The sequence below is a fragment of the Styela clava genome, chromosome 7 (assembly GCF_964204865.1).
Source record: "Styela clava chromosome 7, kaStyClav1.hap1.2, whole genome shotgun sequence".
Lineage (NCBI taxonomy): Eukaryota > Metazoa > Chordata > Ascidiacea > Stolidobranchia > Styelidae > Styela > Styela clava.
Genome location: NC_135256.1, coordinates 19,315,122 through 19,587,604, shown reverse-complemented (window position 1 = coordinate 19,587,604; position 272,483 = coordinate 19,315,122). Strand labels below are relative to the sequence as shown.

General features: G+C 34.9%; 13 protein-coding genes and 2 long non-coding RNA genes across 18 annotated transcripts in view; 7 read left to right on the top strand and 8 right to left on the bottom strand.

Moving 5' to 3' along the window:
• The first annotated feature begins 29,130 nt into the window (after positions 1 to 29,130).
• LOC120328047 (eukaryotic translation initiation factor 4E type 2-like) lies at positions 29,131 to 35,490 on the top strand. Of its 2 annotated transcripts, none has more exons than XM_039394434.2 (6): positions 29,131 to 29,254; positions 30,219 to 30,423; positions 31,498 to 31,602; positions 32,108 to 32,260; positions 32,735 to 32,871; positions 33,263 to 35,490. In XM_039394434.2, the coding sequence occupies exons 2-6, from the start codon at positions 30,268 to 30,270 to the stop codon at positions 33,303 to 33,305; spliced, it is 594 nt and encodes a 197-aa protein (XP_039250368.2). In that variant the 5' UTR covers positions 29,131 to 29,254; positions 30,219 to 30,267; the 3' UTR covers positions 33,306 to 35,490. The 2 variants fall into 2 exon arrangements, with proteins under 2 accessions (XP_039250368.2, XP_039250367.2); XM_039394433.2 differs by having other exon boundaries at positions 29,167 to 29,350.
• Positions 35,491 to 81,765: 46,275 nt separating this feature from the next.
• LOC144425049 (uncharacterized) lies at positions 81,766 to 97,033 on the bottom strand. The gene is made up of 3 exons (XR_013477224.1): positions 96,911 to 97,033; positions 87,781 to 87,895; positions 81,766 to 81,995 (listed from the first exon to the last, which is right to left on the bottom strand). It is a non-coding gene; the product is annotated as an uncharacterized LOC144425049 (long non-coding RNA).
• Positions 97,034 to 142,015: 44,982 nt separating this feature from the next.
• Positions 142,016 to 150,309, top strand: LOC120328651 (kynurenine formamidase-like). 2 transcript variants are annotated; one of them, XM_078114568.1, is made up of 8 exons: positions 142,016 to 142,109; positions 144,039 to 144,240; positions 144,651 to 144,699; positions 145,589 to 145,674; positions 145,972 to 146,236; positions 147,084 to 147,225; positions 147,657 to 147,761; positions 147,956 to 150,309. In XM_078114568.1, exons 1-8 carry the CDS (start codon positions 142,104 to 142,106, stop codon positions 147,977 to 147,979), a joined length of 879 nt encoding a protein of 292 aa, XP_077970694.1. In that variant the 5' UTR covers positions 142,016 to 142,103; the 3' UTR covers positions 147,980 to 150,309. The 2 variants fall into 2 exon arrangements, with proteins under 2 accessions (XP_077970694.1, XP_077970693.1); XM_078114567.1 differs by lacking the exon at positions 142,016 to 142,109 and adding an exon at positions 143,868 to 143,942.
• A 3,886-nt stretch (positions 150,310 to 154,195) lies between these two features.
• Positions 154,196 to 159,895, bottom strand: LOC120328650 (phospholipid scramblase 2-like). Its single transcript, XM_039395179.2, has 7 exons — positions 159,649 to 159,895; positions 158,226 to 158,300; positions 157,600 to 157,810; positions 157,034 to 157,145; positions 156,427 to 156,529; positions 155,935 to 155,993; positions 154,196 to 155,800 (listed from the first exon to the last, which is right to left on the bottom strand). The coding sequence occupies exons 1-7, from the start codon at positions 159,839 to 159,841 to the stop codon at positions 155,774 to 155,776; spliced, it is 780 nt and encodes a 259-aa protein (XP_039251113.2). The 5' UTR covers positions 159,842 to 159,895; the 3' UTR covers positions 154,196 to 155,773.
• A 10,137-nt stretch (positions 159,896 to 170,032) lies between these two features.
• On the top strand, positions 170,033 to 182,513 carry LOC120328240 (uncharacterized). Its single transcript, XM_039394676.2, has 7 exons — positions 170,033 to 170,173; positions 175,643 to 175,882; positions 176,677 to 176,888; positions 177,142 to 177,256; positions 177,482 to 177,933; positions 178,217 to 178,420; positions 181,264 to 182,513. Exons 1-7 carry the CDS (start codon positions 170,095 to 170,097, stop codon positions 181,753 to 181,755), a joined length of 1,794 nt encoding a protein of 597 aa, XP_039250610.2. The 5' UTR covers positions 170,033 to 170,094; the 3' UTR covers positions 181,756 to 182,513.
• Positions 182,514 to 193,789: 11,276 nt separating this feature from the next.
• Positions 193,790 to 195,430, top strand: LOC144425234 (uncharacterized). The gene has a single exon (XM_078114762.1). The coding sequence runs from the start codon at positions 193,820 to 193,822 to the stop codon at positions 194,372 to 194,374; it is 555 nt and encodes a 184-aa protein (XP_077970888.1). The 5' UTR covers positions 193,790 to 193,819; the 3' UTR covers positions 194,375 to 195,430.
• A 2,354-nt stretch (positions 195,431 to 197,784) lies between these two features.
• On the bottom strand, positions 197,785 to 204,395 carry LOC120343863 (uncharacterized). The gene has a single exon (XM_078114253.1). It carries the CDS (start codon positions 203,843 to 203,845, stop codon positions 199,079 to 199,081), a length of 4,767 nt encoding a protein of 1,588 aa, XP_077970379.1. The 5' UTR covers positions 203,846 to 204,395; the 3' UTR covers positions 197,785 to 199,078.
• Positions 198,304 to 199,065, bottom strand: LOC144425205 (uncharacterized). The gene has a single exon (XM_078114688.1). It carries the CDS (start codon positions 199,063 to 199,065, stop codon positions 198,304 to 198,306), a length of 762 nt encoding a protein of 253 aa, XP_077970814.1.
• A 4,926-nt stretch (positions 204,396 to 209,321) lies between the features above and the next one.
• On the top strand, positions 209,322 to 229,212 carry LOC120327873 (translationally-controlled tumor protein homolog). The gene is made up of 6 exons (XM_039394229.2): positions 209,322 to 209,478; positions 217,318 to 217,397; positions 225,558 to 225,745; positions 227,358 to 227,457; positions 228,252 to 228,382; positions 229,051 to 229,212. Exons 1-5 carry the CDS (start codon positions 209,451 to 209,453, stop codon positions 228,369 to 228,371), a joined length of 516 nt encoding a protein of 171 aa, XP_039250163.2. The 5' UTR covers positions 209,322 to 209,450; the 3' UTR covers positions 228,372 to 228,382; positions 229,051 to 229,212.
• LOC120327874 (uncharacterized) lies at positions 210,283 to 211,393 on the bottom strand. The gene is made up of 2 exons (XM_039394230.2): positions 210,825 to 211,393; positions 210,283 to 210,745 (listed from the first exon to the last, which is right to left on the bottom strand). The coding sequence occupies exons 1-2, from the start codon at positions 210,919 to 210,921 to the stop codon at positions 210,480 to 210,482; spliced, it is 363 nt and encodes a 120-aa protein (XP_039250164.1). The 5' UTR covers positions 210,922 to 211,393; the 3' UTR covers positions 210,283 to 210,479.
• Positions 229,051 to 238,753, bottom strand: LOC120327871 (uncharacterized). Its single transcript, XM_039394228.2, has 7 exons — positions 237,177 to 238,753; positions 235,991 to 236,376; positions 235,186 to 235,332; positions 233,462 to 233,602; positions 232,673 to 233,092; positions 232,090 to 232,242; positions 229,051 to 231,122 (listed from the first exon to the last, which is right to left on the bottom strand). The coding sequence occupies exons 1-7, from the start codon at positions 237,229 to 237,231 to the stop codon at positions 230,436 to 230,438; spliced, it is 1,989 nt and encodes a 662-aa protein (XP_039250162.2). The 5' UTR covers positions 237,232 to 238,753; the 3' UTR covers positions 229,051 to 230,435.
• Positions 238,754 to 239,637: 884 nt separating this feature from the next.
• LOC144425023 (uncharacterized) lies at positions 239,638 to 240,786 on the bottom strand. The gene is made up of 2 exons (XR_013477190.1): positions 240,579 to 240,786; positions 239,638 to 240,167 (listed from the first exon to the last, which is right to left on the bottom strand). It is a non-coding gene; the product is annotated as an uncharacterized LOC144425023 (long non-coding RNA).
• Positions 240,787 to 246,724: 5,938 nt separating this feature from the next.
• LOC120328813 (uncharacterized) lies at positions 246,725 to 254,912 on the top strand. Its single transcript, XM_039395354.2, has 13 exons — positions 246,725 to 246,739; positions 246,861 to 246,960; positions 247,136 to 247,441; positions 248,792 to 249,088; positions 249,536 to 249,746; positions 250,033 to 250,133; positions 251,438 to 251,470; positions 251,848 to 251,968; positions 252,284 to 252,462; positions 252,844 to 252,932; positions 253,135 to 253,336; positions 253,661 to 253,954; positions 254,562 to 254,912. Exons 2-13 carry the CDS (start codon positions 246,894 to 246,896, stop codon positions 254,672 to 254,674), a joined length of 2,013 nt encoding a protein of 670 aa, XP_039251288.2. The 5' UTR covers positions 246,725 to 246,739; positions 246,861 to 246,893; the 3' UTR covers positions 254,675 to 254,912.
• A 73-nt stretch (positions 254,913 to 254,985) lies between these two features.
• On the bottom strand, positions 254,986 to 259,449 carry LOC120328814 (uncharacterized). 2 transcript variants are annotated; one of them, XM_039395356.2, is made up of 10 exons: positions 259,368 to 259,449; positions 258,721 to 258,863; positions 258,515 to 258,642; positions 258,100 to 258,361; positions 257,488 to 257,596; positions 256,495 to 256,745; positions 256,189 to 256,296; positions 255,728 to 255,875; positions 255,544 to 255,651; positions 254,986 to 255,123 (listed from the first exon to the last, which is right to left on the bottom strand). In XM_039395356.2, exons 1-10 carry the CDS (start codon positions 259,414 to 259,416, stop codon positions 255,023 to 255,025), a joined length of 1,407 nt encoding a protein of 468 aa, XP_039251290.2. In that variant the 5' UTR covers positions 259,417 to 259,449; the 3' UTR covers positions 254,986 to 255,022. The 2 variants fall into 2 exon arrangements, with proteins under 2 accessions (XP_039251290.2, XP_039251291.2); XM_039395357.2 differs by having other exon boundaries at positions 258,100 to 258,358.
• An 8,914-nt stretch (positions 259,450 to 268,363) lies between these two features.
• The window catches only part of LOC120328787 (protein trapped in endoderm-1-like), a 6,516-nt gene continuing 2,396 nt past the window's right edge, over positions 268,364 to 272,483 (top strand). Inside the window, exons 1-6 of the mRNA XM_039395329.2 lie at positions 268,364 to 268,523; positions 269,948 to 270,145; positions 270,374 to 270,529; positions 270,908 to 271,088; positions 271,980 to 272,102; positions 272,435 to 272,483. The exon at positions 272,435 to 272,483 is cut by the window's right edge and continues 40 nt beyond it. Of these exons, the coding sequence (XP_039251263.2) occupies positions 268,468 to 268,523; positions 269,948 to 270,145; positions 270,374 to 270,529; positions 270,908 to 271,088; positions 271,980 to 272,102; positions 272,435 to 272,483 (763 nt within the window). The 5' untranslated portion in view covers positions 268,364 to 268,467. The remainder of the gene's footprint in view (positions 268,524 to 269,947; positions 270,146 to 270,373; positions 270,530 to 270,907; positions 271,089 to 271,979; positions 272,103 to 272,434) is intronic.

The window sequence follows — 272,483 nt, the reverse complement described above, 5'->3', positions numbered from 1 at the left end:
TATTTCCTCCATTAGGTTATTTCTGATGTCATTCGTACACAGGGGCCCTTCAATTAGCATAGCCTGGGATGTTTCATTGTATAAATACAGGCATGTATCTAACTTCTAACCCGTACGTAAGGTTGCGGCCGATCTAAGTATATTTTTCATTATTGTATCTTGTTTGCCGATTTCAGGCGGTGATTGATCGTTTCCTCGGCTCGCCGTCGCGGCTGTTGCCAGCTGCGACGAGGTCGATCCAAGGATCTCACTAAACCATTCAATCGGTAGTAGCGACGGGCGTTGTGTACAAAAGACAGGGACTCTTCCCGGTTCACTCGCCGTTACTCAGGGAATCCCTGGTGGTTTCTTTTCCTCCGCCTAATAATATGTTCAAATTCAGCGGGTGCTCTCGCCCGAACCCAGGTCCTATGTGTCTCGCGGACTGCTTCCACGGCACGCTGGCATCGCAAGTCGTCGACGCCGGCGCCGACCGACGGCACATCGAGCGCGGTGCCCAGAAGCCACCATTGCACTCGGCTGCCTTGCTATGCCAACGTGTTACGCGTGTCGCACGGGGCGTGTGCCACTGATTCAAGGCCGCCCTCACGGCGGCACCCAAAGACAAATGCGGTCGGCCGAGGCCTACCACCTTCGGTAATGATCCTTCCGCAGGTTCACCTACGAAAACCTTGTTACGACTTTTACTTCCTCTAAATAATCAAGTTTGATCGTCTTCTCGACACGCCGACGCGGCCGTTGCCAGCCGCGACGGGGCCGATCCAAGGAAATCACCAAACAACCCATTCAATCAGTAGTAGCGACGGGCGGTGTGTACAAATGGCATGGACGTAATCAACACAACTTGATGACTGGCGCTTACTGAGAATTCCTCGTTTAAAGGAAACAAGCTAAAACAACGTTTTTTTATTACCATTGTCTTTTAATAGCGACATGTTATGCTTTTTGACATTGCAAAATTTTCGGGGCTATTTTAAGAGTGCTTTTGCGAGTTGGCGCCTGTGAAACTGGTTATGTGTTTCAAACCATCATTATGATTCATCGCATATAACAATCTGTTTTTTAAATGTACCGGTAAAGAATTTTAGCCTAGTCTATCACAGCTATTTCTACACTAATTTATATGACTGCAATTAAATTAAAACTCCTAGGAAGACAGGGTGACCATTGAATTATCTGATTTACATTTAAGTTTCCGAAACACAACTGAAAACTAACGAAAAGAGTTCAAAAATGCGAAAACGAGGTAATGTTTACGACCACGCTTGAAAATCTGTCTGAGTGAGAAAAGTGTCTGAGCAGATGTCAACAGGGAGCATTGTTACGTCACTTTTTGCATCTTGCTGATTGGCCAATGTCACGAAGTAAACAAGAAGTCGATGCTCTGGGAAAGGTCCATTGAGACCACTTTCTGCCATTACTGCATTAATTGCTGGACTCTGTGAGGTTCTGATGCTGATTTAGAATTTATGTAATTTAGTATACGGCTCTCAACAACCTTTCCTGCGGCTCTTGGTAATGCCTTGAAAATTAATTCTTTTTCAAAGAAAATTTTCAATTGAAAACTAATCATTGACTTGAAATTAAAATGTGAAAGTGTATTAGTCAGTCGAATGGATTCCCCCGTGTTTATTTGCGTAGCGTTGTCTAATCTATACAAGATGCAATAGTGCCGCAACTGTAAGCATTTTCGCGGCCACTCCGACACTTTTCACTTGGGAAAATTTTAAACATGACTGTAATCATTATTGGCTTGTTTTCGGGGATTTTCAGTTTTTGCCGCATTTCTGAATATTATGTATAAATCAAAAAACTCAATGATTTTATTAATTTCTAGAGCATTTTAATTTTGTTTCAGTAATCGAAAATAGTCCCGAAATATTTGGCGATCATCTTAAGCAGCTACTGCACATTGCATCCTCCACGATTACGACCCGCTTTGACAAACTCATCAGAAATCAAAGCCAAATTAAATGGCTATTAGACCAGGGTTGACAAAATCGAATCTTTTTTCGAATCGAATAATGATAATTGAGTTTCTCATGCTCTTCATACAAGTAACTCATACCAATATTTGGAAAAACTTTTGGTCACTTTTAAATCCATGCTATTTATATAACTAGAGTTTTCTAACGACCTAAAATCATTTTAACATTTGATTTTAATCAACTTTATGTTCGGTAATGCAAGAAATGGCTAATGACATGTCACCAAGCATGCGGAGTTTAAAATCTGGGAAATTTATTTTAAATACCTAATCTGGTTTGACGTTTCTAAATTTACATAACGGTCGTTACGTTTTTTTTGCAAAATATAGAATTGAAACGTTACGTTAGGTGCAAAGATAAACATATAGCACCATAACGCAATAAAACGACTTTTCAAATTTGTCTTTTTTTCTGATAGCGAGCGCTGTTGACAAAGCTCGCACAATTCACGATTGAGTTGGAGACGCGCGAGTTCGGTGTCCAAGCAGAGCGGCACCGGTCACGTGGTACCGGATATTCGAATACATATAAAATTGTCATTCAAATATTTTATAATACAAATATTTTGCCCAGCCTTAGTTGTTACGTTGGTTGTTGTTACGATGACTAAGTATTTTAAATACGCGCTTAAGGTTTGTTGTTATTTTACTTGCGTTGTTTGTGTGCGGCTCTTCATAACTTAGAGGTTTGAAATGCGGCTCTGGGACTAAAAAAGTTTGAGAACCACTGTCTTAGAGGCTTAGATAGATTAAATGCTGTTGTCTCACCATCAATTTCTTTGATTCTGTTTATCTTTATCTAAGGCTGGAATAAGTAGGGTTAGGATGGGTATTTCCTCTCTTTCTCCGTTCATCTTATTTTGTTTAATATTTTTCACAAACCTACCTTATCCTTACCCAGCTTGAGATAAACAGAATCAAATAATACAAATCAAAACATTAGTAATGGTACAACGGTAGGATAACTGTTAGGAGATCATCAACATCTAATATTGCTTTATTTGCTTATCCAGAGGTTCTACTACTCTTCTTATATTGAGAAATAATAATAATCCATATTCTAACCACTGATACGCGGCTTATCAAGTGAATACGATAACGACTAATATCCAATTTGGCTACCCAACTTTCACAAATAGTGCTATTCGCTGCGAGAAGTACAAAATATAATATTCAGAATAAAGTTAAAATATAATTCGCCACAAAATATTGCACGGCGAGCGCCAAAGTAATTTAGGCTTCACGCATGACTGCTTGAATGAAGCAAAAATATTTGACAAATACGGCAGCCATATACAAAAAATAAGTGATTCCGGAAAAAATGGTAAATTTTACGATACGTATTGTTGGCATTGGCTGTGTAGTGTGTATATGTATATGATTTTGCTTTATATGCATATTTGGTTAACTATATACTATAGGTATATGATTTGGATGTGTAGTCATTAAAATAATTCTATATGTATATTGGGTTATATGTATATGCTGTGTATGCACATTACTTGAATAAATACATATTTTATAGAATTGGTTGTATATACAGCAGGGTGACTCAAAAAAAACGGAACCCATAATATTGTTAATAACTTATACAAAAACATCATTAAATTTTGTTTATGCTTCAAATTCTGTTTGCGCATGATTATACCCGAAAGTTCCAGGAATCTAGGTAGGGATATGTTCGAAAATAATTGTTTTTAAACAATTGTTTTAAAGCAAGTTTTTTTTTTGTCTGTTTTGTTCAAAATAGCTTTATCGTTTGATTTTTTTGCATTAAATTGATTACAGCTAGAACAAGAAAAGAGGATAAAAACTTGCAAATTTCTTCTTATTCGCAATAAACCTCTCGAAACGCCACAAATATAGATCACTCGCCCTTACACGCCTCCTTGAGGTGTAGCACAATGCGTCCGCAAACGTGGTTGGCGGAGGAAGTCGCTTCTGATAAGCCATTACGCAAACCACTCTACTGCAAGGAGCCCAGCAATCCTCTTGTACATTGTCACATCACTCGTGGGATTCGAACCGGGACTGGATATATTATTAGGCAAAGTAGCCGAAGCCTGAGGACTTTCTTCCTCGAGGGCCTTGTCAATCAATTTTGAACTGTTATACATTTTTAATCGTTTTTAAAATGTAAAGGCTTATTTCTGAATAATGTTAGTTTCAAACTTAACATATGTCATAATTTTTGTTCAGGTTAATAATTTCAAATATTTACCGTTTAAATCATTAAAAATGTATATACGGCCACATAAACGAATTTGTATAACTTCTATTCCTTCAACCTTAAAAACAAAGTATGCTAAGTCAAATTAACTAAACAATTTTATATCGTAATAATGCCTTTATTTTATGAAAAAATATCGATATATAGCTATATATATATAATACTAATTCATCTAAGCTACAAAGAAGGTAAGCATTATCATTATATAAAATATATGTTATATATCTTAGATCAGATATCACTAAAAACGAGGATATTGCGAGGGCTTGTTTTCTGGTGCCATTCCGTTTTGTATGTACGTCTATGTATATTTCCTCCATTAGGTTATTTCTGATGTCATTCGTACACAGGGGCCCTTCAATTAGCATAGCCTGGGATGTTTCATTGTATAAATACAGGCATGTATCTAACTTCTAACCCGTACGTAAGGTTGCGGCCGATCTAAGTATATTTTTCATTATTGTATCTTGTTTGCCGATTTCAGGCGGTGATTGATCGTTTCCTCGGCTCGCCGTCGCGGCTGTTGCCAGCTGCGACGAGGTCGATCCAAGGATCTCACTAAACCATTCAATCGGTAGTAGCGACGGGCGTTGTGTACAAAAGACAGGGACTCTTCCCGGTTCACTCGCCGTTACTCAGGGAATCCCTGGTGGCCCCTTTTCCTCCGCCTAATAATATGTTCAAATTCAGCGGGTGCTCTCGCCCGAACCCAGGTCCTATGTGTCTCGCGGACTGCTTCCACGGCACGCTGGCATCGCAAGTCGTCGACGCCGGCGCCGACCGACGGCACATCGAGCGCGGTGCCCAGAAGCCACCATTGCACTCGGCTGCCTTGCTATGCCAACGTGTTACGCGTGTCGCACGGGGCGTGTGCCACTGATTCAAGGCCGCCCTCACGGCGGCACCCAAAGACAAATGCGGTCGGCCGAGGCCTACCACCTTCGGTAATGATCCTTCCGCAGGTTCACCTACGAAAACCTTGTTACGACTTTTACTTCCTCTAAATAATCAAGTTTGATCGTCTTCTCGACACGCCGACGCGGCCGTTGCCAGCCGCGACGGGGCCGATCCAAGGAAATCACCAAACAACCCATTCAATCAGTAGTAGCGACGGGCGGTGTGTACAAATGGCATGGACGTAATCAACACAACTTGATGACTGGCGCTTACTGAGAATTCCTCGTTTAAAGGAAACAAGCTAAAACAACGTTTTTTTATTACCATTGTCTTTTAATAGCGACATGTTATGCTTTTTGAAATTGCAAAATTTTCGGGGCTATTTTAAGAGTGCTTTTGCGAGTTGGCGCCTGTGAAATGGGTTATGTGTTTCAAACCATCATTATGATTCATCGCATATAACAATCTGTTTTTTAAATGTACCGGTAAAGAATTTTAGCCTAGTCTATCACAGCTATTTCTACACTAATTTATATGACTGCAATTAAATTAAAACTCCTAGGAAGACAGGGTGACCATTGAATTATCTGATTTACATTTAAGTTTCCGAAACACAACTGAAAACTAACGAAAAGAGTTCAAAAACGCGAAAACGAGGTAATGTTTACGACCACGCTTGAAAATCTGTCTGAGTGAGAAAAGTGTCTGAGCAGATGTCAACAGGGAGCATTGTTACGTCACTTTTTGCATCTTGCTGATTGGCCAATGTCACGAAGTAAACAAGAAGTCGATGCTCTGGGAAAGGTCCATTGAGACCACTTTCTGCCATTACTGCATTAATTGCTGGACTCTGTGAGGTTCTGATGCTGATTTAGAATTTATGTAATTTAGTATACGGCTCTCAACAACCTTTCCTGCGGCTCTTGGTAATGCCTTGAAAATTAATTCTTTTTCAAAGAAAATTTTCAATTGAAAACTAATCATTGACTTGAAATTAAAATGTGAAAGTGTATTAGTCAGTCGAATGGATTCCCCCGTGTTTATTTGCGTAGCGTTGTCTAATCTATACAAGATGCAATAGTGCCGCAACTGTAAGCATTTTCGCGGCCACTCCGACACTTTTCACTTGGGAAAATTTTAAACATGACTGTAATCATTATTGGCTTGTTTTCGGGGATTTTCAGTTTTTGCCGCATTTCTGAATATTATGTATAAATCAAAAAACTCAATGATTTTATTAATTTCTAGAGCATTTTAATTTTGTTTCAGTAATCGAAAATAGTCCCGAAATATTTGGCGATCATCTTAAGCAGCTACTGCACATTGCATCCTCCACGATTACGACCCGCTTTGACAAACTCATCAGAAATCAAAGCCAAATTAAATGGCTATTAGACCAGGGTTGACAAAATCGAATCTTTTTTCGAATCGAATAATGATAATTGAGTTTCTCATGCTCTTCATACAAGTAACTCATACCAATATTTGGAAAAACTTTTGGTCACTTTTAAATCCATGCTATTTATATAACTAGAGTTTTCTAACGACCTAAAATCATTTTAACATTTGATTTTAATCAACTTTATGTTCGGTAATGCAAGAAATGGCTAATGACATGTCACCAAGCATGCGGAGTTTAAAATCTGGGAAATTTATTTTAAATACCTAATCTGGTTTGACGTTTCTAAATTTACATAACGGTCGTTACGTTTTTTTTGCAAAATATAGAATTGAAACGTTACGTTAGGTGCAAAGATAAACATATAGCACCATAACGCAATAAAACGACTTTTCAAATTTGTCTTTTTTTCTGATAGCGAGCGCTGTTGACAAAGCTCGCACAATTCACGATTGAGTTGGAGACGCGCGAGTTCGGTGTCCAAGCAGAGCGGCACCGGTCACGTGGTACCGGATATTCGAATACATATAAAATTGTCATTCAAATATTTTATAATACAAATATTTTGCCCAGCCTTAGTTGTTACGTTGGTTGTTGTTACGATGACTAAGTATTTTAAATACGCGCTTAAGGTTTGTTGTTATTTTACTTGCGTTGTTTGTGTGCGGCTCTTCATAACTTAGAGGTTTGAAATGCGGCTCTGGGACTAAAAAAGTTTGAGAACCACTGTCTTAGAGGCTTAGATAGATTAAATGCTGTTGTCTCACCATCAATTTCTTTGATTCTGTTTATCTTTATCTAAGGCTGGAATAAGTAGGGTTAGGATGGGTATTTCCTCTCTTTCTCCGTTCATCTTATTTTGTTTAATATTTTTCACAAACCTACCTTATCCTTACCCAGCTTGAGATAAACAGAATCAAATAATACAAATCAAAACATTAGTAATGGTACAACGGTAGGATAACTGTTAGGAGATCATCAACATCTAATATTGCTTTATTTGCTTATCCAGAGGTTCTACTACTCTTCTTATATTGAGAAATAATAATAATCCATATTCTAACCACTGATACGCGGCTTATCAAGTGAATACGATAACGACTAATATCCAATTTGGCTACCCAACTTTCACAAATAGTGCTATTCGCTGCGAGAAGTACAAAATATAATATTCAGAATAAAGTTAAAATATAATTCGCCACAAAATATTGCACGGCGAGCGCCAAAGTAATTTAGGCTTCACGCATGACTGCTTGAATGAAGCAAAAATATTTGACAAATACGGCAGCCATATACAAAAAATAAGTGATTCCGGAAAAAATGGTAAATTTTACGATACGTATTGTTGGCATTGGCTGTGTAGTGTGTATATGTATATGATTTTGCTTTATATGCATATTTGGTTAACTATATACTATAGGTATATGATTTGGATGTGTAGTCATTAAAATAATTCTATATGTATATTGGGTTATATGTATATGCTGTGTATGCACATTACTTGAATAAATACATATTTTATAGAATTGGTTGTATATACAGCAGGGTGACTCAAAAAAAAACGGAACCCATAATATTGTTAATAACTTATACAAAAACATCATTAAATTTTGTTTATGCTTCAAATTCTGTTTGCGCATGATTATACCCGAAAGTTCCAGGAATCTAGGTAGGGATATGTTCGAAAATAATTGTTTTTAAACAATTGTTTTAAAGCAAGTTTTTTTTTTGTCTGTTTTGTTCAAAATAGCTTTATCGTTTGATTTTTTTGCATTAAATTGATTACAGCTAGAACAAGAAAAGAGGATAAAAACTTGCAAATTTCTTCTTATTCGCAATAAACCTCTCGAAACGCCACAAATATAGATCACTCGCCCTTACACGCCTCCTTGAGGTGTAGCACAATGCGTCCGCAAACGTGGTTGGCGGAGGAAGTCGCTTCTGATAAGCCATTACGCAAACCACTCTACTGCAAGGAGCCCAGCAATCCTCTTGTACATTGTCACATCACTCGTGGGATTCGAACCGGGACTGGATATATTATTAGGCAAAGTAGCCGAAGCCTGAGGACTTTCTTCCTCGAGGGCCTTGTCAATCAATTTTGAACTGTTATACATTTTTAATCGTTTTTAAAATGTAAAGGCTTATTTCTGAATAATGTTAGTTTCAAACTTAACATATGTCATAATTTTTGTTCAGGTTAATAATTTCAAATATTTACCGTTTAAATCATTAAAAATGTATATACGGCCACATAAACGAATTTGTATAACTTCTATTCCTTCAACCTTAAAAACAAAGTATGCTAAGTCAAATTAACTAAACAATTTTATATCGTAATAATGCCTTTATTTTATGAAAAAATATCGATATATAGCTATATATATATAATACTAATTCATCTAAGCTACAAAGAAGGTAAGCATTATCATTATATAAAATATATGTTATATATCTTAGATCAGATATCACTAAAAACGAGGATATTGCGAGGGCTTGTTTTCTGGTGCCATTCCGTTTTGTATGTACGTCTATGTATATTTCCTCCATTAGGTTATTTCTGATGTCATTCGTACACAGGGGCCCTTCAATTAGCATAGCCTGGGATGTTTCATTGTATAAATACAGGCATGTATCTAACTTCTAACCCGTACGTAAGGTTGCGGCCGATCTAAGTATATTTTTCATTATTGTATCTTGTTTGCCGATTTCAGGCGGTGATTGATCGTTTCCTCGGCTCGCCGTCGCGGCTGTTGCCAGCTGCGACGAGGTCGATCCAAGGATCTCACTAAACCATTCAATCGGTAGTAGCGACGGGCGTTGTGTACAAAAGACAGGGACTCTTCCCGGTTCACTCGCCGTTACTCAGGGAATCCCTGGTGGTTTCTTTTCCTCCGCCTAATAATATGTTCAAATTCAGCGGGTGCTCTCGCCCGAACCCAGGTCCTATGTGTCTCGCGGACTGCTTCCACGGCACGCTGGCATCGCAAGTCGTCGACGCCGGCGCCGACCGACGGCACATCGAGCGCGGTGCCCAGAAGCCACCATTGCACTCGGCTGCCTTGCTATGCCAACGTGTTACGCGTGTCGCACGGGGCGTGTGCCACTGATTCAAGGCCGCCCTCACGGCGGCACCCAAAGACAAATGCGGTCGGCCGAGGCCTACCACCTTCGGTAATGATCCTTCCGCAGGTTCACCTACGAAAACCTTGTTACGACTTTTACTTCCTCTAAATAATCAAGTTTGATCGTCTTCTCGACACGCCGACGCGGCCGTTGCCAGCCGCGACGGGGCCGATCCAAGGAAATCACCAAACAACCCATTCAATCAGTAGTAGCGACGGGCGGTGTGTACAAATGGCATGGACGTAATCAACACAACTTGATGACTGGCGCTTACTGAGAATTCCTCGTTTAAAGGAAACAAGCTAAAACAACGTTTTTTTATTACCATTGTCTTTTAATAGCGACATGTTATGCTTTTTGACATTGCAAAATTTTCGGGGCTATTTTAAGAGTGCTTTTGCGAGTTGGCGCCTGTGAAACTGGTTATGTGTTTCAAACCATCATTATGATTCATCGCATATAACAATCTGTTTTTTAAATGTACCGGTAAAGAATTTTAGCCTAGTCTATCACAGCTATTTCTACACTAATTTATATGACTGCAATTAAATTAAAACTCCTAGGAAGACAGGGTGACCATTGAATTATCTGATTTACATTTAAGTTTCCGAAACACAACTGAAAACTAACGAAAAGAGTTCAAAAATGCGAAAACGAGGTAATGTTTACGACCACGCTTGAAAATCTGTCTGAGTGAGAAAAGTGTCTGAGCAGATGTCAACAGGGAGCATTGTTACGTCACTTTTTGCATCTTGCTGATTGGCCAATGTCACGAAGTAAACAAGAAGTCGATGCTCTGGGAAAGGTCCATTGAGACCACTTTCTGCCATTACTGCATTAATTGCTGGACTCTGTGAGGTTCTGATGCTGATTTAGAATTTATGTAATTTAGTATACGGCTCTCAACAACCTTTCCTGCGGCTCTTGGTAATGCCTTGAAAATTAATTCTTTTTCAAAGAAAATTTTCAATTGAAAACTAATCATTGACTTGAAATTAAAATGTGAAAGTGTATTAGTCAGTCGAATGGATTCCCCCGTGTTTATTTGCGTAGCGTTGTCTAATCTATACAAGATGCAATAGTGCCGCAACTGTAAGCATTTTCGCGGCCACTCCGACACTTTTCACTTGGGAAAATTTTAAACATGACTGTAATCATTATTGGCTTGTTTTCGGGGATTTTCAGTTTTTGCCGCATTTCTGAATATTATGTATAAATCAAAAAACTCAATGATTTTATTAATTTCTAGAGCATTTTAATTTTGTTTCAGTAATCGAAAATAGTCCCGAAATATTTGGCGATCATCTTAAGCAGCTACTGCACATTGCATCCTCCACGATTACGACCCGCTTTGACAAACTCATCAGAAATCAAAGCCAAATTAAATGGCTATTAGACCAGGGTTGACAAAATCGAATCTTTTTTCGAATCGAATAATGATAATTGAGTTTCTCATGCTCTTCATACAAGTAACTCATACCAATATTTGGAAAAACTTTTGGTCACTTTTAAATCCATGCTATTTATATAACTAGAGTTTTCTAACGACCTAAAATCATTTTAACATTTGATTTTAATCAACTTTATGTTCGGTAATGCAAGAAATGGCTAATGACATGTCACCAAGCATGCGGAGTTTAAAATCTGGGAAATTTATTTTAAATACCTAATCTGGTTTGACGTTTCTAAATTTACATAACGGTCGTTACGTTTTTTTTGCAAAATATAGAATTGAAACGTTACGTTAGGTGCAAAGATAAACATATAGCACCATAACGCAATAAAACGACTTTTCAAATTTGTCTTTTTTTCTGATAGCGAGCGCTGTTGACAAAGCTCGCACAATTCACGATTGAGTTGGAGACGCGCGAGTTCGGTGTCCAAGCAGAGCGGCACCGGTCACGTGGTACCGGATATTCGAATACATATAAAATTGTCATTCAAATATTTTATAATACAAATATTTTGCCCAGCCTTAGTTGTTACGTTGGTTGTTGTTACGATGACTAAGTATTTTAAATACGCGCTTAAGGTTTGTTGTTATTTTACTTGCGTTGTTTGTGTGCGGCTCTTCATAACTTAGAGGTTTGAAATGCGGCTCTGGGACTAAAAAAGTTTGAGAACCACTGTCTTAGAGGCTTAGATAGATTAAATGCTGTTGTCTCACCATCAATTTCTTTGATTCTGTTTATCTTTATCTAAGGCTGGAATAAGTAGGGTTAGGATGGGTATTTCCTCTCTTTCTCCGTTCATCTTATTTTGTTTAATATTTTTCACAAACCTACCTTATCCTTACCCAGCTTGAGATAAACAGAATCAAATAATACAAATCAAAACATTAGTAATGGTACAACGGTAGGATAACTGTTAGGAGATCATCAACATATAATATTGCTTTATTTGCTTATCCAGAGGTTCTACTACTCTTCTTATATTGAGAAATAATAATAATCCATATTCTAACCACTGATACGCGGCTTATCAAGTGAATACGATAACGACTAATATCCAATTTGGCTACCCAACTTTCACAAATAGTGCTATTCGCTGCGAGAAGTACAAAATATAATATTCAGAATAAAGTTAAAATATAATTCGCCACAAAATATTGCACGGCGAGCGCCAAAGTAATTTAGGCTTCACGCATGACTGCTTGAATGAAGCAAAAATATTTGACAAATACGGCAGCCATATACAAAAAATAAGTGATTCCGGAAAAAATGGTAAATTTTACGATACGTATTGTTGGCATTGGCTGTGTAGTGTGTATATGTATATGATTTTGCTTTATATGCATATTTGGTTAACTATATACTATAGGTATATGATTTGGATGTGTAGTCATTAAAATAATTCTATATGTATATTGGGTTATATGTATATGCTGTGTATGCACATTACTTGAATAAATACATATTTTATAGAATTGGTTGTATATACAGCAGGGTGACTCAAAAAAAAACGGAACCCATAATATTGTTAATAACTTATACAAAAACATCATTAAATTTTGTTTATGCTTCAAATTCTGTTTGCGCATGATTATACCCGAAAGTTCCAGGAATCTAGGTAGGGATATGTTCGAAAATAATTGTTTTTAAACAATTGTTTTAAAGCAAGTTTTTTTTTTGTCTGTTTTGTTCAAAATAGCTTTATCGTTTGATTTTTTTGCATTAAATTGATTACAGCTAGAACAAGAAAAGAGGATAAAAACTTGCAAATTTCTTCTTATTCGCAATAAACCTCTCGAAACGCCACAAATATAGATCACTCGCCCTTACACGCCTCCTTGAGGTGTAGCACAATGCGTCCGCAAACGTGGTTGGCGGAGGAAGTCGCTTCTGATAAGCCATTACGCAAACCACTCTACTGCAAGGAGCCCAGCAATCCTCTTGTACATTGTCACATCACTCGTGGGATTCGAACCGGGACTGGATATATTATTAGGCAAAGTAGCCGAAGCCTGAGGACTTTCTTCCTCGAGGGCCTTGTCAATCAATTTTGAACTGTTATACATTTTTAATCGTTTTTAAAATGTAAAGGCTTATTTCTGAATAATGTTAGTTTCAAACTTAACATATGTCATAATTTTTGTTCAGGTTAATAATTTCAAATATTTACCGTTTAAATCATTAAAAATGTATATACGGCCACATAAACGAATTTGTATAACTTCTATTCCTTCAACCTTAAAAACAAAGTATGCTAAGTCAAATTAACTAAACAATTTTATATCGTAATAATGCCTTTATTTTATGAAAAAATATCGATATATAGCTATATATATATAATACTAATTCATCTAAGCTACAAAGAAGGTAAGCATTATCATTATATAAAATATATGTTATATATCTTAGATCAGATATCACTAAAAACGAGGATATTGCGAGGGCTTGTTTTCTGGTGCCATTCCGTTTTGTATGTACGTCTATGTATATTTCCTCCATTAGGTTATTTCTGATGTCATTCGTACATAGGGGCCCTTCAATTAGCATAGCCTGGGATGTTTCATTGTATAAATACAGGCATGTATCTAACTTCTAACCCGTACGTAAGGTTGCGGCCGATCTAAGTATATTTTTCATTATTGTATCTTGTTTGCCGATTTCAGGCGGTGATTGATCGTTTCCTCGGCTCGCCGTCGCGGCTGTTGCCAGCTGCGACGAGGTCGATCCAAGGATCTCACTAAACCATTCAATCGGTAGTAGCGACGGGCGTTGTGTACAAAAGACAGGGACTCTTCCCGGTTCACTCGCCGTTACTCAGGGAATCCCTGGTGGCCCCTTTTCCTCCGCCTAATAATATGTTCAAATTCAGCGGGTGCTCTCGCCCGAACCCAGGTCCTATGTGTCTCGCGGACTGCTTCCACGGCACGCTGGCATCGCAAGTCGTCGACGCCGGCGCCGACCGACGGCACATCGAGCGCGGTGCCCAGAAGCCACCATTGCACTCGGCTGCCTTGCTATGCCAACGTGTTACGCGTGTCGCACGGGGCGTGTGCCACTGATTCAAGGCCGCCCTCACGGCGGCACCCAAAGACAAATGCGGTCGGCCGAGGCCTACCACCTTCGGTAATGATCCTTCCGCAGGTTCACCTACGAAAACCTTGTTACGACTTTTACTTCCTCTAAATAATCAAGTTTGATCGTCTTCTCGACACGCCGACGCGGCCGTTGCCAGCCGCGACGGGGCCGATCCAAGGAAATCACCAAACAACCCATTCAATCAGTAGTAGCGACGGGCGGTGTGTACAAATGGCATGGACGTAATCAACACAACTTGATGACTGGCGCTTACTGAGAATTCCTCGTTTAAAGGAAACAAGCTAAAACAACGTTTTTTTATTACCATTGTCTTTTAATAGCGACATGTTATGCTTTTTGAAATTGCAAAATTTTCGGGGCTATTTTAAGAGTGCTTTTGCGAGTTGGCGCCTGTGAAATGGGTTATGTGTTTCAAACCATCATTATGATTCATCGCATATAACAATCTGTTTTTTAAATGTACCGGTAAAGAATTTTAGCCTAGTCTATCACAGCTATTTCTACACTAATTTATATGACTGCAATTAAATTAAAACTCCTAGGAAGACAGGGTGACCATTGAATTATCTGATTTACATTTAAGTTTCCGAAACACAACTGAAAACTAACGAAAAGAGTTCAAAAACGCGAAAACGAGGTAATGTTTACGACCACGCTTGAAAATCTGTCTGAGTGAGAAAAGTGTCTGAGCAGATGTCAACAGGGAGCATTGTTACGTCACTTTTTGCATCTTGCTGATTGGCCAATGTCACGAAGTAAACAAGAAGTCGATGCTCTGGGAAAGGTCCATTGAGACCACTTTCTGCCATTACTGCATTAATTGCTGGACTCTGTGAGGTTCTGATGCTGATTTAGAATTTATGTAATTTAGTATACGGCTCTCAACAACCTTTCCTGCGGCTCTTGGTAATGCCTTGAAAATTAATTCTTTTTCAAAGAAAATTTTCAATTGAAAACTAATCATTGACTTGAAATTAAAATGTGAAAGTGTATTAGTCAGTCGAATGGATTCCCCCGTGTTTATTTGCGTAGCGTTGTCTAATCTATACAAGATGCAATAGTGCCGCAACTGTAAGCATTTTCGCGGCCACTCCGACACTTTTCACTTGGGAAAATTTTAAACATGACTGTAATCATTATTGGCTTGTTTTCGGGGATTTTCAGTTTTTGCCGCATTTCTGAATATTATGTATAAATCAAAAAACTCAATGATTTTATTAATTTCTAGAGCATTTTAATTTTGTTTCAGTAATCGAAAATAGTCCCGAAATATTTGGCGATCATCTTAAGCAGCTACTGCACATTGCATCCTCCACGATTACGACCCGCTTTGACAAACTCATCAGAAATCAAAGCCAAATTAAATGGCTATTAGACCAGGGTTGACAAAATCGAATCTTTTTTCGAATCGAATAATGATAATTGAGTTTCTCATGCTCTTCATACAAGTAACTCATACCAATATTTGGAAAAACTTTTGGTCACTTTTAAATCCATGCTATTTATATAACTAGAGTTTTCTAACGACCTAAAATCATTTTAACATTTGATTTTAATCAACTTTATGTTCGGTAATGCAAGAAATGGCTAATGACATGTCACCAAGCATGCGGAGTTTAAAATCTGGGAAATTTATTTTAAATACCTAATCTGGTTTGACGTTTCTAAATTTACATAACGGTCGTTACGTTTTTTTTTGCAAAATATAGAATTGAAACGTTACGTTAGGTGCAAAGATAAACATATAGCACCATAACGCAATAAAATTTCAAATTTGTCTTTTTTTCTGATAGCGAGCGCTGTTGACAAAGCTCGCACAATTCACGATTGAGTTGGAGACGCGCGAGTTCGGTGTCCAAGCAGAGCGGCACCGGTCACGTGGTACCGGATATTCGAATACATATAAAATTGTCATTCAAATATTTTATAATACAAATATTTTGCCCAGCCTTAGTTGTTACGTTGGTTGTTGTTACGATGACTAAGTATTTTAAATACGCGCTTAAGGTTTGTTGTTATTTTACTTGCGTTGTTTGTGTGCGGCTCTTCATAACTTAGAGGTTTGAAATGCGGCTCTGGGACTAAAAAAGTTTGAGAACCACTGTCTTAGAGGCTTAGATAGATTAAATGCTGTTGTCTCACCATCAATTTCTTTGATTCTGTTTATCTTTATCTAAGGCTGGAATAAGTAGGGTTAGGATGGGTATTTCCTCTCTTTCTCCGTTCATCTTATTTTGTTTAATATTTTTCACAAACCTACCTTATCCTTACCCAGCTTGAGATAAACAGAATCAAATAATACAAATCAAAACATTAGTAATGGTACAACGGTAGGATAACTGTTAGGAGATCATCAACATCTAATATTGCTTTATTTGCTTATCCAGAGGTTCTACTACTCTTCTTATATTGAGAAATAATAATAATCCATATTCTAACCACTGATACGCGGCTTATCAAGTGAATACGATAACGACTAATATCCAATTTGGCTACCCAACTTTCACAAATAGTGCTATTCGCTGCGAGAAGTACAAAATATAATATTCAGAATAAAGTTAAAATATAATTCGCCACAAAATATTGCACGGCGAGCGCCAAAGTAATTTAGGCTTCACGCATGACTGCTTGAATGAAGCAAAAATATTTGACAAATACGGCAGCCATATACAAAAAATAAGTGATTCCGGAAAAAATGGTAAATTTTACGATACGTATTGTTGGCATTGGCTGTGTAGTGTGTATATGTATATGATTTTGCTTTATATGCATATTTGGTTAACTATATACTATAGGTATATGATTTGGATGTGTAGTCATTAAAATAATTCTATATGTATATTGGGTTATATGTATATGCTGTGTATGCACATTACTTGAATAAATACATATTTTATAGAATTGGTTGTATATACAGCAGGGTGACTCAAAAAAAAAACGGAACCCATAATATTGTTAATAACTTATACAAAAACATCATTAAATTTTGTTTATGCTTCAAATTCTGTTTGCGCATGATTATACCCGAAAGTTCCAGGAATCTAGGTAGGGATATGTTCGAAAATAATTGTTTTTAAACAATTGTTTTAAAGCAAGTTTTTTTTTTGTCTGTTTTGTTCAAAATAGCTTTATCGTTTGATTTTTTTGCATTAAATTGATTACAGCTAGAACAAGAAAAGAGGATAAAAACTTGCAAATTTCTTCTTATTCGCAATAAACCTCTCGAAACGCCACAAATATAGATCACTCGCCCTTACACGCCTCCTTGAGGTGTAGCACAATGCGTCCGCAAACGTGGTTGGCGGAGGAAGTCGCTTCTGATAAGCCATTACGCAAACCACTCTACTGCAAGGAGCCCAGCAATCCTCTTGTACATTGTCACATCACTCGTGGGATTCGAACCGGGACTGGATATATTATTAGGCAAAGTAGCCGAAGCCTGAGGACTTTCTTCCTCGAGGGCCTTGTCAATCAATTTTGAACTGTTATACATTTTTAATCGTTTTTAAAATGTAAAGGCTTATTTCTGAATAATGTTAGTTTCAAACTTAACATATGTCATAATTTTTGTTCAGGTTAATAATTTCAAATATTTACCGTTTAAATCATTAAAAATGTATATACGGCCACATAAACGAATTTGTATAACTTCTATTCCTTCAACCTTAAAAACAAAGTATGCTAAGTCAAATTAACTAAACAATTTTATATCGTAATAATGCCTTTATTTTATGAAAAAATATCGATATATAGCTATATATATATAATACTAATTCATCTAAGCTACAAAGAAGGTAAGCATTATCATTATATAAAATATATGTTATATATCTTAGATCAGATATCACTAAAAACGAGGATATTGCGAGGGCTTGTTTTCTGGTGCCATTCCGTTTTGTATGTACGTCTATGTATATTTCCTCCATTAGGTTATTTCTGATGTCATTCGTACACAGGGGCCCTTCAATTAGCATAGCCTGGGATGTTTCATTGTATAAATACAGGCATGTATCTAACTTCTAACCCGTACGTAAGGTTGCGGCCGATCTAAGTATATTTTTCATTATTGTATCTTGTTTGCCGATTTCAGGCGGTGATTGATCGTTTCCTCGGCTCGCCGTCGCGGCTGTTGCCAGCTGCGACGAGGTCGATCCAAGGATCTCACTAAACCATTCAATCGGTAGTAGCGACGGGCGTTGTGTACAAAAGACAGGGACTCTTCCCGGTTCACTCGCCGTTACTCAGGGAATCCCTGGTGGCCCCTTTTCCTCCGCCTAATAATATGTTCAAATTCAGCGGGTGCTCTCGCCCGAACCCAGGTCCTATGTGTCTCGCGGACTGCTTCCACGGCACGCTGGCATCGCAAGTCGTCGACGCCGGCGCCGACCGACGGCACATCGAGCGCGGTGCCCAGAAGCCACCATTGCACTCGGCTGCCTTGCTATGCCAACGTGTTACGCGTGTCGCACGGGGCGTGTGCCACTGATTCAAGGCCGCCCTCACGGCGGCACCCAAAGACAAATGCGGTCGGCCGAGGCCTACCACCTTCGGTAATGATCCTTCCGCAGGTTCACCTACGAAAACCTTGTTACGACTTTTACTTCCTCTAAATAATCAAGTTTGATCGTCTTCTCGACACGCCGACGCGGCCGTTGCCAGCCGCGACGGGGCCGATCCAAGGAAATCACCAAACAACCCATTCAATCAGTAGTAGCGACGGGCGGTGTGTACAAATGGCATGGACGTAATCAACACAACTTGATGACTGGCGCTTACTGAGAATTTCTCGTTTAAAGGAAACAAGCTAAAACAACGTTTTTTTATTACCATTGTCTTTTAATAGCGACATGTTATGCTTTTTGAAATTGCAAAATTTTCGGGGCTATTTTAAGAGTGCTTTTGCGAGTTGGCGCCTGTGAAATGGGTTATGTGTTTCAAACCATCATTATGATTCATCGCATATAACAATCTGTTTTTTAAATGTACCGGTAAAGAATTTTAGCCTAGTCTATCACAGCTATTTCTACACTAATTTATATGACTGCAATTAAATTAAAACTCCTAGGAAGACAGGGTGACCATTGAATTATCTGATTTACATTTAAGTTTCCGAAACACAACTGAAAACTAACGAAAAGAGTTCAAAAACGCGAAAACGAGGTAATGTTTACGACCACGCTTGAAAATCTGTCTGAGTGAGAAAAGTGTCTGAGCAGTTGTCAACAGGGAGCATTGTTACGTCACTTTTTGCATCTTGCTGATTGGCCAATGTCACGAAGTAAACAAGAAGTCGATGCTCTGGGAAAGGTCCATTGAGACCACTTTCTGCCATTACTGCATTAATTGCTGGACTCTGTGAGGTTCTGATGCTGATTTAGAATTTATGTAATTTAGTATACGGCTCTCAACAACCTTTCCTGCGGCTCTTGGTAATGCCTTGAAAATTAATTCTTTTTCAAAGAAAATTTTCAATTGAAAACTAATCATGAATGAAATTAAAATGTGAAAGTGTATTAGTCAGTCGAATGGATTCCCCCGTGTTTATTTGCGTAGCGTTGTCTAATCTATACAAGATGCAATAGTGCCGCAACTGTAAGCATTTTCGCGGCCACTCCGACACTTTTCACTTGGGAAAATTTTAAACATGACTGTAATCATTATTGGCTTGTTTTCGGGGATTTTCAGTTTTTGCCGCATTTCTGAATATTATGTATAAATCAAAAAACTCAATGATTTTATTAATTTCTAGAGCATTTTAATTTTGTTTCAGTAATCGAAAATAGTCCCGAAATATTTGGCGATCATCTTAAGCAGCTACTGCACATTGCATCCTCCACGATTACGACCCGCTTTGACAAACTCATCAGAAATCAAAGCCAAATTAAATGGCTATTAGACCAGGGTTGACAAAATCGAATCTTTTTTCGAATCGAATAATGATAATTGAGTTTCTCATGCTCTTCATACAAGTAACTCATACCAATATTTGGAAAAACTTTTGGTCACTTTTAAATCCATGCTATTTATATAACTAGAGTTTTCTAACGACCTAAAATCATTTTAACATTTGATTTTAATCAACTTTATGTTCGGTAATGCAAGAAATGGCTAATGACATGTCACCAAGCATGCGGAGTTTAAAATCTGGGAAATTTATTTTAAATACCTAATCTGGTTTGACGTTTCTAAATTTACATAACGGTCGTTACGTTTTTTTTGCAAAATATAGAATTGAAACGTTACGTTAGGTGCAAAGATAAACATATAGCACCATAACGCAATAAAACGACTTTTCAAATTTGTCTTTTTTTCTGATAGCGAGCGCTGTTGACAAAGCTCGCACAATTCACGATTGAGTTGGAGACGCGCGAGTTCGGTGTCCAAGCAGAGCGGCACCGGTCACGTGGTACCGGATATTCGAATACATATAAAATTGTCATTCAAATATTTTATAATACAAATATTTTGCCCAGCCTTAGTTGTTACGTTGGTTGTTGTTACGATGACTAAGTATTTTAAATACGCGCTTAAGGTTTGTTGTTATTGGACACGTAGTGGACATAACGATCGTTTCAATATTATGTTGTTGTTGTTCTTGTTCTTGTTCTTGTTCTTGTTCTTGTTGTTCTTTGACACGTTTTTAAAAAGTCGCTTTTCTCTTCGAATACTGGACCAATTGCTTTGAAATTTTCAGTGGTTAAAGATTAATTTTTTCGCTAGAAGGCTATTACTTTTGTTTATTCTTAAATTTTATATGAATCCTATGAGATATGATATTTCATACAAAATTTCGCGGTATTTATTTTTACTTATGGGAACACTGTTTTACACTTATTTCAAGCGGTTTCGCGATCGATTGTCTTGCTCAGTACTACAGCTACTGTAGGTCGGTACTGGTAAGTTGCCATACAGGTACCGTAACGCAGTGAAATTGACTTATTCCTTCCGCGGTATTACTAATGCTGCAATGCAAGTTTTATAGCCTATCGTATGCGGAACGGAATATCAGACCTACAGGTTCGGTACCGGTACTGGTAGCTCAGTACGTAAGTACGATACTGGTACTGTAGCACTTGTAGCCTACTATATTTGTTTATTTTGATGAGAGTCTACTGGAAACAACATAAAATTTGAAAGGGAAGAATTGTTCTGTGATCAATTATCTGTCCTAAAGTGTAAACAACATAAAATTTGCAAGGGAACAACTGTTCTGTGATCAATTACCGTATATGGCCTACAGTGTACAGGTAAGATGCTGGCTGACTGCTAACCGGTACTGGTAGCTCAGTACGTAAGTACGATACTGGTACTGGTGCCGGTACCGGTGTCTTACCACAATGAAATTACCGTAACTTATTCTTTCACGGTCCTACCAGTGCAGTAATGCAAGCGTTGTAGCACTTGTAGTCTACTATATTTGTTTATTTTGATGAGAGTCTACTGGAAACAACATAAAATTTGAAAGGGAAGAATTGTTCTGTGATCAATTATCTGTCCTAAAGTGTAAACAACATAAAATTTGCAAGGGAACAACTGTTCTGTGATCAATTACCGTATATGGCCTACAGTGTACAGGTAAGATGCTGCCTGACTGCTAACTCAGTACCGCTTGACACGTTTTTAAAAGTCGCTTTTCTCTTCGAATACTGGACCAATTGCTTTGAAATTTTAAGTGGTTAAAGATAAAAATTTTCTCCAGAAGGCTATTACTTTTTTTTTCGCTATGACGTCATCAAAATTATGTGACTCTACGTGTCCATATATTTGAGCATAGCTCTCTTGTTTTACTTGCGTTGTTTGTGTGCGGCTCTTCATAACTTTGAGGTTTGAAATGCGGCTCTGGGACTAAAAAAGTTTGAGAACCACTGTCTTAGAGGCTTAGATAGATTAAATGCTGTTGTCTCACCATCAATTTCTTTGATTCTGTTTATCTTTATCTAAGGCTGGAATAAGTAGGGTTAGGATGGGTATTTCCTCTCTTTCTCCGTTCATCTTATTTTGTTTAATATTTTTCACAAACCTACCTTATCCTTACCCAGCTTGAGATAAACAGAATCAAATAATACAAATCAAAACATTAGTAATGGTACAACGCTAGGATAACTGTTAGGAGATCATCAACATCTAATATTGCTTTATTTGCTTATCCAGAGGTTCTACTACTCTTCTTATATTGAGAAATAATAATAATCCATATTCTAACCACTGATACGCGGCTTATCAAGTGAATACGATAACGACTAATATCCAATTTGGCTACCCAACTTTCACAAATAGTGCTATTCGCTGCGAGAAGTACAAAATATAATATTCAGAATAAAGTTAAAATATAATTCGCCACAAAATATTGCACGGCGAGCGCCAAAGTAATTTAGGCTTCACGCATGACTGCTTGAATGAAGCAAAAATATTTGACAAATACGGCAGCCATATACAAAAAATAAGTGATTCCGGAAAAAATGGTAAATTTTACGATACGTATTGTTGGCATTGGCTGTGTAGTGTGTATATGTATATGATTTTGCTTTATATGCATATTTGGTTGACTATATACTATAGGTATATGATAGGATAGGATAGGATTTACATATTTATCCCGGGGGAGAGGAAAGCCGATAAGACGGCTTATCCATATGGCGAACCACGGCCTCTCGTCCGGTTACCATTCCAAGTCGAGTATGGGATTAGTTTTACTGTATTCAGTGTATTGTTTGTTTTCGGAAGCATGGACTTGGTGGTGGAGGAAGCCGTAACCGACCAGCGGTTACGTGAACCACCCAACGACGGCGAGGAGTCCAGCAATCCTCTCGCACATAACCATCCCTGCATGGGATTCGAACCTGCGAACCCACGCAGAGTAATTAGAGGTGCGGTGGCGAGCGTATTCCTAACGCTTAGCCCGTTGAGCCACACCGCCTGATTTGGATGTGTAGTCATTAAAATAATTCTATATGTATATTGGGTTATATGTATATGCTGTGTATGCACATTACTTGAATAAATACATATTTTATAGAATTGGTTGTATATACAGCAGGGTGACTCAAAAAAAAACGGAACCCATAATATTGTTAATAACTTATACAAAAACATCATTAAATTTTGTTTATGCTTCAAATTCTGTTTGCGCATGATTATACCCGAAAGTTCCAGGAATCTAGGTAGGGATATGTTCGAAAATAATTGTTTTTAAACAATTGTTTTAAAGCAAGTTTTTTTTTTGTCTGTTTTGTTCAAAATAGCTTTATCGTTTGATTTTTTTGCATTAAATTGATTACAGCTAGAACAAGAAAAGAGGATAAAAACTTGCAAATTTCTTCTTATTCGCAATAAACCTCTCGAAACGCCACAAATATAGATCACTCGCCCTTACACGCCTCCTTGAGGTGCAGCACAATGCGTCCGCAAACGTGGTTGGCGGAGGAAGTCGCTTCTGATAAGCCATTACGCAAACCACTCTACTGCAAGGAGCCCAGCAATCCTCTTGTACATTGTCACATCACTCGTGGGATTCGAACCGGGACTGGATATATTATTAGGCAAAGTAGCCGAAGCCTGAGGACTTCCTTCCTCGAGGGTCTTGTCAATCAATTTTGAACTGTTATACATTTTTAATCGTTTTTAAAATGTAAAGGCTTATTTCTGAATAATGTTAGTTTCAAACTTAACATATGTCATAATTTTTGTTCAGGTTATTAATTCCAAATATTTACCGTTTAAATCATTAAAAATGTAAATACGGCCACATAAACGAATTTGTATAACTTATATTCCTTCAACCTTAAAGACAAAGTATGCTAATTCAAATTATTTAAACAATTTTATATCGTAATAATGCCTTTATTTTATGAAAAAAATATCGATATATGGCTATATATAATACTAATTCATCTAAGCTACAAAGAAGGTAAGAATTATCATTATATAAAATATATGTTATATATCTTAGACCAGATATCACTAAAAACGAGGATATTGCGAGGGCTTATTTTCTGGTGCCATTCCGTTTTGTATGTACGCCTATGTATATTTCCTCGATTAGGTTATTTCTGATGTCATTCGTACAGAGGGGCCCTTCAATTAGCATAGCCTGGGATGTTTCATTGTATAAATACAGGCATGTATCTAACTTCTAACCCGTACGTAAGGTTGCGGCCGATCTAAGTATATTTTTCATTATTGTATCTTGTTTGCCGAATTTAGGCGGTGATTGATCGTTTGATCATTTTCTCGGCTAGCTGTCGCCAGCTGCAACGAGGCCGATCCAAGGATCTCACTAAACCATTCAATCGGTAGTAGCGACGGGCGTTGTGTACAAAGGACAGGGACTCTTCCCGGTTCACTGGCCGTTACTCAGGGAATCCCTGGTGGTTTCTTTTCCTCCGCCTAATAATATGTTCAAATTCAGCGGGTGCTCTCGCCCGAACTCAGGTCCTATGTGTCTCGCGGACTGCTTCCACGGCACGCTGGCATCGCAAGTCGTCGACGCCGGCGCCGACCGACGGCACATCGAGCGCGGTGCCCAGAAGCCACCATTGCACTTGGCTGCCTTGCTATGCCAACGTGTTACGCGTGTCGCACGGGGCGTGTGCCCCTGATTCAAGGCCGCCCCCACGGCGGTACCCAAAGACAAATGCGGTCGGCCGAGGCCTACCACCTTCGGTAATGATCCTTCCGCAGGTTCACCTACGAAAACCTTGTTACGATTTTTACTTCCTGAACATAATCAAGTTTGATCGTCTTCTCGACACGCCGACGCGGCCGTTGCCAGCCGCGACGGGGCCGATCCAAGGAAACCACCAAACAAACAAACATTCAATCGGTAGTAGCGACGGGCGGTGTGTACAAATGGCAGGGACGTAATCAACACAACTTGATGACTGGCGCTTACTGAGAATTCCTCGTTTAAAGGGAAAAAAAGTTAAAACAACGTTTTTTTCATCACCATTGCCTTTTAATAGCGACATGTTATGCTTTTTGACATTGCAAAATTTTCGGGGCTATTTTAAGAGTGCTTTTGTGAGTTGGCGCCTGTGAAATGGGTTATGTGTTTCAAACCATCATTATGATTCATCGCATATAACAATCTGTTTTTTAAATGTACCGGTAAAGAATTTTAGCCTAGTCTATCACAGCTATTTCTACACTAATTTATATGACTGCAATTAAATTAAAACTCCTAGGAAGACAGGGTGACCATTGAATTATCTGATTTACATTTAAGTTTCCGAAACACAACTGAAAGATAACGAAAAGAGTTCAAAAACGCGAAAACGAGGTAATGTTTACGACCACGCTTGAAAATCTGTCTGAGTGAGAAAAGTGTCTGAGCAGATGTCAACAGGAAGCATTGTTACGTCACTTTTTGCATCTTGCTGATTGGCCAAGATCACGAAGTAAACAAGAAGTCGATGCTCTGGGAAAGGTCCATTGAGACCACTTTCTGCCATTACTGCATTAATTGCTGGACTCTGTGAAGTTCTGATGCTGATTTAGAATTTATGTAATTTAGTAGTTTGTAGATATTTAGGAAGCTTTAAATCATCGTTTAACATTGCTGGAAGGCCAGCCCACATGTGATGCTAGCCCACACCCGTGTGACGCCAGCCCACACTAGTGCAGTAGTGTGACGCTAGCCCACGCTCGTTTTTGTTAGGCCATACCGGTACTCGGTGTACCCAATGACATTAAACAACATGATGCGCAACTCCGGCTTTTTTGGCCGAAGATCGTATCCGATAGTACGCTCCAATGCACATACTTGGCGAGACGAAAACGAGCGGATGTGTGCTGCTTTTAAGGCATAGCACGAATGGTGTTCGTGTCTGCTTTGACAGTTGTTGTCGATTTTAATGATATTTCGGAAAGTTGAGGTAAAAAGAAATCGGAAAAAGGTAAGGTAAATACTATTGTTGTATATCACACCCGGGCATCGCACTGTTAAGTACACGTGGGAAAGCCAGCCTTTGTCAAATACTACGAAGTTATTAATTCAGTACGGTAAGTAGTTGCCCATTCGCCGAAATTGCATATTTACTTACCCCTTATGGTTTCAAATAGTTCATGCACCTCCATTTAGATTTTTTTTAATCAGTGAGGATATATACATTTGCTCATTGTAACATACTATTGCGCATTCACTTTTATTTGCGTATTGAATCAAAGTGTTAACAAGTTCACCTAACATTTCACTCATGACGGTCTATATTGTATAGTCTGATCTCTCAAGTATTTGGAGCCACGAATGCTTGTAATTTGCTGACCAACCCCTTTTATTAGTTGGTTTATATACCAAATTCAGTAAAACATTTTTTACATAAAACATGGGATATTGGATTTATTAGCTTTTCCATTCTAAATCATATAGACTGCTTTATTTATTCTTAACGAAAATTAATAAATCTCCTCTCTTTCTTCAGATGTGAAAGTTGTGGACAAACCTGTCTAAGCATTGTGAGACTCCTGCAGCACAAGAGGCAATAGCAAATATAGTAAGTATATCAATCAAGAAATTAAGCCGACATAATGCAAAGTTTCAACTATTCGTCTAATCTCAATTTCCTATTATTTATTCACAGGACACTATAGCAGAAGGGGAGTCTGGCGACATATCAGCGACAGTGTGATTCCAAGAAATATAATTAGAGTACTCCATAAATGTTTGCAATAGAAAAACGACCTATGGGGGCATGCAAAGACATTTGACTCCGGTAGAGTTGTGTATGGCCCCCACGTCGTGCAGGTCTTGAGGAAAATAACTAAAAATTCCAAAGCGTAAGATTGCATAGGCGGTCTTATTTGTAAAAAGGCACAAAACACGCCAGACATACTTAAAACAGCTTTGGAAAATGAGGATAACGGGTAACTCACTGCACCTGTGTTATATTTGGTTCATCAACTTTTGGTAGTACTATAGAAGAAATTCCGGAAGGGGTATAATCATCATTCATGATAAAATACTGTTATATATATTTTGGACAACTTCAATCTAGACCAGGGATGTCAAACTCGCGGCCCCAGAGAACTTTCAGTGCGGCCCTCGAACGCTAATTGTAATAGTATTTTGGAAGTTTTTTTTTATCTAAATGTAATAGATTTTTCAAACCTTTTAAAGTGAAATATGTTTATATATTAATATAATTATACAACGACTTAGTTACTAAAAATCAATATCAATAATAATTCAAGCAATCCTATGCCACGCAATGTGGTACGAAATGTCTTGTCGAAAAAATCTGTCATTTTATTTTTTACTGATCTATACATGAAATGATAAAAGTAACTTTTTTGCATTACTGGAATTAATTAAACATTCGCAAAGATCAAGATTAACCCATGATCATGTGACCTCGTTAGTTAGAGTTGGTACTATAAAATCATTTCAGCCTAGCCTTAGTATGCTGGTGACACAAAAAAGATGCCAAACGTCAGGACAAATGTAATTAAAAAAACATTGAGTATATACTGTAGTATTTTTGTTAATTTTAGGTTCATATATTTAGATAAAGTCATTTTTAGTGTATGTATTATTCTTTCCTTATCCAAAGCTTGTTCAAAATTGATTTTGATGGTTGTACATAGAATTTTAATATTTGTTTATAAATAATACAGTAACTTGCAAATGTTGCAATAATAGTGGAATGCAAATATTAATTAAATATTAATGTAATTGCATTTGAAATTGAAGAAAATAATAAAACTTAATCCAGCTGTTTAGTTGCATCACAATATATGTCACAAACTAAAACTATCTTAAAAATATCTTTCAAGTATACATTTTCAAAAACTGTTTGCGGCCCTTTTTACAATTTCCAAAATGCAATGCGGCTCTCGAAAACACATGAGTTTGACACCACTGATCAATTCTAGACGATTCAAACATTGCTTTGGGAAATAATATCACTTCAATTAAATTGAAAAAAATCTCGCTATATTAAATACAAAATCGTTGCTATCATAAAGGTAAACCAATTCAGCCACTCGAAATATATTGGCCTTCACAAAGCAATGGAGGCAAAATTGAGAGTTCATGAGCTATGAATATTTGTTATTTTCTTTGTCTTGAACTTTTCATACTCCAAAGCCCCTATTAATTTTTATCAATTTTAATTACCATGGGATAGTCATACATATCTTTAACTTGTATTTTCTGTCATGATGTATTATCTCAATGTGTCAAACTATTAATTAGTGTGCATATTTTGCTTCCAGATGACATAAATGTATTGTCTTGTTTATTACCTCAGCTTAGAGTATTGACAAGAAAAAGGTGCCAGTAAATTAGGTAAAAATTTTTTTTTTTAAACACCGTTTAGAAAAGTAAAAACAGTTTTGTATGACACCCTCTTTAAATGAAATTTTAATCATTAAGCGCAAACAATAAAATTACTAACTTTGAACTTTGTCATTATCTGCAAAATGTTCCACACAAATCTTTCCGCTATCGCGTTTGTAATCTTCTCTGATAAAAAAAAAAACGTCTATGATGTCCAGAATTGCTCTTTACAGCTTGTCTGCCATCCCAGCTTTCCAAGTGAGCAAAACGTCTTAGATATAGAGATTATTTTCTTTCGTTACAAGCGCAAAAAGGCAGGTACTACACGTAAAAAAGACGCCGAGTAGCAAAAGCGAGCGGAAAACGGTCGTGAAAGGCGACGATAAATATGTGCATTGGAGCGTATCATGAAATACAATCTTTCGCCTGTAGTCTTATGGAGTGACGTCAGAGTTGCCTATCATGTTGTTTAATGTCATTGGTGTACCTGAGCCGTGCTTGGTGTCGCATTCGCGTGGGATACCGTATATCACAAATGGTCTATATATTATCGGAGCAACCAAATTTTTATTGAATACCGGTACCGTTTATAAAGCGAATAAAATAGAGGAAAATAGTTGATTGACCCACTGGCCGCAGGTTAAGTGTGGGCTGAAGTAACTTTGGTTGACACTTGACAGATAAATTTCCTCTGACAGTCGGATGTTTTATTTTTACAGAGAACTAGCATAAATCTGTAAATACCACGTAAATACTGGTACGATACATCTGTCAGGCTGTACATTGATTACCGGTAAATACAGAAATAACATAAATATTCATTTTTTATGATCTGGCTGTCAACTACGGCAGTACCGTACGGTTGCACAATGAACAACAAATTTAGTGCGTAAGTACTGAAGTACCGATACCCGATCAAGGGGAAAATTACTGAAATTTCAATTATTAGTTAGGCTATATAGGCTAAATACACATAAAAAAAGTTATATAAAGTTTGCTATTGCTATATAAATCAGTCAGTAAATACTGCAATATACTGATCAACAGTGTGCCAGTACTGCAGTAGTCTACCGGTACTGGGGGTCTAGTACAGTAGTATAGTTTAGTACCACAAGTACTTCCAGTGGGCGTAGTATAACGAATTTAACGATACGAACGGGTTAGGAATGACATTTGCAAAAATTGTTAAGCCAGGCCAACTAGAAGTGCATGTGGTACTAAACTATACCAGACCCATCTACTGGTATATCTGTATATTTTAACTACAGTCTGACAGTTGACCATACACGAAAAGTTACCATATTTCAAGTATTTGACAGTTAATAATAAAATATTTTATTTCTAATATTTAATTTCTAATACAATTATAAAGCTAGCCGAACTTTGTAACATTGGGAGATTAATTTCAAAATTTGAAACCCTTTCGGTACATCATGAATTTGTTTCACACTGTCAGACTGTCGCGGAACTTAATTTGGGCTAGTGTGCGATGGTAGTGGTCATACCAAAAAACATGTCTATGGATCGGACGCTGGTTGGCCAGCTTCGAGTAAAATAAACTGAAGCTTTGTAGCTGGAATCAGTTTTCTTGCACTGGGCTGCAGCTATTGGAATTTCAAACTTGCTCCCGAGCCCTTTTTTTATGTAACTTCTGGTCTGTTACAACTTCCTTCAGTCCTTTATCATCAACAAATAGAGTTCGTATATCTGAAAATAATAACTGGTTAACTCAACCTAACTTATTTTTTCATTTGTAGGTTACAGGATGATGACAGTGGAGAGGAAATCTCTATAAAACCTGCAACAATGGCAGATGAAATGCATCGAGAAGTAAAACCTGGTTCAGGAGAACATTCATTACAATATTCTTATTGTTTTTGGTATTCAAAGAGGCCTCCAGGTCGCCCTGCTGATCCATCAGCTTTTGAAAAAAATATCAGAGTAGTAGCGACGTTTATATCTGTGAGTATCTTTCATGCACAGGTTTTATGATTTGATTACGATATCCTCATCCATACAATCCGTACAAAATAGTTGGATATTCTTAAATTTTGCTATCAAATTCTCGAGGGTGAAAATTGTTTTATCTTAAAGCGAATCAAGATTTTACCAAAGTTTCAGAATAATCAGCGGTTCGACGGTGTGCCGCATCGTGCTAAGCATTAGGAATACGCTTTCCACCACACGTCTGATTACACTGCATGGGTTCGTATCCCATGCAGGATGCTTGTGTGTGAGAGGATTGCTGGATTCCTCGCCGCCGTAGTGTGGTTCACGAAACCGCTGGTCGGTGAAGGCTTCTTCCACAATTAAGTCCGTGCTTCCAGAAACAAATGACTGGCTAATTAATCCCATACCTGACATGTACTGGTAATCGGACGAGAGGCCGTGGTTTACCATATGATTAATCCTTCTTGTCGGCTTTCGTTTTCCCGGATAAATATGTAAATTCTATCCTATCACCAGTGGTAGCATAACTTTTTATGGGAAAAACTTAATTGATTTGATAGGACCACAGTTTTTGAATGATATTGATATATTTTAATAATAAAGGATGGACTAAAATAGGCTCTCAATTAAGCACTTTGGAAATAGGAGAAATAGAGATTTATTCCTACCAAAAATTATAATTGTGTTTTTTTATTTTGATTATACTAGCCTTCTGGAGCACATATGAGGCACACACGAGTCTAATGATTCAAATTTAGATTGGTAAATAAGTAGGCATATTTGAAGGTACTTAAAAAAACATAAAAGCGGGAAAGCACCAAACCTTGCAAGATCCATGACTCATTGCACATTTTTATTTTCCTTTATTATCCTTATTCTTGGTGGGGTGGTGTAGTGTGATATCAGTATCTGATTTATATCGATGGGATTTCTACATTCAATTGTACATGTAATCACGGTAATTAATTATCTATTCAATGACTGCATGATTGACTCATTTTCAACTTTTTAATCATGTAATTCATCGAAGTTGGTGTAAAAAATATAAAGTTTTAACCCACTAGAATAGGCTTTATTCCATTTTAGGTTGAACAATTTTGGAAAGCATACAGTCATATGAAACGTCCTGGTGACCTGAATGGCCATTGTGATATCCATCTTTTCAAACAAGGAATCAAACCACTGTGGGAGGTAGGCACTAGGCAGTAAAGGTCATAGGAAAAATATTCAAAAAATTTATTGCCCACATAGTCTCAAATAAGTCAAGAGTCATCCCTAAATCACCTCATCTATATGTACAATATGTATGGACTACCATTACTTTCATGAATGTTGTGAATTTTTTTTTATAGTGTTTCATTCAGCAAATTTTTGAATATTATATAATATTTGATGGAAATATGCTATTGATTGAATGTTACATTTTGTGAGGTTAACTAGATTTGATATCCATACATTGACACAATGTCTATTTTTACTTGTCTATTGTCTACTACGCTATACATGTGGAATATATTGTATCATGGATTGAAATGGGGGGGGGGGGTTGTGATTTTTTATCAGGAATCCTGTGAATGTTAGATGAATTTGTTATTTAGAATTAGATGAAGCTTCTCTTTTATTCATGAACTTTGAAATGTTCAGAAATTTGAATCCCCTGTTTTCACTTGCTATTTATTTATTTTTTTCATATAAGGATGAAGCAAACAAAGATGGTGGGAAATGGATTGTAAGATTAAGGAAACATTTTACATCTAGATGTTGGGAGAATTTAATTATGGCAATGGTTGGTGAACAGTTTATGGTTGGTGATGAAGTATGTGGAGCTGTTGTTTCGCTTCGATTCCAGGTAAATACACAAATAACACCTATGTTTTATATATACATTTCTCAATGGGACTGATTAGGACTTGCAGGGTTGTAGTGCAATCCTTCCTGGGCTGCGAGCGAAGGAGCTGATCTCACTGACATGTCATGATGAGGCCTATTTAAGTTTAATTGTAGCTTGGTTATGATTGGTGCACTTGTTGAGTATTATCATTTTCAAGGAGGGTCTTCAACGAGGCCTACCCACCATCAATCAGCTTTGGGCATGTTTATCAATGTTGCACGCTTTCGCACCATCCTGCTCAGTGGTGTTGCTTGTTATTGATGTGATGAACAGATTCTGGCAAGTGAAAACTGGCTTGTGGTTCTTGTGTCTAATTGTATTCACTATGCTGTTACACATTCAAAAATCATTTTTTGTTTATTTAAATTTTTTTCCTGCACCCACAGTCTCGTTATTTCACTATAGCTCAAATATGTTATTCAATTACTTCAGGAAGATATAATATCTATATGGAATAAAACTGCAAATAATTCACAAGTTACCACGAGAATTCGAGACACATTGCGCAGAGTTCTCAACTTACCACCAACTGTTATAATGGAATATAAAAAACATAATCAAAGTATAAGGTATGTATTTGTATATACTCTCGTACATACTATCCTATCAAGGCATTATTCTCATTTATATAATTCAGGGATTCTCAACCTTTTTCTTATTAGGTAAACCCACTCATAGCATAGAACAATCGACATGAATTCCTAGTAAGATGAAAACAAATCAAGTGGTACTATTGACAAACAGCTAACAAATGTAAATGGTATTACGAAAGAAATTGAATAAAGTGCACACTGAAAATTAGTTGCCAGCTTGTTCAAATATTATATTTAAGCAGTAGTAGGTATATGATAAATTGATTTTTCTGTTTTACCTATTTTAACATTTGCAAGAAAAATTACTTTTCCATTGCATTGTGCATTTCATCTGTAAAATTGACATTTTCCTAAATTGTATTTGCAGGGATAAAACAAGCTTTCGGAACACAGAGTTCTTTCCAAGATAGGTTTTTTGTACCTTTCTCCCCCTATCTTTTTACATCGGGTGTGAGTCCAGTACCAGGAGCGTACCCTCAGACACAACTTTAAAGAAACGATCTTTATCGGCCATTCAAAATTTTGTTAATTTCAAAATTGTCATATGTGTTTCATTTTGCCCAGATGATCTTAGTATTGTTGTTAGACTTGAAGATATAGACCATATTTATAGTAGTGATATTTTAGGCCAAGAAATTGGCTGTTTTTTGTGTATTTGACGATTTTTTGTTGTTTGGTGTGGTTTACATTTGTGTGGGACATGAAAAATGCAAAATAAATCTGTGTTTGTGATTTGACAATGTGTATTTTTGAAATAGCAGTCGATTGTGGTTTTAATTTATTTTTTCTAACTGTGTTTTAATCAAAAGAATTTATGACACATTGTTCTCATTTATTTTGCTTAGGCCTATAGAAATCTTCATAATGCATTAAGTAAGATGCATAGGCTTTTGGCAATTTCAAAGCGTATTATGCTTGGCAATCTGTCAATGGGTAAATGTTTGTCCATAGTCTGTTTTGCAGCGACAGTGCGTAAACTAACAACAAAAAATCAAATGCATCATTTGTTGTACTTTCCAAGAATTTCGAATCGTCATATGTGTTTTATTTTGTACGGATGGTCTTAGTATTGTTGTTGGACTTGATATAGACAATATTTATAGTGGTGATATTTCAGTCCAAAAAATTGGCAGATTTTTTGTGAATTTATATTTTGTTGTTTGATGTGGTTTCCATTAACGTTGGACATGAAAAATGCAAAATAAATCTGTTTGTGCGCTATAATCATGATTTTCTATTCGAAAGTGAGTGCATTTAGAGACTTTTGTTCAAAATTATTGAAGTTTACTTGAATATGTATTGTGGTTTCACTTTATTAAGAACACATGATGGCTAAAACTTGTTGCTAAAGTATTTTCTAGTGGTGAGTTATATATGTGAAATGTATTTCTTGAAGCAATCCACGTTTGCAGAATATGTATATTGAATGAATTTTTGAGGTTGGAAATACATGTACTCTGCCTTCTATTTTAATATTTTATCTGCTATATGTTTTACTCTTTAAATAATACAGTTTTTAACATGTCATTCTGACATACCTGATAGAAAATCAATTTTTTCAAGCTAGCCTTCGTCTCTTTCGCCCAGGCTCTGGTTTGCGAAAATCTGTGACGGAGAAAAACGAAAACTCTGTAAATGATATTAATTGTTTTCTTATATTCAACATCTCAGCGCATGCAGGGGTTTAATAATTTGATTCTGTTAGATACATTGACCAATCAATCAGGGCTGTGGGGGAAATTCTTTAATTGCTTCTGGTTTGTGCAAGATTCGTCCTCCAACTCTGGTTTAGATAAAATTTGTCTCCCAACTGCGAGAAAATCGATTTCTGAAAAGGGAGACTTAGTCTGTTCAAAACGCTTAGTGAACTTTAATTTTTAGTTTTTGGCCTTCTGTGATGACTTTTAACTAATTCCATCACAGGAGAGATCCGAAGTCCCGAGTTCAAAATACAGACTACATGAAGCCATGCGTTCTCGATACGTCATAACGAAACCTGAATCCAACAGCTTGATGGGTCAAAAGAACTCTTTGGTACAAAGACCCAAATCACTGTTGAACGCAGCGTATATAAATTAATTGCTTGCGTAGTAGTCTACTTTGACAGTGTGTGTTTTTGAAATAGCATCTGATTGTGGTTTTAATTTATGTTTTTACCAGTGTTTTTTATTCAAAAAGATTAACGATTTTTCCTATATTTTCGTAGGAACGAAATCAAGTTCATGCATCTGAAACAATAATAACTGACTAAGGAATGCCATAACCGGACGTCATATGGTTAAGCCGTCTTATCGGCATTCCTCTTCCGGGGATGAATAATAAAATTCCATCCTAACCACCATATGTAAAATTATTTATTTCAGATACATAGGCTACTTGTTGAGTATTTTCATATCCGACGGCTTCTTTTTTGAGAAAAAACCCTGGAGACAAGAATGTTTTCTTTGCTACTTAGTTGCTCTTAACAGTTTGGGAATGTTCTCAATTCTGCAGAGACGAATTCGAAAAAATGATATCATGTTATATCTTTTGAATTATCTGTATTGCAAAAAGTTATGGAAGTATTCATTAAAAAAATGATAAAGATGAAAACTATTCCAATTGAATTTTACCCAAAATTTCATGATGAAACTGAAAGTTTGCAACGGCTATTCGTCACAGGAGGGTTATTATTACGGTTTCAAATCAATTAATGTGATGACTTTCCGCATAGTGTCAAATCGACTCATATTTTGTCTGTCTGTTTGTTTGTTTGTCTGTTAGATGAACGCAATATCTCGCGAAGGCGGCCGATGAATCTGCTCCAAATTTTGCATGTGCATTCATCATATCTCGGACCAGAATCCTATTGATTTTTGATAAATTATGTCGCATAATTAGCGAGTTATTAATTAATAGGTGATGGTACACGCGGTGTCGCTATAGAGTCATGAATCGGACCCGCACTTTCGATCGATATGTCTTTGGTCTCCGACCGATATTCTCGTTATTACATTGATTGCTATTTTTATTATAGGACTGTCAACTTTGTTTTGACCTGGTTGAGTGCTCTTTATGTACTCAAGACTCGTAGTTGGTATTTTGCCTTGTAAAGCACTTCTGGTGAGTTGCCTGAGTAGCGTCAATGGCAAATCTATTTTGCTTCGATTGAAAGCGCGACACCTTGCGTAGGACCAATTGCTTTCGTAGTAAAAACAGCGTATATTTATTCCTTTTCCAGAAAAAAATATTTTGCTTCCCATACACTATACATGAGATGTCTCTTGTTTTTACTATATATACAAGATACAATGCACAAAATGATGCACGTTTCTCGGAATCTAATTATGGTCTGCATTTGTTAGCAGAACGTGTTGTCTCAACCCAAAAAGTCACGTTCGGTATACAACGAATTACCCATTTTGCCTATCAGAGATTTTTGAAGGTTGAATACCCTGGTGCTCAATGTCACTCTTCGTCTTTGAAATCACCAACCTTCGGATTTTACTCGGGATAATGGAATAAATGCCTTGGCAATGGTTGGTTTTTTCGATCAAATAAAAGCGCTGTCTAAAATAAAAGCGTTATTTTATTGTGCGAGTCAACTAATATCTCTTCTAGAAATGTGTGGGCACATAGACATGACAGGTTGTTCTAATTCTTTGTCGTGTAGAAATCTCATGATTATTAAAGTAAGAGATGATGAATACGTTTTTGGCAATTTCCAAGCCTATTATCCACAGTAAATGCTTGTCCGTTGTCCAGAGTTGTTTTGTAGCGACAATGCGTAAATTTACAACAAAAAATACAATCGCATCGTTCGTTGTAGGCTACTTTCCAAAAGGGTCTATTTGCCGGCGTTGTTTTCAATAAAAATGTGATACCGCATTGAGATTGCGAAAATAGTCATTGAAACTATCTATGATTTTAGCAAAGCAAGATTTTATGTAAAAATGTTTTCAGAATACTTGGAATTGCTACCATTGTTCCAGCTTTTGTGGAACTAATATACAGATCCCATTAGCTATGGACATATTAATGTTCTGGCGGCCATCAACAAAGTCTTGGAAACAATCATCAAAAATCAGTTAGTATAATGATCTTTACCGTAATGATAAAAAATATACTCTACACCAGGGGTTCCCAAACCGCGGGCCAAATCCGGCCTGCGTAACAATAAAAAATGGCCCGCCGAGCTTAAGTGAAATAATTTTCAACAGACTTTGTTTCTACTTTTTGTGATCTAGCTAGACACTACTAATTGTTATGTCATTATTACAGTTTAATCACGCCAGCCTCTCAATTATATATACGTACAGTATTAGGATAACATGGGGCAGGAATTCAGATATCAACCATATAAGAAAGCTTGAGATGTCAAATAACAAACATAAACTACACTCTGGAAACAGATTTTATTCAAATCTTAAATAAAGAAATGGCAGCGTTCGTATTTCTGTATCGGAACGAATCAAACTTCAGCGAACCATCCCAATTTTGGAGTAAAACGTCATAATGCGCCATTATGAGTCAAACAAACATGTTTCAAAAAATGTCATGGCTAAACCATCGCGCAACTACACTCTCCAGCCCGCGAACACCCTTCCGATTCGAATTTTGGCCATCGGCCGGTAAGGCTTGGGAACCCCTGCTCTACACATTAGTTCGATGTGTAGGTAGTGTCAAGTCCCTTGAGAATGCGCTAATAAAACTGCGCTAAAATCACTAGTTCATATTCACTTTTATAAAAATAGTACGGAATATTACAACTGGAATATGTCACGACCGGAAGTTAGGCTTGAGACATCATTCACTTGCACATAGTTATTTTCATGGAAATGTTGAACGGTTATGATATCGCTCCTGTAACTACTAAGTGTTGTTAAACAGGAAGTAGAGCTGTATTGTCTCGCTTCATATTTCAATTAGTTATGGACTCATATATCGGGACTATAACAGGCATGGCTGTTTGCCTTACCTAACATTCAGTAGATCAGGGGTGGCCAACCCGCGGTTCCCGAGCCGCATGCGACTTTTGCGCCGGTTTTATGCGGCTCTTTTCGTCTTGGTTGTTTTGAGGAAAAAATAACTTGCAAACTACAATTCATTTCATCTTGTTTCGATAAACCATATCATGATTCATCGTGCATTGTTCTTTTACGTCAAAGATACACGAACGCCTTCATTCAACGTAACTTACAGTCCATTATTACGTTACAATCAAATTATTGGTTGTGAGACGCGTTTATTACAACGGCTGTCGTAACCGTTTCGAAAACAAACTTCGGCGGAAATCGCGTAGTTTATCCGACTTTTGCATGCGCAATTTTTATAATGGGTATTTAATATTGCTTATGGAAGGTTTTTGTTTTCCATTCTAGGTAATATTCTAGAATCTAGAATATAGAGAACCAATTTCTCGGAATTTGCAAATTCCTTTTGACCCCGCTGTATTCGAAACAATATTTTTAGAGTCAACAATACTAGTTACATTACTTGCAATGGTTATAATTATAACTCACATATTTAAAAATATGAACCTATTACTTAAATTGCGTCTCATCAAAAATTATGCAAATCCACCATTCAAAGTGACTAATCTTTTTTTCTGTCGCGCCGACAAGTGTGCTACGCCGACCACAAGAGAGACAGGCATTTAATATTTCTTTGTAGATTCATTTTGCCACGCGTCTTCTATAAAGGCTCATTTTTAATTGTAGATATTTATCCAATTATCCATGACCTGTAGCAAAAGACCGCAGCGTTTTGCACAAGAAGACATTAAGAACTATATTACGGTAACAGTAAAACAATGAAAGGAAAGGTAGATATATTCAACATTTTTAATGAATAAAAAAAGGGAAACTTCATCCACTGAGCTTCATATTGGTTACACAAAACTTTTAGGCGACTTCTTCAGCTAATTCTATATAATTATCCATAGTTTGATCGGATCAAATGATGTCCGGAACATGAATATATTTTCGATTGCGGCCTCAAATTTTGAGAATTGGCAACCGCATAGATTTTTTTTATAGATTTTAAGTAACCTTAACGCAAACGAAGAATGTTTAATTATAATCTAATAATCAATTTTAGTTCAATGTTTGTTAAGGTTCATAATTGTGTTGATAGAAAGACTGATGCTAGAAAATTAAATTTTTATATCAGGAGAAATGACTTCCAAAACTTGCAGCATGCATTCGCGCGAAAATTCCCCTTCAACCAACGGACGATCCTTTAAGCGATGTCACGGGCTACAAAATAACGGGCCAATAACGTAGATTCACTTTCATTCTACATTTTTTTTGGCATGTTTGTTTGACTTTTGTATGAATTAAGCAATGAATTGAATTTTGAAATACGCAGGGAAATCATTGTGTGCAAAACAGATAATGTTAACCAGGCATATTCACTAAAGCTTCAATAAAGGTTTCACTTGCTTCTTGAACAGAGCTTTGTTGGGATGCTGTGTCTCAATGAAGAAAAATCCTAAATTACGTTCACAGTACTCTATTAAATGCGACATTATTAATTACTATAATGAAAATAGTGTTTGGGGAAATACGATGGGTAATTCAATCCTACAAGTTCAATTTTGGTCATGTCGAAACTAAGTATTTGGGTTATCGAGTTTCGATTTTCTTTGTCCAAAAATTGATCCATAATAATCTATAGCCTATTTAGACGTCTATTCATGAGCCAACTAATCTAATAATTATATACTCATTTGCGTTTACGCTTCCGATAACATAGGGTATATACAGTGTTTTCAAGACCTCAGACTTTCTGTCGGTAGCAACAAGTAATTGTTCTTTTAGGAAATTAGAAATTTTGATTGGCATGTATATCTATCACAATAGCATTACATTTCTATATTGGAAATTATTACAAAATGCCTCATGAAATGTTTTAAAAACTATTGTAATTTATATATAAATTGATAGTATTAACGTAAAAAACTCTGCTTTGCCATTCATTTATTTTTGTTCTCTTCCTTTACTGTTGTAGAATACATGAATTTCTTGAGAATTTTTTTTTAATTCATATTTTTAATTAAAATAACGCATACTTGGCTATTTCTTCTGTCTGAAACCATCTAGTTTTTATACATTATGTGTCTTGTGTTTGCTTCTTTGTTATATTGCCGGTATATATACTATATTAAAACAATCATATACGGTATATATATACCGGTATATGGACAATTATGCCCATGCCTAGTCGTTGTGTAGCTGGTGGTTGTTTCAGAATTCACACTGATGTTATACGAATTCCCTAAACTTAAAAAAAAGAAGAAAGCTATGGATCAAATTTGTTTAACTATTTTTTTTTTGATTTCCCAATGCAGCTCATAAAAGACCTCTAATTTGATGCGACCTTTTCTGCCTAAACAAAAATGCTGAAGTCCATGCAAACTTCTGCTCTACAGTCTAAACAAGAGCCACAGATGCAGTTCATCAAATTTAGTTTCTATTTAATTTTATCATTTTCCGGTTTATGACAATTTACCAAGCTATTACAAGGTTTCTATCACATAACCGTGGATTTGTCATTCGAGACATTTCACTCCAAACAAGGCTCTAATATTTCTGGTTTGTGGCAAACGTTATTACAATATTCAATAACAAAATGGATAAAGTAGAATATATATTCATTTTTACGTTTGCGTTGTGCCGTTCAATTCCAAATCATTTATCTGTATTACATGCAGCATCATATTTGTCTGCTTCATTATATGCAGTTATATGTCCAATATGCTTATTTTTTTTTATATATAGAAAACCAATTTCTCGGCATTCGCAAATTCCCTTTGACTCCGCTGTATTCAAAATAATATTTTTAGAGTCAACGTTACTTTTCACATTACTTGTAATGCTTAGAACCCAAATTTTAAAAATTTGTAACTATTACCTAAATTGAGTCTCACCAAAAAAATGTGTAATAAATCCACCATTTAAACTTTGTAAACTGACAAATTTGATTTTCTGTCACGTCGACAAGTGTGCTACGCCGACCACAATTGAGACAAGCATTTAATATTTCTTTGAAGATGCTTTTTGCCACGCGACTTCTATGAGGCTTATTTTTAATTGTATATATTTATCCAATTATTCATAACCTGCAGCAAAAGACCGTAAAGTTTTACATGAGAAGACATTATGAACTATATTACGGTAATGGTAAAACAAAGAAAGGAAAAGTGGATATATTCAACGTTTCCAAAGAATAAAAAATAAGCTTCATCCACTGAACTTCATATTGGTTACACAAGACGTTTAGACGGCTTCTTCGGCTAATTCTATATAATTATCCATAGGTTGATCGGATCAAATATTGTCCAGAACAGGGATGTGTTTTCGATTGCGGCCTCAAATTTCGAGAATCGGAAACCGCATACAAACTTTTTTATAGATCTTATGTAACCTCAAAACACATGAAGAGTCAATAATTATAATCTAATAATCAGTTTTAGTTCATGGCTTAAATATCAGTCTAGTCTACAATTTCGAACAATATTAACAATGCCGCACTTCATTTGTGTTCAGCGACATAATGAGTTTGTGAACAAGTGCATTAGGGAAATAACCACGATAATTAAAGGAAAAGAGAATAAATCAAACTGAAGTAAAACTGTTAAAAAGATTATTGTCGGCATGTCTCACTGAGAACCAACTTACTACCTATCCTATCAAAATTGCCTATAATCGATGATATTGAAGTCATCTCATTGCAGTCGCATACTTCTGGGAGCAACATTTGTTTCTGCTTGAATTTTTTTGGTATTTTTTGCACTAATATTAGGAAACTACACCAACAATTATAAATCTCCATAGGCAAGAAAGAACCGCCTAAACGTAGCCCACTATAATATGGTAGTGACGAATTCAGCTGTATGTAAGCTACAATCCTATTTATTTCCGGAATAAACCCGTTGGTATTATCTACTTGAAAGTCAGATCATTTTGACCTTAACCATCTTTACCGATCTTAAAATTATAACTTGTCAATAACAATTTTATGTAACAATTTAGTTAAATATTCTAAATAATTTGAATTTCTATTGTCAGTTCATAATACCTAGAAAGCTACATTATAGATATGTTGTGTTAATTAATATGAAGGTGTCTCATAAAATATTTTTTTTTCACAATAAGCTTATATTGATGCATGAAAAATTGTTTAATCAATCTTGTTTAGGAGTGGTGATAAAAATTATTTTGACCAACATTTTTTTGAATGGACAATTGGCTTTCAGTTTTGAAATTGATGTAGGCATCAATTAAAATACTATTTCAAAAATTTTCATCGTGGTGGATAAAAAGTATTTGTTACCAATCAAAAAATGTTTGTCAAAATTTTTGTGAAAGTTTGTGTTTGGTTTGTTTTTAGAGAGAGAAGATTCATTAACAGATTGCACTTATGACAATTTTGGTACGAGTTATAATATAGTATCCATATTTGCAAAATCTATTCCCAAATCCGAGTTTAGCAAATAATATTGTATTGTAGCCTACTTAAATATGTTCGAAAAAATAATATCACTTTATGGGAGGCCGTGGTCATTGATGTGGTGTATTGATGTGATTAATAGTGACATGTATTTTTAACTCTATCTTGTCCAAAAATATTTAATTTAATATAAATGGGCGAGATCATGTCATTTGCTGCGAGATACAAAACGAGAGAGACGCCTTTTTTGATAAAATCATTCCTATACCTTATATAAACTACCGTATCGGCGCAGATAGCTACAAGTTTCTGTTATCAAGTCAGTTCAGCAAGATGGCAATCCTGCAGATCGTTGAAATATCTGGAAGTATCGAAGAGAGCGAATTTACTCTAAACGTTGCCAACAATGAGTTAAAACATTCAAATTGCGGGCAAAAAAATAGGAAATTAAAAAAGGAATCGACTTATGGAGATATTACTACTACTGGACAATGTTTACCTGAAAAATTAAATCCTAAATCGACAAAGAAGATAAAAAGAAAATCATTTTTTCATAACAATTTATGTAATATTGCCGAGGAAACTGAACCAGCTGAAACATCGGAGATCGATTCCAGAACCTTACTTCAGCGAAAAAGAATGGAACTCATTATCCGTCGCAATTTGTATTCTAATCGATGTTTTTCTACGTTTGTAAAACGGTTTCCAGAACAGCAAAATCTTTTACCTCCAATTCCGGAAGAGAGGACAAATCAAGATAAAATTCAAATTTGTCGACCACAGAAATCAATTTTTTCAAATCATTCAAGATTTTGTACTATTGGAACAATGATAAGAAGTCGATAATTACTCATCTTTCCATGTTTCGTTATACTTATGTGTTTTTTATTGATTTACGATTCACTTCAAAAAATATATGCAATATTACAAAAAAAAAATTCAGTTCATCATTTCGTAAGACTTTAAATCAGTGGTTCTCAAACTTTTTTAGTCCCAGAGCCGCATTTCAGACCTCAAAGTTATGAAGAGCCGCACAAATACAACGCAAGGTAAAATAGCAACAAACCTTAAGCGCGTATTTAAAATACCAAGTCATGGTAACAACAACACACGTAACAACTAGGTCTGGGCAAAATATTCGAATAATAAAATATTTAATTGACATTTTACCAGTGGCGGCGCGTGGTCATTTTGACAACCGGGGCAAGCTACTGCGGGACCAAGTCACCCCCATCTACGGGGACAGGATGAGCGCTGTAAGTTCTCCCATCATTTTATGAGTATAAAAACCATTCGATCGGTAACAACCAATTGGCAAAAGCGACAATTTTTAACGATAAGAAAGTGTCTTTAAAACCGGTCCAAGTTAAGGGATTAATAAATATAGACATAGTTTATTTTGAAACCTCTTTCAAAAGGAAAGGCAATATTTACCCAGATAAATACAATGACATATTAACAGAAACTTCGGGAAAGCAGACAAAACCTAAAATAAAGTTCAAAACGTTACTATGAAGAAAGGAAAGTAATGCAAAGATAAGGACATGCGTCGCTCACTCATAGATATATATGCTGCTAGACTTCTACTGCTTGAACATATATGCAACACGCCGCGGTTTCCTGGAAGCAAAATGCTCAATAACGCGCTGATTAAAGTCATGCATCCCAGATATAACGTCTCTGTGAATGGATAAAACAGCCAAGGAATTTAATCTATCTTGCTTCATTGTGTTTCTGAGATACGTTTTAATACGCTTCAGCGTGCTGAATGTTCGCTCTGCGTCGGCGGAAGAAATAGGCGTCGTCAAAATGATGTCCAGAAATTTTGCAGGCGCCGCAAAGCGGCGAATAATATTCCTGAGCAAGTTAAAAGTACTTTACTCAATTTAAATGCTGAACCTTTTTTGATAGGGTTAATACAAGTTATAAATAAATCTAAATTTCAAACATAAATTATATATACTTAAGCTGTAAATTTGACACTTGACAAACATACTAATAAATTAGGGGTCGAATCTTCTCCCTTTTGACATTTTTGGAAGACCTAAAATGCCGCTAATAATGTGCGCGATTGCATTTTGTTACAATCGCCGATTTTTTTCCTCAGCATGGCGGCGTGTTTTTGAACCTACATCTTTACGCCGTTGTTTATTCTCCCTAAATCAAAAATTTCCCTCGGCATATACATGTATTGTTACACAATGACGACGTTAATTGCTTTTTTGTTCTCGTGGGGAATTATGAGTTCAATGTGAAAAATATGTTACCATTTTATAGTCATCGGCGACGAACTGCTAAAAATAATAATTAATGAAGAGGTAGATCCGCAACTCAAATTTCTTGATTGAAAAGCGGCATTCTAAAATATTAAAACTAAAACCTAAAATGGAAGATCACACGTTTGGTTTCAGCAGACTCACCGTAGATTGAAAACGCTTTTATAAACATTGTAAATCACAAAATTTGCTGTTATGTTAGATTTTCATCGTAGTAACTGCAAAATCGAAACACAGTCAATTGTGCGTGCGATGTATTTTTTTTCCATTTTGAAACTGCCGACGGAACCGCACGCAATCAATTGTGCGCGCGATCCGCGATGTACCTTTTTCATTCTAAAACTACCGACGGAGCCGAATGCAATAAAATAAATTTCAATTGTTTGTATTTTGCCCAGACATTGTGATTTTTTAAACGGCGATATCTTGCTTAAATATAATCTCAAGTGCGAAAGAACAAATCAAGTTTGACAAACCCCAAGATCGCAAAAATACGACTCCAATTTATTTATAGTTGGCAGTTTTTCACATTTTTCATGTTATTTTAGAATAGTATTCTTTCATTTTAGTAATCCAAATAGTAATTTCGAATCAAAGGTGAGTAAAGATGAACCCAATTACATTATAACGACGAGACACTTTAAATGCTGGCATCGGTCATGGATTGAATATTTTACGCAACAGAAATCCCGTTATCCGTTTTTTAATCGCGAATGTTGCGCGGAAATTTTTGATTCTAATTTTGAACCACCTCCCTCGTAAGAATCCTGGCTGCGCTCCTGCTTATAAATAATGTCATTTTTAAATTCCGCCTCTTTGCCATACTTCGAGGCTATATTGTTGTCAGATTTTATCAGAGCTGTTATTGCTTCTTTGAACAGTTACAAAATTAGTCAGTATTTTGAAAAGTAATCGAATAGCTCGCGGAGCCCCTGGATTTCTCTCGCGGAGCCCTGGGGCTCCGTACGGAGCACTTTGAGAACCTATGTTCTAGCAGACGCTTTAGACCTGCCGCCTCCCTCACAGAGCGTTCGTCCCAAACCGGAGAGCTCTGAATGCCATTTAGACACTCAATGAGCTCAGACCTAATTTCGGACACGCCCTGCACCACGCGTGATTGGGAGTTCCAACGTGTTGGTGCACAAGCTGGGAGACGGCGGCTACATATCTGGCGAAGGAGGTCAGAGCGCTTTGGCGAAACGAAAAAAAAATGAAGAAAACCCCGAAACATTTGCAAAGAATATACGGACAAGAGGGGTATCAAGACACATATTTTTAATAACGAGGTTAAATTGGTGTGCATAACAATGTAAAAAATGCGCATGAGGAAAATCGGTAGCAAAAAGTAGGCAATAAAAACAAAAAAGTGCATTTTTGTCCTCGCTGTAACACAACCATTCGTGTTTTTTATACCAAGTTTCTGCGCAGAATGTATGTCGACGCTTTCCTCCGTCATGGGATTGTTCCAGTGAACAATTTTTTGGTTGATAAGGCCCAAGACGTTGTACCTCTAATTTTTGTTCCAGCGGCAGCTGCGAAAACGGAGGGCGAAGTAGTGCATCAACCTTATTCATTATGAGGTCTAAGGCTAAGAAATGCGAAGCCGGAAAGAAGTGAGAAGCTCAAAAGGAATGTGGAAAATCGAAAGCAAATGGACTAAAGGTCTCTAACTGATTCAAATAGCGAAACCAGCGACAAAAACGAAGGCGAGGAAACTATCAACTCTTCAAGCAACCAACGAACGAGAAGGAATGCGTGAATATGTCAACACGTTGTTGTAAGAAACGTCGGCATTGTGTCGTCATAATTTCGGGGCTAGCCCCGATCGGCCCCGATGATTTAGTAAAAGAAACAGAAAACAAACGAGACATACGCGGCGAGTGGAAGATAAAAGAGAGAATACGATATACAATGAGCAACCGGGGCAAAATCGGCGTCGCCCCGTCGATGTTCGGCGAAGGCTTTGCGAGCGAAAAATGAACCATGTCGGGAGAATATGGCTAGTGTAGACAGTCTGTGCAACCGATATTGAGGTATTTTTCGAATATTTTTTATTATACCGGAAAAACAACCGGGGCATTGCCCCGGTTGGCCTTATTGACGCGCCGCCACTGCATTTTACTATTCGAATATCCGGTACCACGTGACCTGCACCGCTCTGCTTGGACACCGAACTCGCGCGTCTCCAACTCAATCGTGATTTGTGCGAGATTTCCCAACGGCGCTCGCTATAAAAAAAAATGCTTATCTTTGCACTAAATTAACGTATCGTTTCAAATCATTTTTTAGCAAAAAAAAACGTACCGACCGTTCCGTTAATTTATAAACAACAAACCAGATTGGGTATTTAAAATAAATTTCTCAGATTTTAAACTCCGCATGCTTGGTGTCTTGTCATTAGCCGTTCCTTGCATTACCGAACATAAAGTTGATTGAAATTAAATGTTAAAATAACTTTTCGGCGTTTCATTGTGAAAAAGGCTATTTTAGGTCGTTAGAAAACTCTAGTTAAGTAAATAGCATGGATTTAAAAATGACCGAAAGATTTTTCAAAAGCTGGTATGAGTTACATGTATGAAAAATACTCATTGAGTTGTAACCAGATAAGAAATGTCATGTCCTACTATCTTTAAAGCACTTTGTATTAGCTCTTTATTGATCCCTTCCATCCTTGGCCAAGTAATGTTTTGAATATGTAACATCGTAATCGACCATGCATGGCCGTTGAGCCAGGAGTAGAACGTAAAATCAAAGTGAATTTCGTTGTGACAATGCACACTGACTCGTTCACGAATTGTTGCGTCTATTATCATCGAAAATGATTACAATTGGTAAATTTTGAAGCATTGGGTGGTAATAATTAAGCCTTATTGAAGCATGACATAATCAAAATCATTAGGTGAAGTGCTGAATTTGCAAATTCCGTAGAGAAAATTGAGCATTACTCAGTAAGTATTTTAGCTATAATAACCATCGGGGTGATGTTTTGTTGAAAAAACAAATGTTAAAACTTGAAGGAATTAGGTATAATTAGCGTCTGGCCCTCTATTAGGCACGAAGGCTTAGAAATGCCTTTATTGCCAATTTATTTAATCGCTTTTTTCAAATCAACACTCAGGATTCACGCAATCGTAAATTTGCTAGGTTTATCTATCTAATACTAAAATAACACGAACACCATAGAAAAGCATGAGAACTCAATTATCCTTTAAATATCTGCATTTCGGTTACCGTTCACTTTAAACAGACACGTTTAATTTACAAGCGGTGATAAGGAAGATCAAATCCAAGGCAGAGGATAAAACTCAGAATAAAATTAATTTGGTTTTGAAATCAGCCCTTAATGTATTCAACAGCTGTCGCTGATGTGAACGCAAGGGGATCTTAGAAATATGAAATTCGAAATTTGCCGACCGCTTATTCTTGCAAAAAACGAGAAAGGGCGAGAATATAGAATACCAACTTTGTGATATCGCCGCCAAAACGATCGTAGTGACAATCAGCGAATACGATATAATTAACCATTAACCAGTAAAAAAAACGCTTTTTTGTCGACTTTCAATGTTTCTATCAATTTCTTAATGGTGTATCTAATCGACCTCCGACGTTCTGAATCCCTGTTATGTATAAAAAATATTCAAATTATTCGATTCGGAAAAAGATTCGATTTTGCCCGCCCTAGACTAACAGCCATTTAATTCAGCTTTGATTTCTAATAAGTTTGTCAAAGCGGGTCGTAATCGTGGAGGATGCAAAGTGCAGTAGCTGCTTGAGATGATCGCCAGATATTCCGGGACTATTTTCGATTACTGGAACAAAATTAAAATAATCATTGAGTTATTTGATTTATGCATAATATCCGGGAATGCGACAAACACTGAAAATCCACGGAAGCAAGCCAATGATTACAGCCATGTCTAAAATCTTTCCAGGTGAAAAGTGTCCGAGTGGCCGTGAAAACGCTCACTGTTGCGTCACTATTGCATCTTGTAGGTTAGTCAACGCTACGCAAATAAACACGGGGGAATCCATTCGACCAATAGACCTCAGCATTTTAATTTCGAGTCAATGATCAGTTTTCAATGAACATTTTTTTTGAAAATAATTAATTTTTAAAGCATTAACGAGAGCCGCAGGAAAGGTTGTTGAGAGCCGCATGCGGCTCTCAAAACCTAGTTTGAGAATCACTGCTTTAAATGTTATTGGATTGAAAAGTTTTAGACTTGGTATGATCAGTAGTTTGTTATGCGGTTACAAAATCGTTATAATGGAAGAGCGCGATAACTTCAACAAGATAAGAACAGCAACTCTCAGATTTCGTCATTATGTGTAGGTCAGGGGTGGCCAACCGGTCAGAGATCAAGAGGCACATTTCGTACTTTATTACAGCGAAGAGCCACATTATAAACAATAACACACACGAACAGCAGATATACCTTTGCATGCTAAAAGGAACGAAACCTTTCAACTGCATTTTAATTACTTCCCTGTCTTGGTCAACTGCGCGCTTGACGCCGGACTTTTTTTTGATAAGATTACGAGTTACGACAGGCGTTGGAGTGCAATGAACGCTTCTCACACCAAAGAATGCAATTGTGTCGTAATTACGGACGATTGTACGGTTGAGTGAATAAAGGCACTTGTGTGTTTTCGACATAAAAGAAGAACGCGCAACGAATCATAATATGTTGAATCGAAACGTGAGGAATGATAGTTAGCAAGATAATTTTCCTTAGAATAAACAAGAAGAAAAGAACCGCATGAGACCGGTGCAAGAGCCGCATGCGGCTCTCGAATCGCGGGTTGGCGACCTCTGGTGTAGGTATTGTTGTGTGGACAAAACATCCACTTAGAAAATACCTTCCTTATGAAAGATATGAAAAACCAGGCAGATCACAAAATACAAACTGCGACCGTGAATGCAATTTGTTGTTGCCTACGATTATTTTTACACAACAACAAATTTAAAAGGCGGTAGGGCACAGACTATTTGTACTAGACTATTGTTACTAGATTAGAACATTAATATATATATACCATAAATTCCTAATCGGAATAATTTGATCGTATTGTATGTAAGTGAATTATTTATAATTTGGGCCTCTATGTAATTTCATGGATGTTACGCATTTGCTCACTTATAACATTTGAAAGGACTCATTTGGGAAAAACTAAATCTGTGATTTTCTCCCTAATCTTTAACAAGAACGATAAGAATGGGATACTTTGTCAAAATACATTGAGCTTGTATCTTAGATTTCTGCAGCAAAAATAAATTGAAATAAGTTCAGATTCTATATTATTCTATATCGCATATTGTATTTATACGCATTTGTGCCGTATATCGATTGAATCTTTACTGATTTGTGACGTATCATAAAATAAAAGCAATATTTGATACGTATATCCCACAGTATTCGATGCATAACTTTATTAGCACCATGGAATTTAATACATATTTACCACATATTTTGATCTGCTCGATTCAAGTTCAATTGTGTTTATTGAACAGATGATCTTGTAATTATAAATATCGATTTATCCTAATTGTCTAAGGTAGAACCATCTATGTTGTTTCAAACAAAGTATTACGAAATTATAAAGTGTGGGTAGAATAATTTATACACGTGAAAATCGCTTTGTTACATAACCAATACCTGAATTTCAAATCATTATTGACCATAGAGCAAACTAATTTATGGATAAAAATATGAAAACCTAACAATACACGACACAATGGCGTTTGTTTTATAATTTTGTGTCACTGAATCAGTGCGTATATCTGAAACCGATATAAGGTCGATATAAGTTCACGGTATGACTGGCCTGCTTAATTTAATATCATCATAATAAAATGTTATTTTTATATATTTTTTGAGCGGGATACGAATACTACATCATCATCAATGTCGAATCTCTGAGGTTAATTTGTTTGTAACCGAATGTTACGTAAGTCGAAATTATATTTTACTACCAGACTATTTATATTTCGTCTGTAAAACACAAATGAATCTTTATCAAGATAATGAAGAAAAAGAAACGAAGATGTGAAAATCAATTATGGTTTGCATTCCATATTTAGTAATAAATTTTTAAATTATACAAAGACATAACAACAGAAATGAATGACAAAATAATAGGTGAATAAAAAGAAGCATGAACAAAAACATGGTGTCGCCATATGTGGTGGGTATTTTAAAACAAATGCCGTTTGTGGCGATAGGAAGATTACTGCAGCGAAATTACATTTTGAGTCTTTTGTCAAGTTTTGAATAGTATACATAGAGATAATTAAGTAATATCACGTCCTACATATCTTATCTCCAAATCGAATACCGTTGCGTGAGTAGCATTGTTTGTGCCCAAAAGAGGCAATGCATATTACCTGTTAAACAAATGTGTGCATAAATAGATAATATAAACCAGGCTGATCCACTAGTATAGAGTTCTACGATTTCTTGAATAGAGATTTCATTTGTAATCGTGTCTTTTTACACATAGAATTATTTATATCTAATGACACTGTGATTTTATTCATTTTACGAGACAGTTACCTTTTCATACATATCTGCTTCATGCATATCAATTGGTTATTCCAAAACAGAGCCTTGTTGGAATGACGCGCCTTATAGAAAAAACGTTCACAGTACTCAATTAAATACTAAATTACCAATTACTATAATAAAAACAGTGTTTGGGGAAATACGATGGAGAATTCAATCCCACAAGTTTAATTTTGGTCATGTCGAAACCAATTTTCTGTGTTGTCGAGTTTCGATTTTCTTTGTCCAAAACTTGAATCAGAAGTAGGATATAGACATGTATTTATAAGTCAACTAATATAATAATTATAGACTCATTTGGGTTTTCGCTTCTGATAACATATAGTACTCAAAGTGTTTTCAAGACCTCAGACTTTCTGTCGATAGCAACAAGTAATTGTTATTTTAGGAAATTAAAAATTTGGATTGGCAAGTATATCTATCACAATAGCATAACATTACTATCTTGGGAATTACTTCAAGATGCCTTATGAAATATTTTCAGAAACTATTGAAATTAAATTGATATTATCAACGTACTCTGTCTTCGCCATTCATTAATTTTTGTTCTCTCCCTTTATTGTCGTAGAATACATGAATTTCTTGAGAACTTTTTTTTATTCCATTGTTTTACTAGAATAGTACTGACTACATAGTACAGAACAAAATTTTTTACTTAGGGTAAAGAAGTTTATAGCGTTTTGTGTTCTAATTTTTAATAGTATGTGAGTTCTATTGCGCGTTGCCTTTAGCAAATCCCGACAGTAATTTCAAATAGATATATCTTCGAATAATATCGTTGTATTATTAGAAATTATAGAAAACTTAGCAAACTAAAATAAATATACTCGATCTGGGTGCCTCTCAATCGCAGTGAAATATTTCCAATCGGAATAACGCATACATGGCTATTTTTCTGTCTCAAATCATATAGTTTTTATAAATTATGTGGGTTATGTCTGCTTCCTTGATATATTACCGCTATATAGACTATATTAGAACAAGCATATATATATATATATATATATATATACAGAAAATTTGAGCAATGCTAATAAAATATATTTCATTCAAACTAGTTCATTCAAATGTTACTGAATCAGGATATTTTATGTGGAACTGCCACAGATTTGTATCGTCACAACATGAATTGATTTTTTGCGTGTATCCTGTGCGTCCTCTGACTCAGAGAATCTTCACCCAAATTATAAACAGTTCATTTTGACGTAAAGTAAACATAGAAGGATAGAACAAAACAATGAGTAAGATTCTACTCAAGAACTATGAAATGAAAAAGGGCCTTGGGAGGCATAAAAGCAGCACAATAGAATATAGACTATAGCAGCATTCACATTGCAGCTATGTGAACAACAGTTCATTCTATTTTTGGTTGTTTCATTGAAATAAACTTCTAATTTTTGATAAATATACTTGAGATGTCGTTTTAAAGAACCTTTGTTTGATACATATAATACAGATGAACTTTTATACAAAGCAAACCCATATACGAACAACACGTTTTCCTATTTGTTACAGGTAAATTAGAAAAATCACGAAGCGTTTATGGTCATAATGAGCATGATTTCAATTGTTGAATTACTCTTACTATTGTCATCAATTGCACTTATAACAAATGCAAGTCAGTTACAGACAAGCTGTGTTTCAGAGGGCATGGAAATCGATGCTGGAAAGGTACGGTGGAGATGAAGATAACAACTCAAATTGAGACTAAATTATAGAAGTGTGTTGAACCCACTTGTTTTTGCTGATTTTAATGAAAAACATGACTCTTTAAGTTAATATTAAAGTAGTTACTTCCAATCCGTTATTAGTCAAAACCATTTTCGTGTAACTAGTATTAAATTCTAATCAACCAATGCTAACATACACCGTGTTTTCCAAATATAGGACATGGTCTTATTTTAATTTTCTTTCGAAAAATAACACTAGGGCTTATATGGGAGGATGCCATTTATCAAAAACAAAATTACGAAGTAGAAAATTTCGAGATTTTCAAATATACAAAATATGAAACCCGATATCCATTTACTTAAAAATAACACGTTTTTATTAAACAAAAAACTGCCATTATTTAAAAATGACCATATCATCATCCTCTGGAATGTCATGCCAGTCACTAGGTTCATAAATTCCAATGAAGATTTTACTCATTGAACCTTTTCCTTTCTCACGCGTTTTAGTTTAACAATTTGAAACGTGTAAGAGAGATTTCTTGCCTTCGATTAGGTCAAAACAAATTTCACGCTATCGGCTAGATCTTATTTTAAGGGTAGGGCTTGGATTAAAATCATTTTTAAATTTGGGCTAGGTCCTATTTTCAGGATATAGGACTTATTTTCGGGGAAACACCGTAATTTAGGTTTTTCCCATTTTGTAGTTATCAAAAACTACGTGGTGTTCTGGACTGATGAAATAACGTCTATGGTCTCTTGTGCCAGATTCACTAATATCACGTCTACAGAAACTGGATTCCAAGCTGTTTCAAAGGAAAATGGGTCCAGGTAAATATATGAAAACAAAAAGCAAAATCTACAGAGTATAAATGTGTTACAATAAGTAAAATATTGTTGAAAATAGCTAAAATTAAAAATAAATTATTTACCTATAGTGATTCTTCTACATTTTCATATGTTGTTTAAATTACCAAATCTACCTGAGAACTCGTCCAAGAGTTACGAGTCTATTGCCTCGGATCTGGTAGCATACTAATCAATAATGCTTTTAAATAAATTCTCGAAAACACAATTATAAAATTAGATAACAGGTTGCATAGAAGGGCAATTTTTGTAACACCGTTTTTTTTGCCAGATATGTTGAATTTGAATTTCATGTTGACTATGATGGAGATGAAACTTATCATATTAGGAAATCAGACGATGGTATGTTGTGTACACAAAATGTATCCCAATTGAATGCTTTCAATACGTCGTGGAAAGTTATTGATTAGCATAACAATAAAAAGTACTAGTAAACTCTTTTATTATTTTTCTTCTAATTTAAGACATTTGTTAATTTTTTGACACAAATTGAACGTTTGCAGAATTTATTCACCTCGAGCACGGAGAGGAAATGAACGGACTTGCGAATGAAGCGGTGTAAAATATGGGTAAAATTACTAATACATATACATATATAATATTCGATATATAGATAAATTATTATTCTTTTGTTGGTCTGCAGTTAAACTCATTTAATTCTATTTGTTTTATTCAGACAACCTTTTAGACAATGCAGCTATAGTTTTTCTTTCTGACTATGAAAATTATTTTGCGGCGTTGTTATGTCCACTCGACAAAGGTATGAAAACTTATATCAAACTTTTTAAGTACTGGAAGATATTGTAAATTAAATTACCAAGTCAAAGTATTTGTTGTTGCATCATGAACTAGTACAAATACCGGAATATAAATACTTCTTCCATTGAGTTCAAACGTTTGTTCTCTTCCCATTGTGTACATGAACAGCAGTCTCGTTTTGCCTTAGCTATATATATATATGCAAGGTCTGGTGATATCAGAATCTTATCGAAAAAACTTGTGTGCTTTACTTTGTTCAGATCATCAGGTGATTCGTGGATTTTTTCCAAGTCCAAATCCAACTTAGTGACAGGTTGCAGCCTTCATTAACGTCCTGCATGATGTCGCAATATCTGCAAAATTTTCTCCTTCAACATGTCCAGAAACTGACTGAAGTCATTATTTGAGCTAACCAACTATTATTTATCAATGTTAGTTACATATCTATATATATATATATATATATATATATATATATATATATACTAATTTCATCAACAGTCCTCGATGTTTGCTATTATTTAGAATATTGTATTTTAAAAAATAACACTGATTACGTTGTTTTATAATTATCTAAATATATTTTATCACACCAGTATATGAATGAAAATAATGACTAACTCGTAACCTGTAAGATAATATCACTATTTGACAATTTAGCCATTGATAAAAAAAATGCTAAAAAATACGTTAAATATAATTACTATGACCAAATTTATTGTTAATTAGGTTTTGATTTGGGTAATTTGAGAATTTCGAAAAGTATTGATATTACGTAAGCGAACTCGCCACGAATTAGCTTGATTTGGGACAAGATTGTGTTGTCAGTTTAGTTCATGCGATGTGACTGCTATACGTTTCTTAATATAGACGCCGTCGGTAAAAAGTAATGGTCAGAAGGATTGGCAAGATTTACACACAAGCCATTCACAGATTCTCACTTCTCTTTTTATTCACGTTTCTATTGCAAAATATACTAATAATTTTAAAAATTCGAAATCTTCTTTACGGTCGACAGAGTATAGTCAATGATTCGAGAAAATTCATTCCAGTATATATACATGCTCTTATCCTCTACGTCCAAAACATTTTCATGCTTCCGAGTCTTATTCCTCTGTTTTAAATCATTCCTATTTTTACATGTCAATTTGTCGTACTATTTTCAACTTGACAAGCTGGATATTCATCAAGTACATCCGCTTGCTGTTGCCAACCTCCGTTTTTTTTTTCAGAGCTCCAGAAGTATATGCACCAAGATAGCGCACATCCTGAACATAGTATTTGTACCAAGTTATGGTTCAGGTTGTGCGCCATCTTGGTGCACATACTTCGGGAGCGGCGTTTGTTTGATCCTGCTTATAATTTTATGCTAATATAATTTTATCAAAATATTAAACCACATTACAAAATATCATTTTGTTTTAAATTTTAGCATGAATATCAATAGAAAACAAATTTAGCACTTTGCCTTAGCCATGATCCATCACAATTATATATACCAGCTTGTCAACAGGATTTCGCAAGTAAAACCAGAGCCAACCTATTTTTAGAATGAGAGCTAAAAAAGACAAAGTTATTAGTAGATTATCAGTAGCATTGTGCATTTCTTTATGTTTATATATTTATTGGTATTCGTTATTCACCATATACTTTCTTTTCATATAGTGGGTAAATCATTATTTACTGATAGCCTAATAAACAAATAGTGATATATAATTATCTATGATTTACCCTATGTGGGATACCTTGTGACATCAAGATGCCAAAGATCAGATGCCAAATCAACGAATGTGAATTTGAAACAGAGGATGAGGCCTCTATTGTTGCTGCATTGCTGAATTTACACGCTACCACACACAGCGCACAAAAAACTCAACAACCCACAACCCAAGTTGAGAAAGTAAAACGTCCAACCATCACATCTGCTAGCTCAACTGAAGAATGAACATATTTTGAATCAAGATGGACAGACTACAAAGCTGCCACAAAAATATCTGGCCAAGACATAATTTTCCAACTATTGGAATGCTGTGACGATCCACTGCGCAAAGATCTAACTCGCACCTCACCTAATCTTACAGGAAAATCAGAACAAGACATACTGAACGCTATCAAAGGAAAATGCCATGATCGCCAGAGTCAAGCTCGCCAACATGAAACAAGACAGAGACGAACCTGTAAGAAACTTTGGCGCCCGCATTCGTGGCCAAGCGACAGTCTGTAATGCAGTCCCTCATGTAGTCAAGATGTGAATTATACAGAATAAATTATGCGCGACATCCTCTCTAGAGGAATAGGTAACTCCGACTTTCAACTAGATCTTCTTGGGGACCCGAACCAAAACATGACCCTGGAAGAAGTCTTCAAATTCGTCGAAGCCAAAGAATCGGGCAACAGATCCGCCTTCAGACTGTTCGATTCCCAGTCCACAGACGCCATCAGCTCATATCGAAAGGGGCACATTCAAGTCAAGCCCACATCCGATAAGATGCAAGCCACATGTACTTACTGCGGAGAAACAGGACGCGGCAAAAGTTCTCCACTGAGAATCAAATAACGTTCCTGTCCTGCTTTCAATCAGACTTGCTACCACTGCTTGAAACTACACCATTTTAAATCAGTTTGTAGAGGCGAAACATCGTCAAAAATGGTCAAACCATCACAGGAACCTGATGACATGGAGAACTCTATGTCCAATTCATTACGCTCAGTTTACAAGACTTCTTCCAACGGAATGGCTCTGGACCACCACCAATATGTGCCAAAGATGGGAAAAACGCAAGTCAGATCCACAGCTGTTTTTTGATATTATGATCGACATACTGCCATCTGGCTTTGCTAAATTGGGGTTTAAAAAGAATTTCAAACCCCAACAACAATGACTGCAACCAATAACAAATGGATACATATCCTTGGCGCCCTAGTTGCAAGATTTTCAGGAACAACTGATAACGGGAAAATAGTTCGTTCCCGTCAGATCATTTACATTACCGACAGCTCGGACAAGCTGTTCTTGAGCAGGAAAGCATACATTGAACTTGTTTAATTTTTCAAAGATTGGCGGAGTCAACACGGAAATGACATCAATTAACATGACGGACAAAACATTGACAGGGTCTAAGAATGGTGACATATAAAGATGCACATGTCCCCGTCGCAAACTTCCCCCACCAATCCCAACGTCGTTACCATACTCACCGAATGGGGAAACCCGACAGAAGCTACAGGAGTATCTAATCGAATAATACAAATCTAGCACTTTCAACACCTGCGAACACCAACCGCTCCCTATATGATGGAAGGGCCGCCAATAAAACTTATGATAGACCCTGAAGCAACAAAGCCTGTCGTTCATCACACACCAGTACCAGTACCCTCCACTGGAAAGAAGAGGTAAAAGCCGGCCTAGACAGGGACACTTATAGGGCTATAGGATATTGGGTAAACTATCTGCTTTTGGTTAATAGATTACGTGTTTAAACTTAGTCACTCTAATCTTAAAATTAGAAGTAATATCTTAGTCATAAAATACGTAACAATTAGACGTACTGTAGGGCAGGGGTCCGCAACTACGGGGTCGCGACCCAAATTTGGGACGCGAAACCCCCCGCTCTGGATCGCGAAACAATTTAAATTTTCCATAAATTTGAGCATTGCGTCTGTGTAGCGTATTTATGTATAACAACTTTATAAATCACTGATTATAATTATGAATGTTTCCCCGAGTATACACTCCCTTATTTACTGTCGTAACATTGGCCAATCAGCATAATTGCAAAAATGAAGTAACAATAAACGTTTCAGAAGCGCTCAGATACTTTTTCCATTCAGACAGTCTTTCGTGGTTGTGGATATTATCTCGTTTAGGCAATTTTCGCGTGTTGTTTGTTAGTTTTTAGTTGTGTTTAGGTAAATATACGTCCTAATCAAATAACTAAGTCCTAATTCTTGAAATAAGAACCAATAACTTTGCAATGGTAGAGTGTAGATTCAAGAGGAAGAATTCAAGAGATCAAAAGTCGAGGAAACATTCGTTACCTAGTTGTTCGCATTGTTACATCTTACTACGTAGACTTTAGGTTTTCAAAATGCTCCGTACGCACCCTCAGGACTCCGTTCAGGACACTTAGACCTCCGCGAGCTATTCGTTCACTTGAAAACTGTCCTCGACCCACTGCCCTACATCAATCTACTTATCTATCCTCGACCTCCCTCAACTTTCCTATCTTCAACCCACTGCCCTATCTCCCTCAACCTTCCTATCCACGACCCACTGCCCCATCCCCCAATCTTTCGCATCCCCGAACCACCACTCTATCTCCCTGAACCTTTCCCTTCTCGACCTACTGCCCTATCTCCCTCAACCTACCTATCCTCGACCCACTGCCCTATCTGCTACAACTTACCTATCTTTGACCTACGGTGCTATACTATTCAATACTATTATTTACTACCCGATCGCCACACTGAACTTTACTATCTTGCGACCAACTTCCATGGGTTAAACTGGTCGTGTATGCCAATGAGATGATTCAATTGTACGTCGACAAAACAGGATTGACGGCATTCGTATAATATGTAGGCTGAAATCTCAAATGGTAAACAATAACCATAATTGACAGTTTAAAAATGTGTTACTAATTGGGCTACTGATGGTTTCTTGCTGGGAATGACAGTTTTCTAAATTTTAACAAACCGTTTTATGCCTTTAATAATTGGCCATGTCGTGAGTCTTGTGACAATATGATGCCTCCCTCAACTTTCCTATCCTCAACCCACTGCCCTATCTCCCTCAACCTTCCTATCCACGACCCACGAAAATGTGTTACTAATTGGGCTACTGATGGTTTCTTGCTGGGAATGACAGTTTTCTAAATTTTAACAAACCGTTTTATGCCTTTAATAATTGGCCATGTCGTGAGTCTTGTGACAATATGATGCCGATCCGAAATGAGCAATAGTGCTCCTGTTCGTATGAAGTATTTTTCTTTGACATTTTATAGTAAAAGCTGCGTCCTTTGCAGCTTCATAAGTTTCAGATAAGATAAGCTCAATTTTGGGACTACACGCTGGATTGGAGGGCAGTTGGCAACGCTAGCTACGACAAAACATTTCATGTCTTAAAAATAGTTTGGAAGGAATTACACTCACTAAGCGACTTATATTTTTGACTGTATATACAACAAGGATATGGCAGAACATTCGTTGAAAAAGACTAAGCGTGCAAATATTCGATTACTTCCTCGTCGTTTTGCCCTGCACGGAAATACAGGCGACATTAAATGAGTTTCTGAAAAGGAACTCAGATATTTCGATATCGAAAGGCCTGTTAAAATTTTAAAAACAGTGACTCCAAGCCCGATGCCATCAGTAGCCTAATTAGTAGCACATTTTTAATCCACTAATTATGGTTATTGATTACCAATTGAGATTCCAGCCTACATTTACGAATGCCGTCAATCATGTTTTGTCGACGTACGATTGAATCATCTCATTGGCATACTCGACCAGTATAACACATGGGAGTTGGTCGCAAGGTGGTAAAGTTCATTTTGACGGTCGAGTCGTAATTTTAGCGCCGTTAGGTTAGGTACTCAGTGGTATAGCGTCGTGGGTCAAAGATAAGTAAGTTGAGGAAGGTCGGACAGTGGGTCGAGGGTGGGAAGTTTGAGGCAGATAGTGCAGGGGATTGAGGGTAGAAAAGTTGAGGGAGATAGGGCAATGAGTCGAGAACAAAAAAGTCGGAGGGGATAGGAAAGTGGGTCGAGGATAAGAAGGTTAAGGGAGATTGGGCGGTGCGCCAAGGATAGGAAGGTTGAGGGAGGTGGAGCAGATGGCCGAGGCGAGGGAGACAGGGCAGCGGATCGAGGTTAGGAAAGTGGACAGAGAGATAGGGCAACATCGTCAAAAATGGTCAAACCATCACAGGAACCTGATGACATGGAGAACTCTATGTCCAATTCATTACGCTCAGTTTACAAGACTTCTTCCAACGGAATGGCTCTGGACCACCACCAATATGTGCCAAAGATGGGAAAAACGCAAGTCAGATCCACAGCTATTTTTTGATATTATGATCGACATACTGCCATCTGGCTTTGCTAAATTGGGTTTAAAAAGAATTTCAAACCCCAACAACAATGACTGCAACCAATAACAAATGGATACATATCCTTGGCGCCCTAGTTGCAAGATTTTCAGGAACAACTGATAACGGGAAAATAGTTCGTTCCCGTCAGATCATTTACATTACCGACAGCTCGGACAAGCTGTTCTTGAGCAGGAAAGCATACATTGAACTTGTTTAATTTTTCGAAGATTGGCGGAGTCAACACGGAAATGACATCAATTAACATGACGGACAAACATTGACAGGGTCTAAGAATGGTGACATATAAAGATGCACATGTCCCCGTCGCAAACTTCCCCCACCAATCCCAACGTCGTTACCATACTCGCCGAATGGGGAAACCCGACAGAAGCTACAGGAGTATCTAATCGAATAATACAAATCTAGCACTTTCAACACCTGCGAACACCAACCGCTCCCTATATGATGAAAGGGCCGCCAATAAAACTTATGATAGACCCTGGAGCAAAGCCTGTCGTTCATCACACACCAGTACCAGTACCCTCCACTGGAAAGAAGAGGTAAAAGCCGGCCTAGACAGGGACACTTATAGGACTATAGGATATTGGGTAAACTATCTGCTTTTGGTTAATAGATTACGTGTTTAAACTTAGTCACTCTAATCTTAAAATTAGAAGTAATATCTTAGTCATAAAATATGTAACAATTAGACGTACTGTAGGGCAGGGGTCCGCAACTACGGGGTCGCGACCCAAATTTGGGACGCGAAACCCCCCGCTCTGGATCGCGAAACAATTTAAATTTTCCATAAATTTGAGCATTGCGTCTGTGTAGCGTATTTATGTATAACAACTTTATAAATCACTGATTATAATTATGAATGTTTCCCCGAGTATACACTTCCTTATTTACTGTCGTAACATTGGCCAATCAGCATAATTGCAAAAATGAAGTAACAATAAACGTTTCAGAAGCGCTCAGATACTTTTTCCATTCAGACAGTCTTTCGTGGTTGTGGATATTATCTCGTTTTGGCAATTTTCGCGTGTTGTTTGTTAGTTTTTAGTTGTGTTTAGGTAAATATACGTCCTAATCAAATAACTAAGTCCTAATTCTTGAAATAAGAACCAATAATTTTGCAATGGTAGAGTGTAGATTCAAGAGGAAGAATTCAAGATATCAAAAGTCGAGGAAACATTCGTTACTTAGTTGTTCGCATTGTTACATCTTACTACGTAGACTTTAGGTTTTCAAAATGCTCCGTACGCACCCTCAGGACTCCGTTCAGGACACTTAGACCTCCGCGAGCTATTCGTTCACTTGAAAACTGTCCTCGACCCACTGCCCTACATCAATCTACTTATCTATCCTCGACCTCCCTTAACTTTCCTATCCTCAACCCACTGCCCTATCTCCCTCAACCTTCCTACCCACGACCCACTGCCCCATCCCCCAACCTTTCGCATCCCCGAACCACCACTCTATCTCCCTGAACCTTTCCCTTCTCGACCTACTGCCCTATCTCCCTCAACCTACCTATCCTCGACCCACTGCCCTATCTGCTACAACTTACCTATCTTTGACCTACGGTGCTATACTATTCAATACTATTATTTACTACCCGATCGCCACACTGAACTTTACTATCTTGCGACCAACTTCCGTGGGTTAAACTGGTCGTGTATGCCAATGAGATGATTCAATCGTACGTCGACAAAACAGGATTGACGGCATTCGTATAATATGTAGGCTGAAATCTCAAATGGTAAACAATAACCATAATTGACAGTTTAAAAATGTGTTACTAATTGGGCTACTGATGGTTTCTTGCTGGGAATGACAGTCTTCTAAATTTTAACAAACCGTTTTATGCCTTTAATAATTGGCCATGTCGTGAGTCTTGTGACAATATGATGCCGATCCGAAATGAGCAATAGTGCTCCTGTTCGTATGAAGTATTTTTCTTTGACATTTTATAGTAAAAGCTGCGTCCTTTGCAGCTTCATAAGTTTCAGATAAGATAAGCTCAATTTTGGGACTACACGCTGGATTGGAGAGCAGTTGGCAACGCTAGATACGACAAAACATTTCATGTCTTAAAAATAGTTTGGAAGGACTTACACTCACTAAGCGACTTATATTTTTGACTGTATATACAACAAGAATATGGCAGAACATTCGTTGAAAAAGACTAAGCGTGCAAATATTCGATTACTTCCTCGTCGTTTTGCCCTGCACGGAAATACAGGCGACATTAAATGAGTTTCTGAAAAGGAACTCAGATATTTCGATATCGAAAGGCCTGTTAAAATTTTAAAAACAGTGACTCCAAGCCCGATGCCATCAGTAGCCTAATTAGTAGCACATTTTTAATCCACTACTTATGGTTATTGATTACCAATTGAGATTCCAGCCTACATTTACGAATGCCGTCAATCATGTTTTGTCGACGTACGATTGAATCATCTCATTGGCATACTCGACCAGTATAACACATGGGAGTTGGTCGCAAGGTGGTAAAGTTCATTTTGACGGTCGAGTCGTAATTTTAGCGCCGTTAGGTTAGGTACTCAGTGGTATAGCGTCGTGGGTCAAAGATAAGTAAGTTGAGGGAGGTCGGACAGTGGGTCGAGGGTGGGAAGTTTGAGGCAGATAGTGCAGGGGATTGAGGTTAGAAAAGTTGAGGGAGATAGGGCAATGAGTCGAGAATAAAAAAGTCGGAGGGGATAGGAAAGTGGGTCGAGGATAAGAAGGTTAAGGGAGATTGGGCGGTGCGCCGAGGATAGGAAGGTTGAGGGAGGTGGAGCAGATGGCCGAGGCGAGGGAGACAGGGCAGCGGATCGAGGTTAGTAAAGTGGACAGAGCTAGGGCAGTGGGTCGAGAATTTGAGTTGGAATTACTGTATAACTTCACTGGTTCTAAAGTCTAAATCAGAGGTCGGCAATCTTCTGTCGTTCGCGGGCCAAAATAAAGGTTGCAAGTCATTGGCGGGCCGCAAGTATTTTAGAAAGTTAAAAATCAAAGGAATGACCAATGAATCACATTTTTTCACCCAAAAATTTCAAGCAGTGCGCGAAGGCTGATTATTTGAATATTTTCAGCGTCATTAAACCATTTGCGCTCAGCATCAACTTTTTTACGTTCTGTTGCCATTTCTCTAATTATAATCAATTATAGGCTCAATAAACGAGTGAATGTGAACTATATACTTGTTAGGTTATAGTATAATTTAGTTTCTCAAAACAAATTTTGACACGTAAAGAATATATTCGTCAATAAAGCTGTTTTGTTAATATAATTCAGTGAAGCGTCGCGGCCGAATCCGAATGTGGTTTGCCGACCCCATATTTAAACCCTCCAATGAAAGTTTGATCATTTTACTGTGTCGGTCGATATTTGTCTCATCACTGCATCTAGAAATCACTGATACATTTATGCATAGACCGAATTCGATATGAAAGTATCAAATATAATTGGCTTCATAACTGCAAACTCTCCCTTAACAACGAAACATTGCGATAATCCTAAGTGCTGAAAGAGCAACTCAAAAATACGATTTCAATCCATTCCTTGCTAGTAGACGGTTAAAAAAGTATTCCGTGGTTGCCGTAGTGTAGTATATTAGTCAACTCAAAGGCGAGCAACGATGAACACAATTGAATTGATATGACAAGACATTTTAAATTCACGGGTCGGCCATGGATTGAGCGATGAGTGTTGCTCGGGAATTTTATATTCTGAACCCCCTCCCTTATAGACAGGGTTGCCATACCGTGCTTATTTCTAAGATTTTTGCTTATTTTCTAGCCCGCGTCTTATAAAGTAACAATGTGCTTATTTCTAAGTAAAGTGCTTATTTTTGAGTCACGTGCTTATTTGGTCTTAGAAACGTGGATGACCAATACTTGTTTTGCGTACAAAGCTTGCGTGGAAACGATGGACGAACTTTTTCTGTCAACAATGGGGTTCGCGGTATTTCCAGGCAAACTGTGACACACACAATAGTTGCTGCTAGTTTTTAGGAATACTGTTTTTAGGGAAAAACTGCAATTTAGAGTAAGCGTGACCATGAGTTCTGTTTCGAACATGAAAAGAATTTTTTTTTATCAACTACTGCTATTGCGACATCGAGAAAGGTGGAAAACAGTAATCGGTGCCCACAATACTACCATAAAAACACAAGAAGCATTGTGGGAAACCAAAGTATGAGGACTTTGGGTTAGAGGTCGGCCGCCTGCGGGCCATATCCGCCGCACGGAGTAAAATAATCCGGCCCACAGTGCTCACTTAAATCTACGGATCGTTGTTATGTTATTCTTGTTCTTCATTAATAATTCGTTTTCCAATCTTTATGAAAAAAAATCGCTTTTGTTTTCAATTATTCAACCGAAATAAAATTTTCCTTGCGAAGAACTAGGATTAGTGATAGACATTTAGAAAATTTTGATTTTATCTAGTGTGTCACCTAGTGTCGCATTAAATATTATTTGTAAATATTTTGTATAATAAGACGACTTGAGTCAACGAGTTGTCGCAGTGTTCGCTCGCTATTAAAGTCCGAAATTTGAATTTCTAATCTGTATGAATAATGTGGTTCATCAGCCACCCGTTCAGTTTTTAACTTTCTTGAAAAAATATGTGCGGCCCGCCAAGATTCGTAACACTTGGCATTGGCTCGGGAGCGACAAAAGTTGCCGACCCTTGTCTTAGAGATTGCGTGTGACAGTGACTTCGTCTCTTTCCATAGCTTTTTGCAATTTTAGAGCTGCGTACAACGTAGTAGTATATATTTACGGTACAACCATGTTCGAAGCGACTTCTAATGATAAAAAGTGGGAGACTCGTGTATGATTTCATGCCTATTTTTGGCTCTGGGTAGATGGCAACCCTGCTTATAGAAAACCATGGCTGCTGCGCCCTTAGTTATAGATAATGTTATATTTGAATCACTACTACATTTCGAAACCACCGTCGTCAAATTTTATTAGTGATGGTAATGCTTCAGATACAAAATTAACCAAGTCAGTTTTCTAAGTGAAAGAATAGCTCGCGGAGCCCTGAGGCAAGAAAGAGCGGCGTACGGTGCGGGGCCGGTCGGAGCGCACCCTTTTCTCGGTGGCTGGCGGTCACATGGTGCCACGAAATGGTTATATGCGCAAAGAAAAATGGTAAGCCTCGACGAACTGTTGATCTACAGCCCCTGAACAAGTTTGCTACTCGCGAAACACGTCACACTCAATCACCTTTCTACCAAGCTCACCAGGTACCTCGTAACACAAAGAAGACAGTTTTCGATGCTTGGAGCGGCTACCATAGCCTACCCTCACACAAAGATGACCGCCATCTAACAAGTCACACCTTGGGGAAGATACCGTTACAAAACAGCCCCACAGGGATATATTGCATCTGGCGATGGCTACAGCAGACGTTTTGACGAAATCGCCTCTGATATTTCTGACAAAACGAAGTGTATCGATGACACATTATTATGGTCGGACAGCATTGAAAAAGCATTTTTCCAAGCTGTTCAGTGGCTCGAGCTTAACCGATGCCCGGTCCTGGTTTGGCATGGTAAACCAGGTATCATACGCTTTTGCATCAGATAAAAAGATGTTACCATTCCGCCAATAGCTCCAGCCGTCGACCAAATTTGTCTGGACGGAAGAACTCAACCAGCTCTTCGAAGAGTCGAAAAAAACAATCATCAGAGAAATTGAATCAAAATCTATGACAAAGATAGACCCACATGCCTAACCACTGATTGGAGCAAAACCGGGATAGGATTCCGGCTTCTTCAAAAACACTGTTCATATGCGTGGCGTTCATATGCTATGCGTCAGTAGAAGGCGAGGCCCTAGCTGTTGTTGACGCCCTTGAGAGAGCGCGCTATTTTGTTCTTGGGTGCGAGAACCTAACAGTTGCTGTTGATCACAAACCACTCTTGAAAATATTTGAAGACAGATCACTGGAGAACATTTCGAACCCTCACCTAATGAACTTAAAAGAAAAAGTGGTACGCTACTATTTCAAAATGATACACGTTCCAGGTCTAAAAAACCTAGCGGCTGACAGCATGTCAAGACATCCAGTTGGTAAAGCAACAAAGATGACATTGATTGATGACATATCTGCATTAGATAACGCAATCGAGCATAATTCGATACCCTTTCTACCTGGCTCTTTCATTGCTAACATCTGCATATCTAATGAATCAGAGAAGTTTCTCACATCCTGCGAAAATGCCACCACAATCCATGCTCTCAACAGCCTACAATCAGTTACATGGGACGACGTAAAAGTAGCCACTAATAGCAACCCAGGCATGTCAAAACTCATGACTATGATCAAAGTAGGCATCCCAGAATTCCGTATGAACTCCCCGTGGAACTACGCGAAAATCATAGATTTCGTAACGACCTCCACACTTACGACGGGATAATACTCTACAACGGGGGTGGGCAACCCCTGGCACGCGTGCCAAAATTGACTACAAAGAATTATATTATGACGTAACAAAAGAGTGAGGTCCCGAGAAATTTTGTCGAGAAGACCGCAGCATTCATTTGGCTACATTCTTACGTAATATAGTTCGTCTGTGCTGCCCTTTTTCTTCATTTCTGCCTGATTTATGAAGTATAGCACATGTTGGTTAGAGTTACTATTTGCTACCTTACTGTTATAAATTTATTTCGAAAGAACTATAAGCGATTAGGGAAGGGAATACAAGAGAGAAGTGCAGAAAACGAATTATTGCCTGATTGGAATGCCATTGCCAAAAATATTTCGTGTCTTAAAAACTTTGCAGCTGCATTACTCATGTATGTTTTCATTTACATATGCTTGTGAATCTCTGTTCTCAGTTATGAATTTTATTAAGTCTCGTAACAGGAGTATCCCAAAAGATGAAACGAGTAGTTTGTCTATTTTTTTGAAAGTTACCAAATATAAAACCAATGTAAAATCTCCATCAGCGGTAATGCAGCAGCAGAAGGCTCACTGATATAGAATAAGAAAAGTAATCAAATCTATTTGCCGGACTGATATTTTACCGAATAGTGGATCTGTCTGTACATGTTTATAAAGTTTTTTGTTTTGACAGTAGCAAAGCATTGTTTCTATATTGGTAGGCACGCGGAAGAATTATGTCGTTAAACTTAGCCGATTTTGGCACCCGAGCCGAAAAAGGCCCACCCTGCTCTACAAAAACCGGATTGTGGTTCCACCGTACCTCAGGGAACGCATCCTAAAATCCACTCATTCTGCCCATCAAGGGTATCATCTATGTCATGACTCATGACATCACGAGCAGAGACATCCGTTTTCTGGCCAGGCATCCCAAATAGTATCATAGCTGCGAGGACAAGATGCAAGCACTGCAATCGTACCATCTCAGCCAAGCAACCCACCTACGCTCACAATCCAACCAGTATATTCATTCCAATTTATATGTGCAGACTATTTTCACTATAAAGTGTTTAACTACTCTGTCATAGTCGACAGATATTCACAAATGGAGAATAAAACACGGTTGCATTCCAGCGAGCGATGCTACAATATCGCAACATCCCAGATCAGGATACTAAAATGTCTCCGGCCATGCAGGTATTTGGTAGGCCAATTCGGGACTTTAGTCCTATTCCACCCGGAAAATACGTACCTCAACAGACATGGCGAGAAACAAGAACAGCCAGAGAGGAAGCCTTGAGGAATCGTCACATGAAGGCTGCGGAACGCTGGACTGAACACATGCGACAACTCCCTGCCTTGGAGATCATGTCCGAATCCAAAATCGAACTGGCACACATCATGACTCATGACATCACGAGCAGAGACATCCGTTTTCTGGCCAGGCATCCCAAATAGTATCATAGCTGCGAGGACAAGATGCAAGCACTGCAATCGTACCATCTCAGCCAAGCAACCCACCTACGCTCACAATCCAACCAGTATATTCATTCCAATTTATATGTGCAGACTATTTTCACTATAAAGTGTTTAACTACTCTGTCATAGTCGACAGATATTCACAAATGGAGAATAAAACACGGTTGCATTCCAGCGAGCGATGCTACAATATCGCAACATCCCAGATCAGGATACTAAAATGTCTCCGGCCATGCAGGTATTTGGTAGGCCAATTCGGGACTTTAGTCCTATTCCACCCGGAAAATACGTACCTCAACAGACATGGCGAGAAACAAGAACAGCCAGAGAGGAAGCCTTGAGGAATCGTCACATGAAGGCTGCGGAACGCTGGACTGAACACATGCGACAACTCCCTGCCTTGGAGATCATGTCCGAATCCAAAATCGAACTGGCACACATCCGAATAAATGGGATAAGACTGGAATTATCATAGAGGTGTAACAGTTTGTCCAATACATGGTTAAAGTTGACGGATCTGGTCGAATTATCATGAGGAACAGAAAATTTCTTAGGCGATATGTACCAATGTATCCTAGGAGCCCAATTATCGACCTCTTTCAAAATATGGCATCCCCATACATGCCACAAATTCAACATGGCCGCACGTCCAAAAGCGTTGACCGGTCACGAACAATACCACCTGATGATGAAGCAAAAATCCGTACTCCAGAAGAATAAACACCAGAGAGCAAACCCAACCACCCGCAGAAACCAACAACTGAGTCCCCGATGACACCAACATCTTTAAACTATAAGAAACTGCCTAGAGCAGGGTGGTCCAAACCTAGCCCCGCCGCCGCTTCATTATCTGTGGCCCGCGTCACATTCGTAGAGTAATCAATAAATCGCATTTCGTGTTGTTTTGTAATCAAATAATCAGAAAAACATATTGTTACATATTAATGATACATATATTTGACACTAATGTCACTGAATTGACTATAGTCTTATGGCTAGCTGAGGCAATTGGCGAAGTTGAATGATGTGCTTGGCAGTCTAAATTATTATCTGGCTTTCTATCTTTTTGTTCGGGAATATATGCTAACAATATAGGCATCATAGAAAACTGAAAATCAAATGCGGATTCTATTAGCCTGGGATGGCTATGTCTGATAACTATGTGTTTGCACAATAAAAAAAGCGTTTGTTTTGTATTGCACTGTTTACCTATTCTTGGCACTATTGTGGCTCGCAAACAATAAAAAAATAAATTTGTGGCCCGCGGAGCCGACAACCTTGGATCACCATGACCTAGAGCGTTATCCAGGCTTCAACCTTATAACAACCCTGGTCTACACGAATAGCTACGAATAACTTCACACAGGCCTAATACCTTGCCAAACCAAGATCTACCACTTCGGTCATTAAGACACAAGAAAACCGACTAATGACACAAATTTAAAATAATTTGCAATTATCGATATTGCAAAATTGTGTCAAACATTTATTTGTCACAATGCTCATTTATATATCAGTCTTTGTCTAAACTGGAACGCTATCCAAAAACTTGGGAGCGCATAGTGGATTATCAGTAGCATTATGCATTTCTTTTTGTATTATTATTTATTGGTATTCGTTATTCACCATATACTTTCTGTTCATATATTGTTTACTGATAGCCTAATAAACGAATAGTGATTTATACTTATCTAGTTATAGTCGTCAAACATCATAACTTTACTTGAAGCAAAGATGAAAAATATTCCGTAAGAGAAACATTGTCAGACAAGCCAACTCAATTTGAAAACCTGCATACATTTTGTGATTTTCATTCAATGCTCCGGTAAGATTATGGGTTGATGCAACAGAATGTGCAAAGAAGTTGACAAAATAACAAAAGTAAATTACCTTAGATAATTAGGTCCTCATAATTAGCGCCTATATAAACAGACACGAGTTATTTGTATTACGAATTCATGAATATAATTTTCGAAAATCGAATGATGCCGCAAAATGTAAAACACTGACCAGGTGAGCTACTGGTGCCACCATGTCTTTCACGTTCGCATTTTTTTTTCAATTTTCATGATATCCAAAGGTGAAGAATTAGCCTTGGTGTTTCCGGCGGAACCTTATACATGCATGAGAATCAAATATTTCACTTTGGCCATTCATTTGCGTCCCATATTCGGATAATAAACATATATAGAATGGCCTTTAAATTTTTTCAAGATTCGTCTGAATATAGAGGTTTCATCTGCGTCCGAGGATATTTTACTGATGCAATAATGGCACAATCTGAACTCAAGCTGTGAACAACCAAATGCGCAATCTACCTTACGCAAAGCGTTACGCACGAAACGTCGCGTGAACGTTATCACGACAATGTCGTCGTCGCCCTTTGCGTTGTTACGCAAACTTGGCGTCAAAATAGTTGATCAATTTTGTTCACAAACCATTGGAATCGATAGCACAAAATCTGCAACAAAATGAGTTATGCGTAATTTAAGAAAGTCATCCGTATATCTCCTGATAGGTAATTGAGTATACTTTTCAAAATTTTATATAAATTGATGACACATTTCTAAATAAGTTGTCAAATCTTACCAAAATACAAAAAATTAGTAGATGGGGCTAAAAATAGGCTTACACATCTCATTAAAACATCTCGTAAGAAATGATGCCAGTTATAAATAAAAGACTAGATTAGCTTTTATAAGACATATTACATACCATCTGATATCTAATGGTTTAGAAGTTACATTGATTTAAAATTAGGGATATGACAAATTTTTAACGCGTCGAATTGAATAGACGCCGTGGGATGCCAGGATGAGAGAGTAGCGTCGTTCTGGGGATTCAGAGTTCAAGGAGTTAATATACCGCACCAATCTGCACCAGTCTCTCTCGAATTTGGCCAGTACAAGGTTAGAAAGAGACCATTTAGTAGCAAGAATACCGTTTATCAGACTTACCAAAAAACGCCTAAAATCAAGATGATCGTACACAATATCATCTTCATCCACAAATATTCTGCTATATGGCGCATATTCATCAAACTTCAAAGATATGTGTTTTTATGTTGTTTACAGTCGGTTCATGTTCAAGAAGTCGGCAATTGCTTGTTTAAACTTGTGGTTGTATCGCGCGAAATGAAGTTACTAAGTAAAACTGATTCGCTGACCCATGCATGAAGTTACTAAGTAAAACTGACTATGCTCACCCATGCATGAAGTTACAAAGTAAAACTGACTATGCTCACTCATGCATGAAGTTACAAAGTAAAACTGACTATGCCCACTCATGCATGAATTTACAGAGTAAAACTGACTATGCTCTCTCATGCATGAGGTTACTAAGTAAAACTGATTCGCTGACCCATGCTTGAAGTTACAAAGTAAAACTGCCTATGCTCACTCATGCATAAAGTTTTGAAGTAAAATGACTATATGCTCAATCATGCATGAAGTTACAAAGTAAAAAAGGACTATGCTCACTCATGCATGAAGTTACAAAGTAAAACTGACTATGCTCACTCATGCATGAAGTTACAAAGTAAAACTGACTACGCTCACCCATGCATGAAGTTACAAAGTAAAACTGCCTATGCTCACCCATGTATAAAGTTACAAAGTAAAACTGACTATGCTCACTCATGCATGAATTTACAAAGTAAAACTGACTACGCTTGCCCATGCAAGAAGTTACAAAGTGAAACTGTCTACGCTCACTCATGCATGAAGTTACAAAGTAAAACTGACTTGCTCACTTATGCATGAAGGTACAAAGTAAAACTAATTGAACCTAATACGCTTACTTACTCATGCATGACGTTACAAAGTAAAACTGACTAAGCTGACTCACGCATGACGCTATAAAGTAAAACTGACTATGCTCACTCATGCATGAAGTTACAAAGTAGAACCGAATACGCTCACCCATGCATGAAGTTCCAAAGTAAAACTGACTACGCCCTCCCATGCATGACGTTACAAAGTAAAACTGACTATGCTCACTCATGCATGAAGTTACAAAGTAAAACTGATTCGCTGACCCATGCATGAAGTTACTAAGTAAAACTGACTATGCTCACCCATGCATGAAGTTACAAAGTAAAACTGACTATGCTCACTCATGCATGAAGTTACAAAGTAAAACTGACTACGCTCGCCCATGCATGAAGTCACAAAGTAAAACTGACTATGTCCCTCATGCATGAAGTTACAAAGTAAAACTGACTACGCTCGCCCATGCAAGAAGTTACAAAGTAAAACTGACTACGCTCACCCATGCATGAAGTTACGAAGTAAAACTGACTTGCTCACTTATGCATGAAGTTACAAGGTAAAACTGATTGAACCTAATACGCTTACTTACTCATGCATGACGTTACAAAGTAAAACTGACTACGCTCACTCATGCATGAAGTTACAAAGTAGAACCGGCTACGCTCACCCATGAATGACATAACATTGTAAAACTGACTACGCTCAGCTATTCATGACGTAACAAAGTAAAAATGACTAGGGTCACTCATGCATGACGTTACAAAGTAAAACTGACTACGCTCACTATATGTTACAAAGTAAAATTGACGGAAGTTATAAAGTAAATCTGACTATATTCATCTATGCATGAAGTGATGTTCACTCATGCATGAAGTTACATAGTAAAACACTCACCCATTCATGAAGTTGCAAAACTGCTATGCATGAAGTTGCAAAGTAAAACTAACTATGCTCACCCACGTTCCAAAGTAACACTGACTATGCTCACCACCCATGCATGAAGTTGCAAAGTAAAATTCACCCATTTTCATGGAGACCTTTCAATGCATTTCTTTTTGTAGTCTTTCGGGAACCCTCATCAATTGCGAACTTATAATATTTGTCTAATACAGACAATTGCTGGGTAGATTTATATAATTCAATTGCCCGGCTAGATCTGCCATTTCGATACGGAATAGAACAAAACAGTCAAAATTGTTATTTTATTAAACAGATTTATTTTTTCATTTATTATATATATGCAAAATAGAACTAAAACATATTGCAAAGTAAGTGCAGTAGTCACATATTTAATGAATCAATAAGTAATATATATTCATTGCAAATAGTAACATTGTATTTTTTAATAAATAAAATTAAAAAGTATTTTCTAAATTGTCAAAATAAAATACCGATCTTCCATGTGGACCCAAGAGGTGTCGGTTTTCCACTCGTTAGGACTTGTTGATGGGGTCCTATCGCGCTCCAGAAAAATCTGAAACGCCCTATGCCCATATTTAAATTCCAAACGAATTACCCAATTTGGGAAACAAGACTTTACCAATATTATAAAAACCCCGTCATTAATGCATTATATTATACCTTATCGTGATTGTCTTCACAGATATTGTTCGGCTTCTTCTATTTCTTGGTAAGTAATCTTCTGAAAAAAATATCATTTAATAAAATATTCAATAAAATCGAACTTATTAATAAAATTCACCTAATTGAACTTCTTATCATAAAAAATATCTAAGCCTAATAAATTTGGTAAAAATATTTACATGTGATTTGTAGATTTTCCTTGTATCCGTCTTTTCTTAATTTTTCCAATCCCTTCATAGTTCTGTGCCTGAGAAGCTAGAATAACATTAAAAATATCTAAGCCTAATAAAAACCCTATTTTTCCTAATGGCGGGAATGGGTCTAAATCTATCTATAACAAATAAAATGTTAATAGTGAAAAAGCCATGGCGATCCCTGTTAATACTTTTCTTCTTTTGTCGGTGTCACAATATCTTGTTTCCTGTTGAAAATATCTCTCTAAAGTAGAAGAGAAAATAATGATTATGACAAATAAGATAGGCAAATATGGATACAGCATATTATCAAAAAAAGCTTTATTAATAAATATTCAATAATAATAATAACATATTTACCGGTATTTTAGATTTGTCTCTGGTTCCGTCTTTTTTCAATTTTTTCAGTGCCTTCAAAATTCTGTGCCTGAGAAGCTAAGATAATATTAACAATATCTAAGTCTAATAAAATTAGTAAAAATATTTACATGTAATTTGTAGATTTTCCTTGTATCCGTCTTGTCTTAATTTTTCCAGTCCCTTCATAGTTCTGTGCCTGAGAAGCTAGAATAACATTAAAAATATCTAAACCTAATAAAAACTCTATTATTCCTAATGGCGGGAATGGGTCTAAATCTATCTATACCAAATAAAATATTGAAAACAAAACAAAAAACATGGCAAGCCCTGTTAATACGTTTCTTCTTCTGTCGGTGTCACAATATCTTGTTTCCTGTTGAAAATATCTCTAAAATAGAAGAGAAAATAATGATTATGACAAATAAGATAGGCAAATATGGATACAGCATATTCTGAAAAAAAGCTTTATTAATAAATATTCAATAATAATAATAACATATTTACCAGTATTTTAGATTTGTCTCTGGTTCCGTCTTTTTTCAATTTTTTCAGTGCCTTCAAAATTCTGTGGATGAGAAGCTAGAATAACATTAAAAATATCTAAGCCTAATAAAAACCCTATTTTTCCTAATGGCGGGAATGGGTCTAAATCTATCTATAACAAATAAATTGTTAATAGTAAAAAAGCCATGGCGATCCCTGTTAATACTTTTCTTCTTTTGTCGGTGTCACAATATCTTGTTTCCTGTTGAAAATATCTCTAAAATAGAAGAGAAATAATGATTTTGAAAAATAAGATAGGCAAATATGGATACAGCATAATATGAAAAAAAGCTTTATTAATAAATATTCAATAATAATAATAACATATTTACCGGTATTTTAGATTTGTCTCTGGTTCCGTCTTTTTTCAATTTTTTCAGTGCCTTCAAAATTCTGTGCCTGAGAAGCTAAGATAATATTAACAATATCTAAGCCTAATAAAATTAGTAAAAAATATTTACATGTAATTTGTAGATTTTCCTTGTATCCGTCTTTTCTTAATTTTTCCAGTCCCTTCATAGTTCTGTGCCTGAGAACCTAGAATAACATTAAAAATATCTAAATCTAATAAAAACTCTATTGTTCCTAATGGCGGGAATGGGTCTAAATCTATCTAAACCAAATAAAATATTGAAAACAAAACAAAAAACATGGCAAGCCCTGATAATACTTTTCTTCTTCTGTCGGTGTCGCAATATCTTGTTTCCTGTTGAAAATATCTCTAAAATAGAAAGAAAATGTTTGTAGATCTATTGAAGCTAATGTTTATAGTAAAAAAGCCATGGCGAGCCTTGTTGATACTTTTCTTCTTTTGTCGGTGTCACAATATCTTGTTTCCTGTTGAAAATATCTCTAAAATAGAAGAGAAAATAATGATTATGACAAATAAGATAGTCAAATATGGATACAGCATATTACTAAAAAAGCTTTAATAATAAATATTCAATAATAATAATAATATTAACATATTTACCAGTATTTTAGATTTGTCTCAGGTTCCGTCTTTTTTCAATTTCTTCAGTGATTTCAAAATTCTGTGCCTGAGAAGCTAAGATAATATTAACAATATCTAAGCCTAATAAAATTGGTAAAAATATTTACATGTAATTTGTAGATTTTCCTTGTATCCGTCTTTTCTTAATTTTTCCAGTCCCTTCATAGTTCTGTGCCTGAGAAGCTAGAATAACATTAATAATATCTAAGCCTAATAAAAACCCTATTTTTCCTAATGGCGGGAATGGGTCTAAATCTATCTATAACAAATAAAATGTTTATAGTAAAAAAGCCATGGCGATCCCTGTTAATACTTTTCTCCTTTTGTCGGTGTCACAATATCTTGTTTCCTGTTGAAAATATCTCTAAAATAGAAGAGAAAATAATGATTATGACAAATAAGATAGGCAATTATGGATACAGCATATTACTAAAAAAGCTTTTTTAATAAATATTCAATAATAATAATAATAATAACATATTTACCTGTATTTTAGATTTGTCTCAGGTTCCGTCTTTTTTCAATTTCTTCAGTGCCTTCAAAATTCTGTGCCTGAGAAGCTAAGATAGTATTAACAATATCTAAGCCTAATAAAATTGGTGAAAAATATTTACATGTAATTTGTAGATTTTCCTTGTATCCGTCTTTTCTTAATTTTTCCAGTCCCTTCATAGTTCTGTGCCTGAGAAGCTAGAATAACATTAAAAATATCTAAGCCTAATAAAAAACCTATCTTTCCTAATGGCGAGAATGGGTCTAAATCTATCTATAACAAATAAAATATTAATAGTGAAAAAGCCATGGCGATCCCTGTTAATACTTTTCTGCTTTGTCGGTGTCACAATAACTTGTTTCCTGTTGAAAATATCTCTCTAAAGTAGAAGAGAAAATAATGATTATGACAATGAAGATAGGCAAATATGGATACAGCATATTATCAAAAAAAGCTTTATTAATAAATATTCAATAATAATAATAACATATTTACCGGTATTTTAGATTTGTCTCTGGTTCCGTCTTTTTTCAATTTTTTCAGTGCCTTCAAAATTCTTTGCCTGAGAAGCTAAGATAATATTAACAATATATAAGCCTAATAAAATTAGTAAATATATTTACATGTAATTTGTAGATTTTCCTTGTATCCGTCTTGTCTTAATTTTTCCAGTCCCTTCATAGTTCTGTGCCTGAGAAGCTAGAATAACATTAAAAATATCTAAGCCTAATAAAAACTCTATTATTCCTAATGGCGGGAATGGGTCTAAATCTATCTATACCAAATAAAATATTGAAAACAAAACAAAAAAAAGGCAAGCCCTGTTAATACTTTTCTTCTTCTGTCGGTGTCACAATATCTTGTTTCCTGTTGAAAATATCTCTAAAATAGAAGAGAAAATAATTATTATGACAAAAAGATAGGCAAATAAGGATACAGCATATTATCAAAAAAAAGTTTTGTTAATAAATATTCAATAATAATAATAACATATTTACCGTTATTTTAGATTTGTCTCTGGTTCCGTCTTTTTTCAATTTCTTCAGTGCCTTCAAAATTCCGTGCCTGAGAAGCTAAGATAATATTAACAATATCTAAGCCTAATAAAATTAGTAAAAATAATTACATGTAATTTGTAGATTTTCCTTGTATCCGTCTTTTCTTAATTTTTCCAGTCCCTTCATAGTTCTGTGCCTGAGAAGCTAGAATAACATTAAAAATATCTAAGCCTAATAAAAACCCTATTTTTCCTAATGGCGGGAATGGGTCTAAATCTATCTATAACAAATAAAATGTTTATAGTAAAAAAGCCATGGCGATCCCTGTTAATACTTTTCTCCTTTTGTCGGTGTCACAATATCTTGTTTCCTGTTGAAAATATCTCTAAAATAGAAGAGAAAATAATGATTATGACAAATAAGATAGGCAATTATGGATACAGCATATTACTAAAAAAGCTTTTTTAATAAATATTCAATAATAATAATAATAATAACATATTTACCTGTATTTTAGATTTGTCTCAGGTTCCGTCTTTTTTCAATTTCTTCAGTGCCTTCAAAATTCTGTGCCTGAGAAGCTAAGATAATATTAACAATATCTAAGCCTAATAAAATTGGTGAAAAATATTTACATGTAATTTGTAGATTTTCCTTGTATCCGTCTTTTCTTAATTTTTCCAGTCCCTTCATAGTTCTGTGCCTGAGAAGCTAGAATAACATTAAAAATATCTAAGCCTAATAAAAAACCTATCTTTCCTAATGGCGAGAATGGGTCTAAATCTATCTATAACAAATAAAATATTAATAGTGAAAAAGCCATGGCGATGCCTGTTAATACTTTTCTGCTTTGTCGGTGTCACAATATCTTGTTTCCTGTTGAAAATATCTCTCTAAAGTAGAAGAGAAAATAATGATTATGACAATGAAGATAGGCAAATATGGATACAGCATATTATCAAAAAAAGCTTTATTAATAAATATTCAATAATAATAATAACATATTTACCGGTATTTTAGATTTGTCTCTGGTTCCGTCTTTTTTCAATTTTTTCAGTGCCTTCAAAATTCTTTGCCTGAGAAGCTAAGATAATATTAACAATATATAAGCCTAATAAAATTAGTAAATATATTTACATGTAATTTGTAGATTTTCCTTGTATCCGTCTTGTCTTAATTTTTCCAGTCCCTTCATAGTTCTGTGCCTGAGAAGCTAGAATAACATTAAAAATATCTAAGCCTAATAAAAACTCTATTATTCCTAATGGCGGGAATGGGTCTAAATCTATCTATACCAAATAAAATATTGAAAACAAAACAAAAAAAAGGCAAGCCCTGTTAATACTTTTCTTCTTCTGTCGGTGTCACAATATCTTGTTTCCTGTTGAAAATATCTCTAAAATAGAAGAGAAAATAATTATTATGACAAAAAGATAGGCAAATAAGGATACAGCATATTATCAAAAAAAAGTTTTGTTAATAAACATTCAATAATAATAATAACATATTTACCGTTATTTTAGATTTGTCTCTGGTTCCGTCTTTTTTCAATTTCTTCAGTGCCTTCAAAATTCCGTGCCTGAGAAGCTAAGATAATATTAACAATATCTAAGCCTAATAAAATTAGTAAAAATAATTACATGTAATTTGTAGATTTTCCTTGTATCCGTCTTTTCTTAATTTTTCCAGTCCCTTCATAGTTCTGTGCCTGAGAAGCTAGAATAACATTAAAAATATCTAAGCCTAATAAAAACCCTATTTTTCCTAATGGCGGGAATGGGTCTAAATCTATCTATAACAAATAAAATGTTTATAGTAAAAAAGCCATGGCGATCTCTGTTAATACTTTTCTTCTTTTGTCGGTGTCACAATATCTTGTTTCCTGTTGAAAATATCTCTAAAATAGAAGAGAAAATAATGATTATGACAAATAAGATAGGCAAATATGGATACACCATATTACTAAAAAAGCTTTAATAATAAATATTCAATAATAATAATAATAATAACATATTTACCGGTATTTTAGATTTGTCTCAGGTTCCGTCTTTTTTCAATTTCTTTAGCGCCATCAAAATTCTGTGCCTGAGAAGCTAAGATAATATTAACAATATCTAAGCCTAATAAAATTGGTAAAAATAGTTACATGTAATTTGTAGATTTTCTTTGTATCAGTCCTTTCTTAATTTTTCCAGTCCCTTCATAGTTTTGTGCCTGAGAAGCTAGAATAACATTAAAAATATCTAAGCCTAATAAAAACCCTATTTTTCCTAATGGCGGGAATGGGTCTAAATCTATCTATAACAAATAAAATGTTAATAGTGAAAACGCCATGGCGATCCCTGTTAATACTTTTCTCCTTTTGTCGGTGTCACAATATCTTATTTCCTGTTGAAAATATCTCTAAAATAAGAGAGAAAATAATGATTATGACAAATAAGATAGGCAAATATGGATACAGCATATTATCAAAAAAAGCTTTATTAATAAATATTCAATAATAATAATAACATATTTACCGGTATTTTAGATTTGTCTCTGGTTCCGTCTTTTTTCAATTTCTTCAGTGCCTTCAAAATTCTGTGCCTGAGAAGCTAAGATAATATTAACGATATCTAAGCCTAATAAAATTGGTAAAAATATTTACATGATATTTGTAGATCTTCCTTGTATCAGTATTTTCTTAATTTTTCCAGTCCCTTCATAGTTCTGTGCCTGAGAAGCTAGAATAACATTAAAAATATCTAAGCCTAATAAAAACCCTATTTTTCCTAATGGCGGGAATGGGTCTAAATCTATCTATAACAAATAAAATGTTAATAGTGAAAAAGCCATGGCGATCCCTGTTAATACTTTTCTTCTTTTGTCGGTGTCACAATATCTTGTTTCCTGTTGAAAATATCTCTAAAATAGAAGAGAAAATAATGATTATGACAAATAAGATAGGCAAATATGGATACAGCATATTATCAAAAAAAGCTTTATTAATAAATATTCAATAAAAATAATAACATATTTACCGGTTTTTCAGATTTGTCTCTGTTTCCTTCGTTTTTCAATTTCTTCAGTGCCCTCAAAATTCTGTGCCTGAGAAGCTAAGATAATATTAACAATATCTAAGCCTAATAAAATTAGTAAAAATATTTACATGTAATTTGTAGATTTTCCTTGGATCCGTCTTTTCTTAGTTTTTCCAGTCCTTTTATAGTTCTGTGCCTGAGAAGCTAGAATATCATTAAAAATATCTAAGCCTAATAAAAACACTATTTTTCCTAATGGCGGGAATGGGTCTAAATCTATCTATAACAAATAAAATGTTTATAGTAAAAAAGCCGTGGCGAGCCCTGTTAATACTTTTCTTCTTTTGTCGGTGTCACAATATCTTGTTTCCTGTTGAAAATATCTCTAAAATAGAAGAGAAAATAATAATTTTGACAAATAAGATAGGCAAATATGGATACAGCATATTATCAAAAAAGCTTTATTAATAATTATTCGATAATAATAATAACATATTTACCGGTATTTTAGATTTGTCTCTGGTTCCGTCTGTTTTCAATTTCTTCAGTGCCTTCAAAATTCTGTGCCTGAGAAGCTAAGATAATATTAACAATATCTAAGCCTAATAAAATTAGTAAAGATATTTACATGTAATTTGTAGATTTTCCTTGTATCCGTCTTTTCTTAATTTTTCCCGGTCCCTGCATAGTTCTGTGCCTGAGAAGCTAGAATAACATTAAAAATATATCTAAGCCTAATAAAAACCCTATTTTTCCTAATGGCGGGAATGGGTCTAAATTTATCTATAACGAAACACATATTAAAAAAAAAAAGCCATGGCAATCCCTGTCAATACTTTTCCTTTGTCTTCACGATATCTTGTTTTCCTGTTAAAAAATATCTAAAAATACTATAGAAAATAATGATTATAACAAATAAGATAGCCAAACATGGAAACAACATATTTTCAAAAAAAGCCTAATAAAAAATGTAAAATATCAGTGAAAAACTATAATATAAATAATAAATCAGTAATATACAATAACAGTAATAATAATATAAGTATAACGTAAAACGAAAGAAATATTTTAATTTTTTCATATCAGGACATCAGATAAAGAATTGCATTACAGGGTGTTAAAATACAAATAACAATTGTATTTAGTTTTCTGAGCTATTATTCAATTCATTAATGAATATATAATCAAGAGTTTGTTTGCAATCATTCAGATTACATAAATAGTTAGTTCTTCACGGGTCGAGCCATGTTGAACTTCCGCATATATTCCTTTTACAGTGTGTATGGCATTTTGGTATAGTTTTAAACAACAGTCTTATTTGATATAAATACATTCGTGTGTACTGCCCAGTGCATTAGTTTGCGACCACATATTGGTAATCAGTGCACATGCATACGAGCTCAAAGTACGTATGACAATGGGATACAGTTTCAAACCAACAGTCCCTTTTTCTATATCAAAGTCTTGTGTGTGGACTCAACGCATTTGGTGGCTAGCACATCTTAGTTATCTTCAATAAAACTCTTCTTCCTATTTGAAAAATTGAGTTTCATTTTCTTTTGAAAAACAGAGAGAGTCGTCAAGTTCCATAATTGAGTAATCCTGTAAAAATATATTTACATTTAGTTATTATGCCTTTTTATAGTAGAGGAAGTAAATTATGAGAAACTTATTACGTACGATGAGGCACTACAAGACGCCTTTAACGTGTTGGGCGGTGACACTGCGCGTCATGAACTCTCTTAGAATTATAACCTTCCAGTTTCCGATATTAACAACTCCACAACTTTGAATATGATTGTAGTCCATTACTGGCAATGAAATATCCAATCTACATGAACAATGTACGAGAGACGAATAATATGTGATGAAATACGACAAATAGTGTGGTGATAAAAATGATTATTGTAGAGGTCAAAACGCATATTGTAGATGTATAGGGTTGCCAAAGTTTACGTCCAACCTAAGTATGTCGACAACATACTTAATTTCAAAAGATGCAAAAAATAGCAACATTAATAATTTATGCAATATGAATGAACCCATTTAACCAAAATATAAAACAAGCAAAGCCGTTCATTACGGCAATTAAATTAACACTACTTAAACGACAAACTTATAATGCGAGCATCAACTCTTAAATAGCCGACTTGCAATGATCCGAAATACCGAAATAATAATAAACAAACAAGAATATGAGAAGACAAGACCGATACAAGATTTTGTTTACGTCAAAATGCTTATTTTCGTCCCACGAACTGGAGATTAAATTGCCCTACTAAAGGGAGTAGTCTATGAACGGTCATTCAACAAAAGTACAATGGCCGATAACTTTCAAAATAACCTCGGATCAAACATATATACGGAATAAAACAATTAAACTTTGTCTGTAGCTGGGGAAATGAATCTTACTAGTAGTATGTGTAACCAATTACATGATATTGTGGCATAATAAGGGATACTATTCGATATCATACGAGTTTTCAATGTTTGCAGTAAAAGAGTACATTGTTTTACAACATATCATTTGATACAATAACGCATGGGATGGATGTCTATTTTAAACAAAACATTAACGGCCATTACATTATACTAGAGATTCCAACAAGATGTACCGATACCACTTGTCGCCGATACCGGTCCGACAACAACGATAAAACGCCGATATCAATATTTTAAAGCAGAAACCACATATACATGCTACGTAATTATTATTTCAAGTGTGCATTCCAAACTATTTGAAGTAACAGTCTACAAGCATTATTCATGCCACACCATTTTTCAGATTGAAAGAGACATATTTCAGATAATAAGAAATTAATATTTGGATCCTGATACGTTTTTTGGTTTAAATACATTGCACACTGACGCTAATAATATCGGTGTTTGGTTAGAAAACTCATCGGGTTTGGCTACTGTGGGTGGTAAAATAAATAAATGTTTACTCACTCTATCTAACTGATACATCGAGTTGCGTGCGCAGAATTTTATGCCATTATATCGTCGTATTTTGTATTTTACAAATCTAAAAATTCCCATTCAATATATTTCCTCATAATTTCCTTGTAATGTTAAAAATGTTAATATAAAAAATGAGCTGCAAAAATAGCCAAATTAGTTGGGCTGATAAATGGCTAAAATCAGGTTATAATCCTGTTCCCGTTTCTATTCGCGCGGTTGGGAAACAGCATTGCTCATACTTAACGAGGCTAATACCGCGAAAGGCAAAAAATAATTTTCATATCAGTATTTTGAGCTACTTTTTAAAAACACTCTGGAATAGATCAAAAAGTTAATTATCGTGGAAATATCAGCCTACATTTAGCCGATATCAATACGAATACCGATACCAAATATTTTGACGATATCACCGATGCCCGATACCTTTTACCGAAAGCCTTTTAATTTAGCTTTGACCAGCACTGGCTGTATAACGACATTGATGTTTGTTTTAAGCAGAAGGTAGAACACTCATTTTAACCACTCCAACCCAAAATTGAAATTAATGGAAAGCCAATATACCTCAATTGATAATGAAATAAAACAAGTAAACAATACACGATAGTAATATGAACATTCGTTAAAAAATTAATATTCAAGCCAGACGATATTATTGCAAAATGAACCTAGCAATTTGTGTCAGTTTAGCTGCCCTCAGTTAATATTTGGACGTGTTTCAGCTTAAAATTATTCTAATTTGAATCGAGCATTAAAATTGGAACCAAGTTGAAGTGATAAAAACGAGACTATCAGAAGACGACCCGTATGTTACAATGACATTATATTTTCATGGCATCGTGATTCCAGGACAAGTTTATAGATGACCTCTTATTAGGGGGAAAAAAGGAGAACAAACGATAAGCAAGAGACTCAAATAGAAAATGCGTGTAAACATTCACAATAAATGGTCTTTTTCAAACCAAGAGAAAAAAAACCTGTAAAATCAAAAACGACAAAAAACGTTGACAACAACAAAAAATGAATAAGTCTGAAACGCAAGGAGCTACAGAAAAAAATGTGGAATGGACAGACATTTTTCTTCTTTACATGTATTCCATATTTTCCTCTTTATATTGTTAACGGCGTTCTATATTTTGTACTAAACCCAAAAGGGTTTATTTGATTTGGGAGATTAGTTTTCTTTAATATTCATAGTTACGTTTAACATATTTGTAAAATATGATTTCAAAACAATCGCAATACAAATGAGAATTTTAGGATGTACCTGCATGAAAGCAAGTAGAATCCGCATTTTTATTTTTTCAAATGCTCAAAGTCGTATAATTTTGTCACAATTACAGCCAACAAGGCTCATTTACGCAACGAGCGTATTTTTATTTATTTTTTGGCGCTTCAAATTTCATTAATGTGATACGAAATGAATAAAAGCAAAGCATTTCTATCGGCGAAATTTAAAACTATCCAACGCCAAAACTTTGTCTTTCCAAACACAGTTTAGCGCCCAAGCACATTCTGTCTCATAATCATTATTTTATCTCGGCTTTAAATTATGAATTAGTTTCCTTTTGTGTAGATTTTTCAGTGCACGCACAAGTTTAACCAGTGCTTCGCATTTGTAGCAGAGGCGTTATCCAGCATATTGGGTGAATATAAGCGCCTTCAGTTAACAGTTAGTTGGACGTGTTTTAACCTAAAATTAATCTAACACTATCCAACATTGAAATTAGAAACAAGTTAAAGTAATAAAAACGCGGCTATTTGAAGAACTGTATGGTAATACGACATTATAGTGGCATGCCCTTGGTATACCCAAACAAGTTTTTAAATGTCCACTTATTAGCAGAGGATCAGCTAAAATAGAAGAAAAAACGATTAGGCGAGGGCTTAATTAATATGACTCGGCATGTGTGCAGTCTAAATTGGATATTTTCTGGCTTGCCAGCCTGTTTGGAACTGTTTTCTATGCGCTCAAAAATATGAATATCCAGTGTAAGCGTCAAATATACAACATTGCTGCCTTCAACAGATTTAGCAACCAATCACAAGAAATCACATTTCTTTGCTACATTGGATATCAACAGACGGACTGCACCTTTTGAAAAGAAGTCAGAAACATCAACCGTTGGAATATCAAGCGCACAAACCGAGGATAAACAGATCGAGTAATAATCAAACACAGCAATTTAATACCAATCAAAAACTACATGAATGTATGTATTATTATTCCTGTATTTTAATTTGTACACCCCTGCTGTTTGATTTACATTTCTTACCACCAAAACTATGTCGTGTCTGACATTAAAACTTAACGGTTCTAATGAATTTACTAATGGAGACAAAATCCGAACAACTTTTGCTTTCAATTAATATGTTTTCAGTCAAATATTTGCACCAATAAATTGGGCTTTTTTATGAATCTGTTGTTGTGCATAGCTTTCAAACATCTGATCAAGCGTTTTGTTGTAGCGGAGATATAAGGTGGGGAATCTTGTATAAATAAAACATGGCATTAGGAACAAGAATTATGCAGTTCATTTTCATCTCTTCACCACGTAGCTTAATATTTCGCAAAATACCATTGTGTAATAAAGCATTGCTCTGCAAAAGTACTCGCAAGCTCTAATGAGGAACAAACCGATCAGTATCAATAAGACAAAATCAGAAAATTCTAGGAAATTAAAGAAAAGTCCTCATGTTGCGTGTTTTTAAATCTACCAATTTTTTACGCTTTATCAGAGACTTAGATGTGACCATTTCACTTCTTTCTTAAATTCGTGGAAACGTTCAGCGCTTTTTTGTTGATACGTTTGCTTTCATTTCTCCAATATTTAGCTTAACATTATTACTTTCCATCTTTACTGTTTTACTCAAGTAAGAACAATAAACATCATTGGACATTTTCCAATGTATTTTTGTACGGCTAAGACATCCATGCGGCAATGACTTAAAAATAAATTATTATTTATCAGAATTTTTCGTATTTGAATAAAAATTCAAATTTACCAAACACAAATCTGAGTCGGGCATTTAAGTTACGATTTAATTTCAATTCAATGGAAGCATTAATTTCAGAAAAAAAAAATCCCCGAATAAGATTTTAAATTTTTGAATCATTCCTAACCCGAACCCTAACCCAAGCTGAACAACTACTAATTTGTTATGCCGGGAAAGCACTTAAGTGCTCTCATCGTGCACTAAGTCAAAAGAGTAAATCAAAACAAAAGTAATAAGAAACTATTTGGTCGTTTTCACGCATGATATATGCTTGTTCGATTGTTCGTGGCCACGGTAACACGTCATTTCTCTTTATCATATTTTCAACTCTCGAGTTCTATGTCTGTAAGTATTTCAAAGCTAAGAAATATACAGAAGAATATGTTATAACTTCAAAAGCAAGGTTTGGGCTTGTCAGAACGGTGACGTAATTCTTTCTTTCGTGAGAGACTTTGTTGTGGAGTCGATTTCGCTTGTATTTATCAGAGCGGTACCAAAACAAAACTTTCAAAAAAAAAAAAAAAAATTTTTTTTCTCATTTTCAACGCGACACGGCTGAGCGAAAGGCACACGCGTATCGGGAAGCGTCTGGCACAAAGCGCCCTAATCAAGTTTTCCAATGAGATTTGGCTCAAATGGTGGGAGGGTAGATAGAGTTAAGTTAATGACAGATTTAAATTCAATCCAATGGAAGCATCAAATAAAAAAAACACCCGAATGCAGATTTTCAACTGTGGTAATATACTTAAATATTTAATATACAGTGCAAACGAAATTGAGAATGAAACACAATAGCGGGGGAAAATTCGAATATTTTATTAAATCGAGCAATAATATAAAAAACTTGATTCAACAAAAAGTTGTGGTGGCTCAATGTGATTAATTTCAGAAAAATATTCAATTATTTTGATCTAATTTCGGCTGGGGGGTAAAAAATTGAATGTACCAATAATTTTTTGAACTATGTCACTATGTGAACTATATGAAATATTTCAAGTTTTGGGTTTAGGAATGACAGAAAATGTAATTTGATAAATTAGATATGAATTGGATATATTGAAATTGGATATATTAACAAAGCAGAAAAATTTATTGCATACCAGCTAAAACTGCACACCTGCCCGTGAACTAACCACTGCACAATGGTGTAGCCAGATGTGGTTTTGCGGGTCGACCCCCCCCCCCTCTTTCAAAAATTAAAAAGAATTAAACTAAAATTCCAGAACTCCCCCCCTTGACATTTTCTGGCTACGCCCCTGCCACCGCATTACATAACTTTACCATATTATATAAATAAAATTGGGAGAAATATTTTGGACATCTTATGAGGATAATTCGAATAATTGCAGATCTTCCCGAATAGCGGGATTTAACATGGTATATCAGTTTATACCTAACAAAATATGAATTGAAAGATTATAAGATTACATACTTGCTCTCTACTCTTTAGACTATATTGGCTTCAATCTCACTCCGTGATGTACCAGACTGTTAACAATGTCGATTTCGTTTGATGCAATGACTCTTTCAAGCAGTGTTTTAGAAAACTGAAAATAAATATATAGTTTCAAGTTTTGAATTTATAAATCACAAAAAAAAAATGCTGTTTGGCAGAAGTAAACCAAAGGTAAACTTATATTAAAAATACATAAAAAAAAGCAATCTAATGTCATGATCATGTGTATACCGAGTCTATCTAACTTTAGGTGAAACCAAATTTCGTTGACCTAAGACACTATCAAGTTATTTAAATCACAAAAAATGCTATTTAACAGAAACTATGTCATTTTTTAAACTTTGTCATTATAAATCTTTGGAGTTGTAATTAACAGGGACACAGAGAAGCTAAGCTTATACTAGAAGTTTAAAAAAAATAAAAATATTAATGCTTCGTTTAAATAAAATTATTTGATGATTTGCTGCGTTACAGTATCGCCACTGGAAACGATATTTTAGTTTGGGGCTTGCATGGCGTAGTTAACCAGTGCCAAATGGTATAGAATTCACATTGATACACTCGGTTGGAATTACTTATATAACATCGTTATTGAAAAGCTAATGTAATTCTAGCTTGGAACAAGAATGGCACGGTTAACTGGTTACTACCATGGTCATAGACCAAGATACTTTCAAATTACATATATAAGATTAGCCAGATTGGCCCATAAAATTAAATCAATAAATTCTATGCGAGATAATAATGACTATGCTATCAATTAAAGAAGGCAATATACATATAAATATGACACAGGTATATTATTATTGATACAATGATGTTCTAGCAGTTAGGTAGACGTTTTCGAGGGAGGATTCAAGGAGAAATTGAAAAAGAAATACTGGCACTTATATCTTAAGTGGAATTATTTTTTTTTTATAAGTATAGTACAGCTATAAAAATATTTTTACGAATTGTGGTGATTACAATGTGACTCTTGTTATGAAAATGCTCGCAACAACTCAAAAATACGAGGATGGACGGGGATGGAATGTAAATATCAAAAAAATGCACGATTAAGTCCAATTAACAAAAAATAGATTTAATTAGCTACCTGCCCCTCAAAAATTGTCTACGCCCCATTTGCAAGGCGCGCCCCACCCTTTGAAAACCATTGCCCCAGTGAATAATTGCTGATATCTTTGTAACGCTAAATAGCAGTTTTTTGGGGTAGAATATTGAATTTCATGCCGACGATACTAAGAAATTAACACGGGTCCGGTTCTAAAGACTTTGCCATATAAAATTATTAGCGCGCATTGGTGCCTAAACTTACAGTTTTACTGCAAACACAAGAGAAAAAGTTTCTTCTCAACAATGACGAAAATCTGACAAAATTTGGAACAAAGTAATGCAAGTTTTATTGCGAATATTGGGCGGTAATATGACAAAAACACGATTTTTTAAAAAAACTCATTCTTGTCTTATTGGCTTATTAGCCAGAAAAAAACGATAGTTGTCCGAATCATGATAGTATACAGTATTTAGACTAGAGGATTTTCCAAAATAAATTCCATTTGACAGACAAACCAAAGCTGAACTTAAACTCAATATAATAAAAATTATACTTTGTCTTTTCCCGAAAAAATTGCAGATAATATTTATTGATAGATATACAAGTAATTTACACGAGACGCGAGATATTCCAAACTGGGACGGCTTAAAATGTTTGTGTACCACAGGCATTGTGCGTTATATTTACCTAATATTGAGGTCCTCTAAATTAGCCACAGGGATTGTAGACATTCTACATTCATTATAAGAACATAGCATATTAATACTCGAAATAAACTATGAAGAAATAGGGAATATATTTCTAGATTTGAAAACTTATGGACATGAGGGGCATGGGTTCTAGGAACACTACCAATGAAGGTCTATACTGGTTATAAGGTATTTGCGGCTATAGTATATCATAGGAAATTTGATTTTAGGACACGAATTTTGGGAGAGGGGATTAACAACTACATTAATACCCTCTGGTGAAAACGGGTTCCAAGATTAATAAAAAAAAATGGTATATGGTATGCAGAATGATAAGGACATGTTAGCTTTGGTACCTCATGATAAACGATTTTAGAGTCGTAATATTTGCAATAATAAAGCGTCATACATATTACATGCACGCATGAATATAAGATATGAATACTCGCACTTAATAACAGCGCATTAGGAATATTGCCAGCTTCGAACACTTATCAACCTACTTCGAACACTTATCAATATGAATCGTATGGTTACTTGGACTACCAAGGATTGTCAGCTTCGAACACTTATCAATATGAACCGTATGGTTACTTGGACTAACAAGAATTGCCAGATACGAACACTTATCAATATGAACCGTATGGTTACTTGAACTACCAAGGAATGCCAGCTTCGAACACCTATCAATATGAATCGTATGGTTACTTGGACTACCAAGGATTGCCAGCTTCGAACACTTATCAATATGAATTGTATGGTTACTGGTAGTACCGAGGATTGCCAGCTTCGAACACATATCAACATGAAACGTATGGGTATTGGTTACTAGGACTACCAAGGGAAGTAAGTATAAGTCGGGTGTGTAGGATTTACGGCTACATTTGTGCAATTGGCCTAATTTATATATTATCCCTATTGAAAATTTCAGTTTGGGACACAAATTACATGGTTAACCAGTACCGAAGGTAGTAATATTCACGGTTATATTAATGTACTTGATTAAACTCACTCCAATATTACCAGTATTGAAAATTTATTGCGATTCTGGATTAGAACATGAATGGCATGGTTATTAACTGTTTACTACCAGGTGGTATAAACCAGTGATTCCCAGAGTGGGCGGTTATAATTATATTATAACTCGATAATTTAGTGAACAGTTAATCGTTTAACGATCCTACAATTTAAATATAATTAGACGAATGGGAACACGCTGCACTGGGCAGGGTTCCAATAGCGCAGAAAATATTTAATTTAAATGGAGCTCCATGAAATGCAATGAAATGAGGAAATAAAATCCATATGTTATATACGAATGCATGAATAATAAATGCATCGATACGTGATTTTTATAAAGATGTACATTTTTAATGAAAATCTCTCATAATTTGACAAACCATGCAAAAAAGGCAGAAGGCAGAAACCTGGATTCTTTCATTTACGAACTCGTTTATGATAGAGAAGGGGTTTGTAACAATGATATCGAAAAAAAAAATTGCCATTCAATTAGTAAACGGGTTGAGTTGAGATTGTGGCTGACAAAAATGTCACCAAAAATTAAAGAAAAAAATACTTTCTGGAACAGTGATTTTTCAACCATTTTTGTACCGCGGAACACTTTTTTCAATTTAAAATTGTGGCGAAACTCCAAACGAGATTTTTGAAAATAAACTATATTATGCAATTAACTGACGTCGATCATTTCGGCATGAAAATAAAATACCGAAATCAATAATATAGCTTGTCAACTTTAGCTGGGAAAGACGTGACACATTCCGATTCAGAGCTACAAATAAATGTTTTTGCAAGTTTGCTCATGAATACTATGATTACGGTAGCTAGAAACAGAAATGGTATTTTAATGTGATATTTAGGTCTGTTTCGATGATTTTCAAATATTTTATTCTGTAATTGTAGAGAGACAAACACGCAGCTCTTTCTCAACAGCTCTCAATCTCTCGCGTTTTTTTTTTTATACGCAACAGGAGTTCAGAAAGAAGGTCGGAGGTCGATTTGGAAATTATTAGAAACAATGAAAATTGGCAGCAAAGCGATTTTTACTGTTTAGTTTCGTCATAATCGCTACTTTTTTGCCCCCAGAACGTTTTCATATTACCACCTTTGTTGTTCTTGTGCGCACGTATTAATTCTTGCCGATCGGCGGAGATCGAAGTTTCAAATTTTTGTAGAATTATATGAGTTCACATCGGCGACAGATGTTAATGACATTAAGGAGCGCTTTTAAATTCCAATTTTATTCTAATTTTTATCTTTTGCGCTGGCTTGGATCTAACTCATCGCCGTTGGCAAATTAAACGTCCCAGTTTTAAGCAAATAATATTATCGCACACATTTATTAAGACGGTAATTGAGTTTCTTATGGTCCATACTGGTGTCAATGTTATTTCCGGAATAAATCAATTAGATACTGTGATAAGATAAATCTGTGATTACGTGAATCCTGAATGTTGATTTAAAAACTGAAATAAAGGCATTTCTACGTGGTCATTAGGCGAGATGACGATGAAGAGCACTTCTTTAACGATACCTTACATGCGCGACCTGATGCCAAAAAAATTGCTTGGTGCTGAATTGCCCAATTGCTTTTGTGCTGATTAGAATTAATCACCTCGAGTTTTAACGTTTTCTTTTCCAACAAAACAATACCGCGACCATTATCATAGCTAAAATCGTTACCGAGAAATTCATAATTTTATTTACGGAATTTGCTAATTCAACACTTCACTTGACGATTTTGATGATGCCACGCCCTAATTATTACAGCAATAAAAGCTTCATAATGCAACGAATGTAATCTACTCCGATGATGACTCCATCCATAGTCGAGTATAATGGTCACATTTTTGAAACATTATTTGGTCAAGAATGAAATGGATCACTAAAAAAAGGGAAGAAGATAAAGTCCATTAAAAGGGAATATGGCCTGTCATTTCTTATCTGGTTACAAGTTTTTTATACCGACTTTCCAAAACTCTGACTCGCCGTTTTCAAATCGACGCTATTTATTTTATTCAAATGACGTCATAATACCTCGAAAAAGCAATTTTTCGCGAAACACCTGGATGTCTCTCGCGGAACACCAGTTGAAAATCACTGCTCTGGAAGACCAATAAGCTAAAATATCTCGTTGAAAAAAACACTTTAAACTATGATTTACCTTGTTTATTTGTTATCTGACCTCAAATGTTTTTTTAAACTGGGTGGGTATATATTACTGCGAATAAAAAGTTTAGGAACCACTGATATAGACCATGATAATTTACAGATACATTTCTGCGCTTAGTCGGATTCTTTTTTTAGTATGATACTATTTTGTGGAAAAAAACAAGTGAATTCTACGCAGAATAATCAGAACCATGTTATCAATAACGTGATACCCGTATAAATAAAACGTAAGAAATATAGACAAATACGTGTATTTATTCTATTGCATCATTTATATAGATGTATACACATAATAACCTAACATATTAGTACCTGCAATCAACGATATAGAAATAGGATTTTCAAAGTGGGCGTCGTAATTTTTTTTTTTTGCGGAATCTCTTTTGCGGCGCGTAGAAAAAGTAATAATACAAGCGTGAAAATGATACTAAACAAGAAAAGGCTAAAAACGCAAGTATGACGTAGGCTACATTGACTTTGGATCGTTCAAGTAGTAAAGCTTCGTGATTTTTGTTTCAACTGGGGATGCGATGATACTAAATGCCGTTTGGGCTTATTAGATAACATGTTTCACTGGCCAAAATCTTGCTTCAACAATACATTGCTGCTTTTCTTCGCCGTTTTTGAACGGAATCAATGTAAAAAGAAATTTGGATTTTCATCAATAAGGATTATCCTTCATTGGTAAAAAAAAAGCGTTGCGCACTCTGATCCCTTTTGCGACTTCGTATTCATGCGAATCAGGTTTTGCGACCATGGTCGTAATACGCACAAAATATCGATCTCGAGTGAGAGAGAAATGCGTGCGGCTCTCACAAATCTTACCAAGTAACAGTTGTAAAAAGACGCAAGTATTCCCATTCCATTAAATGCAATTTCACTGACTTTGGTTTAGTTTTCTTTGATCGTTTAAAAAAAAAACTCATTGCAAAAAAGGTCCTTTATTGGAAGGTATTAATACGGTTTCCACGAAGAGTCGCAACTGGAGCATATTTTTCGGAGGGTGTCACAATACGAAGAAGTTTGAGAACCACTGCGTTACAGTATCGCCACTGGAAACGATATTTTAGTTCGGGGCTTGCATGGCGTGGTTAACCAGTGGCAAATGGTATAGAATTCACATTGATACACTCGATCAATAAATTCTATGCAAGATAATAATGACTATGCTATCAATAAAAGAAGGCAATATACATATAAATATGACACAGGATATATAGACATCCTTGTATCCGCAAAACTCAGTGTGTACTCAATTTAATTCATTATAAATAGAAATGAGTTTCAATGTTTTAGAATTAATGATTTCCTTTCTATATTATTATTGATACAATGCTGTTCTAGCAGTTAGGTAGACGTTTTCGAGAGAGGATTCAAGGAGAAATCGATAAAGAAGTACTGGTACTCATATTTTTTTTTCATAAGTATAGTATAGCTATGAAAATATTTTTACGAATTGTGGTAATTACAATGTAACTCTTGTTATGAAAATGCTCGCCACACCTCAAAATTACCTAGCTAGCAATAAGCTACATATAACAAATATTGTGTTTCATTCAAAAATACCTTGAAAATACAGGGATGGAATGTAAATATCCAAAAAATGCACGAATAAGTCCAACAAACAAAAAATAGTTTTAATTAGCTACATGCCCCCTCAAAATTGTCTACGCCCCTTTTGCAAAGCGCGCCCCACCCTTTGAGAACCATTGCCCTAGTGAATAATTGCTGATACCATCAAATTTCATGCCAACGATACTAAGAAATGAACACCGGTCCGGTTCTAAAGACTTTGCCATATAAAATTATTAGCGCGCATTGGTGCCTAAACTAACCGTATTATTGCAAACACAAGGGAAAAAGTTCCTTCTCAACAATGACGAAAATTTGACAGAATTTGGAACAAAGTAATGCAAGTTTTATTCCGAATATTGGGCGGTAATATGACAAAAACACGGTTTTTTATTGCTAAAATTCATTCTAGTCTTATTCGCTTATTAGTCAGAAAAAAACAACTATCGTTGTCCGAATCATGATATTATAAAGTATCTGGGGGGTTTTCCAAAAAAAATTCCCTTTAACAGACAAACCAAAGCTGAGCTTATACTCAATATAATAAAAATAATACTTTGTCAGCAGGTTTCCCGAAAAACCTTTTTATCCATAACTATTATATATGTGTCCATCAGCCCTTTCACGAAGTATATTGTTAATGCTGAATATGTTTTGCTCGTTATAACTAACAAGAGAGCTATGCTCAAATATATGGACACGAAATCCATAACGAAATTTTTTACCATCATTTCCCTGAAAATCATATGGTTTTCGTGTCCCACGCGTCCCATGGGAAATACAAAGGTGTGTTGTTCCATCCCATCTCATGGCACGTTTCCCATGGACAAGTCTGGACATAAGGTAACTTTGCGATAATGCGTATCCATATTAAGTTTTTGGCCACTCGGAAGCGTTGCCACAAAATCTTAATATGGTGAGCTGGAGTGAATATTTAATTATTAGATGAAAACAGCTAATTTTCAAAGAGATGCTAAAATTGTACAATATTCTGCATAAAAATCAGCTATTAAACATGTACAACGATACTTCAAACACTTTTACGAAAATTTCTTCCCTGGTCTATTAAGGCATAGGTTCTCAAAGTGCTCCGTGGGAGAAACTTAGGCGCTCCGATTACTTAATAAAATACTGACTTGTCCAATTTTGTGACTGTTCAAAGAAGTAATAACACTAACAAAATTTGACATCAGTAGTGTCGAAATATGACAACGAGCGCAAATTCAAATGTAACATTATATATAAGTAAGATCGCAGAGGATAAAAAATTGTCTCTCGAGTAAAATATTCAATTCATAGCCGGTGCGAGCATTCAAAATATCTTGTCATAGTAATTTATTTGTGTTCTTCGCTACTCGAATTTTAGTCGGGAAAACTTTTACGATTATTTAATAAATGAAAAATCACTATTTGAAAATTGCACGAAATACGTCCCAAACTGTCAACTATAAGTAGACCGGAATCGTATTTTGAGGTTAATCAAATTTGATTTGTTTTTTCGGCACTCAAAATTATTTTAAAGGTATCGACAAAATACGAACGATTGTCATTTAAAAAAAAGGGAAAAAAAATGTTCGATATATTTTGCATTAATTATCTTATATATCGTCACATACAGAGAAAAAGTCGTATTGGGCTCCATCGGTAGTTTCAAAATAGACAAAAGGTACATCGCGCGAACAATTTACTGTGTTTCCATTTCAGTTCCTATATGGCAGGGGTCGGGAACCCATGGCTCGCGAGCCATATATGGCTCTTTTGGTGACGGCATATGGCTCCCAGAAAAATATAATATTCTAAGACTAAGCTTACTATTGTTACGAGATCCCAAACTCTTTTATAGCCGAATTTGGCAGGAAATTCCCAATACGTTTCAGAATACGCGCCCAGCACATGTCTATGTTATGTAAGATATTACTAGACAGGCATTGTGACAAACAAGGGGATTCTGGAACATATATTGTGACATCACAAAGCGATATAGTTTTAAAAACACTACGGATATGCCTAAACGAAAAAGGCTGATGAGTATCGTAGATTTCAACTTGGGCTGCATGTGAGCAACCGTTCAAGGCCCGCAGCGACTACATGCAGCATCAGAAATCACATTAAATGTATATTGACATTATATGTGTTGACTTTTGAGTAAACATTTCAGGCCTGATTAAGTGAAAAAATGGTATATGGCTCGCACGGAAATGCAATTGAAAATATGTATATTTTATGGCTCTCTTGATCAAAAAGGTTCCCGACCCCTGCTATATGGTATACATTTTAAAGAAATCCTAACATAAGACAAATTTACGATGTCTGAAAAGCGTTTTCAATCTGCTGTGAGACTGCTAGAACAAAACTTATGGTGATATCTTCCGTTTTAGATTTTAGTTTTAATATTTTATAATGCCGGTTTTCAATTAAGAAATTGGGTTGCAAATTCACCTGGTATTAAGCCTATTAAATTGTTTAGCATTTAAATTAAGTAAAGTAATTTTAACTTATTTAGGAATAGTAATAGATACGAATTTTAAAATTGATTGCGGGGATCCGTGAATAGTGGTGATGAATGTAAATTAGAAAGATTCAAAAGATTTTAATAACATACTTGCTCTTTAGACTCGAGGCAGCCACCTCTCTCAGTGATGCATAATCGGACGAATAACCCCGCATGTCTTTAGATATAATGATGAATTGTCTTTCCCTCTTTCAAGAAGTGTTTCAGAAAGCTGAAATTTATTTGAGATAATGAAATGTAGGTAAATTTTGTATGATATTGATTTGAATTATATATAGATGTTCGAACTACGTCATTATTAAGTTTTGGGTTTAAAAGTTACAGAAAATGTAATTTGACATGAGCACAGAGTAACTATGCTTATACTTTAGAGTTTAGATACATAAAAATGAAAATATTAATTTTCAGTTCATTGACAAATTATTCACAGATTTCCCCCTAAATTATAAATATTACTTTGGAATGATTTGTCAGCGTATAATATTGCAACACATCATATAAAATATATTTATACGTTGAAAATACGGCTACATATTCAAGAAATGAAAATATCAAAAATAAGGCGGGAAAGATAAAATCTAACAAATTTTTCCTTTACGCCCCTCAAAAAATCAATGAATATTACTTATTTTGAATGATCTGTCAGTGTGCTATGTTGTATCTCATTATATAATTCTTAAATAGTTAATAGTTTATTAGTGTGTTATATTATACCTTCAAGTTTTCTATAGTCTTTCCCTCCCAGCAACTTCCTGAAAATATAGGTCAATAAATAACTTCAGCCACAGACATTGTGGACATATATATATATAAATAAGAACAGGACAGATTATTACTACGGAATAAACGATAAGGAAATAAGAATTATATTTCCAGATTCGAAAACTTATGAACATGGGACGGTATGATTACTGAGACTACTAGCAACGGATATATAGGCTGACTATAGTAGATTTACAATTTGGTGGAATCTCATGTATATAGTGATCTTTAAACTGGTTATCGAGCAGCGACACCCAAGTTTCTAATATCTAATTAAAAAAGTAAGAATTCCAGAGATTTGAAACTACTATATCTTATATTGACGGTGTGTGCCGTATAAACGATCCAACTAACACCATTCAGTAGAGATTATAAACGAGAGTTTATATGAATTAAGCTCTTCACACGTGATTAGGCATAACACGACGTGACCTGCACCAACAATAGGGAAAATATGACATATATTTCCATGTCTCTAAATTTAAACAGTCATGAACATATGAATACTTAGCACTTTTACCAAGGGGATATGGACCAAAAAAAGTTTACACTTGGTTGAATATAATTTACACAGTATTGTTTTTGAAAATTTTAGTTGGGACACGAGTTCTTTAAGGTGTAAGATTAACGGCTATCTTAATACACTTAGTATGACTCACTCTTATAATATCATTATTGGAAATTTGGGGCGATTTCAGTTTGAAGTATAGTTGGGAACATCAATGACATGGTTATCAACTGTTTACTACTACGATGAGCTACAGTTAAATTTAAGACATTAGTCTGATTACCATTATCATTTGTGGCAAAAACGCTCATCAGATTAATAAAAAAGGCCAGGACTACGATTTCAGGGAAATTAGGCATATTAGTGTGTATATAGGCACCTCATGGTGAACAACAAGGTAAAAAACAAGTTTTAATATTTGCATGGTTATTAAGTTGGGGTTGTGTTTTAACCGAATTGCACTTAACGAGGCATAGTTCAAATCCTTTCAGTATCTCTGCAGATATACACTGCTGGATTAACTTATAGTATCACTTTAAAAAAATTCACTGTTTGTAGTAATCACAACGTGACGCCCTATTGCGATGAAACGCCTTTTATTTATGCTGACCCAATGAACTTTACCTAAACTGACATTACAAGATAGTAATTGGTCTTTCGGTTTGGACGATTAAACGAAACAACAGCAGATGGGACAACACAGCAGTTAGCCCCTGAACGTGCAGCGCTATACTGACTACGCCATTATTCACCGGATATTGCTACAGTTAATTTGTAGTACAGAATAGTTAATTTCGCGATTATACTCAAAATATAAAAGTAATAATTTGTCTGTCGATTTCCCGAAAAAAAATACAACATATTATTTATTTATAGACATGTAAATTGAAAGATTTCAAATGATATGATTACATACTTGCTCTTCAGACTTGATAGGCCTCCATTTCACTCAGTGATGAAAATCTGACACTTGACGAATTTCTTTTGGTGCAATGATAAATTGTTCTGTCGACTTTCAAGCAGTGTTTTAAAACGCTGAAAATCAATATATAGATCGTGATTTTGTGTAAGTCAATTCTAAATTTGAATTAAACTAAATTTCATGGAGCCAACTATGCCATTTTCAGGTAGTTAATTTACACAAATGTTATTTGACAGAGACACTACAAAGCTATGCTTATGCTAAAGATACAAAAAACCAACTATGTAATTCAATTGAGGTCATTTTCAACTATGTCGCTGATTTCCCCAAATTTACATCCTTTAGTTAAAATGATATGTTAGTGTATCATATTGTACCTCATTTTGTATTGTTAAAGTGAGACTCTTTTCTGAATATTTTCTTCTAAAAATATACGTAAGTTTTAATAAAATACGTAACGGGTAAATTTCGATATTTAATTTCATAAAATTTAAAATTTAGAAAGTTTAGACGAATAGACGAATAAAATTTATTCAGCGATTGACATTAAATTTCAAATATAAACTCTATAACATATCAGGTGTAGTCTTCAAACTGCACAAATTGCAAATATTACAATAACAATAAAATACTCAATGAATTTATTTAACTCTTTCATGGAGTATATGACTAATTAATTACCTCTGGTCAGTAATTTGTAGCATTATCACATTGTTCACGGTAGAGATCGCAAACTGAGGATCGCTATCCAGCAGGGAAGCGCGCAACAAATTTTAGGGGTTGCAAAGAGTACACCAATTTGATACAAGATACTATATTTATAGTACTTTTTTGGACTTCTGCTTTGAAACACAATTATTAAAGCTTGTGCAAAATCTAAATCTTACAATTTCGATAGAATGCACAGGATCAAAAAAGCGGCATAACAATGTTCGGATCTCCTGAAGTATGCGCACCAAGATGGCGCACAACCTGAACTCGGGTTGTGTACCTGGTCAGGATTCAGGTTATGCGACATTTTGGTGCGCATACATCAGGAGCACCCAATGTTGGCTTGCATCGAACTTTTTAGCATTTTAAACGTGAACGTGGGTCTGACTTTTTTATATAAATCTTACAATTTCGAGAGAAAACACATGATCAGATAAGTGGCATAACAATGCTGACTCTGATCGCAAAACCAGAGACGCGGTGCGCTCGCATCGAATTTTTTAGCATTTTAAACAAAAACAGTGGTATACAGGAATCAATAGGCGTCAAATAAAATGTTCAAATAATATTTACTTGTAATATTCCTCGTTCGTTAGTTCGTGTCTTTAAATCTTTAACCTTCAATATTTCTTCATCTGAAAAAAGTTAAGATATTGATAAATAAATTGTCGCAGAACTGTAGCTAGCATAATCAATGGACAGTGGGACTGAATTTATCGGATCTTTTGCACAAAGCTCCCGCCACGTTTTAAAATCACATATCAGTAATTATCCATTTGGGGTTAGGAATGATTTAAAAATTTGAATTTCCAGTGCAATTTGCATTCCTAACTTAAACTGGATAATTACTAATTCTCTTATTTTGAACGTTGGTAGGGTCTTTGTACAAAGATCCAATCCATACACAATAATATATTAAAGTAAAAAGGCTATGGCGAATCTCTATTAAACCATGGATTTTGCGCTACATTTGCGAAAGTTTTGAAAGTAAGTGTATTACGCTTAAGTTTCTTCATGATAAGCTTATGTATTGTCATATAGGTTTTAAGTTTGGCCTATTTGTGAGAAAACGATAGAACCCGCTGTTAGTGAGTTGGGTGCAAAAGAGAATCATCCATCAATCTAGACTTCTGTATTAGTTAATAAGTCCAAGTCGTATAGGCCCGAAAACCTCTAATTTACCACGTATACAATAGTAAAATGAAAGCAATATAATAGCAATGAAAATAATGGGTATAAAGAACATTTAACTCACCTGAATATTGTTTCGAACTCGCTGTCCTAACCCAACAGGCAGCCTATCCATACATCCTACACAAAATCAAATCTTATCCTATCACGAACATTTGTGACTGACTGAAAGCGATGTCGCTTGTGGCTTCCCGCGCAAAAATATCTGACGAAAAAAGCTATCTGATTGTTGGTAATCAAATGTTTTTACCTGATTACTTTAATTACTCCAGGTTGTCGTTACGCCCCGATCACGCTTCTGAAGCGTGATCTCGAAGTTGTTGAATGCAAATGGCGGTTGGATTTGCTTTATTCATAGTATAATACCTAGTTCACAGTAATATTCTCAGGATCTTTTGTAACAAGCCCTGCCCCAAAACAACACCCCGCCAACGCTCGAATTAAATAAAAATAGCACTTATTCAGTTAAGGTGAGGGATGCAGATTCAGCCGGAAATTCAAATTTTCGAATCGTTCTAACCCAAAACCCTAACTGCATAATTACTCATTTTTTATTTTAAAACTTGACAGGGGTGTTTAGCTCAGATCACACATTTTTGCATCAGTGACGGGAGCTTAGTACAAAGAATCCAGCAATTCCATTATATTTGTCTGTTTACATTTGTCGAGTAAACGCGCACGTGAATGCCGTCAAAAATGTAACCGTCCTACAACTCAATGAAAGAATAACGGCGTGTACAGGTTCAGCGTTATATCAATGCATTCTCTGCATTGGCGTACAAATCTTAGCTCATTAACTGGCGCATAGCCAAGAATACTTTTAAGTTTTCTTACTATAACGTGCGGGCGATGTCGTTAAAAGAGAGGTCATATTGTGACGTTGTTTCGATGCCTACTATATAGTAATTTCTTCGCCCAAACCAAACGGCTGAGACATAACATCAGCAACGAGATTAATCACGGTTCTATGTGAAGTAAATAATTGACTGCTCAAGACAAGAGCATACCGACGACAACAACTGATGATATATAGATCAACTATTCGAGACCATTCAAATATTTGGTGTTATGGAGCTCGTGAAGAGGTGGACTGTTATTGACGTAGCCCCACAATAATGACGTAACAAAAACAAATTGTTACTTAGCGATCAATATTGATGGGTGAATTGAAATTACTCTATTTAATACCTCAGATGTATTTGCTGCTGCTTAAATTTTATTAATGCCATTTTGAGTAGACGAATAGATCGCGGAGACCTTAGGTCCGTTTGAAGCACTTTGAGTCTGTCTCTAGATTAGACCTCTTGGTAAAGAACGATCATGATACAGGTATGTAAGGCCGTAAAGAACATTCCTGAGATTTCAACACCCAGGGGAAGGGTATACACGTATTTTAATGTATTTAGTATCTATGTCAGCCAGTGCACTGCAGCTGACTACGTTTGCGTTGAGTGGCGCATCGTGCTAAGCCCTAGGAATGCGCTTGATTTCTAACCTAAGACTACCCCGCTTAGATTCGCAGGTTCAAATCCCGTAGGGGATAATTTAGTACCAGAGGATTGCTGGCGGCTTCCTGCCGCCACCCCTACCCCAAGCCACAGAACACTTGCACTTTTTAGGTCGCTTCGCGGAACACCAAAAATGAAATTGATAAAGAAAAATGATGCAATGCAGCGAGTTGCTAAATGCGCCGCGAATACCTAAAATATGATTGGATATTTTTGTTTTGTTTTTCAATTTAAATGCTGGGTATATGGATTAATAAATTATTTTCACCTTTCTATGTCGATAACTTTTCATTACGTAGTGTGTGCCTTTAATGTTACGTAACAATGAAGTACTTTTATTTATCTGCTCAATCTATTATTATTTATCCACTGAATCGAGTTTAGCAAACATAAGTAATTTTTTCCGCATTTTAAAGTGTAACCAGGCAGAGGTGGAGGAAGAAAAGTTGACCTTTTGCCATTATCCTTTAGGCATACATGTTTACCTACAGCAAAACCAAAAGCTGTAAACTTGATATTGAACTTGACAATCAAAAAGCTAGGCCGACGGTTAACGAAAATGCCACCACCCGCAAAAAGTTTGTCAGCTTTAGGCCGACGGTGACGCGATATTCAACAGTCGTTAGTTGAGCGACAACTTTACGATGACGTGATTGACATGGCGACCAATTTAGCCCTAAGCGAACGCCATATAAAAAAGATGTTTTCTTGTAGGCTTTCCCACTACCGGAGGAAAAAATCTCATTATGTATAATTTTTGCAGCCATAGATTAAACATTTACTTAAAGTCATCAGCTCCACGAAACTAGGGCTCAACGTCTCAACTTCTTAACTTTGGCCGCGAGTAGGGCTAGCCTAAATTTTACTGGTTGGCAAAATTGGCCCGACTTCGCTCAGTTGGATGATTCGTGTCAACCATAACATCGACTGATGGATTTCATTAATCATCTTGCACAATTTCATTGATCATTTGAAGGCTCTCTCCTAACTTTCCAAGCTAAGGAAGAACGCAAGAGAATCGATTCCGGCCCATTACAAGTTGAAGCAGTGAGGAAAGCTTACTTGTGTCTTTATGGGTTTCGCTTTGGGTAGGATCTTCATATAAGCGCAACTGGACTGAGGTCTGAACTCTGGATCTCCAGTTGGATAATGTATATTTAATACACTGACTTGTAAAGATCCATTTGTACACTCAGTGTCCAATTAGAGGATGAGCTGAAAAAGCCTAACTTGGTAACATCACGCGCACTCACTCAGAAATACAGGAGACCGATATCTGAGCAAAGTTACAGGCCAACACACTAAACTGCCAAGAAAGACTATAAAAATACATGATATACTCGACATAGTCGACCACATGTTGGAAGTACAGTAAGTTGGTCTCGCGCAATCCAACTCGTAATTCATTTAGATTCGCCAATGTTATAAAACTTACGACACTTGCATAAATATAATTTTGTGTCTCCAGTATTAGATTTTCTATATGTAGCCTACTATTTAAACAACTGAACTATCGCACTATTGAATTCCTCGGGCCCCTTAAATGTTCCACTGGAATTATGCTTCACCAAAAAAAAAAAAAAATTCAAAACCACTGGGTTGCATCAATAAACGATTCCATGTTTGATAACTTGACTAACTGGACAGCATAACCGATTTTTAATCGCATAACCCACACGGACTGGTAACCTGGCAAAAGGGCGTGGTACTCAGGTTTGATTACGCAGTCATTTCGGCTTTCATCACCCCCACCGGATTGTGTGTGGAAATGCTTCTTATTAAATTTCATTTTTTTGTTTTTTGAAACTTCATCGCTTTTGGCAGAATCCAAAAATCGAAAATACTGTAGAAGAGTGAGTAATTTGATACATAACATTATCACATTGCACCAAAACTTGTAGGGTTTTTGCCAGAACAGCCATAGACCACTCACAACACTATCACCCTTGTGTGGTGCATACCATATATGTACACACCCTTTAAACTTGACCATTTCCCCGTTTTATAGTATATATGTGGTATCATCACTCAATGGTATTGTACTTACATCCAAATTCTTAATCTTATTACTATATTTACATGCAGTGTGTTTCATGTTGTGTTGTGTCTGTATTTATATATATAGATGTTGTTTTGTTATACAAACTCCTTTGTACACACAGTTTTGGATACTCCACCCTTACCTCTGTTACCAAACCCAGCCACCCTCTTTGCACAACTGTCTGTATAAAGGACCGTATTATACGTATTTGATGTACCGTAATATAATTTATACATATCAAAAGGGATGTATGACGCATATTCGTGTTTTAGGCCAGTATGATCTTGTGCATACATACCGTATTCAGTATTTATAATTACTAATTCTTTTATATTGCTTTTACGAGACGAATAAACATACATACATACACCGGACCAATATGTAAATCCTATCCCTTTCTTACAAACTTTTAGTAATAATATACAATAAACATATATAACCGCACGAACAAACGCAGCATGTTAATTACCAAATTTGCCTCGAGGAAAATCTGCCTATAAGTAATATTTTGACGGCGGTGTCCTCGTCAGTCACCGTAGCGCAGGGGTAGCGACTAGGTGCCGCTGAGCGTAGATCTTTGGAGGATGAACTAATAGTAAGCCCCAAAACGGCCAAATACCAGTAAATAGCTCTAGAATAGAGCAAAATAGTATTGAAAAAGACGTTCTTACCACTTTGTGTCTAACTTTAAATGCCATGAAATCGTTTGTTTCAAAATTTCGGATCTTAGGGCAAAAAATAAACACACTCGCTACCACTCAAAATTGAAAAAAAAAAAAAGATTGCGCAAGAAATTCCAATTTTCAAATCATTCCTAACACTAACTAGATAAATACCAATTTTTAAACGATGCGGACCGTTTGCGTGTAAAGCGAACGTGATGACCACTACACTACAGAAACGCATACGCCGGTGGGTCATATTAAAATGAACAATACTCTTGGGAGACTTCTATATAGGGAAACATATACACCCGTGGTTCGTGAAATTGGCTTGAAACCGACCCTGATGTCTTTGCGTAGTGTATTGGTCATCGCGTTTGCAAACGGTCCTTCCAAAGTGAGAAACATGTTTTCCTGTTAACATTTCGCTCTAGCCTAAAATCTTTGACGGATCTCGTTCATCGCCGTAAGAAATAGTGCATATTATGAACTTAGGTATCCTTTTTAAAGTATAAATTAACCCTTCGTGGTAGATTTTTACTTTCTCCTAATATCTCGAAATACTTTTGAGATGAAATGAATATTTGCTCGAACAATCGATATTAACCAAATGTATTTTTATCATAATTATCACACATTTAAGAAAAATGGGTTGAATTGCTGAAATTAATCAGTTGTTAAAAACATCTCAAATACAATAAGTAATTAAAGTTTAACTTCAGTGGGAAGTATTGCGGTAAACGTATAAATGAAAATAGTTGTCAAATCAACGACTTTTTTTTAATTCTAGATAAGTAATTTTATCCGTTGCTAAAACGTGGAGATAATGAAGATAGACATTTCAAATGTCAAGTTGCTCAATTTAAAGCGAAAAAGTGTGGAATCGAGTAATATATGAACCGATTAAAATGAACAGGAGACAGATTAAAATATGCAGAGGATCTTGAGAAGACTTTGAAGTTTTTTAAAACCCCAAATAACACGCATGTGTAGTTACCACACACCCTGCCTCTATACACGGCGGTTGTGAATTGAGTATTTTAGGTTCGAAACCTGCTTGGTCTAGCAGTATATTCCTACCATGCCGCAAGTTTCAGATTTTTACGTAAGAGTTACAGTTTCCGTGAAGCCTCGTTTTGAGTGGAAATACGAAACACCGTGAGAAAATGACCGCGGAGACTTATCATAACTACATTCTCATTCGTCACATATGCAAATCGTTACGTTGTAAACGATCCATCCAACGTGAATCTAGACCGCTAGGGTTGATATCTAACTTTTAAGTGTTTCCTTTTTCATGTCATTTATTTTGCCGTCATATCCATTGTGCAAGGCTGGCTGCATTCTGCGTTATTGGACACGTTAGTGGACATAACGATCGTTTTGTTATTATGTTGTTGTTGTACTTGTTCTTTGTAGCAGAAAAAAACTCTTTGATTACTGGACTAATCAATTTGAAACTAAACTTTTCGCTAGAACGCTATTACTTTTATTTATTTCAAGTATCCCGGTGTGCTGTATGGGATTCGTTTCTTCGTGTGATATGACAATTTTGCCACTATGTTGCGCTATGTGCTCATAAATTTGAGCATAACTCTCTTGTTTATCGCCATTTGATTGTTCACAGCGTACTCAATTATAAATTTTTACCCACTGTCTAATGAACACAATTGCTACGACACCGTCACTCCCACCACTTCAAGGCAAACCATATGCTTATTTTGTCTCATATTCTTTTGAATGATGTATAGGACTGAAACAAGTGCAGCAACGAAACATTTATTGAACTTGCAAACAGCTGTGAAGATTATTTCTCATATTCGGTAAACAAAGGTTTAGAATTCGAAGTTTTATAAGATTTTCATATTCAGCAAACGAATAATTCAAATTTTACAATTGCGGTAAATTTTGAATTCGACAAACAAACATTTCAAAATCTAAGTTTTGTGACGAAGTTTTTATTTCGTGTTGCAGTCAAAACCAATTACAATTCTTACTTCTACGCCGTGATTATCTTGTTAAAACGTGTAAAAACAATAAAAAACTGTCAAAAAGCACTAGAAACCTTGCTAAAAAGAGCAAAAATGTATCAGAAGTTCGCTCAACTTCATTTGTCTCTTGTAACTTTGCTCAGAGATCATTGTTCTATATTTTTGAGTGATGCGCGTAACTTTGCTTTCAGTAAATTTGCTTATACAAACACACACACTTTGCTCTGATTGCATATAGAAGGAATGCACAAACTTCATGTGCGGCGAGCACCCTAATCCTCATACACGAGTAGCAGACGTAAATTACCTCTTCGCTATATTTATCTCGGGAACTGAATGCCAAGCAATGTATTATCCCCAAGATTAACAACTGAATAAAAAAAAATATGGCTATGTACTGATTTATATTCTTCGAGTAAAGTTGTAAATTGATGATGTTTTAGCCTTTTTTGATATAATTTGTACACTTTACCACAATTTTCACATTACTTGAATTTCGAATACAATTTATTGGAATGGTCGTGATCACAAATGTAGGCTACTGATTGACTCGACATGGTTTGCAATACGCTAATCATTGTTATCAGATTTCCTATTTCCAGAGGTAAATAGTATCTTGTGCTACTATAATAGAAACCAGTCGAACTTTACATATATTATTGCGATTTTGAGGAAAATCCATAACATGCACTGCGATTAATACTTCAGCCTTGGTGGGGATATCACTTCAAGTGTGCAAAGTATCTCACTATCTAATTATGGCAGCCATGAGAATATATGGAGCAAACATAATAATCCTCTCCAGAGTGACAGAATAGAGTCTTTTCGTGATATTATTAGGAGTGTGAATGAATCACTGTTTGCCACAACTTGTGAATGAAGTTGCCAAAGTTCAATTCGTTACTTGAAGGTGAATATAATTTATTGAACAACTATCATAATGTCAAATATTCATTAGTTTCATAGACACCCGATTAGTTTTTGTTTTGAGCATTAAAGATTAAGTTTTTCAAACCAATCAAATCTGTACATTCTAGCATTGCTCAATCAGAAAATTAACTAATAATACATATTACATATGATAACAATTTTTGATTTGGCAACATATTCCATATTCTAACACAATTGCTTGACTATTGCCGACTTTATTTATATTTTGCTTGAAAGCTAACAAAAAAGCGGCGACGTCGTCCCATAAACTGGTACCTATCTATATCGATAAATGAATATGAAACATTCAGTACTCCAGAAGTATGTGAACCAAGATGGCGGACACCGGAACATTGTATGTGTACAACGTTAGGGTTAGGCCATAATTTCAAGAACAAATACTACGGGACTCACTTGGGTATTCCCCGACCTTGTAATAGAACTAAGGAAAATTAGAATACAATTATGGCCTAATCCTAACCTGGTACACATACTACGTACCGGTGTCCGCCATCTTGGTTCACATATTTCTGGAGCGCCAAACATTCATACCGGTACATTATTATATTTTCCCAAACCAAATCAACAAAATCATTTTTTTGCTGAAGATGCATTTTAGATCAAATAACGTTAGCGTGGTTTTCCTAATCGCAGATGTGGTGAATTACGATGCTAACAAGAAAACAGACAAAAAACAAAGCGCTTTGCTTCCATTTTGAGGGTTTAATAAATGAAAGACGTTAAAGCGGTTCAATAAATGATTGAAGAAATATGTGCTTCATTGTACAGTATATAAGATAATTCGGAGTCATTCAAAAACATGTGGAAGGAAAGATGGTATTTGGAGAATGAAGAATTCGGTGAGGATAAAACTAGTAAATATCGCAAGAAAAATCATATGGTTGATCTGAAAAAAGAAGTTGTTCAGCAAATATCGGAAAAAAAACATATTGGCCGAATATCCACAAACCGTTGGTATGATTGGAAAGTTATTTATCAGCCAAACCCCTCTTGTGCACTATAAAAGTTTATCTATTACCATTCATAAATATAAGTGATATAGCATTGTAAGCTGGCCTCTAAGTGAGTGTTGATTCTGAGTATGCCAACAAAACTACAATCGGAATCGATGCGAGCCTGGTAAAATATGTTAGTGATCGACAAGGAATGTCTTTTTTTAACATCTGTATCTAATTCTCAAACTCAAAATTTATGTACCTAAACATGTACCTTATGCTTTATGAGGAAGTGAATAAGCGATTGGTGTGAAACTAAAAGTAAATGAGAAATAAATTTACTCTTACATTCTCTCAGATACTCAGGTTGTTTTCTAATATGTAATATCGCCCCTCTTTTCTAAGTTTCTGATAATGCATCTTTCAATTGGTTTTTAAATTCTTTAAAATTTCGGCACGAAACACGCGCACCAATTTTTGATCCACATATTGATTTTCCCTTATCTTAAAAATGAAACTGGATTCTGAAACCATGCCCATTTTGGCAAATGAATATAGGTCATTTTTATTCATTTTGTAAAAATTGTTCGAAATACCTTCATAACGTTTCTGGACTTTGAATCGCTGACAACGAAACACTAGAAAAAGTGTGGTGCGTGATATATAGCGGTCATCGTGATATTTATTCTTGATTACTGTGTACTTTTACTAGGATTTTTCCGCATTGTTGTAAACACATAATATTAATTACATTGACTGGCGTAACTATTTTCCGACTATTAAATAAGCAAATCAGTTGATGGCCTATACACTGTGGACTAATTTGGACGCATCCCACTCAGATATATATATTGCCTGAAATTGAAATTCAGATTAAAAAGATCTACATAGCTCTTGAAATTTTTTCTAACGAACTGGAACTCTGGCATATTTAAAAGCTCATGTTATTCTTTTAGCGACAGCATTCCTAATTGAACAAATGGGGTACAATTTGTAGCTGAGACTTGTGGCAACGTAGGAATTAGGACACGTTTATGTACGGAAAGTCTGAGTTGCTTCTGACGATGCCGAGTTATTTCGTTTTCCACCCCCATTCCCTCTGTTCTCCCGTTTTAAATATATAAATATTCAACTTACGGTCATCAGAACACGAAATATTGCATTTATTAGGAAAAGTTTCTGGTAATGGTAAAAGTTTTCTGGAAATGGTAATTATATTTGAAAGAATATATTTTATTTCAAAGAACGGGTAATTATTCAGGTGATGGTTCGATTTAATGGTGGGAGGTAACAAAATACAACGTGTAGTTTTAACTTGCTCATATAAATACTTTCAATTGTTAATACAATAAATCAGTGGTCGGCAACCACCGGGCCGCAGCCCATCGCCGGTCCGCAAAAAGGTTACTTCCGGTCCGCAGAAAGGTGACACAAAAACGGACAAGGCCGTAATAAAACCTCAGCAATCTAACCATAAACCATACGACTAAAAAACAGCACCCAACAGTAAACCAGGCAAACACAACACCTGGGGTCGGAAAAAATGCGGCCCATGAGCTAATTTGTTGTGGCCTTTGAACGACCCGTCATTTAATAAATAAAACAAAAATTAATCCCAAATTTATCATTGTCTCTACACGGATTTATGTGGTGACAAGTGCTGCTGTACAGCGCTTCTTATGTAACAAGTAGCGTCAGTTGTATGTCGTTCGCGGGTCGAGCATTCCAAAGTGCGTGAACGGAAAAATATTTTTCTTCTTGTCCATTCCAAAACCGGTTTGCTCGATATGCCCAGTCAGCATCACAGTTGTTAAGGGTTTCAATGTTAAACTCGTTACGAAACGAGTCGTCGAAAATTCGACCCCGAGACCCGGGACTGCGCCACAGCTCTTCTGTGCGACAGTGCAAAATGTGTAATGTGCACGTTCGGAAGAACATATGGCCTTGAGCAGCTTCATCTAAAATGCATTACACTTACATAAATTTTGTAGCCTACTCGCTTGTAAGATCATCAGTTGGACGACGAGTTGCCATAAAAACATCATCTTTCACATTGATTATAAGTACATAAAAACAATGAATTGCTGGATAATAAAAAAACGCCACATATACATCTCATTGGGACAGGCTTTCAACACAGCAATAGAAGGGTAGCACTGCGAATGCGCCATAATTTAAAGTTTAATTATGGTAGCGATTGTTCGAAGGCGGAAATATTGCGCCCGCGCGCTACCAGAAATGTTTATATTTGGCCCGCAAGTACATGAAGTTTGCCGACCACTGCATAACACTATTGAGCAACATTTCTGATTTCATAAACAATTGCCATGTCAGTATGTCGCAATAATGCTGGGTCAATTGTTTTCTCTACGCCCGTATAAGAATGTCTCTCATGAGTTCGACTAAGATCTCCCCAACAAAACGATACAGGCATTGTTAACTTTTCCGAAAATTGATGTGAGGCCTGATTTTCAATATTGATAACTACAAAAACGAAATAGGCTGGAAGTAGGAAACACGGTACATGTGCCAATGTCAATATCTCGAATATGGGGACAGTTGAAGGCCATCGAACAAATACGGACATCACATTAAATAGCATCACCGTCGTTTTTAGTATATTGTCAACATAAATTTCCTAATGCGAATAATTTATTGCATAGGCTTAGTTCGTTTGTATAAAGGTGGTCCACCAAATGTTTGGTCAAGCTTTACCGGTCCGTCACTTGAAAAAGGTTGCCGACCACTGCAATAAATTATCGCAAAACAACTTAATAATTATGGCGATTTCAAGACCCTCAACATCATGAATCGATATTTTCTAGTTCTTTTGCCTAAAAGTGATGTAAAGCACGTGTAATGCACTTATTATAGACAAATACATTTGAATACAACAAAAAACGACATCGAACGCACAAAATTGAGATAATCGATGAAACCCTATAGTGACTTCGATATGCGATAATTAGTTTTCTAACCCCATTTATTTGCGAATTTAATGCGTCTCTGAAATACCAAGTGATTGGTATTGACATCATTGGTTTTCATCAAATATATCAAAAGTGATGGCCGAAAAAAACGATAAAAAAATAAATTTAAAATCCAATTTTTTCGAATTTTATTGATGATAACATTTTTAGCTTTCTTATGTTGAAATATATTCGGATATATTTCAACATAAGAAAGCTAAAAATGTTATACTAAAAATTTTAATCCAAATGCAATAGAACAAATTTTCCATTTTGGGGTTCGAGGTCAAATATAAAGATATAATATATAAATATAAAATTCTGACATAGGCTAATGCAAAAAAAAATTAAGTTTAACTGAAAATTCGCTCATTTATATGTGTTTGAAGTTTAACTCACGACTTCGTAACTTTCAGCAATAAGTCATTTAACACAGGGGTGCACAACTCAAATGAGGATACGTGCCAATTTTTTTTAAATATTCTTGTCGGGTGCCACGCACAATTGTGGTATTGTAAATTAACTCCCGTAAAACAAACAAATTGCAATACAAATACATAATAACGAATATCTTTTTATTAAAACAATTTAATGTCCTGAAAAAAAAATGCTGATTTTGATATAAACGTGATATTTTAATGTATATCATAAATATTTTTTTTTACAAAAAGGTTCGCGTGCCACGTTTGAGCGTAAGGCGTGCCAAATTTGGCACGCGTGCCTCGTGTTGTGCACCCCTGATTTAACAGATAATCCAATTTATGAAATTATGGAAATTTTGTCATGTGGTATTCAAAACTCCACTATGAACAACTTTCAAAATATCGCTATTAGATCTCTTTTCAGGTTACACTTTGACCTCAATAAAATAATCTATTCTATTTTTGAAATTGCAATTACTTCGCAAAATATAATTTTGTAGACGATGAGATTTTAGTTCTGATCAATTCCTGAACAATACTTTTCAGTATGTATACTGTCAATTTATTATTTTTCCATGTGTGTCATCTATTACTAGTATAAAAATAATTAAATGAGTAGTCTCATATTTTCATGTGCATGGTCTAATATCGTCTGTTACACGATAAACTCATTTATGATTAGGCAACCGAGAGCACTTCAGTTCGAAAGCGCAGTCGGAGTCAGATGTCGTTACGCACGAAGAAACTTGTTACGAAAGTATATTCGGGGTTTCGGGAACAAACGAACATTTTACAGGGAACTAATCCGTGCCAACTTGGCAAGAAGGTCTGTCACGATGTCTACAAAACCCACAAAAGTGATCAGGCCAAAGGAAGAGTTTTTTTTTTTGCAAAATCGGGTTTTTGGGTCTCGGATGCGAGTACCCGTCAATCTAGTCACACTCGAGTGATTTCAATGTTTACAGGTCATTGAGCTCTGTTTCCGGGCAGAGCGTTTTGCAGACTATATTTTCACAAATATATTCAACGGGGTGGCTTACAAGCAAAGCATTTAGGGGAAGCGCGAACGTTTTTAATGATGGACTATGATCAAATAGCCAGCTTGCGGTGTCGACCATATCCAATGATGTTCCTCATTCCCGCAAATAGGCTAAATAACGTAGTTCCTCGGAATTGGGCGACGACGATTGGGCACCAACTCCACTATATTTAAAACGAACTGTATTACTTGCGTGAAATTTTGTCATACCATTTTTTATTGAAAACCGCTAAAAATAACGCTGTGAGTGGCTCATCATATGCCACAGAAAACGAGTAGCCCAACTGCAGCAAAAAATAACATGTGACCGAAATGCAGCAAATAGATGTATATATATATATATGTGTTATTTAATTTCATCATTTGTATTCACTGTTATAATAAGAAAATCTTCTCAAAGCAAGGTTACGTGCACTTACTCAAAAGTAAAGAAAATTCATAACTTAGTAAAGTTACGGGCACCCACTGAAATGAATTTTTTCAAAAATTTATGCTTCAACAATAATAAAATTGGCGAATCGTACACGCATTGTAAGAGATATAAAAACTATTTTGTATTGGTGTAAAATGGTTTTCATATCAAGTTATCCTGTCAGGAATGATAAAAACTTTTTTATGTTGGTTATGTTTTACGTCGTTCCAACTTTTAGTAAGTTTTTCTCTTCGTATTCTGATCGTCTCATTACTTATTTAAATAATCGAACGCTTTATTAGAGATTTTTTTGTTTAGGTGTTTTAAACGATTTGCATATTTCGATAATCTTCATTATCTGTTTCAATATTCAAGATAATGCATTCAAATGTTGTTTTAGAAAAACTGCTAAACACGACTGCAACATTTTCAAACTCACAAGAAGACAACTACGTTTTGTTCAACCATTTAGCTGTTTCTTGTTCAAAAATGAATCATTTTGAACCATTTCACAATTTCAAATCATTTTTTCCTTTTTCTTCTTGGTTATTATCATATTCAGGTATTTCAGGTATAAACTCTTGTATTGCAGTCGTAAAATCAAAATCTTTAAATTTTGGATGACTATCGTACATGATCCACGTATGTTACTTTTTCTAACGATCAGGAGGAAATAGTTGAATTATCCAGTATGGGGCATTGACGTTAATGAGATTTGCATATCGAAAGTGCATATCTTCAACCAAGACTAGGTTATGAAAATGTGAACAACATTTTAGTCGCTCGTCTACATGTTAAATAGCGCTTTGGTTAATGATGTTTGTAGTTTTTCGCTATTTTGGCTTCTAACAAAAATGATTCCTCCAAGTTGTTGAGCTGTCTTTTCACCTCCCCCGCTTAGATATAAATATGGGAATTCGAAGAGTCGACCTCTATTGTTATGCTGTCTATCCGGAGGAATCGCCAATGAAATGAATATTCTGGTACAAAACAAAACGAGTTTCGCGGTAATTCTGACTTTTCGAGAGTACGCAATTGCCCTACTCGTCTGCTTTGACTTCGTTTTTCAATATGTTTAGGCAAAAAAATAGCATGATATGTTCAGGTTTGAGGTAAAGGTTAATACAATATTGCAATAATCAAAAACAAAACAAATGTACTTAAGCAATAAATATATATATTTATTTTAATTTTGTGGTTTGCGTTGTATTTTAACAAATAATTAAACTGTATTACCCGCAGTAACTTATTTGGCTGTTTTATTATATGCAGTAATAAGCCCAATGTGATATAGTTATTTTTTTTATAGAGAGAGAACTAATTTCACAGCATTCGAAAATTCCCTCCGACTCCGCTGTATTCAAAACTATATTTTTAGAGTCCACATTACTAGTTGAGTTACTTGCAATGCTTAATATAAACCTATTACCTACCGCCGACCATAATTGAGACAGTCATTTAATATTTCTTTGAAGATTCTATTTGCCACCCGACCTATGGGGCTTATATTTAATTGTATATGTTTATCCAATTATTCATGACCTGTAGCAAAAGTCCGTACCGTTTTACACAAGAAGACATTATGAACTATATATAACGGTAACGGCAAAACAAAGAAAAAGGATATATTCAACCTTTGTAATGAATAAAAAAAAAAATTCATCCACTAAACTTCATATTGGTTTCACAAAACTTTTAGGCGGCTTCTCCGGCTAATTCTATATAATTATCCATAGTTTGATCGGATCAAATATTGTCCGGAACAAGGATGTGTTTTCGATTGCGGCCTTAAATTTTGAGAATTGTAAACCGCATATATCTTTTTAAAGATTTCAAGTAACCTTAAACCACACAAAGAGTCTTTAATTTTAATTTTATAACCAGTTTTAGTTCAGTGCTTGAATATTAGTCCATTCTGCAATTTCGAACAACATTAACAACAATACCGCGCTTCATTCATAGTGTGCGACATAATAAGTTTATGAACAAGTTTTCAAAAACAAATGCTTCCTTAACGAAATAACCGAGAGAATTAAAGGAAAAAATAGAGACATCAAACTGAAGTAAAACTGTTAAAATGATTATTGTCGGCATGTCTCACACAGAACCAACTTACTAACTTTCTATTAAAATTTCATATCATCGATGATGTTGAAGTCATCTTATTGCATTCGTATACTTCTGCGCGCAACATTGTAAGAAATGCTCCGTCATTTTAACTATGGGCACTATGTTCTAGGAAAGTTTTTCGCAATATCTATATTTCGCGGTTATGCCAGTCTTGCAATAATCATTTAATTTTGAAAGCGTAGTACATTCATATTTGGTTACATAAGCTGATTTTTTATCCAAATTCACTAATCGTATTGTTCCTATTCTATATAACACACGAGTTCCAAATATATTTATTGAGCCAACTTGACTGTCTATTCCGACCAATGATCTGGCATCCGTGAGTTCCCATGCAGGTCGCTCTCTTCTTTTTGTGTTTTTAGTGAGCGTTCACATGCACTTACGCTCTAGAATTTTGTTTTTTGTGAGTTCTATTTTTCATGTTCCTTTTATTTATTTAGTTGATACTTGAAGTAATGTTCATAGATTAAATTGTGTGTAACTGCCGGAATAAACTGACTCACTCAAGTATTTCTGATATTACTCGCACATTGAATCACACAGTATCACCAGTTCATACCTGCAACCAACATTGACTGCTATTTTTTGCACTTATATTGGGAAGCTTCAACAACAATTATAAACCTTCATGAGCAAAAAACGAACCACCTAAACGTGGCCTAATATAACATGGTAGTGACGAAATCATCTGTATGTACGTATGCCTAAATCCTATTTCGGTTCCAAACCCGGTGGTATTATCTACTTAAAAGGCAGATCATTTTTAACCAACTACCTTTTCCCATCTTGAAATTATCACTCGTCAATAACATTTTATGCAACAATTTAGATAACTTTTCTGAGGATTTTGAATTCCTATTGACCTCATTGTACCTAGGAAGCTATACTATAAGAATATATTATAGATATGTTGTTTTAATATGGAAGTGTCTGTTTTTTTCTTCAAATTATTTACTCCTTGTGTTGACAATAAGCTCATATTGGTCAATACAAGATTGTTTAATTAATGTTGTTTAGGAATGAAATGAAAATTATTGTGACAACATTTTTTAATGGGCAATTGGCATATAGTTTTGAAATTGACGTATGCTTCAGTTCAAATATTATTTCAGAAATTTTCATTGTGGTGGACATAAAGTATTTGTTACCAATCAAACAATGTGCTTGGTTTGTTTTTAGAAAGAGAAGATTCATTGACAGATTGCACTTATGACAATTTTAGTACGAGTTATAATATATTATCCATGTTTGTAAAATCAATTTCCAAATCCAAGTTCACCAACAAAAAAATATTGTATTGCGCTTGAATATGTTCGAAAAAATAATATTACCTTATTGCCCGTGGTCATCGATGTGGTGTTGATTAATAGTAACATGTATTTTTTACTTTATCTTTTCAAAGAATATTCAATTTAAATTAAATGGGCGAGATCATGTCATTTGCTGCGTTAGCACTCTGATAATTTGGAAACTGATAAAGAGATGATTCTCCGAAATACAAAACGAGAGAGACGCCCTTTTTCACCAAAATAAATCTTATACCTTATATAAACTACCGTATCGGCGCAGATAGCTACAGACTTAAGTTATCGAGTCGGTTCAGCAAGATGGCAATCCTGCAGATCGTTGAACATTCAAATTGCGGGCAAAAAAATAGTGAATCAAAAAAGGAATCGACTTATGGAGATATTACTACTACTGGACAATGTTTACCTGAAAAATTAAATCCTAAATCGACAAAGAAGCTAAAAAGAAAATCATTTTTTCATAACAATTTATGTAATATTGCCGAGGAAACTGAACCAGCTGAAACATCGGAGATCGATTCCAGAACCTTACTTCAACGGAAAAGAATGGAACTCATTATCAGCCGTAATTTGTATTCCACTCCATGTTCTTCTACGTTTATTAAACGATTTTAAAAACATCAAAATGTTTTACCTCCGATTCCGGAAGAAAGAACAAATCAAGATAAAATTCAAATTTGTCGACCACAGAAATCAATTTTTTCAAATCATTCAAGATTTTGTATTATCGGAACAATGATAAGAAGTCGATAATTACTCAACTTTCCATGTTTCTTTATACTTATGTGTTTTTTATTGATTTACGATGCACTTCACAAAAAATATATGCAATAATACAAAAAAAAAACTTACTTATTTTGTGAGACATTAAATGTTTTGGGATTAAAAAGTTTTAGACTTGGCATGTTCAGAAGTTTGTCAGGCGGTTACAAAACCGTTATAAAGGGAGGACACGATAACTTCAACATGATAAGAACAGCAACTCTCAGATTTTGTCATTATGTGTTAGGTATAGTTGTGTCGGACAGAAAATCCACTTAAAAAATACCTTCCTCATGAAAGTTATAAAAAATCAGAAACTGCAACCGAAAGTGCAAGATGTTGTTGCTACCGATTACTTTTACACAACAACAAATTTAAAAGGTGGTAGGGCACAGAATAATTGTACAGAAAGTATTAACTTCACATTAATACCATGAATTAAAAACAGAATAATTGTATGTAATTGAACTATTTATACTAACTTTGGTCTCTAATGTAACTCCATAGGTGTTACGCATTTGCTCACTTATAACATTTGACAAGCTTATTTTGGGGCAAAATCAAATATATTTACAGCTGATATTATACTGTTTATCAAACAAAATTTATACAAATACGAGTATACTGAAATAAACAAATTCAGCAGAGTGATTTTCTGTGACAAGAACGATAGAACTATACTATGGATAAGAATGGGATAATTTGCTAGTAGAATACATTGGGCTTGTATCTTAGATTTCTCTAGCAAAAATCAACTAAAATAATTCAGATTCTGTAAGATTTCATACCTCATATGGCGAACCACGGCCTCTCGTCCGGTTACCAGTCCAGGTCAGGAACAAACTAATTTGTTAATATAAATATGAAACTTAAAAAAAACGACAATGGGGTTTGTTATATATAGGATAATTTATACACGTGAAAATTCGCTTTTTTACATAACCAATTTTTGGATTTTAAGTCATATATTGACAGTAAAACTAACTAAATCATGAATATAAATATGAAAACCAAACAAAACACGACAATGGGGTTTGTTATATTATTGTGTGTCTCTGAACCAGTGATTATATCTAAATCCGAAGTAGAGTATCATCAATGTCAAATCTCTGAGGAATGATAATTTGTTTGTAACTGAATGTTACGTAAGTATAAATTCTAGTTTACTTCGAGGCTTTTTACGTTTGACTGCAAAACACAAATTCATTTTTATTCAAATGAGGAACTAATAATAATTAAATTTGTGAAAATGATTCAAAGTCATCGCAATTTGTGAAAATACAAAGTCATCGCAATAACAACACACGTAACAACTAGGGCTGGGCAAATTATTCGAATAATAAAATATTCGAATGGTATTATATTATTCGAATATCCGGTACCACGTGACCTGCATCGCTCTGCCTGGACTCCGAAATCGCGCGTCTCCAACTCAATCGTGAATTGTGCGAGATTTTCCAACTCTCTATCAGACAAAAAAGAACAAATTTGAAATGTCGTTGTCTTTGCGTTATGGTGTTATATGCTTATCTTTGCACTTAACGAATCGTTTCAATTTTCTATTTTGCAAAAAAACGGACCGACCGTTCCGTAAATTTAGAAACGTCAAACCAGAATAGGTATTTAAAATAAATTTCCCAGATTTTAAACTCCGATTACTTGGTGACAGGTCATTAGTCATAAAGTTGATAAAAATTAAATGTTAAAATGAATTTTCGGTGTTTCATTGTGAAAAAGGCGATTTTAGGTCGTTAGAAAACTCTAATAATAAAAATAGCATGGATTTAAAATGATCAAAAGTTTTTCCAAAAGCTGGTATAAGTTACTTGTATGAAAAACACTCATTAAGTTGTAACCAAATATGAAATGTCATGTCCTACTCCATTCAAAGCACTCTGTATTATTTCTTTAGTGATACCTTCCATCCTTGGCCAAGTATTATTTCGAATATGTAAACATTTTACTCGACTATGCATAGAACGTAAAGAATTTCGTTGTAACAATGCACACTGACTAGTTCAAGAATTGTTGCATCTATTATCATCGAAAATGATTACAATTGTTAAATTTTGAAATTTTGAATAATTAAATATCTGCATCTCGGTTACCGTTCACTTCAAACAGGGACGGTTAAATTACAAGCGGTGATAAGAAAGATCAAATTCAAGGCAGAGAATAGAACTCAGAATAAAATTAATTTGGTTTTGAAATCAGCCCTTAATGTATTCAACAGCTGTCGCTCATGTGAACGCAAGGGTATATACTAGAAATAGGAAACTTCAATATACAGCGACACCTCATTCTTGCAAAAAATTAGAAAGGGCGGGAATATAGAATACCAACTTTAGGATATCGCCGCCGAAACGATCGCGTTGACAAAGACAATGAGCGATTATGATGAAATTAACCATTAACTAGTAAAAAAACGCTTTATTGCCGACTTTTCAATGTTTTTATTAATTTCCAAATGGAGTATCAACCTCCGACGTTCTGGATCCCTGTTATGTATAAAAATATATATATTTTTCGACTTTTCGGTATTCGTTAAAAATATTCAAATTATTCGATTCGAAAAAAGATTCGATTTTGCCCACCCTAGACTAACAGCAATTCAATTTGGCTTTGATTTATGATAGGTTTGTCAAAGTGGGTCGAAATTGTGGAGGATGCAAGGTGCAGTAGCTGCTTGAGATGATCGTCAGATATTTCGGGACTATTTTCGATTACTGGAACAAAATTAAAATGCTCTATAAATTAAAATAATCATTGAGTTATTTGAATTATACATAATATTGGGAAATGCGACAAAAACTGAAAATCCACGAAAGCAAGCCAATGATTACAGCCATGTCTAAATTCTTTCCAAGCGAAAAGTGTCCGAGTGGCCGCGAAAACGTTTACTGTTGCGTCACTATTGCATGCATCTTGTAGATTAGTCAACGCTACACAAATAAACACGGGAGAAACCATTTAACTAACTGGTAGACTTCCGCATTTTAATTTTAAGTAAAGGATTAGTTTTCAATGAAAATATTTTTTAGAAAGTAATTAATTTTTAAAGCATCCTTAAGAGCCGCAGGAAATGTTGTTGAGAGCCGCATGCGGCTCTCAAATCCTAGTTTAAGAATCACTGGTCTAAAGCCACAGATGCAGTTCATCAAATTTAGTTTCTATTTAATTTTATCATTTTCCGGTTTATGACATTTCACCAAGCTATTACAAGGTTTCTATCACATAACCGTGGATTTGTCATTCGAGACATTTCACTCCAAACAAGGCTCTAATATTTCTGGTTTGTGGCAAACGTTATTACAATATTACAATATTCAATAACAAAATGAATAAAGTAGAATATATATTCATTTTTACGTTTGCGTTGTACCGTTCAATTCCAAACCATTTATCTGTATTACATGCAGCATCATATTTGTCTGCTTCAATATATGCAGTTATATGTCCAATATGCTTATTTTTTTTTTTTTTATATATAGAAAACCAATTTCTCGGCATTCGCAAATTCCCTTTGACTCCGCTGTATTCAAAATAATATTTTTAGAGTCAACATTAGTTTTCACATTACTTGTGATGCTTAAAACCCAAATAATTAAAATTTGTAACTATTGCCTAAATTGAGTCTCACCAAAAATTATGTAGTAAATCCACCATTTAAAGTGACAAATCTTTGATTTTCTGTCGCGCCGGCAAGTGTGCTACGCCGACCACAATTGAGACAGGCACTTAATATTTCTTTGAAGATTCTTTTTGCCACGCGACTTCTATGAGGCTTATTTTTAATTGTATATATTTATCCAATTATCCATGAACTGTAGCAAAAGACCGCAGCGTTTTACACAAGAAGACATTATGAACTATATTGCGGTAACGGTAAAACAAAGAAAGGGAAGATGGATATATTCAACGTTTCCAATGAATAAAAAATAAACTTCATCCACTGAACTTCATATTGGATGCACAAGACGTTTAGGCGGCTTCTTCGGCTAATTCTATATAATTATCCATAATTTGATCGGATCAAATATTGTCCGCAACAGGGATGTGTTTTCGATTGCGGCCTCAAATTTTGAGAATCGGAAACCGAATAAAACCTTTTTATAGATCTTATGTAACCTCAAAACACACGAAGAGTCAATAATTATAATATAATGCCCAGTTTTAGTTCATGGCTTAAATATCAGTCCAGTCTACAATTTCGAACAATATTAACAATTCCGCGCTTCATTGGTGTTCAGCGACATAATGAGTTTGTGAACAAATTTTCAAAAACAAGTGTATTAGGGAAATAACCACGATAATAAAGGAAAAAGAGAATAAATCAAACTGGAGTGAAACTGTTAAAAAGATTATTGTCGGCATGTCTCTTAGAGAATCAACTTACTACCTATCCTTTTAAAATTGCCTATAATCGATGATATTGAAGTCATCTCATTGCAGTCGTATACTTCTGGGAACAACATTTATTTATGCTTGAATTTTTGGGGGTATTTTTTGCACTACTATTAGGAAACTACACCAACAATTATAAATCTCCATAAGCAAAAAAGAACCGCCTAAACGTAGCCCACTATAATATGGTAGTGACGAAATCAGCTGTATGTTTGCTAAAATCCTATTTATTTCCGGAATAAAGCCGTTGGTATTATCTACTTGAAAGTCAGATCATTTTGACCTTAACCATCTTTACCGATCTTAAAATTATAACTTGTCAATAACAATTTTATGTAACAATTTAGTTAAATATTCTAAATAATTTGAATTTCTATTGTCAGTTGATCTCATAATACCTAGAAAGCTATATTATAGATATGTTGTTTTAATTAATATGAAGGTGTCTCATAAAATATTTTTTTTTCACAATAAGCTTATATTGATGCATGAAAAATTGTTTAATCAATCTTGTTTAGGAGTGGTGATAAAAATTATTTTGACAACATTTTTTTGAATGAACAATTGGCTTTCAGTTTTGAACTTGATGTAGGCATCAATTAAAATACTATTTCAAAAATTTTCATCGATGTGGATAAAAAGTATTTGTTACCAATCAAAAAATGTTTGTCAAAATTTTTGTGAAAGTTTGTGTTTGGTCTGTTTTTAGAGAGAGAAGATTCATTGACAGATTGCACTTATGACAATTTTGGTACGAGTTATGTATCCATATTTGCAATATATATTCCCAAATCCGAGTTTAGCAAATAATATTGTATTGTACTTAAATATGTTCGAAAAAATAATATTACTTTATGGGAGGCCGTGGTCATTGATGTGGTGTTGATTAATAGTAACATGTATTTTAAACTCTATCTTGTCCAAAAATATTTAATTTATTATAATGGGCGAGATCATGTCATTTGCTGCGTTAGCACTCTGACAATTTGAAAACTGATAAAGAGATGATTCTTCGAAAAACAAAACGAGAGAGACGCCTTTTTTCATAAAATCATTCCTATACCTTATATAAACTACCGTATCGGCGCAGATAGCTACAAGTTTCTGTAATCAAGTCAGTTCAGCAAGATGGCAATCCTGCAGATCGTTGAAATATCTGAAAGTATCGAAGAGAGCGAATTCACTCTAAACGTTGCCAACACTGAGTTACAACATTCAAATTGCGGGCAAAAAAATAGGAAATTAAAAAAAGAATCGACTTATGGAGATATTACCACTACTGGACATAGTTTACCTGAAAAATTGAATCCTAAATCGACAAAGAAGATAAAAAGAAAATCATTTTTTCATAACAATTTATGTAATATTGCCGAGGAAACTGAACCAGCTGAAACATCGGAGATCGATTCCAGAACCTTACTTCAACGGAAAAGAATGGAACTCATTATCCGTCGCAATTTGTATTCTAATCGATGTTCTTCTACGTTTGTAAAACGGTTTCCAGAACATCAAAATCTTTTACCTCCAATTCCGGAGGAGAAGACAAATCAAGATAAAATTCAAATTTGTCGACCACAGAAATCAATTTTTTCAAATCATTCAAGATTTTGTACTATTGGAACAATGATAAGAAGTCGATAATTACTCAACTTTCCATGTTTCTTTATACTTATGTGTTTTTTATTGATTTACGATTCACTTCAAAAAATATATGCAATATTACAAAAAAAAATTCAGTTCATCATTTCGTAAGACTTTAAATGTTATTGGATTGAAAAGTTTTAGACTTGGTATGATCAGTAGTTTGTCATGTTTGATAAGATCACGAGTTACGACAGGCGTTGGAGTGCAATGAACGCTTCACACACCAAAGAATGCAATTGTGTCGTAATTACGGACGATTGTACGGTTGAGTGAATAAAGGCACTTGTGTGTTTTCGACATAAAAGAAGAACGCGCAACGAATCATAATATGTTGAATCGAAACGTGAGGAATGGTAGTTAGCAAGATAATTTTCCTTAGAATAAACAAGAAGAAAAGAACCGCATGGGACCGGTGCAAGAGCCGCATGCGGCTCTCGAATCGCGGGTTGGCGACCTCTGGTGTAGGTATTGTTGTGTGGACAAAACATCCACTTAGAAAATACCTTTCTTATGAAAGATATGAAAAACCAGGCAGATCACAAAATACAAACTGCGACCGTGAATGCAATTTGTTGTTGCCTACGATTACTTTTACACAACAACAAATTTAAAAGGCGGTAGAGCACAGACTATTTGTACAAAACAACTTAGTTACTAGATTAGAACATTAATATATATATATATACCATAAATTCCTAATCGGAATAATTCGATCGTATTGTATGTAAGTGAATTATTTATAATTTGGGCCTCTATGTAATTTCATGGATGTTATGCATTTGCTTATAACACTTATAACATTTGAAAAGACTCTTTTGGGAAAAACTAAATCTGTGATTTTCTCCCTAATCTTTAACAAGAACGATAAGAATGGGATACTTTGTCAAAATACATTGAGCTTGTATCTTAGATTTCTGCAGCAAAAATAAATTGAAATAAGTTCAGATTCTATATTATTTTTATATCGCATATTGTATTTATACGCATTTGTGCCGTATATCGATTGAATCTTTACTGATTTGTAACGTATCATAAAATAAAAGCAATATTTGATACGTATATCCCACAGTATTCAATGCATAACTTTATTAGCACCATGGAATTTAATACATATTTATTACATATTTTGATTTGCTTGATTCAAGTTCAATTGCGTTTATTGAACAGATGATCTTGTAATTATAAATATTGATTTATCTTAATTGTCTAAGGTAGAACCATCTATGTTGTTTCAAACAAAATGTTACGAAATTATAAAGTGTGGGTAGAATAATTTACACACGTGAAAATCGCTTTGTTACATAACCAATACCCGGATTTTAAGTGATCATTTACGATGAAGCAAACTAATTCATGAATAAAAATATGAAAACCTAACAAAACACGACAATGGCGTTTGTTTTATAATTGTGTGTCACTGAATCGGTGAGTATATCTGAAACCGATATAAGGTCGATATAAATTCACGGTATGTATAATCGCCTGCTTAATTTAATATCATCATTATAATGTGTTATTTTTAAATATTTTTTGAGCGGGATACAAATACTACATCATCATCAATGTCAAATCTCTGATAAGCGTTAATTTGTTTGTAACGAATGTTACGTAAGTAGAAATTATATTTTACTACCAGACTATTTACATTTCGTCTGTAAAACACGAATTGAAGGAAGATGTGAAAATAAATTATGGTTTGCATTCCATATTTAGTAATATATTGTTAAATTATACAAAGACATAACAACAGAAATGAATGACAAAATAATAGGTGAATAAAAAGAAGCATGAACAAGAACATGGTGTCGCCATATGTGGTGGGTATTTTAAAACAAATGCCGTTTGTGGCGATAAGAAGATTACTGCAGCGAAATTACATTTTGATTCTTTTGTCAAGTTTTGAATAGAGTTCTACGAGTATAGAGTTCTACGATTTTTTGAATAGAGATTTTATTTGTAATCGTGACTATTTACACGTAGAATTATTTATATCTAATGCCACTGTGATTTTATTCATTTTACGAGACGGCTACCTTTTCCTGGATATCTGCTTCATGCGTATCAGTTGGTTATTCTAGAACAGAGCCTTTTTGGAATGATGGGCCTTATAGAAAAAACGTTCACAGGACTCAATTGAATAGTAAATCACCAATTACTATTATAAAAACAAGGTTTGGGGAAATACGATAGGATATTCAATCCCACAAGTTTAATTTTGGTCGTGTCGAAACTAAGTTTTTGTGTTGTCGACTTTCGATTTTCTTTGTCCAAAACTTGAATCATAATTAGGATATAGACATGTATTTATAAGTCAACTAATATAATAATTATAGACTCATTTGGGTTTTCGCTTCTGATAACATATAGTACCCAAAGTGTTTTCAAGACCTCAGACTTTCTGTCGATAGCAACAAGTAATTGTTATTTTAGGAAATTAAAAATTTTGATTGGCATGTATATCTATCACAATAGCATAACATTACTATCTTGGAAATTACTTCAAGATGCCTTATGAAATATTTTCAGAAACTATTAAAATAAAATTGATATAATCAACGTACTCTGTCTTCGCCATTCATTAACTTTTGTTTTCTCCCTTTATTGTCGTAGAATACATGAATTTCTTGAGAATTTTTTTTTATTCCATTGTTTTACTAGAATAGTACTGACTACATAGTACAGAACAAAAATTTTTACTTAGGGTAAAGAAGTTTATAGCGTTTTGTGTTCTAATTTTCAATAGTATGTGAGTTCTGTTGCGCGTTGCCTTTAGCAAATCCCGACAGTAATTTTAAATAGATATATCTTCGAATAATATCGTTGTATAATTAGAAATTATAGGAAACTTAGCAAACTAAAATAAATATACTCGATCTGGGTGCCTCTCAATTGCAGTAAAATATTTTCAATTGGAATAACGCATACTTGGCTATTTTTCTTTCTGAAATCATATAGTTTTTAAAAATAATGTAGCTTTTGTCTGCTTCCTTGATATTTTACCGCTATATAGACTATAGAGCAGTGGTTCCCAACCTTTTTTGGCTCGCGACCCCCTTTGGTGGTTTACAAATAACTCGCGAGCCCCTGCCGCACTTTCTATACTTATCAATAAAATAAGCGGCAAAGAGGAGGCGAGGTTCTTACCACTTCATGACAGCTGCTGCCACGAACGTACCGATGGCAGCTCTTGCCGTGGTTATGGCGCTTTTACCGGTATATTCACAAAGTCGTGTTCCCGATTTTAGTGCATCATGCGGAATTATATCTACTTAAACCTGAAACCTAACCCCAAATCCATCAAAACTGTATCCATAAGATGTTAAATAATAAATGTTCCAACCAAACCCATATTTATTGCCATCAGGGACAGTCCTGCCATTACAGCTGACATGCTGTGGTTACGGCAGCAAAATTTCAGCCGCCTTTGGTTTTCAATTTGCTGCCGTGGTAACGACATCTCGCCATTGATTTGTGGCAGCTAAAAAGTCAGTCGCCATGGGTTTGGCCATAGCGGCCATGGTTTAAAAATACCACAATTGCTTCGAAGCCCGCGTGTTTTTCGCATTGTGACGCGCGGAAATGCAGACGAGTTCGTGTGACGCCACAATGGTTAACATGCCATTAACACCTCGCGCCGCTTGCTTGGTTTCCAAGCAATAAGCGACATCCTGGGGTCTCACGAAAGCTAGTGAAGATCTCTCGGAGGCAGACGAGAGTCCATCCCAGACTTCTTCGCGTTCTATTGCCAATATTTAACCTAAAGTTTTGTATAATTTTCTACTGTTTTGTCAGACCCTCGCGACCCCCAGGTTGGGAACCACTGGACTAGCGTATAGAGTATAGACCAGTGATTCTCAAACTAGGGTTTGAGAGCCGCATGCGGCTCTCAACAACCTTTCCTGCGGCTCCCGTTAATGTTTTAAAAATTAATTATTTTCAAAGGAAATTTTTCATTGAAAACTAATCATTGACTCGAAATTAAAATGCTGAAGTCTATTAGTTAGTCGAATGGATTTCCCCGTGTTTATTTGCGTAGCGTTGACTAACCTATAAAATGCAATAGTGACGCAACAGTGAGCATTTTCGCGGCCAATCGGACACTTTTCACTTGGAAAGATTTTTAGACATGGCTGTAATCATTGGCTTGCTTTCGTGGATTTTCAGTTTTTGTCGCATTTCCAGATCTTATGTATAAATCAAATAACTCGATGATTATTTTAATTTCTATAGCATTTTAATTTTGTTCCAGTAATCGAAAATAGTCTCGAAAAATGTGGCGATCATCTCAAGCAGCTACTGCACCTTACATCCTCAACGATTACGACCCGCTTTGAAAACTTATCAGAAATCAAAGCCTAAATAAATAGCTGTTCGGCTAGGGTGGGCAAAATGGAATTTTTTTTCGAATCGAATATTTTGAATATTTTTTTTTATACATAACAGGGATCCAGAACTTCGGAGGTCGATACTCCATTTGGAAATTAATAGAAACATTAAAAAGTCGGCAATAAAGCGTTTTTAATGGGTAATTTTATCATAATTGCTGATTGTCTTTGTCACCGCGATCGTTTTGGCGGCGATATCCTAAAGTTGGTATTCTATATTTCTGCCCTTTCTCGTTTTTGCAAGAATAAGCGGTCGCCGAATATCAAAATTTCATATTTGTAGTATACCCTTGCGTTCACATCAGCGACAGCTGTTGAATACATTTAAGGACTAATTTTAGAACCAAATTAATTCTATTCTGAGTTTTATCCTCTGCCTTGGATTCGATCTTCCTTATCACCGCTTGTAAATTAACCGTGCATGTTTAAAGTGAACGGTAACCGAGATGCAGATATTTATTATAATGATATTTGAGTTTCTCATGCTTTTCTATGGTGTCCGTGTTATTTTAGTATTAGATAGATGAACCTAGCAAATTTACGATTGCGTGAATCCTGCATGTTGATTTAAAATAGCGATTAAATAAATTGGCAATAAAGGCATTTCTAGGCCTTTGTGCCTAATAGAGGGTCAGACTCTAATTATACCTAATTCCTTCAAGTTTTATCGTTTTTTTTTTCAACAAAACAACACCCCGATGGTTATTATAGCTAAAATACTTACTGAGTAATGCTCAATTTTCTTTACGGAATTTGCAAATTCAGCACTTCGCTTAATGATTTCGATTATGTCATACCTTGAGGTTTAATTATTACTGCCCAAATGCTTCAAAATTTAACAATTGTAATCATTTTCGATGATAATAGACGCAACAATTCGTGAACGAGTCAGTGCTTTAAAGGGAGTAGGACATGACATTTCTTATCCGGTTACAACTTAATGAGTGTTTTCCATACAAGTAACTCATACCAGCTTTTGGAAAAACTTTTGGTCATTTTCAAATCCATGCTATTTACATAACTAGAGTGTTTTAACGACCTAAAATCGCCTTTTTCACAATGAAGCGCCTAAAAGTCATTTTAACATTTAATTTTAAGCAAGTTTATGTTCGGTAATGCAAGAAATGGCTAATGACATGCCACCAAGCATGCCGAGTGTAAATCTGGGAAATTTATTTCAAATACCTAATCTGGTTTGACGTTTCTAAATTTACGGAACGGTCGGTACGTTTTTTTTTTTTGCAAAATGATGAATTGAAAGGATACGTTAGGTGCAAAAATAAGCATATAACACCATAACGCAAAGACGACTTTTCAAATTTTTCAAATTTTTTCTGATAGCGAGCGCCTTTGGGAAATCTCGCACAATTCACGATTGAGTTGGAGACGCTCGAGTTCGGTGTCCAAGCAGAGCGGCGCAGGTCACGTGGTACCGGATATCCGAATCGTAAAATGCCATTCGAATATTTTATTATTCGAAAATTTTGCCCAGCCCTAGTTGTTACGTGTGTTGTTGTTACGGTGACTTAGTATTTTAATTACGCGCTGAAGGTTTGTTGCTATTTTACCTTGCGTTGTTTGTGTGCGGCTCTTCATACCTTTGAGGTTTGAAATGCGGCTCTGAGACTAAAAAAGTTTGAGAACCACTGGTATAGACTATTAAAACAAGCATATATATATGTGTGTGTGTTTTTTAATTTCATCATTTGTATTTACTGTTAATTTCCAATACGAAAATCTTCTCAAGGCAAGCTTACGTGCACAAAAGTGAAGAAGATTCATAACTTAGTAAAGTTACAGGCACCCACTAAAATTAATTTCTTCAAAAATTCATGCTTTTACAATAATAAAATTGGCGATTTGTTCACGCATTGTAAGAGATGTAAAAACTATTTTGTATTGGTGTACAATGGTTTTCATATCAAGTTATGCTGTCAGGAATGGTAAAAACTTTTTTATGTCAGTTATATTTTACGTCGTTCCAACTTTTAGTCAGTTTTTCTCTTCGTATTCTGATCGTCTCATTACTTATTTAAATAATCGAATGTTTTATTGGAAATTTTTTTGTTTACATGTTTTAAACGATTTGCATATTTCGATAATCTTCATTATCTGTTTCAATATTCAAGATAATGCACTTCAAATGTTGTTTTAGAAAAACTGCTAAACACGACGGTAACATTTTCAAACTCACAAGAAGACAACTACGTTTTGTTCAACCATTTAGCTGTTTCTCGTTCAAAAATGAATCATTTTATTGAATCAAGTCCACCAAGTTTTTTCTTGCATAAACATGTACATATGTGCATGTATTTAACAGTTATACTAGGAAAAAAAATCCATTTCATCATTTCAAATCATTTTTTCCTTTTTCCTCTTGGTTATTATCATATTCAGGTATTTAGTCCTGATAAACTCTTGTATTGCAGTCGTAAAATCAAAATCTTCAAATTTTAGATGACCATCGTACATGTTACTTTTTCTAAGGATCAGGAGGAAATAGTTAAATTATCCAGTATGAGGCATTGACGTTAATGAGATTTGCATAGCGAATGTGCATATCTTCAACCAAGACTCGGTTATGAAAATTTGAACAACATTCTAGTCGATCGTCTACATGTTAAACAGCGCTTTGATAAATGATGTTTGTAGTTTTTCGTTATTTTGACTTCTAACAAAAAGGATTTCTTCAAGTTGTTGAGCTGTCTTTTTGCCTCCCCCCTCTAGATATAAAGATGGGAATTTGCAGAGTCGACCTCTATCTTTATCCTGTCCTTTCGGAGGAAACGCTAGTGAAATGAATATTCTACGTTGGAAAAAAATACGTTCTGGTTAGAGGTAAACGTTAATACAATACTGCAATATTCAAAAACAAAATAAATGTACGTTAGCAGAAAAATATATATTCATTTTAATCTTGTGGTTTGTGTTGTACTTTTTCAAATAATTGAACTGTATTACCTGCAGTAACTGCCTATTGGCTGTTTTATTATATGCAGTAATAAGCCCAATGTGATATAGTTATTTTTTTATATAGAGAGAGAACTAATTTCACAGCATTCGAAAATTTCCTTCGACTTCGCTGTATTCAAAACTATATTTTTAGAGTCCACATTACTAGTTAAGTTACTTGCATTGCTTAATATAAACCTATTACCTACCGCCGACCACAATTGAGACAGGCTTTTAATATTTTTTTGAAGATTCGTTTTGCCACGCGACTTCTATGAGGCTTATATTTAATTGTATATGTTTATTCAATTATTCATGACCTGTAGCAAAAGTCCGTAGCGTTTTACACAAGAAGACATTATGAACTTTATATAACGGTAACGGTAAAACAAAGAAAAGGAAGGTGGATATACTCAACGTTTGTAATGAATAAAAAAAAGAAACTTCATCCACTGAGATTCATATTGGTTACACAAGACGTTTAGGCGGCTTCTTCGGCTAATTCTATATAATTATCCATAGTTTGATCGGATCAAATATTGTCCGGAACAGGGATGTGTTTTCGATTGCGGCCTCAAATTTTGAGAATCGGAAACCGCATAAAAACTTTTTATAGATCTTATGTAACCTCAAAAAAACACACGAAGAGTCAATAATTATAATCTAATAACCAGTTTTAGTTCAGTGCTTGAATATTAGTCCATTCTGCAGTTTAGAACATCATTAACAACAACACCGCGCTGCATTCATAGTGTGCGACATAATAAGTTTGTGAACAAGTTTTCAAAAACAAATGCTTCCTTAACGAAATAACCGAGAGAACTAAAGAAAAAAATAGAGACATCAAACTGAAGTAAAACTGTTAAAATGATTATTGTCGGCATGTCTCACACAGAACCAACTTACTAACTTTCTATTAAAATTTCATATCATCCATGATGTTGAAGTCATCTTATTGCATTCGTATACTTCTGGGCGCAACATTGTAAGAAATGCTCCCTCATTTATGCACTATGTTCTAGAAAAGTTTTTCGCTATATCTATTTTTCGCAGTCATGCCAGTCTTGCAATAATCATTTAATTTTATAAGCGTAGTACATTCATATTTAGTTAAATAGGCTGATTTTTTATCCAAATTAATTAATTGTATTGTTCCATTCTATATAACACACGAGTTCCAAATATATTTATTGAGCCAACTTGACTGTCTATTCCGACCAATGGTATCCGTGAGTTCCCACGCAGGTCGCTCTCTTCTTTTTGTGTTTTTAGTGAGCATTCATCTGCACTTACGCTCTGGAATTTTGTTATTTGTGAGTTCTATTTTTCATGCTCCTTTTATTTATTTAGTTGATATTTGGAGTGATGTTCGTTCATAGATTAAATTGTGTTTACTGCCGGAATAAACTGACTCACTCAAGTATTTCTGGTGTTACTCGCACATTGAATTACACAGTATCACTCTATTTCCCGAGTTAGGTGATAACACCAGTTCATACCTACAACCAACATTTATTAATGATTGTGAATGTTTTTTGGTATTTTTTGCACTTCTATTGGGAAGCTTCAACAAAAATTATAAACCTCCATGAGAAAAAAACGAGCCACCTAAACGTGGCCTAATATAACACGGTAGTGACGAAATCATCTGTATGTACGTATGCCTAAATTCTATTCCGGTTCCAAACCCGATGGTATTATCTACTTAAAAGTCAGATCGTTTTGTACCGACTACCTATTCCCGTCTTGAAATTATCACTTGTCAATAACATTTTATGCAACAATTTAGATAATTATTTTAAAAATTTTGAATTCCTATTGTCAGTAGACCTCATTGTACCTAGGGAGCTATATTGTAAAAATATTTTATAGGTATGTTGTTTTAATATGAAAGGGTCTCCTGAAATATAACTGTTTTTTTTTCCTTGAAATTATTTACTTCTTGTGTTGACAATAAGCTCATATTGGTCAATAAAATATTGTTTAATCAATCTTGTTTAGGAATGAAATGAAAATTATTGTGACAACATTTTTGGGCAATTGGCATATAGTTTTGAAATTGACGTATGCTTCAAATCAAATATTATTTCAGAAATTTACATTGTGGTGGACATAAAGTATTTGTTACCAATCAAACAATGTGTTTGGTTTGTTTTTAGAAAGAGAAGATTCATTGACAGATGCACTTATGACAATTTTGGTACGAGTTATAATATAGTATCCATGTTTGTAAAATCAATTTCCAAATCCAAGTTCACCAACTGAAAATATTGTATTGTGCTTGAATATGTTCGAAAAAATAATATTACCTTATTGCCAGTGGTCATCGATGTGGTGTTGATTAATAGTAACATGTATTTTTTACTTTATCTTTTCAAAGAATATTCAATTTAAAATAAATGGGCGAGATCATGTCATTTTGCTGCGTTAGCACTCTGATAATTTGAAAACTGGTAAAGAGATGATTCTCCGAAATACAAAACGAGAGAGACGCCCTTTTTCACCAAAATAATTCTTATACCTTATATAAACTACCGTATCGGCGCAGATAGCTACAGACTTATGTTATCGAGTCGGTTCAGCAAGATGGCAATCCTGCAGATCGTTGAAATATCTAGAATTGTCGAAGAGAGCGAATTTATTCTTAACGTTGCCAACACTGAGTTAAAACATTCAAATTGCGGGCAAAAAAATAGTGAATCAAAAAAGGAATCGACTTATGGAGATATTACTACTACTGGACAATGTTTGCCTAAAAAATTAAAGCCTAAATCGACAAAGAAGATAAAAAGAAAATCATTTTTTCATAACAATTTATGTAATATTGCCGAGGAAACTGAACCAGCTGAAACATCGGAGATAGATTCCAGAACCTTACTTCAACGGAAAAGAATGGAACTCATTATCAGCCGTAATTTGTATTCCGCTCCATGTTCTTCTACGTTTATAAAACGATTTTCAAGACATCAAAATGTTTTACCTCCGATTCCGGAAGAAAGGACAAATCAAGATAAAATTCAAATTTGTCGACCACAGAAATCAATTTTTTCGAATCATTCAAGATTTTGTATTATCGGAACAATGATAAGAAGTCGATAATTACTCAACTTTCCATGTTTCTTTATACTTATGTGTTTTTTATTGATTTACGATGCACTTAACAAAAAATATATGCAATAATACAAAAAAGAAACTTACTTGATTATTTTGTGAGACATTAAATGTTATTGGATTAAAAAGTTTTAGACTTGGCATGTTCAGAAGTTTGTCAGGCGGTTACAAAACCGTTATAAAGGGAGGTCACGATAACTTCAACATGATAAGAACAGCAACTCTCAGATTTTGTCATTATGTGTTAGGTATTGTTGTGTCGGACAGAAAATCGACTTTAAAAATACCTTCCTCATGAAAGTTATAAAAAATCAGAAACTGCGACCGAAAGTGCAAGGTGTTGTTGCTAACGATTACTTTTATACAACAACAAATTTAAAAGGTGGTAGGGCACAGAATAATTGTACAGAAAGTATTAACTTCACATTAATACCATGAATTAAAAACAGAATAATTGTATGTAATTGAAGTGTTTATACTAACTTTGGTCTTCTATGTAATTCCATAGGTGTTACGCATTTGCTCACTTATAACATTTAACAAGCTTATTTTGGGGCAAAATCAAATATATTTACACCTGATATTATACTGTTTATCAAACAAACTTGATATAAATACAAGTATACTGAAATAAACAAATTCAGCAGAGTGATTTTCTGTGACAAGAACGATAGAACTATACGATGGATAAGAATGGGATAATTTGCTAGAATACATTGGGCTTGTATCTTAGATTTCTCTAGCAAAAATCAACTAAAATAATTCAGATTCTGTAAGATTTCATACCGCATGTTGTATGTATACGCGTTTGTCCCGTATATCAATTAATTAATCACTAATTTCAAACGTTTCATGTAATTAAAGCAATATTTGTAACGTATATCCCACTGTATTCAATACATAACTCCATTAGCACCATGAAATTCAATACATATTTATTACATTAATTGATCTGCTCGATTCAAGTTCAATTGCGTTTGTTGAACAGATAGTCTTGTAATTATAAGTATCGATTTATCTTGATTGTCTAATATAAAACCATCTATATTGTTTCGAAGAAAATGTTAATAAATTCTAAAGAGAGTATAGGATAATTTATAAACGTGGAAACTCGCTTTCTTACATAACCAATTTTTGGATTTTAAGTCATATATTGAGAGTGAAACAAACTAATTTATGAATATAAATATGAAAACTTAATAAAACATGATAATGGGGTTTGTTATATATAGGATAATTTATACAAGTGGAAACTCGCTTTCTTACATAACCAATTCTTGGATTTTAAGTCATATATTGAGAGTGAAACAAACTAATTTATGAATATAAATATGAAACCTAACAAAACACAACAATGGGATTTGTTATATATAGGATAATTTATACACGTGGAAACTCGCTTTTTTACATAACCAATTTTGGGATTTTAAGTCATATATTGACAGTGAAACTAACTAAATCATGAATATAAATATGAAAATCTAACAAAACACGACAATGGGGTTTGTTATATATAGGATAATTTATACACGTGGAAACTCGCTTTCTTACATAACCAATTTTTGGATTTTAAGTCATATATTGACAGTGAAACTAACTAAATCATGAATATAAATATGAAAATCTAACAAAACACGACAATGGGGTTTGTTATATATAGGATAATTTATACACGTGGAAACTCGCTTTCTTACATAACCAATTTTTGGATTTTAAGTCATATATTGACAGTGAAACTAACTAAATCATGAATATAAATATGAAAACCTAACAAAACACAACAATGGGGTTTTTTATATTATTGTGTGTCTCTGAACCAGTGATTATATATAAAACCGAAGTAGAGTGATATAAATTCACGGTATGTACAAGCACCTGCTTAATTTACTACCATCGTATTAGAATGTTATTTTCAAATATTTTTTGAGCGGGATACAATTACTGCATCATCATCAATGTCAAATCTATGAGGAACGATAATTTGTTTGTAAATGAATGTTACGTAAGTAGAAATTCTAGTTTAATTCGAGGTTTTTTACGTTTGACTGCAAAACACAAATTCATCTTTATTCAAATGAGGAACTAATAATAAATAAATTTGTGAAAATAAATTATGATTTGCATTCCATATTTAGTAATATATTTTTAACAAAGATAACAACAGAAATGAATAACAAAATAATAGAAGGTGAATAAAAAGAAGCATGGTCATAGAACATGGTGTCGCCATATGTGGTGGGGATATAAAATGCCGTTCGTGACGGCAAGGAGAATACTGCCGTAAAATTACATTTTAAGTATTTTGTAAAGTTTTGAATTGTATACATAAAGATAATAATTAAAGATAATTCAGTAAGATCATGCCCTAACTCTTTTGATTTAAATCGGGTAACCATGACCGAGTCGCATTATTTGTGGTCAAAAGAGGCCATGCATGTTAGGTATTAAACAATTGTATGCCAAAAAAAAAGATTACAAACCAGGCTGATACACTACCATTTATTTCGAATAGAGATTTTATATGTAATCATGACTACTTACATAATAGAATTATTTATATCCAATGACACTGTTATCTTATTGATTTTACGAGACAGTTACATACCCTAAATAGCTGCATCATGCGTTGGTTCTTAAACAGAGCTTTGTTGGAATGCAGTGCCTAATAGAAAAAATTACGTTCACATCACTCAATTAAATGCTAAATTACCAATTACTATAATAAAAACAGTGTTTGGGGAAATACATGGGTAATTCAATCCACGAAGTGCAATTTCGGTTATGTCGAAACTAAATATTTGTGTTATAGAGTTTCGATTTTATTGTTCAAAACTGGATTCATAATTAGGATATAGAAGTCTATTTATAAGTCAACTAATATAACAATTATATACTCATTTGTGTTTTCGCTTCCGATAACATATAATACATACAGTGTTTTTTAGACCACAGACTTTTTGTCGATAGAGACAAGTAATTGTTTTTTAGGAAATTATAAATTTTGATTGGCATGTATATCTATCACAATGGAATCACATTACTATCTTGGGAATTAGTACAAAATGTCTTGTGAAATATTTTTAGAAACTATTTAAATAAAATTGATATCATCAACGGACAAAAACTCTTCACCATTCATTTATTTTTGTTCTCTCCCTTTATTGTTGTAGTATACATGAATTTCTCAAGGTATTTTTTAATCCGTTGTTTTAGAACAGTTTTGTTTTACTTACCACGCAGTGCAAAACAAAAATTTTGCCTATAGATTTAGCGTGCTGTTCTTATTTGCAACAGTATGACAGTTCTATTGGCCGTTGTCCTTAGCAAATTCCGGCAACAATTTTAAATACATATATCTTCCAATGATATCGTTGTATTATTAAAAATGACAGAAAAATTATCGAACTGAGGTTAAAATATACTCGATCTTCGCGCTGCCCTATTGTTGTAACATATTTTTAATTCAAATAACGCATACTTGGCTATTTTTCCGTCTGAACTCATTTAGTTTTTATACATTATGTTGGTTTAGTCTGCTTTTTTGTTACATCTTCAATATACATATTATATTAAAATATATATATATATACATTCATATGGCAATGCCTGGTCGTTGTTTAGTTAGCTGGTGGTTGTTTCAGATTTCACAGTGATACGAATTTCCTAAACTTAAAACAAGAAGAAAGCTATAGACCAAATTTGTTTGACTATTTTTTCCCAACGGAACTTATAAAACCCCTCTATATCGATGCGACCTTTTCAATCTAAAAACTATGTTGAAGTCAATGCAAACTCCTGTTCCACAGCATAATGCAACAGATGCAGTTTATCAATTCAAGTTTTAATTTATTTTTATCAGTTTCTGGTCCATGGCATTTTACCTAGCGATTACAAGTTTCCTATCACATAATGGCATCTTTGTCACTCGAGGCGTACCACTCTAAACAAGCCTCTGTATGACCTTATATGCAAGAGCCAACTTTATTTTTGAATAGATCAAAAGTTTTGGATACAGTGATTTAGGAGGTCTGAATCCCACATGCGACAGGATCAAAATCTTGATCTTTTTCGTGAAATCACGCGGGATTATACTGGGAATCATTTCCCCTTTTCAATCATACTCCAGCATCATTCCTCATTCGAGTTGTACCGGTTGATGACAGCCGGATTGTGATTTTAATAGCGGCGTAAACTGGAAAACATATATATATATAGTATAAAAAGTGAATTGATGAAATTGCTATACGAGAGTCCAGGATAATGTGGACATACAAATCAGTAATGTTCTGCATACAACACTGTCTTTTTGCATAATCATGCCAAATGATTAAAAACCTCGATAGCTGCCTCAATTTTCAACTCCTACCACGTGTTTCTTACTTTTAGATCTGACGCTGCAAGATGTTCAGTTCAATCATCATTTGTTCCTCTTAGTGGTGTATATTGTTCAGGGGTTTTGATTTTTCACTTAAATAACAATTAAAGTTTTAATAATTGGTATCCAGCTGATAACACTCTAAAATATGTCACATCGTGCTGTGAAAATTTTACCAGCTGCATACGGAATTTGAGAAAGTCCCTCGTATTCATCAAAAATCACGCGAATAACTAACATTTAAATGTTGCACATCACTCAATGAGAGTGATTTTTTCTAAGAAAATATCTTGGTAAAGTCGCTAAAATTATACTTGCTGATGTTACCAATCAAACTAGTCATACGATCAACAAAATCATTTAAAAATTGAAGACAAATAGCCACTTACTGAGTAGGTTAATTGAATTGAAAAACTCGATGTGAAATGAATGTGCATTTTGAAAATTTTTCTTGCAAAACCAACTGATCGTGTAAACCTCAATTCACATTGCTGCATAGTAAATACTAATTTCCCTCGATGATTTAGTAGGTAAAATACGTTTCTATCAATGTGGCCTCCATACTCCTGATAAAGTTCAATTTCGAAAATTGACAAAATTTAAAAAAAAACTGTTTTCAAATATTAATTCCATTTTATGAAAAAATATAAAACTTGAGAGTCTCGCCATTTTATGGGAAATAAAATATAAGATTTTCTTTCACAATATTCAGTTAAAACTCTTTCTAACGGATAGCAAGTATATTAGTAAGCTTTCATTATATTATAGTCAAACGTCTTCTGACAAAAGAATAGTCATTATATTCCATTAGCCATTTTTGCGTTTGAATCCCTTTAAATCCGTTTCATTTGTTACCTACTCTCTAGATATTTCAGTTTAGATAGTATTGTAGTAGACTTGTTCGTATAGACCAATTGTGTTTGTTAAAAATGCTGGAAATTGCAGCCTCAACTAATGACCAAGCACTCGTCAAAATGGTTATTTCATTTTAATTTTTTTTTCTTTGTATGTTTTTAGGGTTATTTAGGATCTATAAGAGATTTTTATACGTTATCAGATTCTCAAAATTTGAGGTCACAATCAAAATCACATTCTTGTTCCGGACAATATTTAATCCTAAAAAATTATGGATAATTACGTCTAAGCGGTCGCCTAGAAGTCTTGTGCCAACACTATACTCAACCAACCAACACTATACTCAATAATTAATATACCACTTCCTCGTTTCATGAAGACTTACATATTTCATGTTTCGCGGTTGCAGGGGTTTGTTTGATTAAAGCATTTTAGGCTAGAGAGATTATTTATTTTAATCACAATCAACCGTGTACCGTATATGAACTACTGCATCGACGCGTATACCCCTACAGAATTCTGTTAACGAGTCTGGTATCTGATTAAATAAATCAAATCTAGACGTTGTAGATACCAAGTTAATAAATTCAAATCGTGTGTGTATAAAAATCTGATTTAAAAGATATCAAAATAGGTTGCTCTCGATTTTGGAAGAAACGATTGAAAAGAATGAAATATATTGAAGTTTGTCGACGAAAAAAGTCGATTGATCTAATCTAAACCATTGATTTTATATTATTGGAATAATAAGATGCAGATAAACGACTTAAGTGGATAAACGAAATAGCGATCGGAGGCCGCCGACTTATCGATCTTTCGCTGCGACGAAAGACAGAAAAAAAAAAGAAACTGCGGTTTCGATTCCTTAGCTCTGACTCAATAGCGACACCGCCTGTCCCATCACCAATTAATTAATAACTCGACATAATTCATCCAAAATAGGCTTCTGGTCCGAAATTGGATGAATGCACATGCAAAATTAAGAGCAGATTCAACTTCGCTTTTGTGAAATATCTCGTAACATACGAAAGTGAAACAAACAAACAAACAGGCAAACAGATAAATACCTATCAACATACTTACCGATCGAGATCGATAAGTAATAACTAAAATTTACGGTAAGTATGTTGATAGGTATTTGTCTGTTTGTTTGGTTGTCTGTTAGATACCCGCAATTTCTCACGAAAGCGGGGTGGAATCTGCTCCAAATTTCGCATGTGCATTCATCATATCTCGGACCAGAAGCCCATTGATTTTGGATGAATTATGTCGTATAATTAGCGAGTAATTAATTAATTAGTGATGTGACACGCGGTGTCGCTACTGAGTCAGAGCGAAAGAATTGAAACCGCAAGATCGATAAGTCGGCGGTCCCCGAACGCTATCTAGTATTCTTTATTCTTACGTTTTTTTATTACTGATTAACTTAACCAAATGCAATGCAGTGCAATGCGATAATAAATATTACATTTTATAGATTTAGGGTTGGACAGGAAACTTTAGGGGTGAGTATAAAATCTTTTTAATGCTTATGGTGAAATTTATTCACACAACTGCAGAAACTCACAGGTATTGCTTTGACATACAGTCTGTTGCTGATATGCGGTGTTCAGGTTTAAATGAATTTTTGTATTTCTCATCAGTATACGAAACAGAATATTTCAGCATAAACTAATTATTGGTAAACTCTAAACTGTTTTGGATTTACTGCATATTTAGATGAGGTAAAGGTAAAAATTTAGGGTTTTAGAGCTTGAGATGCATATTAGGCCACGACATTTCCATAAGTACATTTTTATGCCGTTTTTAAATAGGTATTTAAAGTGTTTCTATTGCCTTTTCACTTGTGGCTGTGGCGTCAACACCTATGTAGCAGCAGATCGTAGTGGTGTGCGGTCATGTTAAAACCGCTAATACGTGCTTGCGGTCCTTAACCGATCGACAGCTGTGGTGGGTATTTTAAAGACACCATGTGCATAATGTTATTAATCGGGCCATGTAAAAAAACATAAAGTAAGGCATACCATAATGTATGTAAGTCTATTTATCCTCATTCCTCCCTCTGGCCCGTGTCTGTAATACATGTGTGGCGGTGAAACTTAACAACGTGCAGTTGTGCCAAATCGTTACGGCTGGTATGTGGCAACTGACTAAGTGCAGAAATACATTACATATGTTTCAGGTATCTTGAAACTTATGATAATTAACCAATTCAGAATTTCCTTTTTCTGCTGGAGTTAGTGTGATGATTTTGATCTTTTCATATTGTAAACCCATTTATTGGATTTCAATAAAATAAAATAGAGTAGTGAATAAGCGCCGACCGGATTAATGTTGGTAAGAAATATTTAGCTAGCATTCGCATTCTGATCTTGTTACGATCTTGTTCGATGTTCTTTTGGGAGTTGTCTTGAGTTATCTAATACCTTTTAAACCACCATGTAATCACGTCTACATCCCATTTCTCCTTATGACTGTATATATATATATATATATATTATAAATGGGTCAAATTATAAATTATGGGCTTTTGGTATTTCTCCGTTCAGTGGATAAATCCTCTATCTTTATTTATTACTTTTTCGGAAAGAAGGATATTTTCGACCAACCAGAAACTAGTTCGTTTCGTTTTAGATAGGAGAGATTTTGGTTGGGGAAGATTATTATTATTTCTGATTTAAAGCATCGGCGCAGTAATTAAGGTCAAATGTATTGTAAATATCTAGTAAAATAGATTGGAAAGGCATAGATTTCGTGGGAATATCGAAGATCTCATTGTTTTAAGAATATGAGATCATTGTTTTGTGCAGGTGAAAAAATATCTGTGGCTGTGTTCCTTCAAGGATTAAAGTTCACAGTCAAAAAATAATTTGGTGCATATTCGATAATTTTGCAAATGACAATTGAAAATTTGTTACATTCGGTCATTCATAAAGTTGTGTCGTGCTATGTTAACTTTCCCCACCCATATCTAGTCATGGGCTGTGTGTTTTTTTTTTTAAGTTTCCAAGTTTCATCGTTTAACATGTGTTATATCGCCGTTACTGTACCTTATTCCGTCTCTCTTTTATTTTATTATGCACCAAACTGATGGTTAGTCTGCCGTATTCATACGCCTTTCACAGAAATTGAGGTTTTGTAAAGAGCTTCTAAAGTTTGTAAACACCGTAATTTTTTCGTTCGTTATTGCCCTTCGAGTTTATGACACCCTCAGATGGTTCAGGACTGGTATGAACTTGTTACTGCATAGCGTAGAAAGTCTCCAAATGCATTTTACTATTCGATGCAATTTACGTCAACTTTTTATCCGAAGAATTTTTTCCTGAGTCCAGTGATTTCAGTTATTTTGCCTAATAACCAATTTACTCGTTTTTCATGCCAAACTGTTTGAAAAGGCTTTTTCACCGGTCTATTTAATGTTTATACATATATATGTGCAGTAGATACAATATATATCATTGAATGATTGCTTCGACGTGCCAAAATTTGGATGTAAGATTTTGAAAAGCTCCTGCTGCGTATATTTCGGTGGCGGAAGTCTCCATACAACCTTGTACCCATACGTTTTTGCATTACTCTGTTGTTAATTTTGACATTGCTACTGTTTTGCAGCATCGCTGATTTTTGGTGCTTCCTCAAATAAGTCTCTAGCAGTCTAGCGTAACAAATTATTTGAGTTAATCATTAAACAATATCAACACTGTAAATGATATAGCTACAGCAATCCATCATCAAACTCTCTTGTCGCCATTCACAAAGCGTTGCAATAAGAATAGTACTTCTATCGAGTTTATGAAGAGGAAAGTAAAATTTATGCATTAATATGACATATTTTGACAAAAGCAGAACAAAAAAAACAGTTGAGAGAGAGGAAGTATTACGGAAGTTTTATTTTAAAATTACGCTCCGAGTTAGTATATATATAAAAAATCATGTACCTCATCCTCTAAAATATTGCATCTGATTTACTGTAGCATGATATCATGAGAACATACTTAAGCTTCAGATTACTTTCGTGTTGTTTTCGATTCAATAAAATGAGTAATAATAGTATTGCCCCAAAATAGTTGTCAACTGTTACTAAATTATAATTGCAGGCCTGTTACTGAGTAACACATACGTAATAGCATTCGGTTTTTCAACATGTCAGAAGCAGTTAACGAAAATCCGGTAAGAATGAATCCTTCCGAAGTTATTTTGGCTCTTGAGAACTATAATTTAGAGTTCATCCTTCTAGACTAGTACAAATCTTTTTAATTACTACAGCAATTCGATGCCGAAATTGATACTCAGTATGACGTGGCGCATTGGTCACTTCGGGAGACACCGATTCCAACTTGTGTAGAGATCCTGAATACTGGTTCTGACAATTTTCGAACTGCTCACGGCAATTTAGTTCAAAATGTTAGATATGGAGATGGACCTAAACAAAGTATGGATATAGTCCGAAAACCAGGAGTTAGTGATGGTAAGAATATCTAGAATATCTATAATTGAGATATGAGTTTTCTTGGCTAACACAACCTTTATTACTGATTGACATTAGCAATTTTACTGATATAAATTTAAAAATATCATAGCCCATGACCACAAACTGATCAATTTTCTGGAACTTAATGTACATATCATTGTGCATATTTGTACTTGGTTACATGTCACTTGTACAAACCGGCAATTGCATGTTGCTAGAGCAAGTTACAACAATGCTTTGTATATTGCATATAACTATATACCACAAACTTATAAATACAACCAACGTTTGATTGGTGATTGGTAATTTTTTTGTAAATTTTCGACATTCATTCTTTTGTCTTGAAACTCCCGATTGTGTATTTATAAGCTGTTCGTAGTAATATGTCTATAAAATATTGTTGCCAGATGCACCGATCATGGTTTTCGTCCACGGAGGATATTGGATTTTAACCGGGTAAATTTTGCTTTATTATTTCATTTTATTCAAAATCAACCTAATTTCATATTTGGTTTCACAGTAAATAGCAGCTGAAAATGTCATTCTGCAAGGATGTCTTTATAGTATGGTGCGCATATGAGTATCTTTAAGATACTATCAAAATGTAGAAAGAGTACATACGATGAATTTTCCGTTTTCATTTAACACTCACTACTTATCGATTTTAACCGTTACTTATCGATTTTAATCGGTAAGTATGTTGGTAGGTATTTGTATGTCTGTCTGTTAGATGCATGCGATATCTCACGAAAGCGAGATTGAATCTGCTCCAGATTTTGCATGTGCATTCATCATATGTGGGACCAGAAGCCTATCAATTTTGGATGAATTATGTCGTATATTTAGCGAGTTATTAATTAATTAGTGATGGGACACAAGGTGTCACTATGGAGTAAGAGCGCTGTTTTGGGGGATCCCCGATCGATAAGTCTTCGGTCTCTGACCGATATTCTCGTTAGGTTGTTGGCGGGTTTGCTGCTCATATCGTATTTTACGGAACATAAGGCGCACTTTAAATCTATTTTCCTCAAAAACCGGCCGAGCCGGTGAGCCCAATGTATGCAACAGATACTGCTTTTTCTCAGTACCATTACCGGTTTAGTCTGATAGTCGAATCCGTTTTATGTATGGCCAAAACCCTAATCTGTCAATTTATTGACGGTGCGCCTTCTGGTTCGTTAAATGGGGTAATAGCTATTTTTCTCTCAATGTTGGTCTAACTCGGTTTGATGTCAACTTCGGGTTATAAAAGAAAGTAAACTACAGTTTGGGACTTGTGATCAATAACGAGTTGAATTTAATGTAGGCTTTATGTACTAATCAATTACTATTGGTTCATGTTTAGTCGAGATATGTACCTGCATATTGCACAACCTGCCGTAACCAGAGGATGGATGGGAGTGATTGTTGGATACGATCAAGCTCCAGATGGTACGACTGATTATAATTTTTGGTAATCCGATTCATGACTAGAGAGTATTTGGCAAACCTTATACAAATTTGGTAGTGGTTGAAGCATTTTCCTAAAGACAGAATTTTACATGGAAGTTTAAATTCAGTATTTGATATTGTACACCTTAACTACATATATAAAAAAATAATAATTAACTTCAAACCTATTCCAGTACTTGCTTGCCTCAGCAAGTTGTTGTGATTGACTATGACTCGCTGACTGATCTCCACAGTAGATAGCTTCTCTCTTCAAGTTAAGCCGGATTCCTTTTTCAGTTACGGTCACCACCATTGTAAATGAGATTCGAGACGCCTACATATTTCTATCAAAACGATTCCCAAAATGTCCGAACTTGACGTTTATTGGGCACTCAGCTGGAGGACATTTGATTTCAATGCTATTGGCTACAGACTGGGAAAGTTACTGTCCGACACAATATAAAGATCTTGTTCCTATAACTAAAAGCGTTCCAATAAGCGGAGTAATGGATCTTGGCCCGTTTGTACATATCAGTTATAATAAAGATCTTCAATTGACAAAGTGAGCAGAAAGTTAAAAATTATCTGAAAATAGAGAAATATACATAAACCAAAATATTGCTTCGAAACATTTATGATAATACATTTATATGCAGATTGCTGCAAATTTAACTGCTATTCTTACACTGCTAAATGGCTATGATGGCTTGTACACATTAGAATGTTTGCTCTAAGCAAACTCCTAGATTAGCCGAGTAGACAAGCCGATGATCTACTTATATACTCTTGTATATTTGTTACTAATGCTAAAGCCAATTACGAGAAATATCCATTATATACAACCATTTCATGTTATTGCGATACTATAGCATTGGGATACGTGTGCACGCAGAAAATAAATGAGAGCACTCATTAGTTAGCCAACTCCATCTTTTTCTACTTTTTTACTATTGAGAAATTCCGATGTATATTTTATAAGTTTTTTTGCGAGTTGGTGATTTCAAAATCGTTTACATGTTTATAACCATCAATTGGGTTCACCGTCAAAAAGTACCGGTAATTAATTTTAGTCTAGTCTATCGTCGTCGTTTCGGGATTACTGCAACAAAACTGAAAATCCTCGGAAAACAAAATGGCAATTAATTTTTTTGATTTATGAAAACCGACACACATCATGCTATATCACAAATATGAGCCTATGTTTTTAACCAATCAATACATCATTGGTACCTTATTGCTGATTAGGCATTTTTTGTAAAATGAAAAGAGGAAATCAATGCTCGGAGAAAAATGTAATGTGATAATCAGTGAAAGGTCCTCCTGACGTCGTGATCTTCGGCTATATCTAGATTGTTAAAATAACAATTCATTCATAGTTACTTTTGCGACATGTTTTTAATATGTTTTAGAAAAGAAATTGTTGATCTGAGTCCTGCACTTCATATTGACAAAGCTGTTAAAAACATCAAGAAATTTGGAACGAAAATTATAGCAGTTGTTGGCGAGAATGATCCTCCAAAATTCTGTGAACAGTCGAGGGATTATATAGAGGTACAATTAAACCCCAACGTTCCTTGGCGGTATCGCTATCACAACTAAACAACAATTTATCACGATTTTGTCAACAAAAATCTGGGTTTAAGACGATGTGTGTAAACAATTCTCTGTATATTCAGCTGGTTGAACATTAGGATATGTTGGGTTTCCTGTTCAGTGTAGCCTTCCTAATTTGTTACTGTTGCTGAACCTTGAATGAGGCCGTACCTGACATATCTAGCCTACTATTACGACTAACGCACGAATATTTGCTGACAGGCCGGCGCCTCAGACAACACTGTTAATTTATTACGAAATCGTTGTACATACGTTATATATATATAATATATTGTTTTCTCCAACATCTAGAAAAAAAATATTTTGTTCTGTATTTTGTTGATCCATTTTTTTTTCATTAAATAGATAATTTTCTTAACCATTAACAGGCATTAAAAAAGTCATCTGTAGATGCAAAATATATTGAATATCCTGTACTAGATCATTTCGAAGTAATGGAAAAACTTGATGAACCAGATTATGATCTACTTAAAGTGAGTTGAAATGCTATGTAATGGAGTTATTTGGAAAATAGCATAATATGTTCTTACCGGATATGTTGATAAAACACTAGGACAAATAAGAATTTTATATATAAAAGTTCAAACAAAATTGTTCATGTTTTTTTCCCTAAAATGTTAAAATCAGTAATGATCGACCAATATCTAACAGCTTAACATTTTTCTAGCACATCTTCGACAATGAAAACTAAGAAGACTTTCAATAAACCAATTATTCAAGTAAAGAAACTACTATTAAAATTGTATTATATGGTTTGCTTTTGTGGCAAAACAATTGTTTTAAAACAAATCTTTTTGAACAAATCCCTAGTTAGCGCTAACTAATGTGGCCGACGTTGCACCATCGCCGAGCGATCTGAAGATGTTAATAATCGCGTGGCAAAGCGAGGGTTTTATTTGGTTAGCGTACGTCAAGATTGCTACATCTTGTAAATTGTTCTTTTCCGTTTTTCAGTATAGCAGTACTGTATAAGTAAATAAAAGCCCAGAAACGGTCTAAATGAATTTTTCTCGAATGATTTCAATGCACGCATGAAGGTAAAAAAAATATAGCCGGACAAGCAGTCTTTTTTCTTTTTTGAACTCTTCGATGATAAATGAGGTGTGGCCCGTTGTAAGTTTGGGAATACAGATGCTCTTCAACGGCCATTAGTTTTCAACTTTAAATGGAAACCTCAACAAACAATATGATTCCGTATCTAAAATCAATGCAAAAGTAATACGGTATTATGAATTTTCCTCCTTGACAGAATTTAAAAATCAAACGTGTTTGCATCTAAAATAAAACTATGATGATTTACCGGTATTCGTTTTATACCAAGTTTAAAATACAAATTGATTAGCCTACCACATTTATGCGCTCATTTGAAAGTGCGACTTTGGCTAACATGTGTGGTCCGCAAGCCAAAATTAAGCCTTAATTTGTTTGATTCCTTTGTGATTCACAGCTGCGCAATAGTTGGTTACTTGGTTGTCTTAAACCCGCATTGACGGTTTTGGCTCGGCCACGTATTGCGGTAATATGATTTTACAGACTTGTTCACGTAGTGTTCTTTAAAGTGATTATGATGAAATAATGAGAATATCTGACGTACATCGCCAATACGCTTCTTTGTCCGGGTCGGGACTGCTGTCCAGTTAGCTGTGTGTTTACTGTTTATATTGTGCTGAATCTTACTGTATGCTTTTTAATAAATGCCGTTCGTCTAGCTCAGGGGTGGCCAACCTATGGCGCATGCGTCAAACGTGGCGCATTGCATGATTAGAGGTGGCGCATTGCATCTTTAACCCATTTTATGCCAAAATTGTTAATTGCACTTGGCTTCTCCACGCCAAGCCGTTTCTTGGCGATTTACATGGTGACTTTTGATTGTACCTAAAATCTATTCTCCTTACTCCACGTCGCCCACTTACGGCTTATTGGAATTAGAAACAACAGGCGATTATCGACGTTAGCTTTTGGACGGACTTTATGACATTCATTCTAGACTTTTAGCAAAAATTAGTAAAATTTACCATTTTTTCCCTACTGAAGTAAAAAGTTCAGAACTTCTGGAAAAATAGAAAATCGTCATTTATCAGCTTGAAACATGGATTTGCCATTGCCCAGACTTCCCAAATATCTCCCAACAACCATTGAACAACCAGTTAAATTGCCCAAGCCTAAAAATTTATTATAAATCATCCCACAACATGCTGAAAATGACCCCTAAATACCACCTTTTTCATCCAAACTTCAAATGACCGTTGTCAACAAAAGCGAACCGTAAAATCGCTTGCTGTGACGCAAGTACTAATCTCGAAGAAGCCTGGAGTAAAATCACGCGACGCTAGGCCAAACAGCTGATTAGCAAAGGCCAATTAGAATCGAGGGTAGAGTAGAGTAGATATTGATACTAAAGGCCTGTTGTCACAATATTACGCCTAACTTTACTTCTTAATCGTACCTTTTTCTCTTCGTTGTTCAAAACAGCTTTATTGCGTAATGCTCATAAGACAGAATGCGTTTTTAACCTACTTTCAGGAAGGCTGTAGTTTTTACCTGAAGCATGGCGTCACAATGGTTCCCTGTTTCGTAATCAATCGTAATCTGTTTCATAAAGGCGGTACTTAAATAAAATTGATCAGTTTTATTTATTATACTTCCTTGCTTAATTTCTATTCATGTGAAGTTGTAAATTGTAAAAACTACATATACGTGTGTATATATAAGTGTGTATTATAAATTTATATAATTTCAACAAGAAGCGGACATTAGGCGTGGGAATACAAGAGATTTACGGCGCATCTGAAACATTATGTTTAAAACGTGGCGCATGGTATGTGAAAGGTTGGCCACCCCTGCTTGCTGATAAATGTTTCGATCGAGTTTATTGTTAATGTATAACACCGATATAATCCTTACAACAATAAATCTTGACACCTCAGGGGCCTAAAACAAACAAACAAATGGAAATGCAACTTATTTATACTTTGTTCGAGAGTCATACAGACGAAATTGATTTGAGGCACGGAAGATAATTTTGAGCAAATCCTTGGAATAAAAAAAAACTTGATCGACTCGTGTTATTGAAATAAACAAAAAACTACTTCAATAATTTTTTAAATAGTATTCTCACATTTTCTTAGAATTAGTCGTTTGATTTTTTAAGCACTTCTGCTTGGATTGTCACGTAGTTGCCAGAATCACAACTTAGGACAGCAGTTTCGTCATTCTATTATTCTTCCAGAATGTCGTATTTGGAAAATAATTGAGAACTAATTTTCGACAACTCTCGGACATGACAATATTGTAAACTACTTTTTGTTCAACTATTGGTTTGGCCTTACAAGGGAAAATGGATCCAAGTCGATCTGCTACTTATTCCCCCACGCATGAGTGAAGATAACTAAAAGGGTTAAGAGATTTTTTCTCTATGTCAAACCGGTCGTTTTTGTATTCTACCAGAGAGACGTTTCCTAGTTTTCACCCAAAGTAATTTTCAATCAATCTCGAACTTCTGGCAAATCAGCATCATTTTTGTGAAACGTAGTCGCAGTTGGGTCAGCTTTCAATTGGCCAGGACATGGAGCAAGTCTTTCACATAAAAAGCCGTTTGTCTTCCATCTGAGTGACGTACCAGTGCATATTTGTAATTGGCATTCAGAAGATCCACCACATCACAGAGAGGTTCAGTTTTTGTTCAAACAATTTGGAAGTAATACACTACCTCTCGAGGGTAGCCAATAGGGGAGCAGATTGACCCAGCATCAATCGTCGTTGAAAACCAAATAACCGTTAATGAGGAGTCGAATTAGTAGACGTACATAGTGAAGATCTTACGTTATGTAACGCATCGGGTAAGACAATTTTCCAGGATGCTTTTGGTAATTTTTCTGATAAGAAGTAGCTTTATATTCTTCCATAACGTTTGGTTGATTCATTCGCACTGCGCATTACCTGTTGCGCGGTGTTAAATTGCTGTTAGCAACGCTTCATTTTGCGAGCAACTCCGTAACATCTCTTGGTAGAAATGTACGGCCTCTATCGCTAAGCGCGTATTCAGGTAATCCCACCATTGAAAATAATGAAGAAAGGCACTGTATCACTGTTGTAGAAGTCGTATCTTGAACGAAGATAAGTAAATGGAAAACGACTGTATTTGTCAAAAATTATCAAAAGAAACTGCTTCTTACCGCAAACAAGATCCTTGAAATCTATGCTGATTTGTTCCAGCAAACAAGTTGCTCTGATCAGATCATACTTGTAGTTAATAATCAACAATTTATTTTTCCATCACCCTAAAGTACACATTGTAAATAAACAATGCAAAAAAAGAAGTAAAATGGTACCTCAGGGTGAATGGGGGCGCGGGCCACCCAAAGTTAGTTGCCTGTATTGTATATATATCGCGGCCTTGGCTCTGCACATTGCTGACAGTTGAGAGCAAAAACGATTTACATCTTTGGTAGAAAAAAGAAGATTCTCAGATGAAATGCTATAATCTTCCAATTTCCGGTGTTCATGAATACTTTTAGGTCAAAATAAGGATTGCAAGAAAGACAACTTGTTCGAGACATTGTATCAGGGGCTACCACATTATCAATTGCAGCTCGATGAAAAACAATATAATTGCAGAAATCTAGTTTCAATTTCCGCAAAATGATCATTCGGTCTTTGTCACCGGCAACCTTGAAATAGCTTTATGAATAAAACTTTTGAATACAAAATGTCCTCAACTCAACGCAATGGTTTTTATGCAAGAACAGCATCGCTTCAAGATGGCGCTGCAAGGCAATTTTCACCTCGTTGGACACGGATTATGGTTATTATGCTGTTGTTGTTTTTGTAGGACACGTTCGTTTTGCCCTCCGTATCCACATATTTGAGCATAGCTCTTTATTGTTATATTTAAGAATTAGGGATTTCACTATATATTATGGGCATATATATTAGTATCGATGCAATGCTGTTCCGACAGTTTTAGCTTGACGTTTTCGAGAGACAATTCAGGGAATTTGAACACTACATATTAATGTAGGATTTATAATAGTAGAATGGAATAGTAGGATACCAAAGGAGTGCCAGAACTCATACTGGTTGCTAAGAAAAAAATAATACTTCATGTCGAGCAATGATTTGAAATGCTGGCGATCAGGATTAATAGAGTTATGTGATGCTAGATGACTCGGTAGTAAAAGTTCGGTAACAAAATACATGAATTTATCCAGGTTTATAGTTAACTCACAATCTTTGAAAACAGAAAGAAAGTCTTGCGGTCTCTCATAGTGACTCGTAACATAAACAGTGGCATTATCCAAGTAAGCCAAAGTTCCATTTAATTCGTGTTTAGCAATGATCGAGCCAATATACCGCTGAAATTCAGCTACACGGTGCCACATGGGTAACACCAAATGGATGTTTGCAAAAGTTATAAAAAGAGATAGAAGCTTCAAACGCGGTTTTAAATTATGCGCAAGCTCTCAGCTTCTAGTACTGCAAAACCAAAATTGTTAAGAGGTAACGAGATCCTTGGAATGTATTCACCAATCTCCACTAAGGGGTAAAATGTTGCACAGCATAAAAACTTGAATTCCTACGATAAGACTAATTTATAACGACACGGATGCACTATAAACGAGCAATAAAAAATGATAAAATACCAATTACAATAACAAGCAACAATGCCCAATTACTTAATAGAACCTAAGCTAAATTAACATGACCAATTTCTCGAAACGAGCACCCCCAAGATGAACTGTATCCAAGGCAAATCTTAATAATAAATGACACTATCGCAATCACAAAGTGACGCATAGAACAGAGAATCAAGAGCACGTTATCTCAAAACGTTTTCATATGTAGTAATATACACAGCCTGATATGGGGAAAGCAGAAGACAATCAGATTAAAACCGTTTGAACATATTTAATGAAAAATTTATTGTACAACGTTGATGTAATTATAAACATAGCACGATGAATAGTTCGGGCACGAAGAAAAAGTTGACAAAACACTGATTTGTAAAAAAAATGATTTTCCGGGAGGATTATTATGTTTTTTTTTTAAATTGAGACTAATTTTTGGGTTTTATTCATGCTCCACATCATTCAATACCTTCAAAATATTGCTGCCGCCAGTTTTTTTCCAGCATAAAAAACATTTGCACATTCATATAGCGTATTTCCCGGCTAATAAGTCTACCCCGCAAATAAGACGATGTATTTTTTAGCACTCAAAATTTTTTTTTTTCATATAACTCTCCAATAAGAGGGGTAGAAAAATTGATTCTCTGTTGCTCAGTTATGCACTAATAATTTTATATGATTAGAACCAGTTCATGTTTGCTTGGTAGAATCATACTCACAAAATTATTTATTCTTAACAGAAAAACTGTAATTTTAAGTTAAAAGGCGGCAATCATTTTGGACAACCTATTAACCCCAATGTTGAAATAACCTTTGAATACAATGTAATAAGTGTTACACTGTACCTCCATGGGTTAGTTAACAGCTGTGTTTTTCTGTCCCTGACGTTTTCCGTTAAATCAGAAAAACAGAAGGGTCATAAACAATGTTCCCTCTAATTTTTTGTAGTATGTGTGCGCAGAAATTTTGGTGTGTGCGCACTTTTTTGGAAATGACTGATATTTGTGCAAAAACCAATGAAGAAATTTTGGCGTTCTAACCGGGTAATAAGTGGGCCAACAACAAACTTTCTCAACCTGCCAACCGAGCACATTGTTACATTACATCGAAATACGTCTGTGCGCAGTAAATCTATGCGTGTGCGCAGCCTCTGAAAGCTGTGTGCGCGCGCACACGCGCACACCTTAGAGGGAACACTGGTCATAAATCACTTCATCTCTGTGCCTGTGTTTTGTCTTAAAAGTACCCATAACGGCCAAAATAGGGAGTGCTTCATGACTCCAGCCAGTTATGATTATAATGGAGTTTTTTAAAAGAATATGACAGATAACAGCTGGCAGTACAAAGTTAATCAAATATCACGATTGGCAGACCTTTAGACCCAAATATAAGGTAAACACAAATCATGTTTGAGAAGACTCCTGTGAAAAGTAAGCGGACCACAGAAAGATTAAAAAAAGCAGAGTTGTCCAATGAAACGCCCCAGAAAACACCCCCCTTCCAAAAGACAAAAAATTGGGTCTAGAAAAACAACTTATTATCCGGGAAATACGGTACTTTTCAGTCACTACCATCATAAATAAGATTTGAGACGCCTATGTATTTCTATCAAACATTCTGCTGGAGGACATTTGATTTTAACGCTGGGAAAGTTACTGCCGGACACAATATAGTAAGTAGAGATGTGTATATAACGTTTTGTATGAGTTACAATTCTAATCTTCAAGGGATTAGTATTTTTGGATTGCTCGGATATTAAAAATTATTTGCATATTGAGAAAAGATGGAAATCAAATTAGTGATTTAAAATAGTCGCAATAACGCGTTTATTATTTATATATATTGTTGAAAAATTCGAATGCAAAACTTGACTATATTGGCTTGTTCGCGTTATTTTAACAAGCAAAGCCTTAACCAGGTACACTTATCAGTTATCACATGGTCGTCCTAGCCAGGTTTCGATCATTGACACAAGAAAAATTCTTCCAATACTTCATCATTGCAAATCTACAGATTAGAAGCTTGAATTTTATGTCTTTCTTCAAAAAGCAATACACAAAATCATAATATATAGATATATACATATTTAAATTTAAAATATGTTATAACTTGATATATATTATATTTACATTTACCAAAATCAAAAATAGATGAATAAAAATATTAAATGCATCAATATATTTTCAACTGTTATATTTGATGTCTGCGAATACTTTTACAATCACGCGATTGTAAATTGTCGAATTCGTACAAAAGAAAAAAAATAATGAAAATAATTAGCCATACTTATGAGCGGTGCGGCTAGTGAAAGATCAACTTGTGATCACATTCTTGCAATGCCACAAATATGACACATGTACAAAAATACTGAGTTATAGAAACTATTTTTATGAATAGTGCCATCCTGTATTGTTTATTTATATCATGCAGTAAAATAATTAGAATCGCATACCCTCAAAAGCTGAAACGACTGTCTTCGTCACGATTACCGTTTGCTTCTTCTACCACTTGGACAAAGTAGTTTACAATATCCTCATGTTGAGGGATTTCTGGCAACTACATACATATATATTTATGAATCCCGGAATTAAAGATGCAAGTATGGAGCAAATCTTAAAATCAAACAATCAAATACGTTATATTCGTTCACCAGACGATAAAATTTGATTTGTAAGCTAGAAAGGTGACGAATTCAATTTACAAATCATAAAATGGAATTTTACAAATTTTATGCTTAGATTATCTGAAACAGTCTTTGTTTTAGTCACATATGTGATACAATTGGTGACGGGTTTCTTCAGTGGAGACCATGTAGCAAAATCACAGGTTTAGTTTGTGCATGTTTGTTTCATCCAATTTCAACTCATCTCAAAATATGTATGGTTCTGTGAAAAAATTTTCAATTAGTCATGGCGTGGTGATTCGGTAAATATTCCAATAAAATTGATTACTATTGATTGATATTTAAGAATATTACATACATAAGTATATAATTTACTGTAAACATACAGAAACATACCACAAGAAATGCAGCTCCTATCAACGTTGATTTCATATCCACACTTGCTTCTGATGGAACTGTATAAAAACATACAAATATATATTGATATAAAAATATACTCATTAAATTCACCTTTATCATTAGAATATTAGTTAGAAGAATACATTGTCTTGTAAGAAGATTTGATTTGGAACATTTTCATATGACAACAAATTAATAAGAGCAATAGTAGGAAAGTCAGAAGAATATGCTACCGCCATATAAACGTTTCATCAATATTGAATTTTACTCAATAGGACGGATATAGACCATGCTATAATAAAATGTGTACAACGTAAAGCGAGATTCGTTCTATTTACTATGAATATTTGACTTCATTTGTTATATCATTTTCTGCTCCAGGTCGCAACCGATTCGAGAGATGAACAACCGTTAAAACAGTTAGTAATCAATCTAATGTATATTACCAAAAAAAAATGTCACAAAAATATTATATCGTATGATACTAACACACGACTCCAAACGTTTCATGAGCGGAACTAATGTTCGGATTTTTATCGTTGTAACGCTTCTTCCATATCTCACCAACGTCTTCGTCGTTTATAGTTTTGATCTGTGAAAATTTATCAATTATTTGACACACATAATTTCCTCCACAGAACAACGGCTAATAAAATGCAATATTTTGGTCAATCGCCAAAAAATGATAATGTTAAACAAATTCGGAATCGAAGACCAGAAATAATTCTGCAAAGTATATTCAGTTTACACACACATTGTGGCAAAAATATTGTATTACAATTATAAGTGCAGTTGTGTGTTGAATGGGGATTTTCTGGCGCCTAGTATACTTCTATAAATCTATAAATTAGTGCATCATTTTGCTGTTTAATTGGTGGTATGTTTTCGTTGTTGCAGCTGAGACAAAAATCTTATTTCTCTTTAGCTACTAGACCAATCTTTTTTACTTAGTCTTTGAAGATTGGAGTGTCTTTAAAGTTTGATAGTGACTATTACAGTAATTCATTTGTTGTAAATTATATCAAATTACGAACTTTTACGTTATAAACAATGAATACTTTGCAATTTTTAAATTGTACAAGTTGCCGTTACTCACTTTGAAGGAGAACGTCATGCAACACCGACAAGGGAATGCATTGCCGATTATTTTGTATTTTTCTCCGGTAGATTTTGAGATAGCTTCGAACAAGTTTTTGAAACAGCTTAATCTGCCGAATAAAATAAGTCAATAACAACAACCAAAAAAGCAACAATGTTAAATTACAATATTGGTAACGGTTATTACTTTAAAGTGAAAATGAACTACTTTGACTATTGTGAGTTAAGAGAATGTTATTTTTCAAATATGTTTTGTCTCCAAATATGAAGAACTAATCAAATGACCAGATTTGAGTAGTTTTTAAATGTCTGTACTCCGATACCTTCATGATATTATGAGAATCACATATCCATCTTTACCTAAAGAATTCTAGACTGATGATATAAATAAAAACTAGAATAATAATCGAATTTACTGCTTTTTCTGCATAGGTTTTCATTGATAAAGCAATATTAATGTTTAAGTTTTCCTACCTAACTGATGAAAATAAAATAAATATTAGAATTTATAAATATCTACAAATTATATAGTCCAAACTGTAAATTTAAAATTTGGTATCTTACTTCTGTGTAACGCTTCCAATTTTCCGTCCATCATAACCAGATATAATATCAAGACGCATTCTGGCAAATGGACAGCAGCAACAAAGAGTGCATTCACCGTCACACCTGTATGGTCTGACCAATCGTAGCATTTCTTTATCCCATTTATTGTTGAGATGTATTGTAAAAGACCTTGAAGGTCCACAACAGAATGTACAGCAACAATTAGGATCTGAACGATATAATTCATCAATCAAACATCTTGATTTTCGAAATACCTTCAAAGTTTCTCTTACTAAAAGTAATTAAAAACAACTTTATCATAATTCATTATCTTTTTCACAGTTTATTATCTTTCATGATAGCGTCTAATTATAGCTTTTCGCATGTCATTGATCGTTGTAAATTTGCTCAGTGATGACCATTTACTTCTGTATGAGTTCGCGTGAATTAGTTGAAAAATCGATTTTCAATGAAACACCAATCTTTTCATCTAGTTGTATGTAACATACTACAGTCTGATGCTGGAAATATTGAGCTCTGTGATGTTATTTGAGCAAAAATAAAAACTATATGGAAGTATATAAAATCGATTAGGCATAACTCATTAACATCAAGAAGTAATAAAAATGTAGTTCTCACTTTACCTTCTACGCCTGCGTACACTTGCTTTCCGTGTTTCCCAGACAGAGTGTAGTGCAGTTTTCCTCCACATATTGTACCTCATAAAAAAACATATGTGTTTTATTATATTTATTATTACCTATATTTATAATATTTGCTTTTCCTATTTAACCAAATAATATTAATTTTTTTTATTATTAGTATCAGTGTACTAAAAGCCCTTGCCTGTGCGGCATGCTTAAGTGTCCAATATTTGGTCGCTTTCAAACCAAATATATTCAAGTTCAATAACAATACACTAAAATGAAACTTTACGATAACTCGAATAACTTGAATGAAGGCGATGCATCATTTATTCTTTTGTTGTGGAAGGTTTGGTAACAATGATGGTAAATATTCATCACCATCTAATCGCTTGAGTAGTTTCAAGTGAGATTAATTTGAAATATCGACATCCTATTCTGTGTTTAATCTTGATGTTTTAGTATCAAGATCTATTATGTTAATACGTTGGGGTATACGACAACTCGTTAAGAATATTGTATTGTATGTACTACGAATGCAGTGGAGATGAAACGAGAACGAAACTACGATGTTCTTAACATTCGACGCCTCATTGGACATGAAATGGACCTATGAATTGTTTTGTTATTATGTTGTTGTAAAAAATCGCTTTTCTCTTTAACTACTGGACCAATTGTTTTTTATTTTTAGTGGCTAAAGATTGTTGTTGCCGCTAGAATGCAATTACTTCCATTTATTTTTAAAATATCTCAGGGCTCTGTGGGATTCGTTTTTTACTTCAAAGTTTTGCATGATGACGTCACTTTTACTAAATCGTAATTGCTATTATTGTAGTTTTTGTTTCTAAAGCGACTTTTTGGTGCGAGGAAGAACTATTTTTATCTCGATTGAAGAAGTCATCAGACGGCTATTACCCTACTTTTATTATACCGAATTTTATATTTAAAAATCTCATGCTTTTTATAAAATTGCAGTGTTCTTTGTTTTGATATTGCGAGCTCGGTACTCAGGCTCATTTCAGTGTCAGACGCATAGGCTACCGGTACTACGATTAATTATAGGATCTTCGTCTTCAATTATTTGATCGTCGCTCTCTTTTTATATAAGTTTGGCATTTTAACATGTATGAAATTACAAATTTTTCACTCATAGTTTTTGACAGTCCAGAATAATAGTAATATGTCATTTCCTTAAAATACTTTTTGTATACATCATAATTTTCTTCATTCATAATCCATTTTATATGTGCGGAGAACTTAAACTTAAATAAATTCTCTTCAAAGTATACTTTAGACTCTTCGATGCAGGTTTCAGCTAGTAATTAAACTCAAGAAGCAAACGACCATAACAATAAGTACAACATAGTGTATATGATTTTTTTCGTTGCGCAAACAAAAAGCAGGCATTTATAAATATTCTTACCTTTGGAAGTGTTTCTTGTGATTGTTAGTTCTTCAACAGAATGAAGAACTTCTAGTCCGACTGGGATATCGGGAGCTAGATGCAGGGGTTTTGTTATCCAGTTATCATCTTCTAAATGTCTTTCTCGCTTCAAGAAAAATCCCGGTTGCGTTAGAATCACATTAGAAGGCGTGTTTGGCAATGATTGCGTCATTATTTCGTTTTTAAAAAAGTATCTTATTCACTGAATTATTGAATTTATTTGCTATACAATAAACAGCACTATTAAAAATTATAACTGTTGAATTAATCAGCATTCTATCTACATATCAATGTCTCTAGCAGTTGTATCAAAAGTTTTTCTTTCTATTCCCCCCGCTATTGATGTTCAAAACACCCTTTTCACAGCTGCGATAAGTGTCTTTATACAGGTTGTAGAAAAGTTTTTGAATCGTATCCAAGATTTTATCCTATAAGTTGTAGCAACTGAATTCTCAACTATAAAAACAAGTGTTTTGTTGTGGTCGCGTGTTTTAACAAATTCGTTTACGACTAATCTTTTCTTTTCACAAGCAAAAAAATCATCCTTTTCTACAATAGAGCTAAAATCACATCGCACGAGCGCCATTGACGTAAGTGATCAGATAATTTGTATAGCGGCCATTCCGATTGACTCAGCATACAAAGCATAGTTTTCAATAACTCACCTCACAAAATTTTGTGTGTTTACGAGCAAAAATTTAGCTAATTGTCTTTTAGAGAAATTAGAGCTATCGTTTGGAGGATTCATTCTAATAAAAATGCTTCAGTTACATTTTTTCAAATACAAAGAATATTTCGTTGAACATAGCTGTTTTGCCGTAACGAACGTAATGGTTATATTTAAAAGGTATATAAATAAAGCTAGATAGATATTTAATATCACAGACAACGAGCAGATAATGAATGCCTATACAAAATATATCCTTGCTCGTTTTAATTTACTAAAACATTAACATTGTGAGATCGGAATCAGGACGTGCGTCAACGACAATTTATTAATATGCCATTCATTTTATAATATATAATAAATAAGTGTTACATTGATGTAATACAAAATATATATATATATATATATGATTGAGACCTTGTTGCAAGCCTCTAATCTTGTGAAAATGTTTTTCAAAATAAATGATACTTTTGCAAAGATATGCAAACTTGTGTGAAACTTGACTGTTCTATTTTAACACCGAAAATCTACCAAAATATAAATATTTATTGCGTTCAACCATTCTTACAGGTTGACACAAAAACGGATCCATATATTTCCTAATTACTTCTACCAAAACGGAGTAAATTGTTCAATTTTGTCCAACTTTATCCCAGTAAAGGAGTGTGTGCGAGTGGTAGACTATTTTGCGCAACGAATGCAAGTCTGTCTTTAATCCCAAGGAGTAAGTTGTAACATGTTCTGAAGAGAACACAACTTTTGTGCAGAGCGTCTAGATTCCTGAAACTTTTGGGTACAATCATACACAAACAGAAGTTTAAGCAAATACAATATTAAATGCTTTTCGTGAAGTAATTAAGAAATCAATGGGTTGCGTTTTTGGGATTAATATGATTCATGTTAGACTTCTTAATTAATAAACTCTAACGTGATGTAGTTTGGTGGAACATCTGGAGATTTTTTGTCAGCGTTAATGATTTTTAAAACTTTTTCAGATTCAGATATTTCCTGAGCCATGCTTATGTAATTCCTAATTTTTTTTTGATATGGGGAAACTACGAGTGCTAAAAATAGACCATGCCACGCTGTCCGTTTTTAATTTAATACATACACCAATCGTGCGGGAAACTTAAATATATAGCAAAATTTTCCGTATAATATTCATATATATATGTGGAAAATGCATTACAAAAGGCACGCTTTATGTTTTGACAAAATGACCCTGAAAGGTGTCCTTCGTTTGTAGTAAAAATGAAGATGTCCGAAATTAGTTTTAAAACAAAATCATGTGATTCGGAGCAATAAATATCAAGCATGTAAGTCGAAATTAGGTATTAAGTTATTACTACATTAAATCAAATATTAAGTTATGTTAGGTTCTGTACCTTCTGTCTCCCACGAGATTGAACTATCTAAAATTGATCCACTTCACACAAGATTACAAACGATTTTGTCGCAAGTTGGCGCTATATAGAGCGCACTGAAGTTGTTCGCATGTACAGTATATGAAACGGCAATAGTTAACGTATAATCAAGTTTTTGCAACTTAAAACAGTCATATTTGCATTCTTCGTTACGCTCCAACTGTATGGTGTCAATATTGCTCATTGCTTTTTGTAACTTAGACTTGATATGAATTATTAATGGCGCAAATGTGATGTGTCTTATGTCCCTTATCTAACAAAGATTGAATTCAATAGTATTTGGATATGCGGTTTTCTATCTATATTCCCCTTTGAATAAATTGAAAGAGTGCGTATCAAAAGGCAGCAAATAGCAAGCATGAATGATGAAGATTGCATACCAATAATGAGAGGATTGTAACATCTGGATTTCACAAAATCACATACGGTTTGCATAACGTTTATGTCGAATGCATGCACCATTCAATTAGATTTATTCTGCATGTAAGAATCTTGGAGTCCTTATTGAATTTATTTGTAGAAAGTACAAATACAGATGTATAATTAATTGTGACAATGGTTCCTAATTCCATTGTATAATGATCATAAGATTCTATTAAAACCTTTGTTTACTTCTATCACGCCCCCATATCGCTTAAGTAGGATATTTAAAATTGTGACAAGGACATTTCGGACGCGTCTGCCATTATTCTCAGGCGACACAAAGTTGGCAAAACAATGACACACGATATCGTTATTTGCCATTAAAATTTATAAGTCGCAAATTATCGACAAATGAATTATTGTTATTAATTTACATTCGACTCAAAGGCGGGTAGGATCACATTCAGAAAACAATTCTACCTGGGTCTTAAAATTCTTAAGGGTCATAATTACCACAAACAACCTTTACCTAATTAAATCGCATCTTTTATATTCTTTATTTGTTCTCCAAATTGTTTTAGTGTTGAAACCATATCAAGTTTATTGTAACAATAGAGAGCCCGATGGTATTTAGCTAATTTGCTCGGATAAATTGAATTTTTGAAACACGTAATTGGTTCTTCATTTAAATCACTTTAATTTGTAATTCAACGATTCCTTAAGATATAGAAAGAGATAAAATACAACGTCCTTGACAAGGGAAAGGCCACTAGAAAGTAGATATACAACTTTTCAGAGGTTTTCTTATCCAAATGATTGTATCATTTTTGCGACTCTTCTCATATAAATACGACACAAGATTGTCAAACTTTTTTATTTGCATAAAGGGACCCTGGGAACATGATTTCACGCATCCTAACAATCAAATTCAATATATAATTCAAATATAAAACGAGTCCTAAATATGAATCTTAAAGCACCGGGGCAATACAAATAAACTTGCGTATTTACATTTTGTTAGGCTTTGTCAAGACGGAACGTATGGCGTACAGGGCACTTACTTTTTTTAACTTCTCGCTTTCCCATTGCCTATCAAATCCTTCACATCATGGATGTAGGCGTGAGGCCATTTCGAAACTAAACTACGGTGGTGAAATATTTCATGAGAGGCTGCAAAAATTTAAAATTGTTATCTATTGTGACTTCATTTCGAAAGTGGCGTAGACAGACAAACGCTTTTTTTTCCTAAATAATTTTAAAGAAGGTCTGCACGCTCATTGAATGGTAAAATAAATTTTAACGAAGATCATATTTATAAATATTATTTCTTGATTGTCACTTTTTGACACTTTTTAATGATGTAGAGGCAATTAAATAATGGGTGGCCGATTGCCACGTATTTGTATACCAAAACTAACCAAATTTTCTCTATATCCTCAATTTTCAATGTCAGGAGACTAGCAACAGATATTATCTTCACTAAGTATGGATTAGTTAAAAAGAGCGTTGACCACTCTTTCTATCACCAAACCATCCCTGACAGAGATCGAATTCATATACAAATTTGCGACGAAATAACCTTTAAAAAAATCAAAGTATTAATTGTGCGAAATCCAGATAACGATGTTTATAAAAAGCCTTCATTGGCCTCCCTATCGGCATTAAAATTCACACCCGCAAACGATTTGTTTTCAATCGTGGGATGAATTGTTATAAAAATATTTCGAAACACCACAAAAAACTTACCGGAAGTGTGTTCAATCATGTCCTATATCACGTATCAAAAAAATATGTAAATTTGGGCATTTCCTGTATTCAAATTAGAACAGCTTCTGGAGAAAATACGTTAATAAGTTTGCCAAAATGAAAATGAGAGGTTGCAGGTAACCATAAACTTACCGTGTTTTTTCATTTCAGACAGTCGCCCTTCTTTTTACTGCTTCTTAAATTACTTCTTTATTACCTTGATAAAGGTCCTGTGAGTATGTTTTAATTAAATCAGTAACATACTAAATAGCATGTACTATATAATGATAAAGGGGAACGTTTGAAAAAAAAAAACGATCTGATGAATCGATGGTGTCAAAGGTCAAGATGATTTGTAATATGACCTCACCCTACTCTGCTTTTGTCAACAAGGTGCTGAAAACATTGCAGTGGGTGGTCTTGTCAGAAGGTAAATTTCTACTCGAAAACACGCTTACAAATGTTGGAATAACTCTTTAAAATTTTTCATTCTTTTTGTTAATTTTTAGAACTGGTTAATCACACGTCTTTGCTATCTCAGTCGAATAGTTTTTGAGTTCTGACTTGGATAAAAGTAGAAAATATCCATACAGTATGTATTGTGTGGAAGATGGCAAAATCAGTTCTTAATCAATATCAGCCGACATTTCTGCAATATATTCAAGCGTACAATAAAGGTATTATCCAAACATACTCTTCCTAAATTGGGCGCCTCTAAATTACGGGGTTATTCAGCAATACATTATATGGGATTAAGTGTCGTGGTGCGGTCGCAAAAATGTAGTGTCATCTTCATGTTAACAGGTGGACTTATAAAAACACAAGTTACCAAACGGAAACTCATCCCCAGTTAAACACTAACTACAAAAGGGCGGTTGAGGATCAAAGGAATTTGAGTCAATAATCAGTGTTAAACATAAAATTACAAAGAACCAAAACGGAAAACAAGTCCTGATGTTACTTAACTATTGTATTATAATGTGTCGAAATCTTTTTATTTTATATTTTTCAAGGATATTCCTATGCTAAACATGGTCTGTAGATGAAGCAGTCCGCTGATGAACTTTCGTATCCCCAACCATGCTCGAAATGATACTGCTTTACTAAATGGTAGCAAATTACAAAGGGGAGATCGGAATGCTACTTAAGTTGATACAAAATGTATTCATTGTGGCCTCGCGTGTCTTTTGTGTTAACACCCAGTTGTACAAGACCTGTGACATGGGGAAGACAGGAAAAGGTCGAGGTCGAGAATTGTTGCAATTTTGTCACGAATATTATTTATTTGAGCATTAACTAAAAATCTCAAATATGGAGAAAACTACGTTTCGCCAATTTTTAGCTAGAGGGATTGAGGGATGAGTTGACCGTTCGGTCCTTTTTGATTTCGTAAGAAAGTTTATAATGATATAAATCATGATTTATGGGGATAAATAATTTAAGACTGTTATCATACACTGAAAATAGGCATTTGATTACACATGTAGAATAACTCTTTCACTAAATAAATAAGTTTATTCATTCGAATTTGATTTATGATTATGAATTTATGAACGAGTTTAACCAACCGAGTTTATCTCTCGTCTCCTCTATATTGGCTTCTCTTCACTAGCAGCACCTGAAATTAGATTCAGAAATAAAGCTCATTTGATGAGTAGTACAGTTGCGGGTCTAGTTATATTATTTATAAAGTATCGAAAACAAAGAAAAATGCAGTGCAAAATGAAAATTTTCATCATTATGAAGATCGTGTTAATTTACCCACCTTAATGATTTTGTAGGTGAAGTTGGGCAATCAAGAAAGATACCATGCTTCGTACATTTTCACAGATTGGTAATTTTTTTGTGATGAATGGGTTGAAATAACGTTAATCATGAAATATCGCATGACTCTTTGACTTGATATGACGTTTTATCTATCTTATTAGCAGTAAATATAACTTGATTTGACGGAAAACAAGATTGATATTCTTAAATGTGAATTAGGCCCCCTATATTGAGGTATTTATCACCAAATTATGATGACGTCATATGCTTGTCTTATTATTTATAAAAAATACTTTTATATGATAATAAATTGCTCAAACCTAAACTACTTTGACTACTTTCTTCATTATTTGATTAATTTTTTTCTTAATTGGTGTCTAAAATAGAAATATTCAGGTTTCTTTTTTCAGCTTAAATACAAACAGATTATTACTTAGTGTCATGAGCGGAGGTTTTTGAACGTATCATGTTGATAAATATTAATTGTAATGTATGCTTTACGCTTTCATATTTTTGCAAAAAATAACATTTTAATATATTCTATGGATTTCCGATTTCAACACCGATTATTTTGATACTTTTGAGTAAATCCGAAAAATTCAAATATTTGGAGCAAAATTGTAAGAAGAAGATAGTTTGATGACTACTAAAATGGATTTCGTGCAAACGTTTTTACGTAATTCACTTTTTAAGAAAAACGGGACCTCGCCAGAAATTTGATTTGATCAATTCAAAGTATTCGGATCAAGAACCGTGATTTATTTTTAGTAATTTATAAACTACTAAACGATTTGTTTTTATTCAAAACACGATCAAAATTTGTGATATAAAATTTCCGAATTCTTGTGGTCTCTAATTCGAATTTGATTGCATCAAAACAATTGATTGCATGGCCTCCCACTTGACAGGGTGGTAATTACGTATCCCACTTTACTAACAAATTACTCTCAAATTTATCCAATAGAAGCTGAGGTGACAATTGTCGCCACCCTGTACCTGAAACTTATCTTGTTACGCAACAAGGCAAATTCTTCAAAATTGCAAAAGTCAAAACTCTTGAAAGCTGGGTCTAGCTTTCAAGGTATATAGTAAATCAACACGATTTAAAAATTAATTTATGCTATCATAATGAAATTAATTTAGATATTTCAAATTTTGGGGTCATTCCAGAGTTCCAAATTGAAGTTGTTGTTTTTTTGCTCATGTTTAAAATTTACAGTGGACTCGCACCTAAAATGAGCGTACAATTCGAGGCTAAAATGGAGCTTTTCACTTACCACGCTTATATAAAGTCAACACTGGTGTTCAGATACTAGAAACAACGAATTCACTAATATTTGTAAGCTTCCGTCACCCATCGCTACCATTTACGTCAAATTGTGTGTTAACGCGATACTCTCGAAGGTGGTTTTACAATAAGTTAGGGGTAATGAAAGAGATTGCCAAATAAAACCCACAATTTGATTCCACTTTTTGCATGCAGTGTGTTGATGTTGAGTGTAGCTTGTGTTTCGTCGAATGTGTAAAATTTTTTGTTCACAAAGAAACAAACGAACTTGTTACGAAAGGAATTTTTTTGAATTGTGCCTCAAGTAAATACATGTTGGTATCTCAATCAATAATATCTTAATCATTTTATTTGAATGACATTTAACCGATATAAAATTTATCAAAGTAAAATCGGTAAATAAATCAGTGAATTTTGAATGATAAAATCGCTCAACTGTCAAAGAAGTTTGACTGATGTATGTGTAGAGAATTACAGACGGAGTTATGAACGGAAACAAATTTTCGATTGATCAAATATGATCCATAACTAAACAGTACCTTTATTGAATGTTGTATCCATCTATCATGCCAGTCATATTATGGTTTTCGTCCATTTAATTGCGGTGCAAAAAGTTCAATGTAATGTTATGATAAAACCTAATCGTCACTTTCAGATAGGTGCTAATATAGTTTTAAACTTTATGTTTATTTGTTTACCTGTTCAACTTCACAAAAGTGATATATGATTATTATAAATTTATTTGATTAACTTTTACAAAAAGAATTAACCCATTCTTCTAAATTTTCATTCACTCTTAAAATAATTCCTGATATTCTACAGACCACCGTACAAAATTTTGGGTTTGAAATATTTTGTGTATTAAAGCAATATAAATTTCCAAAAAATTGAAATACGTTGACTTATCGTAGATGCAAACATGGAATTTCTAAATACCATCCATTTGTATGACAAGCTCGTCATGGTGTAGTTTCATTTTGTCAGCCAGTTTTTTGTTATAAAGTAGAATTAATCGTTTTCTAGCAAACTAAATCAGATACACAAAAGGGACTAAATGCCATTATAATTATAAAATGTATTCTTTGAAATTTTCATTGAATTAAATCCTTACACAAAGTAATTGTTCAAATATCTTCCCCCCAATTGTAGGACTCCGTCAGTAGCATTATGAGATACGACTATAATTTTTGGATGCTGTCTTAAGCCGGTAGTTATTACTGGTATTTGCGAATGAACGCAGCTATAGTATAACGCGCAGGCAGTATCTTTTGTTGTTCCCCAATGCCAAAAGTGAGTTAGGAAAAGCCGACTAGTGAACAATCTATTATCTATTCGATTCAGATTTAAGAACAGTGATCACGATGTCCGTTTCTGCACATTGAAAATATCACCCAACACTTTTTAGCATTGAAGTTATATCATTCAAAACATATATCATTCCTTCCATTCTACAACAACAACAAAAAGAAAATTGCTTTGTTTTGTGGTGACAAAATTGAATACTCAAGTAATGGCTGAACATTTTTGTCCCGATTTACGTATATTACTCTTACGACTGTGAAAGGATATAGATCTACCAATTTGAAGGAAGTATTCATTGAATTCAATTTTCTAGACTAAATGATTGATTCAAATAACATATTCACTAAACTATATTTAAATCATTTATTACCATATCGTATTGGTTGTGTCGGAAATCTGTTTTAACCATTGTTTAACAAGTTTGATAATATTTATATTTACTTCACTTTTTATTTAGAATATCTGTTCTGGTTACGCCAAGAATAATTTCACTTATAATTTGAGTTTGACGCTATTCGAGTTCAGGCATCAAGACAAGATCTTAAATACTTTTATTCAGTTTCAGGCGAAGCTGTTAGTTTTTGCTTGAAGGTATTGGTTAAGAATCAAAACTATTTGAGTGGAGTATTGTTGAAAAGTACTGAAGGAGGTAGATATTTATTATATGGGTGATGTGCGGCAACTAAAAAAAATATGCGATTAAACGTGAAAGCGTTTAATCAAAAAACATTTTTTTTTAATACAGGTATTGATATGTGATTTCATCGAGACCAGTGTCTGCGTTGACTTATCCCAATTCATGTAAATTCCGCATTCCTTACCAGAATTATAATATACTTATTCTTTCCATTTAGAAGAAGGTAAATGGCGTTAAGTATGATAATTGACATGCTTGTTAGTGATCAGTTATCTTATGCGCATCCCATGGATAAGCCATTAGACACCTTTTCGAGAAAAGTATAAGCAGATCATAATCGGTGTCTGATTGAGGATGCAGTGCTGTCATCGCGCCATAGTCGCTAGTTAACGACGCCTAGGTAACAGGCATACGACGTATAGTAAAATGCCGTTGCAGTTAGAGAGTGTTTGAGTGTTATATTATGTAGGTTACTCAAACCTAAATCCAGACTTTTCAGTAGTCATAAAGGGAGATAACGCGTCATATAGTAAAAAGAATAGGTTTAGATAAAATTCTGCATTAGCTCGATTTAGTTTTTGTGTTTTAATGTTTTATCTTTGCTGTATTTTTTATATTATTGACGGAGCAAAAAAAGCTCTTCTGGCGGTATAATGTTTTTTACGGTAGGATCACCATTGTTATACATAAGCAAGAAATATATGAACTTGATTCGGATAAGCAGCTCGAAAATCATGCTACCATTTTGCAAAGAAATAATTCATTTAACTAAAACTACTAACTTTTGCTATATTTCGTGTGCTTCCTAATACAAATGAAGAGATTCGGATCTCAACGAAAACTCCAAAATATAAAAATGTGTTGTTTAAAGTCACGGTCTATTAGGCATAGCCATTTTGAAAATAAATTAAAAATTTTTCAGGGTATCTATCAATAGCCTAGTACAAGCGCCATTTTGAAAATGTCAACCAACGCCTTGAAAAGTCTCACGATCCTGCACTTAAAGATTTGTTTATAGTCATGTTAGATTATTTGAGAACAATTTTTATTTTTGTAATTTGATGATTCGATAAACATTTGCGTGTTTTTTCTTCAATTTGCTCATTTTGGATAAATTTTATTATATATAGATTTATTACGAAACTTGTGTTTTTTTCATTCAAAGAGATTTTAGATTAGTGCCCTAAGGTAAGACTTTCATCTCGCGAAAGTATTTTTTGAACATTGCACCATGTCCAACTCACTGCCGTTTGGAATGAACAGAATATTGGGATGGCGAACCGATGACAATGACGTGACGGAAATTCCGGGTATGTACAATATATTGCCTCATTTAAATACAAGTATCAAAGCTAGAACAAGTTGGAAAACTTATTTTTAAGTTGGTAGAAATTTTAGACTGACTTTGGAATTGATGTTTCAATAAAATTATCAATTACCCCAATGGTGATATTTTCTGATGTAAATGGAGTAAAAAAGACGAGCATTAGTAATCAAAAGTTATATTTTTAAACCGGTATATTTACACAGTATTGTTTACATAGACAAGCCAACAAATGAATACAGTTAGCTGAATAAAATTTCCTCTTTGCTTGTTGAAAGTAAACATCATTTTTTTACATCATAGTTGCAATTTTCCAAATTAATTGCTCTAATTTTCATATCACTATAACCCACTTTCAATTTGTTTTTTAAAGTCATCGTCATTCCTCTGATTTCATTCTTTGGGATCAATGTTACAAAGGACATCAGATATTTAGGAATTGACATACACGATTATAAATATATGCAATATTCCAACCAGGCCTAAAAACCTCAAAAAGAATCTACAACCTTTTCTACAATTTTTCAAAATAAATTTTTGATATGCAACCTTTCAGGTTTAATAATCATTAAATCGATTTTTGTGTAGACCGCCCATTTCACCAAATTAAAATATAAATTTATTTATAATAATGTTTATAAATTTTTTACTTGTAAAATCTTGTTGCTGAAGTTCAGTCAGGATTTAGTTTCGAAATGACAATTGCCTGAATGCGAGTAAAGCTTTCTAGACAGTCTGAATGAAAAAGCGTCATGTCGAATTTATACCCAATTTACTCATTTTTATTATATTTTGGGGGAAATTACAACCACTGTGGTACAAATTGTGTATTTAAATAGATGTTCTGTTAATATAATTAAGCATTCATAAAGGGCATTAAAGCAATTGTTTTCTAATACAAACATATTCTCAAACAATAGTATATAACAATAGTTGAAACATGATTACATATAACCTAACTCCAAACAAATTTTGTCAATCTCAGAAGCAATATATTGTTTGCTAGCATATATTTTAAGAATTTCATTTTTGCATATTCATTATCAATACCTCGTTACACCAATTTGTTGTTTGAGTAGAATTCACCCCAAATACATCTTTTATGCATATAAATAAATGAATTTTCGAAATCACAGCATTTCTCATTCAGAACTATTTCATATATATTTTTACTTACTTAAGAATGAACTACTGTTTCAACCGCCTCGATTTAGTAGACATATATCAGCGTAGAAATATAATTTAACATTCTGAAAAGTTAACGTTTTCTTACTATGTGTTTCATGCCTTCTGTCTTAACAAAGACTCAGAATAGAAACTACAATCATGTATTCGCACAGTGGTTAAAAATAAATTATTGAAGTGGAATATTGTGCAAGAGTTGAGCGATGATTGAAGGTAGGTTCGAAACTATGCACTGCAATTCCAACATATAAGCCAACGAGCGTTCAATTTCCGCTTGCTAGCTCAAATCTTGTTTGTATCATTTTTTTAACGATACACAGTACACTATAATAATGTAATAAATCACAGCGAATTAATCGCTACTTTAAAATGAAGGGTATCTCGTATTATTAACCAATAATCAGTTACACATAATTTGCCAAGGATTGACAACGGTACATCATGGCATCTCAATTTCACTTATTTTTAAGCTATAAGCATTGGAAACAGCAAATTTCAATGTCTAATATCTTACATGTGTTTACATATAGTGCTAACATTTTCGTTGTTGCACAAGTAAAAATCATCTCAGCTTTTATAGAAAACGTCGATATATATTATATAGTATAAATGTAATCACCGGATTAGTTGCGATATAAAGACAACAAAGACTTCGTTTTATTCCCGGAAACTCTCTTAATTTGTGGATTAAGTATGAAGTGTTTCGACATAACAGTAAATATAAATAAACTATTAAAAAGCGTTATTTTTCATCGCACATCAAATGTCAAAATTTTTTTTTTTAAAGAGTGACATTTAGTAGTTTTTGGTTATTGAATACTTTCAAAATATAAGTCGCTGAATTTTCAAATATTGCAAAATTACTTCAAATGCATATATATATACGAATAATATAAAATATACGAAAAATATAAAATTACAAAAACGCATATAAGTTTGTTAATTTTTTCGCAAACTTACGCTATGATCCCATTTTATTTGTCTTTAAAAAATGTTTTGAATAAATAGTAGTTTCTAAAAAAGCTACTTTTAAACATGAAAAAATTGTATGACGGTACGCGTCATTATCGTGGGCAAAATGGCTGAAGCTGATCGTGATAATGCTTCTATGATATCAATTTGTTCAAGTTTAGTGTATGGTTTGTAAGTAAACTTAGATTCTGTGCAAATTTTGCTTTTTCGCAAACTATTTTTTAAAGCATAAAGTCATAATTGAATACTATATAACTTTAAAATGCAAAAGAGATATTTGTTACACAATTGGTCATCAATAAACTTGGCTCATGTTATAAGTTAACTACCATAGCAAACTCGTTCTGTTATTGACTTCTATTCGAAACTTATGTTTTAATTGGGTATATTCTATTAGCTCATTTTGATTAGGGTCCATATAAATGAAATAAGAATATTGCCAGACGTTGTTTTTTCCTACAAGCCGAGGAATATAATTTATATTCCATTTTTCATTTTGGTGATATCGTTATATACAATAAAGTTAAAACTCAATATTGAAATGTTATATTCAGTTGATATTCAGACTATAAAATTTATCCTAAAATTTGCGAAAAATTTAGTATCTTTCCAAGATATGATAATTAGTTTATATTTTTTTCTGACAATAGATTTATTTTTGATGACCTCGAAATTTTAAAAACTATCAAGACATAATGACTTTTTTTCTTAGTTGTATTTGATTTATAAAACTCTCTCTCTAGTTTAACTTTAAATCGTATATAAAACCACACAGCCTCCAAAGTTATTTTACTATCACTCATGTGTGATCGAAGATAATAAACTTGAAATTCTATCTAGGATTACTCTGTTTTTTATTGCTTTTGATTAAAATCTAAACTCAAACATGACAACAACTTCACATTAATCGTTGTTTAACGACATAAAATTTTACATTCTCGGGCACTAATTGCTGAAATGTCTTGTTTATGACAATAATCCGTCAAACAGATAATAAAAATTACAAAATAAGCATTGCTCAGTAATATAAGACATCAAAACACTATTTTGCAGACATAACCGCAATATTGAAGGCTTGTTCCAGGATTTTAAAAACGTAACCTTTGAAAAATGATAAATTAGTAAATTTATATCATCCAGGATTAATAAATACGTCGCCACGGAAGATTTATATCTTATGAATATTTATTCTTTCTAAAAAATTATAAGATAACTACTTATGATATGTCTATTTTAAAAAATGTGTATATTATGTACATTATAATACGCTTCATTTTAAACAGAAAAAAATTACATTATCCTTGTTTTTTTTAAGGTAAAATGAAGTACAGAAATTACTTTTGTTGTTGGCCGTTTTCATTGTAGTCAATATTAATATCAGTAGAAAAAAGTAATTCCTGGCAAGTGGATTGTATTTTAAATTGCAATCACAGCCGAAATGACCACGAACAGATTCAATCGCATAACATTGCCCAACCCAGCCTATTTGAATCGACAATTTGAGTGTTTTGTATAATGAGAAAGTCTATTTGGACTTTGAAGAAATTGCATTTTTATATCAATCGAATAAAAAAAAATAATCATAACATTTCTTCAACTCAAAATAACAAAAGTTTTAGCTAGTTTTAGAAAAGCTGGTGTTTACAAATGTATTTTAATACTCTCTGTTGACATTGAAACTGTGATTTAATATAAGGATTCTGTACATATTTATGAAATTGGGCCGTTTAAGGTATATACTATTTAACGACTGTAATAAATTGATTTACACACAGGAAGTTGTATGTTTATTTTCAAGTTGTTAAAAAATCTAAATTTGTCAAAGCCTTTTCGATGTCACACTGCTGGTGAACTAGGTAGGGCAAATGTCTTATTTTAAAATTCTACCACAAAAGGTACGCCCATCTTTGAAATTGATACTAATTTTAAACATTATAATGTGTTTCATTTGCTTTTAAACGCAAAGTAAACATAAATAGCTAATATTAAAGTCATTATTATATCGATTTGTGTACTATAAATAAACAATATTTTACTCGCGCCATTAACACTGCGTTCTACGCGATAGCATCTCAAATATAACAATGGAAAACACATTAAGTTTTTATTAATGTTATTAGTAGAACATGACAATTTTACAGAACAAGTTTTTGGCCATGTACGCGGTCTTTCTGCGTTTCTGTACGTTTTCAATGATTTACCAGTTCCCTGCCCTGCATTATACGTGCTAAATTTTATTAAAAAAAATATAGATTGTATCTGTATACAAGTTATTCACATATAGCAAATATTCATTTTACCGAGAAAAAGTCGGAAAAATGCAATTTCAAAATAAATTAATCTACCTAAATTTATCAATAATATGCGCTTTCATCCTTCTAATTTTTTTAATGTGTTTACGCTTATCTTTCGGGTGTATTTTAATATTTACAATATAGATAACAAAACTTTTGTATATTCTTCTTGTACATTCGCTATTTTGTTTTTTTAAATAGCATCAAATTGATGTCATTATTAATGCATTCGATACATAAAATGTATGGGAAACGCCACCGAGACTAGTAGTGAGCATGTATGCGTTTACATTACCTTCGCCAGCGATTACGCTTAAATATTAAAATGAATTTACCTAAACCATATGCTGTTTATTCTCATTCCGGGCCCTCAAAATTATTTAGTTGTACTTCGTTGAATTATGTTCTATTACCGACGTCTTGCAAATGCTACAAATAAGCTGACTTATATCCAAAATGAAATAAAGAGATATTGTCAGCAATGTCTGACATTAAATTGGGAAAAGTGTGAGCAGTTCAGCAATGTTGTCCTAACGATAGCAATAACGAAGAGTTAGCCTCAATTTCTGGGGGCTAAGAATATATAGGCAAATAAAAAGGACAAATGGGTGGTTTATAGAATTATTCACACCTTGGATTATTAAGTGAATCTGAGACAATATTCCAAGGAATGCACGGGCGTAAACCTGAGATCTCTTTGACGCACAGCAACCAGCTATTATGTGTTAAAACCATTGGGGTCGTGGTTGTGTTTGAATACACGAATCATACGAATTACCACACACTAAACGTTCCTGGTATATCTCTATCGCCAACTGAAATTGTGTTTGGAACCAATTATCAACCTCAAACCTTTCTATGTAGATTCATTCTATTTGCCACAAATTATCTGATATATTTTTTATTTTTATTTTAGTTATATTTTCGCACTAAAGCTGCGATATTTCACAAATAGTTTTGTTGTGTTTTAATCCTAGTTTATTGCAAAACTTGTATCATTACAGACAACATGACATCAACACGAGTACAAATTACTTCTGTTGAATCAGAACGACACTGCTCAGCATCTACGTCACCTTGGTCCGGCGGATCATCTTCGTTCTCTCCGATTCCGTCTCAGCGTTCATCCAGCTGTTCGTCTCACCGCGGAGAATATGATACGCACGACAAAAGGCCTGGAAGTGAATATTTGAAATTAGGATCGTCTCGAGAAGAAATTGGCCGAGGCAGAAGTCAGATAGATGGTATGACATTTATATTTATGCTGTTGGTATTTTTTTAGCTTCATGTCAAAAATAAGAGTAAAGAAAACATCAGAATATATTTACTCACTAACTTGATTAAAACAAACTTAACTTTTTTCGATTGTACACAGTACATCCACAAAGCACAGGCCATACGACTTGCGTACATTGATAGAGAACTTTGAGTCGGTATGGTTTCAAACAAAGAGACTTGTAATTTTAAACAAAGATTTGCAATAACTAAAACGCGATGTATAATATCGTTATCTCAACCAAAGTTTTGAGTTATTCAAAGCATCATTACCACACATCCCAAACGTTTAATTGCAATGCTTGGCAACTCTCCATCGAAATATATAATTTAATTTTGATCAGTATATATACGGTAGAGAGAGAGCAGGAGAATCTTTAAGCTGATTGAAACTACAACAATTCCATTCAGTTCTATTTGTTATAGCGTGAACTTTGGCATGAAATTATTGTACCAGGCGTAGACTTGTAATGACGTAATTTTCAAATGAATGCAAAAAATTGGTATCCAAAAATCAGTATTCTCTCCAAAATCACTTATTCCAATGACACGCGGGCCATTTTTTTATTTTATTTATCTATCAAAATAGGTAAATATTTTGGAATGAAACTCGCTGCGAATTTACAATTCGACCAATACAATGTTTGCGTCCTCACATTGAAATTTCCCTAGCTGATTTCACTTATAAAACTTTGAGCAAATTTCTGTAATTTTCAATTTATATTAGACATTTTCTGGATGATTTATAGTTTTGCTTCATCAGACGCAGTCGTTAAACCAACACCCATCAGGAGGGAATGCCTCGGGAATGTCAATTGTTCTACGGCAGAATCGGACGTGCCGATGATCGGCGACGGCGCTCCGTTGCCCCTGGTACCTGACGCACAACATCAGTCAGCCATTGCTTTAGCACTTGCTGGGATATCATCGGATTCTGGTTACTTATATCCTGATTTACTGCCAACGTACAGTCAAGTAAATAGTTTTTATCACACTTTGTTTATACCACATAGTCGAAATAGTTTGCTATTACTGCACGGAACTACCAGTAGTTTTTTATACTTTTTTAGGAATTTTTTTCATTTGCCATTTGTTGTTTTTATTATTCAACTTTGTGAACAAAATTTGCAAACTATGAAATAATATGATTTAATAATAGTTAGGGTTTTAGTGCAGTGAGGATAACAATCGGAGAGTAATATTTTTATTTTATAAATTCAAATCTTAGTATCCAACAAATGCAACAGCTTTGTTGGCTGTTGCTCAACAACAATTGTTCAATTCATCAGCGTCCAATGGATTTTTACGGAAATCTCCACATGATGCCATACCACAAATGATCGGTAATGAAACATTAAAATTTTGAACTTAAATTTTTTTAATCCACTGTTTGAGACAATAAATGGATCTAATAGGCAATTTTTTTTATTTCGAATGATATCAAACAAAGGATTCTTTAAAAATTTTAAAAGGTGGTGTACAGACCTCATTAAAAATTATACCCGGATCATAAAAATACATTTGTTTTAATAAATTGGTTGCAATATAAATTGATGAAAACAATTCAGATCAACAACTTGGACAACTGCAGCAAAATCCATTTCTTTATCGTTTACCTATGCTTTTGTCGAATGTTCGTGATTCCGGTGCTTTTACTTCACTGCCTGCTGGATTACTGTCAAATATTGACCGACAAAAACAATTACAATGCGTAGACATTACCCGCAGTATGCCGTACATGCTTGGTGGAAACCTCGTAAAGAATGACTTGGCTCATCCATCCGCTTTAACGCTGGGAACTTTGTCTAAATCAAAATACAATTTATTTCCTGGGAAGATTGGTATTTCATCTGCATCGCCAACAGGGGGTATTGAAAAAGCAAAGCAGTTAAGCTCAATAGATTCAATGTTTTCTTCAATTAATCCTCATTTTGGAAGAAAACTATCAGATCCGTATTCACCGTGGGGTATCATCGGCAATAAATCTCACGATGTTGCCAGATTCGTGGGTTCAGATGAAGTGAGTTATTGCTTTAACACAGGTTCTTTTTATTTCTATTGTTTATTTTTCAAACCTTCGAGTTTTCTTCCACGTAGATTTAGTTACAATGACTTAGTTGGAGTACTAGAGGTAAAATTACTAGTTGAACACTGCCAGCACATTGTCTATTCTAATACATCTGACAAAAATGAAATTTGTTCAATTTTAAAATAATTCGACCGCATTAAAACCACCATTCGACAATTAAATTGAATTTTCCATGAGAAATATTTTGTTGTTTAATTTGTATTTTGTTCACCAGAATTCGGAAGATTTGAAAATAAAAAAGTGTCGGAGGAGTCGCACAGTATTTACGGAGCTTCAGCTGATGGGTTTAGAAAGAAAGTTCGAGCATAAAAAATATCTTTCAACTCCAGATCGCCTAGAGCTCGCCAATAGTTTAGGATTGTCTCAACTACAAGTTAAAACTTGGTATCAGAACCGAAGAATGAAGTGGAAAAAACAGGTTTGATAATAAATATACCTTTCATGAGTAGCAAAATGTACAATAAGTTTTTTATCCATTGTTGAGTTGAAATAAAATAGAACATCGGCACATCACATTTTTTACTTTTGTGTAAGATGCTTCTAGTTCATAAAATGAAGCTAACAACGGTGGTGATGACCTCCAGTTTTGTATCTTGTTCTTATCCTCAACAACCAATAAATGCACAATATTGAGACACTATGGTTCAAAAAGTCGGATTCAAACATTTGTGCGCTGTTAAACCTCATAGTGTAGTCCACAATGAAATCTTGTACATATATATACGAACGATTAACATCGCATCTGGTAGAAATAACCATTGATGATATTTATAAAAATACGGTTTCTCAGTGCTTCAAAAACTTCATTTTGAAAACAATGGCGCTTTTCAGCTAAAATCATTTTTTATATATTTTACTTTTTGTATACGCAAAATTACGGGCGTATAAGAAATTTATTAGCCCTATTTGCCTAGGTAGAAATGGAAAAAGCTTCGCTAAAATATGTTAATGATGAAAACCTGCCGAATTATCGCCTTTTGTGTTATAATAAGGGAGTGTTGTTACCTCAAACCCACATTATTAAATCCGATTCAAAATATTTAAAACACCCAATTTTGATGAAATGTTTCACGTTTATTTCATAATCAGTGTAGGTTTGAAATTTAAAACTATCGCATTCCAAAACAAAACATTGCTACAACCATGCAGGCATGTGTCTACATGGAATCAAATGTATATCATTTTTGGAAAGCATGGTGATTTGAATATTCTAGATTCTAGAATAAATGCAGTTACTTTCAATTCTGCTACTTTTAAAATAAATAGAAACTTGTGCACAACTAGAGAGCAAACTCATTTTTGAAGAAATCTACTCGATACTGAAAATAAAAGACTAGACATGACTTGTTTATTTGAATTACTACGTCAGCTCAGAACTAAACGACAACCAAAGAGTTTAATATGCAATTCAAGAGTCCTGCTGCACACTAACACAAATATATTTCTGTAACGTTTCGTCTAACCAAAATTAAGATGTTTAACTTGACATATCTGATAGAGAGACAATTGACTGACATTGTGACGTTACAATATTACAAATTCGATCCATGAAGTTGTCTTTAGAAGCGACTAAGGCCAAGACTGATTTTTATGGTAATCAAATGTTTCCAAATGAACATGTTTTGCGTCATCGACTGTCAATCTCGTTGTTTTTTAGAGAAAAATTCTACATCGGTCTAATATTTTGATGTTTCTTATTGGCTATGGTCTTCTAAGTCTGGGTCGCTTGATATCACACACGGCTTTCAATATTGTAAAATCTCATTTTATTTTGTTTCTAATGCGCAATTTATTGAGACATTGTATGAAGTCGGATTCAAGTTATCGAGTTTTCAAAATTTTCAGTGAATATTTTGTGTTTTAAATTTCTGTTCACGTTTCGTAATTTGGATACAGCACTAATTTGCTCAAATAAAATGGCGATCTCGAGCTTATTACATAAAACGGACGAACAAAACATATTTAGCGCACTTAGAAGCACTCAACCAATCATAATGCATTACCGAGGTGAGTGAGTCAAAATAGGATCAAACCAATAATACCGCAATTAAGTCGCCAAAGCCAATAAATATTTTGGGGGATAAGTGCACCCTAACACGTGTCCACGTGCCCCGTTAATTTGCAATTAGCGCATTAGATGCATTAAAGAGCGGCATACATCTCTATTAGCGTGTCCGTTCCTCGCTATTACGCGCAGGTATAAAGTGTATAGTGTGACCCCTTTTTGCGCTCCACTCTTATTAATCATCTTTTTTTTAGCGTCAGAAGCGTGCTTCTACTAAAATGCTAATCTACAATATTGTTGCATTTATGAAAGGAAATTTTGAACGAAAATTTCTGATTTAGCACAAACAATAAAACAAGGATATAACAACATAGTCTTCTGTCTTTCGCCGCGCATAAGTATGTGATCAATAGAATAATAATTCAGATTGCATTTTTTACACCATTAAAACAATTAGAGCGTTTCTTAACGTAATTGAAAACATTACAGCCTATTGGATTTAGAAAAGTCGGTATAATGGACGATATTGATAAGGCTGGGAATTTCCGGGAAAACATTTCAACCGTTAACCGGGTAAAATTAACCGGTTAACCGCGGCGTGACCTTTGACGTAATAATTCAAAATTGGTACGTCACAATGGTTACAAAGCAATTTCGCGTGATCTTATCCCGGTGTCACCCTATATTATTCACGAATTAAAATAGTTTATTGATCGCTCTGCTGCAAGAGACATGCGGCGTACTTTGGACGAAGTATTTTAATAAAACCCGATTCCCTTATTAAATGCGATTTATTTGACAAATTTGTGTTGTGTGCAAGTTCTACGTTATGATATCATAAAAAAAAAACAGCTTCAACTACGCACTTGTTGGGTGATATTGAATAAATGATTTTGCAATGAAATCGTGGACAATATATTTCGACCGAAAACTGATTCTGAATTTATCATTGTCAGATTGCATAATCAACAATCTTGGTACTTGAATTATTTTCCACATTTATTGGGTTCTTAGCAATACAGTTAGTGATATTCTTTTAATCGAACGCCACAGGAGATAAATTCACGATGACGTTATCATTTTAGAAAAAAATTGTACATTATATAAATGCTTTGGACCTGAGATGTCAGTTAACGGTTAAAATAAATCCTAACTGTTAACCATCTAAAATCGGTTAAACGGTTAATCATTTCCAGCTCTAGCCACTATTGCATATTTTGTGTCATTTACCAACTTCATATAACTTATATTTTCAGAGTCAACTTAGCGGTAACTTGCATGAGTCGCAACTGAAGCCTAAAGGACGACCCCGGAAGACTCCAGATCCCAATGAAAAAAGGATTTTCAGCAATGAGACGCAGCATCAGATTTGTGGAGATATCAGAGATTTAAATAAATCCCATTCAGAGAATAATCCTGCTATTAAAACGACGAGCTGGTCAGTTAATAAGATGATGGAAGAAACAAAGTATGGGACAAAAAACAAAAAAGAAAGATCATATGCCTTCACCTCGATAAAAGACCCAAAAACTGTGAATCAATTTGGAGTGTTTGAAAAACGTCAATCTACAATGACAGAAAAGGCCCAATCGCCTGTTAATACCACGAAATCTTACAAAGATGAAGCAACAATGAACAAATTAACCCACGAAAGGATAACGAATGAGCCGCTCGTAAAAATAGCTGAAATTATTGGTGTAAATTCTCGTACTCCCGAAGACACGCGCGATTCAAGGCCACTTTCTTGACATTTTAACATTTGTGGCAGAAATTAAACGATTGATATTAATTTTATAAAATAAAAATCGTTATTTCTGGATAAAATTTCGTGTTGGAAGTTTATTGTACTATACTGTGCTTCATATGTGGTAATATAATTTTTTGCTAGGCTTAACAATGGATGAAAAACCCATATTTTTGAGCAACTTTGAGATGTGACAACCTTATAATCATAGTTTTTAATCGTGGAATTGATACTGCCCCGATTTTTCATCAAATCTATTCAATATATGAGTTTAGGCGAATTTTATATACATATGTAATGTGAATGTGCTATTAGGTTAGACCTATTTGCCTTTATTTTACTCTCGGTCCTGCCTGCTACTCTAAGCCGTCGTTAGTGTTGAATAAAGAATGCTTCGGGGGAGGATACGGAAATATAATAGCATCTTTGAATATTTGGCGAATATTTAGTTTATTTTACATCTATATATTTTAATTCCCGGCCAGGTGACCGTCATGAGCTCAATAAAATCGCTAGTTACCCTATGAATCACCCAGCGTTTTCCTTGTTTTGGGAATTTGCATTTTAGTGTGCCAAGTAAAAATTTTCATGACACTAATAAAAAATGAGTTTCAAATTCAAAGGAAACATGTGATATTTGCGTCACCTCAGGAATAGTTCAATTCTAATAAAAGAGGTGAAAATAACACCATATTGCCGTGTCTGGGGGCCATGTATGATACAAAAATAAAAATTCAAAAAGTTACATTTCACGAGTACAAAAACCTTGGAGAGATGGATGGAAAAGAGTGGAATGGCGCACTGAAAGTTTTGCGTCAGGATCAGATGATTCCCATCAGTCATCGCCAATGATTTTTTATGTTACCTTATATAGGAAAGTGTTGAAAAATTACTGGGTACAGATGATACCGGTGTGGGAATAGATAACACTTTATGGAATTCTGTTTTTCTACATTCGTGCCTTGAAGTGTGCAGCGGTGTATGCTATATTATTGATCGAAAAAGTAACTCGGTGTATTGTAAACCCATCCTAGTGGCTAACGCAAATGCTTCTTATCAAGTGAACTACATTCTGAGAAATAGCATGCAAACAGAGTTCGTACTTGTGACCAAAAAATGATTGCAAAGAGCGTCGTTTACTGTCGAACAAATCTGTTTGCCCTACTACTTGTGTGATAGTAAGCAATCAGTACAACCTGTTTAAAACACAAAACGTTATAGCCTCTTTGGCCATGAGTTTTGAGTGAATGGTTCTACAGTCAACGAAGCAAATCAAAGACAGGGAAGTCAAAAGGTTCGGATTTCCAATTAGGCGAAATAGGTTGGAGCCTTGGGAGCCTCGACATTAAATTTTGAACTATTATTCATTTTCTAAGTCATCTGAAAAGAAAATATCCGGCGTCATGTTGTATTATTACAGTTTCCTAAAGAGTTGTTAATTTCAATTTACTATCAAGAACTTTGATGATTGGCGTACACATATCCCCAGCAAATAAAATACGAAATGTATTTAGGAAGTCACAATATACCGGGAGCGTATTATTACGTCATGCGAGATCAGATTCCGTGATGTACAAACGTAGAGACACCTCACAAATGGCATATCCTACCCTTGGGCCTATTATTATTCAAGTCTGACTGGTCAAATTCCTGATTATTTACGATGTTAAATACCCCCCCCCCCCCCCCTCACAGATCATATGGATATTCTTCCTAGCCCCCGAACTGATCATAATAATGGCTACCCAAACCCAGCGTGTTGAGTGTTCAGTAGCAGTATTGTAAAAAAAAATGACAGACACATTTGATAAAACAAATGTAGATACATTTTATTCTTTTTTCTCTCTTCATATTATCCTCGTGTACAAATTCGTCCCCAGCCTTTATGAACCATGCATCAGCACAGTGCCGGTACCGTCCAACTCAGCTTGCAATATGGTGCTCCAGTCACTTAGACGTTACCGTATTTGTGCCATGGTTGTCATGGTTATCTGACAGTCGGCGTTCGGAGTCGTTTGCTTAGTGAGTCCGGAAATATCCGGTCTTTTTAAACATATTTCTGCCAATGTTAGTATTTTGGCGTCTGACTCCTCACTTTAGGACTATATTTAGTTCGATTTTTGTTCTTGTATGACCCAATGTTAGACTATTTATAGGTGTCGCTGCTAGATAACCAATGCTGGTTTATCGCGTCCCCTTTCACCCTGAAATGCATTATTTCCCTTTCTTTTTTTATCTCGTTCTGTATGTACAGTGTGTATTTCTTGGTAATAAAATAAATTACTGATTACAGATACTTGTATGTTTTCAACCTAGGGAGTCCGATTCAGGTCTATACTTTTGAAATCTAAGTTTCGTTTTTTGCTGGTTTCATTTTTTTTCAAAATGATGCGTTTGGTTCGTTATTATACACTAAAAATACCGAAAATACATTACTAATTCTAATGAGTGCATTTTGGACCTTATTTTATCGCTCTTATTTCTAATGAACACATATATACAAGCGTCTAATTAGATTGCATGTTTTAACATGCGTATGTATATATACTTTGGCAAGCTCTCTGACGTGGTTGTGGCGTAATTTTTGGATGGCGTAGTCTGTTTGGGGTTAGGATTGACATGTGCAAAAATCGTTATGATGCGCCCACTAGAAGTAACCTGCTCGAGGTACGAAACTACACGAGACCAATTATTCAAAAATAAACATCTTTTAGTTTGAACAATCGTTTCGGATTTTGAAAGAACCTATCAGGTAGTATAGATCACAGGGATGGCGAACCACTGACCCGCGGGTCACAAAGTGACCCACCGCACTTTTTCGGTGACCCGCAAGGGCACGTATTAAAAAAAACGTACTGACATATTCCGGTAAGTGATAAAAATTGATAAAACAGGCTCTAATAAAATTTAACAATAAATGAACTATTAAGGATAAAGGATAAGATTCACATATTTATCCCGGGGGAGAGGAAAGCCGATAAGACGGCTTATCCATATGGCGAACCACGCCTCTCGTCCGGTTACCATTCCAAGTCGGATATGGGATTAGATATATTGTTTGTTTTCGGAAGCATGGACTTGGAATGTACCATCAGTTGGGCAGCCAGGGCAGCGATCTCTCAAATTTTAATTTTCGGGTCGGTATGATAATTTTCAGAACTCCCAATCTTGGACGCACGTCTACACCTTTGTATTAGAGATGTACCGATACCACTTTTGTTGCCGATACCGATACCAACTAAAACCGTCGATATCGATACCAATATTTAAAATATGCCGATAGTGCCGATACCAATTTTCCGATGCTATGTAATTATTACCTCTAGTGTGAAGGGCAGGTGGGTTAAAACAATAGTTTGAGCATTATTCATACTGCAGCACATCATTTCAGATTGAAAAAGAGATATATCACAAAATAAGAAATAGATGTTTGGAATACAGATGCGTTAATAGATTCAGATGCATTGTGCACTGAGGCTAGTAATTTCGGTGTTCAATTAGAAAACTCATAGTGGGCAGTGAAATAAATAAATGCATAGCTTATTTTTCCAGCAAACTGATACATTGAATTACGTGCGCAAGATTTCGTGCCGTGCCGTGCCGATATAACGTCTTATTTTGTACTCTACACATTGGAAATCCACTAATATTCGATTGATATATTTCTTCCTAATTACCATGTAGCCTAGTATTAAAAATGCTATATAAAATATAATATAAAAATTTGGCAGCTAAAAACATGTCAGAATCCTATTCCCGTTTCTACTCGCGGGGGTGGGGACGTGCATAGCTCATAGTTCACGATCCTTCCAAGTAAAAAATAATTTCAACATCTGTATTCTAACTTATTTTTAACACATTCTGGATCATATTAAAAAGCAGAATATATCGGTCGACTTTTAGCCGATACTGAAAATTTGGCCAATATTGCCGATACATCGGTACATCTCTACTCTGTATACCGTCATGTAGCTATTGAATGTGACATCGTTTATGACATAACGATTCAATTGATCTGTTCATTTCTCGCGCAACGTCTTGTTACAGCTTTTAATTTCGGAAGTGCAAAACTGAAAGGCACTGCAGACTGTTTTGGGGGGATATACGAGAACTGGATGCTACTTTGCTTTTTATTAGATTCTCGCCGACAATGCCATTGGGGAAACAATATCTTTTAACTTGAAATAAAGACCTAGAAATCTGAAATAAAAATGGAACAGTGTAAAAGTGCCTTAATGTGGTTGAAAACCGATCGAAAAATATAACTCTGTCAGATTGGAATTCTCTCCAAACTCTCTGAAACCGTAAAATATTTTTCCGCATCATCTTAAACGCTTTTTGGTAATTCATATGCGTGTTTTAGTACACAAATTTCATAAAAATCGAATGCCCTAAAGAGTCTAGTAGGCCTGGTAGAAGTGCGACATAAATAAACCCCAAAACTACACAACACCAACTGGAGCTCATAAGATTTGCAAGATAAGCTGCAGCAGCAAGTTTTTCATAGATACATACATTGATTAAATATCTGTGACCCACACTCTTCTGTTCCGTGATAAAAATATAATTTTTGACCAATTCATTGAAAAGGTTCGCCATCCCTGGTATAGGACAACGTCAACAAAAATAAAGGGCTCGTACGAACATCTATTTCGATCAATCGGTCAGGATGTGCCATTGTGTGGTGCTGCAGTCGTTATAGTAAGATAAATTGGGAGGGACAATTGTACGTATATATGTGAAACAAGGAAAAACATGAATATTGAATGTAAATTTAAATAGGCCTAATTGATGATACTATCGATGATGGAGCTTGAAGAAATGTTCAAAGAGAAAAGTACAATTACAATTACCTTCCGTGGGATGCGCACCACTCAAGGTTCGAACCCCATGCGGGGATAGTTATGTGCTAGAGCTAGATGATTATTGGACTCCTCGCCGTTGTATGGTGGTTCGCGTAACCGCTGGTCGGTTACGGTTCCTCTATCATCAATCCATGCTCCCAAAAACAAATAACTAACTATTCCCATATCCGACATGGAATGATAACCGAACGAGTGGCCGTCTTAACCACGGGCTTTCCACAGAGGGCGCTACAAAATATTTTATCATCAATTTCCCGAAAAGCATATATATGTGACAACTCACCAATACGGTGCCAGTATCAGGGTACCGGTAACCACACGGAAACTGTTCAAGCTTTTCCAAATCCTGTGACGATGATCCATTCTTTACATGCACTATGGCTCCATATTATGCTTCAAAATATTCAACTCCCTGACATTCTAAAGTAGGCTTACTTACAGCTAATTTCAGCCTACATAATTGCAAATTTCGTGATTATATTCTGATTACCGCAACTAAACTAAAATTTCATGGAAAGGAAAATGACCATTAATTCACTTTATTTATACCGAAAACGCAATTAAATATATACTGATTAATGCCACCTAAACAGCAACAACGAGATGATATTTGCAACACTGTTTTTCATACTTTTGGGTGAAAAGGAACCATAATGAATTATATCATAAGTTCGAGGAACCCTTGCGCAACAAATTGATTGTTGGATCTCCGCTCTGTAGGAGACCCTTATTCTCAGTCGTTCTGTCTGTTGGATCTCCGCTTTATACGACAGGGGTCCGCAACTACTTTTTAACGCGACCCAAAAATAAATTTTCTAATTTTTCGCGACCCAAGCTTCTGGTAAACATGTAATTAGTTATGATTTTAAAAATTTTTTAATGATAATTTATTTTCTAATATTCTAATATGTTTTTTTTTTTCTTTTTTTTTGATAATTTATTTGTAATTACGAAATCTTGATTTCTTTCATATATTAATAAAGTAATATATAGTATTATAAAGTATTGAAAATGCCTATTTGATGATTTGTTTGTAATTATGAAATCTTGATTTCTTTCATATATTAATAAAGCAATATATAGTATTACAAAGTATTGAAAATGCCTAAAAAGGCATATACAATGCTTCTTTACTCTTTATTAGGTATAGTTGAGACTATTATTGACACTAGCAATTTTCTTGCACAAAATTATATGAAACTTATCACATAAGTTTGTGAATAACAGCGTTTATTATGACTTATGCGAATTATTAGCTTTGCGTTTTGAAAACAACTTATCAATTCGAGGTTCAATTTGGGAGACAGCAACTCGAAGATCTTCTTATTTTTTTAGCCTTGATCTTTATTTGTTTTTTATGTATGAAAACGCAGAAAAAATCTTTTCACATAAGTAGGTAGTTCCAAATGGCAACAGAACATTCATTGCAGCAGCTGATAACTCCAGATATTCTTTTGCAACTGAAATGGAAAATTCAGCCAAACTTCTTTTGCCATCAAATGCGATCTTCAATTCTAATCGTTGGTCCAATGTCTTGCTAGCCAAATTCCTTATGAAGAATGCAATGCGTAAAATTAATATGAGACGCAATTTGTAATACTCTTCCTAAAAAACCTTTGTTTTCCCGCCATGGCCCCAGCCCCATCAGTACAAATGCTAATACACCGCTCCCATGCAATCCATCATTCTGTAGTCTCGTCGCCACTGTTGAGAATATGTATTGACCAGTGCATGTTCCAGAAAGAGCCACGCACATGAGTAACTTCTTTTCAAGCTCCCTATTGGCTATATACCTAATAAATACAATTAACTGCGCTAAACCAGACGTATCCGTGGATTCATCCAATTGCAAAGCGTATTTTCCTCCTTTTGACTCTATCAATCAGTTGGCACCTAATATCTTGCCCCATTTCGCTGATACGTCGGCGAATGGTATCTACAGACATTGGTATTTCTTTCATTCCCTTAGTTACCTTGACTCCATTCATATTTTGACTAATTGCAATAGTTTTGATTAGTGTTACTCCAATGGTGTGTGTTTAATATCTTTTGCGATTAAAATGCCACTTCATACAATGCCTTTTGAGATTTTTCTGAGATCGTGAGATACTTTGTCATCGTTTTCTTTTCGCCTAACAATTATTTTGCTGATCGGCGGAAAAAAGTATTGGTTTGTCAATGAATTCCGGATGCTTTGCTGTAAGATGGAGTTTCAATCTCACTGCCTTCAGGCTCTCGTTGGCAAGAACACCAGAACAAACAACACATTGAGGACGTGATTATTTATAAAAATACACGTGAAACCAAGCTTTATAAATTCTTCGCTGTACCTCCGCTTATAAGGATGGTTTGAGTGATGTATTCCTATCCGATGAGGGTGAGGAGATGAGTCTTTTGTCGGGCGTTGATCCCCACTGCTTGAAGACGCAAAGATGTTTGAAGGCGCATGCGGTGTTCTGTTCTCACTTAATTTCTCCGTTGTATTTTCCGCTCGAGGCTTTTTTGGAGTATTTTTCAGTAACCAGTTTGCCAACATTATTTGTGACTAAAACTACCTTTAAAATTCTTAACCCCGCTAAAATTTGAATTTAACCAAGAATATCTTACAATAACAAATGTAACAGCACCCTAACTATTTAATTTAAAATGGACAAATCTCATCATCAGTCTTTATCAAGCAACTCCACACGGCTACTGCTAACCTCGCATTACTACCAAACAACACAATTGTCTACCTACGTAGTAGGATAATACCAATTAACAATGCAAACTAGAAAATCGGTTAGAAACCGAAGAATTATCGATCGAAGGTTAGGGGATCCCCAAAAACTGTGGTCTTACTCCATGGTGACACCGTGTGTCCCATCACTAATTAATTAATAACTCGCTAATTATAAGACATAATCCATCCAAAATCAATAGGCTTCTGATCCGAGCTATGATGAATGCACATGCAAAATTGGGAGCAGATTCAACCTCGCTTTCGTGAGATATCACGTGCATCTAACACACAGACGAACAGACATACAGACAGACAAAGATCTATCAACATATTTACCGATCTTAAGATCGATAAACAATTGTCTACCTACGTAGTAGGATAATACCAATTAACAATGCAAACTAGAATGTCGGTTAGAAACCGAAGACTTATCGATCGAAGGTTAGGGGATCCCCCAAAACAGTGGTCTTACTCCATAGTGACACCGTGTGTCCCATCCCTAATTAATAAAAAACTCGCTAATTATAAGACCTAATCCATCCAAAATCAATAGGCTTTTGATCCGAGCCATAATGAATGCACATGCAAAATTTGGAGCAGATTCAACCTCGCTTTCGTGAGATATCGCGAGCATCTAACACACAGACAAACAGACAGACAAATACCTATTAACATATTTACCGATCTTAAGATCGATAAACAATTGTCTACCTACGTAGTAGGATAATACCAATTAACAATGCAAACTAGAATGTCGGTTAGAAACCGAAGACTTATCGATCGAAGGTTAGGGGATCCCCCAAAACAGTGGTCTTACACCATGGTGACACCGTGTGTCCCATCACTAATTAATTAATTACTCGCTAATTATAAGACATAATCCATCCAAAATCAATAGGCTTCTGATCCGAGCTATGATGAATGCACATGCAAAATTGGGAGCAGATTCAACCTCGCTTTCGTGAGATATCACGTGCATCTAACACACAGACGAACAGACATACAGACAGACAAAGATCTATCAACATATTTACCGATCTTAAGATCGATAAACAATTGTCTACCTACGTAGTAGGATAATACCAATTAACAATGCAAACTAGAATGTCGGTTAGAAACCGAAAACTTATCGATCGAAGGTTAGGGGATCCCCCAAAACAGTGGTCTTACTCCATAGTGACACCGTGTGTCCCATCCCTTATTAATAAAAAACTCGCTAATTATAAGACCTAATCCATCCAAAATCAATAGGCTTTTGATCCGAGCCATAATGAATGCACATGCAAAATTTGGAGCAGATTCAACCTCGCTTTCGTGAGATATCGCGAGCATCTAACACACAGACAAACAGACAGACAAATACCTATTAACATATTTACCGATCTTAAGATCGATAAACAATTGTCTACCTACGTAGTAGGATAATACCAATTAACAATGCAAACTAGAATGTTGGTTAGAAACCGAAGACTTATCGATCGAAGGTTAGGGATCCCCCAAAACAGTGGTCTTACACCATAGTGACACCGTGTGTCCCATCACTAATTAATTAAAAACTCGCTAATTATAAGACCTAATCCATCCAAAATCAATAGGCTTCTGATCCGAGCTATGATGAATGCACATGCAAAATTTGGAGCAGATTCAACCTCGCTTTCGTGAGATATTGCGTGTATCTAACACACAGACAGACAAATACCTATCAACATATTTACCGATCTTAAGATCGATAAACAATTGTCTACCTACGTAGTAGGATAATACCAATTAACAATGCAAACTAGAACATCGGTTTGAAACCGAAGACTTATCGATCGAAGGTTAGGGGATCCCCCAAAACAGTGGTCTTACTCCATAGTGACACCGTGTGTGCCATCACTAATTAATCAATAACTCGCTAATTATAAGACATAATCCATCCAAAATCAATAGGCTTCTGATCCGAGCTATGATGAATGCACATGCAAAATTTGGAGCAGATTCAACCTCGCTTTCGTAAGATATAGCGTGCATCTAACACACAGACATACAGACAGACAAATACCTATCAACATACTTACCGATCTTAAGATCGATAAGTAACAACTACGTAATGAATGTTTCACCGACTTTCGATCCCGGCAAAATTCTTCCGCTTTATACTCTACCATTGCAGAATGATTGGTACTTATTTCAATAATGGTTTTGCGAGTCCACGCCTATAAACCGGTTTATATGTTTCAAACTATCATTTTAATTCAATACATTCAACAACCTTTTATTTAAATGTGCCGGTAGAAAAGTTTGGCCTCACATCTATTTTTTGATTAATTTTGGATTACTGCATTTAAAATAAAACTCCGACACAGCAAAATGATTATTGAGTTATTTGATTAGAACTTATATTTACCAAAACACAACTAAAAACTAACAAACAACACGCGAAAATCGCTAAAACGAGGTAATGTTCACAACCACGAAAGACTGTCTGAATGGCAAAAGTATCTGATGAGCGCTTTTATTGTTACTTCAAATTTTGCACTTATGCTGATTGGCCAATGTTACGGCAGTAAATAAGGAAGTGTATACTCGGGGAAACATCCATAATTATAAGCACAGATTTATAAAGTTGCTATACATAAATACGCTACACAGACGCGATGCTCGCGACGCGATTTATGGAAAATTTAAATTGTTTTGCGATCCAGAGCGGAGGGCTTCGCGACCCAAATTCGGGTCGCGACCCCGTAGTTGCGGACCCCTGCTATAGAAGACCCTTATTCTCAGTCGTTCTGTCTGTGTATCTGTCTGTCTGTTTAAATGTAGCTTCTAAACGACTGTATCAATTTGGATGAAATTTCTCATGTGGGTTAACCTGTCATCCTAGTATTATGCGTTTCCTCGAAAGACTGGATTGATGTTTCGTTTCCATGGCAGCAACCACAAAACATCTGATCGTGAAAAAATTCCTAATTTTTTGACACGCAATTTTCTCGTAAATTAGGTCGAAAATTAAAATTCTGAGATTCCTATCCTTCGCGAGAGAAAATGCTTTCTTTAACAAGCCGTCATTTATCTTGCTACTCTATAAACTGGTGAAGCCTTAGGAATTGTAGTAAACTTTTTTCAATAATTAGCCACATTTTATTCCTCACGCAACGATGAAAAGCCTACGCACAGCGTTCAAATGAACAGGAAATATCGGTAACAGGCAATTTCGGTGACCGTTATTGAATGCGTAAAAGGTCTCGGAAATAAAAGAGATTTGTATCCGAACGAAGTTATGGGTCAGCACTAGTGTGCTACAGGGACTAAAACGATTTGGATCATCGCGATAGCACAATACAGACGCGGGGCTGAGTACCCACGGAGAACCCGGGCGACTACCGGCTTGTTTCTTATTGTCCGAATTGTATAAACTAAAAATGTATCTAAAACACATTCAGGCAAAACTTAATGATCTGTTAGGATTAGGGTAACGACTAGCGTAGGGATGGTGAACCTTTTTCAATTAATGGGTCAAAAATTATATTTTTATCGCGGAACAGAAGAGAGTGGGTCACAGATATTTAATCAATGTTAGTAACTATAAGAAACTTCTGAAACAAATCTATAAGCTTCTGTTGGTGTTGGTGTAGTTTGAGCTTTACTTATGCAGCACTTCTATCAGAGACTTATTATGGCACTTGATTTTATGAAATTAGAGTACGAAAACACGCATAGGAATTACCAAAAACGTTTAGGATGATGCGGGAAATTATTTGACGGTTCCAAAGAATTTAGTGGGAATGCCACTCTGATAAAGTTATATTTTTGGATCTGCTTTCAACCACATTAAAGTACTTTCACACTGCCCCATTGTTATTTCAGATTTCTAGTTTTTATTTCAAATCTGACAAATTTTGTTTTCTCAACGGCATTGTAGGCGAGAGAAACTAATAAAATGCAAAGTAGCATCTAGTTTAGGGTTGCCATACCGTCCGGAAAATTCCGGACATGTCCGGAATTTAGGGTTAAATTTTGCGTCCGGAAAGAATTTAAAAAAATGCTCTAATGTCCGGAATTTTACTGCATCTGCAATCGTACCGTGCACACTGCTAATACTACGAGGTTGTGTGGAATTATGATGTAACAGAGCGTTCCTTATCAATGATGTTCACCACTTGGAACTTTCTGATTATTATTCGCTGACTGTTTTACTCGTTTCGTTGTGCAGCTGCAAGTGTATTTGATAGCAGCTAGTTCCTTGTTAAATTAGCTAAATACAGAAGTTTTATACCAAGAAGTTTTACTTGTGGATTTTCTATTTGAATGGGAAGCAAGTCAGGAATTCGGGATCGAAAGTGCTAGTCCCTGGAGCTTTTTGGTTCAGTTAGTCTGGTGGTAAATTACTTTGTTTGAATTGAAGTACGCATTTTTATTTGGGTTGTATTTATTGTTAATAAAAAAAGATATTATTTTGAATGGCTAATTTTAAACGAAAGTACACATTCACTAACGAGATGCGAGAAAAACATCCATGTTTTAGAAAAAGCAGGAATGATTATGGGGCAGAATGCTTGGTTTGCGAATCAGGAACCTATATATATATATCTGTCGTGCACAATGGTAATGGTGATTTAAACACACATCTGCAATCAGAAAAACATCGCAAAGCAGTAAGAGTGGCTGTTGCATCAACGAAAATGACAAAATATTTTGTTACAGCAGGAAGTAAATGCGAAGATGAAATCACTGCCGCAGAAGGCACGCTTGCATTTCACGCTGTTGATCATCATCATAGCTTTTTGTCCATGGACTGTACATCTGTTTTACTTGAAAATATTTTCCCTGATTCTAATGTAGCGAAGAAGTTTAGTAGTGACCGCACAAAGACAGAAAAAATTGTTACTAGCGTACTTGCGCAATATTCTATTGATGCTGTTCTGAAAAGTTTTGAAGAAAACGATATCGCGTACTTTGGCGTTGCAACAGATGGCAGCAATCACAATGAACTGAAATTACTACAATTATTCAATGTTTTGACTGGAGGAAAGGTGGCTTGCAATCAAAATTGATGAGTTTACAAACAAGGCAAACGAGACTGCCGACACAATTTCCACTTATGTAAGTGACACCTTAGAAAAAATGATGCTTTTGAAAAAATGTGTGGCATTTACAGGAGACAACTGTAAATGCCTTATTGAAGAGAATTAGATCTCCAGAAAAATATGCATGGTCAAAATAGTAAATTTGCAGTGACTTGACTTACAAGCGTGTATGTAATTTGTTTTAAGCTGTAATCACTGGGCTTACTTTTTGGCACAACCTAATTCTCAATATTATTTTCCACTCTGAACTTGAGATTCATTTAGAGCAGTGGTCGGCAAACTTTATGTACTTGCGGGCCAAATATACACATTTCCGGTAGCGCGCGGGCCGCAATAATTCCACTTTCGAACAATCATTACATTAAACTTCCAATTATGGCGCATTCGCACCTTCTATTGCTGTGTTAAAAGCCCACCACAATGATATGTGTATGTGGCGTTTTTTCAATATATTATCTAACAATACATTGTTTTTATTTACCTATTATCAATGTGAAGGATGATGTTTTTATGGCAACTTGCCCGCGGTACGTCGTCCAAATGACTAGTATAAAATTTATTGTAAGTGTAATGCATTTTAGATTAAGCTGCTGACAGCAATATGAGCTTCTGAACGTGCAGATTACACGTTTTGCACTGTCGCACAAATGAGCTGTGGCTTAGTCTCGGGTATCGGGGTCGAATTTTCGAGGAGACGTTTCGTAACGAGTAGAACATTAAATACCTTAAATATTTGCGATGCTGACCGGACATATGAAGCTGGTTTTGGAATGCGCGAGAAAGAAAAATATATTTGCGTCCAAGCACTTTGGAATCGTCGCGAACTTCCCTCCGTTTCCAAGACAATTTTAATATAAAAATTAACTCGAACGGCATAGAACTGACGCTACTCATTACAAAACAAGCGTCGTACAGCACCACTTGTTATCACATAAATCTGTGTGTGGATAATAATAAATTAAGGATCAATTTTTGTTATATGTATTAAATGTCCGGTCTATCGAGGGCCGCAATGAATTAGCTCGCCGGCCGCATTCGGCCCGCGGGCCGCAGTTTGCCGACCCCTGATTTAGAGCTATATTTAGAGAGTGCCCGCCTGGCGCGTTGGAATGAGTATCGTACAGCGTTTGCAGCCTTAGAATTTCGGTAGCGCATTTAATGGTCTCGTGAAAATATGGAGCTCCGGAAGTATGTGCACCAAGATGGCGCACAACCTGAACATAGTATAGGTTGTGCGCCATCTTGGTGCACATACCTCGGGAGCGCCGAAAATACTCATGCACTGTCCGGAATTTTGCTTCTTCAAATATGGTAACCCTAATCTAGTTCTCGTATAACCTCTAAAACAGTCTGCAGATGCACTTCCGAAAGAGACAAGAGGGTGCGAGAAATGAACATGTCAATTGCTTTGTTATGTCATAAACGAAGCCAGAGCCAATAGTTGAATAACGGTACACAGCGGTGCAGACATGCGTTAGGATTCGGGATTTTGAAAATTGCCGCAGAGTGATATGAGCGATCGCAGCCCGAACTGCCCAGCTTACGGTACATTATAATAGTTTAGTTATTATTAGATTAATTCAAGGCCGGTTTTATCACTGATATGTTAGCTTTTTATTTTATTCGTGCCTTGGCGGGTCACGCATAAAACGCGGGTCAGTGGTTCGCTGGACCTGGAACCTGGATTCGCTGATCCCTGGACTCACCAGCGAGTTTAATAATGGTGGGAAACCTAAAAGGCCGTGAGACGAGGCCCTGAAAAACGCCTAGAAAGTGAGTATCGTAGCGCACATCTAGAACTATATAAATTCTTTAGTTTTGATTAAAAATGAACATACTGAACGTATTACAGCTTGTTCCCATTAACGAAAGTTGCACATTCTCTGTAAAACATGCTTCAAAAATTTGATATCAGGGGATTCTCCGAAAATCAATGATCATAGGTTTACACCACCACAGCACAAAATTGCGTTCATTTCAAAGAAGCCATCAAAATCAATTTTTATTCGCTGTCACAAATTAACACTGTGAGCACAAAAACACAAGTAAATCGGTTAAAATCCTGACGCAAAATTGGGGATTAGCCGTAAAATCAATAAACATAGATTTAAAACAACACAGCATAAAAACTGTGCAATTCCAGAGCCATGTTGCACACTAACACAAATGTAAATTAGTCTTTTTTCAGTTTATGTGGTTGGTTATTTGAAACAAAGGCAATATTATTTATAAAAACAGGACTTTCGACACTAACAGATGTCTAAAAAAGTCTTTTTTTAATTTATGTGGTTGTGTATTTGAAACAAAGGCAATATTATTTCTTGAAACAGGACTACGACACTAACAGATGTCTGTAAAAAACTAATAAATAATATTTAATAAATCAACTTCAACATCTAAATCACTTTCTCCTGAATTGCTTCCAAAATTCACATTCTGGAAAATCGACTTTTTCTCCATAAGTGTACTGTAGTTTTTGCAGTCGATACAAAAACAAAAATCTGTGCAACTTAGGTTGCTTTTGGCATTCGTGCATGAATTATTTTGATGCCTATTTTTCTTACATTTGAAGTTTGCCAACTCAAAAACTGATTTGGGGAAATGAATCCATCAATTTAACCCGCAAAACAGCATCATCAAGAACCACCATCATCAAGAACATCAATTTACATTCTTTATATCCTCTCCCTACAGTACACGAACAATTTCCTCAGCTTTATTTATTTTTGCCTCGTTAACCTCAAAAGATCTTCATAGTTGAAGAAAAAATTGAATTGAAAACTCAATGAAGCTCTCCAACATCAGTTTGATGGGCAATTTCCATTGCAGAAAAAGTGCCAAAGTATTTCATTATGAATAGCCCATCTAAGCTGTTTGCAACTGTTATGATTTTCATATACCTTTACGCGGGTCTCATGTACTTTCTTACCTGAATAACTTCTAGTGGGCGTGGCGTAACAATTTTTGGATATATGATTCCTGGCCCCCACCTGATGACGTCATCCAAAAATTACGTCCCTGCGACGTCACATTAACGAAATACAGCTTGCCAAAGTATAGCGACGGTCACGCGTAATGGCGCCTACGAGTATGTCAACAAACTCAATACGTCAGCGACCTCTCTCTTATCGGGGTCGTTGTGCAGAACTCAAAATAAACAAGGATCACAAGTGTTCAGGACAGTGATCATTTAGAACTATCCCACGCCAGACCCCTTGAGATGCCAGCGTTTTCTATTGATAATTTAAGATTTGATGTTGCCTAATTCTCTGGTTTGCCAGTTTGCTGGTTGAAATGCGTCTACCTTGAACTGAAAAACTGACAGCGATGACCCAATCCAGTGAAACACACAGAACACCAAGTTGTAGAAACGAAAACCAATGCAGCAATGTAATTTTCTTTGTAAAGATCGAAGATGGCAAACAACAATGCAAAATTGAGATATCAGTTACCGGTATTATAGCAAACGATTAACAACGTTCAGCGTACATAGCACAACAAAATCTGCAACAATATAAAATCATACATCTATATAAAGTTTGTCTGATGAAACCCATATAGGCCAGAAACCCACAAAATTTAGCATTACTAACCCTAAACTGAGATAAGCACACTTCACATCGAAAATCCTAGAAAGCAGCTGAGCAAAGCCCCGGATGTAGGACCATAATTCCAAGACCAAAATCAGTATGCCAAAATCAGTAGACCGTAAAAAAATGCGATATTAGGCTAGCGTGAACATAACCGGCCCCGGGAAATTATTCAAATTTCAGGGAAACTAAGAATCATTTACCAAACACAAGCAGCTAGCCCAAAACACTTGGCCCAAAAACGGTGTAATTATACAATTAAACTGAATAATAGTAAAATGAAGAAAATATAAATATCAAACAACATCATTCACTACCCTCAAGTAAGCACAGCCGTCTTACATCCCGCATAGCACTAGATGTAGCAGTTCTAATTTCGACCCTACGCACCATGCCATCACCATCCGGAAAAACTTTCTCAACAATGGCCTTAGGCCAAGAACCACGCGGTAAATTCTCATTATGAACAAGAACCAGATCACCAACTTTCAGATTACGACCAGACAAGGTCCACTTCTTGCGAGACTGCAAGAGGGGCAAATACTCCTTGGTCCATCTTGACCAAAACATATCCAATAGACGTTGAACACTGCGCCAACAATCCCTATACTCGTCAGTTTTCAAAAATCGATCGGCAGGGAGGGAGGTGTCAAGACAACCATGCAAAATCGCACTGGGCGACAGGGCAGCAAAATCTCTACAATCATCGCTCAGTGGCGTGATTGGCCTATCATTCAAAATTCTCTCAACGCCTGAGAGAAATGAAATAAGGGAAAAATCTGTCAATGTTCGTCTTTCTACAAGAGCATACAAAATACGTTTAGTTAAATGAACCATCTTTTCCGTAACACCATTTTGCCAAGGGGCGGAAGGAGGACTATGTTCCCATTTAATTCCCTTCCGTGCCAATTCACCTTCAATACGGGTAGAATCCAAATTGTTCATGCCTTGAGCCAACACATTTTTTGCACCAATTAAATTTGAACCATTGTCACAATAAATAAGTGACGGAGTATTCCTACGATCAGAAAAACGAAACAAAGCATTCAAAAAGGATGGTGTATCCATCGACTCAACACACTCAATATGACAAGCTCGCGTGGCTAAACATGTAAAAATACAACCATAACGTTTCAACTTTCAACTCACGCCTACCGCATTTAACCTTGAGTGGACCAAACAAATCTACTGAACATTTATCAAAAGGAGTTCGACCAGGTTCAATCCTAAATTTAGGGAGAGGTGCCATCCATTGACTACTAAACTTTGCCGAACGTAACTTGCAAACCATACATTTGGCCAATATTCGCCGAACCTCAGACTGACCTCTGAGGATCCAAAACTTTCCTCTTAGAGCAGATAATGTATGCAAAGTACCACAATGACCCTCCCTGCAATGATACATATGTACAATCAACTCAGTGACATGATGACTTTGGGGCAGAATAATTGGGTACCTCTGACTGTAAGGCAAATTGGAATGCTTCAGTCGTCCACCAACTCGCCACACATGACAATTTTCATCAAAAAATGGATTCAACTTCAACAATAACTTCGAAGAATTACTCGTGGATGGTTTCAAATTGCTACTTGAAGGGGGAGAACTATCATTCACTCGGGAACCCAACTGCAACAAACTAGGCGAGATGGAATCCAACTGAACCAGACTCATCACATTATGCATAGCAAATTCCAACTCATCAACACTCAAGTTTCCCACAGGCGGTCTTGGACCACTGCGAAACTTCCATTTCATGTATACTTTAAAACGGAGCAACCACCCAACACTTTGGCACAACTTTTCGAAACAAGAGAAGCGTTTGAGCAAATCAAAAACAGAGGCAAATTCATTAGAACTTGTAGAGACAAAATTAACTTTAACCTCAGAGGCAAAATTATTGTCACATTTCACAGAACAAGGTTTGGGCCAATGAGAGCGATCTAATTTCAAAAATTCTGGGCCGGCAAACCAAACAGACATTTTTGGTAGATGTTTGGGCATAACTCCTCGAGATAGAACATCCGCAGGATTCAATTCAGAGCTCACATGAAACCAAGATTCAACTTTAGACAATGAATGAATTAGGGCAATACGATTAGAGACAAAAATTTTAAACATTTCAGAGCGATTATTAATCATTTGCAAAACAGACATACTATCGGTCCAAAAATAGTAGGAACACATCTCATAGTCCAATTCTCTTTTGATGGACTGGGACAACTCAGCAGCAACGACAGCTGACATCAATTCTAAGCGGACAACCGTGATAGGTCGCTTAGGTGTAATTCTTGATACACTTTTCACAAATGAAACATGAACAGAACCATTAGCATCTATGAAACGCAAATACGCAACCGCACCATAACCATCTTGAGAGGCATCACAAAAACAATGCAATTGTATATCAATTGGCGTAAAACCAGGTGGCTTGTAACATCTAGGGACTGAAACATCATTCAAGATTGGCAACTGTGAAACCCAATTCTCCCATCGAACCTTATGACTATGACAAATAGTATCATCCCATGAAAAATCCTCACTAGACAAATCTTGCAATATACGCTTAGCAGGCAAAACAAAAGGTGAGACTAGGCCAAGTGGATCAAAAATAGACGAAACAGCACTCAATATACCCCTACGAGTTGCTTGCTTTGGTTCAATATCCACACACACTTTCAGTTCATCCGGCCCCATACTCCATTTCACACCAAGGGCGTGGTGAACACCAGACCCATTCAAATCCAAACATTTCAGTGAGGGAGCAAGTTCCGAACTAGGAATTGATGAATTAACTTCACTTGAATTACTAGCAAATTTTGTCATATGAAACCCCTTTGTTTCAGTCAATTCACACAATTGATTAATCAAACTAATAGCTTTCTCAGACGACTCGCAACTTTTCAAAACATCATCAACATACATATTTCTCTCAAGTGTTTGAACAGTGTCAAAATCAGCACCACTCAAATTATCATCAGCAACCTTTCTCACAGCAAATGTAGCAACACAAGGACTAGACACACAACCAAAAAAATGAGACGACATTCTATACTCAAGGACAGGTTTTGTCATGTCACCATCCTCAAACCACAAAAAACGCATGGAATCACGGTCAATAGGGCTCACTTTAACTCGGTGGAACATATGCTTGATGTCACCAGTGAACGCAATGGGTTCTTGACGGAAACGCAACAAAACACCCAATAGGCCATTATTCAAGTCGGGACCCGAAAGAAGGTTCTGGTTCAGAGAAGTGCCTTGGAAGACACTGCTACCATCAAAAACTATTCTAAATTTTCCCGATGTGATCACAGCATGATGGCAAATATAAAAAGTTCTATCAGTATGTGAAAAAGCATCAGGGCATAATTCGGCATAACCATTTTCAATATACTCATTCATTTTAGACCTATACATACAGAAAAAATCATTATCAGTTTCAAAACGACGTTTCAGAGACCTTAATCTGGTCTCTGCCATTCTTTTATTGTTGGGAAGTTTGACGTTGTCACTCTTCCACGGGAGTCCTATTTGCAAACGACCATCAACAGTGGTGGTCGTTTTTTCCATAATTTCAAGAGCTCTCTTGTCATTGACAGACAAACCAGTTAAACATGGGTCACAATTAATATCAGCAAATTCATGGGCACAAACTTTACACATTGGAGCACTGAAACTATCACAATCATTGACAATAGGATTGGAAATATGAAAAACACAATTAGCATTAGAAAATGAATCGCACACTTCTTCGGTTTCTGAGTTTCCATGCAGAATATCCGGACCAAACAGTGTCCAACCAAAAATTGTATGACATGCTGTAGGAGCATTGTCATCGCCTTGCAAATATTCTGTTGGTGGATATCTGGAAAGAACATCAGCACCGATCAAAAGATCAATGTTATCAGCATTCAAGTTACAAAACTTCAAATTAGACAAATGTGGATATTTTGCAGTAATATCATTGCTTGGTAAAGAACCTCTTAAATCGGGAAGAGCGTCTAAAGCCAAAACATTATCTAATCTCACAACCGTTGATTCCCCAATTCCCTGTACTTTGAGGTTTACCCTGTGGCCAATATATTGCCTTGAGTCATTTATACCATTAATCAAACAAGATTCAGAAGAACCAGAAATATTCATTCTATCTAATAAAGACTTGGAACAAAATGAGCGAGTAGCTCCATGATCGAGAAAGGCATACACTTCAATTGATTTTTTCATGTCATTGAGAAATACCCTAACAGGTGCAACTTGAAGTCTAACATAGCAAACATTTTTATTGACTGAAAGAGATGAAAAAATGCTATTACCGGCCCCATGTACTGTCGCAGGGACTGACTGATTATTTCTGTTCACATGACCAATATGGAGCAACGTATGATGACGAGCACCACATCCTTCAGCCCTGCATCTACTTTGCGAAGGGCAACTACCAACCATATGGTTGGGCTTTAGACAGTTATAGCATAAACGTTGAACGCGAGCAAAATTTCGACGAGACTCAACAGGCTCCACTATGAATTTCTCACATTTATATATGGAGTGATAGTCTTTACAAAACAAGCATTCTGGAAGAGTAGAGCTGGGAACGGCATCAGATGCTTCAAGTTGATCGTCAACGGATGACGAAACTGCAGTGTAAATTGCATCCCTTGTTCGATTCTTAGCAATTTTATCAGATACCCGAGCAGCATTTTTCATGTAAGACGCTACACAACAGTCAGATGTAATCCGAGCTACTCTGCAAGCAAAGTCTACCAAAGTAGCAAACGTTGACCTTTTTGAAGAAGCTAAGAGCTCCGCAAAATACATTCGTTGAAGATCTTCTGGCAAACGTGCAAAAATTCTAGTTAGAAATTCACTTAAATCCATTGCATTTGGCTTTTTCCATGCCTTTAAAACTGCAAGGCATGTTTTCAATTCAGAAGCATATTCCCGCAATGCAGACAGATCATTCATCTTTAGTACACGGCCCTCAGTTAAACTCTTACGATAAGCTTCAATAACTTGATCGTGGCGACCAAATTCCTCTTTTAGGCCATTCAAAGCAGAATAATATGCAGTTTCGATATCTTCCTCATAGGTAAAACGCTTAATAACCCTTTTAGCGTCACCAATGCATGCAAGTTCTAATTGTTGAAATTTAGTGCGAAAATCGTATGCCTGGCCTTCTATCAAATTTTCGAAAGATTTCATGAATGAAAAATAGTTCAAAGGGTCACCATCAAATGATAATGGTTTAGCACGAGGAAGTGAAAAGCCTTGCTGCATCGCTTGAGTCAATTTGTATAGATGTTCAGAGAATTGCGTTTCAGCCTTACTCTTTGAATTGTCAACATTTTTGCATGGACTAACCGTTTGATTGGGTCTAGAAACATTTCCCAGAAAATGAACTTTTTCCTGAACTGACATTTCAGGTGATGTAGAATTGAATTCGTCAGGAAACCTATTCTTACATATTCTCCTTTTGACATTTGAGGAACCAACAGCCACAGGCCTCTGAGCATCTCCCAGAGCTGTATTGGCCAAGTCAACAGACTTCCAACCATCACTAGATTCCACATCAGCCATAAGAGCAGCTTCCTTACAATCTTGTTCAAGCCGAAATCTTTGCAATTCAGCAGCTTTTCTTCTCTCTGCTTCTAACAGCTCAGATTTTAGTTTCTCTTCCTGATCAAATTGCTCCAACTTGAGTTGAGCCATCTTTAGATTGTATTCTGCACGCACAGACTCATTAGAAATAACAGAATGAGCTGAACCAGTTGAGCCTGCATCGTCATGCTTAGCAACTGGTGTTCCAGAGGAGATCACATGTTGCATTTGCGGTGCAGAATCTTCAGCCATTGTTATATACGATATAGTTTTAAATTCTTTAGTTAAACTTGTACCTCGTTGTTAATTTAATGTTCAGGACAGTGATCATTTAGAACTATCCCACGCCAGACCCCTTGAGATGCCAGCGTTTTCTATTGATAATTTAAGATTTGATGTTGCCTAATTCTCTGGTTTGCCAGTTTGCTGGTTGAAATGCGTCTACCTTGAACTGAAAAACTGACAGCGATGACCCAATCCAGTGAAACACACAGAACACCAAGTTGTAGAAACGAAAACCAATGCAGCAATGTAATTTTCTTTGTAAAGATTGAAGATGGCAAACAACAATGCAAAATTGAGATATCAGTTACCGGTATTATAGCAAACGATTAACAACGTTCAGCGTACATAGCACAACAAAATCTGCAACAATATAAAATCATACATCTATATAAAGTTTGTCTGATGAAACCCATATAGGCCAGAAACCCACAAAATTTAGCATTACTAACCCTAAACTGAGATAAGCACACTTCACATCGAAAATCCTAGAAAGCAGCTGAGCAAAGCCCCGGATGTAGGACCATCCAAGACCAAAATCAGTATGCCAAAATCAGTAGACCGTAAAAAAATGCGATATTAGGCTAGCGTGAACAACAAGCACTAAATCAGGGGTCGGGTACCTTTTTGGTCAAGAGAGCCATAAAATATACATATTTTCAATTTCATTTCCGTGCGAGCCATATAACATTTCTTCACTTAATCAGGCCTGAAATGTTTACTCAAAAGTCAACACATACAATGTCAATATACATTTAATGTGATTTCTGATGCTGCATGTAATCGCTGCGGGCCTTGAACGGTTGCTCACACGCAGCCCAAGTTGAAATCTACGATACTCATCACCCTTTTTCGTATAGGCATCTCCGTAGTGTTTTTAAAACTCTATCGCTTTGTGATGTCACAATATATGTTCCAGAATCCCCTTGTTTGTCACAATGCCTGTCTGGTGATTATCTTACATAACATGGCCATGTGCTGGGCGCGCGTTCTCAAACGTTTTGGGAATTTCCTGCCAAAATTGGCTATAAAAGAGTTTGAAATCTCTCTCAAAAAATTTCCGAGTTTTGCGTAGCAAGAATTTAAAGAATCAAACCGGACAGCCAGTGTTCCCATGGATTAAATAGTGCAACGAATTTTGGACGAAATATCAGATTTCATACGAAATTTAGGAATAAATAAAAGTAATAGCCTTTTTAGCAAAAAATATAATCTTTACTCACTGAAAATTTCAAAGAAAATGGTTCAGTAATCGATGAGAAAAGCGATTTTTTCATAACGATACCAAGAAAAATACAAATAAGAACAAGAGAGCAATGCTCAAATATATTGACACGCAGAACAATTCCCCAAAAATCATATGCGGTGACTTACCAGTACCTGTATAAACAAAGCACCACATCACAACAATCAAACAGACAAATCACTGTGGTCGCAAATTGGTTGACAAAGATATTATCGACGTATTGGAAATGCGCACCTCCCTATTTCCCCTCGTTCAAATCTAAAAACGCGAAACTTTCAAAGATAGTTAAAAGAAACACAACTCTACCCACCTGCCAAGTTTCATATTTTTATCTCTTATATTTGTATGGATTTTCAAGCTTTTGACTGCTACGAGTTAGTTCAGTGTCACAGCGCTGTGTTACGGTACCAGAACTTCTCTATCATTAAAAACATTGGGCTTCTAATTGCATTTCTGACCGTCATATATTTTAAGAACACGGTTAATTCGAACAAAACTCGCCAAATTATAAACAAAGCACCACATCACAGCAATCAAACAGACAAAAACACGGTGGTTGCAAATTGATTGACAAACATAATATCGACGTAGGCTATTGGAAATGCGCACCCCCCTATTCTCCTCCTACCTGTAATGCCAGACGCTTCTTTTTCGCAAAACTAAATTATTTGATTTATTACGGTATTATAACAGCAGATACCACAGTCTACAAATATATTCACACCAAGCGAAGCATTTCGACCAAAGTCTACAAATATATTCACACCAAGCGAAGCATTTCGACCAAAGTCTACAAATATATTCACACCAAGCGAAGCAGTACAGTACCTGTTTACTGTACCTTTAGACCACAGTCTACAAATATATTCACAACAAGTGAAGTATGGTTTACCGTACCTCTAGAGCAGGGGTCGGCAACCTTTTGTCGCTCGTGGGCCATATTTAGGGGTTGCAAGTCTTCGGCGGGCCGCACATATTTTATGAAAGTTGAAAACTTAACGGATGATACTTTTTATAATAAAAATCAAGCAGTGATACATCTCTCAGAATAGAGTATAGATTTTGTTTCCTCATTACATCTCAAAAATTCCATCTGAATATTTTCGGCGCTATCGAACCATTTGCACTTAGCATCAACTTTTCTGCGTTTTGCCCAATTATAATTAAATTATAGGCTTATTAAACGAGTAATTGTGAATTTTATACTTGTTAGATTAAAATATAATTTAGTCTACACGCGTCTCACAATGAATTGTGTAACGTGAAGAATATAATCGTCAAAATAGCTGTTTTGTTACTATAATTCAGTGAAGCGTCGCGGGCCGTAGGTTGCCGACCCCTGCTCTAATTTCTAGACCACAGTCACGTGATCAAAAAGAGGTGTGCCTGCATATGCGTCCGCAGAACGTTCAGTGACGCCATAGCAAACAAAAACAAATCTCACAGAGCTAACAGAAATATTGGAAATAAATAAAAGTAATAGCCTTCTGGAGAAAAATTTCAATTTTAACCACTAAAAATTTCAAAGCAATTGGTCCAGTGATCAAAGAGAAAAGCGGTTTTTTAATATTTCCACTAGGTGTTCAAAAAGTATCAAAGAACAACATAACAACAAAACGATCGTTATGTCCACTAAACGTGTCCAACATATGAACACTTTACGCTGAAATTCACTGTGGTACGGTACGGTAACTTATCAGCAGGCTTGACCACGGAACCTGTTCACGTGATCAATATGTGTTTGCGGAATCGCCACGTGGTGGCAAATTCTGATGACGTCATAGATCAGAATAAAAACGAATCGCATAAAGTTCAATGGAATATTAGAAATTAATAAAAGTAATAGTCTTCTAGAGAAAAATTTCATCTTTAACTACTAAAAATATCAAAGCAATTGGTCCAGTAATCAAAGAGAAAAATGTCTTTTTAAAAACGTATCAAAGAACATAAGAATAACAAGAGAGCTACGCCCAAATATATGAACACGTCTGTTCGCAGTACAGTACGGTTTACCGTACAGTCGATCAGCGTAAGGAAGAAATCGTAGCAAAGTAACGTAAGGACTTCGTTACGAACCATCGACGTTCGATGTCACGTGATCAAAAAGAAGAGGAGTGTCGGCTATGCGTCCGCCGAACGTTCAGTGACGTCATAGCAAACAAAAACAAATCTCACAGAGCTAACAGAAATATTTGAAATAAATAAAAGTAATAGCCTTCTGGAGAAAATTTCATCTTTAACCAGTAAAAATTCCGAAGCAATCGGTCCAGTAATGAAAGAGAAAAGCGGTTTTTAGATTTTCCACCAGATGTCCAAAAAGTGTCAAAGATAGCAAGGCAACAAGAACAACATAATATTGAAACGATCGTTATGTCCACTGACGTGGCCAACAAGAACAACAAGAGAGCCATGCTCGAATATATGAATGCGTAGCGCCGCATAGTGGCAAATTTTAAAGGGGTCATGGCACACAAAAAAGCGATAAATGAAAATAATAGCCTTCTAGCGAAAAATATAATCTTCACTCACTGAAAATTCAAAGCAATTGTTCCAGTAATCAAAGCGATTTTTTTCAAAACGATATGAAGAAGAAGAAGACAACAAGAACAAGAGAGCTATGCTCAAATATATGGACAGTTTGAATAAAACGAAATATATTATCAACACTTCACCGAAAACCATAAGATACCCTACGCCTTCGGTACGATAAACTGCACGAATCTGAACAGTGAAACAGGTACATGGCTATGGTAACTGACTTACTAGTACTTGGGTACAAATAACGGTACGGGGACTGTCATAACTCTTCCATGTCCTGTGGTAATGATTTATGTTGTTTACATCAGAACTGTAACGAAAAGAGAGAGCGTAATTCACAGACGTACCGTACGGTACCTTACCAGTACCTGTTGCCTGTAGGCTACTGTAGGCCTGCTATTCGATCGTGGAACGGTTCTTCTCTGGCATATAAAAAATCAATTCAATTTGCTCTTATCAAAATTAACATATACGGTAGGTTAAATTTGACAGAAAACCTACATTTGACATTACTGCAATAGTAAGATCGCGAAAGGAACAAGAGAGCTATGCTCAAATATATGGACACGTAGCGCCACCCAATGGCAATAATTTTGATGACGTCATAGCGAAAAAAAAAGTAATAGCCTTCTGGAGAAAAATTTTATCTTCAACCACTGAAAATTTCAAAGCAATTGGTCCAGTATTCGAAGAGAAAAGCGACTTTTTAAAAACGTGTCAAAGAACAAGAACAACAACAAGGATAACAAGAACAACAACAACATAATATTGAAACGATCGTTATGTCCACTACGTGTCCAATAAGTCAATTTCACTGTGATACGGTAACTGAGCAGTACCGTACCTGCAAGCTCGATCACGCAACCGCCTGAAATAAGTTTAAAACAGTGTTCCCATGAGTAAATTTTAGGACAGCGAAATTTTGAATGAAATATCAGATCTGATAGGATTCGTAAGAAATTTAGGAATAAATAAATGTAATAGCCTTCTGAAAAAAAAAATCGAAAAAAAAAACTTTAACTACTGAAAATTTCGAAGCAATTGGTCCAGTATTCGAAGAAAAAAGCGATTTTATATTAATGATGGTGACGAAGAAAAATAAGAAAAGTAACAACAACATAATATTGAAATGATCGTTATGTCCACTAAAGTGTCCAACAAGAGAGTAATGCTCAAATATATGGGCACGCAGAACAAATCCCCAAAAATCATATGCGGTAACTTACCAGTACCTGTATCGGGTTACCGTGACGGTACAGGGACTGTCATAGATATTTTGGATCCTGTGACAATGATCCATTATTCTTGATTTTATTGAAACATCAATTGAAATATCTTGTGATATGAGACAATTATGTACCGTATTGCCGGATCAGGTACCAAACCAGAGTCAAACATTTCACATAAAAACGTTACTAAATAACATGCGTCAACTTAACACCAGCTGAATCGGGGTACAAATGTCGGTACAGTGACTGTCATCGACAATTCGACTACACGTGTTCAATTCAACTACCACACACGTGTCCAACAATGATGCAAAACGATTATTATGTTCACTAACGTGTCCAATAAACGAAGAAATCAACTGTCGATGAAACCACGCAAAACAACGAAAACAATTCAGTGTTTGCATTTTATGCGTACACTTTGTCTTTTATGCGCATGGGATATAACAGCATAATTTGTGTTTGACGTTTCACCGATCCTTTTCAACCGAGCTCTCCCTCGATTGCTTATATTTCTTTGTTCGTTGGATTTTGTTATTTTAATCGGAATTAATCATTCGGGATGTATGTTTTTAAGGATATACTTACTGGTAAGTTGAGGATTTTTTTTCTTCACTTTCTATTAAATATTTAATTATACCGTTATGACTAGACTTACCATAATTTCCCGAACGTAATCCGGGACAAACTCAAAACTATGAATGAAATTACTGGGCGAAAGGCCGAAGGCCTGAGCTTGGCAAATTTTTATTCCATATTTATATTTATAAGCTTTAATATTGCCTAATGAAGTATTTTATCACTTTATTTAAAGGAAACTAAACTACTTCCAGACTTCAGTTAGCGCTTACCGTAAAACCGGCTAACTTCGGATGATTTCACTATATTTTGAACAATATCTCCGCCGCATGTTGTTCAACTGAAGCCAAATTTGGAATATAATACATTGTGGCTATTCTCGTCTTGATAAAGTCGGTTCCATATCCATCAAAGCCTTTTTTCATTGAAATTATTGTCTTTATTCGTCTATTCTAAAATTATCTAACTTCGGATGGCCACTTTTCTCTTTGCGTCAACTCGTCGTGAGAGAGAAATGTCTGCGTAAGCAATGACGCGTGACAACGTCGCTGAATAGACCTTACGCCGCCACGACCTGTCTTGCGTGTTGAATACTGACGTTTGTACGTGACGTTACTACGTGACGTTACTCTTGCCGCTTCGCGAAGCTTAACTATTTATTCTTGTGTCCTTTATTATAACTCGTATATATTTCACTAACTACTCCTAATTTATTGCAAAATGCTAGTTCGTTCTTTTATGATCGTTTATTTTCAATGCAAGAAAAGGATTAACAAAAAAAAAAACGGAAGAATTGAAAGTACCTAACACTGGTGTAGGTTGAAATTGAAATGCAATATGGAACAAGTAAAGAATGAACAAAAATTAGACAATTAAAAATAAACGGATGAATCGAATGAAACACTGGCAAAAGTAAAAATTGAAATCAAAAAGCAATATGGAACAAGTAAGGTATGAACAAAAATTCGACAGTTAAAAATAAACAGATGAATTGAAGGAAACGCTGGCAAAATCAAGAATTGTAATCATTTCCACATGGGTTAGACGGGTCTTTGCAACAGTTCTTGTGGAACCAATGTGTTTCGCTGCAGCTTTCGCAACCGACCCATTCATCCTCAATTTCCGTACTTCCATTTGGATCATTCCATAATCCACAAGCAGAGCAGGTTTCGTCTTGATTATCACTTTTCATATTTTCTGATTGTCTCAGAGCTCCCCGTTGATCGGCTCGGCAGAGGTTCCTGCCCGGTGTGACTTTCGATCCTCGCTTTCGTTTCACTTAATAAAGTCAAATGACAATGAACGGATAAAAACGGCAAAAAGAAACTTTGCCACTTTTTTTCATTTTGCGCCTCACCTGTATGTGGTCCAACCTCCTGCTGTGTGCATGTATGTAGAGTTCTACGCTCACCTGTTAAAGATATTATTATCATCTGCCGATCATAAACAGACATATCTAATCATTATGATCGTATAGATACATGTTTCAGGCCTAACGTATTACCAATTGCTACGGTATCTATCGGTGTCGGAGGAAGTATGCAAAAACAAAAATCGACAAATTTCATATGCATTAAGCGTATGCATAGCCATATTTTTAAATAAACAACATATGACTGAGACGATAGTGATGTTTTTGTAGGATTTAGTGACTAGGATCATGGATAAGCATAATTTTTAAATTTCACAAAACTGGGCGCCGCGATGTCTGGCGTTCAAATGTCGCAGCGAGTAACGCACAAGCTACGCAAAGTGACGTCGGCTACGAAGAGAGAGAACGGGATTTGCGTCGTTGACGTCACGCTGTACGTAATCATCAAAACGTCGATATTTTGATGTAATTTTTAAATCAAAATAATCGATTTCACTCGAATCTCGTACGACACCTTGTGATCACTGTATTTTTTTGTATACATTGTGTACGCTCTCTAGCGCTTGGCGGTGATTTGACGAAGGTAGCGTCTGTAGAAGTCACGATTTGAGCCGCTCGAAAAAACGGTGTCATTTTTTTGGTAAAATATGATTTTTCGAATGATAAAAAATCAAATCGAGCGATTGGAGGCTACGGCAGATTCAGATATGTAAGGCCTTACTATAGAAACCGACAGAAGCGCAATACGACGAAATTTAGTTGAGATATGAATGATTGAAAATTTCATCCGAAGTTACAAGGCATCCGAAGTTAGCCGGTTTTACGGTATAGTCCATGTCAGTATGTGAAAAGAATCTATTCACCGTACTGTTAGCCTACTGTACTACTGTACTACATTACTCTACAGAATCTCAAGTTCTAGATTACTTGCAGCATAATATGACTTAAACAAAATCAAATGAAAGTTATTATGCCTTCTCCAACTCCAAGCATACCGGTACCCCAGTCTGGATTTCATGGCCTTTTTGAACGAGAAATCGGGCGTGCAATCAGAAATTCCCGCGTGCAAATAAGAATTCCTGGCGTGCAATTATAGCTCACGACGTGCAAAACAACTGCACTCGCGTGCAACTGACTTTGACATCAGATACCTTTTTTTTTTTTTTTTGCCAAATAAATTCCAATGCCAAACGGAATTTTCGTATATTAATTTTATTGTCGAATTAGTATAATTTGCACCCAATTAAAACAATTTCATAATTTCAAAACACATTGCCCACAAGTTCAATAATATATGTAACAATTAAAATATAAAACCATACCATTACCGGAGTTTTGTATCATATATAGTCCAATTTATATTCATTGAATATAGGTTAATCCATACCGGTACCATATTTGACATCAGATACCTCTCAATACATCCGCGTAAAATTACCGGTATCGGATAAAAAATACGTTGAATCAGAGAAAAAATGGACGTTTGACCTTTGACCCCAAACATTATTTCTACAGTTTGTCGCTAATTTTGATAGTGTTTGTGCGACTTTGGATACCGGTACTGTTCAGTACATCCGCGTAAAATTATTGGATAAAAAATACGTTGAACCAGAGCAAAATGGACATACTTTGTCATTAATTTTGGTAGTGTTTTTACGTAGAATTAATGGATAAAAAATACGTCAAATTAGAGCAAAATGGACGTTTGACCTTTGACCCCAAACATTATTTTCATACTTTGTCACTAATTTTGGGAGTGTTTGAGCAACTTTAGATACCGGTGTACTGTTCAGTACATTCGTGTAAAATTATTCTATGAAAAATACGCTGAATCAGAGCCGTACTTGGCCATTGGTGCAGAGGCGATCTTTTCGTCCATAACTATTCTCACGGGATTCCTATTTCCTATCATTCAACACGATATGGACCTTTCCCCGAGCATCGACTTCCTTGTTTACTTCGTGACATTGGCCAATCAGCAAGATGCAAAAAAGGACGTAACAATGAGAGGAATTTTTCGCGGGTCAAAGGTTGGGGAAAGGTCCATGGTCTTTTTGCTTCTCAGTATTTCGATCAGACCTAATCTTGCAGGCTGGTATTTGTCGACAATTGTGGAGTTATAATATTTTGGCATCTTTATATTACTGGATTATTGATTTTAAAACCATTTAAACCGATTTACATTGGTGAGCAGTTGCAAATTTTCGGCGTGCAAAATTGATTTCGCTCGCGTGCATTTTTGCGGAGCGCTAGCGCCCTCGGGCGTGCATCTGCCATGGAATCCAGTCTGGAGCATACCTAAAATGGCTTCTAATGCAGCAATTGCTGTAGTTTCATTGAAGTCAATAGAATAATGACGCAATAAACGTCACTCATTATTCCCTAACTAAAAGATTTCTCAAGCTATGTGCGATATTTGGGTCTCATGTACTTTCTTACCTAACATACTTCTAGTGGGCGTAGCATGACAATTTTTTAACGTATCAATCCTAACCCCCACCGGACTACACCATCCAAAAATTACGTCATTACGAGGTCACAGTGACGTAATAGAGCCCTTCAAACTATACGAACTGCCATCCAAGATGCGCAAACGAGCACATGAAATCGAACAGTTAGTTCTCTCGTTTTCTCGTCGCAACGATTCAAATAGGAGAGAGACCGATAACGTCAGTCAGTTCTTTATCGTCGGCGCCAATGCCATTCCGGTCGATCGTGCGTATATTTGGCAAGCTCTATGACGTGATTGTGATGTCGTAGTGATTTAATTTTTGGATGGCGTAATCATATGGGGGTTAGGATTGACATATCAAAAAATTGTCAAGCTACGCCCACTAGAAGTACGTTAGGTACGAAACTACATGAGACCCCGATATTTTACTCAACCTAATAAGCTAAAAAAATTAAGATATTAAAATAAGCCTCAAGTCAGCAAGTTAAAGCAAAGTTATGCCTTTTGGGACGGAATTATTTCATAATTTTGCATCAGGTTGGAGCTAATTTTGAAAATTTCACTAAAGTAAAATTCCAGGACATATTGCTAACCGGGACAGGACGCCGGGACAGACGTTCAAACCGGCACTGTCCCGGCCAAACCGGCACTGTCCCGGCCAAACCGGGACGTATGGTAGGTCTAGTTATGTCCCTTCACTTATGCCCGTGCAACTGTATGTATGTTTATTCGTCTCGTAAAAGCAATATAAAAGAATTAGTAATTATAAATACTTGAGACAGTATGTATGCACAAGACAATACTGGCCTAAAACTTGAATGTGCGGCATACACCCCTTTTGATATGTATAAATTATAATAAGGTAAATTAAATATGTATAATATGGTCCTTTTTAGTGACAGTTGTGCAAGGAGGGTGGGTGGGTGGGTGTGGTAGCAGAGGTTAGGGTGGAGTATACAAAACTGTTTGTACAAAGGAGTTTGTGTAACAAAACAACATCTATAAATAGAGACACAACACAACATGAAACACATTGCATGTAAATATAGTACAATACCGGTGCCATTTGAGTGATGATACCACATACTATAAAACGGGGGAAAGGTCAAGTTTAAAGGGTGTGGTATGCACACTTCAGGGGTAATAGTGTTATAAGTAGTCTATGGCTGTTCTGGCAAAAATGTGACCCTACAAGTTTTAGTGGAATGTGATGTATGTATCAAATTAATCATACATACATACGTTTTTTCAAATTCTGGATTCAGCCAAAAGCGATGAAGTTTCAAAAAAAAAATCAATAAGAAGCATTTCCACAAAACCTATTATGGTTGCATTTCAACCAGAAGATTAGAAAGGTATAAAGTACAGTGTGATAGGGAATAATAAGTTATAAAGAGAAGCCATTTTACCATGTCATGGATTTTCAAAGGAAAAATAAAATAATAGAATAATATGATATCCTGGGGTGGACGGGAGGAAAAGTTTGATTTGGTGATAGATAACAGTGGAAATAAATTGAACCTCGGTGCTACTCGGACAAAAACCATTGTCCCTACTATTTGCTGCATTAAAGTTCTATTGTATTTTACTATCTATAACCTAAATTGCTGTGCTTTTGTCTTTGTCTAATTAAGCATGGTAATAAAATTAAAATGGTGTTCTAGTTATTAAATCAGTCCATTGTTCCATATTGAATCCGGGTGAAGTATCCTGTGGAGGTATTGAAATTGTCATCTGATTTATGGTGACTGAAAATGTGGACAGTTTCCTGATAGCTCTTTCAATCCAATAATATACAGTTCTCCCTTTCAGTGTTGAATTCACCTTAAAAAAATAATCTCAATTTTTTAATCTCCAAGACAGTTACATGTTCAAAGCAGAGAAATTTGCTAATATGATGATAATATATATTGTTTAAGTTTGGAACAAAATTCTGAGTTTGATTTTGAGTTTTTGCTGTCATTAGGTAGGGAACTCCAAGCTTTTGGTCCACATATTGCAATTGATTCTTATGAAATACTTTTACCGAGAAATGGAATAAAAAAATTATCTTTAATCCTGCTGTTTGAATTCGGGTTTGGTTGGAACAGGCTGTCTGGTTTAATCCAGTACCAAAGATTGCGGTCTTACTACTTACTGAATACAGCGCAAAACAGAGGGAAACAGCGCAAAGCAAAAAAAAATTCTGCAATGAGTTGGGGCACCTTTTTTTTATTTGGGGTGCCACGTCAGCTAATAAAAAATACAAACCAAGGCATGTAACCTAGGCTGTGATGGCAGGTCTGCCCCTGCTGGTGACACATTTTGGGTACTGTAATTTAGAACATTTTCCATATGGATATTGTTCAAATTGATTTGGCTTTAGGGTTAGGGCTAGATAAAATAAAGTAGATAAAATTTTGCATGATGACCTAAAATCAGGGGGTCTCATGTAGTTCCGTACGAAACATACTTCTAGTGGGCGTAGCTTGACAATTTTTTCACGTATCAATCCTAATTCCCACCTGACTACACCATCCAAAAATTACGTCATTACGAGCCCTTCAAACTATACGAACTGCCATCCAAGACGCGCAAACGAGCACCCGAAATCGAACAGGTATTTTCTCGTCGCAACGATTCCAGTAGGAGAGATAACGTCAGTCAGTTCTTTATCGTAGGCGCCAATGCCATTTCGGGCGATCGTACGTATATTTGGCATGCTCTATGACATAATTGTGATGTCGTAGTGACGTAATTTTTGGATGGGGGTTAGGATTGACACATGAAAAAATTGTTATGCTACGCCCACTAGAAGTATGTTAGGTACGAAACTACATGAGACCCAAACCAGGTACCGTGAAAGCGCCTAACTTCGGACAAAAATTTTAAACGGTCATATCTTGACTAAAAGGCGTCGAAAATATTAAGGTAGCGCTGTTATATATACATCTATTCTTAACTTTTTTAATGTTGCATATTTATTTTTTTGGTTAAAGAACGGAAATATTGCCGAAAAATGACTGCCTGCTATTCCAAAGGCGCAGAGCCTCACTTCTACTTAAGCTCTCATCGGCAAAATACCATAATCCGGTAGAGAGCGATAGCAATGTATATAATTTATCAGAGTGATCGCAATATGTCATACGAGATTTACATAAAACGTATATTCTGAATTGAAAATTACGTAAAAATATTGAAATTTTTCACTGCATCAAAAGTTATGTCAACCTCACGTAGATCATTTTTCGCTCGCTTCCGAGACGACGTCACACTGCGTCGCGGAAATGAATTTTGACGCCCGGCACAACGGCGTCAAATTGACAATTGCCGTTTTTAGGGAGTCGGCCTATTCGCGATATAGGCGTAATTTCGAGTAAATACGGTAATTTTTTATTCCTACTTACGAAAAAATGAAAGCATGAATTTGCTTACTACTTTAGAATATCATGACAATCTGCGGAGAGAAAATGTCGGTACGCTCGAAGTATGTGAACCAAGATGGCGAACACCGGGACGTAGCATGTGTACCAGGTTAGGGTTATGCCATAATTTCAGGTACAAATACTACGGGAGTCACTTGGCTACTCCCCGAACTCGTAATGGAACTAAAATAAGGAAAATTGGAATAAAAGGATGGCCTAACCTGGTACACATACTACGTTCCGGTGTCCGCCATCTTGGTTCACATACTTCACGGGAGTACCAAAATGTCTGGTAAATAGCCAGGTTATCACACTGTTTATTGTATGCAAATTCCTTCATAGGCTGATAAATGTTCTTATTACTTAATTTTATTTTCAATATTTGAAATTAGCCATCTCTGACTGCAGGCAATCCATAGTCAGATGTGATGCGTACTTTTATTGGAGCGAAAAAGATAGTTTTGTGACATTTCTTACTGGTATCTCAGTATTGTATGTATTTGTTATGGGCTTTCCTGACAACGCATGAGCCACGAGCATTGCAGTGGCAATCCATGGCCATGTTGTGTCGGGGGCAATGCGATAATTTCAAATTGATAGGATAATGCATTATGTTGTTTAGGTGATGAAATGTACACAGATGCATTGACAGTTGAAGAAGTTAAGGAGCCAGCTAATGTTTTTGTGAAGATTCAGTCAAAGGTAAAGCAATTATTATATATGTCTTTGCATATGGACAACCCAAAAATGTGGTAGCCAGGGATAGGGCTGTCCTAAATTGAGTATTTTTTTGATTCGAATCGAATATTTTTCTCGAATCGAACCGAATAATCAAATATTATTGCGCAATCCTAAATTTGTCCTTAATGTACTATAAAAACCTCCTTCAATATTGTGATAATGTATGTTATTGCAAATATTTTGCATAACTATGTTTTCAGAGTTATAAAAGGAGATTACAAGCCTCCTTGAACTGGTCAAAAAAATAAGGGTTTCGAAAACTATCAAGCGTTAAGAGTTGAAAATTGCGCAGACTCTTTTACTGCCCGTAGTTGCTATTTTAATCCTATTAGCATTATTAAGTCGATATTTTTTGTGTAATTTTCAGTAAAATGGTAAACAACTATTAATAATATAGATATAACTGTTGCCCAAAAAATTTAAAATGGCATTTTGGGAACTCACAAATTCAGAGCTAGTTTGATGACATTATTAGTTGATGACCATATTGCTGTACAACAGCAATCAATTCGCAAGAGTGCAATTATTTGTCATAGTAATAAAGGGATGATACAAAGTATTGTCATTAGAAGAAATTGCAAATTCCATTGAAAAAGGGTACCTCCAAGACGTGTTTCAGTCCTGTACCATGTTCCTATGATTACTGACTCAACAGCTATAAATCAGCTATTTATAGAACTGGCGTTTTTTTGCTGATACTCAATTTGCCCTTTTCTCCTTGTTTTCTCTCAAAAAACGTCATCTTTAAATCATTATTACCATTATTTTCATTTATGACCATGCATGAAGTGAATAATTACATGTCACCGGGCAATAGGAAAGACCTTTTTACAGCAAAGAAAGCGATAGAACATGTTTGCTTGGTGGTCGGGAGGCGCATTATGTACCAAATTTTAGCGATTCCTAAATTGGCCGAAAAATGCTCCGAATAGTTTGTGATTCGATTTCGAATATTCGTTTCGCCTGGACAGCCCTAGCCATGGGAACATGCCCTAGAAAATGGGCACAACAAATTTCCAATACTAATTTGCAGGAATGACAGTAACTATTACTAAGGTTACTATCACTAAGGCGTGACTCAATTTCAATAGACACGAACAGACGCGTGTATAGCTTTCATCATCACACAACCCGTGCTTTGCGTTTTTTTGGGGGTTTTAGGAAGAAAAATTTTAAAGTCGACAAATAATTTGTGTGCACAAATATAAAATGGAGGATTAAGCTGCCGGTAATTATGCAACTCAATTTTGCATTACATTTTAACAATACATCTGGACATTATATGTCGTGTGGTGCAGGTGGAAGATGAAGCTATCTGAGATTTTGCTTTTACAGCAATATTTTTGTAAATGGTACGACATTTTATATAAGCACTCAGATTCCAATTCTTGTGCAAAAACCCTAAATAGTGCTGGACAGGGCTAGGGTTCCAAATAGCGACTGTCAATAGAGAGGCCACACTACAGCGATTAATTCAGCGACTGTCAATTGAGCGACCACACGACACCGATTCATTTAAAACAGCCACTGCCACAACAGCGACATTGCTTCCTTTATGAAATCTAAGGCATACGCGCACACGCAGGGATGGCCAATTCGAATGTATTCGAATATCTCGTTATTCGAATATCGGAATTAGCGTTCATAAGAATATCGGATATTTGTGTGACGTCACACATTTTCGGCGCCGCTCTCAAGACGTTTCTGTTGAATGAAAACATTCTCGATAGAAACATGCGCGTGACTGTTTTCATCACTCATCAGCGTAACGTTTGTTATTTTCTCTAAAACGAAAATTTTCCACAAATTTGTTCCACGATAACGAAGACAATTATTTTATTTTTGTACGCGCTCAGAATTTTGAATCTGGTAAATACGTTCATCGGCGGTGAGTTTCTAAAGACAACGCAACTTTTTGATTGAAAAGCGGCAATTTAAAATACTGAAAATAAAACCGTAAACAATATAAGTTTTATTGAGGCCCGCGAAAATTCAAAAACGCTTTTCTAGGCAGTGAAAATCGCAGAATTTCGTGTGCCTCTGGCACACATTATGTTTGGTCGGCGTTTAAACACATATCGTCACAAATTGAGGGCGGGATTTGTCTGATTATCCATTACTTTAAATTGCCGTCGAATATTTTCAAAGTATATTCAATCAATTTTATTTTGATGAAATAAATTTCCCTCTTGAGATGTTACAGAAGATTTATAGATTTTTCGAACAGTTTTATCTAAAAATATCAGAGTGGCCACAATCTCGATTGAGTGAAGGCACTGTTACCAAGTACCGGTACATCTAAATATTTGCCGAATTTGCAAAATACGGATCAAAACATTATTTAATCGGGCAGTTTCCAACTTGTTTTTATTTTCATGACCGCGGATTGCAATTATGACAATTAAATTAATAAAGCAAGACATTTAAATATGCCCGTATCGGTCACGAATTCATCACTTTGCAGAACAGAAAAATATATATTCGTTGTTGTGTTATTTGTTGTAAAAGTCGACTCTTTTAACAGGTGGCATAATCGCAGGTGGATTGATATTTTTACATAACATGATGATCATTATACGCTGAAAAGACAGCTCTTAACGAGCGCGGAATCGCGGTGGGTGTTACCAAAGTGACTTCGGGTGTTACAGGCGGCAATGGGAATTTCCGATTTCGAAAATCCTGGCTGCGCGGCTGGCAGTGGTGGTCATCTATCCTCTACTAATTTATTTCTAATTTCAAACACAACAATATGTTACACATATGGTTCACATAAATTAATATACAAATATACTGGTAGGTAGTAGAATAGCCTACTCTATGCTTAAATATTAGAATTTTTAAAGGCATAATGGATTTTCGATTGTTGTTGCTTGTTTCAGTTGCCTGTATTGTCAATAAATTTTATTATTCTCAGAAAATATACACAATTATCTGAATACAAGTAGTATTTTTGTCAATAGACTTAACTATTATCGTAATATCATGGTACCAATGATAGAAAGCGTCAGACAACTCCTTGGCTATCTTTTTGTACAAAGTGAATAATTTTAATAAACTGACTGTGTCACTAGTTGCTATTACATCAATTACTTTGTGTACATATATTGTAGGTTTGTGGCTTTATTCTGATATTTTTATTGAAGCTTATTTCCTAATTTACTGAGTTTTAATAAACTAAACAAAAATGTGTTATTTTCGATTTTAGAATGTATTCGGAATTCCAGATTCGAAAACATTATTTTAGAATGTATTCGGAATAGTTTAGTATTCGGAAATGGCCTTCCCTGCGCACACGTACTCTTTTACCCCCTCCCACACACACACACACACCTTCCATCCCACACACCCTAACCCTAACTTTGTTTCGTCATTCCTGTACAGAAAGCCTTCATGACATATCATGTCTAGGGGTGGGCAAAATCGAATATTTTTTTCGAATCGAATAGTTCGAATATTTTTAACGAATACCGAATAGTCGAATAACGAATATTTTTTCTATACACAACAGGAGGTCTACAACGTCGATCGATACTCCCTTTGGAAATTAATAAAGACATTGAAAAATCGGCTACATAGCGTTTTTTACTGGGTAATTTCGTCATAATCGGTGATTGTTTTTGTCACCGTGGTCGTTTTTGCGGCGATATATAATCTATAATACCGCCCTTTCTGTTATTTGCAAGTATTAATTCTTTTGGGTCGGCGGACATCTACGTTTATATTTCGGGTTTACATATGCGTTCACGTCGGCAACAGCTGTTAAAACCATTGAGGATTGATGTAAAAACCCAAATTAATATTATTCTAATTTTTATCATTCGCGTTGGCTTTCATATTACTTAACAACGTTCGTAAATTCATCGTCACAAAATTAAGCGAACGGTAATATTATTATCGATACCGGGATGTAGATATTTATTAAGACAATACCCTAATTAACTTTGCTATGCTTTTCTATGGTGTCTATGTTACTTTACAGATAAACCTCGCAAAGCTGCGATTGCGTCAATCCCGAATGTTGATTTAATATAGTGACTAAATAATTCGACAATAAAGGCATTTCTCTGTGGCCATATGACAGGATGACGTTAATAAACAGCCCTTCTTGAATAATAATTTACATATGCGACCTAATGCTGAAAAAAAATGCGCTTTTCTACTTTTGTGCCTAATAGGCACTAATTATACCTAACTCTTCCACGTTCAGACGTTTTCTTTCAACAAACCCCACGATCATTATAGCTAATATCGTTACCGAGTAATTCACAATTTTATTTACGGAATTTGCGAATTCACTTTTACTTCTCTTGACAATTTTGATAATGTCACGCCCTATTTATTAGTGCAAAAATGATCAAAATATAACGAATGTAATCATTTCCGACGATACAACAATTCGTAAACGAGACAGTGCGCGTTGTTACATCGAAATTCGTGATTGATTTTACGCCATACTCCTGTTCACGATTTCTACACTTCACCCGCCATGCATGCCCGAGTGAAATGTTTACACTTTCGAAACATTATTTGGTCAAGAATGGAAGGGATCACTGAAGAATTATTTGAAAGTACATTGAAAGAACTATATCCTGCCATTTATTTTCTGGTCATAGCTTGTTCGTGTTATACTATGTATGGTTTCACGCAAAAGTTAGTTCAACTTTTAATTTTCGTCAAACAAATTTATGTTTGGTTCATGCATGGAACGGCTAATCACGTGCCGCCAATCATATGGAGTTTAAAATCTGGAATATTTATTTTAAATACCTCATCTGGTTTAACGCATTTAGGGAACAGTGTCGCTGTCTCTTTGTGCAACATAGGGAATTAAAATGAACGATCGAAACGCAAAGAAAACAAATGACACCACAACGCAAAGACGATTGTTCAAATAATTCGCTTTTGTCTGTTAGCGGCCGTTGTAGGTGAATTCTCGCGCAATTCATGATCGGTTCTGTGAGACGCTGTGATCGGTTCTGTTCTTCAGAGACGTTCTGTGTCCAAGTGAAGCCAAGCGAATAATTTAATATTCGATTCGCTATTCGTTATTCGAATATTTTGTCCAGCCCTAATCATGTCACTTCCTTTTCTTGGAGTTATGAAATCCATTGGGGCCCATTTTTCAAACGACCTTAAAATTAATGTGACACGACAAAGCGTTACTTTCCAACCACCGACCAGGAAATTCAACTCAGTGAACACAAGTTAAGTCGCTATCATAACAGTCGCCATTATGACAGTCACTGTTTGGAATGCCACTCACTTGATTACGTCGCCAATATGACAGTCGCTATTCGACCTGGATACCACTGGACAGATGTTTAAATGCGATGCCACACATTTCTACGTTTAGAGATGGTCATGTAACCAAAGTGCATGATTTTCCAGTGCAAAAATATGTGACTGGAAAAATGTACCTGACATTAGATGTCGACTGTCGAATATATTATCATTATATATAATTGAGAAAACGTTGCATCAGACCCCATCTGGAGTTTTAGAATAGAAAATGTGATCCTAAAATTTTGCGATCCAATCTGTTTTGGTTTTGAATCTGTTGCGGGTAGGGTTGGGAATTTCAGGGAAAACACTTTAACCGCAACGTGACGATTTGCGTAATAATTTATAATTTTAGCTTGTTATGTCACAATGGTTACAAACCAATTTCGGGTGATCTCATCCCGCTATCGCTCAAAATTATTCACGAATCGAGATAGTACACGATTGCTCTGCTGCAAAAGATATGCAGCGTGATTCGGACATGAAAGCGTGGAAGTATTTTAGTAAAACCCGAATCCGGTATTAAATGTCATTTATGTGACAAATTTTCAGTGTTCGACGTGTAAATTCTACTCTGAAGTATCATAAAGAAAAAGAGCATCAACTGCGCACTTGTTGGATGACATTGAATATACGATTTTGCAATAAAATCGTGAACAAAGTATTTTTACCGAAAACTGAATTTATCATTGTCAAATATTCATAATCAGCAATCTTGGTACTTCAATTATTGTACACATTTATTGGGCCCATACCAATAAAGTTAATGGTATTCTTTAGAATTAAATGCCACAGGAGATAAATTTGCGAGGACGTAATCATTTTAGAAAAAATTGTACATTATAAAGATGATTTATACCTAAGATGTCAGTTAACGGATCAAAATAAGTCGAAACCATTAACCATCTAAAATCAGTCAACCGATTAGCCGGTTAACCATTCCTAGCCATAGTTGCGATTGCGAGCAATCCTAAAACAAAACTTTTTTCGTGGTTTTGATGTGATTATTCCCGCCATCTATCTACATTCGGATGTAGATTCTTATTACGTTTTATGTATCAAGTTTTGCACCCTGGTGGACATCGACGTTCTGTGTTTTCACAGAACTGTGCGGTCTGTTCGACGATCTTGAAAGATGTTGTGCGATCATAGGCGACGAACGCTGAGCGCAATTATAGGTATAAATTTGGAACCTAATATTTCAAATTAGTTCCATCCTGATTGCTTTTTTCGTGTAGGCTTTGATCGTCTTTATCGCCAACGTAAAATAAATAGTCAATTATAAACTTTAGCTGCAATTATAAACTTTGCTGCTGGATCCGGGACTCGTTTTTCTTTTATGTTTGTATTTTTGTTTATGTTATGTTTGCGTTAAATAAAATTCCATATCGTCACTGCGTATCCGTCAATAATTCTGATAAAATTGACAATTCTACATATTCAAATTAGTATATACGGTATATTCGTCCAAAAGTTATTGTAATGTTTTTTTTCATTAAATACTTGTATTGATGTTTCAAATTTTACGAAACGGCCCACTAAAACTTGATGTTCCCGCGACATTGGCGCACATTACGCTCATTGAGACAATATCATAGCCACTGAAAATAAATAATTCAACACCATGACTCAAATATAAAACTCAATTTTTACGTCTTTGTTTGTTAGTAACTCTGTGCAGATTCTCGTGTGGTCGTCATAAATTCACAAGTGCGTTGTGTAATGATTGATTTTTTGATTCCGCGTCCCGCGAGTGTCATGTCCACGCTTTGTGTTACCAAATATTCGAATATTAAACTGCTATTTTAATATTCGACTTCTTATTCGAATATTTCGTACATATTAATAACGTGATTGATTTTATGTTAATAATCTTGCCTTTTATGTATTATATAAATTTTAACGAAATCAGGACTTGGTTGGTATTAAAGTTTGGTACAAACGTTTGTGGCTCACATCGAATTTCCTTATGTGAAAGTGGCCCACGAGATGAAAAAGGTTGGGCAGGCCTGATGTAATGTCTCGTTTTCTCACAGGTGTCAATGATTTCAAAAAGGGTAGAATCTGCCCCAGACTAATACCCTCTTGGCTGTGCCACTAGGGGAATTTCTTTCTGTATCCCGGTTGCGCGTCACTTCTTTTTGGCATATTTTCATTTTCAATTCTACGAGTTTTATATCTGTAAGTATTTGAAAGCTAAGAAATATACAGAGGAATATGTTATTACTTGAAAGAAAGTCATGTGATCAACAAACGAGTAATCATTACTCAACTGTTAGCGAAAACATGCTCTCCTTGTTTCTTGAATATTTTACGTTGCGTTTCGCTCAAGATCACTCTTATTTCTTTTAAAGGATGACGCAATTCTCTATGTCTGGAATATCAGATGTCGAGTCCCTCTAGCTTGCGTAAAACACTACAATTTGAAATACAAAACTTTTTTCAAATTTTTTTTTTTCACATTCCTCGTTTCAAGCCAAAGGGGTCGGTCGAGTCATTCGTGCACGTGTATCGAGTAACGGCTTGTATGAAGCGGCATAGATAAGTTTTCAAAATAAATTTAAGTGAAGTCTCTTGCACGTTTAAAAAAAAAGTTATGACTTTTTTTATGAGGGGGATTTTTTTTCAAGAGAAAGTTGATTCTGTATGGATAATCAATACTTGTTGTAATTAATAATTGTAGCAGCAACCAAAATAAATGTCAGTGAGTCATAAATTCATAATATAGTGAAAGGGATAAAGATAACCTTTAAGTTTACTTCTGAGTGAGTTATTCGTCAATATTAGGTTTTAAATTACATTAGTTTTGATACTGGAATAACTGTAAGCTCTTTATTGCAGTTAGAAAGCGTTGATTGTTCAATCAATGAAAGCCTTATTGGCGGAAATCCTTCACAAGAAGAACAATGTGAGGCGACTGAGGATACAGTTATAAAGGACTTCGATGTTGTTCTAAGATCCGAGCTTATTAAGTCGGGGGACTATAGTAAGGCTGGTCTGAAGACACTTGTGAGAGCATACCTTAAGGCGTGAGTTTGAGATATTTTAATTTTATTAATAATTCCCCATCGGTTTTTTTCTTGCTGCAGGGTACAATTTATGTGCGTGTTTCTTCTCGAAAACATCAAAACAAAATATTGTGAAATACTAACTGGAAAATATGCTTCCAAATTTCTTCCATTTTGATGTATCTGTCTCGCTGAGACTGAAATGGTAATACATGCATTCATGTTGAACTGAAAACTACTGATTGCCAAACAATGAATTATGTGTTTTTTGGATTTATGCCTTTTTCTCCAATAAACCAATATATTGGGAAACCTGTCATCTTTGGTTGTTATGTGGCAATAATATATAAAAAAGTTTATAGTTGATAGATAGTACTTTTAAGAGCAATGTTGTATTATAATTTGCTCTAATCATGAGCTATGTGCTACAGAAAGAGTGATACAGCCATCTGAGATATTGTGGAAATTGCAAAATTCTCGTTTATAATTCCATGTTTTATTTTTACATTTATTCACAATTATTGGTACTCAAGACCAGGGTACATAGACTTCTATATTGTAAAAAATCATATGCTACTTTTCTCCTAGGCCTGATATGCGATGGAATAATATAAATAAGGAGAATGTCACTACTCATAAGTCATTATTTATACCGGTAATATCATGAAAATTAAAGCTGTGAAGGCGTCTGTAAACAAATGATACCCTTGTTAGGGCTGGGTTATCGGAAGCTGTGTTGCTTCGGAATTATTGATAATATATCATTCTGAGTTACAGAATTGTTATCGTTAAATTATTAATATTACCAATATTTTATAAAGTATTTACTTTATCTCACGAGCCAACATCGAGTTTTCAGCGAATTTCACAATTGTATTAATTAATGAATGTTTATTTTATTGTGTGTATTATTTACTTTTGTTATTATTAATTATGGCTTGTTGGTTTTTCATTTGTTTCTAATTCGTAACGATTCCTATGGGTTGTAGAAATGTTTATCAACTCCCCAAAAGCACGAAGAAAAGTTTGGTTTTTGGGAGGTTGTAGCATCTCTTTTGATCTTTTTAAAAATTAGTGTTCTACCTTCTGCTTAGGACAAGCAACAATTACGATCACTGCTTCTGGTTTTCGCTGTCGAAATTACAGTATTTTGTTTTCAATTTATCACCTTTTATGAAGAATTACTAATTATGACAGAATTTAAAAAAAAAAGGTGGCCTAAAAATATGTCACACATTGATGTTTATTATTCGATTGATGAAAACCTTCGATAATACTGTTTGTCGACTCGGCGAGAGAAACAAACGTGTATGTAAATTCTCGATTGTGATCCAACGAGAGAAAGGCTGTCCACAATTACCAAAAAACCTCAAGTCATAATATGTCATGAATATGTTAATATTATTACTACACAACAGTGATAAAAATAAGGGAACAAACTGTAAGCCAATGCAAAGTCTGAGTTTTGCTGTCACAATGACCTCCAATTGCTTAGAGCCGATTTTTGTAAAAATGAAATATGGAGATAACTGAAAAACTTTTTAAAGTTTATGGGCTAGAGAAGCATTTTTCAAAGTATAACCTTACGTCAAATGGGAAGCATAATTTCTTTTTATAAATTGCTTATATTAAGAATTCTTAACAAACTGGAAACCGAAGAATTGCAGAAGGAATTCATGGAAAAATCCCCGGCTGGTGCGTTGTTTCTGATCAAGAAGGCGAAGAATATAGTTGTAAATTTATCTTTCAATTTCATAGAACTAAATGTATATGTTGGAAATAATTTTTTATGTAAAGGCTCTGTACGAAAAATCCAAATTACGAAAATAAATTACAGTTGCATAAATTGATTTTAATTATCGCCGACTTGAAGTGCTCATAAAACGTCGAAGATGTTTTTAATTAAAAATATTTTACTATTATTATTGTGTATTTCAATTTAGTTGAGATAATTTGTACCGTTTCTATTTATTAAGCAGTAATCTAATTCTAAACATGTATTTGTAACAAGATTTAACCATTATTATAATTAACACAAATATTATATCCGAGTTTTGTGGGGGACTAAAATGGATTATTAAGGCATTCACGAGTAAAATGTGTCCCTACTTACAGAAATTTCTACCTACTTAAGGGCTTCCATAACGAATAAATTTTATAGGTAGAGTTTTACTTAACGATTTGATTTACTTTGATCGTGGGTGCATCCGTTTTACTTATGTATAGAGGTTGGGATTGACTTTACAATTATATTAAATGTGATACTCATGTATGTTCAGATTATGTTGTAGCCTCACAATTTCAATAATTATATTGCGAACAACGCAAAAGCATATTTTAGTCACCTCATTAGACTTCACAAAGTGTTTGCCAAGGAACTTGTAAATTCTGAAACCAAAATTGCACTATGCTTGTATCACTATATTATGTACATTTCAACATCATACTTCAACATAAGTATTCACCATTGTGTGCCTTGCTGCTCATATCTCAATTCAAAAATCTTACGCATAAAATCTTTTATTAGGTTTATACTGGTAAATCAATGGATCATGATGGTGGTAAGGCATTTGCAGTATATGAGGATGGAGCTGTATGTCCATACTTCCTTTTTTTCAAAGATGGCCTTATTAAGGAAAAATGCTGAATCATTTTTGTGTAAGTTTTTTCTTATTTTGTTGGTCATACAGTTGACAGTTACATAAATCGTGAAACTTGTATTCTTCTATGTCCGAACATTAGGCAGTTGGTGGTGTGACACATCATGCTATGTATTAGAAGTACACTCGCCAATGCATCTCTCGTTACCCTGCGTGGGTATGCAGGTTCAAATTCCATATGATAGGGTCGGCTTTCGGCCGGCCCTTGGATAAATATGTAAATCTTTGTGGCACGATTCTTTTGTCTTCACATATATTGTCATCAAAATTGAGTCACATTCTTTTGATACGCTATTCGCCTTTTTCCAGAGTTACGGACACATTTCTTTCACAAGCAATATAAATCTGAATTTGGTGGCCATCAACTTTTTAGAATGTCACAATTTGATAGTTCCAGTACCTGAGCAGCTCTCTCACTTTGTACTTATTGTTGACTTACTTACACAGGGCAACTGTGTTCAGTATTGCTGCTCACAAATCTTGTTGCACAACAGTGAGAAGTTATGTACAACAAGATGAAATAATAAATGATAGTATATAAATATACACTCCCTCTAATAGCATACTATGCAACAACAAGATCAAGAGATCATTTTGAGTGGCATACTGGTCATTAATATTTTAATAATGTTATGTTAAATTGATTAAATCTAATTTTGGTTTCAGGCCTGTTCATTTCAATAATGAAGAGTTGCTGTTTGCTGAAAATTTTCTATCTAAATCGCATACTTTAAATCACGGAATATCTATCGCTATCTGCTTCTCATTTACTTAGAAGTTTATGACATCACTGAATATATATTATAATATTAAATTTGTTATTCACAATGACATTTTCAAAGTAATGCTTCAAATGGGAAATTTTCTTACGAGACAAGGATTTGGCGTATATTAGTAATTTTAATTATTTCCAAACATATTCCTATTGTTTTACAACACCTCACCCTTGCACTTTGCGTTCATACACCAAGGATATCAGATCACTTCGTATACCCCCCCCCCCCCCCCAATATCTCCTTTATTTATCTCCATATGATACTTCAATGCTTAAATTTCCTTTCAATGTGTACTTAGTTGAACTCTTCCGGTGAACAGAAATAAAATAATACAACCAATGAGAAATACTTTTTTTCAAGGAAATTTGGTGAAAGCTTACTATTGTTATGAGATTTTTAACTCATTCATAGCCAAGTTTGGCAGAAAATATGCCAAAACGTTTGAAAACGCGCGCCCAGCGCATGTCTGTTATCTAAGAGAATTGAGACAAAACTGGGGGATTCTGGAAAATATTTTGCGACATCACAAAGCGATAGAGTCGCGGAGCAATAGAGAAAAGCTTTTCGTCCATTTGTCATATTTAGATCAGACTATCATAGCTAGTTTTTAAAATACTACGGAGATGCCTCAACGAAAGAAGGGTTATGAGTAACGTAGATTTCAACTTGTCCAGGATGTGAGCGGTCGTTCAAGGTCCCCCAACGACAACATGCAGCATCAGAAGTCACATTAAATGTATATTGACATTGTATGTGTTGACTTTTAATTTTACGCATGGTTAAGCAAAGAATTGCAATATGGCTCGCACGGAAATGCAATTAGAAATATGTAAATCTCATGGCTCTCTTGACCAAAAAGGTTCCCGACCCCTGTGCTGGAGCTTCAGTTTTAGGTGAAATGTGTTAAATGCTAAAGTTTGACCCATATTATAGCCCCGGCCGTCAGTATTCCCGGGCTTAGCATGGACTGGCTGGATGAGCAGCGGTAAATCACTGCAAACTAATTATATATATGGGGGGATATTCTTTAACATATATAGTATTTACAATCAACGTCTTAAGGATTAAAGAGCAAATATTAAATCATTTTTTGTAAAGTGGAAGAATAATGTGAACGTGTGGGATTGAGCGATGTCTTTTGGTCACTGGGGTACTTGCCGAAATGTTTCTTACTCCGTATCGACAGTTTTGACGCAGAATCCCACAGCCCTGGTGGAACATGACATCGTGCCACGCAAGACTCTTCCCGTTTTAACTTAACTCTCCAATGAATCTTCATGGGTTTGCAGAACTCGCAGTGCTTCGACTTGTGTGACCATTACTTAGCGCCTGTTCACGGGTGCTTCCGTGTGACATACGCTCTTCCATTTCAGAACTGGAATGCTGAGAGTTTGCTTGTGGGTTCACTTTCGATTTCCGTCGAATGCATCGTTTCCACACAAAAAACAATAATAGAAAAAGCAACAAAAGGGCGAAAAAAGCACCCAGAGCTATGCCGACAATTTCCCACGTTGTTAAACCGTGTGAAATGGGAATAATTGTCGCTGTAGTAGATTGAAGTTCATTTTCTTCGACAATGGTAAATGAGTCCATGCATTCATTCCCCCCATTCAGTTCTTCACATACCGCGTCGCGGAGTGCCTCTGCATCAGATCCTTCTGTAACAATTGTGTAACAACAAATGCCTCCAGGGTTAATTGTACTCAGGTCACAATCCGAAATGCTTCTCCTGCGTCTTGCTGGTGGTGAACTATTTATATATCCTCTAATAATTTCTTCAAATTTGGTTGTATTGGAGAATAACTTATTTAATAAATTCGAATACACATAGTATACGTCTTCTCTATCGGAACTTCCTGCAAATTCTCGGACAGCTTCTTCTCCAATGGTGTCGACGACTTGTCGTCCATTTTTTCTAAGAAGGTTGTTCACGTATTGTGTGACATTTAGGTCGACAAGATTCTACAGAAAGATAGATTAAAACAATTGCTAACAATCCAAGTATATATATTGAAAAGAGCTCATTACCTTGTGGACAAACAAACTAAAAACCATATAGTCGAAATTTTGGTATTCCCGGAGTATGTGCGCCAGGTTAGGGTTAGGCAGTGGCGTAGCATCCACCCCCGCAACCCCCGCGGTCGCAAAAAGGGGCCCCAAGCGGTTAAAATTTAGGCCGCAAAAGCTGCATTGCAAAAGTATTAATGCACATCCTATTTGATGTTAGTGTTGCTCAAATCGTTTTGTTACGTAACAATGCCGGAGTCGATTTTCGGCGTCGTGTGGTTTGATCGCACCAGCACAATTACGAAGGCTGTCAGAATGATGTCGAAAGCAAAAACTCTCAGTGACTCACAGCAACGAAGAAAAAGGGCAGAAGGGGAAGAACATATGAAAAAAATTATTTAAGTAACCAAGATAAACGAAATATTTAAACCAAAATTGAAACAATTAGACTTGGGAATACCGAACGTAACTGAGGAGGAATTAAGCCTAGCACCGGTGGTATCGGAAGAAAACCAGATGCGTGTTGAATCTCCAAAAGTGATGGCGCCGGCGTGAATGAATTTTCCTCCAAAACTTACACGACAATTATCACAGTTAAGCAACTAATTTTTGAAGCAAATTAAAAAAATGATATGACGAAGATGGTGGATGAGTTTGCTAACACGAAAGCGCAAATTTTAGGTTACCATAGCCTTTTTAGAACGACATGTTATGCTTTTTGACGAAATATTTTTGCGGGGGGGCCCACGAGAGTCTTGCTACGCCACTGGGGTTAGGCCATAATTTTATTCCGATTTTCCCTATTTTAGTTCTATTACGAATTCGGGGACTGTTTGTGTTAGGCAAGTGAATATAAGCCATAGCATATGTTAGATTTCAACTATTTCTTTTTATTCGTTTGTCACAATATTCCCCGACTTACCTTAATTTCGTCGTTCGTCATTTCTTTGACGTAATTAATTAAGGCAGTTGTCATATTTTTGGGTGTAATCGACTGCAGTTGCTGCACTTGTGCCGCGGACACAAAACTGTAATTGACGTCACTGACAATGCTGTTCCATGTTGACTCAAATATCTAAAAATAAACCAGTAAAATTTGAGTTTATAGCACACTTGCAGCATCGTTTGTTGTAGGTAACTATTCTCATACTTGACCTGGGCTAATAACAGGACAAGATGCTGTGCTTCATCATATTATGGATATGACCCTATGTGATATAAAACATTTGTTTTTTTATTTTTTGGACACCTAGTGTACATATGCATCGCTTTGCAATATCGTTGTTGTTGTAAAATTACTTTTCTCTTGGCAACTATCATCTCAATCGATTTTACATATTCATTACTTGAAGGGGGAAAGTAAATACTAACTTCACATTCAAGTATGCGTTGTTTTAAAAATATTTCAAAGAGTTGTTTGCTGGGCCAAGGGACCACGTTCATGGAAACGTCATAATTGAAACCTACTTGCACACTCCTCAATTTGAAGCGTTGTACATCCTTACCTCCGGACCAGGTAAACTACTGGCAGCCGTAGTAGGTGGCGAAATTGTTGAACAAATCGACTGAACAATTTCTTCGTTTTTTGCAACTTTGCAAATACTGTCTTGTAGGGAACTTTCATTAGCATTATTTATAATGTAACCTATAAATCCTGCAGGGGTTGCATCGGACAAAGTGCTATTCCCAGTACCATTGTTACCACTAGATGTCGACGGTGGTGTGTAAGACTCAGACAGATGTTGAAAGTTGACTATGTTGGACAACACCTCGTCATGAAACCAGTAAAGGGTTGAAAATAATACGTGTAAAGTTATGTTTTGTGAACTATTGAATTCCTCGCGTATTTCTGATTCAAGTAATGTGGGTTTTTCGATCAGAATTTGAGCTGCCAAGTCTGTTATTCCTGAGTCTTTTACCTTTACCTAAAACAATTTATTTTTTGCATGGTTATAACAAATTATGTCAATAATCAAAAAAAGAGAGTGGACAAGAAATAAATTTCAATATCAAATTGGTAATTTTGCTTTTACTAAAGTATATCTTATAAAGCTTCATATTATATTACCGTATTTCCCCCGAAAATAAGACCAAGCCTGAATTTTAAAAATGATTTTAATATAAGTTCTTCTCTTAAAATAAGACCCAGTTAGTCGATTGGCGAATTTTTTTTTCTTTTTTTCGAAAAGAAATCTCTCCTACTCGTTTTAAATGAATAATCTAAAACGTGTGAGAGTGTGATAAACTATCAAAATACATATGAAACACTGCAGCAGCACATCACATCCTATTACCTCAAGTTCCGTTACGTTAGACATCAGAAAATATTCGACCATGATGTTAATAAGGCCAGAAGACGTGATGCCGAGCATTTCAGTCTCATTCAAATAAGTTGAACTAAAGTTTAGTTTCTCGAGAGATTCGTTCCAAATGTCCTGCAAGCAACATATATATAAGTTATTGAAAAAATAGGTAATGTTAAAGAAACTTCAATAAGATCTCCAATGAGATAGTGAATGAGTAAAATGTGTGACTCGGGGCCGGTGCGAGGAACTGCGGGGCCCAGTTAGAAATCTAATGGTGGGTGTTTATATTTCATAAAAAAAACATACATAATAAACAAAAAAATAGACATTTAGTCCTTGCTATAAAACAAATTTAAGATAATGTAGACGCTTTTATTGTTTCAATTTAAACATCAGGAAAGACAAAATAGGCAATAACATTTTATTAGCAAAGTCATTCAAAATATTTTCTGAGTCAAATGCTTTTTCAAAAAACAGTACCAAAAATGTTAATCAGAATTTCTGAAATAAAGCAGAACAGAAGAATTTAATTGTTAATGGTGACATAATTATAATTTACTAAACTTATCATGCATAACAAATTAATATTATGAAAAGGATTATTTCACTTTTTATTTTTACGTTTTCAGTAGCATTTTGGGCCTAATAATACAGAAGAAGGACCCCACTAGCGCGGGGCCCCTTCAAGATGCGGGGTCCAATTTGATATAATGGGTCCAATCGCCTTGAAACCGGCCCTGATTGTAACTGTAATTTGAACTTACCATTACAATAACATAAAATACAGATTTTACAAAAGTGTGAGTCTTCAATTAATGTTGTGTTCAGGTGAGAGGCCTAGAATATCTTACACTAAAACTAAACTAAGAGTTGTCAACTGGCATCAGCAATGCATTCAAGTTCCGAATATTATATTTTTAAATTTATCCCATGTGATATGATAATTTGCACATTTTCAGTCAAAGGGATCAGATTATTTGCTGAAAGTTTTTTGTCTTTGTCAAAAGTTTCATATTAACCTCATAAAATAATTATACCTATGCAGTTGATCGCATAAAAGTTTGTCCCTAGATTAACTGAATTCATAAATAACACCAATAAATTTTTTTGATCTCACCAGCAATTTCAATATCAAATTATATATATGTATATATATATATGGTTCGGTCCCCTCTGCTAACAACGAAACCGTAAACTACTCGGAAAATGATTAATTTTATTTTCTAAACGCTTATAACAAGACCAACCATACGTCTCGGTTTATACGTCTGTCCCGGTTAGCAAAATTTTCAAAATTAACTCCAACCTGATGCAAAATTATGAAATAATTCCGTCTCAAAAGGCATAACTTTGCTTTAACTCGAGGCATATTTTAAAATTCTAATTTTTTTAGCATATTATTAGGTTGAGTAAAATATCGCGCATAGCTTGAGAAACCTTTTAGCTAGGGAATAATGAGTGACGTCTATTGCGTCATTATTCTATTGACTTCAATGAAACTACAGCAATTGCAGCATTAGAAGCCATTTTAGGTATGCTTGGATTTGGAGAAGGCATAATAACTTTCATTTGGTTGTGTTTGATTCATATTATGCTGAAAGTAATCTAGAACTTGAGAGCTTGATAAAATAATATGTATATAATGATACAGCATCATTACTGAAAAATTTGCTTAAACGTAAATTACAATTATATATAATAATTTTTTTTACCTTTATTCGTTGTACTATAGTTGGATATGTTGTAGCAGTGGTAACATTCGATGGCATGGACGAAGTTGTGACTTCTATATTCTGAGTTGTTAACGAATCAGTCACTGATGTAGTCAATGCACTAGCAGTGGTCGTATTAATATCGATCTAGACAATGAAATCCGAATCATAGAAAATAAATCTATGTACATGTTAAACTCATCTGTGTGAAAGTTAGGCAATCTAACAGCGAAGTGTCTAAGTATAGCTATAGTGAGAGTGAGTATTTCTAAATTATAAATTTTTGAGCAGTGTTTGTCCAAAGAGGGATAAATTTTAATGCAAAAATCAGAAGTTTCGCTATTTTCAAGCAGATGATATATTTCATAGAATCGCAATAGAGCTACCCACAAATATACCAACACGAAGTTCAGTATTAATATTTACCATCGAAGTGAAACGTAAATTAGTCAGTGGAGAATCAATCACAGTTTTTTTTTAACATTAACAGCATAATTTGGACACTTAGCCAGAGAGAATTATGACAAGATATAAAAAAATCACCGGCTTCTAATAGATACATTTATTTTTAAATGGTGTGAAAATAAATAAGGGTGGGTTTAAAAGTTGGGGAAGAGAGCGATTATTTGTTACAATAACAAAATGAACAGTCACAATTTGGCGAATCGATCCATATTTTTGTTCCAGATATTGCAAAATAATGTTGATCATTGCCATTATGAAGGACAGCGAATATAATATAGACGCTGGGAAAACGATGAGGTTCTTATTTTTTTTCATTTATTTGTCAACCAACATTATATACCTCATCAGTTGTAGTTTCTGTTTCATTGTTGCTTGATGCTGTTATTGTTTGGAGGAATGTCACTGGTGACGTAAACGTTGTTTCTTGAATTGATTCCTCTGTTACGGTGCTGTATACAGTTGTGTGTAACGGCGATATGTTCGTAAAGGTGGCGTTAACTTCGCTGGGCTGAGTTGTTGTGTTAATATGTGATATAGGAGTGGAGATCTGAACTGAGTTATTGGCATTCTGAGTTGAGGTCACTGCAACTGATGTTGAAGTTATACATGATGAAGGAATTGTGGAATTATTTTCAATATTTTCACAATCGGTTGAAATTTCTGTCGTAATCATAGGCGTGAGTGTTGTGGCAGAATCCGTCGACAATGCGGTAGTTGTGGCATTTTCTGAAAGTTTGAAATATTTTATCATCTTCCAAAAAGCATTGATATTTTGAAAAATGAGAAATCAAACAGTTGTTCATATCAATTTTGAAAGATGAAACACTATATTACATAGTTGGATTTTTTGACAAGTGACGATCGAATCAGAAGCTTTCAAATTTTTCATAACTTTAAAGATAGAGGTGGAGTCGATGTGAATGTGTCATCCACTCCACATCCTTAGTTAGGGATATAATAAGATTAAGATTTCGTAAGCCGCTGATAAGAACTTATTTCTCTTTTACAAACAAAATAAGGTCCAAATAAAATTGCCGGGTAATAATCACGTGACTGTGTGTCTAATAAATGAGTTATAGCAGGGGTGAGCAACATACGGCCCGCGGGCTGCGTCCGGCCCGCGATGAGATTTTGACCGACCCGCTGACTGTACATCAGTACATTATAATATTACATTATTACACTTTTAGTACATTATGATAACGTCATTATGTGTTTTTTTGTCTCTATTTTGTTTTTGTAGTTTAAACTTCTACTTTAAACGCGATTTATAATTTTCTTTCTTGCATTAGCGAATAAATATGTGATTAAGATATTGAATACTATTCATGTTATAATCTGGCCCGCCGAGAACTTCATTTTTCTACATCTGGCCCGCCGACTAGAGAAGTTGCCCACCCTTGAGTTATAGTCTTAAAGTTTGGTAAACAAAACAAAAAATATTCAATATTTGCTTTTAATTTCAATAGGCGAATTTTTTTTATTTTTTATGTAATATTTTCGTGAATAAATAATATCCGTTTTACCTGTTCCATATGCAGAATTGAAAAGTAAAAATGCGAAGAGAAGCGCAAACGCCATCTGTCGTCTATTTGTGATTTCTATCCAATGGTATTCAACTACTAATAAATCTAAATTTAGCGATTTTCAATATAAAACTATGCTTTTGCCACTGTTTGATCACTAAGAACTTCCCCCATATACGAGCTCTCCCCATATCATCAGTCACTCTTGACTTAATTAAAGTTAGTTAGTATTATTTAACTTCATTTAGCCACAGTTATCAAACTCGACACCCAAGTTCCTATAATATCTTTTAATTCCAGTTTAGTTTTTGCTTGAAGGCCTGCTTTTTATCTCACAGATATGGCGAATACGTCTAAGATCAGTAAACATGCACATTCACATTTCTGAATATTTGTGGTGTATTTTCAGCGAACATATTTGGTATAAACGTTGGTCATTTCAAACAGTTTTGGCTTCAGTACAACTGCCAAACCCATGTTGTAGGTGGATTCAGAGGATTCTCACACAAGCCACAAAACAATGTTTGGTGTGAAGATACAACATAGCAAAATTATCGATATCGAATTTCAAAACAATTTTACTTTCCTACAAAATTACTTTTACAGCTGAAACTCGTTCGCTTATATTCTGTTGACATTTAGCACTTAAACTCGCTGGCTCGACTCTCAACTTTAATAAACATTAAGGTGTGGTAAGAATTTCGTAAACTTTAACAAAACAGCAAAAAATCGCCTGACTAGCTGTTTCATTTCCATAGTATTTGGTAAACATGCCATTGCCATGGTGATTTAAAATAAAGAAATATTTGTCTCTCAAACTTAAAGCATGATTGAGTAATCTCCAAAGGCACGATTTTTCTTTGACTTCAATTTGCCAAGCTACGTTTAGTGAATTACCAAAAAGGTATAATTTAAATAAATAAGTAGATATTGTCGCAAAATTACCGGTTAGAATGAATCCGAGATTAGGTATATAGTGTGCATTTTAAATGATAGGATGAAGTGCAATTTGCTGGGCGTTTGAAATTGGAAACTCTAAATCTCACTTTAGCTGACTATTTTCTGATTATCGAATTTATGATAACTAAATTTGTATAGATCTAAATCGAGTATAAAATTATTGCTTGATTTTTGAAACCTGTTTTTAAAATTTATTGTTATATGAGGGCTTTATAAGAAAAATCGTCTTTTCTGATCTATCGTTGGGTAATTACTGATATCGGTACATTGTTCTAACTTCACTATATCGGCTATTCATACCAATTAAAAAGCTGAGTAACTTCTAATGCTCTAAATAAGATTTAATTTGTATTTTCATACAGAACATGTATATGTATAGAAGCAAATCATTGACCGAAGTAGAACCCCATCATTGAGCAAACCACATCGGACGCTTGCTTGCGTTTTGAATTTGAGTATATATATATTTAATTATACCTTTACTCAATCTCTTCACTATAAACGCTAATCTAGACTCAATATTGAGTAAATTGCAACCTTGTTATCTAACATGTATATACGAAAGTTTCCTACAACGAACTAAATACTAACTAGTTCTGCGTAGTTTCAAATCAGCATGGGCAACTAAAGCAGAACTTTTCAACAACAAATGATGAGATTATTTTGTGTTACCGAATATGACGACAACAGCTTCGGAATGGAAGTATCGAGACAGACAGAGGCGAGGTGATGGGTTGGGCGCACACCGACCGTAACCAACCCATCTAAATCTGATTGTTTGCTGGCTTTACAAAAGGGATAGTTTCGGGGGCTTGATGGACCCTATCGAGAGAAATGAGTTGTAAAATTTACGCACCCAAGCGACACGCAAACTCGACTATAGACTCGATTGAACATTATCTTCCGCTAAAGATGGTGGTTACTGAGATCGTGAATCCATTGCGCATCTGAGCATGGTTTGACTAAAATTTAGTCGAACAAAAGATTACCTTTTTCGCGTATTATGCCAACAATGGTTGGTGTGGCAATAAGCATAAATATATATATTTTTAGTGGCCATGATGGCAATAATATTCAGAGATAGGAGTATCGCATTAAAGGATTTATTCTCTGCGTAGATGCACGCAAATAACAATTTGTACCATGGTGATAATAAGAGTAATTTTACGTAATGTCGCATTCTTCACGGTATGATCGTCATTATATTCAATATGCTTAACTATGATTTAAATTTCCTCGGTGGCAATATTCAATATCAAGTAATGATATCTTGCTATGCATTTACAAACTGGCGTGATGTAAATAAATTCTTAAATTTACCTTTTCTTCCCAAAGATATGCTCAAAACTTTCATTCCCAAACAGAACCCTGAAGTGAAAAATGTCTGCTTCGCTTACAATAATCAAAGAATCTACACAACATCAGGAATTGTATTCCATTTTATTTCAATATTTGGGTAAATAAAGAAGAATACTACATTTACAAAAAAAGATAGATCAGTAGAAGTAACAAAATTCCATCACCCAAAACACAGAAGTTTTAAACGTTGTTGCCAGTGAAAACCGAGATTATTTCATGCGTTAAAAAGTGTGTTAGAAAATAGTGATTTATTTTACAAAAAGATTACCGTACATTTCATTGTAAATCGTCTTTGCGATAAGGCTTTTGAAGGTAATAAATTTGAAGCTACTTTGTATACATTGCGTCATGTTTGGTTCGCGTATTAATGTTGTATTTCACACTATTTGACAATGAAAAAGCAAATAATTATATATATATATTCTAAGTTTGATCTAATATTGTGATTTCGGATAAAATATTCACAGCGTACACCATGAATTGTTGTGTGGATCACGAAATACTGTGTTTTTGGTGTGAATGTCTTTTTCTGAATTTTCGTTTTTGTTGTTTGTGGTCTGAGTTTACCTCTGCGTTTTTTTCCGGTTTGGAAAATGTCTTTGAATCTATTTCAGAGGACAAAACGGAAGTCGTCGTTGTTTTTCCTTTTCCTCTCTTTAATTTAACGACAATCTGTAATTGAAACGGATATATTTTGTTACTCAAAACTTGTAGAATTTGAATATAATTTTTGAAATGTAAATAACACCACAAGCGCTTCATCAAAGGCTAATTCAACATAGACAATATATGTGCAATAAAATTTCTATTCAAGCACGGCTATGGTCTCATGGGATTAAACCTGATATTTCCCAACTTCTAGAGCAAAGCAGGGAAGGAGAAATTATTCGCACTTGTTTATATATGCCAATCAAACCAAAACTTATACGTCATTAACATTGAACAGCGTTTGTCTCTGTTTCAGCTTTTGTAACGTCAGGGATCACTTGGTACTTTTCATTCATATCTGCTTCTTGAGATTTTGCCCTAAGCAAATATTTAGAAAATGATAACGACCACAATTGAGCTATAGTTGAGCTTTACCTCTACGTTATATTTGTCATATTCTCTGTAGAATTTATCCATATATCCATTCTTTTTGGATTGTGTTCGCGCAGTTTTCTTGGCCATCTTGTATTCATCCATTGTAGTCAAATAAAATGATATATAACTATACTAAGATTCAGATTTGAAGCTTACCAGCACTAACAACAACTATTTCATATCCTTATTATATCTACTTGTAATACAGCTAAACGTGCATATGTTTTCATTAATATTTCAAAATATCGACTTTTATATACCTCGTAGAAAGAAAAAAAACGCAATCGTTTAAAACGTTGTTGATGTTAATACGACACCAGAGTTATAAATATTGCGGCATTTAAATATTTGACCAATGAAACGGTAGCATTGTCATGATTCAAGCGAAAAGAATTGTTGATAAACAATATTAACATCGGGACAAGTGCTCTTGTGAGCAAGATGCTTTGCTATCAGCGTATACCGCTATGTTTGAATCGGTGTTTCAAAACTTTTAACCCACGCTATTTATGGCGAATAAAAACTCTTCACAATATACATTGGTATGGTTATAACTCGTATAATATAAACCACTCTGAAAAAATAGACGTTCGACAAACGTAGGTAATGATAGATGAAATTAACTGAATCACAAAGTATCTATCTCAACGACAAAAGGCAGAATTATACATTTTACTTAATGTTCATATTTATATATATATATTACTACGGAGGGTGAGAGATTTGTCTTCATGCATTTTTTATCGGATTATTAGTACATTCGCGAGTAACCCTGGCCTCCTTCACGCAGGTTCAAATTTGATTTAAGCCTGAAGAAGTTGTTATTAAAAAGTAGTTTACACAAAATGGCAATCAAATGCGTTGTTAAACATGTAATAAAAATTTGATGAAGGCTCTTCTTGTCTATTTTTTTCCCCTACAAATATAATGTGAGATGTTTTTTGCTTCGCTCTGTACAAATGTACTAACGTTATAAATAGTATCATAATTTGTTGTGTTTCCCCTCACTACCCACACAAGTTTTAGACTACTTATTTTTCTGTCAACAAGCCCACTCCCGAGGATGCTCTTGTATAGCACAACATTGTTTTGACCCGTTCTATCGTTATCTAAGAGTACACTACAACTACCTTGGTGGTTCCAAATTTGCCCGAAAAACTTTTTGCAATTGCACTTTTTGTGAACTATAACAACCAAGAAAGAGACCTGTATGAATAAGTTGCTTTTTTGTTGCAAGTTGTTATACCCAGTGGCGCATCCAGCGGGTTGTTGATTGATACCCCGTTAAAATCGCCCACCGAGGCAAAAATTGCAACTTTGGAATTCCGAAAGAAAAAAATAAGGTATTGAAAGCGTTGATAGTCCAAGTCATCTTCATTTTGGACTTCAAATAACAATCAAATGCAAAAAAAAAAGGATTGTTTCAAAAAATAGAGATTTGGTACGACTCAGAACCATATTAAAGTTGTCCAGGACGGGCTATGATAATTTTAAGTAAAGTTCTGCCATAAAAATATTCTTTGAAGCAAACCCTGTCACTTATTGAACTTCGAATACGCCCAGATTTCATATTCATTCATATACACCTACTTCCGATTTTCAACTTGTGCGTACATCCAAGCGTGCGACGCCAGTGACGATACGAGTTATCGAGGATACTGACATATAGCCGTCATGGTGTAAAATTATTTCAGACGACCTTCGTCGAATCCCTGGAACAGCTCCACCGAACCCCAGGGGTTCGATCGAACCTATGTTACGAAACACTGAATTGGATAGTTTATATTGTCATTTTGCTGTCCGTGACATCCGTGCTATTTTAATTTCCAACGGTGGCTAACCTTTTTCAATGCATTGGTCAACTCGAAAATTTCCTGTTGCATCTTTTTCGCATATATTGTAGTTATGATCTTGTGTAGTTTAGATATATGCGCACGTAGGCTATATCAGGATCGAATGAAAAATTATTTGATTGTTTCAGAAGAGTTTTTGGAATTCCACCACGAGTAAATGGACTTTCAACCACATTAACGTCACAACTTACCGACTCCATTGCTATTTCAGATTACTGCAGTCGTTTAGATCAATAAAATTTGGTTCTCACAAGTATTTGTACCAAGATGGCGCACAGCCTGAACATAGTATGTGTACCAAATTAGGGTTGTTAAGGTTGTGTGTCATCTTGGTAAGAATACTTCCGGACCGCCTGAAATTTTGTTAGGTATACCATATACCGCGGCTTTCAGCGTTTTTAGATGAAACGGAATCCATAATGAAACACTCCGCAGACTCGAAGAACTCATGCACACTATTTTAACTGTCTATGCATCATCTGATTACTAAAATCAAATTGAAAACCCCGGAGTCAGTGGTTCGCCATCCATTTCATTCACAGACGAAATGATATGGTTAAATGTTGTGCTTTGACTGAAGAATGTGCACAATTGCTCAAGTATAATATTTTTAAATTTTAAATGCGCAATCTTCTTGCTTTTATGCGTGTAATTTATGCTTCAAAGCATTTTCAATGACCAATTGATTTTGGCCGATATAACTTCTGGACCATAAGAGTTCACGACGTAAATTTCATTGAGCTGATTTACGCTTCATGGACGAACACTAGAACTGAGTGCTAAAACATGACATCTTGTCGTTTAACATAACTTAAAGCAGAAATGCGACAATCTGAATTCATCTAAATAACAAGGAGAAAATCATACATATTAGACATGAAACACATAAAAACCTACTACGATTAAATCATTTGCATGTGCAGCATTTTGACATCAAATTTGAATCACCTTTAAGTATCGAGCAAATTTTAGACAGATTTCTTACATTTCATCTATTAGCACTTTCGTTTATTTTCTTATTTATAACATAATGACTGCACCATACATAAATCAATTTATTGCTTCAGAACTTCCGTTACGATAAATGGAAATCAAGTCATTGTCTCATGACTGACTTCTTTAACATTAATGAATTATTGTAGGATATTTACGTGCCAAATGAATCGAGAATGTACATTTAATGAAAAACACACTGAAAGTAAATTGCTGGGTAATTTTTCCGGTTCGGTCCAGGTGCCAAAGGAATTATAAAATCAATAATTTCATGGGATACCACATACTTCGCGGAGCAAAATTGGTAATTGTGTTTTGAGTTTCTTTCGACATTCGAAATGAGTTTGGATTGGACTCATCTGATGAACAATGTTCACAACTTGAGACTCTACAAATGTAAACACACTACCACTAATCGGAGAGGTTCCTTTTCGGAAACAATCTTTGTGTCTGGATAATATCGTATCAAACAGTGGGTAAGGACAAGTTGAATAGTCAGCAATGGATTTCTCCATCGACTTCACGCTGCAGATTGCAGTGATAACGTCATGCGTTTGGGCTGCTAATTTGCAAGCTGTAATTGCAGCAGCATCGAAAGCTCAAAAGATTTGGAATAAAAATAGCGGCATAAAATTCCCCTTAAAGCGATTCAACAAATAATTAATAATGGTGAAATTAATAACTGAAAAGAAACTGCTAACGCGATATCAAGCAGAGAAATAAATATGTAAATATTAATGCAACTGTATTGTCAGAGATATCGATCTTTTGGCACCAGAAAATAGTTTAACGAACAAAAAAACTTAAAATACAATAAAATCGTAGCACAAATTATATTCGACCAAAATAAGGTTTGCCTGTGGTGGAAAGATAGTTTGCTTCAATCTTCCTTGGGCATATTCACCAATCTAAAAATTGATATAGATTTTATCATAAAATTCTAGATAATTTTACAATTTTATTTAAAATATCAAGTCATGTTTCAGTTTCAACACATTTGGAATTTAATAATCTAAGTATTTTGTCACGTTTTGTGAAGGGACTTTTATGTGCGATTAATCCGATAACGAAACTATAACGTTAAAATTATGTCTAATTTTGAAGTTGAAAAAGAAAAAGACTTCTTGGATTTATTTTTAATATGAGAAGCTTGCAATTTTAATTTAAACCTAATTTCAGGCAAGGAATTATCGTGATTTACTAATATTGAATTACTTTACTTTGTCATCTGATAAAAACATACAATTACACACTTGGTGAAGTCGCAAGCCTGAGGGTCTAGTGGTCTAACTAGGGTTCAAAATCATACACTTCAAATAGCGATGTCAACATAGTTAGACTAACCATTAAAATAAACAAGATGTAGCATTATACTACCAAATCCAGTAATAGTTTCTTGGATTGAAAAACTTGGGATAGGGTGTCCCCAAAATGAATGAAACTCAAAAAATGGGTGATCGAATCAATGGGTTTATTAATTTATTTTGTGACACTCTGTCTTGTAGTTATTAATGACCTCCAAAACATACTTCAATTCACTGGAAACAGCAAATTCTTGATGGTATTTATGAATATAATGGCACGGTTATAGATGTAATGCCTTTTATGATGCATTACCGTTTTAGCCTTGTTTAGTCCCATGTGTAACACTTCTTCATGTCAAATTATTATATCGATTTTCTAAGCAGGTTCCAGGCAGAGAATTCGTAATTAAATGTATCGCACAAAAATTAAACTCGTACATAAGAATGTAAAACTGTATGAATGTAATTTAACTTAATTTAACAAAGTACAATATGTATATATAAAGGAACCTTTGATCATTCATTATCACATAATGCTTATAAAGCAAATTAATTTTTTACTTTGATTTAGCTCAGTTTACTATTAGAAGCTGAACACATTTTCGTGCTTTTCTGTTCAAATTTAGGTGATAATTTAGATGTTCTCGCTTTATGCTGTTTATCGTGTCACGCAAGCCTGTTTACCATTTGATAATATAAATTTTTTTGCCGGGAGGGCTTATGTTTCAACTTAGATTTAATCGTACACAGCAATCTTTAATCTCACTGGCCATTAGCAGATGACAGTTGCAGAAATAGCTTATTCGCAGAAATGTTTTTGCTTAACTAGTTATAGAGCTATAAAAATGTTCAATTCAATTTAAAAAAAATTCATGGGAATGTTCTCAAATAAAACTAAAAATATTTTTTTAATTATCAGGCCGAGATCTAGATATTGTCATACTAACTTAACCGCAAATATTAACAAGAAAATTATTAGTTGTATAATGTCTAAAATTTGTTTGAAGCATATCAATGCCAAATATAAGACTAGAAAATGAAAAAAATACCAGAAAACTAGAATACGTCAAAGTGTTATCTATATCTCTATTGACGCCTTATTTCAGAAAAAGATTTGTGGCTATAAATTTAAGATGAACGTGTTTTTGCATTTTTAGTTCAACTTGTCTCCAACCCGAGGAGGGTTGCCGCATTAACTCTTAAATTATTAGTTGTATAATGTCTAAAATTTGTTTGAAGCATATCAATGCCAAATATAAGACTAGAAAATGAAAAAAATACCAGAAAACTAGAATACGTCAAAGTGTTATCTATATCTCTATTGACGCCTTATTTCAGAAAAAGATTTGTGGCTATAAATTTAAGATGAACGTGTTTTTGCATTTTTAGTTCAACTTGTCTCCAACCCGAGGAGGGTTGCCGCATTAACTCTTTATGGCGCTTTGCCGAAAACTAGTGAGAGGTCAATATACAACGTATAGTATAATATGAAATGCTTTGAAATGTATTTGTTGTGATGTTATTTTTTATTTTTTTTTGAAAGACGAGGTAGTAAGGTGTGAACAAATATATGCTCTGATTTGGAAAATTAGGTTATTAGGATATAAATTACGAACAAACGGTTAAGAAAGTATATAAAATTTGACAAGCAAAAATAAAATTTGTTATATGCGATTTTGGCTAACGACACCATTTATTCACTTGATCACATTTTATACTAAAGCATTACGTTCTTGATTAACGCCAATATCACATTGGTTTGATATACGCTTTCATACTATTTGTCACGAAAAATCATCATTTGTCACTACTTGGTTTATCGTAATTCGAGATTTTACTGCAATACACGTCACTTTAAACAAGGCCTCGATTTTTCTAGAATTATTATTTGTCGAAATTGTATTCAATTCTCTTTTATTGAAAATATTTATACGTATCAGATTCTCGAGACAACAGTTTTATTGACATCACATTCAATGCGAGGTGAAACAGTTTAGACTGAAACAAACAGGTAATTTGCAATTGCTTTAATATGTTTACTATATATTTTATTCGATATATTTTTTTTAATTTGTGTTACTAAATAATAATATCGAATAATAATATTCTGCGGATTATTTTGTTGATAAAAGTTAGAGTGACGTATCAAATATAACTACGTCACAATGAAGTTTTTAACCTGTTTACTCGTTCTTGGAATCGTATCTACATCACTCGGAAGCATAATAGACGGTGAGTTTTGAGAATTATGTGATTGTTTCATATTCGAAATTTATTTAGAAAAAATAGCAAATTCTGAAATAAAACTTTATATGGAAAATTGTTCTAGAATCGCTTTACTGTATAATTTTCTATCTTTAGTCCCTGATCAAAAACCTGGTTAAAACTAAATTTCATATATGTACAGTTGTCGTCCAAGATCTGGGATGCTGGAAAGAAAATCCTTCAATGTGGGCAATTGAGAGCTGGGAGGGTAAACATCCTATGCTTGACGGTCCTCATGAAGTTCGTATCGATCCTGTCCAGAAATGCGCAAAAGTTGCACAGAAGTTGGGATATCGTGTGTTCGCAATTAGAGAAGGAGGATTGTGTGCAACCAACCCTTTTGCTGAGTTCAACTACACAAGATGGGGTTCGTCGTTTGAATGTCTGCCAAATGGAAGAGGAGGACCCAAAGAAAACCAAGTGTATCTTGTTGATACCATCATTGACGGTATGAACTTCATCTAAATTCTGAAATACTTTGAACGTACGCAGGATTACATAAATATTTTACAGTTTGAAGTTAGTTTGCCTGGAACACATAAAGTTATGAAGATATGCTTAGGATTACAGTTTTCATGTAACAATAAATAATAAATAAACGTCTTCCCGGCGCGGTAAGATTTGACTTGTAAGTTTTTCGAAACACAGTCTGCTTTTTAATGTTATACCATAATTATACAAAAAAACATAGCTTAGGTTTAACTAAATTCCAAAGTAGAAAATTATGATTCCTTCAATTTTTTTTAATTTCGTGTAACAATTTATACGTCAGTTAAAGATTTCATGTAGAAACTGTAAACTCACTCAAGATCATATATCCGTAACGATAACTGAATAAATATTCGACGCCGGCGTGAACTGTCAACCGGACGAGAGATTGTGGTTCGCTATATGATTAATTAAGTTGTCTTAATTAATTAATTTAATTAAGTTTTGCTCTTCCTTGTTATACCAGAAAAATATAATTTTTTTTTTTCTGTCAAAAACCCTAATCTTAGATTACGCGCTAATTAAAATTATGTTATTAATGAAAAATTTGATTATTGGAATTTTACTTTGAAATTGATTGCTGTCTTAAGTTCTTCCATAAACTGTTTACTCATTTACTCGTTTTGTTGCTAATTTTTATTTGGGTTAATTTTCAATTAAAATGCTCAGTCATGGTTTATTTGACAAAATAAGCCCTTGGGCATTTGGCGATCAGACCTTTGTATAAACGTATAAAAACTAGATGTTCTGATAAACAACGTTGACAATCACGTCATTTCTGGACAAATTATTGATTGATTCATAAACCCGCTCATTCACTTTTGTTGTGTCCATATTAAAATATATTTTTACAATTTTTGTACATTTTGGGTGTTTTGATACTCAATTTGCACAAAACTCACCATTCTATCCGAAAATGTCACATATATTGTACCGACGTCACTATTTTTGTAAAAATGCTAGTTCTATATTCTAGTGAAGTCTCAAACTTTTGCCTCTTTAACAAATTCCGATAATACAATGGAAAAATGCGAACATCTTTGGCAACAACAAACACGGTAGCGAGTCCAAAAACCAAAAAATCATTTTCATAAATTGAGACACCAGATGCGCATTGCATAAAATTACAACATTACAGCGTACCAAGAACATTTTTTCACATCAGTAATGTTAAATGTAGCAGCGTGAAATCAGTACACATTATCTAATCAAAAACAACCCTTGACTTATATTGTTAATGTTAGCCGAAAAAATTGATAGCTATTTTTATAGCGCAAATGTATCAATATTTTATTTTGTGAATATTTAGCAAAATTTGTTCCTCTTGGATCATGGATGAAGATGGTGGAAGATTTGGAGCGACTCGAGGGTCGATTCATCCGTTTAAATCCCGAAACACTGGAAGATAGGTCTGAGCCGGAAGAAAAATGTGCCAGAGCAGCTGCAGCTTTAAAATTTGAAATTTTTGGTCTTAATGACAAAAAAGAATGCTTTGCGTGGCGCAAGACTCTTGAAGATCTTCGTTTGCCGTGGGGTGATGAATGGGGAATACCTGATGACAAATGGGAAAACTTACAATTTTATCATCTGACTCTTCTGAGCAATGGTAAGTAATATGAATTTTCATTTGTTAATTTTATATTTTGCCTCCAATTGAATTATAAACGATAATCCGATCAAGAAACCTCAAGCTGCAAGCACGACGAACAAGAATTGTTTTGTTTAAAGACTTGAAGTAGGTTCGGACTATAACACAAACCAAAGACACATTTTGTCTCAAGAATTCATCTGCATACATGACGGTAAATTATTTTTCAAATATTAAATGGGCTCACTTTTTACTCGAATCCAAACCCTATAAATTTTCCATATTAACAAAATATTCTGCGTAGTTTATAGAATGAAATATACTTCATTCTATGAAAGCTTTATTTCAGAGTAATTCAGTATTGCCTAATCGGCGTTTAGGTTCCACGCTTTTTATATCTTGTCATTAACTATTTGCCACATAGGCAACAAGCATATATAAACACACAATATATTCGTGTTTCAGTAACAATTGTCAATCTTGGATGCTGGAAAATTGATCCACTATCTCGCATTATTCCACTTATTGAATCAAGATCAGATATTCTTGGAATGAGAGATTTTCAGAAACGTGACAATGCAGTCGAAAGATGTGCAATTTACAACGCAGATTGGAATCATGGTGAAATTTTCGCTGTTACAAATGGTGGGGCTTGCGCTGGATCCGAGCTCAGAGAGTGAGTACTTTTGTACAGTTGGCACGCTGCGTGTTTGTAACTACGAATGATTTATATGTGTTCTTAGTAATCTATCGAATTCTCATTTCATACTACACATTCTGCACTCGCTACCAAAATTATCAACCCAGTGAGGTCCACTAGGTCCTTGATTGTTTGTAGTGATAAATATTTTCTGCCGGAATCATTCTCAAAAAAAACAGAAAGTTCTTGCAATTTTTGCTGTGCATATTACCAGATAGTGAAGGTTATAGTATTTTGCTGATGGAATATAAATAAATTTCAGACCAGCTTACGATTTCCTTGGGTCGTCAGACGAATGCCCTATTGATGGTAAGGGAGCAAAAGAAGCAGATCAAGTTTACAAACTTGTTCGGGAAGTGAAAAGTAAGTAACGTAGCCTAGGTATTCCAATTGTTTGAGATCAATGCCGTTCTTCATTATGTAACAGAGTTTGCTTCCATAGGCTCGACATACGATTCAATAGTCTTAAACAACGAATGTATAAATTTTAAAACTCTGAAAATAATATTACGTATGTAGAGGTTTTTGAAATATTATGGAGTAATTAATGTATCAAATTACACAAATGGCATAGAATTTGATTACGACATAAAAATAAATAAGATAAATCCTTACATTAACAACTTTCCCATGATCTCTCAACTCAAAGTGAAGCTGACCGATTTATACAAAAGCATTTTTCGAACAGTTAACTCATTTCAATTGAAGATAAGCCGGGCTTCATGTTTAGTTCAACTGGTGTGGCTCAACGGGCTAAGCGTTAGGAATACGCTCGCCACCGCACCTCTAATTACTCTGCGTGGGTTCGCAGGTTCGAATCCCATGCAGAGATGGTTATGTGCGAGAGGATTGCTGGACTCCTCGCCGTCGTTGGGGGGTTCACGTAACCGCTGGTCGGTTACGGCTTCCTCCACCACCAAGTCCATGCTTCCGAAAACAAACAATATAACTAATCCCATACCCGACTTGGAATGGTAACCGGACGAGAGGCCGTGGTTCGCCATATGGATAAGCCGTCTTATCGGCTTTTCTCTCCCCCGGGATAAATATGTAAATCCTATCCTATCCTATCCTAGTTCATGTTTACCAAGATGTTGAACGGAGGGTAACTAAACAAGTACCACATAATGTGGCGCCGTATTATTTATATGCGTCAGAAATGTATAGCTGTAGATGTGATTCATTCATTACGACATTGAATTGGTTGTTTGTTTGCCACCAAACATTCCAACGTCATTCGAGATGTCTGCGGTTGTAGATGTGTGGATCCACCCTAGCCCGGGGTCCTTCTTGGTTGCGGATGGTTAGTATTAGCTCATGCATTGCAATGGTACGAATTGGGATATTGGTAAAGTACGAACAAAAGGAATATTCCAGACGTACCTTATCTTATGTATTCTAATTGTGGTGAAATAACGGCCCCAGATATTCAAACTATGATGACAACATAAAGACTTTGGTGACAACAGAAAAGTTGTTAAATTTGCGTTTAGTAAATTTATTCTGTAACTCATATAGCGAAGAACCACTTTTACTTATACTCTTTAATTAAAACTACTAATCGAATGTTAAAAAAGTATTCGCAAAACTGTAAACATAGGATATATAGGCCTACTATTTAGTAGCATTAGAATCATATTCGATTTACATTTTTATGCTTATTTTAGAAATTGAATGGAAGCAATCTGAATCGTTTACACGTAAGTGATTGCATAAATATCTGAAATTTTTCTTTGAAATTGAATAATAAGAATAGTTTTAGAATTAAACATTCGAACAACAAGACCAACTTAAATAAGAAATACGATTGGAAATTTAAAATAACAAACCCATCATTAATTGTGTGGTGACAAATCATGTCAAAGTCATGTTCTTCCATTTTTTACTCCATTTATCAAGAAAATAATCATTGTATTGTAGTTATGATAAATTATCAAATGTAAAAGTTATCCAAATTTGAATCATATTGAGATCAAGGTACATTATCAAGTGTGACTCATGTATTTTATCATAAGTTTCATGCACTATGTTCGTAGTCAAATTTGAATAATAATGAATTAACATTTAATATGAACAGCAATTCATCTGACTTCGCTTGGTTGCTGGAAAGTTATTGATAAGCAACTGATTCCATCGCTGGAGAAACTTGATGAGATTATCAAAGACGAACCTTTTCTTCGTGAAGATGCGGTTGAAAAGTGAAGTTTTATATGTTCCTCTTTTTTTGTTATGTTTATATCTAGTATTCTTTCTCGTGTAAAATTGCCCTCTATCGTAAATATATTAATTTTTACCAACAAAGGATAGTATAATGTTATATTAAGCTATACATGCATATCTATTTACTATTTCTATGCTATAATAAATCATTATGAGAATATCTATCTAATCTTCATCTCCCGATTGACCATTAGAGTACAGTTTTCGTGTACTATTTGATATTTTTATAACAATATACGACTATAACGTTATTTGTGAATATTACTTTCTAACCGTGTAACATAAAAAAACAGATGTGCAAGAGTTGCTTGGAAATTTGGATTCGATGTGATTGCCATTAGAGAAGGAAAATGTCTTAGTTCTCCAAATGCAAGAAAGTTGTTCCGGTCATATGGGCCATCGGATGAATGTTTAGAAGACATGGGAAATGCTGAAGCAATTTCAGTCTTTGAACTGAACACAATCAGAGATCGTGAGTATTGTATTCTTTTGACAAAAAAAAATTTGGAATAGGTTCTTTTTTCAATCGCTCGATCGTCTCTGGCCCAACACGCTCAAGTTGGCTCCAACCCGTTATTGATATATATATATGTTTCATTTTGTCTAGTATTAGTCGTCTTCATGATCGTCATCGAACTGTAAAATTCAACTTATTCATATATATGAAATCAAGTTGCGTCTGGTGTATTTTATTACCATTCAAACTTAACCTAACTCAAAAAATATCAAAAAATAGCATTATCGGGATTTTGACGTTAGGGATAAAAATATACTGATTTGCCCTGCCTAAATTCTTATCTAGTTTTACCTCACCAGTAGCTGTCTTTGTTCTAAAACTGTTTTTTTCTTTTAGCATGGTTCAGCAATAAAGGCTGTTTTGAAGACTGTGAACAAATTGAACTTTTGGAAGATTTACATCCGTTGCTGAAAGATGAGCCAAGAGTAAGGCTTTGCATTGTAGTAAAATCTCACCGTATTATTGGGTAACGTACACCACGATATTACTTCAGATAAACACTATACCATAGCGCTTTATTATGTTATATCCTTGCTACTTATTCGGCATTTTGATATATTCGAGTGCAAAATGCTACCTCGGAAAAACATTTTACAAATTCAATTTTATAATTTAATATGTTTACAGACCAGAGTCGACCAAATTAGAAAATGCTCTTTGGTTGCATCGATGTGGGAGTTTGACAGTTTTGCTTTATTGGACGGAGGTAGATGTCATGGCTTGTGGTGGAACGAGACCAGAAGATGCGTTAAATCCGCCGCTTGTTCAGATGATGGCCTCGGTGGACGTTTCGCAATACAGATTTATAAAATAAAGGCCAAGAATAATTGTAAGTTATTGAATAGAAATCTAAATTTCGCGTCAAAAATATAAAACAACTTTATGCTCTTGCTGCAAATATCTGTCCTCACGATTTATTTGCTATATGCCAGATTTTACTTAATTTCTGACGATTTGAATATTATCTTTCTTTTTTTCCCAGAAAAAATTTCAATTTCAAACAACAATACTTATCAGATTATTTTGAGTACTAAATAATAACGGTTAATAATAACTAAATATTAAGTTCTAGTTTAAATGAATGTCAAGAGTATGTTTAAAGCTTATATCATAAAATGTGTTTTATTAAATATATATTGAAATAATTCCGCAGTCACACTAGAAAACTTGGGTTGCTGGAAGGACGATGCATTCCGCACCATTCCTATTGCTGAAGGGGTTAATTTGGAACTTATTGGGAGATACAGCGAAAGAGAAGATGCAATCGGGGCATGTGCTCGTTACGCCAGATCTCGTGGTTTTAAGGTTTTCGCTCTACAAGCCGGCGGAATGTGTTTGACATCAGAACATGCTGAGGATATGTACAACTGGTATGGATGGTCCAATCGTTGCGAAAGTGACGGAAGAGGAGGAGCGTGGTCCAATCAAGTGTGGAAAATTAGTGATGGTAAGTAGTGCAGCAAAGTAATCAAATACTTTATCTCAGTGGTTCCCGAACTTTTTTCAAGCGACCCAAATTTTGCCAACCAAGGATATACTTACATACGTTTTTGAAAATGTAGCGTGGGTTTATTTAAGCAGAATAGCTGCTGCCAAGATTTTAGGCTGTGATACTTCCCACATATATATAAAATTACTATTGAGTAATACCAAATATAGAAAAAAAACTTTACTCAGATTTTTTATAATCCACTTTAAAATAGGTTGGGAAAAACTGCTTTATATGCGCTGATACCTCATCAATAAATATTGCTTTTCAACAAAGTTCATTTTTTTATCAAAAACTTGTGTAAAGACAGCAATAAGCATGTGTCCATAGTAATAAAAGCAACTGGGTTATTTTCGCAAATTGGGACATTATAACTTTAAATGCAGGTTTTGGTAAGTGGCTACTCAGGTCGTGAACAAAACTATATATTTAAACCTATAATTGAATTAATTCAATACACCTGTAACTCAGACTATTGCTAAAATTTAAATCCGTAATGAGATCTAAATTTAGTATACAATCGTGTAAACATGATTCTCAAGAACGCGTTTCCATTTATTCACAGAATGGTGGAAATCTCCAGTTGATTGGTGGAAGGTCCCAGAAGATTGGCAGAAATTTGGAAGATGGAATTGCACATGGCAGTGGTGGAAAACTCCAACTACTCCATGGATCTAATTCCTCAACTTTACACACAATTTCTACAAATAATAATCCACACACAACATACGGCTTAAACAAATAATAATTCACAAGGGGAGAGTTCGGATGTACAAAAGTCACGTTTTGTTTTACTTTTTTGATTCATTTTTCATTAGATATCTTAGCGTTGTTATAATTATGGATAAATAGTATAGGATATAGTTGTAATATAAGTTTAATGATAAATGAAGTAATAAAAATTTCGATCAATGAACTAGTATTGACTTTGGACGAGGGTATTATAGAATCTGCTGAAAATCTGATTTGAATTCATCGGTTTAGCAAGAAACCACTACATTTTCTTTGAATTATATTTTCATCTATTCAGCGCTGAAATCGAAGCTTTCTTGAGGTTCTCTTAGATTCTTGCCATTCTTCGGATTCTAGTTTCTTCGGTGTTTTTGATTTCTTTTTTAAATTAGAATCTAAAAATATTTTTGTATTTGTAGTTCCAATTTATGTCATGTTTATAGTTCCAATCCAATTAAAAAATATGACGAGTCAAAAAGAATATCCACTTATTTCGATCATAATCCCATTTTTTTCAACACATTAGTGCAAAAACAGAAACGTGAACGCCTATAGCAATTATTGTTTTATTCGATAAATGTGAAACTAAGATTAGTAGCCAAAATCGTGCTTTTTAGTTCAGGTTGAAGCCAAATTTTTGAAATCATATGCATTAAAAACAGAACACAAATCAACGAAGATGATTGATTGAGAATTTTCACTTCTAAACAACTTCAAATTTGACCAATGGTCTGGTCAGCAAACAATGAGACCCCCAAATCAAATCTAAATTCCGCATGCTAACAGCTGAAAGAACATTGTCTCCATCGAGTTACCTTTAAAATATCTTCTTCCTTTTGTTGAATTATATTTGTTGGAGGACTTCGAATAATTTTCAGCTGTCCATCTCATGGCACAGTCTTCCAACCAATGCACCAAGCAACCTAATGACAATTTCAAATCTTTACACTCGAGAGTTATTGAATTGATATTCTATATTCTTTAGGTGATTTAACTTACCAACCGATCGCCGAAGTTCTTTGTCTTGTTTTAATTTCACTTTAAGAGATTTCAATACGTTTTGAATAGCAAGAAGATGTTTAGAAGCTGATGGTTGGCATTTGAGCTCTCCCTTTTTCGACAGAACAATGAATAACATTATGTCTGCCTATTGAAATCAAAACGGTATATACTTGTATAAATGTATGTATGTATTTTTGTTAAAATAGGGTGAACTATTAGCCATATCTTATATGAACAGTAACTTGATATCATGACTGCCAGAAATATTTGGTTCCAGTGTAATTAACACTTCTTTGGACAGAACTTTGTACATGAAGTGTTTTGGTTTAAATGCAACAACGATACGACCTCATTACTGCAAAAAAAAAAACGGTCAGACAAACTTCCTGCAAATTTGTATAATAGTAAATGTCAAAACACGTCTTGAAACCCTTGTCATTTAACGTCCGTCTACTTACTTTCAAACATTTATATTCCTGCATTGCCTCCTCTAATTTTCCAATATGTACCAGAGCTGCACAAAGCAATAGTCGTTCGTGTATTCCAAATCCAGGAAGAAGCCTGTACTATTGAAGAGTAAACTGTTTAGCTTGTTCGGAAAAGGTGAAAAATGAAGATCGATGAACAGTCATAATTGATATGGGGTTGGATGTGAATGGGACAGAAAAACATGTCCCACGGACAAGCCTGGTAATGAGTACGTAGTGGGCGTCATATTCTTATAAATATTCTAATCTGCTATTCTAAGCAATGGTATTTCAAACCTCAATGTTGGTGCAATTCATGGCATCCGCCATCTTTGATAACGCAGATATTCGCTCGACCATGGAAGTGTTGATTTTTGAATCTTTTGCTATTTTTTTGATAATTTCTTTAGAACTTTTAGGTAAATTATTGAAATAGTTAGCAACTTGGTTGGTATTTTTAAATCCCGTAACTTGATAAAAGAAATCAACTTCCTGAGATTGGAGAATGCTTCGAAATGAATTGGGAAGAATTCTCATCGCTGACGCATCTGAACATAAGAACAAATAGAATAAAATAAATACTCACGAATGCTGCATTTGTAAGTCAGACTGAGTTAACATGTTACCTATTAAACTGACTTTGCCTTTTCAACATTTAAACATGCTTTCGCTCAGGGTTGGGCAAATAACGCCGCGCGTGCCGGATACAGCCAACCGAAGTGTTTCTGCGGCCATGTTGTGCCTTTGTGAAATTACGATTATGGTTTTTATTGAAAATCTCGATGTGTTTATTGAAAATCTCGATCTGTTTTGATTCATAGTTTCATATTGAGCCTCCAGTCCAGTAAGTGAGTCTATATAGACTGATAGATAGATATCTATCTAAGTCTGAGAAAAGTAATTGCCCAGCCTGGCTTTAGATGTTCAAAAACAATAAAACATCGGTCTCATAGTCTCGTATCTACTGATAGCATTCAGGGGGCTCGCGTCTTGTTTTAGACGTCAGACGACTGCAGCAAATGGAGAACGTGCACCGCAGCTGGCGAATAGGCATTAGCATGCATAAGTAAATATGACGTTTCATTGTTCTTATTACTCATGTTTCGTACTTGTAATATAATAGTGCTATACAATTCGACGTGGTTTTCTGAAATTAAGGAGCCTGTAGTAATGGGTAAGTTCGGTTCAAAAGAGAATCCGTTGTTATAATTTTGAATATTTTCACTGCTCATAATCCTCTTGAAAGTGTTCAGAACTAATTTATATGTGGGTTGCAAAGTTGAAACGTACCGGTTGCAACTGTATCGTGATAAGCGGGATGTATTGCCAAATACTCCATCGACAATCTTTCATGTAATTCTTCTTTGCGTAAATAAGAAATTTCTCTGATATGTTCCATCTAAAAATATCATCATACTATAATATTGGAAGTTACATACATAGTTCATAAGCAATAACGACGTGTTGGGATAATGTTTGTTGGAAAAGTAGTTCCTAAATTATATAAATTGAATACAGTTGCAAATAAGTAAATTAATGAGAGCACAATGTAATAACGTTACGTTTCCTCGGAGATTTGGTTTATATTTTGTTTTATTTTCTGGCCAAGCAAAGGCTTTTGTAAAGGCTTGGTCAAGCATTTACAAAAACGAATATCTCTTAATAATCGACAGAACTTTCTTTTCCACTTGATGGAAATAAAAGATTAAATATACTACAAAGTACCAGTGCATAATACATCATTTATTAGGTTATTTCAGCTTCTGGGCCTATTTCAGGTCTCAAACAAATAATTCCCGCATCGGGTTTAAGTATTCGTGATCGGGCAGGGTTCAGTCGCTAAACGAGCCAGTTCATAAAGTATACTACACAATTTACAAATATTATCATTGTATTCCATACTTTTGCATTTTTCGTGGACTTCAACACAATTTTCAATAGCTCTTCCCAGTAATTTACGATGACATCTTCTTCATATAATTCCCAATTTGGGATTTTCACAAGGAACTCAGAATAATCATAAGCGTCGGACAAGACTTGAGTCATGAAAAGTGGGGCCCGTACTGTTAGACATTTCACTGCTCTCGCATATTTTCCAAGCCTTCGGTAAGCAAACGCTCTCCATACATGTACTGTTTGACATGATACGTCATGAAAGATACTTCTAAATAGAAATGCGTTATAAGAAAAGAAAAGACAAAGCGATGTTTAGAACTCCAGAGAGAACTGTCTGGCCAAAATGCATCCTAATGATTAACAGTTTACACTCTTCTTTCCTCGTCTATGCAGTAATATTATTAGAAGAAACTGGATTCACCTGTTAGCATGCTGAAGTGCTAATGCACTGTTGCCAAGAATCAAGTAGCAGAATGAAATTTGACATTCTATGGTTCCATAGAAATTAGCACAAAGAAGTCGATCTTTTAATCCATTCGTCACGAATGTCTAAAAGGGACCAGAACGAAACATTAACAATTTTGAATTGTATCATAAAGAATATAGTACCACATAGTATTTTCGTACCTTCAAATGATAGCTGGCGTTTTTGTAAACGGCTATAGCTCTTCCAGTTTCTTCTAGGTGAAGATGATCATCAGCCTTCTCGATGAGATTCAGCAGTCGTGAATACTTTTTATCGCGAAATATTTCCCCGACATATAGACGTCCTTCAAAAAAATTGAATTGAGGGTTACATTTACGGATAAAATTAAAATATACATATACAGCATATCTTACTTTCACAATATATATATATATATATAACACCCGAGCACCTAATTCAACAGGACCCAATCTCCACTTAATTAAAAACGCGGTCCCGCTTGCGAGCGTAGTTGTTTAGTCAGAACTAACTAGTTTTTTAGTGGGTCCAAACCACAAGTGTAACGAATGGGTAGGCTATGAATTACAGGAAAGACTCTGGCCTTTTTGCAAATAGTTGCTCCTTTCGTGTTGGAAGCTGATTATGAAAAATCTTCGAAAATGAATGCGCGGAAGCGTCTTATAAAAAAATGAGATTACGGATAAATAAAGCTTTGTTTAAAGAAAGCAGGTGTTATGGATTCGGTTGAATAATATGAGTACCGTTACGCCATACTCCCAAATAGTCGACCTTACAAATTAATTACATATTAAAAACAAGAATGGGTAAACATAGAAAAGTAACTTACTCGAAGAAAAACGCAAAATCAGACCTTCCAGCCTTTCAAGTTCTTGCATTTTGTAGATTCGGTCATGTGGTAACGTCGTCGTGGTGGCATCACTAATCATATCAAAATTGTGATTCCATAATGCCATGCAAACTGAAATTTTTCTATTACTTCGTCACAATGTTAGAATCAGCTGATTCAAGTGTACCGAGAACAAGAAACATAATTTATCAGGGTCCAAGCTTTGGGAATGCGTGTTTTATTTCTTTTTGCACCCAATGAAAAAACTTCGAACGACAAAAAGCCCCAGGTAGCTGAATTGTATCTTCCAGTTATGCCTTAATCTATCAATTAATCAGTTTTGGAAAAACACAAGTCATTAGGTCAGTTCATTATTGTTTAGGAAATTAAAATTTACTCGGGAGTGCAGCGAATCGACTGGAGTGAAGACTCGGTTTTTAAAAACTCAAGGATCATGAGTTTGTGCCCAAAACTGGAATTGACTAACCCTTAATAAACTTTGAGGTCAGTTGGATATCAGCAATAATTTAACAACTATGCGGAATTTGGCGGGATTTTATTTGTTCTCTATCTTGGACTATTATCATGCACAATGTTAAAATTTATTGGTGTTCGTATACTTTTGTCGCTCATTCAAAATTGATACACCATTTAGCTTTTTTGAAAGACACAAATACCACATGACTTATTCGAACTGAAGACTTATTAGCTACAAAGGATTTCGGCAGATGCGAAAACCCAAAACGCTCGAAGTTGTAAAATGTCTACTATCCCCTTAATTAGAGATACTCTACCTTTAACAAAAAGCTGGGGCTAAACTGGTTGGAAATAGAACAAGATTAACGGTCAATCGCAATCACAGCGAATAAAATGAAAATTAGCATTCTTGTCGTGGGAAAACATCAGCGGTTGATCAGTGGTTTAATATTGTACTCTGAGCTAAATTCTTATGTTGTTTCTCATATGTTCTCTTCAAAAAAAAGAGGAAAGCACAAATTTACGAATCAACTCTCACACCACAACGGTACTGGTAGTGCCTAACTGGGCAGTGAGAATCAAGATTGTCAAAAAGATTTTGGACTGACGGTGTTCTACGCGCGAAAATATGATATTCGTGTGAAATATTAACCCATATGGCTCAGAGAATATCTGACAAAAATAAAAGTAACAGCCACCCATCGGGCGTTTCTCCAATTATTAATCCGTAAAAATTCCATCTTATACTATATAGGCAATATATACATCCTAAAATTATATCCCCAAATATATCAATGAGGACTGGAAATTTGAAACCGTTTGTTTCTTTAGTTGGCGAGTAATTTTTTTTGCAACAACGATATATATATATATATAGCAAAACGATCCACTCCCATACTTCCTAACCAAATATTGCAGTTGTTCAAAATTACGTGCGAGTGACAATTCGAAGAAAGAAGTAGCTGTTGATTTTATAGACTTCATTTATAAGCTTGGGCGGGATTAACCCCAAAATTTTTTTAATGAAAATGAAGAAAATCCACTCAACACTTAGCTTAAGTTATCTTCTTTCCAAGATACTTTCTAAAAGATCTGAAGATCTGGGTTCTGCCAATCAACGAAAATGCCACAAGGGGGCAGGAAACGACATCTGATAAACGGGACGGGCCGTGTTGAAAAGTAAAGATGGACATAATACAAGATACAAGGGATAATTTTATCCGGGTATTTCACAATAAGTCTCCTTGTCATTCTATGTTTGAAGTCTGATGTAATTTACACCTGATCCTTTTTTATACGACGGGGACAACTTTTCTCATTATTTAAAAAAAAATTACATATACTTTTCATATTCCACATGTAAATTTGATGATAATATTGGATTAAAAATAAATAATTACAAAGCGCTGATCACACCTTTCCAACTTATCGACAAATAATTATTTCAGTTTTCGCTCGGAAATTGATCTGGAGACTAGCATTAAAAATTGAATTTTAATCTTTTCCCTAAATATATATATAATTTTGTAGACAAATGAACGCCGTGATACTTACCCATGGCCTATTTAGTTTATCTTTTCCGAATTAGTTAAAAATTATCACTTCTCCGGAATATTTTATTAAAAAATGCATATCATATATAAATCGAAACTGGGACGTTACGAGATTCACTTTAAATTTATTTAAAAAATTTTTTGCGGATTTGGTACTATAAAAAATTTGCGAACGTGTATAAAGATTCTTTTAATAAGCTTATAGTAGATTAGTTGCAACTGATTTTGAATTCAGCAAAAATACAGTACAATACCCGATCAATGATGTGTTTGAACTCTCGCTAAGCATCCTAATTTTCAACTTTCATCTTGTTATATTATGAGTACGTTTTCTATCGTGACATAATAAGATATAGTACTTCGTAATGACGATCTTATTTCTTCCACGTCTGGCATTGCTCGTTCAAATCTGCACTGTTATTCGTGCGTGAGGTATTGAGTAAATTAAAAAAAATGTAAATTAAAAACTTTATTTTCCATAGTTTTCGTGCATGATACTTATTACTTATGATTGAAAAAAAGTGTAGCATGAGAATGTGTTTTATGTGTTGTCGCCATGGGTCGCCAAAGTAGAATACCATTGACGAAAACAGAATATCATATATATTATTCGTTCATATTTTATAGGTATTACATAAGTAAATTGCATCCATTGAATAAAATCAGACGGCTTAATTGAATAAAGCTTGTCAAAACTGTCTGATGCAAACATTGCCAAGCAGTAATTTATAATCTATATGCATATTTAATGGGGTCCTACATCGATTATTACAAAAGCATCAAAACATGTAAACAGTACTTTTTACGTCTGGACAGTTCAATGTACAGCTACCACTCTTATCCGTGGCGAGGCCATCGTTGTAATTTGAATTGATTTTAGTCTTTGCGTGGAAGATTGAGAATTTCAAACAGAAAAGATGTATTATTCTCTTCGATAAAAAAAATGACATTGATGTTGCAAAATTATAAGAATTATATACCACTCGAATGGGTCTTGTGGATATCCTGAATCGACAGCTTTTCTGAGGATAGAAATTGCTTGGTCCTGGCGATAGCCATATGTACTATGATATTGAAGCAATATTTAAAATTTTAAAAAATGTATCAAACATTTGTATGAATTATATATTGCTTAGAACAGGGGTGCACAACAAAGAGCACGAGTGAACAATGTGCATGACATAAGCTCGAACGTGTCACGCGAACGGTTTAGTAAAAGGGAATTTTTTTTATTTATATTAAATCTTATAATAAGTCGCGATTATATCGAAATAAACTTAAACACCATGTTTATCTACGCATTGCTAGCTAGTGGCCCTGTCATCAGTGATTATGTGTTTTATTGAAGTTTGTTTACAATACCAAAAATCATTTGAAAGTGGTGTGGCACGCGACAAGATCATTTTGAAAACTTTGGCATTCTCATTTGAGCTGTGAACCACTGGCTTAAAGAACATAATTTTCATTTTAAAAATCGAGCTATATTCTGTAAAGAATTCGTGTATTCGACGTTTTTATTAATATCACATTTACCCAGTTGGGGAGAATGCTTCTGACAGACCATGACTCCGATTGTACATTTATGTCCGATGTTAATCTCTGCCAAGTGACGTACACAAATAACAAATTCCTTTGTGATTTCTCCGTTGAAATAAGATACAGCAGATATATCAGTGATCAGCGAAAAAAAATATGAAAAAACAACTTGTAGCTCTAAGTTTTTAAAAATGGAAATTATTTCCAAAAGAAAATGACGCCGTCCATCTGTATTGTAGACCCTATATATATAATTTAATAATCAAGAGGAAACGCATTATGTTTACTGACTAACTCAAAGTCGGTATGTTAACAGAAGTCATTAGCAAGTTGTTGTGCAACAAAACAACATCCTCACGTAAAAGAAAAGTACCTTGATTTACACTAATGGAATGTTCTCTGTGTCACAATACTTGAGGCGAAGTTTACTTCCAGTCCACGATTGGCAGAGCATAGTGTTTATTATGATTCAATAGAAGTATTGAAAACGTGAAAATATGACAAACCGATGAGTTAGGAAGGGAAAGGCAGTGATTCATACATACAACGGTTTTTTATACATTTAAATTATACATATTGAATCAAAATTTTCAGCTTGTAAGCTTGGCATCATCGGTGCAGCAGTATAGACATTTACTTTGCTCGGTTTATTCGAAAATATTCTTTGTTTTCCTATTGACGATTGATATTATTTTCTGTTTGTTGAGAGTAATATTCCATTGTTAAGATAGCATTGTTAATATTATTTTTGTAGTTTCGATCATAATAGATAGTCACGTGAATTCGTGGATCATAATATACGCTTTTACAGGTTAGACTATTTATATGATACTAACGTCAAGATATAACAAATTTCCTAGCCTACAGGTATATCGAATATCGTATTGATGACATCAATACGGAGTCTGGTTTCATCATATTTTATATTGTCACAAGCAACATAATCCGATACTTTCTGTTCTAATTCGATGTCATTAGCTTATAACGGCTTTCAAGTTCTCCAAGACATTCGAGTACGAATAACTATTGAAGCTTGTCCTAATATGAAAATACGAATGCTTCAGTGAGCGGTGCGGGTTTTCCGGGTTGTTTAGTCAATAACACTACACGGTGATATTTTATGAATATATCCGTGTACCGTAAAAAAATAACGAAGTGTATCATTCGTAAGTTGAAGATTTGCTATTGATAGCTTTTTTTAATTTGTAACTACTTGATTCCATAATTTTTCAGATACTGACAGATTGTAGAATTCAAGGAATTTAAATTAATTCGATCATGTTTCCCACAGATGGTATTAACTTCCCACCGCTGTATAAATGGTTCATGCACACGAAGGATTGTTATCGTTGTTATGTTTATCGTGTCGGGCCCTGTTGTGAAGCTTAAGCCAAACACGTTTCTAACATGGCATTTCTTCTTGCGTAAACAATGCATAATTAGAAACTGACTATTCTATAATAATACTCTTGGTAATATTATAATGAGCTTAATTGATATTACATATCGATCGTTTTAAGGATAAGGAAGCGTATGATTTTTGAACTCGAATAAACTGAATACTAATACAAGTCTTCATGGCTTATAAATTGGTTCTAAATCAGTTGTCGGTGCTGTATTCCACCTGATAAAGCTGAGAATAAAAGTTAGTGTATATAGCTATTGTTGAATATGTATAACTTTGAGTTTCTGGCAGCTGAGATGAAGAAAAATAGTAAGGCAAACATTTTTATCAAGACAGTTCAGGACAAGTTGGTAAGCGATATTTACTAAGTTGTTCTTAGTCTCAGAAGTCCTAAGATAATATACATATACATTAATTGCGGTATAAAGTCGTATAGCTTATTTAGTAATTTAGTACCCTGATCAAAACTGCTCAACTTTAATTCTATGGATGAAGTTCAACAACAACAGCAAATTATGTGCGTAGAATTTATCACACTATTTCATCGCGTCTGTTACCTAACATAGTTATTCGTTTGTTAGTTTGTCGTAGGGTTACAATAGTGTTCAATCCTTGCCACGTCAATACGCTAAATTTGTCCGTCTGTCGGAGTGTTGTACAATTTGTCGAAATATTTCATATCCAGATGTCACATAGGAAGTTCGTGTCATTATTAAAATTCATATCCCATCTCAGTATCATTTTTTAATAAATATTTTTGTTTTGATGTCTATAAAAATCATATTAAAATTAACCAGCTTATTCGAAACTTACATTGTGTAATCATAAAGGCACAAAAGCATAAAATAAGGATTAAGTAGTAAGTTCCACAGAAATCGAATCACTACCGCAAGTGTGATCATAAATTGTTAATTTACATGTATTTTATATTGTCGTAAAATGTCAAGCCCTCGTCCAGAATGGGAAAGTTGTGTTAGACTAATGTATTATTACGCTTAATATGAATTCGTTTACATGTTGGATGAAGCGAACCCTTTTAAGAATCAGATTCGACGAAAGTAAAAACATAAGACGCGCAAGAGAAACACGGGTTTAAAAATTTTAGGCTTTTGAGCATTTTTAGTAGAATTTGGGTGTTGATCTTCATGGTATGGTCTATCTAACTTGTAAACCCAAAGGCCAAAACTCTGCAGCATTATCGAAACTTACTAGATTGAGTTCACGGATCCTACCATTATCACCAGCCAACCTATGACGACAAGATGGTTATGACGACAAGATGGTTTGTCATGTCAAAATAGTCATATTCACCCTTATGAATACAAAATACTCGATCGACTCGAAACGATCTCTTGTTTTTGTAGTGCACTTTCACATTCTCGTTACAAAAATATCTGTAGGTGACCAATGGGCTACGAAAGGGCTACTATTTTGGACGAATCGAAATTTTGTTGGTTTGCCATTACCTACTATACAAACGACGACGGAGTCCCTTTATCGCCTGGTATGAAAGCTTGTTAATGACAGTTATCTTACTAATTACAATATGTTAAAAAATCGTGTTTTCATGACATGAATGGACACAATAGTTTCAAGAGTATCTAAGCGATGATAACGCAACGTCAGTTTCAAGGGGGGAGATTTTCAATATCACGCTCGGCTATTTTTGATTAAAATTAAACTATACTCAAAAAATCAAATTGAAAAATATTGACTGAATTGAGTTTTAATACTGATAATGGGATAGGTATGTTTATTTTATTCATACATAGACCGTAATATTTTTGTTCATGCTCATCAAGAATCATTTAAATGTAGAGAATTATTATTGAGCATAGATAAGGTTTTCCATGAACCTAACGCATACTTACAGTTGATGAAAATCGACCTAAAATATATTAGGCGCACACGGTGGTGATTACGCGATAGATTAGAAAAAGACGAAAAATAACCTAAATTTGCAAGTAAAAGGTTGTGACGTGAAAGTCGATACTCTTTTTATACACATTCGCTCAAATCAGATGAAATAGGTTCTCTATCAAATGCAGTACTATACTTAGTACTACAGCTGAGGGACTCGGTGTAATGATGAAAGCAATAGTTCGTACACTGCGGATAATTGTTTTCACTATCTTGTACATATGCAAAAGCGATTTATTTTCTACTGAATCATTGTAAACTTTTCCCCCAATTTTAACAGCAAAAATCTCCTAATTTTGGCTCACGTCACGTCGTCCCGTTTACTTCCTGCTATTGGTGATTCGTACGATGCATGATTCACAATTCATGAGAAATATTAGCAATGAAATTTTTTTCGTGATGATGAGACGACAATCGAATAGTTAGTTGGTGTCATGCTATATTCTGAATATGAACCCGGAATGAGCTAAATACTTATATATATAACATGCATGGCTGAACCGCGACGCAGGTTTCGGTTTGCAACATTGCTTCTTATAATACGGTGCGCAAATGAAATGAAAGAATATAGCATGTTGCATCTGGTTAGATAATTAACGGAAGTCATGTATTGAAGGAATGGTTTGCGGCCGAAAACGTCTCTGCGAGGCAATATACGGTTTATTGATGAATTCAGTGCTGTGTGAGAGAGACCCCACAGACGGAATACTCGCACATTTTATTGTGAAACTATAATTGTTGAACGTATGATAGATCATGTCAAATGAAGGACAGTATAGAAATCAGAGAAAATAGCGTATGACGTGCGTAACACCTCATCATTTGGGTTCATTTACGGATATATAACGCAAAATAGTTGTATGATGGTAACATTGTATAAAGTTGATTTCAAAAGAATCTTCGTTTTGCGAGATTTTTTAATAGCTAACCTAATTGATTGCTGTTGCGAAAAATATCTTTAGACCCCTATTGTATATCAAAAATTCAACACTTTTATTGACATCAATGTCAATTGCATTGTAATCTGGTATCCAAATGTGTAATGATTCATGTTTAAAATATTTATGAATTTTCGCATGGTTTCTTGCTTAGAAACCATTTATCGTAATGCTTTAGAGTGCTCCGTTCGCATGTTTGCTTGATTTTAGCCACAATAGCCATTTGTCTTATTTTGATCGTCCCCTCATTCGTCGTTATTTTGACATTTATGATTAAAAGTATGCTACTGTTTGCCGCCTGTTTTGGTGCAATCAGATTTGATTTTAAATCCAATAATAATGAAGAAAATACAACACGTAAATACAGCATTCAGCGCTGGATAATATTTACTCTGCGTGTATATTTGCCTCCGCTTGTCCGTCGGGTATACTGTAATTATGTTATATTGTACCTTTTTTTAATCCAACAACCTTATTAATTACCAGTATCGTGTGGTATTATTGTCCCAACACTGAGCTATTCGCCTGTTGTTCAAGGTATAAGAATGCAATCGTTATTCTTTTCATTCTCTTCATATCTTACATCGAAAATCGATGCCTTGGATTAAACCGGATAAAACACATTGATTTATCTCGACTAAATCACGCCAATCGAGCGATTAGTGTCACAGAAAGTTTGATTTAGCGTGGACATGAACGTAAGATGTAATTTATTTGTGGGGCTGCCCTTTTAGAAAGATAAAAAGTAGAACCAGAAAAGTATATTCAGTTCCAAGATAATCCAAATGTTTCAGTTAGCTGAGGGTCGAATGGTTAACTCGCAAACGAAATTTTAAGTTTGTTGATTATGAATCTTCACGTTATAAAAATCGTCGCGTTTTCTTTACGCATCTCCCCATGTACATCCAAATTGTGATAGGTATTTCAGAATTTTGCAATTTCATCTTCTTTTGAGTCTTACGCGTCTCAATCACAACTTATTTCTTGATATAACTAAAGTATTGGCTAATTAATCGTTTTAATTATGCACGCTTCACGCCATTGATAACCAATTTAACAGTTAACGTTTTGCTTGTCCGAAAATATACCTTTAAGAATCTCAGTCTTCCTAATCTTTAATGTTGTGTAAAAGTTATATAAAAATTCGTATTTTGAAAAACGAACAAACGTCAAATGTATTTTTTTTAGAAAATTTATTTATGCATTGTTTATTTACATAAAATTGGAATTATATTTTGAATGTGTTTGAAAAATACACTACTGAAAAGAAAATGACAAATCTCACCTCGGAAGATCTTGAAGAAAGGGTGAATTCAATAGCTTTCAGGTGAGAGTAAATTTCAATTTTTCGAAAAAGAATGTAATAAACCAAAAGCATTGTGAGGCTTCTAAAATCACGTAATTGAAAATTCTTATAATTGTATTAAATTGACAACATTGACATTGTTATATGATATATATATTATGGATGCCACTGGAACATGCATCATAATGAAAACTCGGGAATGAGAAACGATGATTCTTGATCGTAGTGATCGCCATAATTGGATCGGAAGTTTCACTTCCCTGTTTTCAATTATTCACTGAATGACGCAAAGAAAGTCGATTGAAAATATTAATTAGAGTGATGCATAAGAAAAAAATGAGGAAAAAATAAAACGAAGAAATGTAGACTCAGTATATGGTTATCCAGTTTCACACTGAATGATCACAATCGTTCTTCCGCGTGCCCCTGTTTGACTCAAGGAAAATGATCGCTAAAGATATGCAAAATTAGAATTTACATATGACCTGAATTGCTTGATGCTTCACGAAGCTCGCGAAAATATAATTTTTCTTTTATCACACAAAACCGTTTTTTTTGCTGGACAATCTTTACATTTCGAATACTTTTATTCAAAATTTATCGAATTCATACCTTGTGTCTTGAATAATGACTACAATAATAATAAAGTATGTCGCGTTGAGAATTATTGTTTGATTGCTTATCTCGGCTAGATTCTAACTACCTTAAGTATGATATTATTAATTCCGCGTTTTGTTTTTAATTTCAATAATCTGATGCTTGCATGTATTGTCTCCTTTTATTTCTGATATATTTTTTATTGAATTTCGTTCTTGTTATTGAGTAAAAACAACTACAATCAATACATATCTCATTGATGCCATCTGACTGAATAAAACATAAATCGGCATTATATTAAGAAATAAACCTATTTTACTCATCTTAGCATTCGTTAAAGTACTGGTCTGGTGGTCAAATAAATTCATCATTTGGTATTAATATTAATAGCGTACACTAAAATAATGAATATATCTAGTATAAGAAAGTTTTAAAACGACAATAGTAAATTATTCAGTGGGCATAATTACATTGTGAATAAATAATCAATTCACAGATATTTTGTCCATTGTATAATATAAAATAGGCTTTTTTCTGTTTTATTTTTTTGAAATTAGTCCACAAATAGGATTAACCTAATTAGATTTTGACAAGCGTGTTATTTTAGAGTTATTTTTATTACAAAATTAACCAGCCAATTTAAATTAAAATTACTGTCACACTCACGTTACAATTTCTACGATTTTACATTAATTTCATCGTGAAACACAGTTAGGTAAATTGGAATATTATCAAAATAACCGATCTTCTAAAGATTATTAAATGCAATATTTAAATCACTTATAAGTGAGTAATGATATTTTATCACACATGACTAAAATTTTTCTTTTCATTTTATTTCATTTTAGGCATTTCGGTATAGCAATTGGATTTTGGACCATTTTTATTGGTTCGTTTGGTAACATGTTGACCATATTAACATATGTTGCAAACAAGAAACTTCGAACGTCTTTCAATGCTTTTCTTCTTAATCTCGCTGTGATTGATTTTTATACATCGACTTGTATGATTCCTTTCAATGTGGCTGGATACATTCAAATGGAATGGTAAGCTGAACAAAACTTTCAAGTTTTTTATTTGGTGCACATGTTTTTTGCAAAAGAAAAATGATCAAATATATGAACTGCAACGTGGTACTCTCGTCCACGAAACCAGTCTAAAGATAACGCGTCAGAACAAATCTGTCCGTTCCGATAAATAATTTTCTAGTATATACATAAAAAAAGTCAAAATTTGCAGGTTTTTTCCACTTTATATTATTTTTCTCTGATCAGGCCATTTGGAAACGATTCGTTCACAGCCCGACTGCAAGCATTCAACTATTTCTGTTGTGGATATACGTCAGTTGTATTTCTGGTTGCTATCACAGCGAATAGGTTTATCGGTGCAATTTTTCCAGGAAAATACAAGATTTGGTTCTGTAAGGAAAGGTAATTTAATTTTTGTTGGAGACAACTAAACATTTGGAGCTAGTGATTTATATTTTATGATATTTTGCACATGAATGAAAACAATTCTGTTCTTTAGTTCCAAACAGTAAGAACGCGTTGTTTTTAGAGAATAGTTTTAGTACTAAAATACTTCAAAATGAATTTTAAAACTACAGGGTGAGTTCAAAAAACAGAACTTAGTTCATTTGAAAGGTATTCTATAAGGAGAACATAACTTTACTGTCTTCAGTTACTGAAATTTTGGGGTACGATCATACACAAATTAAAGTGTTCATATGTTAAATAAATTTCTCCATTTTCGTAGAGGTTTTATTATCACTATTATTTGTCAAATGTCCGATTAACTTTAATTCACAGAATGATTTGGATACTGATAGTCTGCAACATATGTGCCCCAGCCTTTTTACTTCCTTTCCTGGTTGGCACTCATTCCACTTGCCATGCACCTCTCTACGGTTTAACTGGTTACAACACAAAGCAATTTTTATGTACTTTCATCTGTCTACCACCGAATACAGGGTGGGACCCGTATATGCAGGTAAGAAATTTTTGTATTGCAGATAATAAAGATTCCAGATGCTGAAAAATATGATCTCAATCTCATACTATGATAAAACTTGAATTCTTAAAGCTTTGAGGTGTAGCTTTGTATTTGCCTCTTCGGGCACGAGGTATGACCATATGTTGTATATGTATCGTTTTTTTTTTTTAAATTCTCGTTATTGTGGTTATTGTTTTTATTGAAAGAAAAGGACTTTTCTTTGCAATTATTGGACAAATCTGTTTTAAAACTTCAGTACCTAAAGATTAGAGAATTCGATCCTTTTTTCCTATTGTCAAATTTCTTCAGAGTCCTGTAGGATCTATAGAAACCTATATTTTACCAGGAATTTTTTGTATTATTTCAATTCATAGAACACTTCTTATTTTGCGTTCCTCGACTACATTCGTATTGCAAACTCAAAATTATTGGGCCTTAAGGAACAGTTCCCTAAGAGCGACTTTCGTGTCTATATAAAATAAGATTGCCTTCTTGTTTCATTAATTAAGTTACAAAATGAGTCAAATATTTCAACGTGAAACCTCGACCAATTTTCATTGATAAACAGACTTAGGTCAGATAAATATATTATATAAGATATATATAGGAGTGAAACAAATAGACAAAAATTGGAACAACATCGCATTCTCATTTACACAACAGTGTTGTTAATATTTATAGAAATCCAGCGCACATCCAATGTATTTCCAGACCCTCTAATTTACCTAATTGTATATACTACAGATTAGATTTTCAATTGCGTTATTTTCAATATAGATATTCCGATCTATGTCAATTAAATTAAGAAAATATTTTCTTTCATTGACCGAATTCATCGTTTTATAATGGAAAGTCTAAATAAACATACACAATATTTCATTCGCTCAGTTCACGCGGGTTTTATTTCAATTTGTGCCATTGATTGGAATGATTCTGATGTATGCTGTCATTTTCACATTCGTACACAAAAGACGAAATAAACTCACTAACAAGATGGGAACTATGAATAATGTAAGTATTTTAGGTTTTTTGATCGAACATGGTCTACAACAATTATACTAAAAACGTGCTTACACGACAAAGAAAGGAAGTATATTTTAGAAGTCATATTGGATATCTTACTCATTTTTAAATGCTGCACACGTGTGGCAACTTATTTTAGACAAAGAGTCGTAGACAAAGACTCTATGCCATACGCATATTTTTAATCTATGTGCTGCATGCGGATCTTTCAATAGTTCCAATTTGATACTTGATTCAAATTATGTACACAATTTTAAATAATTATCACTCTCTTTCATTCAAACACAATATAAACAGTCCTTACGGCTATTGTTGTACAGGCCACCATAAAAGGCAAGGAAGGCAGAAGCATTGTTGGAAAGCCGGCAT

What these genes read in the sequence shown, in the direction of transcription:
- LOC120328047 (XM_039394433.2), top strand. Translation starts at nt 29,289, where the DNA reads ATGATCTGGCTGTCAACTACGGCAGTACCGTACGGTTGCACAATGAAC. An exon ending in TAGTAGCGACGTTTATATCT is followed by an intron (nt 30,424 to 31,497) that starts GTGAGTATCTTT and finishes ATTCCATTTTAG; the next exon opens with GTTGAACAATTTTGGAAAGC. An exon ending in AAACATAATCAAAGTATAAG is followed by an intron (nt 32,872 to 33,262) that starts GTATGTATTTGT and finishes TTGTATTTGCAG; the next exon opens with GGATAAAACAAGCTTTCGGA.
- LOC120328651 (XM_078114567.1), top strand. Translation starts at nt 143,916, where the DNA reads ATGTCAGAAGCAGTTAACGAAAATCCG. An exon ending in GGATATTGGATTTTAACCGG is followed by an intron (nt 144,700 to 145,588) that starts GTAAATTTTGCT and finishes GTTCATGTTTAG; the next exon opens with TCGAGATATGTACCTGCATA. An exon ending in ATACGATCAAGCTCCAGATG is followed by an intron (nt 145,675 to 145,971) that starts GTACGACTGATT and finishes TTCCTTTTTCAG; the next exon opens with TTACGGTCACCACCATTGTA.
- LOC120328650 (XM_039395179.2), bottom strand. Translation starts at nt 159,841, where the DNA reads ATGACGCAATCATTGCCAAACACGCCTTCTAATGTGATTCTAACGCAA. An exon ending in TGAAACGTTTGGAGTCGTGT is followed by an intron (nt 155,994 to 156,426) that starts GTTAGTATCATA and finishes GTTTTTATACAG; the next exon opens with TTCCATCAGAAGCAAGTGTG. An exon ending in TAGGAGCTGCATTTCTTGTG is followed by an intron (nt 155,801 to 155,934) that starts GTATGTTTCTGT and finishes ATTTTTTCACAG; the next exon opens with AACCATACATATTTTGAGAT.
- LOC120328240 (XM_039394676.2), top strand. Translation starts at nt 170,095, where the DNA reads ATGTCCAACTCACTGCCGTTTGGAATGAACAGAATATTGGGATGGCGA. An exon ending in AGGCAGAAGTCAGATAGATG is followed by an intron (nt 175,883 to 176,676) that starts GTATGACATTTA and finishes TTGCTTCATCAG; the next exon opens with ACGCAGTCGTTAAACCAACA. An exon ending in GAATGAAGTGGAAAAAACAG is followed by an intron (nt 178,421 to 181,263) that starts GTTTGATAATAA and finishes TTATATTTTCAG; the next exon opens with AGTCAACTTAGCGGTAACTT.
- LOC144425234 (XM_078114762.1), top strand. Translation starts at nt 193,820, where the DNA reads ATGCGAGAAAAACATCCATGTTTTAGAAAAAGCAGGAATGATTATGGG.
- LOC144425205 (XM_078114688.1), bottom strand. Translation starts at nt 199,065, where the DNA reads ATGGATACACCATCCTTTTTGAATGCTTTGTTTCGTTTTTCTGATCGT.
- LOC120343863 (XM_078114253.1), bottom strand. Translation starts at nt 203,845, where the DNA reads ATGGCTGAAGATTCTGCACCGCAAATGCAACATGTGATCTCCTCTGGA.
- LOC120327873 (XM_039394229.2), top strand. Translation starts at nt 209,451, where the DNA reads ATGTATGTTTTTAAGGATATACTTACTG. An exon ending in TTGTGAAGATTCAGTCAAAG is followed by an intron (nt 217,398 to 225,557) that starts GTAAAGCAATTA and finishes TCTTTATTGCAG; the next exon opens with TTAGAAAGCGTTGATTGTTC. An exon ending in GTGAGAGCATACCTTAAGGC is followed by an intron (nt 225,746 to 227,357) that starts GTGAGTTTGAGA and finishes GCTTATATTAAG; the next exon opens with AATTCTTAACAAACTGGAAA.
- LOC120327874 (XM_039394230.2), bottom strand. Translation starts at nt 210,921, where the DNA reads ATGTCTGTTTATGATCGGCAGATGATAATAATATCTTTAACAGGTGAG. An exon ending in GGAGGTTGGACCACATACAG is followed by an intron (nt 210,746 to 210,824) that starts GTGAGGCGCAAA and finishes GACTTTATTAAG; the next exon opens with TGAAACGAAAGCGAGGATCG.
- LOC120327871 (XM_039394228.2), bottom strand. Translation starts at nt 237,231, where the DNA reads ATGGCGTTTGCGCTTCTCTTCGCATTTTTACTTTTCAATTCTGCATAT. An exon ending in CTATAGTACAACGAATAAAG is followed by an intron (nt 233,603 to 235,185) that starts GTAAAAAAAATT and finishes TGTTGCTTGCAG; the next exon opens with GACATTTGGAACGAATCTCT. An exon ending in GTAGTTTACCTGGTCCGGAG is followed by an intron (nt 232,243 to 232,672) that starts GTAAGGATGTAC and finishes GTTTATTTTTAG; the next exon opens with ATATTTGAGTCAACATGGAA.
- LOC120328813 (XM_039395354.2), top strand. Translation starts at nt 246,894, where the DNA reads ATGAAGTTTTTAACCTGTTTACTCGTTCTTGGAATCGTATCTACATCA. An exon ending in ACTTGTTCGGGAAGTGAAAA is followed by an intron (nt 250,134 to 251,437) that starts GTAAGTAACGTA and finishes TGCTTATTTTAG; the next exon opens with AAATTGAATGGAAGCAATCT. An exon ending in AGTGTGGAAAATTAGTGATG is followed by an intron (nt 253,955 to 254,561) that starts GTAAGTAGTGCA and finishes ATTTATTCACAG; the next exon opens with AATGGTGGAAATCTCCAGTT.
- LOC120328814 (XM_039395356.2), bottom strand. Translation starts at nt 259,416, where the DNA reads ATGCAAGAACTTGAAAGGCTGGAAGGTCTGATTTTGCGTTTTTCTTCG. An exon ending in TGAATTGCACCAACATTGAG is followed by an intron (nt 256,297 to 256,494) that starts GTTTGAAATACC and finishes ACTCTTCAATAG; the next exon opens with TACAGGCTTCTTCCTGGATT. An exon ending in AGGAAGAAGATATTTTAAAG is followed by an intron (nt 255,124 to 255,543) that starts GTAACTCGATGG and finishes AAATATTTTTAG; the next exon opens with ATTCTAATTTAAAAAAGAAA.